This window comes from Staurois parvus, unplaced genomic scaffold, assembly GCF_062004578.1.
Source record: "Staurois parvus isolate SC_StPar_1 unplaced genomic scaffold, SC_StPar_1.0 ptg000965l, whole genome shotgun sequence".
Lineage (NCBI taxonomy): Eukaryota > Metazoa > Chordata > Amphibia > Anura > Ranidae > Staurois > Staurois parvus.
In genome coordinates this window covers 53947-302061 of record NW_028318761.1, presented here as the reverse complement: position 1 = coordinate 302061, position 248115 = coordinate 53947, and the positions used below count along the sequence as shown (strand labels likewise).

The following is a 248115-nucleotide window of genomic DNA, read 5'->3' as shown; positions in this document are numbered from 1 at the left end:
GGCGTATTACCTTCCTTTACCCTCAGCCGGGACAGCGTATTACCTTCCTTTACCCTCATCTCAGCCGGGACAGCGTATTACCTTCCTTTACCCTCATCTCAGCCGGGACAGCGTATTACCTCCCTTTACGCTCATCTCAGCCGGGACAGCGTATTACCTTCCCTTACCCTCATCTCAGCCGGGACAGCGTATTACCTTCCCTTACCCTCATCTCAGTCGGGACAGCGTATTACCTCCCTTTACCCTCATCTCAGCCGGGACAGCGTATTACCTCCCTTTACGCTCATCTCAGCCGGGACAGCGTATTACCTCCCTTTACCCTCATCTCAGCCGGGACAGCATATTACCTTCCCTTACCCTCATCTCAGCCGGGACAGCATATTACCTTCCTTTACCCTCATCTCAGCCGGGACAGCGTATTACCTCCCTTTACCCTCATCTCAGCCGGGACAGCGTATTACCTTCCTTTACCCTCATCTCAGCCGGGACGGCGTATTACCTTCCTTTACCCTCATCTCAGCCGGGACGGCGTATTACCTTCCTTTACCCTCATCTCAGCCGGGACAGCGTATTACCTCCCTTTACCCTCATCTCAGTCGGGACAGTGTATTACCTCCCTTTACCCTCATCTCAGCCGGGACAGCGTATTACCTTCCTTTACCCTCAGCCGGGACAGCGTTGTTCTGTTAGTCGATCCTGCTCAGATGCTCACACACTGTAGTTAACAGGAGACATTTTATTAGGTGCTTCTAGCTGCCATTATACATGTGTCTGCTCTAGAACTACAACCAAAGAGAGGAAATAACACAGTTGTACCAGTATCTAAGTAGTGAGACCCCTAGAGGCCATACACAGCATATAACATATTGCTACATCTTCTCTTTTAAATAAAAGAACAATGAAATATAACAAACACAAAATGGTGAAGTAGAACATAGCTATAAATTAGATATAATCCTTGAGGTGAGCCGGCTTTCTGATTGTTCTGCCAGCTCGCGTAACATATGAGGTTTCTTCTGATTCTGTCAGTCTATTTTCTGGGACTGTCTCTCTCTGCCTAGAGACCTCCCTATGCTCCTCAGCAGTCCCTGTTTCTTTGTTGCTGGTATTCATAGTCTCATCGCTTTGAGTGTCCATATACTGTTCCCAGGGCCCTGTATCATCTCCTTCTTGTGTTTTTCTCAGATGTCTCCGATTTCTCCTCCATCTTCTTCCTTCCTCTGTTATAATTTCATAGGACCGTGGTCCCAATTTCTGTACAACCTTCGCTTTTTTCCAGTGTTTGTCATATTTCCCTATTGGCTGAATCCGTACATTGTCATTGCTCTGGAGAACAGGCAGATCTTTTGCAGATTTATTATAATAGAAAGCTTGCCTATCTTGATTCTTCGTTAGTTTGGCTTTAACATTGCCCACAAGCTTTGGCTTTAGTAGTTGACCTGCAGTTGGTAGGAGAGTCCTTGTACGTCTACTCATAAGCCGCTGTGCTGGACTGGTGTCTAGGCCTTGTGTGGGTGTGTTTCTGTGGTCCAGGATAGACAGGTATATCTCTGTACCTGCCTGTTTTGCCTTTTGCATGAGTCTTTTGGCTGTTTTTAATGCTGACTCGGCTTTACCATTACTCTGCGGATATCCAGGAGATGATGTCTGGTGCTCAAATTCCCACCTCTCCCTGAATTTTTTGAATTCTTCCGATGTAAATTGAGCGGCGTTGTCAGAGAACACAATATCCGGAATGCCATATCTGGCAAAATGGGCCTTGAGTTTTTTAATGACTGTTTTGGCCCTTGTATCCTGTAAGTAGTCTATCTCCCAGAAGTTGGAAAAATAGTCCACAGTTACCAGATATTCCTTGTCGTTCCATGTGAACAGATCTGTTCCTACTTTTGACCATGGTCTGTTTGGAATTGGATGTGGTTGCAATGTCTCTTTCGGTTGCTTATCATTGCACGATGCACATATTTCACACTGTGCTATAAAGTTTTTTATGTGGTCATTCATTCCAGGCCAATAAACATATTCTCGTGCACGACGTAGACATCCTTCTACACCTAAGTGAGTCGAGTGCAATCTTTCTATAATGTCTCTTCTAAGGGATTGTGGTATGACAGCTCTTTCTCCTTTAAAGATGATTCCATGCTGCACAGAGAGTTCATCTCTTATGTGAAAAAATGGAGAAACCTCCATTGGAGCATGCTGCTTGTGTTTTGGCCATCCCTTCAAGATGACAGTCGATAGGATCTGTAGAGTTTTATCTTCCGCTGTGCAGGTCTGTATTTGCTTCAGTCTGTCTTTTGAGACAGACAGATATTCACACATATTGATGCTTTCAATGTCTTTTTCTTCTTCATTTGTGATGGGTAAGTAAGCTCTGCTTAGGGCATCTGCAATCAGTAAATCCTTCCCTGGACAGTAACAAATGTTCAAATCATATTTCTGAAGCCTTAGCAGCATACACTGCAGTCTTTTTGGGGCATTCAGTAGTGGCTTCTTTGTAATACTTTCTAAAGGCTTGTGATCTGAATGCCCCACCACTTGTGGACCGTAGGTGTACTGGTGAAATGTCTCTAACCCAAATACTACCGCTAGTAGTTCCTTCTCGATTTGAGCATATCCTTGCTCTGTTAGAGTTAACGCTCTGCTTGCATATGTGATTGGCTGTTTATCCTGCATTAGTGTGGCTCCAAGGCCGGTTTCTGAGGCATCACATTGTACTACCACTGCTTGATCTGGATCAAAATATTTTAGCGTTGCTGCGTCTGCAATAGCATTTTTCACTGACTGAAAAGCAGTTTCATGGCTTTCTGTCCATTCCCAGAGTACGTCTTTGTGAGTTAGCTGTCTCAGTGGCTCACACATGTCTGATAAATGCTTGCAAAATTTGGAAAGATAATTCACCATGCCCAGGAATCGTTGTACTCCACGTATATCTGTAGGTGTCGGCATGTCCTGTATCGCCCTCACCTTCTCTGGATCGACTTTAACACCATTTGAGGTAAGAAGATGTCCAATATGTGGTACTTCTGTCATTTTTAGTTTGAATTTTTCCAGGTTCAGTTTGATTTGTTTTTTTCTACATCTGTCTAAGAATTGTATCATCTTTTTATCGTGATCCTTTGTTGCGGATTCTAGATCATCACCTTCCCCAACTATTAGTATATCGTCTGCTATTATTTTTACTCCAGACAGTCCTTCCAAAGCTTGCATCAATTTTTGTTGGAACACTTCTGGAGCCGGGCTTACTCCCATTGGCATTCTAAGCCACTTATAGCGTCCAAATGGGGAAGAAAATGCTGTTAATAAACTTGATTCTTTATCCAGTTCCACGTGCCAGAACCCATTTTTCACATCACATACCGAAAATATTTTAGCCTTTGATAGATCTGGTAGAATATCTTCTATTGTTGGCATTGGATAGTGATTTCTTTTAAGGGCCTTGTTCAGTGGCTTAGGATCAATGCATATTCTTAACTTGCCTGATGGTTTTTTCACTATCACCAAACTGCTTATCCAGTCTGTGCTTTCCTGTACTGGTGCTATCATACCTCTGCTGTGCAAATCCTGCAGTGCTTTCCTGTACTGGTGCTATCATACCTCTGCTGTGCAGATCCTGCAGTGCTTTCCTGTACTGGTGCTATCATACCTCTGCTGTGCAGATCCTGCAGTGCTTTCCTGTACTGGTGCTATCATACCTCTGCTGTGCAGATCCTGCAGTGCTTTCCTGTACTGGTGCTATCATACCTCTGCTGTGCAGATCCTGCAGTGCTTCCTGTACTGGTGCTATCATACCTCTGCTGTGCAGATCCTGCAGTGCTTTCCTGTACTGGTGCTATCATACCTCTGCTGTGCAAATCCTGCAGTTCCTCTTTAAGCGGTTGCATTAAGGCTACAGGTACTCTTCTTGTAGGCAGTCTGGTAGGCTGTATTGTGTGATCAATTTCTAGTTTGTATTTACCTTCCAGGCACCCATCACCTTCAAATAAATCAGCATACTCTGTTTTTATGTGGTGAAAATCCAAAATGTATTCTGCCTTTTGTGTAGGATTTTGAGTATTGTCAGAAACTTCCAGAGCCATGATGTTATGGGACTGCACCTTAATTAAGTCCATAGCCTGAACTGCTTTAACTCCCAGCAAAGGAATGTGATCGTCCTCCTGCAACACAGTAAACTCCACTCTGTAGCTCTTTCTGTTACGTGGATTTCTTAATTTTAGCTTGCATGTTCCCATGGGTTTCAGAACACTTTTGTTGTACATGACCAGTACCTTATCAGTGGGCTCAATGGGAACCTGTTTGTTAAGCAGAGTAAATGGAATGACATTGCAACTTGCTCCACAATCCAGCTGAAATCTTATGGGCTGTTCATTCACCATAAATATGGCAAAGAGCTGCTTTGCATCATTGGCTACTGGCTGTTTGACTACATTGACGTTCTCTGTTGCAGACTGCAGCTGCAGCCATGTGATGCCCTCTGTGCTGTCCTCGTCTGTGTCCTGGGTCACTGTGCTGTCCTCGTCTGTGTCCTGGGTCACTGTGCTGTCCTCGTCTGTGTCCTGGGTCACTGTGTGGACTTGTCTGTACTGTTTGCTGGTTTTGAATCTGCACACAGCTGAAAAGTGGTTCATCTTGCCACAAGTCCTGCAGGACTCCCCATACGCTGGACATTTCTCTTTGTCTCTTTCATGTCTTTTGCCACAGTATTTACACTGGACTGAGCTCACAGGGAGCCTGGACCTTGCTCTGCCTTTCACAGATACTGCATGTACTGAGGCATCACTGGTGCCCTCCATCATCTTCAGCCTGTCTTTAGTCAGCTCTGCAGCCCTGCAGATTTGTATACATTTCTTCAGCGCCAGCTCTTCCTCCCTCAGTAATCTTTCTCTGAGGTGAGAGTCTCTGATGCCACACACTATCCTGTCTCGGATAAGGGAGTCCCTGATGTCCCCAAATCCACAGGTTGCAGCCAGTCTCCTCAGCTCTGTCACATATCTGTCCACAATGTCCCCAATCTCCTGATTCCTTGTGAAGAACTTGTATCTCTCCACCGTCTCATTCTTTTTGGGGTCACAGTGCTTATCAAATGCTTGCAGTATGTCTGTCAGTGCCATGCTGTCTGTGAGCCGGGTCTTGGCTAGTTCTCTGCCTTTTTCCCCAATCAAGTAATAAAACAGCTTTACTTCCCTCTGCTCATCTCTGGGTGCCACTGTCAGGTCCACATACAGAGTAAACTCTTCCTTCCAGTGTCTCCATGTCTGTGAGAGATTGGAAGAAGTGACATCCAGTCTCTGAGGGGGTTTCAGGCCATTCTCCATAGTGCAGTCTGATAGGGACTCTGTACTTACAGTTGCTGATTCTCTGTACAGTTCCAGTGTCACACAATCTGTATTTGTAGACAGAAGACTTGCTATTCAGAGGTTCAGTGCCCAGCTGCCACCATGTTCTGTTAGTCGATCCTGCTCAGATGCTCACACACTGTAGTTAACAGGAGACATTTTATTAGGTGCTTCTAGCTGCCATTATACATGTGTCTGCCCTAGAACTACAACCAAAGAGAGGCAATAACACAGTTGTACCAGTATCTAAGTAGTGAGACCCCTAGAGGCCATACACAGCATATAACATATTGCTACACCATGAGAGACTCTGGACCTGGCAGCAGCATGAGGAGGCGGTACAGGGGCCCATGGCAGATTAGGGGCCTGGCAGCAGCTATGGGAGACCCGTAATCTGCCAGCACCCTATGACAAAAAATGTAACACACCAGCAGTGTGAGGAGACCTGAAAGTGGCACATGGCAGAGTGTGGCGATGGAGACAGCAGCAATGGGAGGCCGTACAGGGACCCATGAGAGACTCTGGACCTGGCAGCAGCATGAGGAGGCGGTACGGGGGCCCATGGCAGATTACAGGCCTGGCAGCAGCAATGGGAGGCCCGTAATCTGCCAGCACCCTATGACAAAAAATGGAACACACCAGCAGTGTGAGGAGACCTGAAAGTGGCACATGGCAGGGGCATGATTCATGGCGGATTTAGTCAGTTGTGTCAGGAACTGGTGGTTTGAAATCCAGACTAATCCACGCCTGATTCATTTTCACAAACGTGAGTCTCTCCACACTTTGGGTAGACAGTCGTGTCCTCCGCGGAGTTACAATACCTCCTGCCGCACTAAACACGCGCTCCGCTGCCACGCTACTGGCCGGGCATGACAGCCTTTCAAGGGCAAATTCAGCTAGTTGGGGCCAAAGGTCAAGTTTCGTTGCCCAGTAGTCAAGGGGATTGTCTACCTCGGTTGGCAGGGTGCTGTCCAAGTAGGCCCAAGCCTGTTGTTTGAGCTCCTGCTCCAGGTCCACCTGATGCTGCTGCTGCTGCGGCTGGTTAGTAGTTTCCTCACTGCGCTGGTGAAGAAAGCTACTCATCATCGACTGCAGACTGAGCCAGCCGCTGCTGGTGGAGCTGCCACTGCTCCTACCACCCCACCCCTCCCCTGCTGCCATGGCAGCGGAATGCGAGCGCACAGGGCCCACAGTGTCTGAGGATGGACGTTGGCGCAGAAAGGCAGAGACCAACTGACTACATAGGTGGTTTTTATAGTACGTTATTTTGGCCTCCCTCTCAGCAGGTGTGAAAAAGGCCACCATTTTTGAACGGTAGCGAGGGTCCAACAAGGTGGACAGCCAAAAGTTATCCCTCTGTCTGATGGTTATTATTCGGCTGTCGCTACGCAAGCAACCGAGCATGCTATGGGCCATTTGTGCCAAGGAATGCGAGGGACTCCCTGCCTCCATCTCCACAGCATACTGCCACGGTGCGTCTGGGTCCTCTGTCTCCTCCTCCTCCTCTACCAGATGCTCCTGCTCCTCCACTCCTGTCCGCTGAGTGGAAAAACCACCCATTTCACTCAATAATTCCTGAGCACAAATGTCCTCCTCTACCTCCTCCTCTTCTTCCTGTCCTGCCCCCACAGGGGTCATGTGGCGTTGAGATCTGTGCGCCACGTCTACCGCACCCTGACCAGCCATTGTTAACAGCATTTGTTCCAGGACGTGCAACAGAGGAATGACGTCGTTCATCCCATAGTCCTGCCGACTCACGAATAGCGTGGCCTCCTCAAAGGGCCTGAGCAAGCAGCAGGTGTCACGCATGAGCTGCCAATGGCTGACATCTAAGTTACACAGGGAGTACCTTTATCCGCTTTTAACATCAGGAAATCGGTGATGGCCTTTCGCTGTTCGTAAAGGCGGTCTAACATATGTAGGGTTGAATTCCACCTTGTTGCAACGTCGCAGATCAGGCGATGCTGTGGAATTCCGTTCTGCCGCTGCAGCTCAAGGAGGGTGTGCTTTGCGGTGTAGGAATGGCTGAAATGCATGCAAAGTTTACGTGACATTTTAAGGATGTCTTGCAGTTGGATGGTGGATTTTAGGAACCGCTTGACAACCAGATTGAACACGTGAGCCATGCATGGCGCATGGCACAACCTTCCTTGACGCAGAGCAGACACCATGTTCTTTCCGTTGTCGGTCAACATGGTTCCGATTTTCAGTTTGCGCGGAGACAGCCATCTGTCAATTTCTCTGTTCATTACACTCAGAAGTTCCTCCCCTGTGTGACTACGTTCGCCAAGGCATACCAGGTGCAGCACAGCGTGACACCGTTGCGCCCTGCACATGTGATATGCCGGTCGGGTAATGGGACTTGGCACGGGGGTGGCGGCTGAGGACACGGCGGATGAATAGTTGGTAGAGGCGGGCATCTTTTGTGGACCAAGGACGTGCAAACGTGGAGGCAAAAGCGGCGTGACCTGTCCAAGTTGCTGGTGCGGCTGTGCCGGCACCACGTTCACCCAGTGGGCCGTAAATGACATGTACTGTCCCTGACCGTAGTTACAGCTCCACACGTCGGCACTGTCGTGCACTTTGGCAGAGACCGACATACTCAAAGACTGGCCCACCATCTCTTCTACATGTGAATGCAGGGCTGGCACTGCCTTTTTGGCGAAGAAATGACGGCTTGGCACTCTCCACCGCGGCGCGGCACAAGCCATCATTTCTCGGAAAGGTGCTGAGTCCACCAGTTGGAAAGGGAGGGACTGCAGCACCAGCAACTTGGACAGGAGGACGTTCAGCTTTTGCACCGTCGGGTGCATGCTCGCAAACTGTTGTCTCTTGGAAACGGATTCCAAGAAAGACTGCTGACGGAATCCGTGAAGAGGAGTAGCAGGAGAAGGAGCATCTGAACGAGCGGAAGATGCCAACGAGCGACAACTCCCCTCAGCAGAGGTGTTGGAGCCTTGACTGGCTGATAGAGGGCGATTGACGTCGGGTGACGGAGCAAGTAACGGAGCGGGTGACGGAGCGGGGGCTGGGGCAGGCAGAACCGCCGTATCTTTATCACGGTTTTCCCAGGCCACCAAATGGCGACGCTGCATATGCTGCCGCAACGCTGTAGTCCCAACATGGGCCCCCTGGCCACGCTTGACTTTCTGGCCACATAGTCGACATACGGCTACGTTTACTTCCTCGGGCGGCTTGATGAAAAATTGCCACACCGCCGAGTAGGAAACTTTGCCCCCGATACTCCTCACTGGCTGACTGCTTCTTCCTCCGTGCACACCGGCACCACTACTGGCCGTGGTGGTAGGCTGCAGTGGAGCTGGTGCTCTACTCTGTGGCCGTTTGCCTCCACTGACACTGCTGCGACCCTGCTGCCTCCTGGGCAACCCACCGACTGTTTTGCAATAGCCTGATGACGACGAGGCTGCCAAGTGCGATCAGCCTCATCATCATCAATTAGGGTCTCCGCCTCACTACTAGCCCCCTCGGCTGCGTGTGGGTCAGGAGACAGACCTGTCTCTAGACCGCCTACCGAGCCACTCTCCTCGCCAGTACTTCTTCGCCTGGCTGCTGAAGAGGCGGATGTCTCCCCCCGTTCCTGACCGCCCTCTGTTAGCTCTTCCTCACTGTACAGTGGGGCTGAGCCCACAGCATGCGATACTTCGCTTGGTGAGGGAACACCAAAGGACAGGGGAAGGTCGAGGACACGTGATTTCAGTGGGCTTGCTCCCGGGCCATGCCTGGGAAGAGGAAGACGACCGAGCCAACCAATCGATGACGGCAGGGTTGTCGGTGGAGACACAACCGCTGGATGACACCGGGAGCAATGGCCTCTGGCTGCGACTAGTGCTGCCTCGACCCCTTCCTCTGCTGCCACATCTGCTCGCTCCTAAAACATTGCCTCCTCTGCCACTCCTCTGCATGTTGTCTGACATACTCTTTAATTCAACGATTATGTGTCCCTGAGTAACAATTCTGTGTCCCTGAGTAACAATTCTGTGTCTGTCCCTGAGTAACAATTCTGTGTCCCTGAGTAACAATTCTGTGTCCCTCAGTAACACTTCTGTGTCCCTCAGTAACACTTCTGTGTCCCTCAGTAACAATTCTGTGTCCCTCAGTAACAATTCTGTGTCCCTCAGTAACAATTCTGTGTCTGTCCCTGAGTAACAATTCTGTGTCTGTCCCTGAGTAACAATTCTGTGTCCCTCAGTAACAATTCTGTGTCCCTCAGTAACAATTCTGTGTCCCTGAGTAAAAATTCTGTGTCTGTCCCTGAGTAACAATTCTGTGTCCCCGAGTAACAATTCTGTGTCCCTCAGTAACCATTCTGTGTCCCTGAGTAACAATTCTGTGTCCCTCAGTAACAATTCTGTGTCTGTCCCTGAGTAACAATTCTGTGTTCCTGAGTAACAATTCTGTGTCCCTGAGTAACAATTCTGTGTCCCTCAGTAACAATTCTGTGTCCCTCAGTAACAATTCTGTGTCTGTCCCTGAGTAACAATTCTGTGTCCCTGAGTAACAATTCTGTGTCCCTCAGTAACAATTCTGTGTCCCTGAGTAACAATTCTGTGTCCCTCAGTAACAATTCTGTGTCCCTGAGTAACAATTCTGTGTCCCTCAGAAACAATTCTGTGTCTGTCCCTGAGTAACAATTCTGTGTCCCTCAGTAACAATTCTGTGTCCCTCAGTAACAATTCTGTGTCTGTCCCTGAGTAACAATTCTGTGTCCCTGAGTAACAATTCTGTGTCCCTCAGTAACAATTCTGTGTCCCTCAGTAACAATTCTGTGTCTGTCCCTGAGTAACAATTATGTGTCTGTCCCTGAGTAACAATTCTGTGTCCCTGAGTAACAATTATGTGTCCCTGAGTAACAATTCTGTGTCCCTCAGTAACAATTTTGTGTCCCTCAGTAACAATTCTGTGTCCCTCAGTAACAATTCTGTGTCTGTCCCTGAGTAACAATTCTGTGTCTGTCCCTGAGTAACAATTCTGTGTCCCTCAGTAACAATTCTGTGTCCCTCAGTAACAATTCTGTGTCCCTGTGTAACAATTCTGTGTCTGTCCCTGAGTAACAATTCTGTGTCCCTGAGTAACAATTCTCTGTCCCTCAGTAACAATTCTGTGTCCCTCAGTAACAATTCTGTGTCCCTCAGTAACAATTCTGTGTCTGTCCCTGAGTAACAATTCTGTGTCCCTGAGTAACAATTCTGTGTCCCTGAGTAACAATTCTGTGTCCCTGAGTAACAATTCTGTGTCCCTGAGTAACAATTCTGTGTCCTTCAGAAACAATTCTGTGTCTGTCCCTGAGTAACAATTCTGTGTCCCTCAGTAACAATTTTGTGTCCCTCAGTAACAATTCTGTGTCTGTCCCTGAGTAACAATTCTGTGTCCCTGAGTAACAATTTTGTGTCCCTCAGTAACAATTCTGTGTCTGTCCCGGAGTAACAATTCTGTGTCCCTGAGTAACAATTCTGTGTCCCTCAGTAACAATTCTGTGTCCCTCAGTAACAATTCTGTGTCCCTCAGTAACAATTCTGTGTCTGTCCCTGAGTAACAATTCTGTGTCCCTGAGTAACAATTCTGTGTCCCTCAGAAACAATTCTGTGTCCCTCAGTAACAATTCTGTGTCCCTCAGTAACAATTCTGTGTCCCTCAGTAACAATTCTGTGTCTGTCCCTGAGTAACAATTCTGTGTCCCTGAGTAACAATTCTGTGTCCCTCAGTAACAATTCTGTGTCCCTCAGTAACAATTCTGTGTCCCTCAGTAACAATTCTGTGTCTGTCCCTGAGTAACAATTCTGTGTCTGTCCCTGAGTAACAATTCTGTGTCTGTCCCTGAGTAACAATTCTGTGTCCCTCAGTAACAATTCTGTTTCCCTCAGTAACAATTCTGTGTTTGTCCCTCAGTAACAATTCTGTGTCCCTCAGTAACAATTCTGTGTCCCTCAGTAACAATTCTGTGTCTGTCCCTGAGTAACAATTCTGTGTCCCTCAGTAACAATTCTGTGTCCCTCAGTAACAATTCTGTGTCTGTCCCTCAGTAACAATTCTGTGTCCCTGAGTAACAATTCTGTGTCCCTCAGTAACAATTCTGTGTCCTTCAGTAACAATTCTGTGTCTGTCCCTGAGTAACAATTATGTGTCTGTCCCTGAGTAACAATTCTGTGTCCCTGAGTAACAATTCTATGTCTGTCCCTCAGTAACAATTCTGTGTCCCTGAGTAACAATTCTGTGTCCTTGAGTAACAATTCTGTGTCCCTCAGTAACAATTCTGTGTCCCTGAGTAACAATTCAGTGTCTGTCCCTGAGTAACAATTCAGTGTCTGTCCCTGAGTAACAATTCAGTGTCTGTCCCTGAGTAACAATTCTGTGTCTGTCACTGAGTAACAATTCTGTGTCCCTCAGTAACAATTCTGTGTCCCTCAGTAACAATTCTGTGTCTGTCCCTGAGTAACAATTCTGTGTCCCTAAGTAACGTTTCTGTGGCCCTAAGTAACGGTTCTGTGTCCCTAAGTAACGATTCTGTGGCCCTAAGTAACGTTTCTGTGGCCCTAAGTAACGTTTCTGTGGCCCTAAGTAACGATTCTGTGGCCCTAAGTAACGATTCTGTGGCCCTAAGTAACATTTCTGTGGCCCTAAGTAACGTTTCTGTGGCCCTAAGTAACGATTCTGTGTCCCTAAGTAATGTTTCTGTGGCCCTAAGTAACGTTTCTGTGGCCCTAAGTAACGTTTCTGTGGCCCTAACTCTCTCCCTCAATACAGCCAGGTCTGCCTCTCTTGAATGACTGGAGGCAAATGGAGAATTCTAAAATGGCCGCCATTTATAGCTCGACCATTACACAGTGCTGGCTGGCTAGTTGCTGATTGGCTAATGCGATCACATGTCATGAATGAATGCATTATGGGTCAGTGCGCCTTGTCTGCGCGCCTTCCCAGACATCCCCGCTCCGTCGCCGCACATGTCGCCGCCATTTTAGGAAAAATTTCGATTCGCGCATCCGAAGTCTGCTAATTTTCGGATTCATCGCGAATCGAAATTTTCCTAATATTCGAAACGAATTCCACTTCGCCGAGTTCAATTCGCTCATCTCTAGTCAGGACGGTACAGATATCCCCAAATGTCAGGACGGTACAGATAGCCCCCAAATGTCAGGACAGTACAGATATCCCCCAAATGTCAGGACGGTACAGATATCCCCCAAATGTCAGGACGGTACAGATAGCCCCCAAATGTCAGAACGGTACAGATATCCCCCAAATGTCAGGACAGTACAGATATCCTCCAAATGTCAGGACAGTACAGATATCCCCCAAATGTCAGAACAGTACAGATATCCCCCCTAATATCAGGACAGTACAAATATCCCCCAAATGTCAGGACAGGACAGATATCCCCCAAATGACCCCTTTTTGCAGAGTAGACAGTCCAACATACTTCATAAGAGGAATGGCGAGTTTTTTGAAGTTGGATTTTTTTTGGCATAATTATTCAGAAAATGAAAAAATGCAAAACATTATTTTCACTAATTTTTTTTACATCCTGTCACCAGTGCAGTACAGCGTCATCATATAACTGGCATGGCGGTGATCAGGGACACTGACTGGTGACAGTATGAAAAAAAATATATATACTTTTTTTTAATTATTTTTAATTTTTTTTTATTTTTTTATTTTTTTTTTAAGATTTTTTTTCATATGTCACTATGTCCAAAGTAGTATAATATTACCATAGTAACATTGTACTACTTTGGGGAAGTTATCAGTATTTTTTTTGTACACAATTTGCTTATAGCAAAGAATTACTTTGCTATAAGCAAGCATTTACCTGAATGACATCGATTCATTCAGGGTTTTTTTTTTGTGCTTAGCTGTGGTTTGACCACAGCTAATCACATGACATGTGCATGTGATCACTGTGACCATTCACAGCTAGGCACTAGTATACAATGGATGGCATGAATGAAGCCATCCATTGTATACAACTGTCATGTGACCTGCTGTGATTGGTCACAGCAGGTCACATGGCACCGGCAACGGGGGCCAGTACTCAGATCTGTCATTGGCCGTGTCCGAGGTACACGGCCAGTGACAGATCGCACTGCTGCGTGGCTCTGCAAGTGTGAAAACTGTGCATGTGCGGGAGGACACCACTTGGCATCCAACCCAGAAATCTAGAACGTTTTCCCAGCCGCCATTCGGCTATTGGCCGGGAGGGAAGTGGTTAATAATCCCGCTTATAGCTCTATATTGTATGGAATAGGTTGTTATGAAAGGACAGACCCGTGAAGTTGGTGTTTTCATGGTGTCAATCAGCATTTGGTCCCTATCAGGACCAGCCACAGTTTTGAGAGTATTATCCAGCGTATTTACACTGTAACCTTTTTCTACAAATCTATCTTTAAGGACTTTAGCCTGAGAATGGTAATCATCAATATTTGTGCAATTTCTACAAATTCTTGTGTTCTGGCCCTTGGGAATATTTTGTAACCACGTCGGGTGGTGGCAACTATCTGTAGGAATATAACTATTCCGGTCTGTTTTTTTTTTAAAAATGATTTCATGGTGACATTACCATTTATGTTCATTATAGTAAGGCCTAATAAGTCCATTTCTGATTTGCTGTAGGAATATGTTAGATTAACGTTCAGGATATTATTATTTAAGGCGCTAAAGAAATTCGTTAAGGATTGATCGTCTCCATTCCAAAAAAGAAGGATGTCATCTATATACCTTTTGTATAGTAAAAGTTCCGGCCAATCACGAGCATAAATCAGGTCTTCCTGCCAGGAAGTCATAAACAGATTAGCCAAGCTAGGGGCAAATGTGGCCCCCATGGCCACGCCTTTAATCTGTAGATAATATTCCTTATTGAACCAAAAATGATTCGTTTGCATTGCAAACTCTAAAAGGTTTAAAATGAATTCTCTTTGCACTAAGTGTAAGGTGCTGCAGTGTGAAAGAAAGAAATCGTCTGCTTCCATGCCGTCCTTATGACTGATGTTAGAATATAGAGATGTCACATCAGAAGTGACCAAAAATGTGTCTGGTGATAGAGTGACATCTCTCCCTACATTAAGGACTTGTTTTGTGTCTCGGAGATATGATGGTGTCTGTGTAACTAGTGTCTGTGTCTCGGAGATATGATGGTGTCTGTGTAACTAGTGTCTGTGTCTCGGAGATATGATGGTGTCTGTGTAACTAGTGTCTGTGTCTCGGAGATATGATGGTGTCTGTGTAACTAGTGTCTGTGTCTCGGAGATATGATGGCGTCTGTGTAACTAGTGTCTGTGTTTCGGAGATATGATGGTGTCTGTGTAACTAGTGTCTGTGTCTCGGAGATATGATGGTGTCTGTGTAACTAGTGTCTGTGTCTCGGAGATATGATGGTGTCTGTGTAACTAGTGTCTGTGTCTCGGAGATATGATGGTGTCTGTGTAACTAGTGTCTGTGTCTCGGAGATATGATGGTGTCTGTGTAACTAGTGTCTGTGTCTCGGAGATATGATGGTGTCTGTGTAACTAGTGTCTGTAGGTAATAATCAATATACTCTCCTACTTTACAACGCAGCGACCCTATACCACTATCGTCTACCTGGTGCTGTAATAGGGTCCTTGTGAATTTTAGGTAGTATATAAAACACGGGTAGTTTAGGGGCTACTGGACATAAAAAGGATTTTTCTTTTTTATTTAAAATATTATTGTCAAAACCAGTTTTGATAATCTTTTTCAAAGTACGTTTAACCACATGCCGCCCAGCCACTGTAGAAATATGGCAGCAGGACGGCACGACTGGGCAAAAGCACGTTTTAAAACGTGTGTTTTGTACACAGGTAGGGGGCGTACGTGAGGCATGCTGCCACCCTACCTGTCCCGCCGATCACAACCGTGGATGTCAGTCACCGGGTCACAGCCGGTTGTTACCAGCTATGTCCTGGCGATCATCGCTGACAGAGAGCAGGGCTGCAGTAGCTGTGCTTTCTGTCAGTTCCCTGACAGCTCCAGGACACGCTGATCAGGACAGAAGAGTTTCTCTCTCCCGATCAGCGGTGTTCCCTGCAGTACACACCCCGCCCCCTAGTAAAACACTCCCCTCACACAGTTAACCCTTTCCCTGAATAATAAACTTAACCCCTTCCTCCCCAGTGCCATTAGTACAGTGTCAGTGTTTTTTTTTTTTGCACTGATCACTGTATTAGTGTTACTGGAGATGTCAGTGACCCCATGTCAGTACCCCCCAATGTAAGAATGTCCGCTGCAGTCCTGCCATAAGTCGCTGATCGCCGCCATTATTAGTATAAAAAAAAAACAAATTCCAGTATCTTTCCCGCCATTTGTAAACGCTATAACTTTCACGTAAACCAATTAATTTACACGTATTGGGTTTTTTAGCAAAGACATGTCGCAGAATGCATTTTGGCAGAAATTTATGACTACATTTGCTTTTTAAATTCTTTTTTACTGGACATGTTTTATAGCAAAAAGTCCAAAATATTGTTTTTTTTCCTTAAAATTGTCAGCCTTTTTTTATAGCGCAAAAAATAAAAACCGCACAGGCGATCAAATACCACCAAAAGAAAGCTCAATTTGTGGGGAAAAAAAAAAGATGTAAATTTCATTTATGTACCGTATTGCATGACCGCGCAATTGTCCGTTAAACTAGCGCAGTGTTGTATAGCAAAAAAATGGTGTAAATTGCAGTATCTCTCCCATAGTTTGTAGACGCTATAACTTTCACACAAAGCAATCAATATACACTTATTGGGATTTTTTTTATCAAAAACATGGAGCAGAATACATTTTGACCTAAATTTATAACTAACTTTGAGTTTACTATATATTTTTTATAGCTGAAAGTAAAAAATATTGTTTTTCTTTAAAATTTTTGGCCTTTTTTTGTTTATAGCGTAAAAAATAAAAAGCGCACAGGTGATCAAATACCACCGAAAGAAAGCTCTATTTGTGTGAAAAAAAGGACGTAAATTTTGTTTGGGTGCAGCATTGCAAGACCGCGCAATTATCAGTTGAACTAGTGCAGCGCCAAGAAGCAAAAAGAGGCGTGGTCATTAAGGGGGGTAAATCCTCAGGAGGGCAAGTGGTTAAAAGCTGGGAGAGGGTCTTCTGGGAGGAGAGAGTAAGTAGTTGTAGCATTTAAAATATTGTAACCTTCTGAAATGTAGTCACTTTTATTAAGGATCACCACCCCTCCCCCCTTATCAGCCGGTCTAATGACCAAATCCTTCTTCTGGAGGAGGGACTTCATGGCTTTGTTGATGCCGGCACCACCATGCGGCTGCTTAATGCGTATATTTACCAAATCTGTCAGGACTTTCTCTTTAAAGAGATTGATAAAAGAGTGATTGTGGTGGGGGGGTTGTAGGTGGATATTGTGGTGGGGGGGTTGTAGGTGGATATTGTGGTGGGGGGTTGTAGGTGGATATTGTGGTGGGGGGGTTGTAGGTGGATATTGTGGTGGGGGGGTTGTAGGTGGATATTGTGGTGGGGGGGTTGTAGGTGGATATTGTGGTGGGGGGGTTGTAGGTGGATATTGTGGTGGTGGGGGGGTTGTAGGTGGATATTGTGGTGGTGGGGGGGTTGTAGGTGGATATTGTGGTGGTGGGGGGGTTGTAGGTGGATATTGTGGTGGTGGGGGGGTTGTAGGTGGATATTGTGGTGGGGGGGGGTTGTAGGTGGATATTGTGGTGGGGGGTTGTAGGTGGATGCCTTGCGGAGATTTCAATGTACAAAGTGAATAGAGGAAACTTCGGTAGGAATTGGATTCTTGGCAAAATGCCTTTTGAGAGACAATTGTCTGGTAAACTCCCGTATATCAATGTAAGTTGTAATTTGTGACGTTTCTTGTCTGGGGATATTTTACACCTTTGTCCAATAAGTGTAATTCCTCCTTGGTAACTTCATTCTTACTCAAATTAAAAATGCCCTTGTCTATTAGAGTCTCCTTTTTGTTGTTGTGTCTGTTGCAGCGTCTGCCCCTCTCTTTCCCCTGTAGTGTCGCTCCTTTTTCGGACCCTTCCTTCCCCTAAAAAACACTGTTGTGTATTAGAGTTGTAATTATACTGTGTCCTCCCTAGGAGTGGAAGGAGGTGCCCTATGGGCTTGATACTGAGGTCTATTAGGTGGGCCTCTCCTATGATGGTTGGAATAGGATTGTGGTCCCCTTCGTTCATTATTTGGGGAAGGTTGGTATTGGGTGTGAGGAGAATGGTATGATGGGGATCCAGAGTAGGTATTGTCATGGTTTGGTCTAGAACCTTTGTTTTTAGATGTGGTATTTCTACCTGGATGCCATCTATGGTCTCTAGTCCATTCCTTAGCAGATCCGGAGAGGTAAGTGTGCATGGATGGGGTGTAGGTCAGTCCTTACCCTAGATGAAATCTCTCATACAGACACAATGGGACTCATGGGACTTTATAAAGAGGAACTCCAGAAAAACATATCAATAAAGAGCTTAAAATGTTTTATTCACAATCAGTATATAAATCATAAAACCCTCCCAGCAGGTGTACAAGGCCATGAAATCTCTCACAAAAGTCTATCAATGGACAATTCCTGGACAACAATCACCGTGGGACAGAATTCTGAGATGTTATCTCCTGTCCATTCCGTCTCTGTGAATGGGGCTAAAACACCGATGTCATTAGGAGATTTGCTGAGCCGGGGGAATGTTCTCCATCATTACAGAGCATTTCACACTTCATGTCTTTGGGGGCCTCTGATCTCCTTATGAACTGTTTCTTCCATGATGAAGATCAGCCATGGAGTATATCTGAGGTGTATATCAGGGTGTGCTTCTTCCCCACATGAGAGCTGGGATGTCCAGCAACATTCATCTAGAAGACATTTCCCGCACTAATACACCTCCAGGGTTGTGTGGGATCCATGATGTACAGGAAGACAGGACTTCAGTGAGGAACATTTCCCTCACTCAAGACAGGAAAGTGGCTTCTCCTCGTGTGAGATCTCTGATGTTTGTAAAGATGGGACTTCTGTGAAAAACATTTCCCACACTCAGGACAGGAATATGGCTTCTCCCCAGTGTGAGATTTCTGATGCGTAGAAAGATTGCACTTCTTTGAAAAACATTTTCCACACTCAGAACAGCAATATGGCTTTTCACCTGTATGCACTCTCTGATGTGTGTAAAGATTGGACTTCTCTGAAAAACATTTCCCGCACTGAAGACAGGAATACGGTTTTTCTCCTGTGTGAGATCTCTGATGTCTGACAAGTTCAAATTTTAGTACAAAACATTTCCCACACCAAGGACAGGAATACGGTTTCTCCCCTGTATGAGATCTTTTATGCCTATTAAGACTGCCCTTATTTGAAAAACATTTCCCACACTCAAGACAGGCATACGGTTTCTCCCCTGTATGAGATCTTTTATGCCTATTAACACTGGACTTATCTGAAAAACATTTCCCACACTCAAGACAGGCATACGGTTTTTCCCCCGTGTGGGATCTCTGATGTCTGACAAGTTCAAATTTTTGTACAAAACATTTCCCACACTCAAAACAGATACACAGTTTTTCCCCCGTGTGAGATCTTTTATGCCTATTAAGACTGCCCTTATCTGAAAAACATTTCCCACACTCAAGACAGGCATACGGTTTTTCCCCCGTGTGGGATCTCTGATGTCTGACAAGTTCAAATTTGTGTACAAAACATTTCCCACACTCAAAACAGAAACACAGTTTTTCTCCTGTGTGAGATCTTTTATGCTTATTAAGGCTGGATTTAGAATGGAAACATTTCCCGCACTCAGTACACGAGAAGCTCTTCCCTGTTGGAAGGCCGGCCGGGTCCCGCACAGTCTGAGGTTCCTCAGGATACGAGGAATCCGATGGTCCATCTACACTGGGTGGTGCCGGATGGACATTGGAGGGAGCCGGGTTTTCTCCTGGACTATACTGTGTGATGTCCTCATCTTCTACTTTCCAGTCTGGAGACAAAGTGAGACAATCCTCGGAGGTTTTCCTCATCTCCCGGCCATAGACTAAAATACAAAGACAAAGAGGATTACTAGACAGGAGCTGATTGGTTCCCCCAAACCAGGACTCCGCCCACATCAGGCAGCTTGGTCTCTGAGGAGCTTACAATTCCACCCTCAAGGGAACTAGAAAATGGCTCCTCTGATCTCCTACCAGGTCATTTCTTTATTCATGGACCTTAGTCAGAGAGTGAGGAAACAACCAGAACTGTCTTTTATAGGAGGGACAGTGATGAGGGGATTATAGGACGAGGGTCCCCACCCCCTCTATCACTCATCGCCATCTTCCCAACACAAGAAGTACTGCCCTTCCTTATTTAGTCCATGATTTAGTCATGAAGAACAGCGGGGCTGAGCCCCACCAGAGGTCAGAGAGTGAGGATGGGGGAGAACAACCAAGATGAAGACTGGACTGATCCTGAAGACCACCATCATTTACAGAGTAAGTCTTGCCGAAAAAAAGACAAAAGTCCACCCAGTTCAACCATTGAAAAAAAAATTATAATCTTACATCCAAAGTTGATGCATAGGAAGGCAAAAAAAACCCCCAGCAAAGCACGATCCAATTTGCTCCTGCTGGGAAAAGATTCCTTCCTGACCCCCCGAGAGGCAATCGGATATTCCCTGGATCAACTTTCCCTATAAATGTTATATCCAGTTATATTCTGTGTATCCAAGAAAGAATCCAGGACTTTCCTACAGCAATTCCCCCCTTATGTATTATACATGGAGATCATATCCCCCCTTATGTATTATACATGGAGATCATATCCCCCCCTTATGTATTATACATGGAGATCATATCCCCCCCTTATGTATTATACATGGAGATCATATCCCCCCCTTATGTATTATACATGGAGATCATATCCCCCCCTTATGTATTATACATGGAGATCATATCCCCCCCTTATGAATTATACATGGAGATCATATCCCCCCTTATGTATAATACATGGAGATCATATCCCCCCTTATGTATAATACATGGAGATCATATCCCCCCTTATGTATTATACATGGAGATCATATCCCCCTTATGTATTATACATGGTGATCATATCCCCCCTTATGTATTATACATGGAGATCATATCCCCCCTTATGTATTATACATGGAGATCATATCCCCCCCTTATGTATTATACATGGAGATCATATCCCCCCTTATGTATTATACATGGAGATCATATCCCCCCTTATGTATTATACATGGAGATCATATCCCCCCTTATGTATTATACATGGAGATCATATCCCCCCCTTATGTATTATACATGGAGATCATATCCCCCCCTTATGTATTATACATGGAGATCATATCCCCCCCTTATGTACTATACATGGAGATCATATCCCCCCTTATGTATTATACATGGAGATCATATCCCCCCTTATGTATTATACATGGAGATCATATCCCCCCTTATGTATTATACATGGAGATCATATCCCCCCTTATGTATTATACATGGAGATCATATCCCCCCCTTAATCTCCTCTTCTCAGTAGAGAATACATTCAGTTCCTCTAATCTCTCCTCATAGCTGATCTCCTCCATGCCTCGTATCAGTTTGGTTGCCCTTCTCTGTACTTTCTCCAGTTCCCCAATGTTCTTTTTGTGAATTGGAGCCCAAAACTGAACTGCATATTCCAGGGGGGGGGGGGAGTGATATCTCTCTCTCTGGAGTCTATACCTGTCCCAGATCCTTCTCCACCATTGACCCCCCCAGTTGTACCCCCCTAGTATGTATGATGCATGCATATTCTTAGCCCCCCAAGTGCAGGACCTTACATTTATCACCATTAGCCCTCATTGGCCCCATAGTCCCCCCAATTACACAGAGCATTGAGGTCGGCTTGTAAGTTGGAGACATCCTGTAAGGACGTTATTCCCCGGCACAGCTTGGTGTCATCTGCAAAGACTGGAATGGGGTTTATAATCTCACACCCCATATTGTTTATATATATATTAATAAGTAAGGGTCCCAACACTGATCCCTGGGGTACCCCACTAATAACACTGAACCTTGGGGTACCCCACTAATAACACTGAACCCTGGGGTACCCCACTAATAACACTGAACCTTGGGGTACCCCACTAATAACACTGATCCCTGGGGTACCCCACTAATCACACTGAACCTTGGGGTACCCCACTAATCACACTGAACCTTGGGGTACCCCACTAATCACACTGAACCTTGGGGTACCCCACTAACAACACTGAACCTTGGGGTACCCCACTAACAACACTGAACCTTGGGGTACCCCACTAATCACACTGAACCTTGGGGTACCCCACTAATCACACTGAACCTTGGGGTACCCCACTAATCACACTGAACTTTGGGGTACCCCACTAACAACACTGAACCTTGGGGTACACCACTAATAACACTGAACCTTGGGGTACACCACTGACACCCCCAGACCATTCAGAGTATGAATCATTACCCACTACTCTCTGAATACGATCTTTTAGCCAGTTTTCTGTCCATTTACATTCAGATTTTTCCAGCCCATAGACTTTACCTTACACATTAGCCGTGTGTGGGGAACTGTGTCCAAGTATACCACATCCACCACCACCCCTCTGTCCAAGTATACCACGTCAACCACCACCCCTCTGTCCAAGTATACCACGTCCACCGCCACCCCTCTGTCCAAGTATACCACGTCCACAGCCACCCCTCTGTCCAAGTATACCACGTCCACCGCCACCCCTCTGTCCAAGTATACCGTGTACCCCCCCACCCCTCTGTCCAAGTATACCACGTCCACCGCCACCCCTCTGTCCAAGTATACCACGTCCACCGCCACCCCTCTGTCCAAGTATACCACGTCCACCGCCACCCCTCTGTCCAAGTATACCACGTCCACCGCCACCCCTCTGTCCAAGTATACCACGTCCACCGCCACCCCTCTGTCCAAGTATACCACGTCCACCGCCACCCTTCTGTCCAAGTATACCACGTCCACCGCCACCCCTCTGTCCAAGTATACCACGTCCACCGCCACCCCTCTGTCCAAGTATACCACGTCCACCGCCACCCCTCTGTCCAAGTATACCACGTCCACCGCCACCCCTCTGTCCAAGTATACCACGTCCACCGCCACCCCTCTGTCCAAGTATACCACGTCCACCGCCACCCCTCTGTCCAAGTATACCACGTCCACCGCCACCCCTCTGTCCAAGTATACCACGTCCACCGCCACCCCTCTGTCCAAGTATACCACATCCACCGCCACCCCTCTGTCCAAGTATACCACGTCCACCGCCACCCCTCTGTCCAAGTATACCGCGTCCACCCTTCTGTCCAAGTATACCACGTCCACCGCCACCCTTCTGTCCAAGGTTTTGCTCACCCCCTCATAAAAGAAATCAGATTTGTGTGACAACTTCTGTCTTTCATGAATCCATGCTGTCTGTGGCTTACAATATTTGTTTCCAGCAAGATCTCCTCTCTGTGGTCTTTTATTAAACTCTCCAGTATCTTCCCAACTATAGAAGTTACACTAACAGGTCTATAATTACTTGGGAAAGATTTTTTCCCCTTTATAAATATTGGCCCCACATTGGCCTTACACCAATCCAGTGGTACTATGCCAGTCATTAAAGAGTCCCTAACAATGAGAAACAATGGCTGTGAGATGACAGAGCTGAATTCTTTAAGGCCCCGTGGGTGTCTGCCATCCGGTCCAGGGGCTTTATTCACCTTTATTCTGTCTAAATATTTCTGGATCATATCAATTGTGAGCCAATGTGGATCATCTGGGGGGTGTCAGTACCACCCCCCATTATGGACAAGAGCCCCCCCCCCCCCCATGCTCCTTTGTATACACAGAGCTGAAGAAGGGATTTCATACATTGTCCTTCTCTTTGTCCCCAGTCACCCCCTCTAGATGGTTCTGTAAAGGGCCTACATGCTGGGACCGGACCTTTCTACTATTCATATATTGGAGGAATGTTTTGGGGTCGTCCTGATATCTTTCTGTCGTTTGTTTTCAGTTTTTGCCTTTATTTCCTTTTTGCATCTTCTGTTCTATTCTTTGTAATGTGTAAACGATGATCGCGTTCCTTCATTGTTATATTTTAATATTCTGCAATGTGGTCACATACAGCCTTTTTGAAGAACTCCCATTTCTGTGTTGTGTTCATCGATGCCAATATTCCCTCCCAGTATAAGTCTTGGAGAGCAGCTCTCTGCCTTGGAAAATTAGCTCTCTTGAAATTGAGCATTTTTATTTTTCCCGTATGTGCTCGCTGTTTACAGCTAACAATAAATGAAATCATGTTATGGTCACTGCTACCCAGATGTTCTTTTATATGGACATTCATAATAAGATCTGCATGGTTGGAGATGACCAGGTCCAGCAGAGCATCATTCCTAGTTGGGGCCTTTATGAACTGGATCATAAAATTGTCCTGTAGTAGGTCTATACTTTCTTTGCTCTTTAACTGTTACGCCAGTCACTTTCCGGGTAGTTACCATCCCCCATTATTATCACTGTCCCAGCCCTTGCAGCCCTTTCCATCTGTGGGAGGAGCTGAGTCTCCACCTCCTCATTAACACTGGGAGGCCTATAACAAACTCCAATGATGACCTTTGTAGTACCGCCCCCATGTGCAGTTCCACCCATAATACTTCAGCCTCATCACACTCTCCATCAACTAGGTCCTCTTTCACACTCGCTCTGAGATCACTTCTCACATAGAGACAGACACCACCCCCTTTCCTATTTCCCCCGTCTCTCCGAAAGAGAACTGAGCCAGGAATATGAATGGCCCAGTCATGTGAGGAATGAAGCCAAGATTCAGCAATACCAATTCAATCCTAGTTCTCTTCATGCACCAAACCTTCCAACTCACCTATTGTGCTGGGCAGACTTCTGACATTGGTGAACAAACACTTTCATTCTTTGACACCTTGCCATTCACCGACACCTCGTCCATTCACCGACAGCTCGTCCATTCACCGACACCTCGTCCATTCACCGACACCTCGTCCATTCACCGACACCTCGTCCATTCACCGACACCTCGTCCATTCACCCAACATTGGGTTTTTGGGTTGGGGAACTTCAGAAAGTACAGAGAAGGGCAACTAAACTGATAAGAGGCATGGAGGAGATCAGCAGAACTGAATTTATTCTCTCTTAAGAAGAGGACATTAAGGGGGATATGATCTCCATGTATAATACATAAGGGGGGGATATGATCTCCATGTATAATACATAAGGGGGGGGGGGTATGATCTCCATGTATAATACATAAGGGGGGGGTATGATCTCCATGTATAATACATAAGGGGGATATGATCACCATGTATAATACATAAGGGGGATATGATCACCATGTATAATACATAAGGGGGATATGGTCACCATGTATAATACATAAGGGGGATATGATCTCCATGTATAATACATAAGGGGGATATGATCTCCATGTATAATACATAAGGGGGGATATGATCACCATGTATAATACATAAGGGGGGGATATGATCACCATGTATAATACATAAGGGGGGGATATGATCTCCATGTATAATACATAAGGGGGATATGATCTCCATGTATAATACATAAGGGGGGATATGATCTCCATGTATAATACATAAGGGGGGGATATGATCACCATGTATAATACATAAGGGGGGGATATGATCACCATGTATAATACATAAGGGGGGGATATGATCACCATGTATAATACATAAGGGGGGGATATGATCACCATGTATAATACATAAGGGGGGGATATGATCACCATGTATAATACATAAGGGGGGGATATGATCACCATGTATAATACATAAGGGGGGGATATGATCTCCATGTATAATACATAAGGGGGGGTATGATCTCCATGTATAATACATAAGGGGGATATGATCACCATGTATAATACATAAGGGGGATATGATCACCATGTATAATACATAAGGGGGGATATGATCTCCATGTATAATACATAAGGGGGGGATATGATCTCCATGTATAATACATAAGGGGGGGATATGATCTCCATGTATAATACATAAGGGGGGATAGGATCACCATGTATAATACATAAGGGGGGATATGATCACCATGTATAATACATAAGGGGGGATATGATCACCATGTATAATACATAAGGGGGGGATATGATCTCCATGTATAATACATAAGGGGGATATGATCACCATGTATAATACATAAGGGGGGATATGATCTCCATGTATAATACATAAGGGGGGATATGATCTCCATGTATAATACATAAGGGGGGATATGATCTCCATGTATAATACATAAGGGGGGGATATGATCTCCATGTATAATACATAAGGGGGATATGATCACCATGTATAATACATAAGGGGGGATATGATCTCCATGTATAATACATAAGGGGGGATATGATCTCCATGTATAATACATAAGGGGGGATATGATCTCCATGTATAATACATAAGGGAGGGGATATGATCTCCATGTATAATACATAAGGGGGGGATATTATCTCCATGTATAATACATAAGGGGGGGATATTATCTCCATGTATAATACATAAGGGGAGGATATTATCTCCATGTATAATACATAAGGGGGGGGGGGTATGATCTCCATGTATAATACATAAGGGGGGGGATATGATCTCCATGTATAATACATAAGGGGGGATATGATCTCCATGTATAATACATAAGGGGGGATATGATCACCATGTATAATACATAAGGGGGGGTATGATCTCCATGTAAATTACATAAGGGGGGGATATGACCTCCATGTATAATACATAAGGGGGGGATATGATCACCATGTATAATACATAAGGGGGGGATATGATCACCATGTATAATACATAAGAGGGGGATATGATCACCATGTATAATACATAAGGGGGGATATGATCTCCATGTATAATACATAAGGGGGATATGATCTCCATGTATAATACATAAGGGGGGATATGATCTCCATGTATAATACATAAGGGGGGATATGATCTCCATGTATAATACATAAGGGGGGATATGATCTCCATGTATAATACATAAGGGGGGATATGATCTCCATGTATAATACATAAGGGGGGGATATGATCTCCATGTATAATACATAAGGGGGGATATGATCTCCATGTATAATATATAAGGGGGGGGATATGATCTCCATGTATAATACATAAGGGGGGGGATATGATCTCCATGTATAATACATAAGGGGGGGGGGGATATGATCTCCATGTATAATACATAAGGGGGGGGGGATATGATCTCCATGTATAATACATAAGGGGGGGGGATATGATCTCCATGTATAATACATAAGGGGGGGGGATATGATCTCCATGTATAATACATAAGGGGGGGGGATATGATCTCCATGTATAATACATAAGGGGGGGGATATGATCTCCATGTATAATACATAAGGGGGGGGATATGATCTCCATGTATAATACATAAGGGGGGGGATATGATCTCCATGTATAATACATAAGGGGGGATATGATCTCCATGTATAATACATAAGGGGGGATATGATCTCCATGTATAATACATAAGGGGGGATATGATCTCCATGTATAATACATAAGGGGGGATATGATCTCCATGTATAATACATAAGGGGGGATATGATCTCCATGTATAATACATAAGGGGGGATATGATCTCCATGTATAATACATAAGGGGGGATATGATCTCCATGTATAATACATAAGGGGGGATATGATCACCATGTATAATACATAAGGGGGGATATGACCTCCATGTATAATACATAAGGGGGGGGGGGTATGATCTCCATGTATAATACATAAGGGGGGGGGTATGATCTCCATGTATAATACATAAGGGGGGATATGATCTCCATGTATAATACATAAGGGGGGATATGATCTCCATGTATAATACATAAGGGGGGGATATGACCTCCATGTATAATACATAAGGGGGGGATATGATCACCATGTATAATACATAAGGGGGGGATATGATCACCATGTATAATACATAAGAGGGGGATATGATCACCATGTATAATACATAAGGGGGGATATGATCTCCATGTATAATACATAAGGGGGATATGATCTCCATGTATAATACATAAGGGGGGATATGATCTCCATGTATAATACATAAGGGGGGATATGATCTCCATGTATAATACATAAGGGGGGATATGATCTCCATGTATAATACATAAGGGGGGATATGATCTCCATGTATAATACATAAGGGGGGATATGATCTCCATGTATAATACATAAGGGGGGGATATGATCTCCATGTATAATACATAAGGGGGGATATGATCACCATGTATAATACATAAGGGGGATATGATCTCCATGTATAATATATAAGGGGGGGGATATGATCTCCATGTATAATACATAAGGGGGGGGATATGATCTCCATGTATAATACATAAGGGGGGGGGGATATGATCTCCATGTATAATACATAAGGGGGGGGGGGGATATGATCTCCATGTATAATACATAAGGGGGGGGGATATGATCTCCATGTATAATACATAAGGGGGGGGGATATGATCTCCATGTATAATACATAAGGGGGGGGGATATGATCTCCATGTATAATACATAAGGGGGGGGGATATGATCTCCATGTATAATACATAAGGGGGGATATGATCTCCATGTATAATACATAAGGGGGGATATGATCTCCATGTATAATACATAAGGGGGGATATGATCTCCATGTATAATACATAAGGGGGGATATGATCTCCATGTATAATACATAAGGGGGGATATGATCTCCATGTATAATACATAAGGGGGGATATGATCTCCATGTATAATACATAAGGGGGGATATGATCTCCATGTATAATACATAAGGGGGGATATGATCTCCATGTATAATACATAAGGGGGGGATATGATCTCCATGTATAATACATAAGGGGGGATATGATCACCATGTATAATACATAAGGGGGATATGATCTCCATGTATAATACATAAGGGGGGGGGGTATGATCTCCATGTATAATACATAAGGGGGGGGGGGTATGATCTCCATGTATAATACATAAGGGGGGATATGATCTCCATGTATAATACATAAGGGGGGATATGATCTCCATGTATAATACATAAGGGGGGGTATGATCTCCATGTAAATTACATAAGGGGGGGATATGACCTCCATGTATAATACATAAGGGGGGGGATATGATCACCATGTATAATACATAAGGGGGGGATATGATCACCATGTATAATACATAAGAGGGGGATATGATCACCATGTATAATACATAAGGGGGGATATGATCTCCATGTATAATACATAAGGGGGATATGATCTCCATGTATAATACATAAGGGGGGATATGATCTCCATGTATAATACATAAGGGGGGGATATGATCTCCATGTATAATACATAAGGGGGGGATATGATCTCCATGTATAATACATAAGGGGGATATGATCTCCATGTATAATACATAAGGGGGATATGATCTCCATGTATAATACATAAGGGGGGATATGATCTCCATGTATAATACATAAGGGGGGATATGATCTCCATGTATGATACATAAGGGGGGATATGATCTCCATGTATAATACATAAGGGGGGATATTATCTCCATGTATAATACATAAGGGGGGGGGATATTATCTCCATGTATAATACATAAGGGGGGGGATATTATCTCCATGTATAATACATAAGGGGGGGGGGATATTATCTCCATGTATAATACATAAGGGGGGGGGGGATATTATCTCCATGTATAATACATAAGGGGGGGGGATATTATCTCCATGTATAATACATAAGGGGGGATATGATCTCCATGTATAATACATAAGGGGGGATATGATCTCCATGTATAATACATAAGGGGGGATATGATCTCCATGTATAATACATAAGGGGGGATATGATCTCCATGTATAATACATAAGGGGGGATATGATCTCCATGTATAATACATAAGGGGGGATATGATCTCCATGTATAATACATAAGGGGGGATATGATCTCCATGTATAATACATAAGGGGGGATATGATCTCCATGTATAATACATAAGGGGGGATATGATCTCCATGTATAATACATAAGGGGGGGATATGATCTCCATGTATAATACATAAGGGGGGGATATGATCTCCATGTATAATACATAAGGGGGGGATATGATCTCCATGTATAATACATAAGGGGGGATATGATCTCCATGTATAATACATAAGGGGGGATATGATCTCCATGTATAATACATAAGGGGGGATATGATCTCCATGTATAATACATAAGGGGGATATGATCTCCATGTATAACACATAAGGGGGGATTGCTGTAGGAAAGTCCTGGATTCTTTCTTGGATACACAGAATATAACTGGATATAACATTTATAGGGAAAGTTGATCCAGGGAATATCCGATTGCCTCTCGGGGGATCAGGAAGGAATCTTTTCCCAGCAGGTGCAAATTGGATCGTGCTTCCTCTGGATCAACTGTGGATGTAGGATTATAATTTTTTTTCCTATGATTGAACTGGATGGACTTTTGTATTTTTTCAGCCAGACTATGTAACTATGTTATTGACTCCTCCCTCATTATCACTTTCTGTTTAAGGGTCCAAAGTTGGAGGATGTTATCACATTATTATCACCATGTAAAAGTCTGTGCTCCAATCACATCATCCGATATAAAATGTCCAGCTGGGAGGAAATGGGTGCAAAATAATGAAGGCCAATGTAATGTACAACTTATCATATAGGATACAAAAGTTAGGACTATACAGTATTATTTTTTTTTTTTAGGATTTCTTCTATATTCATCTGGTGATCTAGCCAGTAAATCTGTTTTATAAAAACTCTGCAGCAGAATGTATCAGTTCCAGGGATGAGGCAGACCATTTACCACTGACAGGGGGCTTACAATGAGCAGCTTTTATTTATTCATGTAAAACTTTTAACCCAAAAGGAAAACCTGTTTGATGTAACTGATTATGAAGTGTGAGCTGGAGTTTGGCTTCAATTAGTTCCGTTTGGTAAACCTGCTAATACATCTAACACTCCCCTCCCCCCAGACTGACCATGCTGCTGTCTCCAGAGTGGGGGCGCTCTAATACAGAAGGTGTGTTACTGGCCAGATCACCAGGTGAAAACAGAGTGGAAAAAAGCCAAAGAAAAGGAATGCAGCCACCACACCCAATGATTGGTAAGCTGCAATATGGGACATTTGTGGTTTAATATCCCTTTAGTTTGGTTGGTGAAATCTCATCCTATGTCCAGTGATAGCAGTGACATCTACTGGCCACAGTGAGATATCACAAGACAACCTAAACTTAGGGAGAAACCAAGTGAAGAACTATACAATCAGCCTGAGCCAAGTACAGCCCAGCCACAAACTAACACCCCCTGGGGTGATTGGGTTTTGTATTGTGGTGGAAGTACAGCCCAGCCACAAACTAAACCCACATAGTAGCCTCTAGTTAGGACAAGGGGCGACACTAATAAATAGTATAAATTGGTATTTAGTAAATAGAGATCACTTACAGTGGTTGTAAACCTCAGACATGGAATATGAACAAAGCATATCCCTCTACAGTGTGTACTTGTATCAGTCCAGAGCATTAAGTGCAATTTCTTTCTACTGCCTCCTTTCTCTGCAATCAGCATGAATCACTTATGACAAGTATTCCTGACACCAGGAGAAAAGGGGGTGTGAAGGGGGTGTGTCCCTTCCCACCGATCATCTCTCAAAGCTCACCTCAATGAGCTCTGAAGAGAGTGACTTCAGCTCTCTGACTCCTTTTTTCTGACTTCTCAGACAAGCTGTATAAAATTCTGGAATTTGAACAAATATAGAGAAGATTTTGCTACAGATAAACCGGTTCAACGTATGTAGGAGGATGTGTTGTATCTCTGTGTAATACCTGAGGCCAGTCACTTCTCTGGGTATATGGAGGGTTTGCAACCACTTTAAATGTTTACTGTAGACAAGTTGCAGAGATCCCACACCGCTGCCTCCCATCTCCTGAGACTGCACTCAGTGACTTGGGTCTGAGACTATACAGACATATCCCTCCACCCGGCACAGCCAGCAGACCACAGAGCAAGGAACCCTGGGAGAATTGTTCTGTCAGAGATCTTACTAGATCTGGACATGGGGGAGAAGATCCAAATCACATGTCCCAGGAGCCTAGGTCAAATAATGCTGCCAGCTGAACCCCAGAACCTCCATAAATCCAGTCTAGAGACATAATTGTGTCTGCAGCACAGAGAAGGAAGATTATCCGAGAGAAATCCAGGAATACAGGACGGGGAACACAGCTCAGGAAAGTGACCAGGGGATTACAGGCTGGGTGTAAATAGAAAATAACATCTTATTACCTCCTCTGCTGCCACTTCCAACAATGTCTCCTCTCTGCTTCATACCACATGGAACTTCCTGTCTTTATTCCAGATGACTTCCTGTTTGTACCTGACATCACTTCCTGTCTGTGTTCCAGAACTTCCTGTCTTGGTATAAGTGGGATCACCATCTTGTGTGGTTCAGAGGAACTGCAGCCCCAAGAAACATCTCATAATAACCATTCCTGCATTGTATCCACCTTACAGGGATACTACAGAAGTTCAAAAATAACTAAAAAAGTAAGAAAAAATAAATATGGCCCTTATGCAACAAGCAGTTTAACAAAGATATTTTATTACACATAGAGAAGTCTTAAAGACACAGAACACAAGATAACAATAAAGGTACACATAATAAAACAGATCTTTTGGGTAAAGAAGATGTAGAAATAAGCCCTAAAGTATAATAATATCTATCAATCCACTCATAATGAAGATGTTAGACATAAATGACAAGGATGTAATGGTCACAGAGGAATGGTGGTGGAGATCTCTCAAAGTAAGAACACTTCCTTGAATGGTTCTATAAATAAAGAATGAATCCTGGAGGGAATAAAGCTGTAAAGCAATAAATAATATATAAACTGGGCCATCCACTTCATCCATAAAGACATTGTGATTGAAGATCTTCTAGATCACATAGAAGGAGGACTCATCCATGATTTCATACATTTGTTTGGAAGGATAGAACAATCCTCAGAAGGGAACATGTAGGATGACAGGAAAGGCTCCTGACTGGTGAGATCCTCCAAACATAATGATGACATCCATGAACTGGAGCGAGCTCGTTGGGGTGATAAAGCCAATCTGGAAACACTGTGTAGACGTTCTCCAAGAACTCAGCACACTCCAGGTGTGGAGAAAGTCTCCAGGTGGGTTTAGCCTGTCATTTATCATAGGTAGAAATGTCCACACATGGACTTCCACAGGGACCCCCGAGACTACATATAGAACCTGTACAGTGTCCTCAGGTCTCCAGGTGGGTTTAGCCTGTCATTTATCATAGGTAGGAATTTCCACACATGGACTTCCATAGGGACCCCCGAGACTACATATAGAACCTGTACAGTGTCCCCAGGTCTCCAGGTGGGTTTAGCCTGTCATTTATCATAGGTAGGAATTTCCACACATGGACTTCCATAGGGACCCCCGAGACTACATATAGAACCTGTACAGTGTCCCCAGGTCTCCAGGTGGGTTTAGCCTGTTATTTATCATAGGTAGAAATGTCCACACATGGACTTCCACAGGGACCCCGAGACTACATATAGAACTTGGAGGTACCTGTGAAATGGAATATATAACTTGTAGTGTCCCCAGGTCTTCAGGTGGGTTTAGTCTGTAATTAATAATGCACAAATGCCCATATATATGGATTTCTACAGGGACCACCAAAACCATTCTGCATAGCTTGGATGTCACCAATATTACTAGGAGCCCATAAAGCAGATGACCATATAAAGATATAAAAGTCCAATCACTGCCATGGAACTTTAGATTAAAGGAACTTCGTTCCAGTCACACCATTCATTTTTTACATGTAAGGACCAAGTTGGTGTTGGTGAATAACTAGCAAAAAATAGGAGCATGGGGGAGGGGAGAGGGGGAATAGAAGAAGCAGGAAAACAAAGAGATCTTAGTCAAGGAGGGGGTATAGGAAGGGAACGGGTTGGGGAGGGAGGTTCTCCACAAATGGGGCAGAAAACAATATACTAGAATAAGAGCAGGATGGATAAACAATAGAGGAAAGTGACTATAAAATTGTTAACCTTTCCAAGGTGATTCGTTTTCTTTCTAAGAGTTTGAGGTTTTGCTCTGTTATGAAAGGTTCGAGTGAAGCAGTTAAAGATTTCTATTTATTTAGCAGTAAGTTTGTCTTGAAAGCATTACATTCCACAAACAATAGACAAGATGATCCTTTAATGGACTGATAAAAGATTGGCCCCATCTCTCCAGAAAGGAGTACAGAGCTTTAGGAGATGTTGTTGCCCGATGACAGGAAAGTCATGTAGAGGATATTGAAGATGATTTAGCTGACATGGCTTTAGAACTGGTGGAGGAAATTCAGAGATACGAGAATGGTGAGGAACACATGGTCCTGTCCAGAGTAGATGATGAGGGGTTTTATGTTACATCTTTTTCTTTTCCCCCTTGTTGGCAGTAGCTGGAGTTCAGTGTTCTGTGGCTGCAGTTACCAGAGAATTAAAAATGGTGAATTTTGGAAAGATGGCATATGATAATCTTATGGGAGAAGAATGTGTTGCTTTGGAACAGCTTAAGAACTTCCGTGACATTGTGATCAAGCCTGCCGACAAGGGTGGAGCCTTGTCATCATGGAGTGAGAAAAACATTTATTGATGTGTCAAAAGATTTTTAGATATAAGGAATGGTACACTAAGATAACAACCATCAACATGGAGAATGGTCAGAAGATCCTCTTTGATGTGGTTGAGGAACCTGTATTTTTTACCATAAATATAATTTGGATATTTTCTCTGGTGGTGGGGGGCTGTCAGGTTTGCTGTACGGGGCCCCGTGATATCTAACAGTGGCCCTGGGTGTATGCTTGTGTCTGTGCCACCTGTATAGTTAGGAAGAGCAATAACTTCTGTAGCAATTGTACATACAGAGATGGACTCGGTCATCCATCTTGCTAAAGATCCTCCATCTTGTATCATTCTCTCTCCCTCCAATCCCCGTCCCTCAGGAATGTGGTCTGTGTGTATGCTGAGTTCACAAGGCATCAGGCCCAGCTGGATAGCTTCATGGTTATAAACCCCAATTAGCCTGGGCCCAGTATGTCTGTGAGACTCTTGCTTGGAGTTGATCGTAAAGCTATAAACCAGTCCTTCACTGGTCATGAAAGACATTCCGAGATAACAGTAAAACATACATCCTATTTAAAAGCACTTTTCCCTACAATTTCATGTCTTAAGATAGAAAATACTTACAATGAAACCAAGCATATATTCTGAGAGGTCACTTTAATACAAGTCACCTGATACCTTACACCCCTAGTTAAAGTCTACAGGAGAGCAGAAAGCCATATAGTTCTAGCTGAAATAGTAAGATATGGCATATTTGATGTCTGGACGTTCAGGATATCATTCTGCATATTAATCTACTAGTGGCTAGGCTGCTACATGCACCTAGGCAAGGTTATTGACCATGATATAACTTGAGAGGGATTTTGGTTCTAGCTTGGGTCTCCGCCTAGACCCCCTCCCCAAATGAGGCCATTGGCCCTTGGATTCAGAGCCACCCCCTGCTGGGGGACTACAAAATAGGCTGTCAGGCCTGAGAGAAGTAAGATGAAGAATTCTCCCTTTTTAACATCAGGAACCAACTTAGTAAAACGGAACCCTTTTGCTCTGACACTTGATCTGCTTAAACCAAGGCTGACGGCAAGTCTTCTACCTCCCTAAACTTCTTTCTGTTATCTCTCTGTTGTGCTATTGCTCTCTGTATTTATATATATATATATATATATATATATATATATATATATATAGTTGTGTTCAAAATACTAGCAGTCAGACATCACTAACCGGATCAATCACTGTTTTTGGTGGAAATGATATTTCTACATGGCAAATAATTTCCTAGCAGGTGTAGTAGAGTAATAGAAATCCAACAGACCCGACAGTCATGACATGCATGCTGCTGATTCTGTGTCATTGAATCACTCATTGAAAGGGGCGTGTTCAAAATAATGGCAGTGTGGAGTTCTATTAGTGAGGTCATTCATTCTTTGATAAACAGGTGGCAATTATTGCCCTTATTTAAGGAAGGAAGGCAGCAAATGTTGTACATGCTGGTTACAGGGCATTTCTCTCCGAAATTCTGAGGAAAATGGGTTCCAGACATTGTTCAGAAGAACAGCGTACCTTGATTAAAACGTTGATTGGAGAGGGGAAAACATATAAAGAAGTGCAGAAAATGATCGGCTGCTCAGCTAAAATGATGGCAAATGCTTTAAAATGGCAACCAAAACATGAAAGACGTGGAAGAAAGCGCAAAACTAGCATTGGAATGGATAGAAGAATAGCCAAAATGGCGCGGACTCAGCCAACAATCAGCTCCAGGAAGATGAAAGAAGGTGTGACGTTCCCTGTGAGGACTGTTACAATTAGAAGACGCCTATGTGAAGCCAAGCTATCTGCAAGAAGTCCCCGCAAAGTCCCACTGTTGGGAAAAAGACGTGCTGAAGAGCTTACAATCTGCCAAAGAGCACATTGACTGGCCTAAAGAGAAATGGCACAACATTTTGTGGACTGATGGAAGTAAGATTGTTCTTTTTGGGTCTAGTGGGCGGAGACAGTTTGTCAGACGACCCCCAAACACTGAATTCAAGCCACAGTACACTGTGAAGACCGTGAAGCATGGTGGTGCAAGCATCATGATATGGGGATGTTTCTCATACTACGGTGTTGGGACTATTTATCGCATACCAGGGATCATGGATCAGTTTGAATACATCTGAATACTTGAAGAGGTCATGCTGCCTTATGCTGAGGAGGAAATGCCCTTGAAATGGGTGTTCCAACAAGACAACGACCCCAAACACACCAGTAAACGTGCAACATCTTGGTTCCAGACCAACAAGATGGACGTTATGGAGTGGCCAGCCCAATCCCCGGATCTTCATCCAATAGGAAACTTGTGGGGTGACATCAAAAATGCAGTTTCTGAGGCCAAACCAAGAAATAGAGAAGAACTGTGGAATGTGGTCCAATCATCCTGGGCTGGAATACCTGATCACAGGGGCCAGAAGTTGGGTGACTCCATGCAACACAGATGTACAGCAGTTCTCAGAAACAGTGCGACTACAACCAAATATTCATGAAGTCATTCAAAGGAAAGCAAAATCTTCAAACATTTCTCAGTTTATATAGTGAATGTTTGAGTTTGTAAAGAAGAATACAAACATTGCGATTTTTTTGAACCGTCTAATATTCACTTTTCTTCAATTTTTTTAGAGGAACAACACAAATTTGATGTATTTTTCTTCATGTTTTGATTTGGAATAGAATGTGTCGTGTTCCCAATGCATTTGTGTGGATGGAAATAAAAGCTACTAGAAAGATTTTGAGCTTTAGTCACTTTTTTCAACACACTGCTATTATTTTGAACACAACTATGTATATATATTGGCTATATCTTTTTCTGTAAATATTTTTATTGCACCATTTTGACCTTTTTATTAATAAATCCTATTTTCTGAAAAGTGTTGAACTGTTTCTAAAGCTCTTTAATGCAAACTAAGAATCCCTGTCTCTGAAGAGCGCTACTGTGTGTTTTAAACTTCTGCATACATTTGCCTGCGGTGACAGTGTGTATACAGACGCTTATTCCAACATCACAGTGTTATTGCTAATATTGGCGAGTTTCCTCCTACTCTGTACAAAAGGTGGTGGTGGCAGTGTGAAGGGTTAATTGCATAATTAACCTGACCCAGTAACAATCGCTCTGAGGTTGCGGTACATAGATTGTGGTCCATTGGCTGGAAAATCTTTGTGCAGGGTGCAGCTGAGCGTGGCATTGTTATGCACGTGACAGCGCGGTTTTAGATTGGCTAGTCCTTTGGTCACGAGTTGGGGAGAAGGGCTGGGGGTCTGACACCGCGACCGTCACAACTTCTTCTATGGATTACCTTGAACCTCTGCTATGTACCTCAATGTGTCTAGGAATTGGACATGTTTTCAACTGAAAATACAATTATTAGTAATATTTCCCCTGCAAATGAGGTACAGCTCCTCGGTGGAGAACAGCGATCTCGCCATGTCCAGATGTGGTCTGGAATTCCACAAAAGAACAATTCACAAAACTAAAAAATAGACTTGCAAATTACCACTAAACTCTCCTAACTACACTCCCATCCACTCACACTCACCACTTCTGGGTGTGTGCAAACATCCTTCCGCCAACATCATGAAGTATTTCTGGTATGACAGCTGCTCTAGCGCCTCCTCCAATAGCCGTCTTGGCGTTTATTTGTGCACCATAGCAATTTTCCATGTGGCTCCATTGTGTATAGGACATTGGTGAATGTATGTTTGCAGCTCTACTGTGTATATGACATTGGTGAATATATATTTGCCGGTAAAGGCCCAAAGTCAACATAAATTGAGGGCCCAATGTATTACTGTTAAGAGGATTGTAGAAAAAGAATAGCTAGCTGCACATTGAACACGACCTATTCATTGGTAAATAACATGGTCTTGTGGTGCAATAGGGGGCTTTTGGTTGGTTAGTTTGGACATACGTGCACATGTGCGCTCTAACAAGGAAGATTTGGGCAAATTATATAGCTAGCAAAATATAAGTGTTAGGGGTGCTAGTATATTGAACTTGAACATGGAATAACCCCTCCACAAAAAATAAATAAACATAGTCCAAATGTTTATTGATCAAATACATAGTCCACGTTTATTTGGACAGCAGCAACAAGTAGGTACATTCAATTTCTTGGTGGGACAAAAAAAAAAAGCAGGATTGATGTTGCTAAAATAGAATGTTCCTGCTCATAAGAGCTTACAATCTAAAAGACTATACTTCTAATGAACTGTGCTTTCACAGGTTACAGCAGAAAACAAACGGTTAATATGAATCACGTAATAGGCTTATCTATCCACAAAACAAGCTGCAGATCAAAATATCAATATAAAAATACATACGTGCCAGAATAAAACACCTTCCACCTCCCCAAATCCCCCACACATACATTTCTCATCAGGTTTGTCTGCATTTCAGTCTAAATAAAGCAAACTATAGCCAAGTGCAGATTTGGAAGAGTGTTAGGATTACAATGCAAAGATAATAAACACAATCATTGTACAATAACACACAAACACACCTTAGATGGAAAAAAATGCAAAACATTTACAGCCCACATCAAAACACAGCGTGAGTGTGGCCTGGGGCAATTCACCACAATATCTCTTCCTCCCCCAAACCACTACAGACAAGGACTTGCAGAAATAATGTGCCTGTACAAGGCAAATTTTGCCACTACTGAATCTTTTTACATAACATAGGCCACACCCACCACTGTCATTCATTGGGTCAGAGAAAGTGTTTGCACCTGATGAATCCTCTTCCCACCTGCGGTAACCCTTGGTATACAGGCCCCACAAATCAGAGTCAGAAAGAAAGCCACAGTGACGTGTACCTGTGCAGCATACAACAGAACATTGAACAGGGATGTATAAGGGAACCCTATTGGCAATATTTCTTGGCCCTATGGGCACAATTCACTCCAGATTATCGCATGAGTTAAGGCAGTCACATGACCACATCTCGCATGCAATACTGAAAATGTCAATTCACTTTTGCTAGTATGCGGCAATTCCCATAAATCGGAAAAACACTCAGGAAATGAAACATAAAAAGGCCTTACACCGCGGTCACATCAAAGCCGATTTACAAATTGTGCAACTTACAGTGAAGATGCTGATTTCCTTGTGATTTGCAAGACATCTGACACAGATATCTTTGCAAATCGCCACAAAAGTAGTACATGTATTACTATAGAAATCAGTGTCGGAAACGCACCCATGTGACCGCTCTAATAGCAGGCAATAGGGTGCGACTTGGCATACGATTTGCAAGTTGCTTGTCATGCAAATCACATGCCAAGTCGCACTCAATGTGAACGCTATTAGAGCGTTTATATTGGTGTGATTCAAACTTGGTTGGAGCGGCAACAATTTCTAAAGTAATAAATACACTACTTTTCATGCGCCTATCAGTGCCGCCTAACAGTGCCTCCTCATCAGTGCCACCTATCAGTGTCCATCAGTGCAGCCTATCAGTGGCCATAAGTGCAGTCTCATTAGTGCACATCAGTGAAGGAGAAAATTCACTTATTTACAAAATTCTATAACAAACACAAAGAAAAAACTTTTTTTTCCCAAAACTTTCAGTTTTTTGGTTTAAGAAAAATAAAAAACCCGAGGTGATTAAATACCACCAAAATAAAGCTCTGTCACAAAAAAAATGATAAAAATGTCATATGGGTACAGTGTTGCATGACCGCGCAATTGTCAAAGTGTGACAGTGCTGAAAGCTGGAAATTGGCCTGGACAGGAAGGGGGCATACGTGCCCTGTAGGCTTGTGGTTAAAGGACTTGTCAAAGACCCTGTACTGTGTTTTTTTTACACTACACTTTTTTTTTGTGAATTAGTAGCGGTACCATGTAGCGCATACTCATTCACGTAGGGGGATGCCGGGATCTGGGGGCCCCCTTGTTAAAGGGGGCTTCCAGATTCTGATAAGCCCCCCACCCACAGACCCCCACAACTACCAGAAAGGGTTGTGGGGAAGAGGCCCTTGTCCCCATCAACATGGGGACAAGTGCTCTGGGGGGGAGCCCCCCTGCCCCAAAGCACCCCATGTTGAGGGCATGTGGCCTGGTATGGTTCAGGAGGGTGGGGCACTCGCTCATCCCCCTTTCCTGACCTGCCGGGCTGCATGCTCGGATAAGGGTCTGGTATAGATTTTGGGGGGACCCCACACCATTTTTTTTATCCCTTAATATTCATACAGACCCGAAGGGCTTGGTATGGATGGGAGGGGGGACCCCACGCTGTTTTTTTTTTTTTTTGCAGACGTTTATTTTTAGATACAGCTGTCAAAATAAAAAATTATCTAGACCTTCAAAATAAGTAAAATCATTACAGAAATAATTATAAAGGATAAGAAACAAAAATAGAATCACTAGAACTAAGGAAATCAAATTAGAATACATAAAGATCTGCCTGGCTACAAATGATGCTGGTTGTCACACACAGGAGATGCGACCGAGTGCCGGCTGTCAGAGGACTCCACACACAGGAGACGCGACCGAGTGCCGGCTGTCAGAGGACTCCACACACAGGAGACGCGACCGAGTGCTGGCTGTCAGAGGACTCCACACACAGGAGACGCGACCGAGTGCTGGCTGTCAGAGGACTCCACACACAGGAGACGCGACCGAGTGCTGTCTGTCAGAGGACTCCACACACAGGAGAAGTGACCGAGTGCCGGCTGTCAGAGGACTCCACACACAGGAGACGTGACCGAGTGCCGGCTGTCAGAGGACTCCACACACAGGAGACGCGACCGAGTGCCGGCTGTCAGAGGACTCCACACACAGAAGTGACCGAGTGCCGGCTGTCAGAGGAATCCACACACAGGAGACGTGACCGAGTGCCGGCTGTCAGAGGACTCCACACACAGGAGACGTGACCGAGTGCCGGCTGTCAGAGGACTCCACACACAGGAGACGTGACCGAGTGCCGGCTGTCAGAGGACTCCACACACAGGAGACGTGACTGAGTGCCGGCTGTCAGAGGACTCCACACACAGGAGATGCGACCGAGTGCCGGCTGTCAGAGGAATCCACACATAGGAGACGTGACCGAGTGCCGGCTGTCAGAGGACTCCACACACAGGAGACGTGACCGAGTGCCGGCTGTCAGAGGACTCCACACACAGGAGATGCCACCGAGTGCCGGCTGTCAGAGGACTCCACACACAGGAGACGTGACCGAGTGCCGGCTGTCAGAGGACTCCACACACAGGAGACGCGACCGAGTGCTGGCTGTCAGAGGACTCCACACACAGGAGACACCACCGAGTGCCGGCTGTCAGAGGACTCCACACACAGGAGACGTGACCGAGTGCCGGCTGTCAGAGGACTCCACACACAGGAGACGCGACCGAGTGCTGGCTGTCAGAGGACTCCACACACAGGAGACGTGACAGAGTGCCGGCTGTCAGAGGACTCCACACACAGGAGACGTGACCGAGTGCCGGCTGTCAGAGGACTCCACACACAGGAGACGCGACCGAGTGCCGACTGTCAGAGGACTCCACACTGAGATTTACTATTGAAGAGCGGCTAAAAAGCAAGCGCCCACAGAGGACGTCTAAAATGTGTTCTGCACATGCTCATTTATATCTGCCATAGACCATGGAAAAGCGTCTAGTTCTTCACTGTCACAACTTTCTTTGAAAAACTATTTTTTATACATTTTACAATTTTTTGGAAATGTCAGATATTGTTTAAAGTGAAGTCCTAATAATTGGGAAAGCAAATTTCGATGTGAACGTCTCTGCAGTGATTTTTCATGGTGTTAGACGTGCTTCTTAGCAAGTCTGCTTTTTGAGTCTGATTCCTGGTTAGTAAATTTGATTTGGCGTCTACTCGTTGATGCTTCTCTTTAGTAAATGTCTTTGCAGTCTAAAAGTAGACGGTCGCTATTAAAAGGTAGACGTTAGCACACGGAAATGTGCCTAGGCACAATAGTAAATCAGGGTCTTGATGTCTCATTAAAGAGAACCCGTCACCACAAAATGCGATCATACGGGGGATATTGGTTCCTTATATGTTGGCATTACAGTGAAAAAATGAAAGGTGCACCTAAACACCTAAAACCCCGCCCCCTAATCATTGAATTCCCACATACATACTAACCAATATTCCAACTGTGCCTACATACAAGATCATGGATTGCACCACACATTACATCACGCCATACATGCCAGAGTGAGAGCAATCATTCTCCATCCATGATTCAGGGTCACCTCTATATTAAGGACCCGGAAAGGCTTTTATAGCGCCCCCTAGGGGCCATTTCTGAGGACAACGTTTGTCATGGTTTCATCATCACACTATTGTAGGGCTGGGCGTGTTGGGTATCTAGTTACTCAGCACAACCTCCTTTGTTTCCTGTTTTTGGGTAAAATATTACATTTGTTCACTAGATGACACTAATTCCTATAAAACGTTGTGCCATCTAATGGCGGAATGCACATTTTCAGCTGTAAATGAATGGTTGGTTTATTATTGCAGCTTGGATGACCTTCTATCCTTCAGTGTGTTCTGTACTCACAAGTGATGAGGATGACCTCAGTGATGGAGATGAATCCATACCTGATGAAGGGAACTAAGGGCTCCACTTATAGAACATTCATTGGACGGAAGAGACAAGTGTCCATCCAGACATGACAAATTCTGGACCTATGTGATTTAACACAGTGATTTCCTCTGATTGTCAGCTCCATCTAGTGGTCATAATGCAGTATGTTCCTGAAATACCTACATCAGTAAAAGTTGCAGAATATGAAATGATGGTCCCTATTTGGAGCCAATCACATGAAATAAAATGTGGCCAAAAGATGTCACAGCCGGGTGAATGCCGGTCACAGTTATTAAACTTTTATTTAATAGATCTATACGTGTTTGTGAAATCTCCCACCACAAAATGTACTCAGCCAATCACAGGGCAGGACTCCATTTTTATTCTTTTCCTGCTATCAATAGCCGACCCGGTCCCACACTTCATCCATGTTTTTGGGGACCTCTGATCTCCTTATGAACTGTTTCTTCCATGACAAAGATCAGCCATGGAGTATATCTGAGGTGTATATCAGGGTGTGCTTCTTCCCCACATGAGAGCTGGGATGTCCAGCAACATTCATCTAGAAGACATTTCCCACACTCAAGGCACTAATACACCTCCAGGGTTGTGTGGGACCCCTGATGTACAGGAAGACAGGACTTCAGTGAAGAACATTTCCCTCACTCAGGACAGGAAAGTGTCTTCTTCACCGTGTGAGATCTCTGATGTCTGGAACGACTGGACTTGTCTGAAAAACATTTCCCGCACTCGGGACAGGTATAAAGCTTCTCCTCCATGTGAGATCTCTGATGCTTGTAAAGATGGGCCTTCTGTGAAAAACATTTCCCACACTCAGGACAAGAATATGGCCTCTCCCCCGTGTGAGATCGCTGATGTCTGGAAAGGTTTGACTTGTCTGAAAAACATTTCCCACACTCAGGACAGGAATACGGCTTCTCCCCCATGTGAGATCTTTGATGTGTGTAAAGAATGGACTTCTGTGAAAAACATTTCCCACACTCAGGACAAGAATATGGCCTCTCCCCTGTGTGAGATCGCTGATGTGTTTCAAGTTTTGATTTTTGTACAAAACATTTCCCACACTCAGGACAGGAATAAGGCTTCTCCCCCGTGTGAGATCTCTGATGTTTATGAAGACTGGACTTGTCTGAAAAACAGTTCTTGCACTCAGGACAAGAATAGGGCTTCTCCCCCGTGTGACATCTCTGATGGCTGGAAATATGGGACTTCTGTGAAAAACATTTCCCGCACTCAGGACAGGAATACGGCTTCTCCCCTGTGTGAGATCTCTGATGTTTGTGAAGATCGGACTTCTCTGAAAAACATTTCTCGCACTCAGGACAGGAATACGGCTTCTCCCCCGTGTGAGTTCTCTGATGTCTGTAAAAATTGGACTTCAGTGAAAAACATTTCCCGCACTCAAGACAGGAATACGGCTTCTCCCCTGTGTGAGATCTGTGATGTTTGTGAAGACTGGACTTCTGTGAAAAACATTTCCCGCACTCAGGACATGAATACGGCTTCTCCCCCGTGTGAGATCTCTGATGTATGTAAAGATCGAACTTCTGTGAAAAACATTTCCCACACTCAGGACATGAATATGACTTCTCCCCTGTGTGAGATCTTTGATGTATGTAAAGAGTGGACTTGACTGAAAAACATTTCCCGCACTCAGGACAGGAATACGGCATCTCCCCCGTGTGAGATCTTTTATGCACATTAAGTTTGGATTTACAATAGTAACATTTTCCGCACTCAGGACAGGAATACGGCTTTTCTCCCGTGTGAGATCTTTGATGCCTATTAAGATAAGATTTATAACGGAAACATTTCCCGCACTCAGTACAGGAGAAGCTCTTCCCTGTTGGAAGGGCAGCCCGGTCCTGCACCGTCCGAGGTTCCTCAGGATACGAGGAATCCGATGGTCCATCTACACTGGGTGGTGCCGGATGGACATTGGAGGGAGCCGGGTTTTCTCCTGGACTATACTGTGTGATGTCCTCATCTTCTACTTTCCAGTCTGGAGACAAAGTGAGACAATCCTCGGAGGTTTTCCTCATCTCCCGGCCATGGACTAAAATACAAAGACAAAGAGGATTACTAGACAGGAGCTGATTGGTTCCCCCAAACCAGGACTCCGCCCACATCAGGCAACTTGGTCTCTGAGGAGCTTACAAGTCCACCCTCAAGGGAACTAGGAAATGGCTCCTCTGATCTCCTACCAGGTCATTTCTTTATTCACAGACCTTAGTCAGAGAGTGAGGAAACAACCAGAACTGTCTTTTATAGGAGGGACAGTGATGAGGGGATTATAGGACGAGGGTCCCCACCCCCTCTATCACTCATCGCCATCTTCCCAACACAAGAAGTACTGCACTTCCTTATTTAGTCCATGATTTAGTCATGAAGAACAGCGGGGCTGAGCCCCACCAGAGGTCAGAGAGTGAGGATGGGGGGAGAACAACCAAGATGAAGACTGGACTGATCCTGAAGACCACCATCATTGGGGTATTGACTCCTCCCTCATTATCACTTTCTGTTTAAGGGTCCAAAGCTGGAGGATGTTATCACATTATTATCACCATGTAAAATTCTGTCCTCCAATCACATCATCCGATATAAAATGTCCAGCTGGGAGGAAATGGGGGGAACAAAAGAGAATCCATATTATGTGTATATATAGCAGTGGGGGGAGGGGGGAGAGCAGAAGCCAGGAGTATGTAATGTACAACATAGAGTATATAGTGCAGGAGTCAGGAGTATGTAATGTACAACATAGAGTATATAGTGCAGGGGTCAGGAGTATGTAATGTACAACATAGAGTATATAGTGCAGGGGTCAGGAGTATGTAATGTACAACATAGAGTATATAGTGCAGGGGTCAGGAGTATGTAATGTACAATATTGATTATATAGTTCAGAGGTCAGGAGTATGTAATGTACAACATGGAGTATATAGTGCAGGGGTCAGGAGTATGTAATGTACAATATAGAGTATATAGTGCAGGGGTCAGGGGTATGTAATGTACAATATAAATTATACAGTGTAAGGGTCATGACTCATAATATTGGTATTCAGTAATCAGTAGAAGATTAAATGTTTACTGTAGACAAGTTGCAGAGATCCCACACCGCTGCCTCCCATCTCCTGAGACTGCACTCAGTGACTTGGGTCTGAGACACTACAGACATATCCCTCCACCCGGCACAGCCAGCAGACCACAGAGCAAGGAACCCTGGGAGAAATGTTCTGTCAGAGATCTTACTGGCCCAGACATGGGACAGAAGACCCAAAACACACACACCACAGGTGCCTAGGTCTAGTAACACTTATGGTGAAAATGAACATTTTGCTGCCAGCTGAACCCCAGAACCTCCATAAATCCAGTCTAGATACATAAATTGTGTCTGCAGCACAGAGAAGGAAGATTATCCGAGAGAAATCCAGAAATACAGGACGGGGAACACAGCTCAGGAAAGTGACCAGGGGATTACAGGCTGATATCACCCAGTCCCCGCCCTACTCTGGACCAATCAGTGAGCAGTATGGGTGGAGGAATGGATTTAGTGTTCATGACCCACCTGTGCTGATCTCTGTAGGAGTGTCCTCCTCTATAAATGTCCCCGTTATTCCATCCTCCTCCATAGACTGCTGATCATCCCTCACATACGCCTCTTCTTCTTCTGCTTTCACCTCAAATTCTATATCGATTGGATCTCCACTCTAAATCAAGGAAATGAGAGAGAATATCATCTGTAAAATATAAGGTCACATAAAATATCCACACATTGTCTCTATGAGTCCATGTTCTAGATGCTCCATCCCACCAACCTTGTAATAGTGAGGGATGGTGTGACCTTCCTGTGTGGAATCCCGGGAATACAGAGGACGGGGACATCTCTCTGGTGGGTTCCTGGTATTAGGTGGCTCCATCATCTCCTTGTGTCCTTCTGAAAACTCCTCCATCACTCCATACTCCTCATCCTCCTCTTTATACTCTTCTTTAACATCAATATTATCATCCCCGAGGATTCCACTCTGAAAGATATAATAAAACATTCATTGTAACAAACATGCTGTGTATAAATCACAACTACCAATAATTGTCATCATCTACCTGATGATGGTGAGGGATGGTGTGACCTTCCTGTGTGGAATCCCGGGAATACAGAGGACGGGGACATCTCTCTGGTGGGTTCCCATGACTGGATCCATCTGTAGGAAACACACACACTGACTGAATCCATTGTTTCTATGTGTTTATCAGATGATGGGGGATCTAGGTGGATCCTCCGTACTGCTCTCTCCTTTACAATAAAGTCTCCTCTTACCCGGTGATGTGAGGGGCGGCTGATTGTCCATCATGACGTCCTTGTAGAGGTCCTTGTGTCCTTCTAAATACTCCCACTCCTCCATGGAGAAATAGACAGTGACACCCTGACACCTTATAGGAACCTGACACACACAATGATACAGTCACCATCCAGACACATCCCTTGTCTGTTACTGGAGAATGTCCCAGAATTCCCGGCACCGCTCACCTCTCCTGTCAGCAGCTCAGTGATCTCTCTGGTGACTTCTAGAATCTTCTTCTTCTTTCTCTCTTCTATCAGGGAGGGAGGTGGAGGCAATGTGATGTCATATGATCTCCAGACTTCACAGGAGGAAAACTCTACATCTGAACACAAATAGTCACATCAAATGATATTCCCAGAATCCTCCTCACCTCTCCATTCAGGTCTCCATTTTATTAAAGCCCCACTTCAGGCTGAGGTATAATTCCCCCCACAGGACCCCCACACTACGCAGGGTATAGGCTTGTTGCAGCATTCTGATGTCATTACATACAACGCAGGACCAACAGTCCCACTTTACATGTGAGGATACCAAGGGGCCCCACATCCTAAGAGCATCAGAAAAATGTCAGATGAAGGGACATTGGGGGGAGGAGCTGTGAGGTCAGTGTGATGTCATAGGATTCTCTGACTCTGAATGGAGGGACATTGGGAGGAGGAGCTGTGAGGTCAGTGTGATGTCATAGGATTCTCTGACTCTGGATGGAGGGACAATGGGAGGAGGAGTTGTGGGGTCAGTGTGATGTCATAGGACATATAGACTCTGGATGGGGGGTCATTTGGATGGGGAGATTTGAGGGGTCCTCTATATGAGGCTCCCCTATAAACCAAATCCTTGTTCCTGGGTGCGTCCTACCTCTCCTAAACTGAGGAGTGACCTTTGACCTTTACCATCCAGAAATCTGTCCGGAATCTGTGGAAGTAAGCTGTCATGTGATCAGGTGACGTGCGGAGGAACGGAGTGTAAATAGCAGACAATTGTCTCCAGAGCCCCTAATGGTGGGGATGGATTTGGCGGCGTGCTGGTGCCAAGTTTCCTCCCCCCAGGGTCACTGCAGGTGTGGAGAAAAGCTGTGTAAGAGGATATGGAGGAGAGATGAGGAGGAGATCCAGGAATCAGGAGAAAGGTCAGGGCAAGGCAACAGACGAGCGCATCCAAGAGACCAAGCCGGGGTCACTACACTTAAAATCAATCCAAGGAAACAACAGGCAGGACGAGGAATAGCAAGAAGGAGCTGAGAGACAAATGAGAATATTGCTCAGCCAATGGGAAATGATCTCAGCATGACTTCCATCATGAAGGAGATGAGGGGGAGGGGAGGAAGTCACTGAAGGTGACCATAGATCCATGGAAATTCAGCTGGTTCAGCAGGGATCGCTCACATTTCCATCCATGTGTGGCCACTGCCGGATAAAAGCCACTCCCCCAGCGGCTGCAGCCAATAGCTTCAGTGCTGATCCGTGTATTCTGAGAGCGGAGGAGTCCCCCCATTGTCAGAATACAAGAGTGCAGCGGGGAGGATTCCCTCATCCACCTCCAATGTTTGGATGGGGGAATCACTTCAGCTTTTTATGGTCATCCCGCTGGCTGAACGATAAAACTGAACCATGTAGGCCAGCTTTGGGAGCAAATATATTATCATCAACTGCTCCCCTGAAGGGGTTCATCTACGTATTACCTCCTCTGCCGCCAGATCCAGGAATGTCTCCTCTCTACTTCCTCATTCATGGAACTTCCTGTCTGTACCTGACATCACTTCCTGTCTGTACCTAACCTCACTTCCTGTCTGTACATGACATCACTTCCTGTCTGTCTTCCATAGAGACTTCCTGTCTGGGTAGAGATGAGATCACCACCTTGTGGAGCTCAGAGGAACTGCAGCCCCGAGAAGCGTCTGGTAGTGTGACCCCGGAGTAGCGGCAAGATCAGTTCCCCCATGAAGATGTGTGTCTCTGATGCATCTGCGCATGTCACGGTTTTTGGCAGCAGCAGATGATCGCCGATCACCATCCATAGCACAGAACTGCCACATCTAAGAAATTAAATATTATTAAATTTTATGATTATTATAATTATGAATTAACTAGTTAACAAAAGTAAGAAATTGCCACGAAGGGTTAATTCAAGAAGGTCGGATGCAGCAGTTTAGTAATCGATTGATTGTGACTGAAACTGTGACATGTGCAGATGTGTCAGGGACATACATCTTCATGGGGGAGCTCATCTTGTCGCTACACCGGCCTTGTGCTGGGTGTGTGTGGACTGTAGATCCTTATAGAGGGGTCACCTCCACTCCCACCAAGGGGGACAGAAATATATGACTCCTCGGGGGAGGGATTTTGGCCCCTTTGATTTTGCAGTAACATTGATTGCAGATTTAGTCCTGTAGAACATCTGGTATATGGATACAAAGCCCCCCAGCTGGGAGTAAAGGGTGGAAATGGCTGGTGACCCCCAGATTTGGGCAATGATGTCATCACTATAAATGGATAAAACCCGCGCTATGTGTAACAACTCCAAACCTACAAAAACCTTCTAGCGGACTGCTGCTGTAACAAAGGGAAGGATTCCCTGTCATCTAGAAGAGCATTATGTGTCACAGCGCTGTCCTATTGTGTGTGCACAGAAATCATCACAAATACACTACAAATATGTGGAGACATTCAGAGATAAAGAGCTCGGGGCTCCAAATCCTATTCTCTGCACATCCACTGCTTCCACTTTACACCCACTTCATTGGTCTTATGGGGTTTATCAATAAATGAAGGAAACTGAACCGTGTGCAAATCCATCCACAACATAAAGTGCTTTGTGCTCAAGATGCTGCTCCCTGCACATCCACTGCTTCCACTTTACACCCACTTCATTCATCTCATCAGATTTGATGCTATAGGAAATCATTTAAAATGATCATAAAAACAATTCTGCAGCTAATTGGCCACTAGGATTACTTTTACATGAAAGCCACCCACCAGCTAATAAACCAGCACTAGAATGATGCCTGTAGCTGCAAGCATCCTCCCGGTATAACCACTCCAAGTCCAGCGATGTTCCAGTACATTGCTGGTCCATGTTGGACATATATGTACCAGCAGAGAACACGGACATACGATGAATCGGGTCTGCGGACCAATATGACTGCAATTCATTATTTTCTGTAATGTCCATGTTGGGGGTTCAGCCCAAACAAATGTTTTAATTTCATAAACGGTGATAGAGTTCCATGTGAATTGTGTGACAAGAGCTGAATTTGGGTGGCGGCCATGTATTGTGGTGTATAAATTGCCTTGGCCCACAATTGGTACAAATCTTCTGTGAAGAACAGTGGAGGGGCTGAACACTAGTGCTGGCAGTGACCGGGCCGATCCGGCTAACACTGAGTATTGGGGACAGTATACAAAGCCGGCACTAGTATAGTTCTGTTCATGATCAATATATTGATCCGTACAAACACTATACTAGTAATGGCGGTGATCAGCGACCTATAGCGTGAGTGCGACAGTGTGCGGCCAATCTAACGCCATCTGACCCTGGCTGGGAGGGGCTTACTGACCCTGACACTATGTGATGTCACTAGTGGCAGGAATACAGAGATCAGTGAAACATTCTATATACTGACACTGTACTAATGGCACTGGCTGGGTGACGGGGCCATCAAAGGGTTAAATGAGCTAATCTAACGTGTGTGTACAATGTAGTGGTGCTTTTACTCGGTGCCGTGTTCTCTCTTCTCTCCCTGGACTGACCGGGGGGGCAGCAGGGGGTGCAGGCGCATTGACACCCCAAAACAGTAAATGATGCAGATTATGCCACTTTGCCAAGAGCTGCTGCTCGCCCACAAAATGTGGGTAAGTGATTGGCAAGTAGGTAAAAAAAATAAAAATAAATAAATTTTAAAACAAAATTCTCAATATGGTATTTAACTTTTTTTTTAATACTTGTATCAGAATAGTAGGATGTTACCATAGTAACCATTGTACTACTGTGGGGGGAGGGGGTGATCAGGGATTTTGTTTCCATACTTTTCTTTGCAGGAGAAATAATGATCATTTCTCCTGCAATGCAAAGCTTGCTGTTAGAACCGAACTCATTCATCAACTGTCATCAGTGAGTTAGCTTTTTGACAGCTCAAGATAGTGATCTGTGATTGGCTGGAGCTGGTCACATGGTACAGGGTGCTGTGATTGGCCCCATATATCATGTGACAGCTGTGGGCCAATCACAGCACACTAGGAGGAGAAGCAGAGCTGTTATGAACGAGATTGATTCATAATAACTGCTTACATTGGGATCACCTAGAGATCACATGATCACCGGGTCACAATCACTGGGATCTTCATTCCCCTGTATCCACCAGACACAGCAGTCGGGGGAGGGGAGCGCTGTGTGCCGGCTCGGGTGTGTGATGTGCCTCCTGTGTTAGTACAGCCAGAGTGACGTACAAGTACATTGCTTTGCCTGTAGCTGCCGCCTGGCCACAGTACATTGCGGGTGGGAAGCGGGTAATCTAGGACTAAGGATTCCAAGCTCACTCCTTGGGCCATGATATCATCCAGGCAAGAAATGTAAGTTCTGTGTTCCAATTATGAGGTGACAACAGCATAGAGTGCTTTCGGATAATGGACAAAGGTAGACAAGCATTGCATGCTGTTGTTGTGTGAAGCAAGTCTGTCTCCTTTTTTATTACAGATAATATATTTTGTTTGGCTTTTTCTACATTGTTCCCCGATCCTGACATTCGTGGCCTCCTGGGCTGGATGTGCCGCTGGATCCAGGCCCTGGAGCAAGTCCTGGAGGTGGAACCAGACGAGGACCAGCCCAGCCTTGGAGCCTATTTCAGGCAGCAATTTTAGTTTAGTTACAATTTTTTATGATGTTTTATAGTTTTCTATTGATTGTTGGTAATAAATGTTCTATTTCTCTTGGACAGTGCGCTGTGTTGTGGCCTTCTTCAGCCTTTGCAGGTCGGCAATCTTCTTCATTGCAGTTGGAGCTGATCTGCATGTCCCTAAAGCATTGCAGGACTCTGCTAGCTCCAGCTGCACTGGACAATCTTGCTTACCTGGAATTTCTGGTAATGTCCAAACGAAGTGTTTTCTGGCAAGTCCAGCTTTAGGACTGTAGCAGATAGGATTGCATGTTTCCGAGAGGTAAACCAGCTCCTTCAATCCTAAGCTGGGATACATAAAGATTGAAGTTGTCTGCTTGCTGTCTGCAGCTACTCCCAATCTTGGTTTGCTTCCTCTTGTGAAATGCTGCAACAGTTTACACAGAACACTCCATTCACGTTACATTGTTCACGTTTGGAGTAGATCTTCATTCCATCCAGGGACTTCTACATAGCTTGGTGGAGTGTAGTTGTGCAGACTGCCAAAAGGGGGGTGCAGCCAAGTAGACAATGTGTGGGGGGATCCTGTGGCCCAACTCTGTCAAGATGTCTCCCATCACCTCATCTCTAGTTGGGATTGGCATTACACAGAAGTCACATGACTTGAAAGCTGCTCTTGGAAGGACTATCAGTTATGGATGAGACCAGTTACATGCAATGTCCCCAGAAAAGAAGGGGCCCTAATGGGCAAATTGTCTATGTGCTCCACACATACCACTTGGATCCAACTTGTTCCTCATTCACATATCAGTGTTTTGGCAACAAGAGGTGGGGAGGGAATGAAGTGAGGAACAAGTGTCCACTGGGCACATAAATTCCATAGGCACACACGTCTAGAATCAGGCAGCTAAAGATCCTATGCTCCCCAACCAATCTCGGGGCAAGATGTTACACGGGGTGTAAAGCAAACTTAGTCTGGGTCCAGTTAGTCCAGCATAATGATAGTCCAAACAACAGAAGGCCTTCTTATTCTCCCAACTTTTCTGTGTCTCTAGCATTCCTTGGCAGGCTTACTGTGTGTAAGTTGTGTCCTGGTGTCACGCCTGGTGTCCTGGATATTACACACTTCTTGTATAGTGTGTGTCAATGAAGTAGCACAGGGAACATATTTGGACAGCAGTGTCAGTCTCTGGGGAGGTGAGTGTTCCATGCAGGAGTCTTGGCCAAAATCAGCACCCCAAAAAGACAAAAGCTAGCCGACACTTAGAGAACAAGCTGCAATATTGTGTGTTCCCATATTGGGGAACGTTAGCCTTGCCCACAGAGTCCACTGATAATTCTAAGCTCCCTTGGGGCAGCCAAATGGTTAGCAGATAATGGCCAACCGCTACATGTGCCAGAGAACTTGTGTGATGGGGAACAGCTAAAACTATTTGCAGGACAGACCACCAGGTGAAAGCAGCAGAAAGGCCAAAGAGTCTAACCACCAATGCCTCTGGAAGGGTCACCTTTTAGTTTTCTTTCTGAAGTGCTGCTTTTTTAGTGTTCGCTATTTGGAATTATTGGTAGCCATACTCAGAAAAGCACCTGTGTTGGATTCCCGACATGACCAAGCCACCATTATTACCCCAAATGCATTTCTGACAATTTGAAAGACACGTTCTGCTACTTTCCAAATAATATTTATTACAAAAAAAACATACAAAATGAATGGGGAGGAGGCTGCTGCTGCAGAGGGGGTGGGTGTGATGGTTGGGGGGGTACAGTGTGTGGGGGGGCTGGGAAAGAGTGGTGGGGAGGGAGTGCTGGGGGAGAGGTTGAATGGGGGGAATGGAAGACAGGGAGAATGTGGGGAGGGGCATTTGAGGGCTGAGGAGAGTGGGCAGGACGTGGAAGGTAAGGGTGGAAACGGGATTGAGAGGAGGAGCGTGTAGAAACAAGGGGAGGGGGTGTGAAAGTGGGGGTGTGGTCAAGGGGAGTGTGAGGAAGGTGCAGAAGAGGAATCCATGGGGAAGGAGGCATATTGGTCTTCAGGTGAGGTTTCTTGAGGGGGCTGCTCCAGAGTGGGTAGTTCCAGAATCGGCACCTCCAAGGCTTGTTCCTCTGCTGCTTCCATGGTACTTTCTACAGGGAAACTCTTTGGCAACCTTGGCATTGGCCCCAAACTACTACTGCACAGGGGTTGGAAGCCTCTGGCCGAAGGCGCATTTTGTTCAGCCCCTGCTTGACATAAGGCCCGGATATCATGACTAAGGTCCTGCAATGCTGTAGTCTGATCCCTGACCGAGGTGACAAGTCCAAGCAGGGCTTCATGTTGGAGCCCCAGTAACCTTTCTATATTACTGGATGCATTAGAAAGCCTCCTTTGCTCCCATAATCTCTCCATGTTGAACATCCTTTCCCTAAGCTTGAGAAGGGGGCCGGGTCCAGGTGGACGGGGTGCCGATCCAGCCGCATTCAATGTTGGCTGCAAGGAGAAACAAACAAAAAATGAAAGAATGTTTAACACACAGCACAAGGGTACAGTAGGACAGGGGGCTCGTCTGACACCAAACACTAGATCATGTTCTTGTCCCACCCCTAGGACCAGGTATTGGTGAATGCCTTTCCCTGACACATTACACTGGATGAACATTTGACTGAAATGAATGGTTTGGCATCTTTCCCCAGACTGATACCTTCCTGCTGATTTGTCACATGCACATCACTCCCTCCAGCTCCTGACTAAACAATGATCCAAAAAAAGTTACACATCACGTTGCCAAATCCTGCCCAGCCAGGAACGGAGTTATACTCTAAATGGGTGACTCATTAGGGAGAACATCTTTAGCATCTCTTACCGGATGTTCAGGCAACTCAGGTGGAGGTGACGGCATTTCATGCAAGTTTGGAGTGCCTGAACTTCCCTGCACCACAAAACAAAAAAAACAATGCATGACATTTCCCAAATACACATGAAACATGCATTTGTACATCCCCACCCCATTACAGCAGTTCCCGTACCCCAACATCAGATGCAGATTCCTCTCCCACTCCAACAGCTGGGGCCTCCAGGGGCAAAAGATGATCTGCAAATAGAGTTCAAGATGATGATTAGTAACAGATACTAGTTGGGCTGTATGTATGATGTGACATTTGTGACCAAGGTTTGAGGGATTGCTCATTGATATGTTCTTCACCCAAGTTTATCCAGACAAATAGAACACTGGCAGCCACAGCCCAGGAGACTGGTAGGGAGTAGAAAGAGGCATGGTAAGGCTCAGGAGCAGGGGCCACAAGAATGAGGGGCCACCTTTCCTGCCAAACAAGGAGGCAGATGTGTTAGGATGGCTCCATTATGCCCATAAGCTACTGCAGCCATTTTGACCATGGGCTTCAAACATTAAAGCAAAAGATATAACATTTGTTGTCAAGGCAACATTCCGAAAAGGATTCAATAGGTTATAGAAGGGTCACCCAGGGAAAAAAAGGGGTCGGATCAAATCTAAATGTTCCCCAAAATATTTCCAAAACCAAATGCATGTAAATGCACCCAAAAGAATTGTTGATATAACTGTTGATCTGAAGAGACGAAGAGCAATGCATCCAAAACTCCTTTAATCACTTTTAAACCGCAGGTCTCCTGCAAACTCAATGTGAAAAGGAAAATAATGAACTCATGTGGCAATCTCAGAGTATCCAAAAATATTAAACAGCCTTTCCAGACGATTGGAAGCTGAGCTACAAAGGGCGGGACTACTCAATATTGAACCCTACGGACTAAGACTGGGATGTCATTGAAGTTCATGTGTGCGGAAAGGAAGTCATCCCAGCAGTGTTGGCAATATAGTGTATTTGTCAATGAACTATAGATTAGTCTTTATGATGCCTTTTGGGCTTTAGGTGACTTCAATCCTGAGATTCTCGGTGGATAAGTCTGACAAAGGAATAGATCTTCCTGCTAGTCATGTGATGTGCAAAACTCAGTCTAATTATTGGCCCCAAGTTTACATAAGAGGCCCAAAGCATTAGTTAGGTTCCATTTTTTTTTTGGGGGGGGGGAGGAGCACTTTAAATGATTTGCCCCTGGGGATTCCTTTTTCAAGCATTGAAAAAATGAAAATTTCGTGTAATTTTATTTGGATCTGGCTGGGTTTTTGCAATCCAGGAAAATGGCCCCAAGAATACTCAGTCATGGTATGTATTTGATTTGGCCTCTACATTTTGAACAAAGGCAAAATGGTCGCCTTCACTTGGAACTTGATGATTGGGTGAGCAGCTACATTTCTTGATGTTGACCTCAAGTTTTCCTATGCTGAAGTCCCAGATCACATGATGAAACAAGTCAGGAGAGGGGCCCACTAGATATCACTGCCAGCAGGGTCAGCACGGCTTTTTTACCACTTGGCTACCGGACACTTAGACTCCCTTCCTGCCCCGGACAATATTTACCTTTCAGCGCTGTCACACTTTGAATGACAATTGTGGTCATGCAACACTGTACCCATATGACATTTTTATCTTTTTTTTCACACAAATAGTGGTTGCTTCTGGTGGTATTTAATTACTGATGGGTGGTTTGTTTTTTGTGCTATAAACAAAAAAAAAAAGAGCTACAAATTTTAAATCAAAAAATGTTTCTTTGTTTCTCTTTTTCAAACAGGTAATTTTTCTCCTTCACTGATGTGTGTCAATGAGGCTGCACTGATAGGCAGCACTGATGGACACTGATGAGGCTGCACAGATAGGCAGCACTGATGGACACTGATGAGGTAGCACAGATAGGCAGCATTGATGGACACTGATGAGGTGGCACAGATAGGCAGCACTGACTGGCAGCACTGCTGGGCTCTGATTATTATTATTATTACATGGAGTTTATATAGCGCCAAAGGGTTTGCTCAGCGCTGTACAATAGGGGGGACAATACATGGCACAGTACAACAACAACAAACAACGTACGAGGGGTAAGAGGGCCCTACTCTTTCGAGCTTACAATCTAGGAGGGAGGGGGTAAAGGTACAGTAGGAAGTGGCTGAGGGGTGGGAGGAAAGAGGGAGAATGGCCGTTAGGTGAGGGTGGGGTAGGCTTCCCTGAAGAGATGGGTTTTGAGGGAGCGCCTGAATGTGAGGAGGGAAGGCGACAGTCTGATGGATTGGGGCAGTGAGTTCCAGAGGATGGGGGAGGACCTGGAGAAGTCCTGCAGTCGTGCATGGGAGGAGGAGACCAGGGAGCAGGATAGAAGGAGGTCCTGTGAGGAGCGAAGGGTACGGGTAGGGCGGTACTTGGTGATCAGGTTGGTGAGGTAGTCAGGGGCAGTGTTGTGAACGGCTTTGTAGGTCAGGGTTAGGAGTTTAAATTTGATGCGTTGGGCAATCGGGAGCCAGTGGAGGGAGAGGCAGAGGGGGGTGGCAGAGGTGGAGCGGGTGGTGAGGTGGATGAGTCTAGCCGCTGAGTTCAGGATGGTCTGGAGCGGGGAGAGCCTGCACTTGGGTAGGCCGGTGAGAAGAGAATTACAGTAGTCAAGGCGTGAGATGATGAGGGAGTGTACTAGAAGTTTGGTGGTGTCTGGGGTGAGGAAGGAGCGTATCTTGGCAACGTTGCGGAGATGGAGCCTGCATGTGTTTGTGAGTGATTTGACATGTGGTTGGAAGGAGAGGTTCGAGTCAAGAATGACGCCAAGGACTTTGGCTTGCGGGGCGGGAATGATAGTGGTGTTGTTGGTGATGATGGATAGGATGGGGGGGGGGGGTGTTGGCAGGGGGAAAGACGAGGAGCTCGGTTTTGGAGAGGTTGAGCTTGAGGAAATGTAGCGACATCCAGTCTGAGATGTCATTTAGGAGGTGAGTAATGCGGGCGGAGATAGTGGGAGTGAGGAGAGGGGTGGAGAGGTAGATTTGGGTGTCGTCAGCGTAGAGGTGATAATTGAAGCCGTGGGAGTGTATGAGTGTGCCCAGGGAGGAGGTGTAGATGGAGAAGAGAAGGGGTCCAAGGACAGAGCCTTGGGGGACCCCAACAGAGAGGGGGAGGTGGTACCATTGTAGGTGACGCTGAAGGAGCGTCGGGATAGGTAGGATGAGAACCAGGAGAGAGCGGTGTCTCTGATGCCAAGGGAGAGTAGTTTATTAAGGAGGAGGGGGTGGTCAACTGTGTCGAAGGCCGCAGAGAGGTCCAGGAGAAGGAGGACAGAGTAGTCGCCCTTGGCTTTGGCGTTTAGTAGGTCATTAGTGATTTTGAGTAGGGCAGTTTCAGTGGAGTGTAGGGGACGGAAGCCGGACTGTAGTGGGTCAAGGAGGTTATTGTCTGTAAGGTGGGAGCTTAGGCGATCGTAGACCATGCGCTCAAGGAGCTAGGAGGTGAGTGGCAGCAGGGAGATGGGTCTGAGGTTGTTGGGGTCCGCGGGATCCAGGGAGGGCTTTTTGAGGATGGGGGTGATATGCGCGTGCTTTAGGGGGGAGGGGAATGCGCCAGTAGAGAGGGAGAGATTGAAGATGTGGGTGAGGGAGCGGATGAGGGAGGCGGGGGGTGACCGGAGGAGTTGAGAGGGGATAGGGTCCAGGGGGCAGGTAGTGAGGCGGGCTTCTGAGAGGACTTTGGCGACTTCCTCAGTAGTGACAGGGCTGAGGGAGTGCAGTGCAGGGGGGGTTATGGTGGGCGGGGCCTTGGGAGAGGTGGGGGGCAGTGCGGTTGTGAGGGCAGAGGAGGGGGGAGATGAAGGGGTGATGGGGGTGAGGAGGCTAGGTGGGGAGGTAGATTGCAAGTTGTCAATGTCCTTACAGATAGCGTCAATCTTGTTGTGGAAATGAGTGGCAATCTCGTGGGCGGTGAGAGAGGTACTGAGTGGAGGAGGGGGGGGGGGAGAGAGCAGGGAGTTGAAGGTGGAGAAGAGTCGGCGAGGACAGGAGGAGAGGGTGTTTATAAGGTTAACAAAGTAGGCCTGCTTGGCGGCGTGGAGGGAGGAGGTGTAGATGAGAAATGCAGATTTGTAGAGGGAGAAAGTATGAGGGGACCTGGTTTTGCGCCACAGTCTCTCCGGTGCGCGACTGCGACGTTTGAGGCGTTTAGTGCTGTCATTCTGCCAGGGTTGAAGCGGTCTGGGTTTGATGATGCGTGTGGTTAGGGGTGCCAGAGAGTCTAGGGCAGCTGACAGTGAGTCATTGTACATGGTGGTGGCTATGTCAGGACATGACAGTGAGAGGATGCTGTTGTGTAGGCAGTCGGCGGCAGAGTGGAGGGGGGCCGGGTTCAGGTTGCGGAGGTTGCGGCTGGTGATGGTTTGGCGTTTTTGGGGGGGGGGAGTTGGGGGAAGGGGAGATGGAGAATGTGATGAGGTGGTGGTCGGAGAGAGGGAAGGGGGTGTTAGAGAACTGGTTAAGGGTACAGAGGTGGGAGAAGACGAGGTCCAGGGTGTTCCCTCCGAAGTGGGTGGAGGATTGAGTGTGCTGTGTGAGCGCGAAGGAGGAGGTTAGGTGGAGGAATTGGGAAGTAGCCGGGCTGTTGTCGTTGATGGGGATGTTGAAGTCCCCGAGGATGATGGTCGGTAGCTCAGAGGAGAGGAAGAAGGGGAGCCAGGCGGCGAAGTTGTCCAGGAAGTGGGGTATCATCAGGTCAATGATCATCAGTGAGCTGGTGATCGGTGCCGATCCACCCTCTGCCAATTGTCGGTTATCTGCAGTACTTTCCTCCCACTGTGACAGCATGAGGAAAGTGCAGCCGATAACCGGCAACTGCATTTACCGGTGATCTACCGTGATCACGTGGTAAAAGGCCGCTGTGATTGGCCTTTTACCACATCATGTGATCAGCTGTGTCCGTAGGACACAGCGACCCCTGAGATGGCTGGGTGTGCACCCCCAGGGGCATGTGGGAGGGCATGTCATAGAACGCCCTCCCCGGACTCTAGCCAAATGACAGCTACAGTGCGGGTGACAAGTGGTTAAACACTACTCCGGAAATCAGCATCCTTAAGGGGCCAATAAACTCATTGAATGGAAATGTAAACAATCATGAGCTCTTTTGGGCTTTACTTTTAACAAGGATTTGCCTGGAGACCTGCGGCCTTAAAATGAGACTTACTGATTCCAAGTGAAGTGGAGGAATGTTGCCAGTTCTGCCACCCATAGTGGTGACCAAAGTGTGTTTGACCTTCCCTTTGTGTGGCTCAAACCTGAAGGTGAGCGGCACGATTGGGAGGTGATGGGTCCCTGTAGTGGATCATTTCCTGTATATTGAGCAGGCATGATATATGATGTCACTAAACACCAAACACATTGGATATTCTGGGACTGTCAGAGTTGAGCATGTTGACGTTGATCAGATTACATGTATGTGTTTACATGCGTGGAATGTTTTTGTGTCTGGGAGAAGTTGTGAAGTTGCGAGGGCGAGTCTGATTTGGAACGCTCAGGAGATGTCAGCTAGTTAGTGATGTTTGGACCTTTATTGCTCTCATCAGTTAGTTCCCCCATTTGGTTTGGTGGGGTTACCTGCTTTTCTTGGTCCGGGGAAACTGGTCCCAGGACATTTGGCAGGGATTAGACACATTTCTGTGTGGTAACAGGTTTTCACACGGATTTCTCTAGGGGTTTGAGTGCAATACAGTGAGGAACCCCAAAGAAATCCAGCGTGTTGTGGAGATATATTTGTGTTCACACAGAGTTTAGCATTGGTTTGTTCTGCATTCCTAAGAGGATGCTCATTGGCTCATCCTGAGTGATTATAATTGTTCTAGACAAGCACATTAATACATACCCAGATCTTCCTCCATTCCTGACTGCAGTGGGGGGAGCCGCTCCTCCTCCTCCTCCTGATGTTGTGCTGTGAATAGGACATTGACATGTGAGATGATGTTTGATGTTCTAGCAGCCTGTTCAACATTACGGGGTGCATTCCCAATGAGTACTTACCAGGAGGGAACACCTCTGGATCAGCGTATGTGCGATCTTCTGGCTTGTCCTCTGATGGGCTGGCTGGGGCTGCCCCTGCCTTGGGACTGGCTATAACACAAAACAAAATAAACAACAAATGGTAAATGTTAAAAAGATAACACAACTTTGAAGACACAATATGGACATGTGTGGTGTACTTACCACTGTGGCAATCATCATTATCTCCATGAGCCTTCACCCCAACAATCGTGTTGAGGCTGATGATCGGCAGAAGTGCCTGTTCTGCCTGAGACAGGACCTGCAGATGGTCAGGGTCCACCCCTCGCCTTGTAACATGTCCCTGCTGAGCCCACAGAGTCAGCTTCTCCTTTAATCTCCGCCTCAGATCACGCATACGCTTCTTCACATTCTTGAGGTTCCTGCGTAACATCCTGCCCACTGCATTTACGGCCACCGTGATTTCCTTCCACAGACGGTCCTTTGCTGCCTGACCACTGCGGGAGGACCTGTGCCCTGCGATGCATTCAGCCCGTTCTACATAAGCAACCACCAGGGCCCAGGTCTCATTGCGGGAGAAGGGTGGAAAGTTGGGCTTTGACCGGGACCTTCTGCCTGCCCTTGATGTCCCTTCTCCTGGGCTCAAAGGGGAGGCATCAGACCCAGGTGAGGTACTCAGCTCAGCTTCCGCCTCTTCTCTGAAGGAAGCCTGGCCCCTTCTGCCACCAGCTTGTGACCTCCTTACATCACAGCCAGACCTCCGGCCCACCATGCCCCCCCTGGCCCTAGTGGACCCCTGGGCCCTAGTAGCCCCCCTAGCATCATGGCCAGTGGGGGGCCTAGTATCCCCCCTGGCACCATGACCCCCCTGGAACCCTGGACTCTTTGCCTCCTTGGGGGTGCCATGGGAGGATAAGTGGGCAGTGAGTCTGACTAGGTGCTGTTTGCAGCAGAAGCAGCAGGTCCTAAGTGGTGGGATGTCCGTGTGTTAGGGTGAAAATCTGCAACAGAAAAAAGGGACATAAGGGCAAGGGTCAGTTGTCTGGGCTCCAAAGACAGCACATGCCCTGGAGGAAGGGCCACACTTACCAAAAGAAACAACTGGCCCTCTTGGCCCAAGGGGGGGCAGATACGTCAAAATCCTGCAATGAGAAAAAAGACAGAAGGGCAATAGGTGTCTGGCTCCAACTACAGCACATGCCCTGGCGGGGGCCACACTTACCAAGACAACCAAATGGCTCTCTTCGCCTGGGATGGAGGGGGGGCAAAGTATTACAAAATCTGCAATGGGGAAAAGGACATAAGACCAAAGGTCAGGTCTATGGCCTCCAGAGAATGCCCAGGGCCTGCTTGAGGGGGGACCCCAAAGCCAAGTAAAAAATGCCAACACAACCAACGTGGGAGGTGATACATTAACAGGTCTAGAGGAAGAAATACTAGGTTTGGCCAGACAAACACCACATTAAGAGAATTAGAATATGGACAGAGCCACAAAACAATCAATCAACCAATTAATGTGCAAATTAATATGCAAATGTGAAAAGCAGCTCACCTAACCCTTAACCAGGTGTGCATGTAAATAAAAAAAAAGGCAGCGCTCCTTCTTACTAGATGACCACAGTGTTTAACCAATCATATGTTAAAATCAATAAGAATAAAATAAATAATCAAAAAATATTAAAAAAATAAATATTCCCCAACAAAAAGTGTCCTTATATGACTTTTTTAATAAACTCAGAGTTGTGAAAAAAATTTTTTTATAAAATGTCGGCCAGTGGCGTACCTTTCCAAACTGGACACTAGCTCAAGGTTGGCCACCTTGGCTGTGGGCTATCTCAGCAACAGCCCTCTTGGTGGCCTAAGCTGACAAGTTGTCACTGGGTCAAGAGATCTGTGTCAGGAGTTCCACACCACATTCAGGCATTGATGGATTATAAGGGAAATCACTGGTTTACTAACAGCCGGATGGTCAAATACCAGGCCATGCTGTGTGACAATCCTCAAATCCATTTAGAGACTGTTAACACTCTGAACCCCGCCACCCTGCTCCCCACCTCAAAAGAACCCCTAATACATGACTGCCTCCAGGCAATGGATGAAGTCTATGCTAGACTTGAGAGACAGTCCCTTGGGAAAGCCAGATGTTGAATATTACATTGATAGCAGCAGTTTCGTAAAGGATGGAATCCGCTATGCCGGTTATTCAGTGGTCACACAGGATACGGTGATTGAGGCAACAGCCCTACCACAGGGGACCTCTGCACAAAAAGTGGAATTAATTGCCCTGACCTGAGTGCTACAACTAGCTGCAGGCCTAAGACTGAATGATTATGTGGGCTCTAAGTATGTCTTCCTGACTCTTCATGCTCATGGAGCCCTGTACAAGGAAAGAGGACTCATCACATCCAGGGAAAAGGGCATCAAGTATGGGACAGAAATACTAGAACCTTTGGAAGCAGTATGGGCCCCCTCGGAAGTTGCAGTAATACACTGTAGGGGTCATCAAAAGGGAGACTCCCAGGTGGCCAAAGGCAACAGAAAAGCAGATCAAGCAGCCAAAGAGGCAGCACTTCAGTGGTCCCCACAACAGATTATGGCCCCTCTGTTCTCATACCACTCTCTGAATGGGACCCAATCTATACAAAGGCAGAACAAGAATGGATAGAGACTGAACCTGGAAAGTACATTAAGACTGGTGGTATCAACTGCAGGATGGAAGAATGGTCATTCCAGCTGCTGTAGCAACTGAATTAGTGACAGAATTCTACAAGGGAACACACACAGGCAAAACAGCCATTGAAAAGGCCCTAGAGAGATATTTTTACATTCCCTGTCTATCCACGCAAGCACAAGCAGCAGCCAGTAGATGTGTGGAATCAACCAGAAACAATCCAAGACAAGGGCCTGTACCAACTCCCAGAGTACAAGCAGTAGGGCCTCACCAATGGAAGAATTAATGGTCAACTTCACTGTTATGCCCCCTTCAGGAGGATATAAATATCTGCTGGTGGCCGTCTGCACCTATTCAGGCTGGGTGGAAGCCTGGCCTATACGAACTGAAACTACCAGAGAAGTGGTCAAATGCCTAATACAGGAAATTATCCCTAGATATGAAGATCCCTCCTCCATAGGCTCAGACAATGGTTCTGTCTTTGTTCACAAGTGCCTTCAGATATTTGCAGCCATACTCAAGACCACTTGGAGACTACACACTGTATGCAGGCCTCAAAGATCTGGAAAAGTGGAAAGAATGAACCGCACCCTAAACTTACAACTGGCAAAACTCTGTCAGGAAACCCAAATGAAGTGGAGCTTGATGCTGCCCATTGCCTTGTTGAGAATCTGGAGTACAACAACAAAGAGGACAAATTTGTCCCCTTTTGAAGTACTATATGGTAGGCCCCCACCCATCATTGGAGGTATCAAGGGAGACTTACACCAGATAGGAAGGGTGGTGAACCGTGAACTGTTACAGAAATTGGGGGAGAACATGCAGGATATAGAGAAGTGGGTTCAAGAGAAACTCCCCATACGCCTGTCCAACCCCATCCATCCTTTTGCACCAGGAGATGCAGTGTGGGTAAAGGAGTGGGCCCAGATGGAGGTCCTTACACTGTTCTTCTATCCACTCCCACAGCCATCAAGGTGGCCAAGGTGACCCCCTGGATACATCACTCCAGAGCAAAGCGAGCTGCTCAGCCAGGAATCTGTGGTATCACCACAGATTCCTGGCTGAGTAAAGCAGACCCTCAAGACCCCTTAAAGCTGAAGCTGACCAAAGAGATCAGAAGGAAGAATTCCAGCCCTGCTCTCAGCACATACCTGGAAGCTGTTGAGTCTACACATGGTGGAAGAAAAGGTTACATCTGACCAGAAGGAAGAATTCCAGCTCTGCTCCAGTCACACCTGGAAGCTGTTGAGTCTACACATGGTGGAAGAAAAGGTTACATCTGACCAGAAGGAAGGACTCCAGCCCTGCTCTCAGCACATACCTGGAAGCTGTTGAGTCTACATATGGTGGAAGAAAAGGTTACATCTGACCAGAAGGAAGAATTCCAGCTCTGCTCCAGTCACACCTGGAAGCTGTTGAGTCTACACATGGTGGAAGAAAAGGTTACATCTGACCAGAAGGAAGGACTCCAGCCCTGCTCTCAGCACATACCTGGAAGCTGTTGAGTCTACGCATGGTGGAAGAAAAGGTTACATCTGATCAGAACGAAGGACTCCAGCCCTGCTCTCAGCACATACCTGGAAGCTGTTGAGTCTACGCATGGTGGAAGAAAAGGTTACATCTGACCAGAAGGAAGAATTCCAGCTCTGCTCCAGTCACACCTGGAAGCTGACTGGCCAATGCACAGCACAAGATGGGAATATACACCAATAGGATGCCTGATAAAAATGTTTTAATAAAATGCTGGTAGCCATAGTAATAACCCTGACTAGAACGATAGGGGGAGGGCAGATCATGTGACCCATGTATGGAGACTACAAGAGTAGGATCTGTGACCACTAGAATGTTACTATGGCATTCTCATTATCAAGGTGAGGGAACAATGACTGACACTTGTGTACATAATGAAACAACTTACTCAATGTGCACGGTAGGGAACCAGGTAACCTGTTATGACCCCACCTATAGACCCACTAAAACCTGGGTGACCATATGGAGCTACTGCTCCACAGGCAAGCTGATAAACCGTACCCTGATAACCAATCCCAATGCTGCAGCGAGCCTGATCTTTGATGTATGCTCTGCTATTAACCTAAACTATTCCCCCAGGAAAGGTTGCGGGGGGGGGGGGTTAGAATGGGAAAGGGAGTACCTGGCAAATGATAAGTATATTTGCTTAGGGAAGCGAGGAAATGGCTGCAATAATGAATTCTGAAATGACTGTCCTCAGTGGAGTTGTGTAGCATGGGGAACATGGGGAGAGGAAAGTCATGACGCTAGCCTTCAGTCCTTGCCTAGCTTATCCAGCTGTCCAATAGTAAGACTGCAATCCATGTAATGGCCATGTGGTAATATCAACCCCTAGATGTCCAAGATCAGTAAGTCTGCCCTTAGACCCGTATGATTTGGGTAGTTAATGGTTAATTGGTGATGCTTTATCTCATTCAAACGTTCGCTACGATAGCATCAAAGGGGGGGAATGTGGTAGCACCCAGATATGGCAGAGTTCCCCTTTAAACCGTAACATTTCTAACAGGATCTGCTTGCAAGTCAGAAGTGGTGTCGCGCTCCACTACCAATTGCAAAAATGTGAATAAATAAATATTAAATAAATAACAGTCCAGCTTCGAAAGTGTGTATAATATACACTCTATTGAAGCTGGACTATTATTTATTTACATTTTTGCAATTGGTAGTGGAGCGCGACACCACTTCTGACTTTATTTTCTATGACACAATGGTATGAGGATGTGTATAGTGTAAGCGAACCACTCATTTTCACATATTTCTTTACACAATTTTTCTGATAATCTCATTATTGTATCGATTTTACCACACAGTATTGGTAATATTTAAATATTTTAGCATACACCATAGTAGCTCACAAGACCCCACACTTCAGTATCTTCTTGCAAGGTTTTTGGCTCATAGTCCCTCCTCCCTTATTTCCTGTGAATACTGTGTACCAGCTCGTAGCTGGTATTCTTATCTACAGCTGCTGTCCAAGGTTATTCTGCAGAGTTTAGGAACCCTGTTGAAAATATAGAAAGTGAAAGAGGAATGTATGTATTGTGACCTAATCGTTGGTATATACGCTTGTAAGAAGTTTTCCATAACTCACTCATCTTTGCAGGCTTGTGCCCAGGTGGGTCAAAACAGCGCTGTTTTTAATAAAACATTTGTATTCCTCAAGTCCATGTCCGGAGTTTTCTGGTTTGCCATAATTGCTACTACAATGCTTTGTCCATTAGTTCCAAAACACAAGAGCCGTGATATAAGTTTTTATCTAGGTGGTACAGGACACCTTCTCGGCTAGCTAAGATTTTCCCTGGGTCTGATAATAGATGATGGCAGGGGTGTCCTCAGGAAGGCACCTTTTTACAACTTTGGTGGCATTGCCCCAAGATTCAAAAGTTTTTGAGGGATATTTCCCTCTGGATCTAGAAAACAACCTTTCAACCTATTGATTTCACCCCTCTACACTATCTGTTTCATGGCACCCCTTCCTCAATCCAAACGTATAAACATAGTGTTACTCTGCATCTTTTGAATGCTGCTAAGTGCCTAGTACCATGCCTATGGAAGCAGAGTAGATGCCCTACAGTAGCAGAGTGGAAGCAAGAGGTTGAAAGGGTCTATCAGGCCGAACGCTGGAACCATACTGTCAAAAATAACCTTGAGAAATTTCATGGCATTTGGGATGGGTGGTTGTACTACTCTATGGAATTAGAGGACCCAGTTGACTCTCCTCCAGATACGGGCTCTCTACAATTCTCAATCCTTTCCTTGGGTCCCCCATCTGGGCTTCCAGACCCCCCCTCCCCCAGCTGGTGTCCCTCTGCATGCCTAGACCCAGAAACTCTATGGCCAGCTTGCCATGTGGTGGGTCTCTCCAAGGTTCTGCTCCCTGAATTGTCCCCCTCCTGTTTTAGCATGAGCATCGTGCCCTCAATCCTGTGTTACTATTCCTATTCTACTGGCCCTATACGGCCTCCTGTACTCTTTCTTTTGTTCCCCTCTTTTATTTTTCTTTTCTCTGGATTATTTTTATATGCTTCGCCTTCTCACACACGAGTGCTGAGTTTCTACAAATGCCTTTTGTGCTATATAATGGTATTTTTACTGTCTAAGTTTGAAGCTTGAAGTATACGGGGGCATGTTTGATCTTTCGCCCTGAGATTGGCTGGCCTCGAGCAGAGACGTAGCTCCTGCGTGGCGGTCAGATCTCTGGGTGATAAGTTTTGTGAAGCTTCTCGCTGCCCTGACAGTGGGTGTGGGGTATGTGGCATGTCATCTGTACTGTACCATGTGCTGGACCTATACTTGTATTACATCATTGTACGCTGGGTCTGCTATTGGAACCTTTTCTAATATTGATATCTGCCCTATATGTTTCTGTGTGTCTTTATCCTGTTTCTTTACCTTCTATTTTTAAAATCTTTAATAAAAACAGATTATACAAAAAAAAGAAAAGAAAAACATAAAAGTGGATGACCAGCAAGGCATGCGTATCATAGGTAAATATTCAAATCAATCAGGGCAGAGTTTCAACATCATAGATATTGGACCATTTTGTGTGAGGACAAATATCTATCACAGATCCTATCTACAGACCCCAAGATAACCTACAGGCGGGGGAGGAATTTGAGAGACATGATAGTACATAGTCATCTAGAAAAACCTCTAAATCATCAATGAAACACACTTGGCTGCCTGAGAAACCAAAAGGTAGTTTCAGGTGGGGTCACTGTAAGGCACGGACTTTCTTCAGCAATACCAAGGAGTTTGTTACTCCTAAAATTGGGGAGATTATTAAAATAAGAGATTGCTATAATTGCAGCGCAGAGGGGGGGATTTATGCTTTACAATGCCCATGCCCCCTAATATATGTAGGAAAAGCAATTGTCCCCTTTAGGAGAAGAGTTCTTGAACATGTGAATGATATTGCTCCAAACAAGGGTAGACCAGTAGCAAGACATATGATACAAAAACATGATGGATAGCCTGATCTCTTAGACTTTTGGATTATTGACAAATATAATCTAGGTCCTAGAAAAGGGGCCGAGATAAATGTCTTTTGCAGAATGGATCTTCCGTTTAGGATCAAGGGCACCTCATGGTGTAAATGAAGGATTTACCTTCCTTCCTTTTGTGTGTGATGGGGGGGCATTTTGATGATCATCTCTATATATAGAGGTGAAACAAATGATAGGTGCCATTGTGCCACCGTGTGCAGCTGAGCACAACTTTCACCCACTATGTGACCTATTTTGGTTCTTTGTATCCCTGACAAAGCTCTGTTTTCTGGAGTGAAACATGTAGAGATTCTTTTTTCTTTGGGAACACTTTTTCAATGCACATGATATTCACTCCGCTCCATTTTTTTGGAGAGGTTTGCATTTTACAATGCATCATTTGCATTCCTCAAGACAGTGAGGTATTTTTTCTGGATATGGTGATTAGAGATGAGCGAATCGAAGTAGCCGAAGTGGAATTCGAGTCGAATATCGGAAAATAGCCTACTTCGGACGCGCGAATCGAAATTTTTCCGAAAATGGCGGCGGACATGTGCGGCGACGGAGCGGGGATGTCTGGGAAGGCGCGCAGACAAGGCGCGCTGACCCATAATGCATTCCTCAATGACATGTGATCGCATCAGCCAATCAGCAGCCAGCCAGCACTGTGTAATGGTCGAGCTATAAATAGCGGCCATTTTGGAATTCTTCATTTGCCTCCAGTCAGTGAACAGAGGCAGACCGCTCTGTATTAGGGACAGAGTTAGGGCCACAGAAACGATACTTGGGGACAGAGAAACGATACTTAGGGACAGAGAACCATTACTCAGGGACACAGAATTGTTAATGAGGGCCACAGAATCGTTACTTAGGGCCAAAGAAACGCTAGTTAGGGCCACAGAATTGTTACTCAGGGACAGACACAGAATTGTTACTGAGGGCCACAGAACTGTTACTTAGGGCCACAGAAACGTTATTAGGGCCACAGAATTGTTACTCAGGGACAGACAGAATTGTTACTGAGTGCCAGAGAATTGTTACTTAGGGCCACAGAAACTTTAGTTAGGGCCACAGAATTGTTACTCAGGGACAGACACAGAATTGTTACTGAGGGCCACAGAACTGTTACTTAGGGCCACAGAAACTTTAGTTAGGGCCACAGAATTGTTACTCAGGGACAGACACAGAATTGTTACTGAGGGCCACAGAACTGTTACTTAGGGCCACAGAATTGTTACTCGCACAGACACAGAATTGTTACACAGGGACACAGAATTGTTACTGAGGGCCACAGAACTGTTACTTAGGGCCACAGAATTGTTACTCGCACAGACACAGAATTGTTACTCAGGGACACAGAACTGTTACTGAGGGCCACAGAACTGTTACTTAGGGCCACAGAATTGTTACTCGCACAGACACAGAATTGTTACTCAGGGACACAGAACTGTTACTGAGGGCCACAGAACTGTTACTTAGGGCCACAGAATTGTTACTCGCACAGACACAGAATTGTTACACAGGGACACAGAATTGTTACTGAGGGCCACAGAACCGTTACTTAGGGCCACAGAATTGTTACTCAGGGACACAGAATTGTTACTGAGGGCCACAGAACTGTTACTTAGGGCCACAGAATTGTTACTCGCACAGACACAGAATTGTTACTCAGGGACACAGAACTGTTACTGGGGGCCACAGAACTGTTACTTAGGGCCACAGAATTGTTACTCGCACAGACACAGAATTGTTACTCAGGGACACAGAATTGTTACTGAGGGCCACAGAACTGTTACTTAGGGCCACAGAATTGTTACTCGCACAGACACAGAATTGTTACACAGGGACACAGAACTGTTACTGAGGGCCACAGAACTGTTACTTAGGGCCACAGAATTGTTACTCGCACAGACACAGAATTGTTACTCAGGGACACAGAACTGTTACTGAGGGCCACAGAACTGTTACTTAGGGCCACAGAATTGTTACTCGCACAGACACAGAATTGTTACACAGGGACACAGAATTGTTACTGAGGGCCACAGAACCGTTACTTAGGGCCACAGAATTGTTACTCAGGGACACAGAATTGTTACTGAGGGCCACAGAACTGTTACTTAGGGCCACAGAATTGTTACTCGCACAGACACAGAATTGTTACTCAGGGACACAGAATTGTTACTGAGGGCCACAGAACTGTTACTTAGGGCCACAGAATTGTTACTCGCACAGACACAGAATTGTTACTCAGGGACACAGAACTGTTACTGAGGGCCACAGAACTGTTACTTAGGGCCACAGAATTGTTACTCGCACAGACACAGAATTGTTACTCAGGGACACAGAATTGTTACTGAGGGCCACAGAACTGTTACTTAGGGCCACAGAAACTTTAGTTAGGGCCACAGAATTGTTACTCAGGGACAGACACAGAATTGTTACTGAGGGCCACAGAACTGTTACTTAGGGCCACAGAATTGTTACTCGCACAGACACAGAATTGTTACACAGGGACACAGAATTGTTACTGAGGGCCACAGAACTGTTACTTAGGGCCACAGAATTGTTACTCGCACAGACACAGAATTGTTACTCAGGGACACAGAACTGTTACTGAGGGCCACAGAACTGTTACTTAGGGCCACAGAATTGTTACTCGCACAGACACAGAATTGTTACTCAGGGACACAGAACTGTTACTGAGGGCCACAGAACTGTTACTTAGGGCCACAGAATTGTTACTCGCACAGACACAGAATTGTTACACAGGGACACAGAATTGTTACTGAGGGCCACAGAACCGTTACTTAGGGCCACAGAATTGTTACTCAGGGACACAGAATTGTTACTGAGGGCCACAGAACTGTTACTTAGGGCCACAGAATTGTTACTCGCACAGACACAGAATTGTTACTCAGGGACACAGAATTGTTACTGAGGGCCACAGAACTGTTACTTAGGGCCACAGAATTGTTACTCGCACAGACACAGAATTGTTACTCAGGGACACAGAATTGTTACTGAGGGCCACAGAACCGTTACTTAGGGCCACAGAATTGTTACTCGCACAGACACAGAATTGTTACACAGGGACACAGAATTGCTACTGAGGGCCACAGAACCGTTACTTAGGGCCACAGAATTGTTACTCAGGGACACAGAATTGTTACTGAGGGCCACAGAACTGTTACTTAGGGCCACAGAATTGTTACTCGCACAGACACAGAATTGTTACTCAGGGACACAGAACTGTTACTGAGGGCCACAGAACTGTTACTTAGGGCCACAGAATTGTTACTCGCACAGACACAGAATTGTTACTCAGGGACACAGAATTGTTACTGAGGGCCACAGAACTGTTACTTAGGGCCACAGAATTGTTACTCGGACAGACACAGAATTGTTACTCAGGGACACAGAATTGTTACTGAGGGCCACAGAACCGTTACTTAGTGCCACAGAAACGTTAATCGGGGACACAGAATTGTTACTGAGGGCCACAGAACCGTTACTTAGGGCCACATAAACGTTAATCAGGGACACAGAATTGTTACTGAGGGCCACAGAACCGTTACTTAGGGCCACAGAATTGTTACTCGCACAGACACAGAATTGTTACTCAGGGACACAGAACTGTTACTGAGGGCCACAGAACTGTTACTTAGGGCCACAGAATTGTTACTCGCACAGACACAGAATTGTTACACAGGGACACAGAATTGTTACTGAGGGCCACAGAACCGTTACTTAGGGCCACAGAATTGTTACTGAGGGCCACAGAACTGTTACTTAGGGCCACAGAATTGTTACTCGCACAGACACAGAATTGTTACTCAGGGACACAGAACTGTTACTGAGGGCCACAGAACTGTTACTTAGGGCCACAGAATTGTTACTCGCACAGACACAGAATTGTTACTCAGGGACACAGAACTGTTACTGAGGGCCACAGAACTGTTACTTAGGGCCACAGAATTGTTACTCGCACAGACACAGAATTGTTACACAGGGACACAGAATTGTTACTGAGGGCCACAGAACCGTTACTTAGGGCCACAGAATTGTTACTCAGGGACACAGAATTGTTACTGAAGGCCACAGAACTGTTACTTAGGGCCACAGAATTGTTACTCGCACAGACACAGAATTGTTACTCAGGGACACAGAACTGTTACTGGGGGCCACAGAACTGTTACTTAGGGCCACAGAATTGTTACTCGCACAGACACAGAATTGTTACTCAGGGACACAGAATTGTTACTGAGGGCCACAGAACCGTTACTTAGGGCCACAGAATTGTTACTCGCACAGACACAGAATTGTTACACAGGGACACAGAATTGTTACTGAGGGCCACAGAACCGTTACTTAGGGCCACAGAATTGTTACTGAGGGCCACAGAACTGTTACTTAGGGCCACAGAATTGTTACTCGCACAGACACAGAATTGTTACTCAGGGACACAGAACTGTTACTGAGGGCCACAGAACTGTTACTTAGGGCCACAGAATTGTTACTCGCACAGACACAGAATTGTTACTCAGGGACACAGAATTGTTACTGAGGGCCACAGAACTGTTACTTAGGGCCACAGAATTGTTACTCGGACAGACACAGAATTGTTACTCAGGGACACAGAATTGTTACTGAGGGCCACAGAACCGTTACTTAGTGCCACAGAAACGTTAATCGGGGACACAGAATTGTTACTGAGGGCCACAGAACCGTTACTTAGGGCCACATAAACGTTAATCAGGGACACAGAATTGTTACTGAGGGCCACAGAACCGTTACTTAGGGCCACAGAATTGTTACTCACGGACAGACACAGAATTGTTTCTTGAGGGACACAGAATTTTTAATGAGTGCCACAGAACCGTGACTTAGGGCCACATAAACGTTAATCAGGGACACAGAATTGTTACTGAGGGCCACAGAACCGTTACTTAGGGCCACATAAACGTTAATCAGGGACACAGAATTGTTACTGAGGGCCACAGAACCGTTACTTAGGGCCACAGAATTGTTACTCACGGACAGACACAGAATTGTTTCTTGAGGGACACAGAATTTTTACTGAGGGCCACAGAACCGTTACTTAGGGCCACAGAAACGTTAATCAGGGACACAGAATTGTTACTGAGGGCCACAGAACCGTTACTTAGGGCCACGTAAACGTTAATCAGGGACAGACACAGAATTGTTACTGAGGTACACAGAATTGTTACTGAGGGCCACAGAACCGTTACTTAGGGCCACGTAAACGTTAATCAGGGACAGACACAGAATTGTTACTGAGGTACACAGAATTGTTACTGAGGGCCACAGAACCGTTACTTAGGGCCACATAAACGTTAATCAGGGACACAGAATTGTTACTGAGGGCCACAGAACCGTTACTTAGGGCCACATAAACGTTAATCAGGGACACAGAATTGTTACTTAGGGCCACAGAACCGTTACTTAGGGCCACAGAATTGTTACTCACGGACAGACACAGAATTGTTTCTTGAGGGACACAGAATTTTTACTGAGGGCCACAGAACCGTTACTTAGGGCCACATAAACGTTAATCAGGGACACAGAATTGTTACTGAGGGCCACAGAACCGTTACTTAGGGCCACGTAAACGTTAATCAGGGACAGACACAGAATTGTTACTGAGGTACACAGAATTTTTACTGAGGGCCACAGAACCGTTACTTAGGGCCACAGAAACGTTAATCAGGGACACAGAATTGTTACTGAGGGCCACAGAACCGTTACTGAGGGCCACAGAACCGTTACTTAGGGCCACATAAACGTTAATCAGGGGGACACAGAATTGTTACTGAGGGCCACAGAAACGTTACTTAGGGCCACATAATTGTTACTCAGGGACAGACACAGAATTGTTACTGAGGGACACAGAATTGTTACTGAGGGCCACAGAACCGTTACTTAGGGCCACAGAATTGTTACTCAGGGACAGACACAGAATTGTTACTCAGGGACACAGAATTGTTACTCAGGGACACAGAATCGTTGAATTAAAGAGTATGTCAGACAACATGCAGAGGAGTGGCAGAGGAGGCAATGTTTTATGAGCAAGCAGACTTGGCAGCAGAGGAAGGGGTCGAGGCAGCACTATTCGCAGCCAGAGGCCAGTGCTCCCGGTGTCATCCAGCGGTCGTGTCTCCACCGACAACCCTGCCGTCATCGATTGGTTGGCTCGGTCGTCTTCCTCTTCCCAGGTCACCTCTGACACCTACAGCCAACGGTCGGTGGGTACGTCAGACACAACCGTTAGTTGGCATGGCCCGGAACCAAGCCCACTGAAATCACGTGTCCTCTACCTGCCCCTGTCCTTTGGTGTTCCCTCACCAAGCGAAGTATCGCATGCTGTGGGCTCAGCCCCACTGTACAGTGAGGAAGAGCTAACAGAGGGCGGTCAGGAACGGGGGGAGACATCCGCCTTTTCAGCAGCCAGGCGAAGAAGTAGTGGCGAGGAGAGTGGCCCGGTAGCCGGTCTAGAGACAGGTCTGTCTCCTGACCCAGACGCAGCCGAGGGGGCTAGTAGTGAGGCGGAGACCCTACTTGATGATGAGGAGGTTGATCGCACTTGGCAGCCTCGTCATCATCAGGCAATTTCTTCCGCATCATCAGGAGAAGAGGGTGGCAGCTTGGCAGTGAGCGAAACAGTCGGTGGGTTGCCCAGGAGACAGCAGCAGGGTCGCAGCAGTGTCAGTGGAAGCAGTGTCAGTGGAGCCAAACGGCCACGGAGTAGAGCACCAGCTCCACTGCAGCCTACCACCATGGCCAGTAGTGGTGCCGGTGTGCACGGAGGAAGCAGCAGTCTGCCAGTGAGGAGTATCGGGGGCAAAGTTTCCTACTCGGCGGTGTGGCAATTTTTCGTCAAGCCGCCCAAGGAAGTAAACGTAGCCGTATGTCGACTATGTGGCCAGAAAGTCAAGCGTGGCCAGGGGGCCCATGTTGGGACTACAGCGTTGCGGCAGCATATGCAGCGTCGCCATTTCGTGGCCTGGGAAAACCGTGATAAAGATACGGCGGTTCTGCCCGCCCCAGCCCCCGCTCCATCACCCGCTCCGTTACTTGCTCCGTCACCCGACGTCAATCGCCCTCCATCAGCCAGTCAAGGCTCCAACACCTCTGCTGAGGGGAGTTGTCGCTCATTGGCATCTTCCGCTCGTTCAGATGCTCCTTCTCCTGCTACTCCTCTTCACGGATTCCGTCAGCAGTCTTTCTTGGAATCCGTTTCCAAGAGACAACAGTTTGCGAGCACGCACCCGACGGTGCAAAAGCTGAACGTCCTCCTGTCCAAGTTGCTGGTGCTGCAGTCCCTCCCTTTCCAAGTGGTGGACTCAGCACCTTTCAGAGAAATGATGGCTTGTGCCGCGCCGCGGTGGAGAGTGCCAAGCCGTCATTTCTTCGCCAAAAAGGCAGTGCCAGCCCTGCATTCACATGTAGAAGACATGGTGGGCCAGTCTTTGAGCATGTCGGTCTCTGCCAAAGTGCACGGCAGCGCCGACGTGTGGAGCTGTAACTACGGTCAGGGACAGTACATGTCATTTACGGCCCACTGGGTGAACGTGGTGCCGTCACAGCCGCACCAGCAACTTGGACAGGTCACGCCGCTTTTGCCTCCACGTTTGCACGTCCTTGGTCCGGCAAAGATGTCCGCCTCTACCACCTCTTCTTCCGCCGTGTCCTCAGCCGCCACCCCCGTGCCAAGTCCCATTACCCGACCGGCATATCACATGTGCAGGGCGCAACAGTGTCACGCTGTTCTGCACCTGGTATGCCTTGGCGAACGTAGTCACACAGGGGAGGAACTTCTGAGTGTAATGAACAGAGAAATCGACAGATGGCTGTCTCCGCGCAAACTGAAAATCGGAACCATGTTGACCGACAACGGAAAGAACATGGTGTCTGCTCTGCGTCAAGGAAGGTTGTGCCATGCGCCATGCATGGCTCACGTGTTCAATCTGGTTGTCAAGCGGTTCCTAAAATCCACCATCCCACTGCAAGACATCCTTAAAATGTCACGTAAACTTTGCATGCATTTCAGCCATTCCTACACCGCAAAGCACACCCTCCTTGAGCTGCAGCGGCAGAACGGAATTCCACATCATCGCCTGATCTGCGACGTTGCAACAAGGTGGAATTCAACCCTACACATGTTAGACCGCCTTTACGAGCAGCAAAAGGCCATCACCGATTTCCTGATGTTACAAGCGGATAAAGGTACTCCCCTGTGTAACTTCGATGTCAGCCATTGGCAGCTCATGCGTGACACCTGCCGCTTGCTCAGGCCCTTTGAGGAGGCCACGCTATTCGTGAGTCGGCAGGACTATGGGATGAACGACGTCATTCCTCTGTTGCACGTCCTTGAACAAATGCTGTTAACAATGGCTGGTCAGGGTGCGGTAGACGTGGCGCACAGATCTCAACGCCACATGACCCCTGTGGGGGCAGGACAGGAAGAAGAGGAGGAGGTAGAGGAGGACATTTGTGCTCAGGAATTATTGAGTGAAATGGGTGGTTTTTCCACTCAGCGGACAGGAGTGGAGGAGCAGGAGCATCTGGTAGAGGAGGAGGAGGAGGAGACAGAGGACCCAGACGCACCGTGGCAGTATGCTGTGGAGATGGAGGCAGGGAGTCCCTCGCATTCCTTGGCACAAATGGCCCATAGCATGCTCGCTTGCTTGCGTAGCGACAGCCGAATAATAACCATCAGACAGAGGGATGACTTTTGGCTGTCCACCTTGTTGGACCCTCGCTACCGTTCAAAAATGGTGGCCTTTTTCACACCTGCTGAGAGGGAGGCCAAAATAACGTACTATAAAAACCACCTATGTAGTCAGTTGGTCTCTGCCTTTGTGCGCCAACGTCCATCCTCAGACACTGTGGGCCCTGTGCGCTCGCGTTCCGCTGCCATGGCAGCAGGGGAGGGGTGGGGTGGTAGGAGCAGTGGCAGCTCCACCAGCAGCAGCTGCCTCAGTCTGCAGTCGATGATGAGTAGCTTTCTTCACCAGCGCAGTGAGGAAACTACTAACCAGCCGCAGCAGCAGCAGCAGCATCAGGTGGACCTGGAGCAGGAGCTCAAACAACAGGCTTGGGCCTACTTGGACAGCACCCTGCCAACCGAGGTAGACAATCCCCTTGACTACTGGGCAACGAAACTTGACCTTTGGCCCCAACTAGCTGAATTTGCCCTTGAAAGGCTGTCATGCCCGGCCAGTAGCGTGGCATCGGAGCGCGTGTTTAGTGCGGCAGGAGGTATTGTAACTCCGCGGAGGACACGACTGTCCACCCAAAGTGTGGAGAGACTCACGTTTGTGAAAATGAATCAGGCGTGGATTAGTCTGGATTTCAAACCACCAGTTCCTGACACAACTGACTAAATCCGCCATGAATCATGCCTCAAACATGTGCCACTTTCAGGTCTCCTCACACACTGCTGGTGTGTTGAATTTTTTGACATAGGGTGCTGGCAGATTACGGGCCTCCTATAGCTGCTGCCAGGCCCCTAATCTGCCATGGGCCCCTATATACCGCCTCCTCATGCTGCTGCCAAGTCCAGAGTCTCTCATGGGTCCCTGTACGGCCTCCCATTGCTGCTGTCTCCATCGCCACACTCTGCCATGTGCCACTTTCAGGTCTCCTCACACACTGCTGGTGTGTTGAATTTTTTGACATAGGGTGCTGGCAGATTACGGGCCTCCTATAGCTGCTGCCAGGCCCCTAATCTGCCATGGGCCCCTATATACCGCCTCCTCATGCTGCTGCCAGGTCCAGAGTCTCTCATGGGTCCCTGTACGGCCTCCCATTGCTGCTGTCTCCATCGCCACACTCTGCCATGTGCCACTTTCAGGTCTCCTCACACTGCTGGTGTGTAGAATTTTTTGACATAGGGTGCTGGCAGATTACGGGCCTCCTATAGCTGCTGCCAGGCCCCTAATCTGCCATAGGCCCCTATATACCGCCTCCTCATGCTGCTGCCAGGTCCAGAGTCTCTCATGGGTCCCTGTACGGCCTCCCATTGCTGCTGTCTCCATCGCCACACTCTGCCATGTGCCACTTTCAGGTCTCCTCACACTGCTGGTGTGTAGAATTTTTTGACATAGGGTGCTGGCAGATTACGGGCCTCCCATAGCTGCTGCCAGGCCCCTAATCTGCCATGGGCCCCTATATACCGCCTCCTCATGCTGCTGCCAAGTCCAGAGTCTCTCATGGGTCCCTGTACGGCCTCCCATTGCTGCTGTCTCCATCGCCACACTCTGCCATGTGCCACTTTCAGGTCTCCTCACACTGCTGGTGTGTTCCATTTTTTGTCATAGGGTGCTGGCAGATTACGGGCCTCCCATAGCTGCTGCCAGGCCCCTAATCTGCCATGGGCCCCTATACCGCCTCCTCATGCTGCTGCCAGGTCCAGAGTCTCTCATGGGTCCCTGTACGGCCTCCCATTGCTGCTGTCTCCATCGCCACACTCTGCCATGTGCCACTTTCAGGTCTCCTCACACTGCTGGTGTGTTGAATTTTTTGACACAGGGTGCTGGCAGATTACGGGCCTCCTATAGCTGCTGCCAGGCCCCTAATCTGCCATGGGCCCCTATATACCGCCTCCTCATGCTGCTGCCAGGTCCAGAGTCTCTCATGGGTCCCTGTACGGCCTCCCATTGCTGCTGTCTCCATCGCCACACTCTGCCATGTGCCACTTTCAGGTCTCCTCACACTGCTGGTGTGTAGAATTTTTTGACATAGGGTGCTGGCAGATTACGGGCCTCCTATAGCTGCTGCCAGGCCCCTAATCTGCCATGGGCCCCTATATACCGCCTCCTCATGCTGCTGCCAGGTCCAGAGTCTCTTATGGGTCCCTGTACGGCCTCCCATTGCTGCTGTCTCCATCGCCACACTCTGCCATGTGCCACTTTCAGGTCTCCTCACACTGCTGGTGTGTAGAATTTTTTGACATAGGGTGCTGGCAGATTACAGGCCTCCTATAGCTGCTGCCAGGCCCCTAATCTGCCATAGGCCCCTATATACCGCCTCCTCATGCTGCTGCCAGGTCCAGAGTCTCTCATGGGTCCCTGTACGGCCTCCCATTGCTGCTGTCTCCATCGCCACACTCTGCCATGTGCCACTTTCAGGTCTCCTCACACTGCTGGTGTGTTGAATTTTTTGACATAGGGTGCTGGCAGATTACGGGCCTCCTATAGCTGCTGCCAGGCCCCTAATCTGCCATGGGCCCCTATATACCGCCTCCTCATGCTGCTGCCAGGTCCAGAGTCTCTCATGGGTCCCTGTACGGCCTCCCATTGCTGCTGTCTCCATCGCCACACTCTGCCATGTGCCACTTTCAGGTCTCCTCACACTGCTGGTGTGTAGAATTTTTTGACATAGGGTGCTGGCAGATTACGGGCCTCCCATAGCTGCTGCTAGGCCCCTAATCTGCCATGGGCCCCTATATACCGCCTCCTCATGCTGCTGCCAAGTCCAGAGTCTCTCATGGGTCCCTATACGGCCTCCCATTGCTGCTGTCTCCATCGCCACACTCTGCCATGTGCCACTTTCAGGTCTCCTCACACACTGCTGGTGTGTTGAATTTTTTGACATAGGGTGCTGGCAGATTACGGGCCTCCTATAGCTGCTACCAGGCCCCTAATCTGCCATGGGCCCCTATATACCGCCTCCTCATGCTGCTGCCAGGTCCAGAGTCTCTCATGGGTCCCTGTACGGCCTCCCATTGCTGCTGTCTCCATCGCCACACTCTGCCATGTGCCACTTTCAGGTCTCCTCACACTGCTGGTGTGTTGAATTTTTTGACATAGGGTGCTGGCAGATTACGGGCCTCCTATAGCTGCTGCCAGGCCCCTAATCTGCCATGGGCTCCTATATACCGCCTCCTCATGCTGCTGCCAGGTCCAGAGTCTCTCATGGGTCCCTGTACGGCCTCCCATTGCTGCTGTCTCCATCGCCACACTCTGCCATGTGCCACTTTCAGGTCTCCTCACACACTGCTGGTGTGTTGAATTTTTTGACATAGGGTGCTGGCAGATTACGGGCCTCCTATAGCTGCTGCCAGGCCCCTAATCTGCCATGGGCCCCTATATACCGCCTCCTCATGCTGCTGCCAGGTCCAGAGTCTCTCATGGGTCCCTGTACGGCCTCCCATTGCTGCTGTCTCCATCGTCACACTCTGCCATGTGCCACTTTCAGGTCTCCTCACACTGCTGGTGTGTAGAATTTTTTGACATAGGGTGCTGGCAGATTACGGGCCTCCTATAGCTGCTGCCAGGCCCCTAATCTGCCATAGGCCCCTATATACCGCCTCCTCATGCTGCTGCCAAGTCCAGAGTCTGTCATGGGTCCCTGTACGGCCTCCCATTGCTGCTGTCTCCATCGCCACACTCTGCCATGTGCCACTTTCAGGTCTCCTCACACTGCTGGTGTGTTGAATTTTTTGACATAGGGTGCTGGCAGATTACGGGCCTCCTATAGCTGCTGCCAGGTCCCTAATCTGCCATGGGCCCCTATACCGCCTCCTCATGCTGCTGCCAAGTCCAGAGTCTCTCATGGGTCCCTGTACGGCCTCCCATTGCTGCTGTCTCCATCGCCACACTCTGCCATGTGCCACTTTCAGGTCTCCTCACACTGCTGGTGTGTTCCATTTTTTGTCATAGGGTGCTGGCAGATTACGGGCCTCCCATAGCTGCTGCCAGGCCCCTAATCTGCCATGGGCCCCTATACCGCCTCCTAATGCTGCTGCCAGGTCCAGAGTCTCTCATGGGTCCCTGTACGGCCTCCCATTGCTGCTGTCTCCATCGCCACACTCTGCCATGTGCCACTTTCAGGTCTCCTCACACTTCTGGTGTGTTGAATTTTTTGACATAGGGTGCTGGCAGATTACGGGTCTCCTATAGCTGCTGCCAGGCCCCTAATCTGCCATGGGCCCCTATATACCGCCTCCTCATGCTGCTGCCAGGTCCAGAGTCTCTCATGGGTCCCTGTACGGCCTCCCATTGCTGCTGTCTCCATCGCCACACTCTGCCATGTGCCACTTTCAGGTCTCCTCACACTGCTGGTGTGTAGAATTTTTTGACATAGGGTGCTGGCAGATTACGGGCCTCCTATAGCTGCTGCCAGGCCCCTAATCTGCCATGGGCCCCTATATACCGCCTCCTCATGCTGCTGCCAGGTCCAGAGTCTCTCATGGGTCCCTGTACGGCCTCCCATTGCTGCTGTCTCCATCGCCACACTCTGCCATGTGCCACTTTCAGGTCTCCTCACACTGCTGGTGTGTAGAATTTTTTGACATAGGGTGCTGGCAGATTACGGGCCTCCTATAGCTGCTGCCAGGCCCCTAATCTGCCATAGGCCCCTATATACCGCCTCCTCATGCTGCTGCCAGGTCCAGAGTCTCTCATGGGTCCCTGTACGGCCTCCCATTGCTGCTGTTTCCATCGCCACACTCTGCCATGTGCCACTTTCAGGTCTCCTCACACACTGCTGGTGTGTTGAATTTTTTGACATAGGGTGCTGGCAGATTACGGGCCTCCTATAGCTGCTGCCAGGCCCCTAATCTGCCATGGGCCCCTATATACCGCCTCCTCATGCTGCTGCCAGGTCCAGAGTCTCTCATGGGTCCCTGTACGGCCTCCCATTGCTGCTGTCTCCATCGCCACACTCTGCCATGTGCCACTTTCAGGTCTCCTCACACTGCTGGTGTGTTGAATTTTTTGACATAGGGTGCTGGCAGATTACGGGCCTCCTATAGCTGCTGCCAGGCCCCTAATCTGCCATGGGCCCCTATATACCGCCTCCTCATGCTGCTGCCAAGTCCAGAGTCTCTCATGGGTCCCTATACGGCCTCCCATTGCTGCTGTCTCCATCGCCACACTCTGCCATGTGCCACTTTCAGGTCTCCTCACACTGCTGGTGTGTTGAATTTTTTGACATAGGGTGCTGGCAGATTACGGGCCTCCTATAGCTGCTGCCAGGCCCCTAATCTGCCATGGGCCCCTATATACCGCCTCCTCATGCTGCTGCCAAGTCCAGAGTCTCTCATGGGTCCCTATACGGCCTCCCATTGCTGCTGTCTCCATCGCCACACTCTGCCATGTGCCACTTTCAGGTCTCCTCACACACTGCTGGTGTGTTGAATATTTTGACATAGGGTGCTGGCAGATTACGGGCCTCCTATAGCTGCTGCCAGGCCCCTAATCTGCCATGGGCCCCTATATACCGCCTCCTCATGCTGCTGCCAAGTCCAGAGTCTCTCATGGGTCCCTGTACGGCCTCCCATTGCTGCTGCCAGGAGGCAGCAGGGTCGCAGCAGTGTCAGTGGAGGCAAACGGCCACGGAGTAGAGCACCAGCTCCACTGCAGCCTACCACCACGGCCAGTAGTGGTGCCGGTGTGCACGGAGGAAGTAGCAGTCAGCCAGTGAGGAGTAGCGGAGGCAAAGTTTCCTACTCTGCGGTGTTGCAATTTTTCGTCAAGCCGCCCGAGGAAGTAAACGTAGCCGTATGTCGACTATGTGGCCAGAAAGTCAAGCGTGGCCAGTAGGCCCATGTTGGGACTACAGCGTTGCGTCAGCATATGCAGCGTCGCCATTCGGTGGCCTGGGAAAACCGTGATAAAGATACGGCGGTTCTGCCTGCCCCAGCCCAGGGTTCCATTTTGTCATAGGGTGCTGGCAGATTACAGGCCTCCCATAGGTGCCGCCAGGCCCCAAATCGGCCATGGGCCCCCGTACCGCCTGGTCACGCTGCTGCTGAGCCCACAGTGTGACCTGGGTCCCTGTACGGCCTCCCATTGCTTCCACTCTGCCATGTGCCACTTTGAAATCTCCTCACACTCCTGCGGTTGTCTATTTTGTCATAGGTTGCTGGCAGATTACAGGCCTTCCATAGGTGCCACCAGGCCCCAAATCGGCCATGGGCCCCCGTACCGCCTGGTCACGCTGCTGCTGAGCCCACAGTGTGACCTGGGTCCCTGTACCGCCTCCCATTGCTCCCACTCTGCCATGTGCCACTTTCAGGTCTCCTCACACTGCTGGTGTGTTCAATTTTTTGACATAGGGTGCTGGCAGATTACGGGCCTCCCATTGCTGCTGCCAGGCACGTAATCTGCCATGGGCCCCCGTACCGACTCCTCATGCTGTGACGTTGCAACAAGGTGGAATTCAACACTACATATGTTAGACCGCCTTTACGAACAGCGAAAGGCCATCACAGATTTCCTGATGTTAAAAGCGGATAAAGGTACTCCCTGTGTAACTTAGATGTCAGCCATTGTCAGCTCATGCGTGACACCTGCGCTTGCTCAGGCCCTTTGAGGAGGCCACGCTATTCGTGAGTCGGCAGGACTATGGGATGAACGAGGTCAAATCGGCCATGGGCCCCCGTACCGCCTGTTCACGCTGATGCTGGTCCCACAGTGTGACCTGGGTCCCTGTACCGCCTCCCATTGCTCCCACTCTGCCATGTGCCACTTTGAGGTCTCCTCACACTCCTGCGGTTTTCCATTTTGTCATAGGTTGCTGGCAGGTTACAGGCCTCCCATAGGTGCTGCCAGGCCCCAAATCTGCCATGGGCCCCCGTACCGCCTGGTCACGCTGCTGCTGGGCCCACAGTGTGACCTGGGTCCCTGTACCGCCTCCCATTGCTCCCACTCTGCCATGTGCCACTTTCAGGTCTCCTCACACTCCTGCTGGTTTCCATTTTGTCATAGGTTGCTGTATGGCCTCCCATTGCTGCTGCCTCCACCGCCACACTGTGGCTCCAGACACTGGTTTTGGCCCCGTGACTGGCCAAATGAGTGAAGTGTGCGGTGATTCTAAGATCGACGGCACTCATCTGCATGTCATACTGACAGACAGTATTATTTCTCTTCCGCAGCAGACTCCAAGGGCATTTAAATTAAAGGTACAGTGTTCTGCACTAATATAAAGGCTCTCTGAAGCCTAGAAACACCCTTTTTTAAGTTAAATTCACAGCGAATTTATTCGACTCGAATCGAATATTGTCCACGAATTCGCCAAATCAGTCGAATCGAATTTTTCATTTCTTCGCTCATCTCTAATGGTGATGTATGGGGCTTATCCACGAGAGGATGACATTCAGGCCTGTAGATGAGTGTACCCATATTACATATATGTAACAAGATAGATTATACAATCCAATTAGTTTTGTCCAGGGGGGGGAACTCCATTTCCTCAACAGAGATTATAGAGTCAAGCTGATAGGCTTCTGATCAAACTACAGGACCTCCTTGTATGCCGTCACTTCATCTAAAATGGGATTATATAAAGGCATCAATTACAGCTGAGCATACATTGTTTATATGTTTGAATAAAGGTTATATATTTTAGATTCATCAATTGGTCAGATGGTGCGAAGGGAAACATACCTTCGTCCAGTATAGATTTTTTAAACTCTAGATCTGAACACAAATAGTAAAATCAAATGATATTCCCAGAATCCTCCTCACCTTACCTTTCAAGTCCCCATTTTATTAAAGCCCCATTTCAGTCTGAGGTATAATACACCCACACAGGACCCCCACATTCCATAGGTTAAAAATGTGTCAATTCTGGCATCATTACATACAACACGTGACAAGCAGTTCAACTTTGCTACTGGGGATGTCAAGGGCCCCCCACATCCTAAGAGCTATGAGGTCTGTTTGATGTCATAGGATTCTCTGGCTCTGAATGGAGAGACATTGGGAGGAGGGGCTGTAAGGTCAGTGTGATGTCATAGGATTCTCTGACTCTGGATGGAGGGACATTGGGAGAAGGAGCTGTGAGGTCAGTGTGATGTCATAGGATTCTCTGACTCTGGATGGAGGGACATTGGGAGGAGGAGCTGTGAGGTCAGGGTGATGTCATAGGATTCTCTGACTCTGGATGGAGGGACATTGGGAGGAGGAGCTGTGAGGTCAGTGTGATGTCATAGGACATATAGACTCTGGATGGAGGAACATTTGGATGGGGAGATTTGAGGGGTCCTCTATATGAGGCTCCCATGCAAACTAAATCCTTGTTCCTGGGTGCGTCCTACCTCTCCTAAACTGAAGAGTGAACTTTGACCTTTACCATCCAGAAATCTGTCTGGAATCTGTGGAAGTAAGCTGTCATGTGATCAGGTGACGTGCGGAGGAACGGAGTGTAAATAGCAGACAATTGTCTCCAGAGCCCCTAATGGTGGGGATGGATTTGGCGGCGTGCTGGTGCCAAGTTTCCTCCCCCCAGGGTCACTGCAGGTGTGGAGAAAAGCTGTGTAAGAGGATATGGAGGAGAGATGAGGAGGAGATCCAGGAATCAGGAGAAAGGTCAGGGCAAGCAACAGACGAGCGCATCCAAGAGACCAAGCCGGGGTCACGACACAGAAAGTCAATCCAAGGAAACAACAGGCAGGACGAGGAATAGCAAGAAGGAGCTGAGAGACAAATGAGAATATTGCTCAGCCAATGGGAGATGATCTCAGCATGACTTCCATCGTGAAGGAGATGAGGGGGAGGGGAGGAAGTCACTGAAGGTGACCATAGATCCATGGAAATTCAGCTGGTTCAGCAGGGATCGCTCACATTTCCATCCATGTGTGGCCACTGCCAGATAAAAGCCACTCCCCCAGCGGCTGCAGCCAATAGCTTCAGTGCTGATCCGTGTATTCTGAGAGCGGTGGAGACCCCCATTGTCAGAATACAAGAGTGCAGCGAGGAGGATTCCCCCATCCACCTCCAATCCACCTCCAATGTGTGGATGGGGGAATCGCTTCAGTATGTTCACTCATCCCGCTGGCTGAATGATAAAACTGAACCATGTAGGCCAGCTTTGGGAGCAAATATATTATCATCAACTCCTCCCCCTGAAGGGGTTCATCTGTGTTCCCACACTATATATGTGTGTATCATCATCTGCTGGAGATAAAAGACATCACAATGACTATGGAGGAAGAGGACGGATGTGACTATGGAGGAAGAGGACGGACATGACGGGAAGTTACTGGGTGTAAATAGGAAATAACATCTTATTACCTCCTCTGCTGCCACTTCTAGCAACGTCTCCTCTCTACTTCCTGCCTGTACCTGACATCACTTCCTGTCTGCACCTGACATCACTTCCTGTCTTCAATAGAGACTTCCTGTCTGGGTAGAAGTGAGATCCCCACCTTTTGGAGCTCAGAGGAACTGCAGCCCCGAGAAGCATCTGGTAGTGTGGCCTTGTGCTGGGTGTGTATGGACTGTAGATCCTTATAGAGGGGTCACCTCCACTCCCACCAAGGGGGACAGAAATATATGACTGCTCGGGGGAGGGATTTTGTCATCTTTGATTTTGCAGTAAAATGTAATTGCAGATTTAGTCCTGTCACACATCTGTTATATGGATACAAGGAACCCCAGATGAAAAATGGCTCCTGATCCCCATATTACATCAGATTTTTTATTTTGGTGGGCATCAGATTTCATGATTGACATTAATGTACAGCATAGGACATTTCTGATAATTCTTTTTCTTTACAATTTCTCTTTTTGTGAGTGAATAGAGGTATAGAGGAAGAGACCCTTGACCTTGTCCCCCCCGGCAAGTCCTCATCTCCATGTTGAGGGTATGTCACCTGGTATGGTCCAAGAAGGAGGAAATACACCCCCTCCCCACCTGTTTCATGGCCTGGCCAGCATGCTCAGATAAGGGTCTCATATTGAATGTTGGCAGAACCTTCTGGACATATCTCAGATAGTCTCTGTAAGGTGACCATAGACATGGAGGACACCAGCAATGGTTGGGATGTAACATCCCCTGTAAAGGTGGCATGATATGACGGATATTCCTGGAATTCAATGTTCAGTATTACAGATAGTTCATTTAGTGGTCAGTAGAAGACAAATGGTCACAATTTATAAATCTGAATAGTCGGCTCTGGAGTGTGAAGATTGGAGGAATGAACACCTAGATGGCAATAATGATCTGACATCCCTGTACACATAGATACGGATGATCTGTCACCTCACTGAGCCTCAAAGGAAATATTTTGATGTGCTGACTACGACCCCAGTGGGGAGAAGAGATTTGTGCACATTGGGCTCCTCACTGGCTGAAAAGGATTGTCCTTCTTATATAAAATGGTATGTGTCAGGAGTACAGAATCCCAGAGGGGCCCCAACATGGTTCTATGGGGTCTGCTCATGACAGCCATGCTGTGAATGAATATGTTGTGATCAGACTTAAGCAATGGTGTTGGAAATCACATCACCAACCCAGACACCAGAAACGTTGGGTGCATATCTATCTATCTGCACACAAATCTATCTCTCAACCCCCCACCTGACCCCCTCGGTCTTTGCCCGAATCACACACCTACTGAGCGACATATCAGACTGGATGTCGCTCCACTTCCTTAAACTGAACCTCTCCAAAACCGAGTTTCTTGTCTTCCCCCCAGCCCGGACCCCACCCCCCATTGACTTCTCCATCACATCCAACAACTCCACCATCAAACCCGCCCCGCAGGCCAGAGTACTTGTTGTCATTCTGGACTCCAACCTATCCTTCCAGCCCCAAGTCCAATCTTTAACAAACTCGTGCAGACTCCACCTCCGCAACATGCAGACTCCGCCTCCGCAACATGCAGACTCCACCTCCGCAACATGCAGACTCCACCTCCGCAACATCGCCAAAATCCGCACGTTCCTAACCCCAGAAACCACTAAACAGCTCATCCACTCCCTCATCATATCACGACTCGACTACTGCAACTCCCTCCTCACTGGCCTGCCTCGCCGCTGGCTATCCCCGCTTCAGTCCATCCTGAATACGGCTGCCAGACTCATTCACCTTTCCAATGGCTCCATCTCCGCCACCCCCCTCTGTCAATCCCTCCACTGGCTTCCACCCCCCTCTGCCAATCCCTCCACTGGCCTCCGCTCAGTGTCCTCCACCCTCCTCTGCCAATCCCTCCACTGGCTTCCGATTGCACAACGGATCAAATTTAAAATCCTAACACTGACGTACAAAGCCGTCCACCATACTGCCCCAAACTACATCACTGATCTAATATCCAAGTACCGCCCAACACGCACACTCCGCTCCTCACAAGACCTCCTTCTCTCTAGTTCCCTGGTCTCCTCCTCCCATGCCCACCTCCAGGACTTCTCCAGGGTGTCACCCATCCTCTGGAACTCCCTGCCCCAACCCATTAGATTATCACCTACTCTCCTCTCCTTTAGGTGCACCCTGAAAACCCATCTCTTCAGGGAAGCCTACCCCACCCCCTGCTAACTTGCCGACCTCCTCCACTCTTCCTACCACCCCATCCCCCACAGCTATCTCCTCCTGTGCCACCATCCCCTCCCTCCTAGATTGTTAGCTCGAAAGAGCAGGGCCCTCGATCCCCTCATGTTTTGCATTGTATTGGTATTGTTCTGTCACATGTTCTGTCCCCCTTTGTAATGTACAGCGCTGAGCGAACTATTGGCGCTTTATAAATACTGTATAATAATAATAATATAGCCCATGGCACCTTCAGAAGACAGAGCCAACCCCAGGACTGAGAAGGGAACACCCCCCAGAGGTGATTGGACAGGGTTAGAGCCCCCATACTTATCTCTATAAATTAGGAAGCATGAGATATGGACTTGGTCTCCTGTGTTCTCATCTGTGACTATACCGTCTACAAGAAGATGAAGAATCAAACTCCGTAATCAGCCCATTCTTCATATTTTATTCTGTGTGTCACCCCAATGGGCTCGTTCACAAGGATAGAGTGGCCCCAACCCTACTCTATGTGAATGAGCCCATTTGGGTGAAACATATTTCGGGAGTTTGGTTTATCAGGAGATCATGTGTATGGAGGTATTTCATCATCAACAGAATGAAATATCAAGAGGGAGCTAATTACAGAGTGCAGCTGATGAGAATCCTTCATGTGACAAGTCACCTCTAGGTCCAACTGAGGCCCCAGGCAGAGACAATAATATCAATAGTTTTTGTTATTCTTAAGAAAGATGGAAGCCTCGGGACATTGCTGCTGAGTTATGGAGGATTTTATAGGCTGATTGCCATCACATGGATTAGATTGGATAACCCAGGTCTGTAACTTCCCCACAAAGGATAATTAATGGGCAAATGTTACAAGAAAACATTCAAAAAGCTGAACTCATAGCACAAGACCATGTTCAGGGAGACATTTCTATGGGCTGCAGTTCCTCTGAGCTCCACAAGGTGATGTTCTCGCCTTTACACAAACAGGAAGACTCTATGGAAGACAGGAAGTGATGTCAGGTGCAGACAGGAAGTAATGTTAGGAACTGACAGGAAGCAATATCAGTACAGACAGGAAGTGATGTCATCTACAGACAGGACATGATGTCAGGTACAGACAGGAAGTTCCATGAGGTAGGAAGTATAGAGGAGACGTTGGTGGAAGTGGCAGCAGAGGAGGTAATAAGATGTGATTTTCTATTTACACCCAGTAATCCACTGTCATGTCCGTCCTCTTCCTCCATAGTCATGCCCATCCTCTTCCTCCATAGTCACGCCCGTCCTCTTCCTCCATAGTCAGGTCCGTCCTCTTCCTCCATAGTCACGTCCGTCCTCTTCCTCCATAGTCACGCCCGTCCTCGTCCTCCATAGTCACGTCCGTCCTCTTCCTCCATAGTCACGTCCGTCCTCGTCCTCCATAGTCACGTCCGTCCTCGTCCTCCATAGTCACGTCCGTCCTCGTCCTCCATAGTCACGTCCGTCCTCTTCCTCCAAAGTCACGCCCGTCCTCTTCCTCCAAAGTCATGCCCGTCCTCTTCCTCCATAGTCAGGTCCGTCCTCTTCCTCCATAGTCATGCCCGTCCTCTTCCTCCATAGTCATGCCCGTCCTCGTCCTCCATAGTCATGTCTGTCCTCGTCCTCCATAGTCATGTCTGTCCTCGTCCTCCATAGTCATGTCTGTCCTCGTCCTCCATAGTCATGCCCGTCCTCGTCCTCCATAGTCATGTCCGTCCTCATCCTCCATAGTCATGTCCGTCCTCTTCCTCCATAGTCATGTCCGTCCTCTTCCTCCATAGTCATGTCCGTCCTCGTCCTCCATAGTCATGTCCGTCCTCTTCCTCCGTAGTCACTGTGAGTTGTCATTCATTGTGAGTAGTTGCTGGAAATGGGTCAGCATGTGTTTTCTCATTGGGCATCGTTCATTATTAATGATGTAGATCTGCATTGTTGGATGAGTGACGAGGGATTACTTTGGGGAAATCTTTGTTTATTAATAAAGGACGAGTCATGTGATGTGGGTGACGTCTTTATTTACTATTTACATTATTTCTTTCTGAATGAGCACCCCGGGGTATACGTACCCTTACACATTCATGTGGGGGAGGTAGCTGAGAGCTCTCTTATTTGAAGGGGGATTCCAATATGTCCCCCACCAGGAGACCCCCCCTGGGTCAGGGTTGTGGGGAAGAGGTCCTTTACAAGGTACACTCCCCATATTGAGGGCACATGGCCTGGCTTGGTTTAGGGGAGGGGTGCGTGATCTGGGGAGGACCCCCAGCCTTCTTTATTGTGTGGGCTTCCCCCATTTATATCTATACCAGACTCCCATCCAGGATAAGGGTCTGCTATGTATTTGTAAGGAGGACCCCACACAGTCTTGTTTTTGTTGTGGAAGTTCCCTCTTACCATGTATCCCAGGCCGCTCTATTTACAAACTAGACTGAACCGGGTACATTTGGCTCCTCAATACCTCTCACTATCACCAGCTCCAATGTACTGATATCATGGCTGCTCTCAGACCCCCCCACCAGGTATAGGGACCCCCTGTGATGTCTGCAGCTTCTGACTCTGTATTTATCCTGTTGGAGCTTCATATACACATATCTGTCTCCAGTCAAAGGACAAGAAAACAGATATTACAGACCTGCAGGAAACACAACAAACACTAAGTAACCTGATCTACATGTTCCATCTCCCACTGAGAGCAGCCCGTCTATTACCCCCTCATATCCCCACCCTAATATTATACAACCAATACAGTCCACATAATTCACCGCTATCCATCTACAGAGAAAACCACATGACCCCACCAATGAGGATGGAGGAGGACTGGAGTCACATGACTGAGAGGATACTAAACCTCACCCTGGATATCATCTACCTGCTGACCGGAGAGGTGAGGAGGATTCTGGGAGGTCACATGACATCACTCTTATCTCTATTAATAAAACACAGACCTGACCGGAGAGGTGAGGAGGATTCTGGGAGGTCACATGACATCACTCTCATCTCTATTAATAATACACAGACCTGACCGGAGAGGTGAGGAGGATTCTGGGAGGTCACATGACATCACTCATCTCTATTAATAAAACACAGACCTGACCGGAGAGGTGAGGAGGATTCTGGGAGTCTAACATGATATTCCTATTGGTTCCTCAATACAGAGATTTCCTCTTCTGAAGTCAGGTGATCATATGACCATCACAGTGCCTCCATGTGACTCCCTAAACCCTGAGAGACACAACATGCAGAAGATTCTAGAAGTCACCAAGAAGATGATGGAGCTGCTGACAGGAGAGGTGAGCGGTGCCGGGAATTCTGGGACATTCTCCAGTAACAGACAAGGGATGTGTCTGGATGGTGACTGTATCATTGTGTGTGTCAGGTTCCTATAAGGTGTCAGGGTGTCACTGTCTATTTCTCCATGGAGGAGTGGGAGTATTTAGAAGGACACAAGGATCTCTACAAGGACATCATGATGGACAATCAGCCGCCCCTCACATCACTGGGTAAGAGGAGACTTTATTGTAAAGGAGAGAGCAGTACGGAGGATCCACCTAGATCCCCCATCATCTGATAAACACATAGAAACAATGGATTCAGTCAGTGTGTGTGTTTCCTACAGATGGATCCAGTCATGGGAACCCACCAGAGAGATGTCCCCGTCCTCTGTATTCCCGGGATTCCACACAGGAAGGTCACACCATCCCTCACCATCATCAGGTAGATGAGGAACAATCACTGATAGTATCATTAGGATCTGTACATTATCTGCATTGTTACCATTGATGTCATTTTATTATATATTCAGAGTGGAAACCTGAGAGATCCTAAAGTTGAGGTTAAAGAAGAGATAAAAGAGGAGGAGGATGAGGATGGGGGGATGGAGGAGTCAGAGCTTCTAGAAGAACACAAAGATCTGTACCAGGACACCATGGTGGAGTCATCCAGCTACAGGAACCCACCAGAGAGATGTCCCCGTCCTCTGTATTCCTGGGATTCCACACAGGAAGGACACACCATCCTTCAGTATTACAAGGTTGGTGGGATGGAGCATCTAGAACATGAACTTGTAGAGACAATGTGTGGATTTTTTATATGATCTTATATTTTACAGATGATATTTTCTCTCATTTCCTTGATTTAGAGTGGAGATCCAATCGATATAGAATTTGAGGTGAAAGCAGAAGAAGAAGAGGCGTATGTGAGGGATGATCAGCAGTCTATGGAGGAGGATGGAATAACGGGGACATTTATAGAGGAGGACACTCCTACAGAGATCAGCACAGGTGGGTCATGAACACTAAATCCATTCCTCCACCCATACTGCTCACTGATTGGTCCAGAGTAGGGCGGGGACTGGGTGATATCAGCCTGTAATCCCCTGGTCACTTTCCTGAGCTGTGTTCCCCGTCCTGTATTCCTGGATTTCTCTCGGATAATCTTCCTTCTCTGTGCTGCAGACACAATTTATGTCTCTAGACTGGATTTATGGAGGTTCTGGGGTTCAGCTGGCAGCAAAATTCTGATTCATGGGCGTTACTTGACACAGACACCTGGGACATGTGATTTGGATCTTCTTCCCCATGCCCGGGTCTAGTAAGATCTCTGACAGAACAATTCTCCCAGGGTTCCTTGCTCTGTAGTCTGCTGGCTGTGCCGGGTGGAGGGATATGTCTGTATAGTCTCAGATCCAAGTCACTGAGTGCAGTCTCAGGAGATGGGAGGCAGCGGTGTGGGATCTCTGCAACTTGTCTACAGTAAACATTTAATGTTCCGCTGATTACAGAATACCAATATTATGAGTCCTGACCCTTACATTGTATAATTTATATTGTACATTACATACTCCTGACCCCTGCACTATATACTCCATATTGTACATTCCATAGTCCTGACTTCTGCTCTCCCCCTCCCCCCCACTGCTATATATACACATAATATGGTTTCTCTTTTGTTACACCCATTTCCTCCCAGCTGGACATTTTATATCGGATGATGTGATTGGAGCACAGACTTTTACATGGTGATAATAATGTGATAACATCCTCCAACTTTGGACCCTTAAACAGAAAGTGATAATGAGGGAGGAGTCAATACCCCAATGATGGTGGTCTTCAGGATCAGTCCAGTCTTCATCTTGGTTGTTCTCCCCCCATCCTCACTCTCTGACCTCTGGTGGAAGTGCAGTACTTCTTGTGTTGGGAAGATGGCGATGAGTGATAGAGGGGGTGGGGACCCTCATCCTATAATCCCCTCATCACAGTCCCTCCTATAAAAGACAGTTCTGGTTGTTTCCTCACTCTCTGACTAAGGCCCATGAATAAAGAAATGACCTGGTAGGAGATCAGAGGAGCCATTTCCTAGTTCCCTTGAGGGTGGAATTGTAAGCTCCTCAGAGACCAAGCTGCCTGATGTGGGTGGAGTCCTGGTTTGGGGGAACCAATCAGCTCCTGTCTAGTAATCCTCTTTGTCTTTGTATTTTAGTCCATGGCCGGGAGATGAGGAAAACCTCTGAGGATTGTCTCACTTTGTCTCCAGACTGGAAAGTAGAAGATGAGGACATCACACAGTATAGTCCAGGAGAAAACCTGGCTCCCTCCAATGTCCATCCGGCACCACCCAGTGTAGATGGACCATCGGATTCCTCGTATTCTGAGGAACCTCAGACTGTGCGGGACCGGGCCGGCCTTCCAACAGGGAAGAAATTCTCCTGTACTGAGTGTGGGAAGAGGTTCTGTTCTACATACCATCTTAATGTGCATAAAAGATCTCACACGGGGGAGAAGCCTTATTCCTGTCGTGAGTGCGGGAAATGTTTTTCACAGAAGTCCATTCTTTACACACATCAGAGATCTCACACAGGAGAGAAGCCGTATTCCTGTCTTGAGTGCGGGAAAAAATTTTCACAGAAGTCCCATCTTTACACACATCAAAGATCTCACACGGGGGAGAAGCCATATTCTTGTCCTGAGTGTGGGAAAAGTTTTTCAGATAAATCCAGTCTTTACAGACATCAGAGATCTCACACAGGAGAGAAGCCGTATTCCTGTCTTGAGTGCGGGAAATGTTTTTCACTTATGTCAAGTCTTTACACACATCAGAGATCTCACACGGGAGAGAAGCCGTATTCCTGTCCCGAGTGCGGGAAATGTTTTTCACAGAAGTCCCATCTTTCCAGCCATCAGCGATCTCATGCGACGGAGAAGCCACTTTCCTGTCCTTAGTGAGGGAAATGTTCCTCATTGAAGTCCTGTCTTCCTGTACATCAGGGGTCCCACACAACCCTGGAGGTGTATTAGTGCCTTGAGTGCGGGAAATGTCTTCTAGATGAATGTTGCTGGACATCCCTGCTCTCATGTGGAGAAGAAGCACACCCTGATATACACCTCAGATATACTCCATGGCTGATCTTCATCATGGAAGAAACAGTTCATAAGGAGATCAGAGGTCCCCAAAGACATGGATGAAGTGTGGGACCGGGTTGGCCATTGATAGCAGAAAAAGAATAAAAATGGTGTCATGACCTTTCATTGGCTGAGTACATTTTGTGGTGGGAGATTTCACAAACATTTAGAGGTCTATTTAAAAAAAAAAAAAAAAGATTTAGTTGAACGAATGTGACCAGCGTTCGCCCAGCTGGGATGAATATAGGCCGTATTTTATTTCTTACTCTGATTTTCTTGGCTCCATCTAGTGGCTATAATGCAGTATTGCACTACTTTTACTGATTGAGGTATTTCATGAATAATACCTCATTATGGTCACTAGATGGAGCTGACGGTCATAGGAAATCAATGTGTTAATTTTTATCATATTCATCCAATGTATTTTCTTTGAGCAGACCCCTTCATTTCCTTCTTCAGGCATGGATTCATACTAACAGCACACGCCAATTAGGCCACAACATGCTATTATCAGATCACCCATTATTTGTCTCAATCTTCCTAGGCCGGGTATCCATCCAAATACCCCGTCCCACCAATTACCAGGAACATCCTGTTTAATTCCTGAGGACAAGTCATGTAAATCCTTTATGTGTGATTGTATAGAGGTGGCATGATCACTTACATTCCGTCACAATGTTCCCAACCATGATCATTGTTAAGCAGTAAATCATCTCTAGTCACTGGATTCTGAAGAACAGCTTTACGGGTTCCTTGGAGGTGGAGTAACAGTTCCTGCAAAGCCATAGAAGTACGATTCAGACTTGTATCCAGACTACATACAATAGATCCAACTAAACTAGTGTATTCAGCTTTGGAAAGCAGTGTAATGTCTGATATACAATCTTCTGATACAATCTCGGTCCTCCTTCTTGATCTTAGATCCTTCTCCATCGCTTTAGGATGCTCAGGCAATATCATACTCAGATGGCTCCAAGTACAAGGCCCTCCAGTAATATTCCTGGAATATATGAATATGTGGGATTTCCACAAGAAAACAACCATCCTAAAGGTAGTGTGACCTGTGACTGTGGCTGGGCTGTGATAGAACATGATGACAGCTCATTGGGTTATGTACTGAACTACATGTTCTATTAGACGTACAGAAAATCCTGTCCTGAGGAGATCGGGTTGTGTGATGTGGGCCATATGGAAATCTGAGATCCCAACACCGGGGAATCTCTTCAGAATCACATGTCATATTGTAACACATCTCCTGGGGGAACATTCAACGTTTTCATACCAGTCATATATTCCAGCCTTTATATGGACCTGGACAGTTCTGACAGTCCTCATACAATGACATAGATGGTCCATCATCCATTCTTACATCAGTATCATTAGTCATTACTCTGAAAATGTCCAACAAAACCGAGGTTGGGGTGGGAATGGCCATCAAACATGTAGCTAAATGATCGGCAGCATATCTGACAGATGGAAATTGGGAACATTCATCACTCTCAGTACCATATAAACCCAGACATTCTCTGATTGCTTTAACAGTTTATGTGGATGTGTGCGTGGGGCAAGGGGTCAGTCTTATGGGGCTGCGGAAGGGCCGGATCTATCCTGATCTGGGGGTGCAGTAGAAAAAAGGCGAGGGCCATAATGAAAATAGTGTGACAGAGATGCATGGAACTGGTATTCCCTGTTCATTTGGTATGCTTCTGTACTATGGAGTCACAACCTGGAAATAATATGACAGGTAGTGCAGAGAGAACACTAGTATGTATTAGCATGATAAAACAGAGCTTGTGTCCCTATCAGAGTCCTTTCTTACATCAGGAGTCCTCAGAGTTCCCCTTTACATCACGGTTCTTTTGAGAGTCCTCCCTTACATCAGGTGTCCTTACCAGTGTGCCCCTTATATAAAATGTCCTCATCAGAGTGCCCCTTTACATCAATTGTCCCCATCAAGTGTCATGGATCAGTTGTATCCTCTCTGAGATCTGGGGGTACAAGTAAAATCTGGGGGTACAAAGCCCACCCCAGCACCCCCTAGATCTGGGCCTGGGCTATGAAAAATGTACATCAAGTCCTGCGGGTGATAATAACGTACTAATCACCCAAATCGGGAGAAATACAATCACTGTAAGACAACCTATTAAAAGGAAGATATTCCAGGAGGTTTGTGGATGCAAAAGTATGGACATCCTGATTGTTATCGGTCCGTCTGTCTTCTAGTGGAACTATCGCCTGCTTCTCTCTAACACGTCTGCTTCAGGGTGTTTGACACCTTCTTCACCCTCTTTTGTAGTCAACACCTCAGGTGGAGGAGAATCCAGGACTTTTTTTATCCTTGACGCATGGATCCAGGCCTGAGAATCCACAGTCAGAACTGCTGTACGGGTCACGGCTGTTATCACTGTGGGCTCCCCATAAGGTGGGTCCAGGACCTTGTGCTTATGTAGGGCTTTAACAACCACATGGTCTCCAGGCATGAAAAGATGTGTTGGTTCCTGTGAGCGAAGCAGAAAAGAAAGAGAAACATCACCGTAGATGCCATTCAAAAGCCTTATACGATTCATCACATATGTTTCTTGGATCAGCTCTAATTCTCCAGGCATAATCACCAGCAGACCTTTGGTCTATGGGGTAGGAAATGGTCTGTCTATTAAAATTTCAGAAGGGGACAATTTAGTTGTTTTGTTTGGTGTCATCCTAATTTCAGCCAACACTGCGGGCAGATAAGTCTGCCACTTAACAAATGTACCTCCAGTAGCTTTCCTCAACTTCTCCTTGATTGTCCTGTTCATCCTCTCTACCATTCCTGAACTCTGCGGGTGATAAGGGATGTGAAATTTCCATTGAATAACCATTCATTTGGCTACCTGTTGAGTCACTTTGGATGTGAATGATGGGCTCTTGTCTGAATCACCAGAGGGCATCTCCATCTTGAGAAAATTTCCTTGCACAACATTTTGGCCACAGTGGAGGCATCCTCTTTGTTAGTGATAAAAACCTCCGGCCATTTGGAAAATATGTCACTATAACCAGCAGATACTTACCTCTCTTGTTAGGCATGTGTGTAAAATCAGTCTGTAATTCCTCAAAAGGACCCTGTGGTGGAGGAAGATGGTCATGTTGGCCATACTGTTGTCCTGTATTATTGTTCCTCAAATAACACACCTTCCTAACTGATCTTGCACCCGTTGTGACATATTCTGTATACAAAATGTTTTTTCATTTCCTGCAAAGTCCTCTGCCATCCTCTGTGCCCTATGCCATGAAACTGTGCTATAAGCACCGGTGCACTGTGCTGAGGTATCCCTATGATCCCCTCTTTGGACATTAGACCATTCTAGTCCAATGTCAAACCTTTGTCTTTCCAATATTGAATATCCTCTTTTGTGGCTGTGCACTTTGAGTAACTGTTGTTCCGGGAGCATGGGCGACTCTAACATAGTCAAAACAAGGCTGGCAGACTCCTGTGAAGGCTTTACAGCAGCTTCCTTGGCCGTACGGTCAGCCAATGCATTACCCAGAGCTATGGGGTCATGTGAAGATGTGTGGGCTTTACATGTGATACCAGCAATAGTACGGGGTTTGTGTATGGCTTCCAAAAGATCATTCACTAAAGATGCATGAGATCCCCTGCCAAAATCCTGCACTACATCAAATGTGTACTTGGAATCTGTGTAAATGTTAACATCTTTCCTTCAAATAATTCACAGACACAGGTCAGGGCTATGAGTTCTGCAGCCTGTGCTGAGGGATAAGGCAGGGCTTTGCTTCCCATACCTTATCTGGAAGTTGGACAACCTGCCAAGTAGACATTGTCATTAGGTCTTGTGCATGAACCATCTACAAAGATATCAACATTCCCTACTACTGGCTCTTGTAACATGTCATATCTGGGAGTAATGTCTTCATGTATAATTGAAGCACAATCATGTTCCTTGGGAGGAATGTCAGATTCTGACTTCAAACCAAGCATGCCATTTAAAACAGTAATTGGTCCTGAACTTGGAGAGGAGTATTTAATAGATAAATGAACAGTGGAAGTGAGAATGACCTCATACACACTGGCTCTTTGGGCTGTCATGTGTCTCGTGTGGGAAGATTCTTCAGAATTTGTAATACGTGATGTGTGGTATGTAACACGGTGTTATGTCCCAATGTCATAGCCATAGATGCCTCCACTCCCATTTTCTATGCCTGCATAACTGCCTGTATATACAGGTGAAACTCGAAAAATTAGAATATCGTGCAAAAGTTCATTTATTTCAGTAATGCAACTTAAAAGGTGAAACTAATATATGAGACTCATTACATGCAAAGCAAGATAGTTCAAGCCGTGATTTGTCATCATTGTGATGATTATGGCTTACAGCTCATGAAAACCCCAAATCCACAATCTCAGAAAATTAGAATATTGTGAAAAGGTGCAATATTCTAGGCTCAAAGTGTCCCACTCTAATCAGCTCATTCAGCCATAACACCTGCAAAGGGTTCCTGAGCCTTTAAATGGTCTCTCAGTCTGGTTCAGTAGGAATCACAATCATGGGAAAGACTGCTGACCTGACACCATCATTGACACCCTCCATAAGGAGGGAAAGCCTCAAAAGGTAATTGCAAAAGAAATTGGATGTTCCCAAAGTGCTGTATCAAAGCACATTAATAGAAAGTTATGTGGAAGGGAAAAGTGTGGAAGAAAAAGGTGCACAAGCAGCAGGGATGACCGCAGCCTGGAGAGGATTGTCAGGAAAAGGCCATTCAAAAGTGTTGGGGACTTTCACAAGGAGTGGACTGAGGCTGGAGTCAGTGCATCAAGAGCCACCACACACAGACGGATCCTGGACATGGGCTTCAAATGTCGTATTCCTCTTGTCAAGCCGCTCCTGAACAACAAACAACGTCAGAAGCTTCTTACCTGGGCTAAGGAAAAACAGACCTGGTCTGTTGCTCAGTGGCCCAAAGTCCTATTTTCTGATGAGAGGAACTTTTGCATCTCATTTGGAAACCAAGGACCCCGAGTATGGAGGAAGAATGGAGAGGCCCAAGGACCCAGAGTATGGAGGAAGAATGGAGAGGCACAAGGAGCCCAAGTATGGAGGAAGAATGGAGAGGCACAAGGACCCCGAGTATGGAGGAAGAATGGAGAGGCCCAAGGACCCCGAGTATGGAGGAAGAATGGAGAGGCCCAAGGACCCCGAGTATGGAGAAAGAATGGAGAGGCCCAAGGACCCCGAGTATGGAGGAAGAATGGAGAGGCCCAAGGACCCCGAGTATGGAGGAAGAATGGAGAGGCACACACTGCAAGATGCTTGAAGTCCAGTGTGAAGTTTCCACAGTCTGTGTTGATTTGGGGAGCCATGTCATCTGCTGGTGTTGGTCCACTGTGCTTCATTAAGTCCAGGGTCAACGCAGCCGTCTACCAGAAGATTTTGGAGCATTTTATGCTTCCTTCCGCAGACAAGCTTTATGGGGATGCTGACTTCATTTTCCAGCAGGACTTGGCACCGCCCACACTGCCAAAAGCACCAAAACCTGGTTCAATGACCGTGGGATTACTGTGCTTGATTGGCCAGCAAACTCGCCTGACCTGAACCCCATAGAGAATCTATGGGGCATTGCCAAGAGAAAGATGAGAGACATGAGACCGAACAATGCAGAAGAGCTGAAGGCCGCTATTGAAGCATCCTGGTCTTCCATAACACCTCAGCAGTGCCACAGGCTGATAGCTTCCATGCCACGCCGCATTGAGGCAGTAATTGCTGCAAAAGGGGCCCAAACCAAGTACTGAGTACATATGCAGCTTCTACTTTTCAGAGGTCCGATATTGTTCTATGTACAATCCGTGTTTTATTGATTGCATGGAATATTCTCATTTTCTGAGATTGTGGATTTGGGGTTGTCATGAGCTGTAAGCCATAATTATCACAATGATGACAAATCACGGCTTGAACTATCTTGCTTTGCATGTAATGAGTCTCATATATTAGTTTCACCTTTTAAGTTGTATTATTGAAATAAATGAACTTTTGCACAATATTCTAATTTTTCGAGTTTCACCTGTATATATAATTCCTAACTCTGGTGTTGTCAGATTTCATCCTGCCTCTTCTTTCCAGACCCTCTTAAATCTTTTTAGGAACTCCATAATTGATTCCATACTGCTCTGCTTACAAGCAACTACTGTAGCTAGTGACTGTTAATTTCTGCAATTAACTCCTTCCACATCTGTTTCTGTCCTACGGCAGTTCTCCACTCATAGTCCACAGTCAGTCCAAATGGCTCATGAAGCATGGTGGTCCAATCCCAACCTGATTCCATATCATATCCCAAAATTCCATCGATGATTATCCTCATGCCCTGTTGTGAACATTGTTGCCCCTGCATTGCTCTTTTCAAGTAGTTAATGGCAGCAGTGGGGTTTTCCGAGGATCAGGACAACCCTTTATAAGTCCATTAACGTCATTCATTACCATTGGCTTTATCACCACATCACATCCCACAATGATGGAAGGGTAAGCTTGGATGGCTCCCTCGTCTTCAGCGTCTTTTCTGGACCTCAAATAATACTTACTGAGTTCTTCTGAATTATCTTGCTCCTGCTGACTCACCTCTCCTGTTGAATCTTCTGACTCCTCACTTGCTGCGTCCCTCTCCTGTACTGTCTGCTCTTTTACCATTGATGTCTGTCCTCCTGATTTCATTGCCTTGCTTACTACTTTGCCTTTTTTATTTTCCTCCTTCTTGGTCCTGGGTGTCAGAGCAGTCACAGTTTGCTGCATCTGGTCTAATGTCCTTCCCAATGTAACTTTTGTTTCTTTCCACTCTTTATTCATTTCATGCATTGATACACTTGAACCTGACTCTTCTTCTGAAGAACCTTCCCCATCACCACCGATCACTGCCAAATGGCCTCCTTCATCGGTGGGAGACTCTTGGGGCAGAATGTAATGCATGTCTCCTCCTATTATGTGACAACAAATAATCCTCATCCTTAGGGAGCTGAGGATACAGCTGAGTATAATCAGGAAGCGCAGTGGCAGGCGACAAGTGCCATAAATAGCGTTGGCACTATATAAATCCTGTATAATAATAATAATTAGTCTGTTTAGTTACTGGGGCAGAAGGGATTGGTTTCCGGCATTTATATCCTGGGGCATACTTCAACCAATTCAATGCTCCCCCTCTCATATATAGGGAAAGGCAGTTTTGTCCCCTAAATATATCCCCTTTATCATATCCATGTGAATATCATCATCATTGTCCCCATCTCTGGGAAAAGGACTGGCACTCCCCATGGTTGAACTCCACCCCAGCAGGCTGTCCACCCATTGGACAACATAAAAATCCAAACTGACACTCAGGCAACATACTCTTTACATGTCTCATTAGCTGGTAGTTGGGATTTTTCTAGAGCTGATCCGTCTTCCTTAGTAAATTTCTTTAACAGGTTTTCTTCCTCTGAATACTTTACACGGTGGCTCCGGAGGGTCTGGGTACTTCCCCTTACCTTGGGAGTTTCCCATCATCACTGCAAAGCAAAGATGCGATATTACAGTGAAGGAAATAAGTATTTGATCCCCTGCTGATTTTTAATGTTTGCCCACTCACAAAGAAATGATCAGTCTAAAAATCGAATGTTCGGTGTATTGTAACACTGAGGGACAGAATTTCAACAACAAATTCAGCAGAAATGCGTCTAACAAATGATGACTGATTTGAATGTTCATGAGGGAAATAAGTATTTGATCCCCTTCACAAAATATGACTTACTACTTGGTGGCAAATCCCTTGTTGGCAATCACAGAGGTCAGACGTTTCCTGTAGTTGGCCACCAGGTTCGCACACATGTCAGGAGGGATTTTGGCTACTCCTCTTGGCAGATCCTCTCCAAGTCATTAAGGTTTGGTGGCTGACATTTGGCAACTCAAAATTCCAGCTCCCTCCACAGATTTTCAATCGGATGAAGGTGTGGATACTGGCTAGGCCACTCCAGGACCTTAATGTGCTTCTTCTTGTGCCGCTCCTTTGTTGCCTTGGCCGTGTGTTTTGGGTCATTGTCATGCTGGAACACCCATCCATGACCCATTTTCAATGCCTTGGCTGAGGGAAGAAGGTTCTCACCCAAGATTTGATGGTACATTGCCCCATCCATCGTCCCTTTGATGCGGTGCAGTTGTCCTGTCCCCTTAGCAGAAAAACACCCCCAAAGCAGAATGTTTCCACCACGTTTCACAGTTGGGATGGTGTTCTTGGGGTCATAGGCAGCATTCCTTCTCCTCCAAACATGGCGAGTTGAGTTGATGCCAAAGAGGTGGATTTTGGCCTCATCTGACCACAACACTTCCCACCAGTCCTCCTCTGCATCATTCAGATGTTCAGTGGCAGACTTCAGACGGGCCTGGACATGGGCTTTCTTGAGCAGAGGGACCGTGCGGGCACTGAAGGATTTCAGTCCTTGTCGGCGTAGTGTGTTACCAATTGTTTTCTTGGTGACTGTGGTCCCAGCTGCCTGGAGATCATTGACAAGATCCTCACGTGTAGTTCTGGGATGATTCCTCACTGTTCTCATAATCACTGACACTTCACGAGGTGAGATCTTGCATGGTGTACCCAACCTGGGGAGACTGACACTTGTTTTGTGTTTCTTCCATTTGCAAATGATTGCACCAAATGTTGTCACCTTCTCACCAAGCTGCTTGGCCATAGTTTTGTAGCCCAGTCTAGCCTTGTGTAGGTCTACAGTCTTGTCCCTGACATCCTTGGACAGCTCTTTGGTCTTTGCCATGGTGGAGAGTTTGGAATCTGATGGTTTGATTGCTCCTGTGGACAGGTGTCTTTTATACAGGTAACACAATGAGATTAGCAGCACTCCCTTTAAGAGACTGCTTCTAATCTCAGCTTGTTACCTGTATGAGAGACACCTGGGAGCCAGAAATCCTGCTGAATGATAGGGGATCAAATCCTTCTTTCCCTCATGAACATGCAGATCAGTCATCATTTGTTAGACATGCATTTCTTTTGAATTTTTTGTTGCTATTCTGTCTCTCAGTGTTACACCGAACATTCCATTGTTAGTCCGATCATTTCTGTGTGAGGGGCGAACATTCAACATCAGCCGGGGAGCAAATACGCATTTCCTTCACTGTATGTGAGCTGGCCTATGTGTTTCTCTCCCAGTGATGAGTCTTTGTGCCGGGTGAAGCTGGACTGAACTCACGTAGAGCTCCGACAAATTTTTTCTCAACTGCACAAGTGCTTCAAGGCTGAAAATCACCTGGACAGGTACACCCCTATTGTGACTCCTTCAGACTGTCACCATGCTTTCACCTATCCCAGGTCAATGGAGAAATCTCCTCGCTGAGTAGATGGGGCGTCTCACAGTCCTACAGAGACTTAGAATACATCTACTGAACAGTTTCTCTAGTTACAAGCGTACATAATCACTGAACACACTGCTCTGTATGATTGTATGGAGGACATACACACATTTCTTATACATCAACCTAGGTTCTGTTTAACCCCGCGAGCTCCCAAAGCTCCAGCAGACAATTGCTCATGCTACCGCAGCACAGAGGCTTGGTGGAGATAGGGGGCAATCAGGGCAAAGGAAGACAAAAAATGCTCACTTACCTCCGATGGCCGATCCTATCCCACTTCTGACACCACTTCTGTCAGGAACATCAATTTATGCCGGCCTCCTCCTCCTCCAAACATCCAGTTCAAAGTACTTTGGGAATAATACAAGTCAGACATCTGGATGTGTGATGCAAAATGTGACTTCTTTATTATTCATCAAGCTTTAAGTAATAAATGAGAATGCGGCATATTTCAGGCGGTTTCCATAAAGCACCAATCAGAATACAGAATAGAGATTTCAGTAAACTACTCCATGGCACGTCATAACAAAAATACAACAGGATAGTGACTTCTGTGATTTCTATAAACAAGAAATGTGTGCATAGATACCAGCATTCACATCCCACGGGAACATCTTGTATGTACAACAAACCAGTTAGTAGGCACAAAGCAAAAGTGAGTGAACTATGAACCCTTTCATATAGTAGGTGGAGCTAATTACTGATTCTTAGCGCCTTCTAAAGAACGAATAGGGTTTTTTTGTTTTAAATCAATGGTTGGTTTAATCCTGAGGTTTTATTTATGTCTTTAATGTCTACTGTACTCATACATGTATGAATGTGATCTCCGATACTTGTATGACACCACCCCTCACATGGTACACTAATAATATGTAGGGGGACAGAGACAAGTGTGTGTCCAGCCGTGACAAATTCTGCTGTATTTTAATAAACATTGATTTCCTATAATCATCAGCTCCCTCTAGTGGCCATAATGAAGTATTAATTCAAAAACACCTCAATCAGGAAAAACAGTTCAATACATTATGGTCACTAGATGGAGCCAATGATCATAGGAAATCACTGTGTGAAATAAAATAACACCATGTGACATGGCTGAATGAATGCTGGTCATATTAGTTAATCTATTCTCTAAGTGGGGTGGTAACTATTGGGCCAATCCCTTTTACAAACCACACATAATATCGCCCTTCAAAGTGAAAACAGAAACAATTTGCAAAAAATCAAAGAGTAGAAATATTTTCCGGTGGATCCCCTCTACCCAGACCCCATATGTAGACATAGAACAACAAGCTGTGTTCCCTCTCGTGCCGCACTCCTCCAACCACCCAAACCCACACAGAAGCCAAGGGAAATAATGAGAGGAAAGTTCCCCCCTAGTTTGGGGCGGAGTTCTCCTCCCCTCCTGTTGGGGGATGGGAGAAGGATGGACTGAAGACAGAGAGACGCTTCGGGGTCACCACTGTTCTGTAGAGCCTTGAAATGAAGGACATCAACTTCAGAAGTTCTTGTTGTCTGTGTAAAGTTCCCCGATAACGAGATCTGGGCTCTCCCGGCTTCTAGCTCTGTAACCCGCTATATCATTATCAGGAAACGCAACTCCGACACCCAAGAAAGGCTGAAGTTGTGTCCTTCATTTCCAGGATCTACTGACCACTCTGCACCCTGACATTTACTGCACTTCATCCATGTCTTTGGGGACCTCTGATCTCCTTATCAACTGTTTCTTCCATGATGAAGATCAGCCATGGAGTATATCTGAGGTGTATATCAGGGTGTGCTTCTTCCCCACATGAGAGCTGGGATGTCCAGCAACATTCATCTAGAAGACATTTCCCACACTCAAGGCACTAATACACCTCCAGGGTTGTGTGGGACCCCTGATGTACAGGAAGACAGGACTTCAGTGAGGAACATTTCCTTCACTCAGGACAGGAAAGTGGCTTCTCCCCCGTGTGAGATCTCTGATGTTTGGAAAGACTGGACTTCCATGAAAAACATTTCCCACACTCAGGACAGGAATATGGCTTCTCGCCCGTGTGAGATCTCTGATGTCTGCAAAGATGGGACTTCGTTGAAAAACATTTCCCGCACTCAGGACAGGAATATGGCTTCTCACCTGTGTGAGATCTCTGATGTATGAAAAGACTGTACTTCTCTGAAAAACATTTCCCACACTCAGGACATGAATACGGCTTCTCCCCCGTGTGAGATCGCTGGTGTGTGTGAAGATTGGACTTCCTTGTAAAACATTTCCCACACTCAGGACAGGAACATGCCTTCTCCTCCGTGTGAGATCTCTGATGTCTGTAAAGATGGGACTTCTCTGAAAAACATTTCCTACACTCAGGACAGGAATACTGCTTCTCCCCTGTGTGAAATCTCTGATGTCTGTATAGATAGGACTTTGTTGAAAAACATTTCCCGCACTCAGAACAGGAATACGGCTTCTCCCTTGTGTGAGATCTCTGATGTTTGTAAAGAGTGGACTTCTCTGAAAAACATTTTCCGCACTCAGGACAAGAATATGGCTTCTCCCCAGTGTGAGATCTTTTATGCACATTAAAATGGGATTTATAATGGAAACCCTTCCCGCACTCAGTACAGGAGAACCTCTTCCCTGTTGGAAGGCCGGCCCGGTCCCACACAGTCTGAGGTTCCTCAGGATACGAGGAATCCGATGGTCCATCTACACTGGGTGGTGCCGGATGGACATTGGAGGGAGCCGGGTTTTCTCCTGGACTATACTGTGTGATGTCCTCATCTTCTACTTTCCAGTCTGGAGACAAAGTGAGACAATCCTCGGAGGTTTTCCTCATCTCCCGGCCATGGACTAAAATACAAACACAAAGAGGATTACTAGACAGGAGCTGATTGGTTCCCCCAAACCAGGGCTCAGCCCACATCAGGCAGCTTGGTCTCTGAGGAGCTTACAATTCCACCCTCAAGGGAACTAGGAAATGGCTCCTCTGATCTCCTACCAGGTCATTTCTTTATTCATGGACCCTAGTCAGAGAGTGAGGAAACAACCAGAACTGTCTTTTATAGGAGGGACAGTGATGAGGGGATTATAGGACGAGGGTCCCCACCCCCTCTATCACTCATCGCCATCTTCCCAACACAAGAAGTACTGCACTTCCTTATTTAGTCCATGATTTAGTCATGAAGAACAGCGGGGCTGAGCCCCACCAGAGGTCAGAGAGTGAGGATGGGGGGAGAACAACCAAGATGAAGACTGGACTGATCCTGAAGACCACCATCATTGGGGTATTGACTCCTCCCTCATTATCACTTTCTGTTTAAGGGTCCAAAGTTGGAGGATGTTATCACATTATTATCACCATGTAAAAGTCTGTGCTCCAATCACATCATCCGATATAAAATGTCCAGCTGGGAGAAAATGGGTGTAAAAGAAGTAACGCCGATGTAATGTACAACCTATTATATAGGATACAAATGTTAGTACTATACAGTATCAGGAGTATGTAATGTACAACATAGAATATACAGTGTAAGGGTCAGTACTCATAATATTGGTATTCAGTAATCAGTGGAAGATTAAATGTTTACTGTAGACAAGTTGCAGAGATCCCACACCGCTGCCTCCCATCTCCTGAGACTGCACTCAGTGACTTGGGGCTGAGACACTACAGACATATCCCTCCACCCGGCACAGCCAGCAGATAACAGAGCAAGGAACCCTGAGAGAATTGTTCTGTCAGAGATCTTGCTAGACCTGGGCATGGGGACAGAAGACCCAAGACACACACCCCAGGTGCCCAGATCTAGTAAAGTCTATAGTGAAAATCCACATTTTGCTGCCAGCTGAACCCCAGAACCTCCATAAATCCAGTCTAGAGACATAAATTGTGTCTGCAGCACAGAGAAGGAAGATTATCCGAGAGAAATCCAGGAATACAGGACGGGGAACACAGCTCAGGAAAGTGACCAGGGGATTACAGGCTGATATCACCCAGTCCCCGCCCTACTCTGGACCAATCAGTGAGCAGTATGGGTGGAGGAATGGATTTAGTGTTCATGACCCACCTGTGCTGATCTCTGTAGGAGTGTCCTCCTCTATAAATGTCCCCGTTATTCCATCCTCCTCCATAGACTGCTGATCATCCCTCACATACGCCTCTTCTTCTTCTGCTTTCACCTCAAATTCTATATCGATTGGATCTCCACTCTAAATCAAGGAAATGACAGAAAATATCATCTGTAAAATGTAAGATTTATGATTGTGACATCACACACAATATCCACACATTGTCTTCATGAGTTCATGTTCTAGATCCTCCAGCCCACCAACCTTGTAATAGTGAGGGATGGTGTGACCTTCCTGTGTGGAATCCCGGGAATACAGAGGACAGGGACATCTCTCTGGTGGGTTCCTGGTATTAGGTGGCTCCATCATATCCTTGTGTCCTTCTGAAAACTCCTCCATCACTCCATACTCCTCATCCTCCTCTTTATACTCTTCTTTAACATCAATATTATCATCCCCGAGGATTCCACTCTGAAAGATATAATAAAACATTCATTGTAACAAACATGCTGTGTATAAATCACAACTACCAATAATTGTCATCATCTACCTGAGGATGGTGAGGGATGGTGTGACCTTCCTGTGTGGAATCCCGGGAATACAGAGGACGGGGACATCTCTCTGGTGGGTTCCTGTAGCTGGATGACTCCACCATGGTGTCCTGGTACAGATCTTTGTGTTCTTTTAGAAGGTCTGACTCCTCCATCGCCCCATCCTCATCCTCCTCCTCTTTTATCTCTTCTTTAACCTCAACTTTAGGATCTCTCAGGTTTCCACTCTGAATATATAATAAAAATGACATCAATGGTAACAATGCAGAGAATGTACAGATCCTAATGATACTATCAGTGATTGTTCCTCATCTACCTGATGATGGTGAGGGATGGTGTGACCTTCCTGTGTGGAATCCCGGGAATACAGAGGACGGGGACATCTCTCGGGTGGGTTCCCATGACTGGATCCATCTGTAGGAAACACACACACTGACTGAATCCATTGTTTCTATGTGTTTATCAGATGATGGGGGATCTAGGTGGATCCTCCGTACTGCTCTCTCCTTTACAATAAAGTCTCCTCTTACCCGGTGATGTGAGGGGCGGCTGATTGTCCATCATGACGTCCTTGTAGAGATCCTTGTGTCCTTCTAAATACTCCCACTCCTCCATGGAGAAATAGACAGTGACACCCTGACACCTTATAGGAACCTGACACACACAATGATACAGTCACCATCCAGACACATCCCTTGTCTGTTACTGGAGAATGTCCCAGAATTCCCGGCACCGCTCACCTCTCCTGTCAGCAGCTCAGTGATCTCTCTGGTGACTTCTAGAATCTTCTTCTTCTTTCTCTCTTCTATCAGGGAGGGAGGTGGAGGCAATGTGATGTCATATGATCTCCAGACTTCACAGGAGGAAAACTCTACATCTGAACACAAATAGTCACATCAAATGATATTCCCAGAATCCTCCTCACCTCTCCATTCAGGTCTCCATTTTATTAAAGCCCCACTTCAGGCTGAGGTATAATTCCCCCCACAGGACCCCCACACTACGCAGGGTATAAGGAATTCTGACATCATTACACACAACACAGGATCTACAGTTCTGTTTTGCTTATGAGGATGCCAAGGGTCCCCCACATCCTAAGACCATAGAATAAAAAGAAAGGAGCCAAATGGAAGGACATTGGGAGGAGGGGCTGTGAGGTCAGTGTGATGTCATAGGATTCTCTGACTCTGGATGGAGGGACATTGGGAGGAGGGGCTGTGAGGTCAGTGTGATGTCATAGGATTCTCTGACTCTGGATGGAGGGACATTGGGAGGAGGAGCTGTGAGATCAGTGTGATGTCATAGGATTCTCTGACTCTGGATGGAGGGACATTGGGAGGAGGAGCTGTGAGGTCAGTGTGATGTCATAGGATTCTCTGACTCTGGATGGAGGGACATTGGGAGGAGGAGCTGTGAGGTCAGTGTGATGTCATAGGATTCTCCATTCCCCGCCACTTATAAAAGTGGTATAATCCATTAGTATAGACTGATGAGGTGAGAAGGTGACACCTCTCCACAATGAGGAGAATGTTCCGGCCCCGGAAGTGGGGGAATGATCTGCCCCTGAAGGGGTTAATCTGGGTTCCCACACTATATATGTGTGTATCATCATCTGCTGGAGATAAAAGACGTCGCAGTGACTATGGAGGATGGACATGACTATGGAGGAAGAGGACGGACATGACTATGGAGAAAGAGGACGGACATGACTATGGAGGAAGAGGACGGACATGATGGGGGGTTACTGGGTGTAAATAGGAAATAACATCTTATTACCTCTTCTGCTGCCACTTCCAGCAACGTCTCCTCTCTGCTTCCTCCCAACTCAGCTCTCACCCGGAACTTCCTGCCTGTACCTGACATCACTTCCTGTCTGTCTTCCAGAGAGACTTCCTGTGTGGGTAGAAGTGAGATCCCCACCTTGTGGAGCTCAGAGGAACTGCAGCCCCGAGAAGCGTCTGGTAGTGTGACCCCGGCCTTGTGCTGGGTGTGTATGGACTGTAGATCCTTGTGTAGGGAGGAAATGACTCCTATCTGTGACTGCTGTAACCTGCTGACTGGCATCTCCTGTGAAATCTGACACTTGCACTGGATACACACAAGGCCATCAGGGATTTCAGCCCCTCCCTTCTCCTCTCAGACTGTAATACAGAGAGAGCCAATCAGAAGAGGTATTAAAGGAGCCAATGACAGGGACTTTCTCAAGCAGGAGGTGCAGCTGCAAAGCATTGTGGGATATGCAGTCCTGAACAGAAACGGCCTGATAGGCTGATATGAGGGGTGGAACTACAGAGACCAGCATGCTTAGTGAGGAGAGTGAAGGACTCCATCTTGTTTTTCCTGAGGGGAGGCAGTCTGCATGTGGCAGGAGACAGTCTGGACCTGGCAGAGAAGTGCTCAGGGTCAGTTCACAGCATGTTTAGGTATCTGCATCAGTCAGGGAACATCCAACCTGAGAGATGTGGCCTACAGTACAGTGCCTACACCGACAGTGTGAAGGGCTCATCGTGAGGTGACCACAGGAGCCGGTCATTTCCAGGACCATGGTTTGGGCCTTAGTCCCAGGATCTGGTGAGAGGGATTTTGCCCCCTGGCAGATGACAGGAACACGGCACACAGAGACATGACACTTCTCCCATACTCACCAGGCACTGGGTTGTGTAGATGGTCCTGCTATACAGACACAGTGTTTGCTTGGCTATACAAATCCTGCCACGGGATTACAATGATACTTTACCATAGGAGTGTAAGTGCACCAATGAAAGTGTCTCGCTGAAGACCCCAACATTCATCCTGTTACCAAGAGACTGAAGTTACTGGTGCCATACGGGCACGCGCATGCGTATTCAGGCCTCTATATTGCATGGTGTGGGAGGGAATAGCTCTACCTTGGAAAGTAGCTATGAAGCATCAGTTGGGCGCAGTGTTTGCCTATTGGGCTTGTGGTGTCGGGGGTTAGAAGGGAGAAGTCTGACACCACAGAGAGTCATCCTTCTGCTCTCCTCCTGCTTGGACATCATAGAGCTGAGTTTATGTAAAGGGGTTTAGACCCACTTTGAGGGCGCCATGTAAGTGTTTCCTCTGCTCTTGGGGTTATTCACGGTTGGAATCCCCTGAAAGCAGCCTGAGTGTAAAGTGAGTTATATTGCTTCCGGTCTCAGGATTTGCTGTTCTCTTGACTCACCGAACGTATACCTGTTGTTCATGTTTATTACTTCCCATAGAGGTCTTACAGTAAAGCTGATCTCTGTGTTTATTATACCGTGTGTGCTTTTCATTGGTCCTTGTACTTCACTATTGTCAGGGGTGTCAGTTGGGGCTGAGACAGTTCTTGGGGTTGGGAGGCAGAGTGGTGGAGTGAACAAACGTAAGCAGCCCCTTTGGGGGGATCGCTACACTTATAGAGGGGTCACCTCCACTCCCACCAAGGGGGACAGAAATATATGACTGCCTAGTCCAGCCTTCCTCAGTCAGGGTCCTCCAAAGGTTTCTCGGGGTTCCTTCAGCAATGAACAATTCCTGTGTGAATCTGTCAGATTACAAGTCCCCATTATCTGGGTAAGGGGGTGTCAATCATCGCACGTCGCTGACATTTACAAATCTAGAGAAGAGTTTTAAATTGCCAACAAATTACATTTCCCTCCCAGATTCCTTTTTACACTCAGCCGATGCGGGGCCGCTGCATTTTTCGAAGTCCTGCTTGTCACATTTTTAGTGCAGGTTTTGTGTGGTAAAAAAAAAGCCACACAAAAAATGCACCTCCCCATTGAAATCAATGGAAAACATGGCAAACCACATAAAAAATGCACCTTCCCATTGAAATCAATGGAAAACATGGCAAACCACATCAAAAATGCACCTGCCTTGTGTTTTTGGTGCAGTTTGTGAGTCACATGCATTGCCTGCACTTGTTGGGGGGTCAAAGAACAGCCTCATTCACTTCAATGGGTCACATTCAGCAGGAGATACACCCATCAAAAGTGACATCTTGGGGATAATTCCTGCTGTGACTGCGAAGACAACCATCACTACTGGGATATGTGTAGATGCTGCCCACTGCCTCTGCAGATATAGGGGGCAGTAAAAGTTCAGCTCAACTGTGAGGTCTAACAATATAAAGGAAAACTCTGCTTCAAAACTAAATAAGTGTGGGGTTCCCCTTTAATATCCATACCAGTTCCTCATCCAACATTAGGAGAAGTATGAAGATGAAGGGGAACTCCACTTAAAAATGAACTAATGATAACAAGGTGTTATCTTATTGACAAATGGTGGGTCCCCCATATACCCCAGTAATGGTTGGCTCCCCTGAACTCCATTGTAATGGTGGGTTCCCCCACACACCCCAGCAATGGTGCCCCCCCCGCGCACACACCCTGGTAATGGTGAGCCCTTCCGCACACTCCCAGGTTATGGTGGATTCCTCCATACACATAAGTAATGGTAGGTCCCCCTGCATATCCCAGCAATGGGGGTTTTCCCCACAAACCCTGGTAAAGGTAGGTCCCCCCACACACCCCTGCCATGGGCCCATTAGCACACCTAGGATTGACACGGGGTGATGCCAGTTAGAGGGGTGGGAGATTAGTGAACATTCTCTCCTGGATCCCCCCTTCCTTTCATTGAACATTTACTCCTGGATTTCCACTTCCCATGGTGAACATTCACTCCTGGATTTCTCCCTCCTGGAGTGAGCATTCGTTCATGGATATCACCTTCCTTCAGTGAATGTTCACTCCTGGATCCCCCTTCCTTCAGTTAACATTGACTGGTGGATATCAGAGGATGGGGAGACGTCAGAGGTCCATCAGCTTCATCAGATGACAGGGGAGTCATCAGAGGTCCATCAGATTCATCAGATGACAGGAGAGACATCAGAAGTCCATCAGCTTCATCTGAGAATGGGGAGACATCAAAATGTCCATCAGCTTCATTGTAGAACAAGGGAGACATCAGAGGTCCATCAGCTTCATCAGATGACAGGAGAGACATTATAGATCAATCAGCTTCATCTGAGAACAGGGGAGATATCAAAATGTCCATCAGCTTCATTGTAGAACAAGGGAGACATCAGAGGTCCATCAGCTTTATCAGAGGACAGGGGAGTCATCAGAGGTCCATCAGCTTTATCAGAGGACAGGGGAGTCATCAGAGGTCTATCAGCTTCATCAGAGGACAGGGGAGTCATCAGAGGTCCATCAGCTTTATCAGAGGACAGGGGAGTCATCAGAGGTCCATCAGCTTTATCAGAGGACAGGGGAGTCATCAGAGGTCCATCAGCTTCATCAGAGGACAGGGGAGACATCAGAGGTCCATCAGCTTTATCAGAGGACAGGGGAGTCATCAGAGGTCCATCAGCTTCATCAGAGGACAGGGGAGTCATCAGAGGTCCATCAGCTCTATCAGAGGACAGGGGAGACATCAGAGGTCCATCAGCTTTATCAGAGGACAGGGGAGTTATCAGAGGTCCATCAGCTTCATCAGAGGATAGGCACACATCAGAGGTCCATCAGCCTCATTGGAGATGGGAGACATCAGAGGTCCATTAGCTTCATCAGAGGACAGAGGAGAAATCAAAGGTCTATCAGCTTCATCAGAGGACAGGGGAGACATCAGAGGTCCATCAGCCTCATTGGAGACAGGGGAGACATCAGAGGTCCATTAGCTTTATCAGAGGACAGAGGAGAAATCAGAGGTCTATCAGCTTCATCAGAGGACAGGGGAGACATCAGAGGTCCATCAGCTTCATCGTAGGACAAGGGAGACATCAGAGTTCCATCAGCTTTATTGGAGGACAGGGGAGTCATCAGAGGTCCATCAACTTCATCAGAGTACAGGGGAGACATCAGAGGTCCATCAGCTTCATCGTAGGACAAGGAAGACATCTGAGGTCCATCAGCTTTATTGGATGACAGAGGAGTCATCAGAGGCTGTCACAGATCCCACCCACATGCACACGCCCACAGCGACTAGCTAACCGAGGCGTGCATGTCTGGCCGTGACTTGGTGTAAAGAGAGAATGAGGGGGCCCGCACTACCTCTCCTCTCATATTAGGACCCATGCAGTTTATGTTGTCTATATGGAGGAGGTGTAGGGTTAGATTCATCCTAGGCTCTAAGTGTTCCCCCTTCACCAACATCATTTTTAATCCAAGTCTCCCAGATAGTCTGGCCATTGGTTGAGTCCCTCCTTGGGCTGAGGTTAATCTATTCCAATTGCAACATTTGGTCAATCCCGTAATTCACAACCTTAAATCCTTCCCTGACATTCAAAAAGCTGCTCGCATTCCACCCCATCAGTATTTTATCTACAGATACAACACATTTTTGCCCCCAAAGCCTCTTCTCTGACTCTTGAACAACCTACCCCTTTAGATCATATCTGCATCCAAGGCCCACACCACCGGGACATCATTTCCGCTACGTATACATTGCTTGTAGATGTCGCCCTTTTTCTATTGGTTCTCCCCTTTATATGTGTAAATGGTCCCGTTTCCTTCAATGTGATATTGGGTTGGATCAATGGAGTAGGATTTGGGAGGCCTCTTCTAAATCTTCTGTGTGTGTAATGTGTACAGAAAATCCTTCTAAGACCCCGATGTTTTGGTATCGGACCCCTGAGGTTCTCCATGATAGTAACCTGAATGTTTCTTCTGTTTGCTGGTGTTGTGGGACGGAAACTGACACTCTTCTCCACATTTTTTGGGATTGCCGGTCCATTGCGCCCTTTTGGAGGAGGTCCTTACCCCATTGTGGTTACTTCTGCGGGCTCCTGTCCCTTTTGAGCCCATTTACTTTCTGTTGGGTCTACCTTTTCGGGTCTCTCTAAATGTGCGAGGAAACTTTCCACCTACATGAGGGCAGCCAGGAGAACCATTCCCATGCATTGGCTGTCTTCTATGTCCCCCATGTTACCGGCACTGATGAAGGTCAGAGCAGAAATGAGAAAGTTGGAGTACCTACCTGCTTTACACCCTGCTACTGTCCCTGCGCTGGAGGCAGTTCAGGACCCACGGGACACCTATGACACCGATCTGTCTGCTCCGATCGTTTGTGATTGATGGCCATGTCACTGTTTTGTATTGACATTGTATGTTCTTATGTACCTCTCATCGATGAGCTGCTTTATCAGCCTTCTCTCCCTCTCTGCTTTTATTTTACATTTACCTTTGTGACTGCTTGTTGTAATGTGTGACATAGAGAGGGAAATGGGAGCTAATAGGCTGCAGGAGATCCGCTGAGACATAGAGAGGGAAATGGGTGCTAATAGGCTGCAGGAGATCCGCTGAGACATAGAGAGGGAAATGGGTGCTAATAGGCTGCAGGAGATCAGCTGAGACATAGAAAGGGAAATGGGAGCTAATAGGCTGCAGGAGATCCACTGAGACATAGAGAGGGAAATGGGAGCTAATAGGCTGCAGGAGATCCACTGAGACATAGAGAGGGAAATGGGTGCTAATAGGCTGCAGGAGATCCGCTGAGACATAGAGAGGGAAATGGGTGCTAATAGGCTGCAGGAGATCCGCTGAGACATAGAGAGGGAAATGGGTGCTAATAGGCTGCAGGAGATCTGCTGAGACATAGAGAGGGAAATGGGTGCTAATAGGCTGCAGAAGATCCGCTGAGACATAGAGAGGGAAATGGGTGCTAATAGGCTGCAGGAGATCTGCTGAGACATAGAGAGGGAAATGGGTGCTAATAGGCTGCAGGAGATCCGCTGAGACATAGAAAGGGAAATGGGTGCTAATAGGCTGCAGGAGATCCGCCGAGACATAGAGAGGGAAATGGGTGCTAATAGGCTGCAGGAGATCCGCCGAGACATAGAGAGGGAAATGGGTGCTAATAGGCTGCAGGAGATCTGCCGAGACATAGAAAGGGAAATGGGTGCTAATAGGCTGCAGGAGAATTGCCGAGACATAGAGAGGGAAATGGGTGCTAATAGGCTGCGGGAGATCCGCCGAGACATAGAAAGGGAAATGGGAGCTAATAGGCTGCAGGAGATCCGCTGAGATATAGAGAGGGAAATGGGAGCTAATAGGCTGCAGGAGATCCGCCGAGACATAGAGAGGCAAATGGGTGCTAATAGGCTGCAGAAGATCCGCCGAGACATAGAGAGGGAAATGGGTGCTAATAGGCTGCAGGAGATCTGCTGAGACATAGAGAGGGAAATGGGTGCTAATAGGCTGCAGGAGATCCGCCGAGACATAGAAAGGGAAATGGGTGCTAATAGGCTGCAGGAGATCCGCTGAGATATATAGAGGGAAATGGGAGCTAATAGGCTGCAGGAGATCCGCCGAGACGTAGAGAGGGAAATGGGTGCTAATAGGCTTCAGGAGATCTGCTGAGACGTAAAGAGGGAAATGGGAGCTAATAGGCTGCAGGAGATCTGCCGAGACGTAGAGAGGGAAATGGGAGCTAATAGGCTGCAGGAGATCCGCTGAGACGTAGAAAGGGAAATGTGCCCTAATAGGCTGCAGGAGATCTGCAGAGGCATAGAGAGGGAAATGGGAGCTAATAGGCTGCAGGAGATCTGCTGAGGCATAGAGAGGGATATGGGAGCTAATAGGCTGCAGGAGATCCGCTAAGACATAGAGAGGGAAATGGGTGCTAATAGGCTGCAGGAGATCTGCTGAGACATAGAGAGGGATATGGGAGCTAATAGGCTGCTGGAGATCTGCTAAGACATAGAGAGGGAAATGGGTGCTAAAAGGCTGCGGGAGATCTGCTGAGACAATGAAATGTGTGTGAAATGGATGGATGTGCAGACACTCCCAGAAGATGATGTCATTATGAGTGGATTGATATATATTTTTGCATTGTCCCCCCAGAAGGATCAGGTTTGGCGGGATCGCTCTCATTAGCTATACATTTGTATTTTGTGTTCTGTGTTTGTAAGACTTTTCTATATGTAATAAGAGATGTTTGTTGAACAGTTGGTTACATAAGAGTTACATTTATTTCTTCTTCCTTTATTCAGTAATGTTTCATCTCCCGTAGTATCCCTGTAAGGTACATATTATACAGGAAGGGGGATTATGGGATGGATCTCGGGGCAGCAGTTCCTCTGAGCTCCACAAGGTGGGGATCTCACCTATACTCACACAGGAAGTCTCTATGGAATGCAGACAGGAAGTGATGTCAGGCCAGACAGGAAGTTCCAGATGAGAGGTGAGGCGGGAAGAAGTATAGAGGAGACGTTGGTGGAAGTGGCAGCAGAGGAGGTAATAAGATGTTATTTCCTATTTACAACAAATGTATATAAATCTGAGGCTCTTTTAGGAATGTTGGGGGCTTTAAAAAAATGAAAGAGGCTTTATAGTAACTTAAATGTGTAATATGTGTAACATTGTTCTGTTTATCTCCTCCTCCCCTCCCCCGCCTGTCTCCAGCACTGCACCTGGGGACTAGCAGGGAGGGGGGAGACCTTGCAGTGTAATGAGAACCGATTGGCTGCTCCTCAGGAAAGGGGAGTGTCCTGCTTATCCTTCCTGCCTTTCACTCCCAGAGCCGTTTTTTTCATTTTTTGCACATTTAAAAAATCATTTTATCCTGAAGATGACACAAAACCCCCAAAATATAGATTTTCTGAAAGTAGAGACTTTAGAGAATAAAATAGCGGCAGTTCTAATTTTTTATATCACAAAATTTTATCACAAAGTCTAGGAAATGTCAAATCTCATTAAAAAATACACTTAAGCTGATTTCAGGGCACAAAAAGCAATAAATGACCCATTTATGTGTAAAAATATAAAAGCCGAGGTTGCAGCGAGTAAATAGATATCCAACATGTCAAACCTTAAGTTGTGTGTGCTGAAATGGTGACAACCTTTAGTCCCCGGTATTATCTATAGGGGACACATTTATAGCCCCTTCTAGGTCATCAGTATAGAGTACAGAGGAGGTCTGCTCCTAGAATTATCCTCTCATTCTGGTGTGACCGGCGATATGTAACGTGTATCACAATCAATGTTATCACGTGTAGGCGCTCCAGCGTGTGCTCTTACATTTGGGCGTGCAAATATGTGGAGGTGGGGGGAGGGGGCTTCAAATTTTTTAAGAGGAGGAGTTATGTACTTGGGTGTAACTTTAATTCTTTACATTTAAAAAAAACATTTTTACTTAAGGGGACCCAATGTCTCCCCTGTACTCCATTGGATGTAATGTAGTGCACATCGCACCGCATTACATTCTTTGCCGGCCTTGATTGTCAGGAAATCTGTCATAATGTCACTTCTGGGTCAGGACAAGAAGGGAGTGAACATGTCCGCTCTCCTCCGCCCCCTCTACCCTCCGACACCCGCTGACCCGGGCCCACAGATGGGCAAGCAGAGCCGGGGAAGCATAGTAGGTACAGGAGAGGATCACACACACGGGGTGGCAGAGGCTGGCACCTGAAAGGAGAGCCCTGCGGCTTGCCCTCAGCAGGGATAAAGATTAAAAACAATACTTGCCCGGCCCCCAGAACTACATGTCCCGGGCGTCGGGCGATGTAAAGTGACCATCCCTGCATGATGAGCCGACATTGACCTCACAGCACTGCCTCAGAGCAAACTAGTCATAGGAAGGATCAGATTTATCATTCCTTGTCTGCAGATCTAAACCTCATCAAAACCAGTTCAGAGACCAAACAAACCCAACAGAGAAAAGGGCCCCCGGACCTCAAAATTGTAGTAAACACTAAACAGTCCAAACAAAATGTCTTCCCATGGGGGGAGTAGTTCTTCAATGTCCAGCAACCCTCCTATTCCCCCCTCACATCCACATCCTATTATTGTGTGACCAATACCATCCAAATCATTCTTACTTTCATTTCCCAAAGTTATCCGTCTACAAGGAGACCTGTATAGATCACATGATGGCACCAATGAGGATGGAGGAGGACCGGAGTCACATGACTGAGAAGATACTAAACCTCACCCTGGAGATCATCTACCTGCTGACCGGAGAGGTGAGGAGGATTCTGGGAGGTCACATGACATCACTCTTATCTCTATTAATAAAACACAGACCTGACCGGAGAGGTGAGGAGGATTCTGGGAGGTCACATGACATCACTCTCATCTCTATTAATAAAACACAGACCTGACCGGAGAGGTGAGGAGGATTCTGGGAGGTCACATGACATCACTCTTGTCTATTCTGGTCAATAGACCATTTTATTTTTGCACACATTTAGATGATGTCAGGTGGTTGATATTGTTTTATTTGTCTCCTGATCTGTAGGATTATGTTGTAAAGAAGAAGTCTAGTGGGGAGCCAATCTCAGGAGGATGGAGCAGAACCCGGAGCCTCACCATGGTGCCTCCATCTCATTCTCTGATACCTGAGAAGGAGAAAGAGCATAAGATTCTGGAACTGACCACCATGATGGTCCATCAGCTGACAGGAGAGGTGAGCGGTGCCGGGAATTCTGGGACATTCTCCAGTAACAGACAAGGGATGTGTCTGGATGGTGACTGTATCATTGTGTGTGTCAGGTTCCTATAAGGTGTCAGGGTGTCACTGTCTATTTCTCCATGGAGGAGTGGGAGTATTTAGAAGGACACAAGGATCTCTACAAGGACGTCATGATGGACAATCAGCCGCCCCTCACATCACCGGGTAAGAGGAGACTTTATTGTAAAGGAGAGAGCAGTACGGAGGATCCACCTAGATCCCCCATCATCTGATAAACACATAGAAACAATGGATTCAGTCAGTGTGTGTGTTTCCTACAGATGGATCCAGTCATGGGAACCCACCAGAGAGATGTCCCCGTCCTCTGGATTCCCGGGATTCCACACAGGAAGGTCACACCATCCCTCATTGTTGCAAGGTTGGTGGGATTGAGCATCTAGAACATGGACTCATGGAGACAATGTGTGGATATTTTATGTGACCTTAAATTTTACAGATGATATTTTCTCTCATTTCCTTGATTTAGAGTGGAGATCCAATCGATATAGAATTTGAGGTGAAAGCAGAAGAAGAAGAGGCGTATGTGAGGGATGATCAGCAGTCTATGGAGGAGGATGGAATAACGGGGACATTTATAGAGGAGGACACTCCTACAGAGATCAGCACAGGTGGGTCATGAACACTAAATCCATTCCTCCACCCATACTGCTCACTGATTGGTCCAGAGTAGGGCGGGGACTGGGTGATATCAGCCTGTAATCCCCTGGTCACTTTCCTGAGCTGTGTTCCCCGTCCTGTATTCCTGGATTTCTCTCGGATAATCTTCCTTCTCTGTGCTGCAGACACAATTTATGTCTCTAGACTGGATTTATGGAGGTTCTGGGGTTCAGCTGGCAGCAAAATGTTGATTTTTACTCTAAGCATTGCATAATGTAGGCACCCAGGACATGTGACTGGGGTCTCCTGCCTTGTGCCTGACTCCTCCAGGGGACGTTCTCTGTTATCTGCTGGCTGTGCCGGGTGGAGGGATATGTCTGTAGTGTCTCAGACCCAAGTCACTGAGTGCAGTCTCAGGAGATGGGAGGCAGCGGTGTGGGACCTACATAGTTACATAGTTAGTCTGGCTGAAAAAAGACATTCCATCTAGTTGTACCATGAAAAATAAAAGCTATAATCCGACACCCACAGCTGATCCACCAGAAGGCAAAAACCCAGCAAAGCACTATCCGATCTCCTCCTGCCGGGGAAAAATTCCTTCCTGACCCCCCGAGAGGCAATCGGATATTCCCTGGATCAACTTTCCCTATAAATGTTATATCCAGTTATATTCTGTGTATCCAAAAAAGAATCCAGGACTTTCCTACAGCAACCCCCCCTTATGTATTATACATGGAGATCATATCCCCCCCTTATGTACTATACATGGAGATCATATCCCCCCTTATGTATTATACATGGAGATCATATCCCCCCTTATGTATTATACATGGAGATCCTATCCCCCCTTATGTATTATACATGGAGATCATATCCCCCCTTATGTATTATACATGGTGATCATATCCCCCTTATGTATTATACATGGAGATCATATCCCCCTTATGTATTATACATGGAGATCATATCCCCCTTATGTATTATGCATGGAGATCATATCCCCCTTATGTATTATACATGGAGATCATATCCCCCTTATGTATTATACATGGTGATCATATCCCCCCTTATGTATTATACATGGAGATCATATCCCCCCTTATGTATTATACATGGTGATCATATCCCCCCTTATGTGTTATACATGGAGATCATATCCCCCCTTATGTATTATACATGGAGATCATATCCCCCCTTATGTATTATACATGGAGATCATATCCCCCTTATGTATTATACATGGAGATCATATCCCCCTTATGTATTATACATGGAGATCATATCCCCCCCTTATGTATTATACATGGTGATCATATCCCCCCTTATGTATTGTACATGGAGATCATATCCCCTTCTTATGTATTATACATGGAGATCATATCCCCCCCTTATGTATTATACATGGAGATCATATCCCCCCTTATGTATTATACATGGATATCATATCCCCCCTTATGTATTATACATGGAGATCATATCCCCCCCCCCCCTTATGTATTATACATGGAGATCATATCCCCCTTATGTATTATACATGGAGATCATATCCCCCCTTATGTATTATACATGGTGATCATATCCCCCCCTTATGTATTATACATGGTGATCATATCCCCCCCTTATGTATTATACATGGAGATCATATCCCCCCTTATGTATTATACATGGAGAACATATCCCCCCTTATGTATTATACATGGAGATCATATCCCCCCTTATGTATTATACATGGAGATCATATCCCCCCCTTATGTATTATACATGGAGATCATATCCCCCTTATGTATTATACATGGATATCATATCCCCCCTTATGTATTATACATGGAGATCATATCCCCCTTATGTATTATACATGGAGATCATATCCCCCCTTATGTATTATACATGGTGATCATATCCCCCCCTTATGTATTATACATGGTGATCATATCCCCCCCTTATGTATTATACATGGTGATCATATCCCCCCCTTATGTATTATACATGGAGATCATATCCCCCCCTTATGTATTATACATGGAGATCATATCCCCCCTTATGTATTATACATGGATATCATATCCCCCCTTATGTATTATACATGGAGATCATATCCCCCCTTATGTATTATACATGGAGATCATATCCCCCTTATGTATTATACATGGAGATCATATTCCCCTTATGTATTATACATGGAGATCATATTCCCCCTTATGTATTATACATGGAGATCATATCCCCCCTTATGTATTATACATGGAGATCATATCCCCCCTTATGTATTATACATGGAGATCATATCCCCCCTTATGTATTATACATGGATATCATATCCCCCCTTATGTATTATACATGGAGATCATATCCCCCCTTATGTATTATACATGGAGATCATATCCCCCCTTATGTATTATACATGGAGATCATATCCCCCCTTATGTATTATACATGGAGATCATATCCCCCTTATGTATTATACATGGAGATCATATCCCCCTTATGTATTATACATGGAGATCATATCCCCCTTATGTATTATACATGGAGATCATATCCCCCTTATGTATTATACATGGAGATCATATCCCCCCTTATGTATTATACATGGAGATCATATCCCCCCTTATGTATTATACATGGAGATCATATCCCCCTTATCTATTATACATGGAGATCATATCCCCCCTTATGTATTATACATGGAGATCATATCCCCCCTTATGTATTATACATGTAGATCATATCCCCCTTATGTATTATACATGGAGATCATATCCCCCCCTTATGTATTATACATGGAGATAATATCCCCCTCTTATGTATTATACATGGAGATCATATCCCCATTTATGTATTATACATGGAGATCATATCCCCCCTTATGTATTATACATGGAGATCATATCCCCCCCTTATGTATTATACATGGAGATCATATCCCCCTTATGTATTATACATGGAGATCATATCCCCCCTTATGTATTATACATGGAGATCATATCCCCCCCTTATGTATTATACATGGTGATCATATCCCCCCTTATGTATTATACATGGAGATCATATCCCCCCTTATGTATTATACATGGAGATCATATCCCCCTTATGTATTATACATGGAGATCATATCCCCCCTTATGTATTATACATGGAGATCATAACCCACTTATGTATTATACATGGAGATCATAACCCACTTATGTATTATACATGGAGATCATATCCCCCCCTTATGTATTATACATGGAGATCATATCCCCCCTTATGTATTATACATGGAGATCATATCCCCCCTTATGTATTATACATGGAGATCATATCCCCCCTTATGTATTATACATGGAGATCATATCCCCCCTTATGTATTATACATGGTGATCATATCCCCCCCTTATGTATTATACATGGAGATCATATCCCCCCTTATGTATTATACATGGAGATCATATCCCCCCTTATGTATTATACATGGTGATCATATCCCCCCCTATGTATTATACATTGAGATCATATCCCCCCTTATGTATTATACATGGAGATCATATCCCCCCTTATGTATTATACATGGAGATCATATCCCTCCCTTATGTATTATACATGGTGATCATATCCCCCCCTTATGTATTATACATGGAGATTATATCCCCCCTTATGTATTATACATGGAGATCATATCCCCCCCCTCCTCATGTATTATACATGGAGATCATATCCCTCCCTTATGTATTATACATGGAGATCATATCCCCCCTTATGTATTATACATGGAGATCATATCCCCCCTTATGTATTATACATTGTGATCATATCCCCCCTTATGTATTATACATGGTGATCATATCCCCCCTTATGTATTATACATGGTGATCATATCCCCCCCTTATGTATTATACATGGAGATCATATCCCTCCCTTATGTATTATACATGGTGATCATATCCCCCCCTTATGTATTATACATGGAGATCATATCCCCCCCTTATGTATTATACATGGTGATCATATCCCCCCCTTATGTATTATACATGGAGATCATATCCCCCCTTATGTATTATACATGGAGATCATATCCCCCTTATGTATTATACATGGAGATCATATCCCCCCTTATGTATTATACATGGTGATCATATCCCCCCTTATGTATTATACATGGAGATCATATCCCCCCTTATGTATTATACATGGAGATCATATCCCCCTTATGTATTATACATGGAGATCATATCCCCCCTTATGTATTATACATGGAGATCATATCCCTCCCTTATGTATTATACATGGAGATCATATCCCCCTTATGTATTATACATGGAGATCATATCCCCCCTTATGTATTATACATGGAGAGCATATCCCCCCTTATGTATTATACATGGAGATCATATCCCCCCTTATGTATTATGCATGGAGATCATATCCCCCCTTATGTATTATACATGGAGATCATATCCCCCCTTATGTATTATACATGGAGATCATATCCCCCCTTATGTATTATACATTGAGATCATATCCCCCCCTTATGTATTATACATGGAGATCATATCCCCCCCTTATGTATTATACATGGAGATCATATCCCCCTTATGTATTATACATGGAGATCATATCCCCCCTTATGTATTATACATGGAGATCATATCCCCCTTATGTATTATACATGGAGATCATATCCCCCCTTATGTATTATACATGGAGATCATATCCCCCTTATGTATTATACATGGAGATCATATCCCCCCTTATGTATTATACATTGAGATCATATCCCCCCCTTATGTATTATACATGGAGATCATATCCCCCCTTATGTATTATACATGGAGATCATATCCCCCTTATGTATTATACATGGAGATCATATCCCCCCTTATGTATTATACATGGAGATCATATCCCCCCCTTATGTATTATACATGGTGATCATATCCCCCCTTATGTATTATACATGGAGATCATATCCCCCCTTATGTATTATACATGGAGATCATATCCCCCCCTTATGTATTATACATGGAGATCATATCCCCCCCTTATGTATTATACATGGAGATCATATCCCCCCCTTATGTATTATACATGGAGATCATATCCCCCCCTTATGTATTATACATGGAGATCATATCCCCCCTTATGTATTATACATGGAGATCATATCCCCCCTTATGTATTATACATGGAGATCATATCCCCCCCTTATGTATTATACATGGAGATCATATCCCCCCTTATGTATTATACATGGAGATCATATCCCCCCTTATGTATTATACATTGAGATCATATCCCCCCCTTATGTATTATACATGGAGATCATATCCCCCCTTATGTATTATACATGGAGATCATATCCCCCTTATGTATTATACATGGAGATCATATCCCCCCTTATGTATTATACATTGAGATCATATCCCCCCCTTATGTATTATACATGGTGATCATATCCCCCCTTATGTATTATACATGGAGATCATATCCCACCTTATGTATTATACATGGAGATCATATCCCCCCCTTATGTATTATACATGGAGATCATATCCCCCCCTTATGTATTATACATGGAGATCATATCCCCCTTATGTATTATACATGGAGATCATATCCCCCCTTATGTATTATACATGGAGATCATATCCCCCCTTATGTATTATACATGGAGATCATATCCCCCCTTATGTATTATACATGGAGATCATATCCCCCCTTATGTATTATACATGGAGATCATATCCCCCTTATGTATTATACATGGAGATCATATCCCCCCTTATGTATTATACATTGAGATCATATCCCCCCCTTATGTATTATACATGGTGATCATATCCCCCCTTATGTATTATACATGGAGATCATATCCCACCTTATGTATTATACATGGAGATCATATCCCCCCCTTATGTATTATACATGGAGATCATATCCCACCTTATGTATTATACATGGAGATCATATCCCCCCCTTATGTATTATACATGGAGATCATATCCCCCCTTATGTATTATACATGGAGATCATATCCCCCCCTTATGTATTATACATGGAGATCATATCCCCCCTTATGTATTATACATGGAGATCATATCCCCCTTATGTATTATACATGGAGATCATATCCCCCCTTATGTATTATACATGGAGATCATATCCCCCCTTTATGTATTATACATGGAGATCATATCCCCCTTATGTATTATACATGGAGATCATATCCCCCCTTATGTATTATACATGGAGATCATATCCCCCCTTATGTATTATACATGGAGATCATATCCCCCTTATGTATTATACATGGAGATCATATCCCCCCTTATGTATTATACATTGAGATCATATCCCCCCCTTATGTATTATACATGGTGATCATATCCCCCCTTATGTATTATACATGGAGATCATATCCCACCTTATGTATTATACATGGAGATCATATCCCCACCTTATGTATTATACATGGAGATCATATCCCCCCCTTATGTATTATACATGGAGATCATATCCCCCCTTATGTATTATACATGGAGATCATATCCCCCCTTATGTATTATACATGGAGATCATATCCCCCCTTATGTATTATACATGGAGATCATATCCCCCTTATGTATTATACATGGAGATCATATCCCCCCTTATGTATTATACATTGAGATCATATCCCCCCCTTATGTATTATACATGGTGATCATATCCCCCCTTATGTGTTATACATGGAGATCATATCCCCCCTTATGTATTATACATGGAGATCATATCCCCCTTATGTATTATACATGGAGATCATATCCCCCCTTATGTATTATACATTGAGATCATATCCCCCCCTTATGTATTATACATGGTGATCATATCCCCCCTTATGTATTATACATGGAGATCATATCCCACCTTATGTATTATACATGGAGATCATATCCCCACCTTATGTATTATACATGGAGATCATATCCCCCCCTTATGTATTATACATGGAGATCATATCCCCCCTTATGTATTATACATGGAGATCATATCCCCCCTTATGTATTATACATGGAGATCATATCCCCCCTTATGTATTATACATGGAGATCATATCCCCCTTATGTATTATACATGGAGATCATATCCCCCCTTATGTATTATACATTGAGATCATATCCCCCCCTTATGTATTATACATGGTGATCATATCCCCCCTTATGTATTATACATGGAGATCATATCCCACCTTATGTATTATACATGGAGATCATATCCCCCCCTTATGTATTATACATGGAGATCATATCCCACCTTATGTATTATACATGGAGATCATATCCCCCCTTATGTATTATACATGGAGATCATATCCCCCCCTTATGTATTATACATGGAGATCATATCCCCCCTTATGTATTATACATGGAGATCATATCCCCCCTTAATCTCCTCTTCTCAGTAGAGAATACATTCAGTTCCTCTAATCTTTCCTCATAGCTGATCTCCTCCATGCCTCGTATCAGTTTACTGAATAATATAGCAGACTTGAATAAATAAATAAAATGAATAAACTTAAAGTCCACAAATGGTGCAAACAGTCATCCAAATACTCCAAGCAGATCCAAATAGCTTAGATTCCAGAAAGGGTCGGTGATGGATTCCAGATATTCCTCATAGACCTCCAATAAACCAAACCTAAACATAGTGTATTATCTCAGGATAACATAAATGTGCCTCTCCTGCCATATACAAGGTAACTCAGTGCCACAGCAATCGTGAAAATGAAACTAGAATACACCCCCTGACCGCAGTAAAAATGCATGATTACCCAAAGGTAAATGTAACCAGCATTGAACCCATAAGTGGGGTGGAGCTGCATCAAAATGGCATATCCTTCTCTGGACACATTCCACAGACCTCATAGACAGACCAAGGGTCAGTATTAGGATCAAATAAAACACAATTTTATTGTAGCAACTTACATATAAAAAGGCTGAAATCTGCATCCATAATGGGAGAAAAACAACCGGCATCCACAGTCGGCAGTATCTCCAATACAATTGGCGTCTACATAGAAAAGGAGAGTCTCAGAGCCACCTCCATTGGTGGTAAATGGAAGTCCTTAGGGATAGGAACAACCGCGTGTACCAGAAACCAAAATGGCCGCTGAAACACTTCCAGAAACGTCAGTGCATCACTACCTCACGTGCCCCGGAAGCGTTTCGTCACATCCGGACTTTTTCAACAGGGATACGGACGTGTGTGCTCATAGACCTTAAATACCGGCTGACAAAAGAGCAAAATGCCGGCAGCGGCCATTTTAAGACATGGAAACCTCTAAAACATATAAAATAAACATGCAGCACTAAAAAATGTGACAAAAACATAGAAGATATAAATCATTGGTGACTGAGTCAAACTATGTTATTGATAGAATGTAAATGGCCGTCTGTGATTGTCTCAGTCTATAGCAGTAATAACACATATAGTAAATAAATGAAGGCACTGAGGCGTTTGGCACAATAGAGTTGTGGGAAACATCCCAAGTTGGTGTTTCAAGGTGCAAAGAGTGAAGAAATATTCAGTGAAGGTGTATTCAGTGGGGATCCATGATGGTGTATTAGAATATATGGCTGTAGATTGTACTCACCAGAGAGCGCAAATCAATGGGCATTTGAGATCATTAGGACAACTCCTGGTCATCTGCATCAGGTTACTGGAACACCGGGACATCTGCATCAGGTTACTGGAACACCGGGACATCTGCATCAGGTTACTGGAACACCGGGACATCAGTATCAGGTTACTGGAACGCCGGGACATCTGCATCAGGTTACTGGAACACCGGGACATCCGCATCAGGTTACTGGAACACCGGGACATCCGCATCAGGTTACTGGAACACCGGGACATCTGCATCAGGTTACTGGAACGCCGGGACATCCGCATCAGGTTACTGGAACACCGGGACATCTGCATCAGGTTACTGGAACGCCGGGACATCTGCATCATGTTACTGGAACGCCGGGACATCTGCATCAGGTTACTGGAACGCCGGGACATCTGCATCAGGTTACTGGAACGCCGGAACATCTGCATCAGGTTACTGGAACGCCGGAACATCTGCATCAGGTTACTGGAACGCCGGGTCATCAGCATCAGGTTACTGGAACGCCGGGTCATCTGCATCAGGTTACTGGAACACCGGGACATCTGCATCAGGTTACTGGAACACCGGGTCATCCGCATCAGGTTACTGGAACACTGGGACATCTGCATCAGGTTACTGGAACGCCGGGACATCTGCATCAGGTTACTGGAACGCCGGGACATCTGCATCAGGTTACTGGAACACCTGATCATCTGCATCAGGTTACTGGAACACCGGGACATCTGCATCAGGTTACTGGAACACCGGGTCATCTGCATCAGGTTACTGGAACGCCGGGACATCTGCATCAGGTTACTGGAACGCCGGGACATCTGCATCAGGTTACTGGAACGCTGGGACATCGGCATCAGGTTACTGGAACGCCGGGACATCGGCATCAGGTTACTGGAACACCGGGACATCTGCATCAGGTTACTGGAACGCCGGGTCATCTGCATCAGGTTACTGGAACGCCGGGTCATCTGCATCAGGTTACTGGAACGCCGGGTCATCTGCATCAGGTTACTGGAACGCTGGGACATCTGCATCAGGTTACTGGAACGCCGGGACATCCGCATCAGGTTACTGGAACGCCGGGTCATCCGCATCAGGTTACTGGAACGCCGGGTCATCCGCATCAGGTTACTGGAACGCCGGGTCATCCGCATCAGGTTACTGGAACGCCGGGTCATCCGCATCAGGTTACTGGAATGCCGGGACATCTGCATCAGGTTAATGGAACACCGGGTCATCTGCATCAGGTTACTGGAACGCCGGGACATCTGCATCAGGCTACTGGAACGCCGGGACATCCGCATCAGGTTACTGGAACGCCGGGTCATCCGCATCAGGTTACTGGAACGCCGGGTCATCCGCATCAGGTTACTGGAACGCCGGGACATCTGCATCAGGTTAATGGAACACCGGGTCATCTGCATCAGGTTACTGGAACGCCGGGACATCTGCATCAGGCTACTGGAACGCCGGGACATCTGGTGGGTATTACTAGGATAAGCAGCACACCATCAGGGCATCCAGGCACCAGGATTGCACTTAATCAGCCACCAGGGGGAGCCACGTGTAGGTAAAGCCAAGTCACCATGGATATCCTTGTAGGGACGGCTCATGACAAAGGAATCAGAGCAAAAAGAATTTCCATAGTGTAGTAACTTATTAAATAAAGGGGTAACAGAAGGAGATGCAATGTAACTCACATTAAAATCAAAGTGACAGTGGTTTAAAGATGGCCGCCAGCCATCCACATGGGCCGTGCGGTGTGATGTCTATGAGGCAGCTTCCTTACATGTTTCGTGCGCCTGCATGTTATCAAAGGAAACGTTCCTCTCCTCATGACAGTGAGGAGATGGCTGGATATTATCCCCAAGGGACAGTTTCTGCGTATATGCCGGAATTGTGATAAAATTTAAGACTATATCACACAATCAGAAACTCTTAAAAAATGTTTTTTGGAAAAAGGCTGCAATGCCGCCACTGTGGAAACAGAAATGATAGAAGTGAGCAACCTCAATAGAGAAGACCTCCTTGTTCTGATAAATAGCAATAAGAGTGATAGATTTTGTCCATTCATCACAAACTTCTCGGTTCAATATAAACAATTGGCTGGAATTATGAAGACAAACTGGTCAATCCTTAAAAACGACAGTTTTAGGCACTGTTTTACCTGGTCTGCCTTAGATCCCCTTGAGGAATATCCTAGCCCCCAACACTGTCAACCCACCTAAACAGCCTTGTCTATGCCTCAACCAAAAAGGATTTTCCCCATGCAACAGATGCATGTTATGTGTTAATAATGGATCCATAAGAAAGCAGTGAAAAGCTTCCGTTCCAACATCACCGGCAAGGTGTATGACGTCCAAACGGTTATGACGTGCAATACTACACATGTTGTATATCTCCTTGAGTGTCCATGTGGAAAGCAGTATATAGGCAGGACTACCAGGAGATTGGGAGATAGGCTTAGAGAACACCCGAGCAACATTAAGAAGGGCTTTAAGGAACACTCAGTATCTTTGCACTTCCGAGAGTCGCATAACAGGAACCCGCATTGCCTCAAATTCATAGGCATAGATACTGTGAAGAAGCATTGGAGAGGCACTTTCAAACGCCGAGCAGTTTCAAGGCTTGAGACCAAATGGATTTATTTATTACATACTCATACCCCTTTGGGCCTCAATATCGACCTTGATATAAAGTGCTTTATCGACACCAGGTAATTTATTTCTGTCCTACATGTATCATTTCTTTACATACCACCTTTATATTTTCATTCTACCTAGTATTTATACTCTTGATATCCGTTTTACATTTGTCATATCTATTTATTATCTTAAAATAGATTTAAAATATTTTATGTCATTTTTTATTTTATTTTTTTACGTGACTCATTATTTTTATTAATATACCGTATTTTCCGGCGTATAAGACGACCCCCTACTTTTCCTGTTAAAATGTAGTGTTTTGGCTATACTCGCCATATAAGACTACCCCTCTTCCAATGCACACCAGTGGGAAGAATCGTGCCCCATCATTGGTGTCAGTGGGAGGAATAGTGCCCCATCATTGGTGTCAGTGGGAGGAATAGTGCCCCATCATTGGTATTAGTGAGAGGAATAGTGCCCCATCATTGGTGTCAGAGCGACGAATCGTGTCCCATCATTGGTGTCAGTGGGAGGAATAGCACCCCATCATTGGTATCAGTGGCAGGAATAGTGCCCCATCATTAGTATCAGTGGGGGGAATAGTGCCCCATCTTTGGTGTCAGTGGGAGGAATCGTGCCCCATCATTGGTGTCAGTGGGAGGAATAGTGTCCCAATATTGGTGTCAGTGGGAGGAATAGTGCCCCGTCATTGGTGTCAGTGGGAGGAATAGTGCCCCATCATTGGTGTCAGTGGGAGGAATAGCACCCCATCATTGGTATCAGTGGCAGGAATAGTGCCCCATCATTAGTATCAGTGGGGGGAATAGTGCCCCATCTTTGGTGTCAGTGGGAGGAATCGTGCCCCATCATTGGTGTCAGTGGGAGGAATAGTGTCCCAATATTGGTGTCAGTGGGAGGAATAGTGCCCCGTCATTGGTGTCAGTGGGAGGAATAGTGCCCCATCATTGGTGTCAGTGGGAGGAATAGTGTCCCAATATTGGTGTCAGTGGGAGGAATAGTGCCCCATCATTGGTGTCAGTGGGAGGAATAGTGTCCCAATATTGGTGTCAGTGGGAGGAATAGTGTCCCAACATTGGTGTCAGTGGGAGGAATAGTATCCCATCATTGGTGTCAGTGGGGGGTGGAGGAATAGTGCCCCATCGTTGGTGTCAGTGGGGGGGGAGGAATAGTGCCCCATCATTGGTGTCAGTGGGGGGGGGGAGGAATAGTGCCCCATCGTTGGTGTCAATGGGGGGAGGAAAAGTGCCCCATCATTGGTGTCAGTGGGAGGAATAATGCCCCAATGATGGGGCACTATTCCTCCCACTGACACCAATGACACTTGCTGACCCCTGTTCCAGTATGGTGCTGCAGCAGCCAGCATATGTGGTTGCAGCAGCACCTCTGTACAGCACACTTACCGGCCGCTCTGTCACTCGATTTTTGTGGGGCCTCTCGACTCCGCCTCCTCGCCGATGATTGGCCGCCTGTGTGCCTGGCGGCCAATTACCGGTGAGGAGGTGGAGCCGAGCAGCCGCGCGAACATCCAGTAGCTGAACCGAATAAAGGAGCAGCTGCGCTTCCTGGACCGGATCGTCGCGGGACCGGAGCCAGGTAAGAAACAGCAGCCCCTGCCCAGCCCTGTACTTGGTGTCCCTTGGAAGGAAGGGGGGGCGGCGGCGGCACCGCGCCGCCCCCCTAAAAAGTGTCAGCATGCCGTATACCGGTGTATAAGATGATCCCCGACTTTTGAGAAGATTTTCAAGGGGTAAAAAGTCGTCTTATACGCCGGAAAATACGGAACATTTTTATATTAATATAGTCACGTCTCTATCTGATCTTCAGGATTATTTCTGATCTCTCTGTATACTTTATGTCACATCAGAGATCCTACTATTGACTGGTCCATATTCTAAGGATGGGAACATCCCTTTCCCTGCTTTATGAGTAACATATATAATTATTATATCATGTAATATAGTCACGTCTCTATCTGATCTTCAGGTTTATCTCTGATCTCTGTATACTTTATGATGTCACATCAGAGATCCTACTATTGACTTGTCATATTCTAAGGATGGGAACATCCCTTTCCCTGCTTTATGGTAACATATATATTTATTATATCATGTAATATAGTCACGTCTCTATCTGATCTTCAGGTTTATTTCTGATCTCTCTGTATACTTTATGTCACATCAGAGATCCTACTATTGACTGGTCCATATTCTAAGGATGGGAACATCCCTTTCCCTGCTTTATGAGTAACATATATAATTATTATATCATGTAATATAGTCACGTCTCTATCTGATCTTCAGGTTTATCTCTGATCTCTGTATACTTTATGATGTCACATCAGAGATCCTACTATTGACTTGTCATATTCTAAGGATGGGAACATCCCTTTCCCTGCTTTATCAGTAACATATATAATTATTATATCATGTAATATAGTCACGTCTCTATCTGATCTTCAGGTTTATATCTGATCTCTCTGTATACTTTATGATGTCACATCAGAGATCCTACTATTGACTTGTCCGTATTCTAAGGATGGGAACATCCCTTTCCCTGCTTTATGAGTAACATCCAGTAACTAACATTTGATGATTATTTTCTATTTAATTACTTTTACTATATGATTTAATCCATTTTTTATTGTTGTTTTTATGATCATACTACCATTTGTTTATTCTATCAGTCACATTTGATTATGTTTTGATGACTATTATTTATCTATGAATTATTAATATATGACAGAATTCGGTTTCCTGTAATAGCAGTTGTCTCCTGTATCTAGATTTGACTTTATATATTTATTGCCCATTTTACTGATGCACATCTGCACATGATGCCACAGCAACATTGTAGGAATCTCCTATATCCACTCTTCCCTGGCACTTGTAGTCCCACAGACTATATGGTATGGAACTCCTCCTGTTTCCTGTTTTCTATTTGGGCATTTTATATTAATACCTGAGGATTGTCCTCCTTTGTATCTATTTAGCCTGATATCTATCGTTCTATTCGGCTGTTTTCATTAAGATTGTTGTCCATAATACCAACGAGAGTGGAGACCATCTCTCTCCTCTGTCTTCTCGTAATGGGGATTTCTCCTATATGTTGCCTGGCATATTGAGCTACAATAAGATGGCCGCCGTTCGCATGCTTCGCTCATGTGCAAATGGCGGTAGCGGACGGTACTGCGCAAGTGCACATTCTACTATATAAGAACTGTCATGAGGAGAGGCACGCTTCCTTTGATAACATGCAGGAGCACGAAACATGTAAGGAAGCTGCCTCATAGACATCACACCGCACGGCCCATGTGGATGGCTGGTGGCCATCTTTAAACCACTGTCACTTTGATTTTAATGTGAGTTACATTGCATCTCCTTCTGTTACCCCTTTATTTAATAAGTTACTACACTATGGACATTCTTTTTGCTCTGATTCCTTTGTCATGAGCCGTCCCTACAAGGATATCCATGGGGACTTGGCTTTACCTACAAGTGTGGCTCCCCCTGGTGGCTGATTAAGTGCAATCCTGGTGCCTGGATGCCCTGATGGTGTGCTGCTCATCCTACTGATGCCCACCAGATGTCCCGGTGTTCCAGTAACCTGATGCAGATGTCCCGGCGTTCCAGTAACCTGATGCAGATGTCCCGGCGTTCCAGTAACCTGATGCAGATGTCCCGGCGTTCCAGTAACCTGATGCAGATGTCCCGGCGTTCCAGTAACCTGATGCAGATGTCCCGGCGTTCCAGTAACCTGATGCAGATGTCCCGGCGTTCCAGTAACCTGATGCAGATGTCCCGGCGTTCCAGTAACCTGATGCAGATGTCCCGGCGTTCCAGTAACCTGATGCAGATGTCCCGGCGTTCCAGTAACCTGATGCAGATGTCCCGGTGTTCCAGTAACCTGATGCAGATGTCCCGGCGTTCCAGTAACCTGATGCAGATGTCCCGGCGTTCCAGTAACCTGATGCAGATGTCCCGGCGTTCCAGTAACCTGATGCAGATGTCCCGGCGTTCCAGTAACCTGATGCAGATGTCCCGGTGTTCCAGTAACCTGATGCAGATGTCCCGGCGTTCCAGTAACCTGATGCAGATGTCCCGGTGTTCCAGTAACCTGATGCAGATGACCAGGAGTTGTCCTAATTATCTCAAATGCCCATTGATTTGCGCTCTCTGGTGAGTACAATCTACAGCCATATATTCTAATACACCATCATGGATCCCCACTGAATACACCTTCACTGAATATTTCTTCACTCTTTGCACCTTGAAACGCCAACTTGGGATGTTTCCCACAACTCTATTGTGCCAAACGCCTCAGTGCCTTCATTTATTTACTATATGTTTTATTACTGCTATAGACTGAGACAATCACAGACGGCCATTTACATTCTATCAATAACATAGTTTGACTCAGTCACCAATGATTTATATCTTCTATGTTTTTTTGTCACATTTTTTAGTGCTGCATGTTTATTTTATATGTTTTAGAAGGTTTTAGAGGTTTTTACATTTCATTCTAGCAGCTCCTTTCAGATTATATCCAGCGCTCATTTTTCGACTTTTTATATACTCTATGTTGTACATGACATACTCCTGACCCCTGCACTATATACTCTATGTTGTACATTACATACTCCTGACCCCTGCACTATATACTCTATGTTGTACATTACATACTCCTGACCCCTGCACTATATACTCTGTGTTGTACATTACAGCCTCCTGACCCCTGCACTATATACTCTATGTTGTACATTACATACTCCTGACCCCTGCACTATATACTCTGTGTTGTACATTACAGCCTCCTGACCCCTGCACTATATACTCTATGTTGTACATTACATACTCCTGACCCCTACACTATATACTCTATTGTACATTACATACTCCTGACCCCTGCACTATATACTCTATGTTGTACATTACATACTCCTGACCCCTGCACTATATACTCTGTGTTGTACATTACAGCCTCCTGACCCCTGCACTATATACTCTATGTTGTACATTACATCCTCCTGACCCCTGCACTATATACTCTGTGTTGTACATTACATACTCCTGACCCCTACACTATATACTCTATTGTACATTACATACTCCTGACCCCTGCACTATATACTCTATGTTGTACATTACATACTCCTGACCCCTGCACTATATACTCTATGTTGTACATTACATACTCCTGACCCCTGTACTATATACTCTATGTTGTACATTACATACTACTGACCCCTGCACTATATACTCTATGTTGTACATTACATACTCCTGACCCCTGCACTATATACTCTGTTGTACATTACATACTCCTGACCCCTGCACTATATACTTTATGTTGTACATTACATACTCCTGACTCCTGCACTATATACTCTATGTTGTACATTACATACTCCTGACCCCTGCACTATATACTCTATGTTGTACATTACATACTCCTGACCCCTGCACTATATACTCTATGTTGTACATTACATACTCCTGACCCCTGCACTATATACTCTATGTTGTACATTATATACTCCTGACCCCTGCACTATATACTCTATGTTGTACATTCCATAGTCCTGACTTCTGCTCTCCCCCTCCCCCCACTGCTATATATACACATAATATGGATTCTCTTTTGTTACACCCATTTCCTCCCAGCTGGACATTTTATATCGGATGATGTGATTGGAGCACAGACTTTTACATGGTGATAATAATGTGATAACATCCTCCAACTTTGGACCCTTAAACAGAAAGTGATAATGAGGGAGGAGTCAATACCCCAATGATGGTGGTCTTCAGGATCAGTCCAGTCTTCATCTTGGTTGTTCTCCCCCCATCCTCACTCTCTGACCTCTGGTGGGGCTCAGCCCCGCTGTTCTTCATGACTAAATCATGGACTAAATAAGGAAGTGCAGTACTTCTTGTGTTGGGAAGATGGTGATGAGTGATGGAGGGGGTGGGGACCCTCGTCCTATAATCCCCTCCTAGGAGCCATTTCCTAGTTCCCTTGAGGGTGGAATTGTAAGCTCCTCAGAGACCAAGCTGCCTGATGTGGGCAGAGTCCTGGTTTGGGGGAACCAATCAGCTCCTGTCTAGTAATCCTCTTTGTCTTTGTATTTTAGTCCATGGCCGGGAGATGAGGAAAACCTCCGAGGATTGTCTCACTTTGTCTCCAGACTGGAAAGTAGAAGATGAGGACATCACACAGTGTAGTCCAGGAGAAAACCCGGCTCCCTCCAATGTCCATCCGGCACCACCCAGTGTAGATGGACCATCGGATTCCTCGTATCCTGAGGAACCTCAGACTGTGCGGGACCGGGCCGGCCTTGTAACAGGGAAGAGGTTCTCCTGTACTGAGTGTGGGAAGGGGTTCCTTTATAAATCTGGTTTTAATAGGCATAAAAGATCTCACACAGGGGAGAAGCCGTATTCCTGTCCTGAGTGCGGGAAATGTTTTTCAGTGAAGTCCAATCTTCACACACATCAGAGATCTCACACGGGTGAGAAGCCGTATTCCTGTCCTGTGTGTGGGAAATGTTTTTCAGTGAAGTCCAATCTTTACACACATAAAAGATCTCACACGGGGGAGAAGCCACATTCCTGTCCTGAGTGTGGGAAGGGTTTTTGACAAAAATCAGAGCTTAATGTGCATGAAAGATCTCACACGGGGGAGAAGCCGTATTCTTGTCCTGAGTGTGGGAAATGTTTTTCAGTGAAGTCCAGTCTTTGCAGACATCAGAGATCTCACACGGGGGAGAAGCTATTTTTCTGTTCTGAGTGTGGGAAGGGTTTCCGGCATAAATCAGAGCTTAATGTGCATGAAAGATCTCACAGGGGGGAGAAGCCGTATTCCTGTCCTGAGTGCGAGAAATGTTTTTCACAGAAGTCCAAACTTCATAGTCATCAGAGATCTCACACTGGTGAGAAGCCGTATTCCTGTCCTGTGTGTGGGAAATGTTTTTCAGTGAAGTTCAATCTTTACACACATCAAAGATCCCACACGGGGGAGAAGCTGTATTCCTGTACTGAGTGTGGGAAGGGTTTTTGGTATAAATCAGAGCTTAATGTGCATGAAAGATCTCACACAGTGGAGAAGCCGTATTCCTGTCCTGAGTGCGGGAAATGTTTTTCAGTGAAGTCCAATCTTTACACACATAAAAGATCTCACACGGGGGAGAAGCCACATTCCTGTCCTGAGTGTGGGAAGGGTTTTTGGCAAAAATCAGAGCTTAATGTGCATGAAAGATCTCACACGGGGGAGAAGCCGTATTCTTGTCCTGAGTGTGGGAAATGTTTTTCAGTGAAGTCCAGTCTTTGCAGACATCAGAGATCTCACATGGGGGAGAAGTTATTTTTCTGTTCTGAGTGTGGGAAATGTTTTTTAGAGAAGTACAAACTTCATAATCATCAGAGATCTCACACGGGGGAGAAGCCGTATTCCTGTCCTGAGTGCAGGAAATGCTTTTCAGTGAAGTCCCATCTTCACACACATCAGAGATCACACACAATGGAGAAGCCATATTCCTGTCCTGAGTGCGGGAAATGTTTTGTGCGGCAGTCCCTTCTTCATAAACATGAGAGATATCACAAGGTGGAGAAGCCATATTCTTGTCCTGAGTGCAGGAAATGCTTTTCAGTGAAGTCCCGTCTTCACACACATCAGAGGTCTCACACCGGGGAGAAGCCATATTCCTGTTCTGAGTGCGGGAAATGTTTTTCACAGAAGGGTGATCTTTACAAACATCAGAGATGTCACACAGGGGAGAAGCCATATTCCTGTTCTGAGTGTGGGAAATGTTTTTCACAGAACTCCAATCTTTACACACATCAGAGGTCTCACACGGGGGAAAAGTCACTTTCCTGTCCTGAGTGAGGGAAGTGTTCCTCACGGAAGTCCTGTCTTCCTGTACATCAGGGGTCCCACACAACCCTGGAGGCGTATTAGTGTCTTGAGTGCGGGAAATGTCTTCTAGATGAATTTTGCTGGACATCCCAGCTCTCATGTGGGGAAGAAGCACACCCTGATATACACCTCAGATATACTCCATGACTGATCTTCATCATGGAAGAAACAGTCCATAAGGAGATCAGAGGTCCCCAAAGACATGGATGAAGTGTGGGACCGGGTCGGCCATTGATATCAGGAGAAGATGTTTTCAATGTATTTTCCATGAATGGAAGACATTCCAGCAGCTCAGATGTGACCCTAATAACATTGGTTCCCCCATTCACACAGGAGGAATGGACATGAACTCTCACTGAGGGAATTGTATACAAACATTCTATGAATAGACCCCCAAATGTCAGGAGACGTTTCTATAAAGACGGGAAGTATGGAGCAGAGAAATGAATAGACCTCCCAGCAATGTTATTACCAGGCTGCAGCTAGGGGGAGCTCTAATGTCACCCCAGCAGAGGGATCCCATCTAGCCCACATTAACCCTCTCACTTCCAGAGCTGTTTCTGCATGATTTTGCACACATGGGAAAATGCAGATTTTGGTCCTGAAGATGAGATAAACCCCCAAACATCTATTCTGTGACATCAGAGGCCCTGGAGAATAAAATGGTGGTGATTGTTAAGGTGTTCCCCGTACACAGATTCCCCTTCATATCCGCCTTTATTTCCTCCTTTCCCCCATTTTCTATGTTGGGATCTTTTCTACAATACTTTGTTATAATAATGGAACACGTTGTGTATTGTATTGTACACCAATAATAATGACTCCGCCCCCACATTCCAGACAAGGGATCTTCCTGACCAATCGGATTCCTTCCTTTACTATTTCCTGATTCTATGATTACAATCTTGTTAAAAATATAATTGCAATAAAACGTTTATTGAATTAAAAAAACAAAATTGTGTTGTGAGTGACAAACGTCTTCATCATAAATTGTTCATAGATGACACATTGAGAGCCTTCCCAGGTCATCAGCCTAGAGTGCAGTGGTCAGGAGTATGTCCTATACAGCCCTGTGTACAGAGTGCAGTGGTCAGGAGTATGTCATATACAGCCCTGTGTATAGAGTGCAGTGGTCAGGAGTATGTCATATACAGCCCTGTGTATAGAGTGCAGTGGTCAGGAGTATGTCCTATACAGCCCTGTGTATAGAGTGCAGTGGTCAGGAGTGTGTCCTATACAGCCCTGTGTATAGAGTGCAGTGGTCAGGAGTATGTCATATACAGCCCTGTGTATAGAGTGCAGTGGTCAGGAACATGTCATATACAGCCCTGTGTATAGAGTGCAGTGGTTAGGAGTATGTCATATACAGCCCTGTGTATAGAGTGCAGTGGTCAGGAGTATATCATATACAGCCCTGTATAGATTGCAGTGGTCAGGAGTATGTCATATACAGCCCTGTGTATAGAGTGCAGTGGTCAGGAGTATGTCCTATACAGCCCTGTGTATAGAGTGCAGTGGTCAGGAGTATGTCATATACAGCCCTGTGTACAGAGTGCAGTGGTCAAGAAAATGTCATATACAACCCTGTGTATAGAGTGCAGTGGTCAGGAGTATGTCATATACATCCCTGTGTATAGGGTGCAGTGATCAGGAGTATGTCCTATACAGCCCTGTGTATAGAGTGCAGTGGTCAGGAGTATGTCAGATACAGCCCTGTGTATAGAGTGCAGTGGTCAGGAATACGTCAGATACAGCCCTGTGTATAGAGTGCAGGGTTAAAGAGTATATCTTAGGCCCGTGCACAGAGTGCAGTGGTCAGGAGTATATCATATACAGCCCTGAATACAGAGTGCAGTGGTCAGGAGTATATCATATACAGCCCTGAATACAGAGTGCAGTGGTCAGGAGTATATCATATACCAAGGCGTTCCTCTCTGCCTGGCAGTCAAGGAACTTCAGGTATGCCCCAGGATCTGTCTCCATGATGCATTTTAGGGCTTCCTGCATCTGAGGAGAGTCTCTACTGGTTACAGGCACTCCGGTGCTGGCCCACTCAGGTGGTGGTGTGAAGATAACATTTGATGATACTCCAGTGTCAGTCTCTGTATGCCCATCCTGCGAGGCCATCTCTGAGCCCCTGGGATCTGGGGTAGCAGGAACCCCTTCATGGTCAAGTTCCCCCGAGTTCTGGTCTGCTCGGCTATCATGATCCTGTAGGTCCCGAATCAAATCTTCACGAGTTTTGCGACCGATGTCCATTCCTCGTGAGGTACATTCCGCACTCAAATCACTTTTGCTCATTTTCTTGTATTCTTCGTCACCAGGCATGATTGCAAGCAAAGATAGAATAGGAAGCAGAAAGACGAAGGAGCTGTTGCTATATGTCTTTCTCTCTCTATATATAAAACATGTGCACCGCTTGTCTCTAAGGACTGTTTCCACAAAGGTTACAATCCTTCAGTGCAGAGCTAATTCCAAACACTTCACCAGAGCTCTTAATGCAACTATCCCACATACGCTGCCAGCCAATATGTGACGGGCGCGGCGTCAGACCCCTGACCTTCTCACCAAACTCATGACCAAAGGACTAGCCAATCTAAAACCGCGCTGTCACGTGCGTAACAATGCCACACCCTGCTGCACCCCGCACAAAGATTTTCCAGCTAACAGACCACAATTGATGTACCAGCAGCCTGAGAGCGATTGTTACTGGGTCAGGTTTATTACACAATTAACCCTTCACACTGCCACCACCTCCTTTTTGTACAGAGAAAGAGAAAACTCAGCAATATCAGCAATACACTAGGATGGTTGAATAATCATCTATACACCACTGTCACCACAGGCAGGTTATACAGAGGGTTAAACACACACAGTAGCGCACTTCAGAGGCAGGAATGCATAGTTTGCATTAAAGAGCTTTAGAAACAGTTCAACACTTTCAGAAAGTAAGATTTATTACTAAAAGGTCAAAAGGGTGCAATAAAAATATTTACAGAAAAAGATGTAGCCAATATATATATAAATATACAGAGAACAATAACACAGCAAAGAGATAACGGAAAGGAGTTTAGAAGGATAAAGTACTTGCCAAAAGCCTTGGGTTAAGCAGCTTCAAGTTTTCTGAGCAAAAGGGCGTTTTTCCCAAAGTTTGTTCTGATGTTAAAGGGAGAATCTTCAACTCTCACCCACCTCAACTCAGCCTAGCTTATCTTTTTCTAGCAACTCCACAGGGTGTCTGACTGGAGCAGTAAACCAATCGCCTCATTTGGGGAGGGAGTTGTAGGTGGAGACCTCAGGCTATGACCAAAGCCTGCAAAAATTATATTATGCTTCATAACTTATTCACATAACATACAATATACATATTATTCATATACATATCCACGAGTAGATTATTACGCAGAATCTTTGGCTGAACGGATAGATATGAAATATGAAATATCCGCTTGAATGGTTAAGAAGATGTAATTTTCAGCTCTCCTGTATATGCCAGCTAGGGGGTGTAATATACCAGAATGGTCTTAAATTGAGCCGTCCGAATATGGGCTCCATATTTAGGTAATTATGTCCTATTTGAAGATATAAATTTATATGAAAAGTGAGTTTTTAAATGTAAGTCTGTTTTTACGACCCCTTGGAATGTCTTCTGAACTCAGTGAAGGACTTGGTTTATGGCTTTACGAGCCGAGATTGCAAAGTTAACAGACATCTAGGCCCCAGCGCAGTTGTGGGATTTATAGCCATGGCGCCCTCCCATGGAGTTTGCTGCCTGTGATCTGCATCAAACAGACCACATGTCACTCAACAGAGAGGGAGGGGGGATGAGGAAAGCTGATTTGGGAGTAGAGATGATACAGCTTAGAAGATTCTTAACAAGAAGGATGACCGTGTCCATCTCGGTGTGCACAATTGCTACAATGTGAAGTCATTTTACCTGCAGTATAAATTATTTTCGTTTCACTCTGGGAAAGATTTATTTTAACCACCTCCCGCCCGCCATATAGTCCAATGATGGGCGCAAAGTGGTTCTCTCATTCTGGGAGGACGTCATATGACGTCCTCCCATTGTCACTGCACATGTGTGGCTCTAGGAGCGCGCAGTGCGACGATTGGCGGTGCGCTGTGTCCCTTGGAAAGAGCCGAAGATGTCGGCTTGGTCATGTGATCAGCTGTGTTCAATCACAGATGATCACATGTAAACAGGGAAATGTCAGTTATCAGCATTTCTCCTCATGAGCTGTCACGCTGACAGAGGATAGGAGAGCCAGTAATCATCATTCCGCAGAGGGGACATGTACACTGATCATCAGGGCACTGATGATCAGTGTGCCCTGATGATCAGTGTGGCCCCAGAAGTGCCACCTGTCCATCAGTGCCAGCTGTCAGTTCTGAACAGTGTCACGTGCCAGTGCCACATCAATGCCACATATTTGCCTACCAATGCACATCAATGCCACATATCAGTGCCCATTTTAGCTGCCTTTCAGTGTCACCTATCAGTGCCAGTCAGTGCCACCTATCAATGGCAATCAGTGCCGCCTATCAGTCCCAGTCAGTGCTGCCTATCAGTGTGCATCAGTGCCGCCTATCAGTGCCAGTCATTGCTTCCTATCAGTGCCATATATGAGTGCTGCCTTTCAGTGCCCATCAGTGCCACCTAGCAGTGCCTCCTCATCAGTGCCCATCAGTGCAGCCTCATTAGCGCACATCAGTGAAGGAGAAAAATCACTTATTTACAAAATTTTATAACAAAAACTAAGAAAAAAAAATTTTTTTTCAAAATGTTCAGTAGTTTTTGGTTTGTTTAAGAAAAAATAAAAAACCTCAAGGTGATTAAATACCATCAAAATAAAGCTCTATCTATCAGAAAAAAATGATAAAAATTTCATATGGGTACAGTGTTATATGACTGCGCAATTGTCAAAGTGCGACAGCGCTGAAAGCTAGAAATTGGCCTGGGCAGGAAGGGGGTAGAAATGCCTTGTAGGCTGATTCTGGCTTCTAGTCAATGGTTTATCCGGATGTATACAGTATATACAACGGGGCAAAAAAGTATTTAGTCCCCACCAATTGTGCAAGTTCTCCCACTTACAAAGATGAGAGAGGCCTGTAATTGGCATCATAGGTAGACCTCAACTATGAGAGACAAAATGAGAAAACAAATCCAGACAATCACATTGACTGATCTGGAAAGAATTTATTTGGTGGAAAATAAGTATTTGGTCACCTACAAACAAGCAAGATTTCTGGCTCTCACAGACCTGGACCTTCTTCTTTAAGAGGCTCCTCTGTCCTGCACTCATTACCTGTATCAATGGCACCTGTTTGAACTTGTTATCAGTATAAAAGACACCTGTCCACAACCTCAAACAGTCACACTCCAAACTCCACTATGGTGAAGACCAAAGAGCTGTCGAAGGACACCAGAAACAAAATTGTAGACCTGCAAAAGGCTGGGAAGACTGAATCTGTAATAGGCAAGCAGCTTGGTGTGAACAAATCAACTGTGGGAGCAATAATTAGAAAATGGAAGACATACAAGACCACTGATAATCTCCCTCGATCTGGGGCTCCACGCAAGATCTCACCCCGTGGGGTCAAAATGATCACAAGAACGGTGAGCAAAAATCCCAGGACCACACGGGGGGACCTAGTGAATGACCTGCAGAGAGCTGGGACCAACGTAACAAAGGCTACCATCAGTAACACACTACGCCGCCAGGGACTCAGATCCTGCAGTGCCAGACGTGTCCCCCTGCTTAAGCCAGTACATGTCCGGGCCCATCTGAAGTTTGCTAGAGAGCATTTGGATGATCTAGAAGAGGATTGGGAGAATGTCATATGGTCAGATGAAACCAAAATAGAACTGTTTGGTAGAAACACAACTCGTCGTGTTTGGAGGAGAGAGAATGCTGAGTTGCATCCAAAGAACACCATACCTACTGTGAAGCATGGGGGTGGCAACATCATGCTTTGGGGCTGTTTCTCCGCAAAGGGACCAGGACGACTGATCCATGTACAGGACAGAATGAATGGGGCCATGTATCGTAAGATTTTGAGTGCAAACCTCCTTCCATCAGCAAGGGCATTGAAGATGAAACGTGGCTGGGTCTTCCAACATGACAATGATCCCAAACATACCGCCCGGGCAACGAAGGAGTGGCTTCGTAAGAAGCATTTCAAGGTCCTGGAGTGGCCTAGCCAGTCTCCAGATCTCAACCCCATAGAAAACCTTTGGAGGGAGTTGAAAGTCCGTGTTGCCCAGCGACAGCCCCACAAAATCACTGCTCTAGAGGAGATCTGCATGGAGGAGGAGATCTGCATGGAGGATGGGCCAACATACCAGCAACAGTGTGTGCCAACCTTGTGAGGACTTCCAGGAAACGTCTGACCTCTGTCATTGCCAACAAAGGATATATAACAAAGTATTGACATGAACTTTTCATATTCACCAAATACTTATTTTCCACCATAATTTGCAAATAAATTCTTTCCAGATCAGCCAATGTGATTGTCTGGATTTGTTTTCTCATTTTGTCTCTCATAGTTGAGGTCTCCCTATGATGCCAATTACAGGCCTCTCTCATCTTTGTTAGTGGGAGAACTTGCACCATTGGTGGGGACTAAATACTTTTTTGCCCCACTGTATATGACAAGGCAGACTACTTCGTGTAACATTACATCTTCATCTCAGATTGTAAGCGGATTGGATTGGCCTGTGTATGGGATTCCAGATCAAGTCATGGCAAGGTACACGTTGAGCGTTGAATATCTGGTTGTAGAGAGATCACGGGGGGGATTTGTATATCTGTTGTCACATGTTGCTGAGTTACTGATTTCTTACACGACATTTCCAGACAGTTGGATGTAATTCATTAATATTTGGCAGTAATTGCTGGCTTGTATTTCTCCCCATTATTGTGGATTAGATCATTGTACTGTTATCTTGTATTGTTTATTATTTATCATCACCTATTAGATTTCATCCCCATTTTGTACTGATTTATATTATTAATAAATATATATTTTTGCACATTATTGCTTTTTATTTTGTCTTCCAATTATCACAAATACAGAACTGGGATGTCGGTTACTTTGTGAGAATTAGTAGGGAATCTCCTTCATTCCAGATCCCGCCTGTTTCCATGAATTGTATACGGATTATTTCCTCACAGATAAAGTTCTGACAATTTGTACCGTTCTGGTGTTTTTGATCCTCAGAAATTAGATCTGCCGTCATCAGACATGATGGATTTTCAGACATCTATCCCATAGTTTGTAGACTCTATAACTCTCCTACACACTGAATCATAGACACTGATTGGGGTTATTGTACCCAAGAAATGGCGCAGAATACACCTTTGTCTACATTTATAAGGAAAGACCATTTATTTGTAAAAACAAGAAACAAGCAAAAATGGTAAAAAGTGGTGTTTAAATACCACCAAAATAAATATCTATTTGTGTGAAAAAATTACAAAAATATAATTTGGGTACAATGTTGCATGACTGTGTAATTGTCATTCAAAGTGTGAGAGCGCTGATAGTTACCAGTCAGCCTGGGCAGGAAGGGGGTGGAAGTGTCCGGTATACAGGACGTAGAAATATTTATTTTTATACAGACCTCCAAGTGTTTGTGAAATCTCCCACCACAAAATGTACTCAGCCAATCACAGGGCAGGACTCCATTTTTATTCTTCTCCTGATATCAATGGCCGACCCGGTCCCACACTTCATCCATGTCTTTGGGGACCTCTGATCTCCTTATGGACTGTTTCTTCCATGATGAAGATCAGCCATGGAGTATATCTGAGGTGTATATCAAGGTGTGCTTCTTCCCCACATGAGAGCTGGGATGTCCAGCAACATTCATCTAGAAGACATTTCCCGCACTCAAGGCACTAATACACCTCCAGGGTTGTGTGGGACCCCTGATGTACAGGAAGACAGGACTTCAGAGAGGAACATTTCCATCACTGATGACAAGAAAGTGGTTTCTCGGGGCGTGTCCAAAATGGCGACCGGAGCAGCCGCCTAATCCAGAGCTCCGGCGCCCAGGATTGTAATCCGCTGTCATCCGGGCAGCGGGGGCATCGTACGGGGTGCCAGAGGCTGCTGCACAGTCCCCTGCATCTGGAGGAGGGGATCTGGGCTGTATTGCCCATCTCCACAATCGCGGACATCCGCGGCCTAGTGCGGCTGCAGAGCCTTGGCGCCTCGGCCTCATCTTCGCTGCCATCTGGCGACCACGGACCCATGTGAGTCACAGGGGGCTCCCTCACTATCCTCTGTATTTTGGAGAGGGGATCCAGATTGAATTACCCCTCCACGGAGGTCCGGGGCCTGGTGCGACTGCGGAGCCCCAGCACAGAATCCACGGCCATCTGGGTGGAGGTGAACCCATCCGGGGCATCGGAGGCACCTGGACCATTCCCTATATCTGGGGGGGGGGCGCCGGACCTTATTTCCCTCCTCTGAGGCGGCGTAGGCCTGCGGCCTAGTGTGACCTGCTCCAGCCCTGATCCTGTCCCATCTGGATCGCAGTGAGTACAAGCAGTATAGTGGGGGCGGGTGCTGGTTATCTGGTCCCCCTCCAATGTTCGGTGGTCCGTGGCTCCCACTGTCTGGTCCGCGTGCTCCTCCCCCTGTGAATGTGACCCCTGCTGGGCCCAAAGGCCTCCTGTGGTGGGAATTGGAGCCAGCTCTTGGATCCTTGGCCTCGTTGGGGGAGCCTGTTGCAGCCTATGTCCACTCTGCATTTCTGCAGCTTGATAATAATTTTTACAATATAACGATCCTGCTGATGTGCCTGACCGCATCCATGTGACTATCATCGTACCTGCTTAGGGCGTTATAGGTCCCCTGGGGTATCTTCCTTGGCCATCTAATTTTCAATTGATCGACCCCCAAGGGACTTCCTATATGCCATCCACCAAGAAAAAGAAGGGACAAGCTCAAAAGTCCCTTACGACATACCTACTTAAAACGCACGAGATAAGCAACATGTCTCAAGATAATACAGAACGAGCATCTCCATCCGGTCCCACGCAGAATACCGTAGTTCATACATTAACTCAGGACACTGAATGTGCACAGCAACTTACCAAGGGGGACTTGGAATCTTGCCTGGAAACTATGTACACTAAGCTAGCTGCTAAATTCCAATCAGAACTCCACAAGAGCACGAATGTTCTATCCCAGGAAATAGCGGCATTGGGCTCCAGAACCGACCGCTTGGAAACCAAACATGATGAACTCAGTCTGGCTCATGGTGAGCTTTCCAGGGATCACGATCATTTACAGACAGCCTTTGCACAATTGCAGGCACAGGTTGAGGATCTTGATAATCGTAACCGCAGGAATAATTTGCGAGTCAGAGGAGTCCCGGAGTCTGTGAATGACCTTTCAAAAGCCATGACCAAGCTATTCCAATCACTCCTTCCGGACCATGACACCGGGTCCTTTGCTTGTGACCGCATTCACAGAGCCCTGCGCCCAAAACCTCCTAACGATAAACCACCTCGTGACATTGTCCTTTGTATGAAGGATTTCCTGATTAAAGAAAACTCAGGGCTGCCCGCAATATCCCAACAATCATTTTTGAAGGCTCCGCTTTGCAAATATTCCCAGATGTCTCTCCGGCTACGTTGGAGAGACGCAGAAAAATGAAGGAAATTACGTCCACCCTTTTTTCAGCTCGGATCCGCTATAAATGGGGCTTCCCCTTTAAGTTGATAGTCCCCCACAATGGAAGCACATACACAGCTACCTCTCTCTCTGAGGGCCAGGATATTTTGGCCAAATTGGGCTTGGTTGATCCTCCTTCTCCTTGACGCCCTCCTTCCACTCCTCGGGTATCTCCAATATGGCACACTCCATCTCCAAGAAGAGAACGGAGGAGAGTCAGACAAGAACCAGGATGAACCGTTATTGATGGATTTTGCTCGTTTGTGTCTCATACATCCTTTGGATGTTTTTCTTGGTCACTATTGAGATGTCTCTATACCCCTGCATTTATGTTTGCATTTTTGGTACTTATATCTGGATGTGTAAAGTTTAACTAAGGTCTTTGGACCTATATTACACCGCCCGTATGTTCATGATCTTAAGACTCTTGGACACGTGACCCCACCCTGCCACCTGGCATGGCCGGAGATGTCACCTCCCGATTGTGGGGTGGCGGCTCTGGTTTCCATGCTTTACAGAGTCAGGGTTTGGGCCTGATTGGCCCTTTGATGTTTGATTTTTCTGTTTTTTCAGGTATGGCAAAAGTCCCACCTGATCCATGTTTTCTAGCTAACCTTTTAATTGTAGAAGTTCTTAAAACCTCACCTCTATTGCTTTCTATCTTTCTTCTTTATAAAGCCTTAGTACATGATAATGGTTTTGTGCTGATTTGTGGATGTCCTGGCGCCCACACCGGGGTCTGGATGTTCCTTAAATTGTCACTACAGATTATTGCTTTGTTGTGGATCTGCTGATTCTAATGTCTAGCCAAATAGTTTTTAGAGATGTCCTGTCAATATGTACTTTTATGCCGATAGCTATTATTTCCATGTTGCCATGGTTATTCAATGTATTTCGCATAATGTCCAGGGTTTCAATTCACCAAACAAGCGCAAAACAGTCTTTCTTCAATATAAGCGATTGGGGGCTAAAATTATTTTACTACAGGAGACCCACTTTGCAGCCGCAAAACACCCGACATATTTTCATAAATCCTACAGGCAGGGGTATTATACCTTACATTCCTCTAAAAGCAGAGGTGTAGCCATTTTTGTAGCATAATTCATTCCCTTTTGAGGTTCAACATGTGTACCATGATCCGGACAGTAGGTTTATCATTCTTAAAGACACTCTTTCGGGTCGTGAACTTACGATCGCTAATATCTATGCGCCTAATTCGGCACAAGTTTCCTTTTTTTCTCAAATTTTTAACATTCTGGATATGTTTTTGTCCCCCCATCTATTGGTGGGTGGTGATTTTAACCTGGTAGAAAACCTTCTTTTGGACCATAGCTCTCCCTCGCAATCTTCCCAAACTTTTACAAAATCCCTCACTAAAAAACTGGATGCCCTCCAGTTGGTTGATACCTGGAGGGCACATAATGTGGGAGCCAGGGATTACTCATTTTATTCTCACCCACATGACTCTTATGCTAGATTAGATTATATCTACTGCACCCCCATTTTACTAGCTAATTCTAGGACAGTTTGTATTCACTTGAGTCCCTGGTCAGATCACAATATTATGGCCTTATCTATCACATTTATAGGATTGGCACCTACCCCCTTCTCTTGGAGACCTAATGACTCTATGCTCACTGATATTAACTCTCACCAAGAGGTGGTTACATCTATTCAAGAATATTTTCAGTCTAATTCTACTCCTGATATATCTCCAGCCACACTATGGGTAGCCCATAAGGTGGTCCTACGCGGCCACCTTATCTCCATGGCTTCTTCCAGAAATAGAAAACGATGGCAGCAAATTCTGCAACTTACCCGAGAATTAGAAACACATATTGCTAATCCATCTCTTCTTAATAAACGGTTACTATCTCAGAAGCGTTTAGAATTGAATACTCTGCTTTCTCAAAAGACTGAAAAAGCTCTCCGCTGGTCAACGGCCTTGTTCTTGCTGCATAGTAACTCAGCATCCATTATGTTTGCAAGGAAATTGAATCACTCTCTGCTCCCCTCACATGTTTATAAGTTACGCACTAAGTCGGCGCTATTTCATCTCTACCTCAAGAAGTTTTGGGTATTTTTGAAAAATGTTATTCTAACCTACTAGCTCCTCCAGTCAAATTCTGTTCCGCCATCCGACTCATGGCTGGATTCTATACCCCTCCCTGCTCTCACACCTTCTCAGCTTGCCTCTCTTAATGCTCCCTGTACTTTGGAGGAAATAACCCGTGCGATTAGCACGCTAAAAAGTTCTACTGCACCGGGTCCTGATGGATTTACTGCTAGTTATTATAAACATTTTGCCGCTACGTTGGCTCCCTATTTGATAACATTATTTAATGATGTTCTGCAGGGGGGTAAGTTCCCGGAGGAGATGCTATTGGCCAATATGTCTTTAATATCCAAACCACAAAAAGACCACCATTTACCACAAAACTATAGACCAATCTCAGTAATGAATAACGATCTGAAAATATTTAGCCGTATTTTGGCAGACAGGTTGGCCCCTATTATCTCCTCTTTGGTCTCTCCGGACCAATCAGGTTTTATTCCTGACAGATTCATTACTGATAACATTCACCTCACCCTAAATGTTATTCAAGATGCCAATTTACATTCTAAAGAGGTTCTGCTGATGAGTCTAGACATAAACAAGGCCTTTGACAGTGTGCTTTGGCACTATTTATTTTCCTTGCTACAGAAGATGGGCTTCAGTGACTTTTTGGCCGGTATACACGCCCTATACGACTCCCCTAAAAGGAGAATAAGGCTTCCTGGCTGTAATTCTGAATTTTTTTACATTGGGTAGAGGCACCCATCAGGGCTGTCCTCTTTCACCCCTTTTATTTGCGCTGGTGTTGGAACCTTTGGCAGTAGCGATCAGATCACATCCGGATATTTCTGGCTACCCATTGTTAGTTTCACAATTCAAAATAAGCATGTATGCTGATGACGTTATGCTTTTCCTTACTAACCCGTTAACTTCATTGCCTAATCTATGTGCCGTATTGAATGATTTTGCTATAGTGTCAGGTCTTACTGTTAATTTCACCAAATCGGTGATTATGCCTGTTAATGTTCCTGATTCCCTGAGTGCATCTCTCCGTAGCTCTTTTCCATTTCATTGGGTCACGGATTGGATTTCCTATTTGGGTATTAATCTCACTCCTAGATACTCAGATATGTTTGCTGCTAATTATCCACCATGTGTATCACGTCTCTCTACTCTATTGAAGATTTTGCACGGTTACCATATCTCCTTCCTGGGTAGAGTCACGGCAGTTAAAATGAATATTTTGCCTAAACTACTTTATCTTTTTACAGCACTTCCAGTTCCGGTCTCGAAAATGTTTTTGGATCACTTTCAGCGGACTATGAATAATTGTATCTGGGGTAATAAGCGTCCATGTTTTACTTCGTCTGTTTTGTACCACTCACAACGGACGGGAGGTCTGGGTCTTCCCAATTTTTGGCTATATTATCTCTCAGCTCGTTTTGCACAACTATCACAATGGGCTACTATTAACTCTCAGATCCCTTGGATCAAGTTTGAATCTCAGTCTATACGGCCATTTTACTTACCGGGTATATTGTGGTCTAAAATCTCCCCTCGATCATTTACTTTTCATAACTCCATAGTGACCCACTCACTGACACTTTGGTCCAAATACAAATTTAAATTGAATCTGGTCTCTTCTATTCCCCCAGGTGTTTCGTTTTTTGGTGATCCTGCTTTTGTTGCAGCTTTTTCTTCCCCTCAAGCGTTTCGTTGGTGGTATGATTGCTCTTTTATTAGATTATCTGATTTTCAAAGAGGAGGATCTTCTATTACTTTTGATATGCTGCGTGTTTTTGATGTTCCTCTTCGTGAGTACTAGAGATGAGCGAATCGAACATGGCGAAGTGGAATTTGTTTCGAAGATTAGGAAAAATTTGATTCGCGCCGAATCCGAAAATTAGCAAACTTCGGATGCACGAATCGAATTTTCCCAAAAATGGCGGCGACATGTGTGGCGACGGAGCGGGGATCTCTGGGAAGGCGCGCAGACCCATAATGCATTCATTCATGACATGTGATCGCATTAGCCAATCAGCAACCAGCCAGCCAGCCAGCACTGTGAAATGGTGGAGCTATAAATCGCGGCCATCTTAGAATTCTCCATTAGCCTCCGGTCATTCAAGAGAGACAGACCTGTCTGTATTAGGGACAGAGTTAGGGCCACAGAGACTTTAGGGCCACAGAATCGTTACTCAGGGACACAGAATCGTTACTCAGGGACACAGAATTGTTACTCAGGGACACAGAATCGTTACTCAGGGACAGACACAGAATTGTTACTCAGGGACACAGAATTGTTACTCAGGGACACAGAATCGTTACTCAGGGACACAGAATTGTTACTCAGGGACACAGAATCGTTACTCAGGGACACAGAATCGTTACTCAGGGACACAGAATTGTTACTCAGGGACACAGAATCGTTACTCAGGGACACAGAATCGTTACTCAGGGACACAGAATCGTTATTCAGGGACACAGAATCGTTACTCAGGGACACAGAATCGTTACTCAGGGACACAGAATTGTTACTGAGGGACACAGAATCGTTACTGAGGGACACAGAATTGTTACTCAGGGACACAGAATCGTTACTGAGGGACACAGAATTGTTACTCAGGGACACAGAATCGTTACTCAGGGACACAGAATCGTTACTCAGGGACACAGAATCGTTACTCAGGGACAGACACAGAATTGTTACTCAGGGACACAGAATCGTTACTCAGGGACACAGAATTGTTACTCAGGGACACAGAATCGTTACTCAGGGACACAGAATCGTTACTCAGGGACACAGAATTGTTACTCAGGGACACAGAATCGTTACTGAGGGACACAGAATCGTTACTCAGGGACACAGAATCGTTACTCAGGAACACAGAATCGTTACTCAGGGACACAGAATCGTTACTCAGGGACACAGAATCGTTACTGAGGGACACAGAATCGTTAATCAGGGACACAGAATCGTTACTCAGGGACACAGAATAGTTACTCAGGGACACAGAATCGTTACTCAGGGACATAGAATCGTTACTGAGGGACACAGAATTGTTACTCAGGGACACAGAATTGTTACTCAGGGACACAGAATTGTTAATGAGGGACACAGAATCGTTACTGAGGGACACAGAATCGTTACTCAGGGACACAGAATCGTTACTCAGGGACACAGAATCGCTACTCAGGGACACAGAATTGTTACTCAGGGACACAGAATTGTTACTCAGGGACACAGAATCGTTACTCAGGGACAGACACAGAATTGTTACTCAGGGACACAGAATTGTTACTCAGGGACAGAGAATCGTTACTCAGGGACACAGAATTGTTACTCAGGGACAGAGAATCATTACTCAGGGACACAGAATCGTTACTCAGGGACACATAATTGTTACTCGGGGACACATAATCGTTACTCAGGGACACAGAATCGTTACTCGGGGACACAGAATCGTTACTCGGGTACACAGAATCGTTACTCAGGGACACAGAATCGTTACTCGGGGACACAGAATCGTTACTCAGGGACACAGAATCGTTACTGAGGGACACAGAATCGTTACTGAGGGACACAGAATCGTTACTCAGGGACACAGAATTGTTACTCAGGGACACAGAATCGTTACTGAGGGACACAGAATTGTTACTCAGGGACACAGAATCGTTACTCGGGGACACAGAATCGTTACTCGGGGACACAGAATTGTTACTCAGGGACACAGAATCGTTACTTTCTGCTTCACAAACACTATTGAATTAAAGAGTATGTCAGACAACACGCAGAGGAGTGGCAGAGGAGGCAATGTTTCAGGAGCGAGCAGACGTGGCAGCAGAGGAAGGGGTCGAGGCAGCACTAGTCGCAGCCAGAGGCCAGTGCTCCCGGTGTCATCCAGCGGTCGTGTCTCCACCGACAACCCTGCCGTCATCGATTGGTTGGCTCGGTCGTCTTCCTCTTCCCAGGTCACCTCTGACACCTACAGCCAACGGTCGGTGGGTACGTCAGACACAACCGTTAGTTGGCATGGCCCGGGAGCAAGCCCACTGAAATCACGTGTCCTCTACCTGCCCCTGTCCTTTGCTGTTCCCTCACCAAGCAAAGTATCGCATGCTGTGGGCTCAGCCCCACTGTACAGTGAGGAAGAGCTAACAGAGGGCGGTCAGGAATGGGGGGAGACATCCGCCTCTTCAGCAGCCAGGCGAAGAAGTAGTGGCGAGGAGAGTGGCTCGGTAGCCGGTCTAGAGACAGGTCTGTCTCCTGACCCACACGCAGCCGAGGGGGCTAGTAGTGAGGCGGAGACCCTAATTGATGATGATGAGGCTGATCGCACTTGGCAGCCTCGTCGTCATCAGGCTATTGCTTCCGCATCATCAGGAGAAGAGGGTGCCAGCTTGGCAGCGAGCAAAACAGTCGGTGGGTTGCCCAGGAGGCAGCAGGGTCGCAGCAGTGTCAGTGGAGGCAAACGGCCACGGAGTACAGCACCAGCTCCACTGCAGCCTACCACCACGGCCAGTAGTGGTGCCGGTGTGCACGGAGGAAGTAGCAGTCAGCCAGTGAGGAGTAGCGGGGGCAAAGTTTCCTACTCGGCGGTGTGGCAATTTTTCGTCAAGCCGCCCGAGGAAGTAAACGTAGCCGTATGTCGACTATGTGGCCAGAAAGTCAAGCGTGGCCAGGGGGCCCATGTTGGGACTACAGCGTTGCGTCAGCATATGCAGCGTCGCCATTCGGTGGCCTGGGAAAACCGTAATAAAGATACGGCGGTTCTGCCTGCCCCAGCCCCCGCTCCATCACCCGCTCCGTTACTTGCTCCGTCACCCGACGTCAATCGCCCTCTATCAGCCAGTCAAGGCTCCAACACCTCTGCTGAGGGGAGTTGTCGCTCGTTGGCATCTTCCGCTCGTTCAGATGCTCCTTCTCCTGCTACTCCTCTTCACGGATTCCGTCAGCAGTCTTTCTTGGAATCCGTTTCCAAGAGACAACAGTTTGCGAGCACGCACCCGACGGTGCAGAAGCTGAACGTCCTCCTGTCCAAGTTGCTGGTGCTGCAGTCCCTCCCTTTCCAAGTGGTGGACTCAGCACCTTTCCGAGAAATGATGGCTTGTGCCGAGCCGCGGTGGAGAGTGCCAAGCCGGCATTTCTTCGCCAAAAAGGCAGTGCCAGCCCTGCATTCACATGTAGAAGAGATGGTGGGCCAGTCTTTGAGCATGTCGGTCTCTGCCAAAGTGCACGGCAGCGCCGACGTGTGGAGCTGTAACTACGGTCAGGGATGGTACATGTCATTTACGGCTCACTGGGTGAACGTGGTGCCGGCACAGCCGCACCAGCAACTTGGACAGGTCACGCCGCTTTTGCCTCCACGTTTGCACGTCCTTGGTCCAGCAAAGATGTCCGCCTCTACCACCTCTTCTTCCGCCGTGTCCTCAGCCGCCACCCCCGTGCCAAGTCCCATTACCCGACCGGCATATCACATGTGCAGGGCGCAACGGTGTCACGCTGTGCTGCACCTGGTATGCCTTGGCGAACGTAGTCACACAGGGGAGGAACTTCTGAGTGTAATGAACAGAGAAATCGACAGATGGCTGTCTCCGCGCAAACTGAAAATCGGAACCATGTTGACCGACAACGGAAAGAACATGGTGTCTGCTCTGCGTCAAGGAAGGTTGTGCCATGCGCCATGCATGGCTCACGTGTTCAATCTGGTTGTCAAGCGGTTCCTAAAATCCACCATCCCACTGCAAGACATCCTTAAAATGTCACGTAAACTTTGCATGCATTTCAGCCATTCCTACACCGCAAAGCACACCTTCCTTGAGCTGCAGCAGCAGAACGGAATTCCACAGCATCGCCTGATCTGCGACGTTGCAACAAGGTGGAATTCAACCCTACACATGTTAGACCGCCTTTACGAACAGCGAAAGGCCATCGCCGATTTCCTGATGTTACAAGCGGATAAAGGTACTCCCCTGTGTAACTTCGATGTCAGCCATTGGCAGCTCATGCGTGACACCTGCCGCTTGCTCAGGCCCTTTGAGGAGGCCACGCTATTCGTGAGTCGGCAGGACTATGGGATGAACGACGTCATTCCTCTGTTGCACGTCCTGGAACAAATGCTGTTAACAATGGCTGGTCAGGGTGCGGTAGACGTGGCGCACAGATCTCAACGCCACATGACCCCTGTGGGGGCAGGACAGGAAGAAGAGGAGGAGGTAGAGGAGGACATTGGTGCTCAGGAATTATTGAGTGAAATGGGTGGTTTTTCCACTCAGCGGACAGGAGTGGAGGAGCAGGAGCATCTGGTGGAGGAGGAGGAGGAGGAGACAGAGGACCCAGACGCACCGTGGCAGTATGCTGTGGAGATGGAGGCAGGGAGTCCCTCGCATTCCTTGGCACAAATGGCCCATAGCATGCTCGGTTGCTTGCGTAGCGACAGCCGAATAATAACCATCAGACAGAGGGATGACTTTTGGCTGTCCACCTTGTTGGACCCTCGCTACCGTTCAAAAATGGTGGCCTTTTTCACACCTGCTGAGAGGGAGGCCAAAATAAAGTACTATAAAAACCACCTATGTAGTCAGTTGGTCTCTGCCTTTGTGCGCCAACGTCCATCCTCAGACACTGTGGGCCCTGTGCGCTCGCGTTCCGCTGCCATGGCAGCAGGGGAGGGGTGGGGTGGTAGGAGCAGTGGCAGCTCCACCAGCAGCGGCTGCCTCAGTCTGCAGTCGATGATGAGTAGCTTTCTTCACCAGCGCAGTGAGAAAACTACTAACCAGCCGCAGCAGCAGCAGCATCAGGTGGACCTGGAGCAGGACCTCAAACAACAAGCTCGGGCCTACTTGGACAGCACCCTGCCAACCGAGGTAGACAATCCCCTTGACTACTGGGCAACGAAACTTGACCTTTGGCCCCAACTAGCTGAATTTGCCCTTGAAAGGCTGTCATGCCCGGCCAGTAGCGTGGCATCGGAGCGCGTGTTTAGTGCGGCAGGAGGTATTGTAACTCCGCGGAGGACACGACTGTCCACCCAAAGTGTGGAGAGACTCATGTTTGTGAAAATGAATCAGGCGTGGATTAGTCTGGATTTCGAACCACCAGTTCCTGACACAAGTGACTAAATCCGCCATGAATCATGCCCCAAACATGTTATTATTTTTAACATAGGCCTCTGTATGACCTTCAATTTAAGCTGCTTACGCTTCGCCACTCTGCCATGGGCCCCTGTACCACCTCCTCTTGCTGCTGCCAGGTCCAGAGTCTCTCATGGGTCCCTGTACGGCCTCCCATTGCTGCTGACTTCATCGCCAGACTCTGCCATGTGCCACTTTCAGGTCTCCTTACACTGTTGGTGGGTTCCATTTTGTGATAGGGTGCTGTATGGCCTTCCATTGCTGCTGCCTCCACCGCCACCCTGCGCCATGTGCCTCTGTCGTCTGCTCATGCTGCTGCCAGGTCCATACTGATTCATGGCCCCCTGTACCGCCTCCTCATGAACGTGGTTCAGCGGGTTTGCATCACTTAACGGCAAATCGTTGACAAACGCTGGGACGTTCAGTGTTGTGCGCATTAAGCCAGACACCAAAGGGCAGCACAGACCTGTTATTACTCGCTCAAGCATGGCTGAACAAAACCAGTCTCTACCACAAATTGGATCCAGACCTGCCCAGGGTCTCGTAAGTAGATTGCACGGAGGAGTAGAGTTCGTTATTGGAATTAACTGTGAGGGACTTTTAAACCTAGGCCTGTGTATGGCCTTCAATTTTAGCTGCTTACGCTCCGCCACTCTGCCATGGGCCCCTGTACCGCCTCCTCATGCTGCTGCCAGGCCCGTAATCTGCCATGGGCCCCCGTACCGACTCCTCATGCTGCTGCCAGGCCCGTAATCTGTCATGGGCCCCTGTACCGCCTCCTCATGCTGCTGCCAGGTCCAGAGTGTGTCATGGGTCCCTGTACGGCCTCCCATTGCTGCTGTCTCCATCGCCACACTCTGCCATGTGCCACTTTCAGGTCTCCTCACACTGCTGGTGGGTTCCATTTTGTCATAGGGTGCTGTATGGCCTCCCATTGCTGCTGCCTCCACCGCCACCCTGCGCCATGTGCCTGTCGTCTGCTCACGCTGCTGACGGCTTCCGCTTTTTAACCGAGGCCTGTGTTTGGCTTCCGAATACTGCTGCCTCCACCGCCACCCTGCGCCATGTGCCTCTGTCGTCTGCTCACGCTGCTGACGGCTTCCGCTTTTTAACCTAGTCCTGTGTATGTCTTCCGAATACTGCTGCCTCCACCGCCACCCTGCGCCATGTGCCACTTTCAGGTCTCCTTACACTGTTGGTGGGTTCCATTTTGTGATAGGGTGCTTTATGGCCTTCCATTCCTGCTGCCTCCACCGCCACCCTGCGCCATGTGCCTCTGTCGTCTGCTCACGCTGCTGACGGCTTCCGCTTTTTAACCTAGGCCTGTGTATGGCTTCCGAATACTGCTGCATCCACCGCCACCCTGCGCCATGTGCCTCTGTCGTCTGCTCATGCTGCTGACGGCTTCCGCTTTTTAACCGAGGCCTGTGTTTGGCTTCCGAATACTGCTGCATCCACCGCCCGCCCACTGCTGCTGCCAGGCCCGTAATCTGTCATGGGCCCCCGTACCGACTCCTCATGCTGCTGCCAGGCCCGTAATCTGTCATGGGCCCCTGTACCGCCTCCTCATGCTGCTGCCAGGTCCAGAGTGTGTCATGGGTCCCTGTACGGCCTCCCATTGCTGCTGTCTCCATCGCCACACTCTGCCATGTGCCACTTTCAGGTCTCCTCACACTGCTGGTGGGTTCCATTTTGTCATAGGGTGCTGTATGGCCTCCCATTGCTGCTGCCTCCACCACCACACTGTGGCTCCACACTCTGGTTTTGGCCCCGTGACTGCCCAAATGAGTGAAGTGTGCGGTGATTCTAAGATCGACGGCACTCATCTGCATGTCATACTGACTGTCAGTATTATTTCTCTTCCCCAGCAGACTCCAAGGGCATTTAAATTAAAGGTACAGTGTTCTGCACTAATATAAAGGCTCTCTGAAGCCTAGAAACACCCTTTTTATAAGTTAAATTCGCAGCGAATATATTCGCCTCGAATCGAATTTATTCCGCGAATTCGGCGAATCAGCCGAATCGAATTTTTGAATAATTCGCTCATCTCTAGTGAGTACCATTGTTACCGACAGATTAGACATTTTTTAATTCACATTTTGGCCTTATACCCTCTTCTCCGATTTCATTTTTTGAATGTGTCAGCTGTAACTCTCCTAGAGGTAGGGGTCTTATTTCTGATCTTTATCACCAATCTTTGATCTGTTTTTCTCATACACCCCCTTTGTATAGACAAAGATGGGAGGAGGACGGTGGTATCACTTTTTCGGATGAGGATTGGGATTCCATGGTGGATAACATATGTAAGTGTTCTAGATCTCTTTCTGTCCATGAAACAGCCCTCAAGGTTCTAACCAGATGGTATTACACCCCATCAAGACTACATGTATTGTTCCCTCAGGTGTCCCCTTTATGTTTTGGGGCTGTGGTCTCACAGGTACTTTGGTTCATATATTCTGGGATTGCCCGACCATATCTTTGATTTGGCGTAAGATATCTGAGGTGGCTACCTCACTGGCGGGTATCCCGGTACAATTGTCTATACAGACCTGTTTATTGGGGGCTCATATCCTGGGGGTCTCTGATGCCACTATGAGACTGATACATACTATTTGTATTGCCACTTTATGGGCTAATGCCTTACATTGGAGGTCCAATGCCGTACCCTTGGCCTCTGTTTTACACAGGGTTGATGCTGTGATGCTCATGGAACGTATTCATTATACCTTACTGGATGGGATGCACCTATTTGATAAAAAATGGGAGTCATGGAGAGATTGTAGACATTTATTGCATGATTAACAGCATTCCCAGTGAAGGTTGACTGGCATATACTGTTGACAGATGTATCATTCAACTTACTTTATCTTCTACATATTTCATGTACTTGCAATCTATTCTTTTCTATTTCTTCTCTTTCTTATGTTAATATACTTTTCTGTATTGTATTTTTCAAAAGTGCCTTGTTTTTGCTGTAAGTATCATTTGAAAATGTACTGTTTTACAGTCTACTTTTGCAAAATAAAACCATTTGTAAACAAAAAAAAAAATGCCAAAATGTATTCTGCTCCATGTTTTTGGTGAAAAAATCCCAGTAAGTGTATATTGATTGCTTTGTGTGATAGTTATAGTGTCTACAAACTATGGGATAGATACTGCAATTTACACCATTTTTTTGCTATACAGCGCTGCGCTAGTTTAACAGACAATTGCGCGGTTATGCAACATGGTACATAAATGAAATTTATGTCCTTTTTTCACACAAATAGAGCTTTCTTTTGCTGATCACCTGTGCGCTTTTTATTTTTGGCGCTATAAACAAAAAAAGTTTGAGAAAAAATGTTTTTTGGAAAAAAACAATATTTTCTTGTTTCTGTCATAAAAAATATCTAAAAAAACTAAAATTGCTTCATAAATTTAGGCCAAAATGTATTCTGCTCCATGTTTTTGGTTAAAAAAATCCCAATAAGTGTATATTGATTGCTTTGTGTGATAGTTATAGCGTCTACAAACTATGGGAGAGATAATGGAATTTACAGCTTTTACTTTCTGACTGCCCATCACATTTCTTGAGGTGCTAAAATGCCAGAATAGTACAAACACACCCAAATGACCCCTTTTTGGAAAGTAGACACCCTAAGCTATCTGCTGAGAGGCATATTGAGTCCATGGAAGATTTATTTTATTGCCACAAGTTTCTGGAAAATGACAGAAACATTTTTTACACAAAGTTTAAATGATTTATTTCTGGCACAAGCCATGGGTATATGTGGAATTACACCCCAAAATACATTCTGCTTCTGCCACATGTGTGAGACTTTTTGGGAGCCTAGCCACATACAGGAGCCTGAAATCCAATGACCACTTTGAAAGCCTGAAGGTGCGTAACTTCCTCATTTCACTTCCTCACTACCTATCACAGTTTCGAGGCCCTGAAATGCCAGGATAGCACCAACCCCCCCAAATGACCCCTTTTTGGAAAGTAGACACCCTAAGGAATTTAAAAAGAGGCATGGTGAGTATTTTGCAGATCTAATTTTTTATCACAAGGTTTTGAAATATAAAAAAAGAAAAGAAAACATATTTTGTTTTTTTCTTAAATTTTCAAAAACTTGTGGCAACAAATGAGATCTACACTACCAGACGCTTCTCGGGGCTGCAGTTCCTCTGAGCTCCACAAGGTGGTGATCTCATTTCTACCCAGTCAGGAAGTCTCTATGGAAGACAGATAGGAAGTGATGTCAGGTACAGACAGGAAGTGGTCAGGTACAGACAGGAAGTGATGTCAGGTACAGACAGGAAGTGACCTGGAATAAAGACAAAGTTCCATGTGGCACAAAGAAACAGAGACATCGGTGGAAGTAGCAGCAGAGGAGGTAATAAGATGTTATTCCTATTTACACCCAGTAACCCCCCCCCCCCCCGTCGTGTCCGTCCTCTTCCTTCATAGTCATGCCTGTCCTCTTCCTCCATAGTCATGTCTATCCTCTTCCTCCATAGTCACTGTGACATCTTCTATATCCAGCAGATGATGATACACACATATATAGTGTGGGAACCCAGATAAACCCCTTCAGGGGGAGGAGTTGATGATAATATATTTGCTCCCAAAGCTGGCCTACATGGTTCAGTTTTATCGTTCAGCCAGCGGGATGAGAGAAAAAAATATTATTATTATACAGGATTTATGGCGCCAACAGTTTGCTCAGCGCTTTACAATATAATGGGAGACAATACAGCAACAATACAGTTCAATACAAGAGGGATAGGAGGGCCCTGATCCTGGGAGCTTACAATCTAAGAGGGAGGGGCTGGTGGTACAAAAGGTAGTAACTGTGGGGGATGGACTGGTTGGAAGAGTAGAAGATTTCATTATTAGCTGAGGGCAGGATAGGCTTCCCTGAAGAGATCGGTTTTCAGAGATCACCTAAAAGTGAGCAGAGTAGGTGATAAATTGGGGTAGAGAGTTCCAGAGGATGGGAGAAGCTCTGGAGATGAGCATGGGAGGAGGAGACAAGGGAGCTAGAGGTCTTGTGAGGAGCAAAGAGTACGGTTTGGGTGATATTTAGAGACGAGATCAGTGATGTAATTTGGGGCGGAGTTATAAATGGCTTTATACATTATTGTTCGTGTTTTGAATTTTATCCGTTGGGCAATGGGAAGCCAGTGGAGGGATTGGTAGAGAGGGATGGAGAACACTGAACGGAGGCCAGTGGAGGGATTGGCAGAGAGGGGTGGAGGACACTGAGTGGGGGCCAGTGGAGGGATTGGCAGAGAGGGGTGGAGGACACTAAATGGAGGCCAGTGGAGGGATTGGCAGAGCAGGATGGAGGACACTGAGTGGAGGCCAGTGGAGGGATTGGCAGAGAGGGGTGGAGGACACTGAATGGAGGCCAGTGGAGGGATTGGCAGAGAGGGGTGGAGGACACTGAGTGGAGACCAGTGGAGGGATTGGCAGAGAGGGATGGAGGCCAGTGGAGGGATTGGCAGAGAGGGGTGGAGGACACAGAGTGGAGACCAGTGGAGGGATTGGCAGAGAGGGGTGGAGGACACTGAGTGGAGGCAGTGGAGAGATTGGCAGAGAGGGGTGGAGGACACTGAGTGGAGACCAGTGGAGGGATTGGCAGAGAGGGGTGGAGGACACTGAGTGGAGACCAGTGGAGGGATTGGCAGAGAGGGGTGGAGGACACTGAGTGGAGGCAGTGGAGAGATTGGCAGAGAGGGGTGGAGGACACTGAGTGGAGGCCAGTGGAGGGATTGGCAGAGAGGGGTGGAGGACACTGAATGGAGGCCAGTGGAGGGATTGGCAGAGAGGGGTGGCTGATACAGGACGGTTAGTAAGGTGGATGAGTCTGGCAGCAGCATTCATGATAGACTGAAGAGGGGATAGCCTGCGATGAGGTTGGACAATGAGGAGGAAGTTACAATAGTCAAGGTGAGAGATAACATGGGAGGGAATAAGTTGCTTAGTAGTTTCTGAGGTTAGGAACGGGCGTATCTTGGAGGTGTTGTGGAGGTGAAGTCTACAAGATTTGGACAGTGATTTGATTTTGGGCTGAAAGGACAGATGGGAGTCTAGGATTACACATAGTACCCTGGCATGAGGGGATGGACTGATGGTTGTATTATTGATCTTGATGGAGAAGTCAGGGGAGGGGGCACGGGCTGGAGGGAATAGTATGAACTCCATTTTGGAAAGATTGAGTTTGAGGAAGTGGAGTGACATCCATGCCGATATGTCACTTAGTAGGTTAGTAAAGGGAGAGGAGACTGAAGGGGTGAGGTGAGGAGGAGACTGAAGGGGTGAGGTGAGGAGTAGAAAGATAGATTTGTGTGTCATCAGCATAGAGATGGTACTTAAAGCCATGGGAGGTTATCAAGTAACCAAGGGAGGAGGTGTCAAGAAGGTTGTTGTTGTCAGTGAGGTGGGAGCTCAGGCAATTGTAGACTAAGCGTTCTAGGAGTTTAGAGGTAAATGGCAGCAGGGAGATGGGTCTTAACTAATTCAGGTTGGTGGGGTCCAGGGAGGGCTTGTTAAGTATGGGAGTGATGTGCGCATGCTTTAGAGGGGAGGGGAAGGCACCAATAGAGAGGGAAAGATTGAAGATGTGAGTGAGGGAGCATAGGATGGAAGAAGAGGGTGACCGTAGTAGTTGTGAGGGGACAGGATCCAGGGGGCAGGTAGTGAGATGGGCTTCTGAGAAAACCTTAGTGACCTCTTCGGTAGTAGCGAGGTCAAAAAAGGAAAGTGTTGAGGGAGGTTTAGTATAAGGTATGCTAAGTGGGATGGATGTCTGTGCAGTGGAGAGGCCCCTACGAATTGCATCAATCTTGTTTTTGAAATTATTTGCAATCTTATGAGCATTAAGTGAGGTGCTGGGTGGAGGTGGAGAAAGTAGAGAGTTAAAAGTAGAGAAGAGACGACGAGGACTGGATGACAAGCTATTGATGAGAGTGACAAAGTCGTCTTGTTTGGCAGCATGGAGGGAGGAATTGTATGTAAAGAAAACAGATTTATATCTGGTGAATGCTTGCTGAGATTTGGTTTTACGCCACAATCGCTCCAGCGCACGACTATGTCGTTTAAGATTTCTGGTGTTGTCAGTCTGCCACGGATGTAATGGTCGGGGCCTGATGCTTCGTGTTGTTAGAGGAACAAGTGAGTCCAGTGTAGATGATAGTGAACTGTTGTAGACAGCAGTGGTCAGGTCAGGGCAGGACAGGGGAGAGATTCTGTCATAGAGTTGGTCAGTTGCAGAGTGGAAAGGAGCCGGGTTCAAGTTGTGAAGGTTTCTGCAGGTAATTGTTTGCTGCTTGGAGGGATAGGTGTTTGAAGACGAGGAGACTGTGAAGGTGATGAGATTGTGATCAGAGAGAGGAAAGGGGGTGTTTGTGAGGTTGTAGGGAGTGCAAAGATGGGAGAAAACAAGGTGTAATGTATTCCCATCAGAGTGAGTGGAGGACGGTATACATTGTGCTAATGCAAAAGATGAGGTTATGTTGAAGAGTTGGGATGTAGCCGGGTTGTTGACATTAATAGGGATGGTAAAATCTCAGAGAATGATAGCGGGTAGTTCAGAGGAGAGAAAGTAGGGTAGCCAGGCGGAGAAATCATCAAGAAAGCGGGACACGGGTCCAGGAGGACGATAGATCACTGCAATCCTCAGAGAAATGGGAGAAAGCAGCCGGATGCAGTGAGTCTGGGAAGAAGAGAAGGATAGAGAGGGAGGGTTAGGGAGGACTTGAAATGTGCTGAGTGGGGATAGAAGCAAACCAACCCCACCACCTTTCCGACCACTGGGTCTGGGTGAGTGGGTCCAGAGGAGGCCTCCATAGGAAAGTGCTGTGGGGGAAGCAGAATCTGCTGCTTGGAGCCAGGTTTCTGTAATTGCTAGTAGGTTAAGGGACTGGGAGACAAAAGGGTCATGGAAGGAAATAGAAGCGATTCCCCCATCCACACATTGGAGGTGGATGGGGGAATCCTCCCCGCTGCACTCTTGTATTCTGACAATGGGGGGACTCCTCCGCTCTTAGAATACACAGATCAGCACTGAAGCTATTGGCTGCAGCTGCTGGGGGAAGGGCTTTTATCCGGCAGTGGCCACACATGGATGGAAATGTGAGCGATCCCTGCTGAACCAGCTGAATTTCCATGGATCTATGGTCACCTTCAGTGACTTCCTCCCCTCCCCCTCATCTCCTTCATGATGGAAGTCATGCTGAGATCATCTCCCATTGGCTGAGCAATATTCTCATTTGTCTCTCAGCTCCTTCTTGCTATTCCTCGTCCTGCCTGTTGTTTCCTTGGATTGATTTTCTGTGTAGTGACCCCGGCTTGGTCTCTTGGATGCGCTCGTCTGTTGCTTGCCCTGACCTTTCTCCTGATTCCTGGATCTCCTCCTCATCTCTCCTCCATATCCTCTTACACAGCTTTTCTCCACACCTGCAGTGACCCTGGGGGGAGGAAACTTGGCACCAGCACGCCGCCAAATCCATCCCCACCATTAGGGGCTCTGGAGACAATTGTCTGCTATTTACACTCCGTTCCTCCGCACGTCACCTGATCACATGACAGCTTACTTCCACAGATTCCAGACAGATTTCTGGATGGTAAAAGTCAAAGGTCACTCTTCAGTTTAGGAGAGGTAGGACGCACCCAGGAACAAGGATTTGGTTTGTATGGGAGCTTCATATAGAGGACCCCTCAAATCTCCCCATCCAAATGTCCCTCCATCCAGAGTCTATATGTCCTATGACATCACACTGACCTCACAGCTCCTCCTCCCAATGTCCCTCCATCCAGAGTCAGAGAATCTTATGACATCACACTGACCTCACAGCTCCTCCTCCCAATGTCCCTACATCCAGAGTCAGAGAATCCTATGACATCACACTGACCTCACAGCTCCTCCTCCCGATGTCCCTCCATCCAGAGTCAGAGAATCCTATGACATCACACTGACCTCACAGCTCCTCCTCCTAATGTCCCTCCATCTGGCTTTTTTCTGATGCTCTTAGGATGTGGGGTCCCTTGGTATCCTCACATGTAAAGTGGGACTGTTGGTCCTGCGTTGTATGTAATGACATCAGAATGCTGCAACAAGCCTATACCCTGCGTAGTGTGGGGGTCCTGTGGGGGGAATTATACCTCAGCCTGATGTGGGGCTTTAATAAAATGGAGACCTGAATGGAGAGGTGAGGAGGATTCTGGGAATATCATTTGATGTGACTATTTGTGTTCAGATGTAGAGTTTTCCTCCTGTGAAGTCTGGAGATCATATGACATCACATTGCCTCCACCTCCCTCCCTGATAGAAGAGAGAAAGAAGAAGAAGATTCTAGAAGTCACCAGAGAGATCACTGAGCTGCTGACAGGAGAGGTGAGCGGTGCCGGGAATTCTGGGACATTCTCCAGTAACAGACAAGGGATGTGTCTGGATGGTGACTGTATCATTGTGTGTGTCAGGTTCCTATAAGGTGTCAGGGTGTCACTGTCTATTTCTCCATGGAGGAGTGGGAGTATTTAGAAGGACACAAGGATCTCTACAAGGACGTCATGATGGACAATCAGCCGCCCCTCACATCACCGGGTAAGAGGAGACTTTATTGTAAAGGAGAGAGCAGTACGGAGGATCCACCTAGATCCCCCATCATCTGATAAACACATAGAAACAATGGATTCAGTCAGTGTGTGTGTTTCCTACAGATGGATCCAGTCATGGGAACCCACCAGAGAGATGTCCCCGTCCTCTGTATTCCCGGGATTCCACACAGGAAGGTCACACCATCCCTCACCATCATCAGGTACATGAGGAACAATCACTGATAGTATCATTAGGATCTGTACATTATCTGCATTGTTACCATTGATGGCATTTTTATTATATATTCAGAGTGGAAACCTGAGAGATCCTAAAGTTGAGGTTAAAGAAGAGATAAAAGAGGAGGAGGATGAGGATGGGGGGATGGAGGAGTCAGAGATTCCAGAAGGACACAAAGATCTGTACCAGGACACCATGGTGGAGTCATCCAGCTACAGGAACCCACCAGAGAGATGTCCCCATCCTCTGTATTCCCGGGATTCCACACAGGAAGGTCACACCATCCCTCACCATCATCGGGTAGATGATGACAATTATTGGTAGTTGTGATTTATACACAGCATGTTTGTTACAATGAATGTTTTATTATATCTTTCAGAGTGGAATCCTCTGGGATGATAATATTGATGTTAAAGAAGAGTATAAAGAGGAGGATGAGGAGTATGGAGTGATGGAGGAGTTTTCAGAAGGACACAAGAATATGATGGAGCCACCTAATACCAGGAACCCCCCAGAGAGATGTCCCCGTCCTCTGTATTCCCGGGATTCCACACAGGAAGGTCACACCATCCCTCATCATTACAAGGTTGGTGGGATGGAGCGTCTAGAACATGGACTTGCGGAGACAATGTGTGGATTTTGTGTGTGATGTCACAATTAGAGATGAGCGAAGTATTCAAAAATTCGATTCGGCTGATTCGGCGAGTTCGTGGAGAAATTTTGATTCGAGTTGAATATATTCGCTGCGAATTTAACTTATAAAAGGGTTTCTAGGCTTCAGAGAGCCTTTATATTAGTGCAGAACACTGTACCTTTAATTTAAATGCCCTTGGAGTCTGCTGGGGAAGAGAAATAATACTGACAGTCAGTATGACATGCAGATGAGTGCCGTCGATCTTAGAATCACCGCACACTTCACTCATTTGGGCAGTCACGGGGCCAAAACCAGAGTGTGGAGCCACAGTGCGGCGGTGGAGGCAGCAGCAATGGGAGGCCATACAGCACCCTATGACAAAAATGGAAACCACCAGCAGTGTGAGGAGACCTGAAAGTGGCACATGGCAGAGTGTGGCGATGGAGACAGCAGCAATGGGAGGCCGTACAGGGACCCATGACACACTCTGGACCTGGCAGCAGCATGAGGAGGCGGTACAGGGGCCCATGACAGATTACGGGCCTGGCAGCAGCATGAGGAGTTGGTACGGGGGCCCATGGCAGATTACGGGCCTGGCAGCAGCAATGGGACGCCGTACAGGAACCCATGACACACTCTGGACCTGGCAGCAGCATGAGGAGGCGGTACAGGGGCCCATGACAGATTACGGGCCTGGCAGCAGCATGAGGAGTCGGTACGGGGGCCCATGACACACTCTGGACCTGGCAGCAGCATGAGGAGGCGGTACAGGGGCGCATGACAGATTACGAGCCTGGCAGCAGCAACTTGGACAGGAGGACGTTCAGCTTCTGCACCGTCGGGTGCGTGCTCGCAAACTGTTGTCTCTTGGAAACGGATTCCAAGAAAGACTGCTGACGGAATCCGTGAAGAGGAGTAGCAGGAGAAGGAGCATCTGAACGAGCGGAATATGCCAACAAGCGACAACAGGGGCCCATGACAGATTACGGGCCTGGCAGCAGCATGAGGAGTCGGTACGGGGGCCCATGGCAGATTACGGGCCTGGCAGCAGCAATGGGAGGCCCGTAATCTGCCAGCACCCTATGACAAAAAATTGAACACACCAGCAGTGTGAGGAGACCTGAAAGTGGCACATGGCATGAGACACTGTGGACCTGGCAGCAGCATGAGGAGGCGGTACAGGGGCCCATGGCAGATTAGGGGCCTGGCAGCAGCTATGGGAGGCCCGTAATCTGCCAGCACCCTATGACAAAAAATTGAACACACCAGCAGTGTGTGAGGAGAACTGAAAGTGGCACATGGCAGAGTGTGGCGATGGAGACAGCAGCAATGGGAGGCCGTACAGGGACCCATGAGAGACTCTGGACCTGGCAGCAGCATGAGGAGGCGGTATAGGGGCCCATGGCAGATTAGGGGCCTGGCAGCAGCTATGGGAGGCCCGTAATCTGCCAGCACCCTATGACAAAAAATTGAACACCCCAGCAGTGTGTGAGGAGACCTGAAAGTGGCACATGGCAGAGTGTGGCGATGGAGACAGCAGCAATGGGAGGCCGTACAGGGACCCATGACAGACTCTGGACTTGGAAGCAGCATGAGGAGGCGGTATAAGGGCCCATGGCAGATTAGGGGCCTGGCAGCAGCTATGGGAGTCCCGTAATCTGCCAGCACCCTATGACAAAAAATGGAACACACCAGCAGTGTGAGGAGACGTGAAAGTGGCACATGGCAGGGGCATGATTCATGGCGGATTTAGTCAGTTGTGTCAGGAACTGGTGGTTTGAAATCCAGACTAATCCACGCCTGATTCATTTTCACAAACGTGAGTCTCTCCACACTTTGGGTGGACAGTCGTGTCCTCCGCGGAGTTACAATACCTCCTGCCGCACTAAACACGCGCTCTGATGCCACGCTACTGGCCGGGCATGACAGCCTTTCAAGGGCAAATTCAGCTAGTTGGGGCCAAAGGTCAAGTTTCGTTGCCCAGTAGTCAAGGGGATTGTCTACCTCGGTTGGCAGGGTGCTGTCCATGTAGGCCCAAGCCTGTTGTTTGAGCTCCTGCTCCAGGTCCACCTGATGCTGCTGCTGCTGCGGCTGGTTAGTAGTTTCCTCACTGCGCTGGTGAAGAAAGCTACTCATCATCGACTGCAGACTGAGGCAGCCGCTGCTGGTGGAGCTACCACTTCTCCTACCACCCCACCCCTCCCCTGCTGCCATGGCAGCGGAACGCGAGCGCACAGGGCCCACAGTGTCTGAGGATGGACGTTGGCGCACAAAGGCAGAGACCAACTGACTACATAGGTGGTTTTTATAGTACTTTATTTTGGCCTCCCTCTCAGCAGGTGTGAAAAAGGCCACCATTTTTGAACGGTAGCGAGGGTCCAACAAGGTGGACAGCCAAAAGTCATCCCTCTGTCTGATGGTTATTATTCGGCTGTCGCTACGCAAGCAACCGAGCATGCTATGGGCCATTTGTGCCAAGGAATGCAAGGGACTCCCTGCCTCCATCTCCACAGCATACTGCCACGGTGCGTCTGGGTCCTCTGTCTCCTCCTCCTCCTCCTCTACCAGATGCTCCTGCTCCTCCACTCCTGTCCGCTGAGTGGAAAAACCACCCATTTCACTCAATATTTCCTGAGCACAAATGTCCTCCTTTACCTCCTTCTCTTCTTCCTGTCCTGCCCCCACAGGGGTCATGTGGCGTTGAGATCTGTGCGCCACGTCTACCGCACCCTGACCAGCCATTGTTAACAGCATTTGTTCCAGGACGTGCAACAGAGGAATGACGTCGTTCATCCCATAGTCCTGCCGACTCACGAATAGCGTGGCCTCCTCAAAGGGCCTGAGCAAGCGGCAGGTGTCACGCATGAGCTGCCAATGGCTGACATCGAAGTTACACAGGGGAGTACCTTTATCCGCTTGTAACATCAGTTAAATCGGTGATGGCCTTTCGCTGTTCGTAAAGGCGGTCTAACATGTGTAGGGTTGAATTCCACCTTGTTGCAACGTCGCAGATCAGGCGATGCTGTGGAATTCCGTTCTGCCGCTGCAGCTCAAGGAGGGTGTGCTTTGCGGTGTAGGAATGGCTGAAATGCATGCAAAGTTTACGTGACATTTTAAGGATGTCTTGCAGTGGGATGGTGGATTTTAGGAACCGCTTGACAACCAGATTGAACACGTGAGCCATGCATGGCGCATGGCACAACCTTCCTTGACGCAGAGCAGACACCATGTTCTTTCCGTTGTCGGTCAACATGGTTCCGATTTTCAGTTTGCGCGGAGACAGCCATCTGTCGATTTCTCTGTTCATTACACTGAGAAGTTCCTCCCCTGTGTGACTACGTTCGCCAAGGCATACCAGGTGCAGCACAGCGTGACACCGTTGCGCCCTGCACATGTGATATGCCGGTCGGGTAATGGGACTTGGCACGGGGGTGGCGGCTGAGGACACGGCGGAAGAAGAGGTGGTAGAGGCGGACATCTTTTGTGGACCAAGGACGTGCAAACGTGGAGGCAAAAGCGGCGTGACCTGTCCAAGTTGCTGGTGCTGCTGTGACGGCACCACGTTCACCCAGTGGGCCGTAAATGACATGTACTGTCCCTGACCGTAGTTACAGCTCCACACGTCGGCGCTGCCGTGCACTTTGGCAGAGACCGACATGCTCAAAGACTGGCCCACCATCTCTTCTACATGTGAATGCAGGGCTGGCACTGCCTTTTTGGCGAAGAAATGCCGGCTTGGCACTCTCCACCGCGGCGCGGCACAAGCCATCATTTCTCGGAAAGGTGCTGAGTCCACCACTTGGAAAGGGAGGGACTGCAGCACCAGCAACTTGGACAGGAGGACGTTCAGCTTCTGCACCGTCGGGTGCGTGCTCGCAAACTGTTGTCTCTTGGAAACGGATTCCAAGAAAGACTGCTGACGGAATCCGTGAAGAGGAGTAGCAGGAGAAGGAGCATCTGAACGAGCGGAAGATGGCAACGAGCGACAACTCCCCTCAGCAGAGGTGTTGGAGCCTTGACTGGCTGATAGAGGGCGATTGACGTCGGGTGACGGAGCAAGTAATGTAGCGGGTGATGGAGGGGGGCTGGGGCAGGCAGAACCGCCGTATCTTTATCACGGTTTTCCCAGGCCACCAAATGGCGACGCTGCATATGCTGCCGCAACGCTGTAGTCCCAACATGGGCCCCCTGGCCACGCTTGACTTTCTGGCCACATAGTCGACATACGGCTACGTTTACTTCCTCGGGCGGCTTGACAAAAAATTGCCACACCGCCGAGTAGGAAACTTTGCCCCCGATACTCCTCACTGGCTGACTGCTGCTTCCTCCGTGCACACCGGCACCACTACTGGCCGTGGTGGTAGGCTGCAGTGGAGCTGGTGCTCTACTCCGTGGCCGTTTGCCTCCACTGACACTGCTGCGACCCTGCTGCCTCCTGGGCAACCCACCGACTGTTTTGCTCGCTGCCAAGCTGCCACCCTCTTCTCCTGATGATGCAGAAGCAATAGCCTGATGACGACGAGGCTACCAAGTGCGATCAGCCTCATCATCATCAATTAGGGTCTCCGCCTCACTACTAGCCCCCTCGGCTGCGTGTGGGTCAGGAGACAGACCTGTCTCTAGACCGGCTACCGAGCCACTCTCCTCGCCAGTACTTCTTCGCCTGGCTGCTGAAGAGGCGGATGTCTCCCCCCGTTCCTGACCGCCCTCTGTTAGCTCTTCCTCACTGTACAGTGGGGCTGAGCCCACAGCATGCGATACTTCGCTTGGTGAGGGAACACCAAAGGACAGGGGCAGGTCGAGGACACGTGATTTCAGTGGGCTTGCTCCCGGGCCATGCCAACTAACGGTTGTGTCTGACGTACACACCGACCGTTGGCTGTAGGTGTCAGAGGTGACCTGGGAAGAGGAAGACGACCGAGCCAACCAATCGATGACGGCAGGGTTGTCGGTGGAGACACGAGCACTGGCCTCTGGCTGCGACTAGTGCTGCCTCGATCCCTTCCTCTGCTGCCACGTCTGCTCGCTCCTAAAACATTGCCTCCTCTGCCACTCCTCTGCGTGTTGTCTGACATACTCTTTAATTCTATAAGCACCCCAAAAATAACGTAACGATGCTGTGTCCCTCAGTAACAATGCTGTGTCCCTCAGTAACAATGCTGTGTCCCTGAGTAACAATTCTGTGTCCCTGAGTAACAATTCTGTGTCTGTCCCTGAGTAACAATTCTGTATCCCTGAGTAACAATTCTGTGTCCCTGAGTAACAATTCTGTGTCTGTCCCTGAGTAACAATTCTGTGTCTGTCCCTGAGTAACAATTCTGTGTCCCTGAGTAACAATTCTGTGTCCCTGAGTAACAATTCTGTGTCCCTGAGTAACAATTCTGTGTCCCTGAGTAACAATTCTGTGTCTGTCCCTGAGTAACAATTCTGTGTCTGTCCCTGAGTAACAATTCTGTGTCCCTCAGTAACAATTCTGTGTCCCTCAGTAACAATTCTGTGTCTGTCCCTGAGTAACAATTCTGTGTCCCTAAGTAATGTTTCTGTGTCCCTAAGTAACGTTTCTGTGGCCCTAAGTAACGGTTCTGTGGCCCTCAGTAACAAATCTGTGTCCCTCAGTAACAATTCTGTGTCTGTCCCTGAGTAACAATTCTGTGTCCCTATGTAACGTTTCTGTGGCCCTAAGTAACGATTCTGTGGCCCTAAGTAACGTTTCTGTGGCCCTAAGTAACGTTTCTGTGGCCCTAAGTAACGTTTCTCTGTCCCTAACTCTCTCCCTGAATACAGCCAGGTCTGCCTCTGTTGAATGACTGGAGGCAAATGGAGAATTCTAAAATGGCCGCCATTTATAGCTCGACCATTACACAGTGCTGGCTGGCTGGCTGCTGATTGGCTAATGCGATCACATGTCATGAATGAATGCATTATGGGTCAGCGCGCCTTGTCTGCGCGCCTTCCCAGACATCCCCACTCCGTCGCCGCACATGTCGCCGCCATTTTAGGAAAAATTTCGATATGCGCATCCGAAGTCTGCTTATTTTCGGATTCGACGCGAATCGAAATTTTCCTAATATTCGAAACGAATTCCACTTCGCCTACTTCGATTCGCTCATCTCTAGTCACAATCATAAATCTTACATTTTACAGATGATATTTTCTCTCATTTCCTTGATTTAGAGTGGAGATCCAATCGATATAGAATTTGAGGTGAAAGCAGAAGAAGAAGAGGCGTATGTGAGGGATGATCAGCAGTCTATGGAGGAGGATGGAATAACGGGGACATTTATAGAGGAGGACACTCCTACAGAGATCAGCACAGGTGGGTCATGAATAGAGATGAGCGAAGAAATGAAAAATTCGATTCGACTGATTCGGCGAATTCGTGGACAATATTCGATTCGAGTCGAATAAATTCGCTGTGAATTTAACTTAAAAAAGGGTGTTTCTAGGCTTCAGAGAGACTTAATATTAGTGCAGAACACTGTACCTTTAATTTAAATGCCCTTGGAGTCTGCTGGGGAAGAGAAATAATACTGTCACTCAGTATGACATGCAGATGAGTGCCGTCGATCTTAGAATCACCGCACACTTCACTCATTTGGCCAGTCACGGGGCCAAAACCAGTGTTTGGAGCCACAGTGTGGCGGTGGAGGCAGCAGCAATGGGAGGCCATACAGCAACCTATGACAAAATGGAAACCAGCAGGAGTGTGAGGAGACCTGAAAGTGGCACATGGCAGAGTGGGAGTAATGGGAGGCGGTACAGGGACCCAGGTCACACTGTGGGCCCAGCAGCAGCGTGACCAGGCGATACGGGGGCCCATGGCAGATTTGGGGCCTGGCAGCACCTATGGGAGGCCTGTAACCTGCCAGCAACCTATGACAAAATGGAAAACCGCAGGAGTGTGAGGAGACCTCAAAGTGGCACATGGCAGAGTGGGAGCAATGGGAGGCGGTACAGGGACCCAGGTCACACTGTGGGACCAGCATCAGCGTGAACAGGCGGTACGGGGGCCCATGGCCGATTTGACCTCGTTCATCCCATAGTCCTGCCGACTCACGAATAGCGTGGCCTCCTCAAAGGGCCTGAGCAAGCGCAGGTGTCACGCATGAGCTGACAATGGCTGACATCTAAGTTACACAGGGAGTACCTTTATCCGCTTTTAACATCAGGAAATCTGTGATGGCCTTTCGCTGTTCGTAAAGGCGGTCTAACATATGTAGTGTTGAATTCCACCTTGTTGCAACGTCACAGCATGAGGAGTCGGTACGGGGGCCCATGGCAGATTACGTGCCTGGCAGCAGCAATGGGAGGCCCGTAATCTGCCAGCACCCTATGTCAAAAAATTGAACACACCAGCAGTGTGAGGAGACCTCAAAGTGGCACATGGCAGAGTGGGAGCAATGGGAGGCGGTACAGTGACCCAGGTCACACTGTGGGCTCAGCAGCAGCGTGACCAGGCGGTACGGGGGCCCATGGCCGATTTGGGGCCTGGTGGCACCTATGGAAGGCCTGTAATCTGCCAGCAACCTATGACAAAATGGACAACCGCAGGAGTGTGAGGAGATTTCAAAGTGGCACATGGCAGAGTGGAAGCAATGGGAGGCCGTACAGGGACCCAGGTCACACTGTGGGCTCAGCAGCAGCGTGACTAGGCGGTACGGGGGCCCATGGCCGATTTGGGGCCTGGCGGCACCTATGGGAGGCCTGTAATCTGCCAGCACCCTATGACAAAATGGAACCCTGGGCTGGGGCAGGCAGAACCGCCGTATCTTTATCACGGTTTTCCCAGGCCACCGAATGGCGACGCTGCATATGCTGACGCAACGCTGTAGTCCCAACATGGGCCTACTGGCCACACTTGACTTTCTGGCCACATAGTCGACATACGGCTACGTTTACTTCCTCGGGCGGCTTGACGAAAAATTGCCACACCGCAGAGTAGGAAACTTTGCCTCCGCTACTCCTCACTGGCTGACTGCTACTTCCTCCGTGCAGACCGGCACCACTACTGGCCGTGGTGGTAGGCTGCAGTGGAGCTGGTGCTCTACTCCGTGGCCGTTTGCCTCCACTGACACTGCTGCGACCCTGCTGCCTCCTGGCAGCAGCAATGGGAGGCCGTACAGGGACCCATGAGAGACTCTGGACTTGGCAGCAGCATGAGGAGGCGGTATATAGGGGCCCATGGCAGATTAGGGGCCTGGCAGCAGCTATAGGAGGCCCGTAATCTGCCAGCACCCTATGTCAAAAAATTCAACACACCAGCAGTGTGTGAGGAGACCTGAAAGTGGCACATGGCAGAGTGTGGCGGTGGAGACAGCAGCAATGGCAGGCCGTATAGGGACCCATGAGAGACTCTGGACTTGGCAGCAGCATGAGGAGGCGGTATATAGGGGCCCATGGCAGATTAGGGGCCTGGCAGCAGCTATAGGAGGCCCGTAATCTGCCAGCACCCTATGTCAAAAAATTCAACACACCAGCAGTGTGAGGAGACCTGAAAGTGGCACATGGCAGAGTGTGGCGATGGAGACAGCAGCAATGGGAGGCCGTACAGGGACCCATGAGAGACTCTGGACCTGGCAGCAGCATGAGGAGGCGGTATATAGGGGCCCATGGCAGATTAGGGGCCTGGCAGCAGCTATAGGAGGCCCGTAATCTGCCAGCACCCTATGTCAAAAAATTCTACACACCAGCAGTGTGAGGAGACCTGAAAGTGGCACATGGCAGAGTGTGGCGATGGAGACAGCAGCAATGGGAGGCCGTACAGGGACCCATGAGAGACTCTGGACCTGGCAGCAGCATGAGGAGGCGGTATATAGGGGCCCATGGCAGATTAGGGGCCTGGCAGCAGCTATAGGAGGCCCGTAATCTGCCAGCACCCTATGTCAAAAAATTCAACACACCAGCAGTGTGTGAGGAGACCTGAAAGTGGCACATGGCAGAGTGTGGCGATGGAGACAGCAGCAATGGGAGGCCGTACAGGGACCCATGAGAGACTCTGGACCTGGCAGCAGCATGAGGAGGCGGTATATAGGGGCCCATGGCAGATTAGGGGCCTGGCAGCAGCTATAGGAGGCCCGTAATCTGCCAGCACCCTATGTCAAAAAATTGAACACACCAGCAGTGTGTGAGGAGACCTGAAAGTGGCACATGGCAGAGTGTGGCGATGTAGACAGCAGCAATGGGAGGCCGTACAGGGACCCATGAGAGACTCTGGACTTGGCAGCAGCATGAGGAGGCGGTATATAGGGGCCCATGGCAGATTAGGGGCCTGGCAGCAGCTATAGGAGGCCCGTAATCCGCCAGCACCCTATGTCAAAAAATTCAACACACCAGCAGTGTGAGGAGACCTGAAAGTGGCACATGGCAGAGTGTGGCGATGGAGACAGCAGCAATGGGAGGCCGTACAGGGACCCATGAGAGACTCTGGACCTGGCAGCAGCATGAGGAGGCGGTATATAGGGGCCCATGGCAGATTAGGGGCCTGGCAGCAGCTATAGGAGGCCCGTAATCTGCCAGCACCCTATGTCAAAAAATTCAACACACCAGCAGTGTGAGGAGACCTGAAAGTGGCACATGGCAGAGTGTGGCGATGGAGACAGCAGCAATGGGAGGCCGTACAGGGACCCATGAGAGACTCTGGACCTGGCAGCAGCATGAGGAGGCGGTATATAGGGGCCCATGGCAGATTAGGGGCCTGGCAGCAGCAATAGGAGGCCCGTAATCTGCCAGCACCCTATGTCAAAAAATTCAACACACCAGCAGTGTGAGGAGACCTGAAAGTGGCACATGGCAGAGTGTGGCGATGGAGACAGCAGCAATGGGAGGCCGTACAGGGACCCATGAGAGACTCTGGACCTGGCAGCAGCATGAGGAGGCGGTATATAGGGGCCCATGGCAGATTAGGGGCCTGGCAGCAGCTATAGGAGGCCCGTAATCTGCCAGCACCCTAGTCAAAAAATTCAACACACCAGCAGTGTGTGAGGAGACCTGAAAGTGGCACATGGCAGAGTGTGACGATGGAGACAGCAGCAATGGGAGGCCGTATAGGGACCCATGAGAGACTCTGGACTTGGCAGCAGTATGAGGAGGCGGTATATAGGGGCCTATGGCTGATTAGGGGCCTGGCAGCAGCTATGGGAGGCCCGTAATCTGCCAGCACCCTATGACAAAATGTAACACACCAGCAGTGTGAGGAGACCTGAAAGTGGCACATGTTTGAGGCATGATTCATGGCGGATTTAGTCAGTTGTGTCAGGAACTGGTGGTTTGAAATCCAGACTAATCCACGCCTGATTCATTTTCACAAACGTGAGTCTCTCCACACTTTGGGTGGACAGTCGTGTCCTCCGCAGAGTTACAATACCTCCTGCCGCACTAAACACGCGCTCCGATGCCACGCTACTGGCCGGGCATGACAGCCTTTCAAGGGCAAATTCAGCTAGTTGGGGCCAAAGGTCAAGTTTCGTTGCCCAGTAGTCAAGGGGATTGTCTACCTCGGTTGGCAGGGTGCTGTCCAAGTAGGCCCAAGCCTGTTGTTTGAGGTCCTGCTCCAGGTCCACCTGATGCTGCTGCTGCTGCTGCGGCTGGTTAGTACTTTCCTCACTGCGCTGGTGAAGAAATCTACTCATCATCGACTGCAGACTGAGGCAGCCGCTGCTGGTGGAGCTGCCACTGCTCCTACCACCCCACCCCTCCCCTGCTGCCATGGCAGCGGAACGCGAGCGCACAGGGCCCACAGTGTCTGAGGATGGACGTTGGCGCACAAAGGCAGAGACCAACTGACTACATAGGTGGTTTTTATAGTACGTTATTTTGGCCTCCCTCTCAGCAGGTGTGAAAAAGGCCACCATTTTTGAACGGTAGCGAGGGTCCAACAAGGTGGACAGCCAAAAGTCATCCCTCTGTCTGATGGTTATTATTCGGCTGTCGCTACGCAAGCAACCGAGCATGCTATGGGCCATTTGTGCCAAGGAATGCGAGGGACTCCCTGCCTCCATCTCCACAGCATACTGCCACGGTGCGTCTGGGTCCTCTGTCTCCTCCTCCTCCTCCTCTACCAGATGCTCCTGCTCCTCCACTCCTGTCCGCTGAGTGGAAAAACCACCCATTTCACTCAATAATTCCTGAGCACAAATGTCCTCCTCTACCTCCTCCTCTTCTTCCTGTCCTGCCCCACAGGGGTCATGTGGCGTTGAGATCTGTGCGCCACGTCTACCGCACCCTGACCAGCCATTGTTAACAGCATTTGTTCCAGGACGTGCAACAGAGGAATGACGTCGTTCATCCCATAGTCCTGCCGACTCACGAATAGCGTGGCCTCCTCAAAGGGCCTGAGCAAGCGGCAGGTGTCACGCATGAGCTGCCAATGGCTGACATCGAAGTTACACAGGGGAGTACCTTTATCCGCTTGTAACATCAGGAAATCGGTGATGGCCTTTCGCTGTTCGTAAAGGCGGTCTACCATGTGTAGGGTTGAATTCCACCTTGTTGCAACGTCGCAGATCAGGCGATGATGTGGAATTCCGTTCTGCCGCTGCAGCTCAAGGAAGGTGTGCTTTGCGGTGTAGGAATGGCTGAAATGCATGCAAAGTTTACGTGACATTTTAAGGATGTCTTGCAGTGGGATGGTGGATTTTAGGAACCGCTTGACAACCAGATTGAACACGTGAGCCATGCATGGCGCATGGCACAACCTTCCTTGACGCAGAGAAGACACCATGTTCTTTCCGTTGTCGGTCAACATGGTTCCGATTTTCAGTTTGCGCGGAGACAGCCATCTGTCGATTTCTCTGTTCATTACACTGAGAAGTTCCTCCCCTGTGTGACTACGTTCGCCTGGACCTGGCAGCAGCATGAGGAGGCGGTATAGGGGCCCATGGCAGATTAGGGGCCTGGCAGCAGCTATGGGAGGCCCGTAATCTGCCAGCACCCTATGTCAAAAAATTCAACACACCAGCAGTGTGTGAGGAGACCTGAAAGTGGCACATGGCAGAGTGTGGCGATGGAGACAGCAGCAATGGGAGGCCGTACAGGGACCCATGACACACTCTGGACCTGGCAGCAGCATGAGGAGGCGGTATATAGGGGCCCATGGCAGATTAGGGGCCTGGCAGCAGCTATGGGAGGCCCGTAATCTGCCAGCACCCTATGTCAAAAAATTCAACACACCAGCAGTGTGAGGAGACCTGAAAGTGGCACATGGCATGAGAGACTGTGGACCTGGCAGCAGCATGAGGAGGCGGTATAGGGGCCCATGGCAGATTAGGGGCCTGGCAGCAGCTATGGGAGGCCCGTAATCTGCCAGCACCCTATGTCAAAAAATTGAACACACCAGCAGTGTGTGAGGAGACCTGAAAGTGGCACATGGCAGAGTGTGGCGATGGAGACAACCCACCGACTGTTTTGCTCGCTGCCAAGCTGGCACCCTCTTCTCCTGATGATGCGGAAGCAATAGCCTGATGACGACGAGGCTGCCAAGTGCGATCAGCCTCATCATCATCAATTAGGGTCTCCGCCTCACTACTAGCCCCCTCGGCTGCGTGTGGGTCAGGAGACAGACCTGTCTCTAGACCGGCTACCGAGCCACTCTCCTCGCCACTACTTCTTTGCCTGGCTGCTGAAGAGGCGGATGTCTCCCCCCGTTCCTGACCGCCCTCTGTTAGCTCTTCCTCACTGTACTGGATGACACCGGGAGCACTAGCCTCTGGCTGCGAATAGTGCTGCCTCGACCCCTTCCTCTGCTGCCACGTCTGCTTGCTCCTAAAACATTGCCTCCTCTGCCACTCCTCTGCATGTTGTCTGACATACTCTTTAATTAAACAATTCTGTGTCCCTGAGTAACAATTCTGTGGCCCTAAGTAACGGTTCTGTGGCCCTCAGTAACAATTCTGTGTCCCTGATTAACGTTTCTGTGGCACTAAGTAATGGTTCTGTGGCCCTCAGTAACAATTCTGTGTCCCTGATTAACGTTTCTGTGGCACTAAGTAACGGTTCTGTGGCCCTCAGTAACAATTCTGTGTCCCTGAGTAACAATTCTGTGTCTGTCCGAGTAACAATTCTGTGGCCCTAAGTAACAGTTCTGTGGCCCTCAGTAACAATTCTGTGTCCCTGAGTAACAATTCTGTGGCCCTAAGTAACGGTTCTGTGGCCTTGTGTAACAATTCTGTGTCTGTGCGAGTAACAATTCTGTGGCCCTAAGTAATGGTTCTGTGGCCCTCAGTAACAATTCTGTGTCCCTGAGTAACAATTCTGTGTCTGTGCGAGTAACAGTTCTGTGGCCCTAAGTAACAGTTCTGTGGCCCTCAGTAACAGTTCTGTGTCCCTGAGTAACAATTCTGTGTCTGTGCGAGTAACAATTCTGTGGCCCTAAGTAACAGTTCTGTGGCCCTCAGTAACAATTCTGTGTCCCTGAGTAACAATTCTGTGGCCCTAAGTAACGGTTCTGTGGCCCTCAGTAACAATTCTGTGTCCCTGTGTAACAATTCTGTGTCTGTGCGAGTAACAATTCTGTGGCCCTAAGTAACGGTTCTGTGGCCCTCAGTAACAATTCTGTGTCCCTGAGTAACAATTCTGTGTCTGTGCGAGTAACAATTCTGTGGCCCTCAGTAACAGTTCTGTGGCCCTCAGTAACAGTTCTGTGGCCCTCAGTAACAATTCTGTGGCCCTAAGTAACGGTTCTGTGGCCCTCAGTAACAATTCTGTGTCCCTGAGTAACAATTCTGTGTCTGTGCGAGTAACAATTCTGTGGCCCTAAGTAACAGTTCTGTGGCCCTGAGTAACAATTCTGTGGCCCTAAGTAACGGTTCTGTGGCCCTCAGTAACAATTCTGTGTCCCTGTGTAACAATTCTGTGTCTGTGTGAGTAACAATTCTGTGGCCCTAAGTAACGGTTCTGTGGCCCTCAGTAACAATTCTGTGTCCCTGAGTAACAATTCTGTGTCTGTGCGAGTAACAATTCTGTGGCCCTAAGTAACAGTTCTGTGGCCCTCAGTAACAATTCTGTGTCTGTCCCTGAGTAACAATTCTGTGGCCCTAACTAAAGTTTCTGTGGCCCTAAGTAACAGTTCTGTGGCCCTCAGTAACAATTCTGTGTCTGTCCCTGAGTAACAATTTTGTGGCCCTAACTAAAGTTTCTGTGGCCCTAAGTAACAATTCTCTGGCACTCAGTAACAATTCTGTCTGTCCCTGAGTAACAATTCTGTGGTCCTAATAACGTTTCTTTGTCCCTAAGTAACGATTCTGTGGCCCTCATTAACAATTCTGTGTCCCTGAGTAATGGTTCTCTGTCCCCAAGTATCGTTTCTGTGGCCCTAACTCTGTCCCTAATACAGAGCGGTCTGCCTCTGTTCAATGACTGCAGGCAAATGAAGAATTCCAAAATGGCCGCTATTTATAGCTCGACCATTACACAGTGCTGGCTGTCTGCTGATTGGCTGATGTGATCACATGTCATTGAGGAATGCATTATGGGTCAGCGCGCCTTGTCTGCGCGCCTTCCCAGACATCCCCGCTCCGTCGCCGCACATGTCCGCCGCCATTTTCGGAAAAATTTCAATTCGCGCGTCCGAAGTAGGCTATTTTTCGGATTCGGCGCGAATCGAAATTTTTCCGATATTCAACTCGAATTCCACTTCGGCTACTTCGATTCGCTCATCTCTAGTCATGAACACTAAATCCATTCCTCCACCCATACTGCTCACTGATTGGTCCAGAGTAGGGCGGGGACTGGGTGATATCAGCCTGTAATCCCCTGGTCACTTTCCTGAGCTGTGTTCCCCGTCCTGTATTCCTGGATTTCTCTCGGATAATCTTCCTTCTCTGTGCTGCAGACACAATTTATGTCTCTAGACTGGATTTATGGAGGTTCTGGGGTTCAGCTGGCAGAAAAATGTTGATTTTTCCTATAAGCATTGCATAATGTAGGCACCCAGGACATGTGACTGGGGGTCTCCTGCCTTGTGCCTGACTCCTCCAGGGGACCTTCTCTGTTGTCTGCTGGCTGTGCCGGGTGGAGGGATATGTCTGTAGTGTCTCAGACCCAAGTCACTGAGTGCAGTCTCAGGAGATGGGAGGCAAGCAACCCTTTAAGGACCTTTAATTACTGAATAAGAATATTATGAGTCCTGACCATTACATTATATACTCTATGTTGTACATTACATACTCCTGACCCCTGCACTATATACTCTATGTTGTACATTACATACTCCTGACCCCTGCACTATATACTCTATGTTGTACATTACATACTCCTGACCCCTGCACTATATGCTCTATGTTGTGCATTACATACCCCTGACCCCTGCACTATATACTCTATGTTGTACATTACATACTCCTGACCCCTGCACTATATACTCTATGTTGTACATTACATACTCCTGACCCCTGCACTATATACTCTGTGTTGTACATTACATACTCCTGACCCCTGCACTATACGCTCTATATTGTGAAATACATACTCCTGACCCCTGCACTATATAATCTATGTTGTACATTACATACTCCTGACCCCTGCACTATATATTTTACAGTGGATATACAAAGTCTACACACCCCTGTTAAAATGTCAGGTTTCTGTGATGTAAACAAAGAGACAAAGATAACTAATTTCAGACCTTTACCACCTTTAATGTGACCTATGAACTGTACAACTCAATTGAAAAACAAACTGAAATCTTTTAGAGGGAAAGTAAACAAAAAATACTAAAATAATGTAGTTGCATAAGTGTGCACACCCTCTTATAACTGGGGATGTAGCTGTGTTCTGAATGAAGCAATCACATTCACAATCATGTTAAATAGGAGTCAGTACACACCTGCCATCATTTAAAGTGCCTCTGATTAACACCCGATAAAGTTCAGCTGTTCTAGTCAGTCTTTCCTGACATTTTCTTAGTCACATCCTACAGCAAAAGCCATGATATGCAGAGAGCTTCCCAAGCATCAGAGGGATCTCATTGTTAAAAGGTATCAGTCAGGAGAAGGGTACAAAAGAATTCCCAAGGCATTAAATATACCATGGAACACAGTGAAGACAGTCATCATCAAGTGGAGAGAATATGGTGCAACAGTGACATCACCAGTGACATCACCAACAATGACATCACCAACAATGACATCACCAAGAACTGGACGTCCCTCCAAAATGGATGAAAAGACGAGAAGAAAACTGGTCTGGGAGGCGGCCAAGAGGCCTACAGCAACATGAAAGGAGCTGCAGGAATATGTGACAAGTCCTGGCTGTGTGGTCCATGTGACAACAATCTCCGTGTTCTTCATATGTCTGGTCTATGGGGTAGAGTGGAAGACGGAAGTCCTTTCTTAGGAAGAAGACCATCCAAGCCCGGCTACATTCTACAAAAACACATCTGAAGTCTCCCAGAAGCATGTGGGGAGATGTGTTCTGGTCTGATGAAACCAAGGTTGGACTTTTTGGACATAATCCAAAAGATATGTTTGGCACAAAAACAACACTGCACACCACCAGAAGAACACCATACCCACTGTGAAGCATGGTGGTGGCAGCATCATGCTTTGGGGCTGTTTTTCTTCAGCTGGAACTGGGGCCTTAGTCAAGGTAGAGGGAATTATGAACAGTTCCAAATACCAGTCAATATCGGCACAAAATCTTCCGGCTTCTGCTAGAAAGCTGAACAAAGAGGAGCTTCACCTTTCAGCATTGCGACCACCCAACGCATCCATCCAAATCCACAAAGGAACAGCTTCACCAGAAGAAGATGGAAGATTTGGAATGGCCCAGCCAGAGCCCAGACCTGAATCCGATGGACAATCTGTGGGGTGATCTGAAGAGGGCTGTGCGCAGGAGATGACACGCAATCTGACAGATTTGGAGTGTTTCTGCAAGGAAGAGCGGGCAAATATTGCCAAGTCAGGATGTGCCGTGCTGATAGACTCCTCCCCAAAAAGACTGGGTGCTGGAATCACATCAAAAGGGGCTTCAACAAAGGATTAGTGTAAGGGTGTGCTCACTTATGCAACCAGATTATTTATTTTTTTATTTTTACTTCCCCCCCCCCCCCACCTAAAATATTTCAGTTTGTTGTACAGTTTATGGATCACATTAAAGGTGGAAAAAGTTCTGAAAATATTTTTATTTGTCTATTTTTTTTTACATCAAAGAAACATGACATTTTAACAGGAGTGTGCAGACTTTTTATATCCACTGTAATTTGTACATACTCCTGACCCCTGCACTATATACTCTATGTTGTACATTACATCCTCCTGACCCCTGCACTATATACTCTATGTTGTACATTACATACTCCTGACCCCTGCACTATATACTCTATTTTGTACATTACATACTCCTGACCCCTGCACTATATACTCCATGTTGTACATTACATACCCCTGACCCCTTCGCTATATACTCCATGTTGTACATTACCTACCCCTGACCCCTGCGCTATATACTCCATGTTGTACATTACCTACCCCTGACCCCTGCGCTATATACTCCATGTTGTACATTACACACCCCTGACCCCTGCGCTATATACTACATGTTGTACATTACACACCCCTGACCCCTGCGCTATATACTCCATGTTGTACATTACCTACCCCTGACCCCTTCACTATATACTCTATGTTGTACATTACATCACATCCTCCTGACCCCTGCACTATATACTCTATGTTGTACATTACATACTCCTGACCCCTGCACTATATACTCTATGTTGTACATTACATACTCCTGACCCCTGCACTATATACTCTGTTGTACATTCCATAGTCCTGACTTCTGCTTTCCCCCCTCCCCCCACTGCTATATATACACACACAATATGGAGTCTCTTTTGTTCCCCCCATTTCCTCCCAGCTGGACATTTTATATCGGATGATGTGATTGGAGCACAGACTTTTACATGGTGATAATAATGTGATAACATCCTCCAACTTTGGACCCTTAAACAGAAAGTGATAATGAGGGAGGAGTCAATACCCCAATGATGGTGGTCTTCAGGATCAGGGAGGAGTCAATACCCCAATGATGGTGGTCTTCAGGATCAGTCCAGTCTTCATCTTGGTTGTTCTCCCCCCATCCTCACTCTCTGACCTCTGGTGGGGCTCAGCCAGTCCTGGTTTGGAGGAACCAATCAGCTCCTGTCTAGTAATCCTCTTTGTCTTTGTATTTTAGTCCATGGCCGGGAGATGAGGAAAACCTCCGAGGATTGTCTCACTTTGTCTCCAGACTGGAAAGTAGAAGATGAGGACATCACACAGTATAGTCCAGGAGAAAACCCGGCTCCCTCCAATGTCCATCCGGCACCACCCAGTGTAGATGGACCATCGGATTCCTCGTATCCTGAGGAACCTCAGACTGTGCGGGACCGGGCCGGCCTTCCAACAGGGAAGAGCTTCTCCTGTACTGAGTGCGGGAAGGGGTTCTCGTGTAAACCACATATTAATGTGCATGAAAGATCTCACACGGGGGAGAAGACATATTCTTGTACTGTGTGCAGGAAATGCTTTTCAGAGAAGTCCAGTCTTTCTGCCCATCAGATATTGCATACGGGGAAAAAGACGTTTTCCTGTCCTGAGTGTGGGAAATGTTTTTCACTGAAGTCCTATCTTTCCAAACATCAGAGATCTCACACGGGGGAGAAGCCATATTCATGTCCTGAGTGTGGGAAGGATTTCTTGCGTAAATCAGGTCTTAATGAGCATATAAGATCTCACACGGGGGAGAAGCCATATTCTTGTACGGAGTGTGGGAAGGATTTCCTGCGTAAATCAGATCTTATTGTGCATAAAAGATCTCACACGGGAGAGAAGCCATATTCCTGTCCTGAGTGTGGAAAATGTTTTTCACATATGTCCAGTCTGTACGGACATCAGAGATCTCACACGGGGGAGAAGCCGTATTCCTGTCCTGAGTGCGGGAAATGTTTTTCACAGATGTCCCATCTTTTCAGTCATCAGAGATGTCACACGGGGGAGAAGCCGTATTCTTGTTCTGAGTGCGGGAAATGTTTTTCAGATAAGTCCAGTCTTCATAGACATCAGAGATCTCACACAGGGGAGAAGCCTTATTCCTGTCCTGAGTGTGGGAAATGTTTTGTACGAAAATCAAAACTTGACACACATCAGAGAACTCACACGGGGGAGAAGCCTTATTCCTGTCTTGAGTGTGGGAAATGTTTTGTACGAAAATCAAAACTTGACACACATCAGAGAACTCACACGGGGGAGAAGCCTTATTCCTGTGATGAGTGCGGGAAATGTTTTTCACTGAAGTCCTATCTTTCCAAACATCAGAGATCTCACACGGGGGAGAAGTCTTATTCCTGTCCTGAGTGTGGAAAATGTTTTGTAGAAAAATCAAAACGTGACACACATCAGAGATCTCATACGGGGGAGAAGCCATATTCTTGTTCTGAGTGTGGGAAATGTTTTTCACAGAAGGCCCATCTTTACAGACATCAGAGATCTCATATGGAGGAGAAGCCATATGCCTGTCCTGAATGCGGGAAATGTTTTTCAGACAAGTCCAGTTGTTCCAGACATCAGCGATCTCACACGGCGAAGAAGCCAATTTCCTGTCCTGAGTGAGGGAAAATTTCCTCACTGAAGTTCTGTCTTCCTGTACATCAGGGGTCCCACACAACCCTGGAGGTGTATTAGTGGCTTGAGTGCGGGAAATGTCTTCTAGATGAATGTTGCTGGACATCCCAGCTCTCATGTGGGGAAGAAGCACACCCTGATATACACCTCAGATATACTCCATGGCTGATCTTCATCATGGAAGAAACAGTCCATAAGGAGATCAGAGGCCCCCAAAGACATGGATGAAGTGTGGGACCGGGTTGGCCATTGATGGCAGGAGAAGAATAAAAATGGAGTCCTGTCCTGTGATTGGCTGAGTACATTTTGTGGTGGGAGATTTCACAAACACTTATAGATCTATTAAATAAAAGTTTAATAAATGTGATCGGCATTCACCCGGCTGTGACATCTTTTGGCCACATTTTATTTCATATGATCATTGGCTCCAAATAGGGACCATCATTTCATATTCTGCGACTTTTACTGATGGAGGTATTTCAGGAAAATACTGCATTATGACCACTAGATGGCGCTGACAAAGGAAATCACTGTGTTAAATCACATAGGTCCAGAATTTGTCATGTCTGGATGGACACTTGTCTATTCCCTCCAATGAATGGTCTATAAGTGGAGCCCTTAGTTCCCTTCATCAGGCATGGATTCATCTCCATCACTGAGGTCATCCTCATCACTTGTGAGTACAGAACACACTGAAGGATAGAAGGTCATCCAAGCAGCAATAATAAACCAACCATTCATTTACAGCTGAAAATCTGCATTCCGCCATTAGATGGCACAACGTTTTATAGGAATTAGTGTCATCTAGTGAACAAATGTAATATTTTACCCAAAAACAGGAAACAAAGGAGGTTGTGCTGAGTAAGTAGATACCCAACACGCCCAGCCCTACAATGGTGTGATGATGAAACCATGACAAACTTTGTCCTCAGAAATGGCCCCTAGGGGGCGCTATAAAAGCCTTTCCAGGTCCTCAGTGTAGAGGTGACCCTGAATCATGGATGGAGAATGATTGCTCTCACTCCGGCATGCATGGCGTGATGTAATGTGTGGTACAATCCATGATCTTGTATGTAGGCACAGGTGGAATATTGGTTCGTATGTATGTGGGAACTCAATGATTAGGGGGCGGGGTTTTAGGTGTTTGGGTGCACCTTTCATTTTTTCACTATAATGCCAACATATAAGGAACCAATAGCCCCCATATGATCGCATTTTGTGGTGACGGGTTTTCTTTAACCTCCCTAGCGATCTGATTATGTCCATATTTCTGTGCTCAAAGCGGTACATTTTTTTGCACATCACTGAGCAAAGTCACAGAATCGTTTTCAGTGTCTGATGAGGAATTTCCCCCACCAATCATTATCACTCCATTCTGTAAGTGGTTCTGATTTACTCTCGCTGTTCTCTAGCCGGTCTAAAACTGCGTCTGACCTAAAGGGACGCTTTTTGGACGCCATGGACGTTTCTCAGTTTCCAGGCAGAAAGGGCGGTAAAAATGCAGGCAGGGCGCCGGACAAAGCACTCGGGACAAAATGTATGTGAAATGGTTTGATACAGGAATGTTTTACTATGTGATTTTAGTGTATTTAGTGAATGTCACTTTTAGTCATTTTCAAATTTCCCGCCAGTTCCGTCCCCCGTACGTCCCGACGCTCACAGGGGACTGGACCCAGATGACAGATGCCGGCATCTGAGGGACATCGCGGGAGCGCAGGACAAGGTAAGTGAAGAACAGATGCCGGAGCAACGCTGCATGGTAAGCCCGAGTGTAGCTCGGGGTTACCGCTTTTGGTACTGAAACTTTACCCCAAGCTACACTCGGGAATACCATCAGGGAGGTTAATGAGACATCAGGTGTCTATCAGACCCCTCGTCTCCTGCCCTCCATGGTGTCTATCAGACCCCTCTTGTGTCTCCCACCCTCCATGGTGTATATCAGACCCCTCGTGTCTCCTGCCCTCCATGGTGTATATGAGACCCCTCATGTGTCTCCCGCCCTCCATGGTGTATATGAGACCCCTCATGTGTCTCCCACCCTCCATGGTGTCTATCAGACCCCTCATGTGTCTCCCGCCCTCCATGGTGTCTATCAGACCCCTCGTGTGTCTCCCGCCCTCCATGGTGTCTATCAGACCCCTCTTGTGTCTTCCACCCTCCATGGTGTCTATCAGACCCCTCGTGTGTCTCCCGCCCTCCATGGTGTCTATCAGACCCCTCGTGTGTCTCCCGCCCTCCATGATATCTATCAGACCCCTCGTGTGTCTCCCGCCCTCCATGGTGTCTATCAGACCCCTCGTGTGTCTCCCGCCCTCCTTGATATCTATCAGACCCCTCGTGTGTCTCCCACCCTCCATGATATCTATTAGACCCCTCATGTGTCTCCCGCCCTCCATGGTGTCTATCAGACCCCTCCTGTGTCTCCCACCCTCCATGATATCTATCAGACCCCTCATGTGTCTATCAGACCCCTCCTGTGTCTCCTGCCCTCCATGATGTCTATCAGACCCCTCCTGTGTCTCCTGCCCTCCACTGAAGATAATGGAGAGCAGATTGAGCTCCATTCACAGCTTCTCCGGGCACAGTGGTCAGGAATGATGGCACTGACCCAAATACACATCACTCCTAGGGGTGATCAGCGATCGGATGTTCTATGATCTTCCCCCTCTACCCAGTGGCACCCACTATGTCAATGCTGGGCACAAAGGTGTGATAGCAGAGCCTGACAAACATGGCGGGGGGTCTGTGGGGGCCATCCAGTGGTAATTTGGAAAGCTCCCCCCTGTGACGGTGTCTGACAGCACACTTATTCTTCACCAGAATGTTCCAGAAGGTCCTGCTGGTCTCTGGGGCAAATGATTCCACCATTGGAGGAAGGTTGGGGAAGGTTTCCCTGAACATCATAATTTGGTGTTTGGAAATTCCCACCATTGGCCATGTCTGTAAAATATCTAATCCTCGTGTTTGCCGATCCTCTGGTACCGGACTGGTGAGATCAGAGATTTCCAGAACCAGGAAGGATCCATATCATGTCCAATCAGGAAGCAGATTTCTGACCTCACTCACATCTCTACTGTCCAATCAGATCCTCCAATGGTCTCCAGGAAGTACAATACAGGGCCAAAGTTATGTCTGTTCCTGGGGGAATTTAATCCTTTGGTACCCAGAGGAGAATAAATAGGAGGGGCACAGCAGTGAATTGTGGGTGTGGCAATATTGCAGTGGGAGGAGCTTAAACATTTGCCTACTCATTGTGTAAGCAGTAACATAATTCACTTCCTTGTATCCACAAAATATAATTCAATGACTTCCACAGGGGAGAGTCTCCCTGTCACGTTCCTCGGTTGGAGGCCGTAGCTTGTTAGCAGGTGACTGCCACGGTCGGTACCAGGAAGGCAGGCCGGGTTCAGTACCAGGAAGGCAGGCCGGGTTCAGTACCAGGAAAGCAGGCCCGGTTCAGTACCAGGAAGGCAAGCCCGGTTCAGGACCAGGAAGGCAGGCCGGGTTCAGTACCAGGAAAGCAGGCCCGGTTCAGGACCAGGAAGGCAGGCCCGGTTCAGGACCAGGAAGGCAGGCCCGGGTCAGGACCAGGAAGGCAGGCCCGGGTCAGGACCAGGAAGGCAGGCCGGGTTCAGGACCAGGAAGGCAGGCAGAACAAAGTCTAGTAGCAAGCCGAGGTCAGCACCAGGAGATAAGGCAGAGAATAGTCAGAGTAGAGTGCAGTGGTCAGAAACATGTCATATACAGCCCTGTGTATAGAGTGCAGTGGTCAGAAACATGTCATATACAGCCCTGTGTATAGAGTGCAGTGATCAGGAGTATATCATATACAGCCCTGTGTATAGAGTGCAGTGGTCAGGAGTATATCATATACAGCCCTGTGTATAGAGTGCAGTGGTCAGGAATATATCATATACAGCCCTGTGTATAGAGTGCAGAGATCAGGAGTATGTCATATACAGCCCTGTGTACAGAGTGCAGTGGTCAGGAGTATGTCATATACAGCCCTGAGTATAGAGTACAGTGGTCAGGGACATGTCATATACAGCCCTGTGTATAGAGTGCAGTGGTCAGGAACATGTCATATACAGCCCTGTGTATAGAGTGCAGTGGTCAGGGACATGTCATATACAGCCCTGTGTATAGAGTGCAGTGGTCAGGGACATGTCATATACAGCCCTGTGTATAGAGTGCAGTGGTCAGTGACATATCATATACAGCCCTGTGTATAGAGTGCAGTGGCCAGGAGTATGTCATGTACAGCCCTGTGTATAGAGTGCAGTGGTCAGGAGCATGTCATGTACAGCCCTGTGTATAGAGTGCAGTGGTCAGTGACATATCATATACAGCCCTGTGTATAGAGTGCAGTGGCCAGGAGTATGTCATGTACAGCCCTGTGTATAGAGTGCAGTGGTCAGGAGCATGTCATGTACAGCCCTGTGTATAGAGTGCAGTGGTCAGGAGCATGTCATGTACAGCCCTGTGTATAGAGTGCAGTGGTCAGGAGCATGTCATGTACAGCCCTGTGTATAGAGTGCAGGGGTCAGGAGCATGTCATGTACAGCCCTGTGTATAGAGTGCAGTGGTCAGGAGCATGTCATGTACAGCCCTGTGTATAGAGTGCAGTGGTCAGGAGCATGTCATGTACAGCCCTGTGTATAGAGTGCAGTGGTCAGGAGCATGTCATATACAGCCCTGTGTATAGAGTGCAGTGGTCAGGAGCATGTCATATACAGCCCTGTGTATAGAGTGCAGTGGTCAGGAGTATGTCATATACAGCTCTGTGTATGGAGTGTAGTAGTCAAGTAAAACAGGCTAGAGAAGGAATCTGAATAAAATGTCCGTGATGGAGATGAGGTTCCATATAGTATGACCAGCATCACCCTTCACTCTGTAACCAAGACCTAGCCTGGCAATGCCCTGAATGACACCAATGAGTCTCTGACCAATCTCACGGGTTGGATGGACTTTCTCTCTTTGATGATTTCCAGGTGACCATGAATTAGAGTTCCAATATCTCCCCGATGTTCTGCAGACAGATAGACATTTCCCGATGACTTATGTTGTACAGATTCCTCGTGTTCCCCGATACGAGCTCATACATTGGACTTGTTCAACTTTCCAACCAGGAGTGAATGGACTTGGATAGATACTCTCCCTATGTGGAGGACACGTGGCCTGGTATGGTTCAGGAGGGGACATGCTCACTCCCCACCCCCTTCCCTGGGTAGCCAGGCTGCATGCTCAGATAACAGTCTGGTACTGATTTCGGGGGCTCCTCCCACTTCTTATTTTTTCCCTACAATCAATACCCCACCTGAGAGGTCTAGGATGATTTATGCCGGGGGGGGTAAGAAATGTTCCTTTAACATTGTATTTATATTCACCTGTCAGCCAGGAAATCCCCAGCTGACTGCAGAATGGGCTGAGTGGGATACATCATCCAGGGACCCCGGAGGTTGCTGACCCCCTAACATCTAGCCTGAGCGGGAACACCCCATTGGCTGCTGGGACCCCGGAGGTTGCTGACCCCCTAACATCTAGCCTGAGCGGGAACACCCCATTGGCTGCTGGGACCCCGGAGGTTGCTGACCCCCTAACATCTAGCCTGAGCGGGAACACCCCATTGGCTGCTGGGACCCCGGAGGTTGCTGACCCCCTAACATCCAGCCTGAGCGGGAACACCCCATTGGCTGCTGGGACCCCGCAGGTTGCTGACCCCGTAACATCCAGCCTGAGCGGGAAGCTGCTGTATTTCACAGTATTAGAACTACTGCAGTCCGAGGTTCAACTCAGCTGAACACACATTCTGTTCTGACATTTACCCATTCCACAAACATGCTTCATTCTGTGTGACCCTGGGTTCAGTCCTAACCTGGAGCTCAGCTCTGTTAGTCAGTGTAGTGGTCCCTTACATTGGGGACAAGTGGGAGGACCCCCTTATATTAGTGGTCAGTGTAGTGGTCCCTTACATTGGTGACCAATGGGAGAAGGACCCCTTATATCAGTGTAGTGGTCCCTTACATTGGTGACCAGTGGGAGGACCCCTTATATCAGTGGTCAGTGTAGTGGTCCCTTACATTGGTGACCAATGGGAGAAGGACCCCCTTATATCAGTGATCAGTGTAGTGGTCCCTTACATTGGTGACCAATGGGAGAAGAACCCCTTATATCAGTGGTCAGTGTAGTGGTCCCTTACATTGGTGACCGATGGGAGAAGGATCCCCTTATATCTGTGGTCAGTGTAGTGGTCCTTTACATTGGTGACCAATGGGAGAAGGATCCCCTTATATCAGTGATCAGTGTAGTGGTCCCTTACATTGGTGACCAATGGGAGAAGAACCCCTTATATCAGTGGTCAGTGTAGTGGTCCCTTACATTGGTGACCAATGGGAGAATGATCCCCTTATATCAGTGGTCAGTGTAGTGGTCCCTTACATTAGTCACTAATGGGAGAAGGACCCCTTATATCAGTGGTCAGTGTAGCGGTCCCTTACATTGGTCACCAATGGGAGAAGGATCCCCTTATATTAGTGGTCAGTGTAGTGGTCCTTTACATTGTTGACCAATGGGAGAAAGACCCCCTTATATCAGTGGTCAGTGTAGTGGTCCCTTACATTGGTCACCAATGGGAGAAGGATCCCCTTATATCAGTGGCCAGTGTAGTGGTCCCTTACATTGGTGACCAATGGGAGAAGGACCCCCTTATATCAGTGGTAAGTGTAGCGGTCCCTTACATTGGTGACCAATGGGAGAAGGACCCCTTATATCAGTGGTCAGTGTAGCGGTACCTTACATTGGTGACCAATGGGAGAAGGATCCCCTTATATCAGTGGTCAGTGTAGTGGTCCCTTACAATGGTGACCAATGGGAGAAGGATCCCCTTATATCAGTGGTCACTGTATTTGTCCCTTACATTGGTGACCAATGGGAGAAGGACCCCCTTAAATCAGTGGTAAGTGTAGTGGTCCCTTACATTGGTGACCAATGGGAGAAGGACCCCTTATATCAGTGGTCAGTGTAGCGGTCCCTTACATTGGTGACCAATGGGAGAAGGACCCCTTATATCAGTGGTCAGTGTAGCGGTACCTTACATTGGTGACCAATGGGTGAAGGACTCCCTTATATCAGTGGTCAGTGTAGTGGTCCCTTACATTGGTGACCAATGGGAGAAGGACCCCCTTATATCAGTGGTCAGTGTATTTGTCCCTTACAATGGTGACCAATGGGAGAAGGATCCCCTTATATCAGTGGTCACTGTATTTGTCCCTTACATTGGTGACCAATGGGAGAAGGACCCCCTTATATCAGTGGTCAGTGTAGTGGTCCCTTACATTGGTGACCAATGGGAGAAGGACCCCTTATATCAGTGGTCAGTGTAGTGGTCCCTTACATTGGTGACCAATGGGAGAAGGATCCCCTTATATCAGTGGTCAGTGTATTTGTCCCTTACAATGGTGACCAATGGGAGAAGGACCCCTTATATCAGTGTGGACCCTTACAATGGTGACCAATGGGAGAAGGATCCCCTTATATCAGTGGTCACTGTATTTGTCCCTTACATTGGTGACCAATGGGAGAAGGACCCCCTTAAATCAGTGGTAAGTGTAGTGGTCCCTTACATTGGTGACCAATGGGAGAAGGACCCCTTATATCAGTGGTCAGTGTAGCAGTCCCTTACATTGGTCACCAATGGGAGAAGGATCCCCTTATATCAGTGGCCAGTGTAGTGGTCCCTTACATTGGTGACCAATGGGAGAAGGACCCCCTTATATCAGTGGTAAGTGTAGCGGTCCCTTACATTGGTGACCAATGGGAGAAGGACCCCTTATATCAGTGGTCAGTGTAGCGGTACCTTACATTGGTGACCAATGGGAGAAGGATCCCCTTATATCAGTGGTCAGTGTAGTGGTCCCTTACAATGGTGACCAATGGGAGAAGGATCCCCTTATATCAGTGGTCACTGTATTTGTCCCTTACATTGGTGACCAATGGGAGAAGGACCCCCTTAAATCAGTGGTAAGTGTAGTGGTCCCTTACATTGGTGACCAATGGGAGAAGGACCCCTTATATCAGTGGTCAGTGTAGCGGTCCCTTACATTGGTGACCAATGGGAGAAGGACCCCTTATATCAGTGGTCAGTGTAGCGGTACCTTACATTGGTGACCAATGGGAGAAGGACCCCCTTATATCAGTGGTCAGTGTAGTGGTCCCTTACATTGGTGACCAATGGGAGAAGGACCCCCTTATATCAGTGGTCAGTGTATTTGTCCCTTACAATGGTGACCAATGGGAGAAGGATCCCCTTATATCAGTGGTCACTGTATTTGTCCCTTACATTGGTGACCAATGGGAGAAGGACCCCCTTATATCAGTGGTCAGTGTAGTGGTCCCTTACATTGGTGACCAATGGGAGAAGGACCCCTTATATCAGTGGTCAGTGTAGTGGTCCCTTACATTGGTGACCAATGGGAGAAGGATCCCCTTATATCAGTGGTCAGTGTATTTGTCCCTTACAATGGTGACCAATGGGAGAAGGACCCCTTATATCAGTGTGGACCCTTACAATGGTGACCAATGGGAGAAGGATCCCCTTATATCAGTGGTCACTGTATTTGTCCCTTACATTGGTGACCAATGGGAGAAGGACCCCCTTAAATCAGTGGTAAGTGTAGTGGTCCCTTACATTGGTGACCAATGGGAGAAGGACCCCTTATATCAGTGGTCAGTGTAGCAGTCCCTTACATTGGTGTCCAATGGGAAAAGGACCCCTTATATCAGTGGTCAGTGTAGTGGTCCCTTACATTGGTGACCAATGGGAGAAGGACCCCTTATATCAGTGGTCAGTGTATTTGTCCCTTACATTGGTGACCAATGGGAGAAGGACCCCTTATATCAGTAGTCAGTGTAGTGGTCCCTTACATTGGCGCCCAATGGGAGAAGAACCCTCTTTGTGTGTAGGTCAGGTGCAATGCTTTAGCCAATCACAGCGCATGATGATGTCACAGGAGGCAGGGCACCCAGTTGATGTCACTGGGTAGCCCCACTCCTTAGATATTGTCAGGCTGGCGCAGCATCAAGAGCGGAGTGTCTTTTTTCCCCCTTTTATTTCGGAGAGCGGTGGTGGGAATTGTGCTTATTGTTGGAACTACTTTGGGGGACTTTTTTATTTTTAATAAAGGACTTGTCAGAGACTGGCTCCTGTCATTTTTTACACTACATTTTTTTTTGTGAATGGGTAGCAGAACCATGTACCACATACTCATTCACATAGGGGGGCTGGGATCTGGGGGCCCCCTTGTTAAAGGGGCTTCTAGATTCTTATACACCCCCGGCCCGCAGACCCCCAACAACCACGGGCCACGGTTGTGGGGAAGAGGAATCTTTCCCCATCAACATGGGGACAAGGTGCTTTGGGGAGCGGAGCCCCGTGTCCCAAAGCACCCCTCCCTGTTGAGGGCATGTGGCCTGGTATGGTTCAGGAAGGGAGGTGCTAACTCGTCTTCCCCTTTCCTTAACTGCCGGGTTGCATGCTCAGATAATGGTCTGGTACAGATTTTGGGGGACCCCCACACCATTTTTTGGGGGGTTCTGCTCAAAATTCATACCAGACCCAAAGGGCTTGGTATGGATGGGGGGACACCACGCCAATTGTTTTGCCTATTTGTATTGCCAGCAATACTTTTGACATTCAGCTTTCAGCGGGGAACCCCACTGACACCGGAAACATGAATGAATGTCTCACCAGTAAAATACGGCGTGACTTCATCATAGAACTCATACCGGATTGTAGTAGCTGAGCGGGATCTCACCATATACTCAGATCAGGAAGATGCCGCTTAGTGAACTGTCCCCTGGGTTCAAAGTTCACAGTCAAACATTCAGTAGGTTCAAATATTCCACCACGAACCGAACAGAAGGGTGTTTGGCCCATCACTAGTGGCCAGTGTAGTGGTCCTTTACATTGGTGACCAATGGGAGAAGGACCCCCCTTATATAGTTGTCATTCTTACATCATTGGTGGGAAGACTGGCCCCCTTACAGATCATTGATGTCAGTTGTTACTGAGAGACAGGAATTGTTCATTGCTGAAGGAGCCCCTAGAAACCTTTGGAGGAACCCTGGCTGAGAGAGGCTGGACTAGGCAGTCATATATTTCTGTCCCCCTTGGTGGGAGTGGAGGTGACCCCTCTATAAGGATCTACAGTCTATACACACCCAGCACAAGGCCGGGGTCACACTACCAGACGCTTCTCGGGGCTGCAGTTCCTCTGAGCTCCACAAGGTGGGGATCTCACTTCTACCCAGACAGGAAGTCTCTATGGAAGACAGACAGGAAGGGATGTCAGGTACAGACAGGAAGTGATGTCAGGTACAGACAGGAAGTGATGTCAGATACAGACAGGAAGTGACGTCAGGCAGAAAGTAGAGATCAGACGTAGCTGGAAGTGGCAGCAGAGGAGGTAATAAGATGTTATGTTCTATTTACACCCAGTAACCCCCGTCATGTCCATCCTTTTCCTCCATAGTCATATCCATCCTCTTCCTCCATAGTCACTGTGACGTATTTTATCTCCAGCAGATGATGATACACACATATATAGTGTGGGAACCCAGATTAACCCCTTCAGGGGCAGAACATTCCCCCACTTCCGGGGCTGGAACATTCTCCTCATTGTGGAGAGGTGTCACCTTCTCTCCGTAGCTGTCTCCTGTATGGAGGGATGAGGTTCAGATTCGGGTTGGACTGACATTTACACTTCCACACCCTTTCCTTGAAGACCCTCCCCCCACAACTGACTATCTCCTCCATGTACCCCGGCTCCTCTGCCCCCCCTGCAGGCCTGGGACCGGCATGGCGGATGGAGTGGAGGGGGATGAGTTCCCGGACCTCACCCCTTCTATCTCCCCGTGCAGCAACTCTCATATGAGGTCTCTCAGTCTTTGTGGTAGTTTGATGGAGGTGAATGGGCATCCTGGCTTCTATGTATATTGTAGAGATGTGGGGGGGCATTTAGTACACACTGTTTACACACAGCAAGGTGATGGCGGGCTGTGTGCATAGGGGTCTTCAACAACTATTCTACAACATGTGTATGCTGCACACCCATTGGTTACATTGAATTGCTAATTCCCTCTATCAGTCTCCAAAATGGTTACATTGTATCTCTTGTAACAAAGACTTACAGTTGTGACCAAAATTATTCAACCCCCAATGCTGTAAAGGGGTTTAGGGACTATAGTGTACATTTGGAATTGTATTCAGAATCAAATCCTACAAGGACGTTGTAACTACCCAAATGCAACTAAAATGACATCAATTGTTTATGTAATACAGTAGTAAATGGTTCTTATGTGGTTTCTTCATTGCCACAATTATTCAACCCCTTAAAGACTACCACTCTGAAGAACAGAGGTTCATACAGGTGCTTTCCATCAGGTATTGAAAACACCTGTGGATGTCACCGAGCAGCAATCAAGCATAATAAGCACCAATTAGGCAGCTTTAAAATGACTGTGATACTCAGCTCCTTCTAGACATTTACTGGTGTGGTTACAAACATGGTGAAGGCAAGAGAATGGTCCAGGAAGACAAGAGAAGAGGTGATTTCTCTTCACAGGAAGGGCAATGGCTATAAGAAGATTGCAAAGATGTTAAACATACCAAGAGACACCTTAGGAAGCATCATTCGCAAATTCAAGGCAAAGGGCACTGTTGAAACGCTACCTGGTCGTGGCAGAAAGAAGATGCTGACTTCGACTGCTGTGCGCTACCTGAAGCGTAGAGTGGAGAGAAGTCCCCGTGTGACTGCTGAGGAACTGAGAAAAGATTTGTCAGATGTGGGTACAGAAGTTTCAGCCCAGACAATAAGACGCACACTGCGTAATGAAGGCCTCCGTGCCAGAACTCCCAGGCGTACCCCCTTGCTGTCTCCAAAGAATAAGAAGAGTCGACTGCAGTATGCCAAAAGCCATGTGGACAAACCACAAAAGTTGTGGGATAGTGTTCTGTGGACTGATGAAACAAAATTAGAACTGTTTGGGCCCATGGATCAACGCTATGTTTGGAGGAGGAAGAACAAGGCCTATGATGAAAAGAACACCTTGCCTACTGTGAAGCATGGTGGAGGGTCAATCATGCTTTGGGGCTGTTTTGCTTCTGCAGGTACAGGGAAGCTTCAGCGTGTGCAAGGTACCATGAATTCTCTTCAGTACCAGGAGATATTGGATGGAAACGTGATGCAGTCCGTCACACACCTGAGGCTTGGGAGACGTTGGACCTTTCAACAGGACAATGATCCCAAGCATACCTCCAAGTCCACTAGAGCATGGTTGCAGAGGAAAGGCTGGAACATTTTGGAGTGGCCATCGCAGTCACCAGACTTAAATCCGATTGAGAACCTCTGGTGGGACTTAAAGAAAGCAGTTGCAGTGCGCAAGCCTAAGAATGTGACTGAACTGGAGGCCTTTGCCCATGAAGAATGGGCGAAGATACCCGTAGATCGCTGCAAGACACTTGTGTCAAGCTATGCTTCACGTTTAAAAGCTGTTATAACTGTAAAAGGATGCTGTACTAAGTACTAAGATTGAATGTCACTTGGGGGTTGAATAAAACTGATAATGCTGTGAGCACAGAAAAGACATTTGTGGTTATTTCATTATAACTGTTATGTTATATTTGTCTGACCTACAAGTGCCTCTTTAATGTAAATGTAAGCAAGATGACTGAATGATCAAAAGCAATGTCAAACTGGCCAAAACACTCAATTTCAGTGGGGGTTGAATAATTTTGGTCACAACTGTATGTATTTCCTGAGCTCCTCATCTCCATCTAGAGGCCACAGTGTGGTATTTTACTACTGACCATGATAAAAGAAAATGTATCAGCTGGGAAAAAGTCTGAAAAAATTTGCACAAAAGGACTTTCATGTAGATTTATTGAATGATTGTGCATGGGGTTTTTATAAATAGACCCCCCCAATCAACCCAATCTACCTGTTCCAGTTCCCACTAGGAGCAGCCTGCCTATTAACCCCTTACATCCCATCCTAACATTGTACAACCAATACAGTTCACATCATTTTTGGCCATCTGTCTACAGAGAAACCCACATAGATCACATGACCACACCAATAAAGATGGAGGAGGACCAGAGTCACATGACTGAGAGGATACTAAACCTCACCCTGGAGATCATCTACCTGCTGACCGGAGAGGTGAGGAGGATTCTGGGAGGTCACATGACATCACTGATCTCTATTAATAAAACATAGACTTGACCGGAGAGGTGAGGAGGATTCTGGGAGGTCTAATGACATCACTCTCATCTCTATTAATAAAACACAGACCTGACCGGAGAGGTGAGGAGGATTCTGGGAGGTCACATGACATCACTCTTATCTCTATTAATAAAACACAGACCCGACTGGAGAGGTGAGGAGGATTCTGGGAGGTCACATGACATCACTCTTATCTCTATTAATAAAACACAGACCCGACTGGAGAGGTGAGGAGGATTCTGGGAGGTCACATGACATCACTCTTATCTCTATTAATAAAACACAGACCTGACCGGAGAGGTGAGGAGGATTCTGGGATTCTAACATGATATTCCTATTGGTTCCTCAATACAGAGATTTCCTCTTCTGAAGTCAGGTGATCATATGACCATCACAGTGCCTCCATGTGACTCCCTAAACCCTGAGAGACACAACATGCAGAAGATTCTAGAAGTCACCAAGAAGATGATGGAGCTGCTGACAGGAGAGGTGAGCGGTGCCGGGAATTCTGGGACATTCTCCAGTAACAGACAAGGGATGTGTCTGGATGGTGACTGTATCATTGTGTGTGTCAGGTTCCTATAAGGTGTCAGGGTGTCACTGTCTATTTCTCCATGGAGGAGTGGGAGTATTTAGAAGGACACAAGGATCTCTACAAGGACGTCATGATGGACAATCAGCCGCCCCTCACATCACCGGGTAAGAGGAGACTTTATTGTAAAGGAGAGAGCAGTACGGAGGATCCACCTAGATCCCCCATCATCTGATAAACACATAGAAACAATGGATTCAGTCAGTGTGTGTGTTTCCTACAGATGGATCCAGTCATGGGAACCCACCAGAGAGATGTCCCCGTCCTCTGTATTCCCGGGATTCCACACAGGAAGGTCACACCATCCCTCACCATTACAAGGTTGGTGGGATGGAAAATCTAGAACATGGACTCATAGAGACAATGTGTGGATTCTTTATGTGACCTTACATTTTACAGATGATATTTTCTCTCATTTCCTTGATTTAGAGTGGAGATCCAATCGATACAGAATTTGAGGTGAAAGCAGAAGAAGAAGAGGCGTATGTGAGGGATGATCAGCAGTCTATGGAGGAGGATGGAATAACGGGGACATTTATAGAGGAGGACACTCCTACAGAGATCAGCACAGGTGGGTCATGAACACTAAATCCATTCCTCCACCCATACTGCTCACTGATTGGTCCAGAGTAGGGCGGGGACTGGGTGATATCAGCCTGTAATCCCCTGGTCACTTTCCTGAGCTGTGTTCCCCGTCCTGTATTCCTGGATTTCTCTCGGATAATCTTCCTTCTCTGTGCTGCAGACACAATTTATGTCTCTAGACTGGATTTATGGAGGTTCTGGGGTTCAGCTGGCAGCAGAATGTTGATTTTTCCTATAAGCATTGCATAATGTAGGCACCCTGGACATGTGACTGGGGTCTCCTGCCTTGTGCCTGACTCTTCCAGGGGACCTTCTCTGTTATCTGCTGGCTGTGCCGGGTGGAGGGATATGTCTGTAGTGTCTCAGATCCAAGTCACTGAGTGCAGTCTCAGGAGATGGGAGGCAGCAGTGTGGGATCTCTGCAACTTGTCTACAGTAAATATTTAGATTACAATTGATTACTGAATACCAATATTATGAGGCCTGACCTTTACACTGTATAATTTATATTGTACATTACATACTCCTGACCCCTGCACTATATACTCCATGTTGTACATTACATACTCCTGACCCCTGCACTGTATACTCTGTGTTGTACATTACATACTCCTGACCCCTGCACTATATACTCCATGTTGTACATTACATACTCCTGACCCCTGCACTGTATACTCTATGTTGTACATTACATACTCCTGACCCCTTCACTATATACTTTATGTTGTACATTACATACTCCTGGCCCCTGCACTATATACTCTATGTTGTACATTACATACTCCTGACCCCTGCACTATATACTCTGTTGTACATTACATACTCCTGACCCCTGCACTATATACTCTATGTTGTACATTACATACTCCTGACCCCTGCACTATATACTCTATGTTGTACATTACATACTCCTGACCCCTGCACTATATACTCTATGTTGTACATTTCATAGTCCTGACTTCTGCTCTCCCCCTCCCCCCACTGCTATATATACACATAATATGGATTCTCTTTTGTTACACCCATTTCCTACCAGCTGGACATTTTATATCTGATGATGTGATTGGAGCACAGACTTTTACATGGTGATAATAATGTGATAACATCCTCCAACTTTGGACCCTTAAACAGAAAGTGATAATGAGGGAGGAGTCAATACCCCAATGATGGTGGTCTTCAGGATCAGTCCAGTCTTCATCTTGGTTGTTCTCCCCCATCCTCACTCTCTGACCTCTGGTGGGGCTCAGCCCCGCTGTTCTTCATGACTAAATCATGGACTAAATAAGGAAGTGCAGTACTTCTTGTGTTGGGAAGATGGCGATGAGTGATAGAGGGGGTGGGGACCCTCGTCCTATAATCCCCTCATCACTGACCCTCCTATAAAAGACAGTTCTGGTTGTTTCCTCACTCTCTGACTAAGGTCCATGAATAAAGAAATGACCTGGTAGGAGATCAGAGGAGCCATTTCCTAGTTCCCTTGAGGGTGGAATTGTAAGCTCCTCAGAGACCAAGCTGCCTGATGTGGGCGGAGTCCTGGTTTGGGGGAACCAATCAGCTCCTGTCTAGTAATCTTCTTTGTCTTTGTATTTTAGTCCATGGCCTGGAGATGAGGAAAACCTCCGAGGATTGTCTCACTTTGTTTCCAGACTGTAAAGTAGAAGATGAGGACATCACAAAGTATAGTCCAGGAGAAAACCCGGCTCCCTCCAATGTCCATCCGGCACCACCCAGTGTAGATGGACCATCGGATTCCTCGTATCCTGAGGAACCTCAGACTGTGCGGGACCGGGCCGGCCTTCCAACAGGGAAGAAATTCTCCTGTACTGAGTGCGGGAAATGTTTCCATTGTAAATCCAGTCTTAATAGGCATAAAAGATCTCACATAGGGGTGAAGCCTTATTCCTGTACTGAGTGCGGGAAATGTTTCAGTTCTAAATCCCATCTTAATGTGCATAAAAGTTCTCACACGGGGGAGAAGCCACATTCCTGTCCTGAGTGCGGGAAATGTTTTTCAGAGAAGTCCAGTCTTTACAGACATCACAGATCTCACACAGGGGAGAAGCCATATTCCTGTCCTGAATGCGGGAAATGTTTTTCAGTGAAGTCCCATCTATACACACATCAGAGATCTCACACGGGGGAGAAGCCATATTCCTGTCCTGAGTGCGGGAAATGTTTTTCACTGAAGTACAATCTTTACAGACATCAGAGATCTCACACGGGGGAGAAGCCATATTCCTGTTCAGAGTGCGGGAAATGTTTTTCAATGAAGACCCATCTGTGCACACATCAGAAATCTCACATGGGGGATAAGCCGTATTCCTGTTCTGAATGCGGGAAATGTTTTTTACTGAAGTCAGATCTTTACAAACATCAGAGATCTCACACGGGGGAGAAGCCGTATTCCTGTCCTGAGTGTGGGAAATGTTTTTCAGAAAAGTCCAGTCTTTACACACATCAGAGATCTCACACAGGGGATAAGGCATATTCTTGTCCTGAGTGCGGGAATTGTTTTACAAGTAAGTCCAAAGTTTACACACACCAGAGAACTCACACAGGGGAGAAGCCGTATTCCTGTCCAGAATGCGGGAAATGTTTTTCACTGAAGTCCAATCTTTACAGACATCAGAGATCTCACACAGGGGAGAAGGCATATTCTTGTCCTGAGTGTGGGAAATGTTTTTCAGACAAGTCCAATCTATACACACATCAGAGATCTCACACAGGGGAGAAGGCATATTCTTGTTCTGAGTGTGGGAAATGTTTTACAAGGAAGTCTTATCTTTACAAACATCAGAGGTCTCACACGGGGGAGAAATAATTTTCCTGTCCTAAGTGTGGGAAATGTTCCTCACTGAAGTCCTGTCTTCCTGTACATCAGGGATCTCATACAACCAGGAGGTGTATTAGTGCCTTGAGTGCGGGAAATGTCTTCTAGATGAATGTTGCTGGACATCCCAGCTCTCATGTGGGGAAGAAGCACACCCTGATATACACCTCAGATATACTCCATGGCTGATCTTCATCATGGAAGAAACAGTTGATAAGGAGATGAGAGGCCCCCAAAGACATGGATGAAGTGCAGTAAATGTCGGGGTGCAGAGTGGTCAGTAGATCCTGGAAATGAAGGACACAACTTCAGCCCTTCTTGGGTGTCGGAGTTGCGTTTCCTGATAATGATATAGCGGGTTACAGAGCTAGAAGCCGGGAGAGCCCAGATCTCGTTATCGGGGAACTTTACACAGACAACAAGAACTTCTGAAGTTGATGTCCTTCATTTCAAGGCTCTACAGAACAGTGGTGACCCCGAAGCGTCTCTCTGTCTTCAGTCCATCCTTCTCCCATCCCCCAACAGGAGGGAAGGAGAACTCCGCCCCAAACTAGGGGGGAACTTTCCTCTCATTATTTCCCTTGGCTTCTGTGTGGGTTTGGGTGGTTGGAGGAGTGCGGCACAAGAGGGAACACAGCTTGTTGTTCTATGTCTACATATGGGGTCTGGGTAGAGGGGATCCACCGGAAAATATTTCTACTCTTTGATTTTCTGCAAATCGTTCAAAGACTTTGAAGGGCGATATTATGTGTGGTTTGTAAAGGGGATTGGCCCAATAGATACCACCCCACTTAGAGATTAGATGAACTAATATGACCAGCATTCATTCAGCCATGTCACATGTTGGGATCTTTTCTACAATACTTTGTTATAATAATGGAACACGTTGTGTATTGTATTGTACACCTATAATAATGACTCCGCCCCCACATTCCAGACAAGGGATCTTCCTGACCAATCAGATTCCTTCCTTTACTATTTCCTGATTTTTTTTTTTTTTGCAATCCTGTTGAAAGTGAAATTATAATAAAAATGTATTGAATGAAAAACAAAATGGTGTGTGTGTGCAATGATGACAAAGCTGTGTATCCAGAAACGGCTGGTCGGTGACACTTCCATATACAGCCCAATGAAGTGACAAGGAAGCCCTAGAACCCTTTGGAGGAACCCTGGCTGAGAAAGGCTGGACTAGGCAGTCACATATCTCTGCCCCCCTTGCAGGGTTCCCAACCCTCCGTGACTTTTATTACTGACACAACATGAACATTTACTGACAGAGGAAATGTTTTTCCTGACATGCTGAAAAATGCCAGAACTCCTGTTAGGATGTCAGACGATGGATATTGAATCCATATAACAGGACATGTGATCACTGACAATCCCCAGAACAAGCCATCTGCCTGGTTTACACCTAATAATTCAATCCATGGTGACCACAAATCAGCCCAACGCAGACACATGAAAACCAAGTTCTGCTCGGCATGCCATGAAGAGTAATGGGCACGATCAGATGGGAGGGGCTTAGAAGAGGATGATGTCACAGACCCGCCCCCTGATCACCTACCTCTAAATGAAGAAAGCAGCTGATTGGGTGAGTACACATTGCTGTGACCTCCATGCTTAGCTTCACAGTGCGGCAATTTTACCTTCACATGCCGAGTCTCACAGGTGGCACCGCCTGTCATACCATTGTGCTGAAATGTCATTGCAGCAACTCAGAATGGTCCTCAGTAGTCTGTATGGCCCCCATGTGCTTGTATTCATGCCTGACAACGTCGGGGGAGGGTCCTAATAAGAGATCACCAGCAAGACTCCCATCATCCATCCACTACACATCTGCATCAGAGGCTGGTCAGGAGCTCTGAGGAAAGGGATTCATCCCCAAAACGCGTCAGCCATTTGACCGCACTGACACTTGGAACACCTTGCTTGCCGTTGTGGCCATCGTCATTATGCAAATGCTTTTTAGATACATGCTTCACCTGTGAGTCTGGTTTTATTTTTCATACCTTCCAATAAACCTTGGATAATGCACAAGGTGTGTGCGCACCTGTTTATTCTCTATCTAGTGGCTGATCTCCCCGTCTGAGGAGGGCTGCACCCCTGAAGCATTTCCTTTGGTTGTCGCTGTCCTGGTTCTCTTGGCTTCCTTTTTGGCTGTGCATATCCTGAGGCACTGGAGAGTACATACGATATCCGGTTTGGTTGCAACCTGGTGGCGTCGGATGGACCAAAACATGATATCCTAGAGGTGTTCTGTTGGATTTAGGTCAGGTAAGTGAAAGGATTGATTTTCTTGTCCCCTCAGAGACCCCCAGTCTGTGGACAGATTCCTGGTTTATCAGCAGAATTCTGGGAACACCCCGGAACATGGAAATAACGGCAGCTTATGTTCAGAGATGTTCAAAGTTTATTAGACATTACTAAGATTATATAGGATACAGAAATAATAAGGGGGGGGGAGGGGCGAGTTCTAAAACTGTAACTTGTAAGTTTCCATCATGAGCTATCTACATGAAACATGATATATACATTTCTTGGTATAAACTGTTTTTGCTAGCTTTCTGAGAAATAGCCGGGCAAAGAAAACTTCAGGGTCATGTTATCTTTTGTTTATACATCCTTCAGCAAACTAAAACAGTTCCATTAAACTTCTAATATATCTGCAAAAACCTAACTTAATACTTAAAATAACGTACATCAACACAATGGAGGTTCTCTAGATCCTTTCTGAAAGGATTAAATGGAATATAACTGAATCCATTTTGTATACACTAATACAAGATGCTAGTTTAATATACATATATGAGGTATGTACACACTAAAAAAACTGTCTATGTCAGCTTCATGTAGAAATGAGTGTTTTTGCAAATTTTACAAAAAAGCAGATAAGGTTTACTCTCATTTCTACAAAGTTTTAACCACAACTTGGGCGTTGGGTCAGATTCCAGCCATGGTCTGGGCGTTGGGTCAGATTCCAGCCATGGTCTGGGCGTTGGGTCAGATTCCAGCCATGGTCTGGGCGTTGGGTCAGATTCCAGCCATGGTCTGGGCGTTGGGTCAGATTCCAGCCATGGTCTGGGCGTTGGGTCAGATTCCAGCCATGGTCTGGGCATTGGGTCAGATTCCAGCCATGGTCTGGGCGTTGGGTCAGATTCCAGCCATGGTCTGGGCGTTGGGTCAGATTCCAGCCATGGTCTGGGCGTTGGGTCAGATTCCAGCCATGGTCTGGGCGTTGGGTCAGATTCCAGCCATGGTCTGGGCGTTGGGTCAGATTCTAGCCATGGTCTGGGCGTTGGGTCAGATTACAGCCATGGTCTGGGCGTTGGGTCAGATTCCAGCCATGGTCTGGGCGTTGGGTCAGATTCCAGCCATGGTCTGGGCGTTGGGTCAGATTCCAGCCATGGTCTGGGCGTTGGGTCAGATTCCAGCCATGGTCTGGGCGTTGGGTCGATTCCAGCCATGGTCTGGGCGTTGGGTCAGATTCCAGCCATGGTCTGGGCGTTGGGTCGATTCCAGCCATGGTCTGGGCGTTGGGTCAGATTCCAGCCATGGTCTGGGCATTGGGTCAGATTACAGCCATGGTCTGGGCATTGGGTCAGATTCTAGCCATGGTCTGGGCATTGGGTCAGATTACAGCCATGGTCTGGGCATTGGGTCAGATTACAGCCATGGTCTGGGCGTTGGGTCAGATTCTAGCCATGGTCTGGGCATTGGGTCAGATTACAGCCATGGTCTGGGCATTGGGTCAGGTTCCAGCCATGGTCTGGGCGTTGGACCAGATATGGTATGATAGATAAAGCAGAAGAGTGAAAATGCAAACCTCATACAAATAATTGTTGACTTAAGGTAGAAAAATGTCCATGTATCTGATTGGATGGTCTGAGGGTGTGTTTGCCCAAAGACTACAGTATAATAACCCTGATGTTATGCCAACAAAACTGAAGTGTTTGCAATCGCAACTGAGGTGACTTGAGTGCATTCACTTTCCGAGATCTCGTAGCCGTGTCCAGGTGTGACCGTTGATATCTTGAGGGGGCCCCAAGGAACAGGAAAAAGACCACCTACTTACTTTCAGTGGTGTCAGAAGTGGGATAATTGCCAAGGTAAGTAAGAGTTTTTTTTTTTAATGCTTTCTTTACCGAGGTAATTATTCTAAATAGAGATGAGCGAAGTATTCAAAAATTCGATTCGGCGAATTCGAGGAATAAATTTGATTCGAGTCGAATATATTCGCTGCGAATTTAACTTATAAAAAGGGTGTTTCTAGGCTTCAGAGAGCCTTTATATTAGTGCAGAACACTGTACCTTTAATTTAAATGTCCTAGGAGTCTGCTGGGGAAGAGAAATAATACTGTCAGTCAGTATGACATGCAGATGAGTGCCGTCGATCTTACAATCACCGCACACTTCACTCATTTGGGCAGTCACGGGGCCAAAACCAGAGTGTGGAGCCACAGTGTGGCGGTGGAGGCAGCAGCAATGGGAGGCCATACAGCACCCTATGACAAAATGGAACCCACCAGCAGTGTGAGGAGACCTGAAAGTGGCACATGGCAGAGTGTGGCGATGGAGACAGCAGCAATGGGAGGCCGTACAGGGACCCATGACACACTCTGGATCTGGCAGCAGCATGAGGAGGCGGTACAGGGGCCCATGACAGATTACGGGCCTGGCAGCAGCATGAGGAGTCGGTACGGGGGCCCATGGCACATTACGGGCCTGGCAGCAGCATGAGGAGGCGGTACGGGGGCCCATGGCAGATTAGGGGCCTAGCAGCAGCAATGGGAGGCCCGTAATCTGCCAGCACCCTATGACAAAATGGAACCCACCAGCAGTGTGAGGAGACCTGAAAGTGGCACATGGCAGAGTCTGGCGATGGAGACAGCAGCAATGGGAGGCCGTACAGGGACCCATGGCACACTCTGGACCTGGCAGCAGCAAGAGGAGGCGGTACAGGGGCCCATGACAGATTACAGGCCTGGCAGCAGCATGAGGAGGCGGTACAGGGGCCCATGACAGATTACGGGCCTGGAAGCAGCATGAGGAGGCGGTACGGGGGCCCATGGCAGATTAGGGGCCTGGCAGCAGCAGTGGGAGGCCGTACAGGGACCCATGACACACTCTGGACCTGGCAGCAGCATGAGGAGGCGGTACAGGGGCCCATGACAGATTACGGGCCTGGCAGCAGCATGAGGAGGCGGTACGGGGGCCCATGGCAGATTAGGGGCCTGGCAGCAGCAATGGGAGGCCATACAGCACCCTATGACAAAATGGAACCCACCAGCAGTGTGAGGAGACCTGAAAGTGGCACATGGCAGAGTGTGGCGATGGAGACAGCAGCAATGGGAGGCCATACAGGGACCCATGAGACACTCTGGACCTGGCAGCAGCATGAGGAGGCGGTACAGGGGCCCATGGCAGATTACGGGCCTGGCAGCAGCAATGGGAGGCCCGTAATCTGCCAGCACCCTATGACAAAATGGAACCCACCAGCAGTGTGAGGAGACCTGAAAGTGGCACATGGCAGAGTGTGGCGATGGAGACAGCAGCAATGGGAGGCCGTACAGGGACCCATGAGAGACTCTGGACCTGGCAGCAGCAAGAGGAGGCGGTACAGGGGCCCATGGCAGAGTGGCGAAGCGTAAGCAGCCTAAATTGAAGGCCATACAGAGGCCTATGTTAAAAATAATAACATGTTTGGGGCATGATTCATGGCGGATTTAGTCAGTTGTGTCAGGAACTGGTGGTTTGAAATCCAGACTAATCCACGCCTGATTCATTTTCACAAACGTGAGTCTCTCCACACTTTGGGTGGACAGTCGTGTCCTCCGCGGAGTTACAATACCTCCTGCCGCACTAAACACGCGCTCCGATGCCACGCTACTGGCCGGGCATGACAGCCTTTCAAGGGCAAATTCAGCTAGTTGGGGCCAAAGGTCAAGTTTCGTTGCCCAGTAGTCAAGGGGATTGTCTACCTCGGTTGGCAGGGTGCTGTCCAAGTAGGCCCAAGCCTGTTGTTTGAGGTCCTGCTCCAGGTCCACCTGATGCTGCTGCTGCTGCTGCGGCTGGTTAGTAGTTTCCTCACTGCGCTGGTGAAGAAAGCTACTCATCATCGACTGCAGACTGAGGCAGCCGCTGCTGGTGGAGCTGCCACTGCTCCTACCACCCCACCCCTCCCCTGCTGCCATGGCAGCGGAACGCGAGCGCACAGGGCCCACAGTGTCTGAGGATGGACGTTGGTGCAGAAAGGCAGAGACCAACTGACTACATAGGTGGTTTTTATAGTACGTTATTTTGGCCTCCCTCTCAGCAGGTGTGAAAAAGGCCACCATTTTTGAACGGTAGCGAGGGTCCAACAAGGTGGAGAGCTAAAAGTCATCCCTCTGTCTGATGGTTATTATTCGGCTGTCGCTACGCAAGCAACCGAGCATGCTATGGGCCATTTGTGCCAAGGAATGCGAGGGACTCCCTGCCTCCATCTCCACAGCATACTGCCACGGTGCGTCTGGGTCCTCTGTCTCCTCCTCCTCTACCAGATGCTCCTGCTCCTCCACTCCTGTCCGCTGAGTGGAAAAACCACCCATTTCACTCAATAATTCCTGAGCACCAATGTCCTCCTCTACCTCCTCCTCTTCTTCCTGTCCTGCCCCCACAGGGGTCATGTGGCGTTGAGATCTGTGTGCCACGTCTACCGCACCCTGACCAGCCATTGTTAACAGCATTTGTTCAAGGACGTGCAACAGAGGAATGACGTCGTTCATCCCATAGTCCTGCCGACTCACGAATAGCGTGGCCTCCTCAAAGGGCCTGAGCAAGCGGCAGGTGTCACGCATGAGCTGCCAATGGCTGACATCGAAGTTACACAGGGGAGTACCTTTATCCGCTTGTAACATCAGGAAATCGGTGATGGCCTTTCGCTGTTCGTAAAGGCGGTCTAACATGTGTAGGGTTGAATTCCACCTTGTTGCAACGTCGCAGATCAGGCGATGATGTGGAATTCCGTTCTGCCGCTGCAGCTCAAGGAGGGTATTCTTTGCGGTGTATGAATGGCTGAAATGCATGCAAAGTTTACGTGACATTTTAAGGATGTCTTGCAGTGGGATGGTGGATTTTAGGAACCGCTTGACAACCAGATTGAACACGTGAGCCATGCATGGCGCATGGCACAACCTTCCTTGACGCAGAGCAGACACCATGTTCTTTCCGTTGTCGGTCAACATGGTTCCGATTTTCAGTTTGCGCGGAGACAGCCATCTGTCGATTTCTCTGTTCATTACACTCAGAAGTTCCTCCCCTGTGTGACTACGTTCGCCAAGGCATACCAGGTGCAGCACAGCGTGACACCGTTGCGCCCTGCACATGTGATATGCCGGTCGGGTAATGGGACTTGGCACGGGGGTGGCGGCTGAGGACACGGCGGAAAAAGAGGTGGTAGAGGCGGACATGTTTGCTGGACCAAGGACGTGCAAACGTGGAGGCAAAAGCGTCGTGACCTGTCCAAGTTGCTGGTGCGGCTGTGCCGGCACTACGTTCACCCAGTGGGCCGTAAATGACATGTACTGTCCCTGACCGTAGTTACAGCTCCACACGTCGGCGCTGCCGTGCACTTTGGCAGAGACCGACATGCTCAAAGACTGGCCCACCATCTCTTCTACATGTGAATGCAGGGCTGGCACTGCCTTTTTGGCGAAGAAATGACGGCTTGGCACTCTCCACCGCGGCGCGGCACAAGCCATCATTTCTCGGAAAGGTGCTGAGTCCACCAGTTGGAAAGGGAGGGACTGCAGCACCAGCAACTTGGACAGGAGGACGTTCAGCTTTTTCACCGTCGGGTGCGTGCTCGAAAACTGTTGTCTCTTGGAAACGGATTCCAAGAAAGACTGCTGACGGAATCCGAGAAGAGGAGTAGCAGGAGAAGGAGCATCTGAACGAGCGGAAGATGCCAACGAGCGACAACTCCCCTCAGCAGAGGTGTTGGAGCCTTGACTGGCTGATAGAGGGCGATTGACGTCGGGTGACGGGGCAAGTAACGGAGCGGGTGATGGAGCGGGGGCTGGGGCAGGCAGAACCGCCGTATCTTTATCACGGTTTTCCCAGGCCACCGAATGGCGACGCTGCATATGCTGACGCAACGCTGTAGTCCCAACATGGGCCCCCTGGCCACGCTTGACTTTCTGGCCACATAGTCGACATACGGCTACGTTTACTTCCTCGGGCGGCTTGACGAAAAATTGCCACACCACCGAGTAGGAAACTTTGCCCCCGCTACTCCTCACTGGCTGACTGCTACTTCCTCCGTGCACACCGGCACCACTACTGGCCGTGATGGTAGGCTGCAGTGGAGCTGGTGCTCTACTCCGTGGCCGTTTGGCTCCACTGACACTGCTGCGACCCTGCTGCCTCCTGGGCAACCCACCGACTGTTTCGCTCGCTGCCAAGCTGGCACCCTCTTCTCCTGATGATGCGGAAGAAATTACCTGATGACGACGAGGCTGCCAAGTGCGATCAACCTCCTCATCATCAAGTAGGGTCTCCGCCTCACTACTAGCCCCCCGGCTGCGTCTGGGTCAGGAGACAGACCTGTCTCTAGACCGGCTGTCAGGGATCTCCTCGATCCCTGCCACGATGGTCCCGGCGCAGGCGCAGTGCACCGCCCTGTGCAGGGACACGGGCACTAGGTCCGGGCCGGCCGCGGCGTTCGAGTTCGCGCATGCGCAGTAGAAGCCGCGGCCGCCCGCTGGGCACCAATGGCAGCGCAGGGCGGGATATTTAAATCGCCCTGAGCTGTCATTCAGTGCCTTCTGGTCTTTCCTGCATCCTGTATCCTGTGAACCTGTACCCTGTAAGTTATTGACCCGGATTGTACCTGACCTTGCTGTTTTCTCCTATTCTGACCCTTGCTTTGCCTGACCTCTCTCCTGAATGCCCCCTATTGGATCTGACTTGCTGTTGCTGACCTGGCGTGTGACCCGACCATTCTATGCCCGCTGCCTTGTACCTTGCCGCCCTCTCTGTTACCGACCCGGCCCGTCTGACCTTGCTCATCCATCCATCCATCCCGTGCAGTGGGGTCTTCTGACCTCCTCACATCAGACTCTTCCCCGTGGGAGCCCCTTGCGCATACTACTACCACTGACGGACGCACCCAGTAGTCACGACCTGGTCTCAGGGAGCTCCAAGTCCATCCCCACCATCAGGGGCCCTGGTGAACAAGCACCCTGGGACTTAGACTCCGTGCGCTGGGGACGCCTATTCAGTGGACTGCTAGTAGTACCGCCGGGCGGTCCCTTACAGTACCAGAAGGCCATGACTGAGTCTAGAGGAGGTCCCTCGCCGCTGGAGGAGATCTGCAGGCACCTGTCCAATCTGACACAGGCCGTATCGGCCCTGCAGGATAGATGTCAGCAGATTGAAACTCAATTCCAGACCTGCACTATATCCGCTCCCGCCCCACAGGCCGCGGTCCCCACATCTCCAGCTGTAGCAGCCCCTGTGCTGGTGTCTGGGGCATCCGCACCACTCCCGGCGGCCGACCCCCGAGTACCCTTACCAGAACGTTTCCACGGGGACCGCACACGTTTCAGATCATTCCGCGAGTCCTGCCTCCTCTATTTTGAGCTACAACCCCGAACCTTCGTGACTGAATCCGTGAAGGTGGGGTTTGTCATCTCCCTCCTGCAGGGTGAACCCCAAGACTGGGCCCATCGATTACGGGGAAAAAATGACCCTCACCTCAGTTCGGTTGACAGTTTTTTTGATGCTATGGCCATCCTTTATGATGACCCGCAGCGGGCAGCTTCTGCTGAAGCTACTCTGTACACGCTCCGGCAAGGCTGCCGAGCGGCGGAGGAGTACGCATCTGAATTTAGGCGGTGGATGGGGGATACTCGCTGGAACGAGTTCGCACTCCTGCATCAGTTCCGTATTGGCCTATCAGATGGCCTGAAAGACGAGCTCGCCCGGGTGGAGGTACCTGAGACTTTAGAGGACTTAATAGCACTGACCATTAAAATTGACCGTAGACTGCGGGAACGCAGGTTTGAGAGGTCCGGCCAGGGTCATGGAAATCCCTGGGGATCATTTCAGGGTCCCAGTCAAACACCTAAGCCAATCATCCAAAACCGGCCACCTGGAGACAACCCCGAACCCATGCAGCTCGGCCTGGCACGGCCTAAACTATCCCCAGAGGAACATCTGCGCAGACGATCCCAGAACCTGTGCCTCTATTGTGGCGAAGCTGGTCATATGGCGCGTTCCTGCCCGCAGAAACTGAGTAAGTGCACCTCTTCTTCCTTATCCATTGGCAATGTTGGTCCATCCCAATACTTAGTGGTACCCCTTTCCTTTCAGCTTCCAGAAAGGACCGTGGAAGTATCGGCCATAATTGACTCTGGGGCATGCAGCTGCTTCGTGGATATTAATTTTGCTCACCAGCAGGGTATTCCCCTTCAATTGAAACAGAAGGGGTTCAATATTTATTTGGCCGACGGTTCCCGAATAAAATCGGGGGTAGTGAACCAGGAAACCCCCTCCATCACCACTGTCATTGCCGGCCAGCACCAGGAACTCCTCCGCCTGGATGCTATAGCTTCACCCCTCTTCCCAGTCATTCTGGGGCTCCCATGGTTACGGGCCCATAACCCCCAGATTGACTGGGAGACCGGAGTAATCACGTTCCCTTCCCCATACTGTCGGATATACTGCCGCACTTCGGGCCCGGGGGCCCCCCAAATCCTCCTGTGCTCTGAGGGGGAAGCTGAATTAAAACAAGTAATCCCTGCGGTCTACCATGGGTTTCTAGATGTGTTCAGCAAACGGGGAGCTGATACTCTACCCCCCCACCGCCCTTATGACTGCCCCATTGACCTGTTACCCGGCTCAGAAATTCCTTTTGGGCGAATCTTCCCCCTTTCAGAGCCCGAATTGGGGGCCCTAAAGGAATATATCGAGGACAGCCTCCAGAAGGGGTTCATCCGCCACTCCACTTCACCGGCGGGGGCGGGAATCTTCTTTGTTGAAAAGAAGGACAAAACCTTAAGGCCATGTATCGATTACAGGGAATTGAACAGGGTCACGATAAAAAACCGTTACCCACTACCGTTAGTACCTGAGCTGTTCCAAAGTTTAAAGTCAGCAGTGGTTTTTACCAAGCTGGATCTGAGGGGGGCGTACAACTTGATTCGCATAAGGGAGGGGGACGAGTGGAAGACGGCCTTCCGCACCCGCTTCGGTCATTTTGAATATCTGGTCATGCCGTTCGGGTTGTGCAATGCTCCGGCCACTTTTCAGCACTTTGTAAATGATATTTTTAGGGACTTTCTGGATGTCTTTGTGATCGTTTATTTAGACGACATCCTGATTTTCTCCCCGTCTTTGGGGGAACACAGAATACATGTAGCAAAAGTATTGGGGCGGTTGCGGCAGCATGGGTTGTACGCCAAGGCAGAAAAATGTTGTTTTGAACAATCCAGCATTGCCTTCTTGGGCCTGATTATCTCCACCGCGGGGGTCGCGATGGATCCCCAGAAGGTCGCTGCAATACTGGATTGGCCTGAACCCACAGACAGGAAAGGCGTCCAACGATTCATCGGCTTTGCAAATTTTTACCGGAAGTTCATCAAGAACTTCTCGGGTCTGGTCTCCCCCATTACTCAGCTAACCAAGCTGGGAACCCGATTCAGATGGACACCAGAAGCGCAGGGAGCTTTCGAAGTCTTAAAGAAGCTGTTCACTTCGGCACCCATTTTGGGTCACCCAGACGCCGCTCTGCCCTATATCTTGGAGGTAGATGCATCGGAGAATGCGGTAGGCTCCATCCTCTCCCAACGAAAAGGCACCAAGGAACTGCTCCACCCTGTAGCGTTCTTCTCACGGAAGCTGACCCCAGCGGAGAGGAACTATGATATCGGTGATCGAGAGCTACTAGCGATCAAAACGGCGTTAGAGGAATGGAGGTACCTGCTGGAAGGTGCGGTGCACCCCATCTTAATATTTACTGACCACAAGAACTTAGAGTATCTGAGAACCGCCAAGCGTCTACGCCCGCGACAGGCGAGATGGGCACTATTCTTTTCGAGATTCAACTTCCACATTACGTACCGGCCAGGATCAAAGAACACTAAGCCGGATGCGTTATCACGGATGTACGAAGACGCCAAGGAGACCCCAGTACCTGACACCATCCTGTCCTCGGGTAACTTCTTGGTCCTTCAGTCGGACCTTCGTTCCAGGCTAATGGAGGCATCCACAAACTTCTCTACCCCAGGCGGAGGGCCGCTCCGGAACAAGGGGGGACTCCTATGGAGGGAAGATCGAATTGTGGTGCCGGAAGAAGCCCGAACCCTGGTCTTGGGGCATTGCCACGACCACCCAATGGCGGGGCACTTTGGCCCAGAAAAGACCCTGGAACTTCTCCGACGCTCATTCTGGTGGCCAGACATGGCTAAGGATTGTAAGGGCTATGTCAGGTCCTGTGTCACCTGCCAGAAGAACAAGCCATCAAGAAACAAGGTTTGGGGTCTGCTGCGACCCTTACCTATTCCTGAACGGCCTTGGCAAAAGATCTCACTAGACTTTATAGTCGAGCTTCCGCCATCCCGAGACCACACGGCAATCCTGGTAGTCGTGGACCGCTTGTCCAAGATGGCCCACTTCATCCCGTTGAAGAAAACCCCCTCGGCGGCCGAGACCGCGCGAGTCTTCATTCGTGAGGTAGTCAGGTTGCATGGGGTCCCCGAAGACATTGTCTCGGACCGAGGGGTCCAGTTCACGTCCAGATTCTGGAGAGCACTGTGCAAAGCCCTGGACATCAAATTATCTCTCTCCTCTGCGTTCCACCCTCAAACTAACGGTCAAACCGAAAGGACCAATCAGACCTTGGAGCAATACTTAAGATGCTATACCTCGTTTACTCAAGATGACTGGCTGCCACTTCTTCCTTTAGCGGAATTTGCGTATAACAACGCCCGCCACTCAGCAACAGGGCAGTCCCCGTTCTTTACCAACTATGGCTTTCACCCAGTCTTCCTCCCGGATTTGGTGTCGGAATGCCCAGTACCAGCAACACGAGATGTGGTAACGTTCTTCGCTGCGAACAATAAGAAGCTTCAAGTGGCCATCAGTCGGGCCCAGGAAGACTACAGGAAAGCATTCAACAGGAAACGGAGAGGAGATCTGGTATTGCGGCCTGGGGAGAAGGTTTGGCTGGCGACGTCCAATTTAAAGATGCTTTGCCCGTCAAAGAAATTGGGACCCAAATTTATAGGCCCCTTCTGCATTAAACGGATGGTTAACGAAGTAGCCTACGAACTCGCCCTCCCTGACACGCTCAAGATCCACCCGGTCTTTCATGTGTCCCTGCTGAAGCCAGTGGTCCCAGATGCCTTCCCTGACCGGGAATCTAGACCCCCGGAAGCGGTAACGGTCGAAGGAGAAGAAGAGTTTGAGGTTGAAACAATCCTGAAGTGTCGAAGGAGGGGAGGCCAGACCCAATTCCTTATCAAATGGAAGGGCTATGGTCCTGAGGACAATTCTTGGGAACCAGCCCATAATGTCCATGCACCCAGACTTGTCCGGAGGTTCTTTCGCGATCACCCGTGGTGGAGAGATCGGGTGGGCATCCGGAGGCTGCCCGTAGGGGGGGGGCAATGTCAGGGATCTCCTCGATCCCTGCCACGATGGTCCCGGCGCAGGCGCAGTGCACCGCCCTGTGCAGGGACACGGGCACTAGGTCCGGGCCGGCCGCGGCGTTCGAGTTCGCGCATGCGCAGTAGAAGCCGCGGCCGCCCGCTGGGCACCAATGGCAGCGCAGGGCGGGATATTTAAATCGCCCTGAGCTGTCATTCAGTGCCTTCTGGTCTTTCCTGCATCCTGTATCCTGTGAACCTGTACCCTGTAAGTTATTGACCCGGATTGTACCTGACCTTGCTGTTTTCTCCTATTCTGACCCTTGCTTTGCCTGACCTCTCTCCTGAATGCCCCCTATTGGATCTGACCTGCTGTTGCTGACCTGGCGTGTGACCCGACCATTCTATGCCCGCTGCCTTGTACCTTGCCGCCCTCTCTGTTACCGACCCGGCCCGTCTGACCTTGCTCATCCATCCATCCATCCCGTGCAGTGGGGTCTTCTGACCTCCTCACATCAGACTCTTCCCCGTGGGAGCCCCTTGCGCATACTACTACCACTGACGGACGCACCCAGTAGTCACGACCTGGTCTCAGGGAGCTCCAAGTCCATCCCCACCATCAGGGGCCCTGGTGAACAAGCACCCTGGGACTTAGACTCCGTGCGCTGGGGACGCCTATTCAGTGGACTGCTAGTAGTACCGCCGGGCGGTCCCTTACACCGGCTACCGAGCCACTCTCCTCGCCAGTACTTCTTTGCCTGGCTGCTGAAAAGGCGGATGTCCCCCCCCCCGTTCCTGACCGCCCTCTGTTAGCTCTTCCTCACTGTACAGTGGGGCTGAGCCCACAGCATGCGATACTTCGCTTGGTGAGGGAACAGCAAAGGACAGGGGCAGGTAGAGGACACGTGATTTCAGTGGGCTTGCTCCCGGGCCATGCCAACTAACGGTTGTGTCTGACGTACCCACCGACCGTTGGCTGTAGGTGTCAGAGGTGACCTGGGAAGAGGAAGACGACCGAGCCAACCAATCGATGACGGCAGGGTTGTCGGTGGAGACACGACCGCTGGATGACACCGGGAGCACTGGCCTCTGGCTGCAAATAGTGCTGCCTCGACCCCTTCCTCTGCTGCCACGTCTGCTCGCTCCTAAAACATTGCCTCCTCTGCCACTCCTCTGCATGTTGTCTGACATACTCTTTAATTCTACGATTCTGTGTCCCTGAGTAACAATTCTGTGTCCCTGAGTAACAATTCTGTGTCTGTCCCTGAGTAACAATTCTGTGGCCCTGAGTAACAATTCTGTGTCCCTGAGTAACGTTTCTGTGTCCATGAGTAACGTTTCTGTGGCCCTGAGTAACGGTTCTGTGGCCCTCAGTAACAATTCTGTGGCCCTCAGTAACAATTCTGTGTCTGTCCCTGAGTAACAATTCTGTGGCCCTAAGTAACGGTTCTGTGGCCCTAAGTAACGGTTCTGTGGCCCTCAGTAACAATTCTGTGTCCCTCAGTAACAATTCTGTGTCTGTCCCTGAGTAACAATTCTGTGGCCCTAAGTAACGGTTCTGTGGCCCTCAGTAACAATTCTGTGTCCCTGAGTAGCGTTTCTGTGGCCCTAAGTAACGGTTCTGTGGCCCTCAGTAACAATTCTGTGTCCCTCAGTAACAATTCTGTTTCTGTCCCTGAGTAACAATTCTGTGGCCCTAAGTAACGGTTCTGTGGCCCTCAGTAACAATTCTGTGTCCCTGAGTAACAATTCTGTGGCCCTAAGTAACGGTTCTGTGGCCCTCAGTAACAATTCTGTGTCCCTCAGTAACAATTCTGTGTCTGTCCCTGAGTAACAATTCTGTGGCCCTAAGTAACGGTTCTGTGTCCCTCAGTAACAATTCTGTGTCCCTGAGTAGCGTTTCTGTGGCCCTAAGTAACGGTTCTGTGGCCCTCAGTAACAATTCTGTGTCCCTCAGTAACAATTCTGTGTCTGTCCCTGAGTAACAATTCTGTGGCCCTAAGTAACGGTTCTGTGGCCCTCAGTAACAATTCTGTGTCCCTGAGTAACAATTCTGTGGCCCTAAGTAACGGTTCTGTGGCCCTCAGTAACAATTCTGTGGCCCTCAGTAACAATTCTGTGGCCCTCAGTAACAATTCTGTGTCTGTCCCTGAGTAACAATTCTGTGGCCCTAACTAACGTTTCTGTGGCCCTAAGTAACAGTTCTGTGGCCCTCAGTAACAATTCTGTGTCCCTGAGTAACGTTTCTGTGGCCCTAAGTAACGGTTCTGTGTCCCTCAGTAACAATTCTGTGTCCCTCAGTAACAATTCTGTGTCTGTCCCTGAGTAACAATTCTGTGGCCCTAAGTAACGGTTCTGTGGCCCTCAGTAACAATTCTGTGTCCCTGAGTAACAATTCTGTGGCCCTAAGTAACGGTTCTGTGGCCCTCAGTAACAATTCTGTGTCCCTCAGTAACAATTCTGTGTCTGTCCCTGAGTAACAATTCTGTGGCCCTAAGTAACGGTTCTGTGGCCCTCAGTAACAATTCTGTGTCCCTGAGTAACAATTCTGTGGCCCTAAGTAACGGTTCTGTGGCCCTCAGTAACAATTCTGTGTCCCTCAGTAACAATTCTGTGTCTGTCCCTGAGTAACAATTCTGTGGCCCTAAGTAACGGTTCTGTGGCCCTCAGTAACAATTCTGTGTCCCTGAGTAACGTTTCTGTGGCCCTAAGTAACGGTTCTGTGGCCCTAAGTAACAATTCTGTGGCCCTCAGTAACAATTCTGTGGCCCTCAGTAACAATTCTGTGTCTGTCCCTGAGTAACAATTCTGTGGCCCTAACTAACGTTTCTGTGGCCCTAAGTAACAGTTCTGTGGCCCTCAGTAACAATTCTGTGTCCCTGAGTAACGTTTCTGTGGCCCTAAGTAACGGTTCTGTGTCCCTCAGTAACAATTCTGTGTCCCTCAGTAACAATTCTGTGTCTGTCCCTGAGTAACAATTCTGTGGCCCTAAGTAACGGTTCTGTGGCCCTCAGTAACAATTCTGTGTCCCTGAGTAGCGTTTCTGTGGCCCTAAGTAACGGTTCTGTGGCCCTCAGTAACAATTCTGTGGCCCTCAGTAACAATTCTGTGTCTGTCCCTGAGTAACAATTCTGTGGCCCTAACTAACGTTTCTGTGGCCCTAAGTAACAGTTCTGTGGCCCTCAGTAACAATTCTGTGTCCCTGAGTAACGTTTCTGTGGCCCTAAGTAACGGTTCTGTGTCCCTCAGTAACAATTCTGTGTCCCTCAGTAACAATTCTGTGTCTGTCCCTGAGTAACAATTCTGTGGCCCTAAGTAACGGTTCTGTGGCCCTCAGTAACAATTCTGTGTCCCTGAGTAACAATTCTGTGGCCCTAAGTAACGGTTCTGTGGCCCTCAGTAACAATTCTGTGTCCCTGAGTAGCGTTTCTGTGGCCCTAAGTAACGGTTCTGTGGCCCTCAGTAACAATTCTGTGTCCCTGAGTAACAATTCTGTGTCTGTCCCTGAGTAACAATTCTGTGGCCCTAACTAGCGTTTCTGTGGCCCTAAGTAACGATTCTGTGGCCCTAACTAGCGTTTCTGTGGCCCTAACTAGCGTTTCTGTGGCCCTAAGTAACAATTCTGTGTCCCTGAGTAATGTTTCTCTGTCCCTAACTAACGTTTCTCTGTCCCCAAGTAACGTTTCTGTGGCCCTAACTCTGTCCCTAATACCGAGAGGTCTGCCTCTCTTGAATGACTGGAGGCAAATGGAGAATTCTAAAATGGCCGCCATTTATAGCTCGACCATTACACAGTGCTGGCTGGCTGGCTGCTGATTGGCTAATGCGATCACATGTCATTAATGAATGCATTATGGGTCAGCGCGCCTTGTCTGCGCGCCTTCCCAGACATCCCCGCTCCGTCGCCGCACATGTCGCCGCCATTTTAGGATAAATATCGATTTGCGCATCCGAAGTATGCTATTTTTCGGATTCGGCGCGAATCGAAAATTTTCCAATATTCGAAACGAATTCCACTTCGCCTACTTCGATTCGCTCATCTCTAATGGTCACCTTCAGTGACTTCCTCCCCTCCCCCTCATCTCCTTCATGATGGAAGTCAGAGAATCCTATGACATCACACTGACCTCACAGCTCCTCCCCCAATGTCCCTCCATCCAGAGTCAGAAAATCCTATGACATCACACTGACCTCACAGCTCCTCCTCCCAATGTCCCTCCATCTTGTCTTTTTCCCTGATGCTCTTAGGATGTGGGGTCCCTTGGTATCCTCACATGTAAAGTGGGACTGTTGGTCCTGCGTTGTATGTAATGACATCAGAATGCTGCAACAAGCCTATACCCTGCGTAGTGTGGGGGTCCTGTGGGGGGGAATTATACCTCAGCCTGAAGTGGGGCTTTAATAAAATGGAGACCTGAATGGAGAGGTGAGGAGGATTCTGGGAATATCATTTGATGTGACTATTTGTGTTCAGATGTAGAGTTTTCCTCCTGTGAAGTCTGGAGATCATATGACATCACATTGCCTCCACCTCCCTCCCTGATAGAAGAGAGAAAGAAGAAGAAGATTCTAGAAGTCACCAGAGAGATCACTGAGCTGCTGACAGGAGAGGTGAGCGGTGCCGGGAATTCTGGGACATTCTCCAGTAACAGACAAGGGATGTGTCTGGATGGTGACTGTATCATTGTGTGTGTCAGGTTCCTATAAGGTGTCAGGGTGTCACTGTCTATTTCTCCATGGAGGAGTGGGAGTATTTAGAAGGACACAAGGATCTCTACAAGGACGTCATGATGGACAATCAGCCGCCCCTCACATCACCGGGTAAGAGGAGACTTTATTGTAAAGGAGAGAGCAGTACGGAGGATCCACCTAGATCCCCCATCATCTGATAAACACATAGAAACAATGGATTCAGTCAGTGTGTGTGTTTCCTACAGATGGATCCAGTCATGGGAACCCACCAGAGAGATGTCCCCGTCCTCTGTATTCCCGGGATTCCACACAGGAAGGTCACACCATCCCTCACCATCATCAGGTAGATGAGGAACAATCACTGATAGTATCATTAGGATCTGTACATTATCTGCATTGTTACCATTGATGGCATTTTTATTATATATTCAGAGTGGAAACCTGAGAGATCCTAAAGTTGAGGTTAAAGAAGAGATAAAAGAGGAGGAGGATGAGGATGGGGGGATGGAGGAGTCAGAGATTCCAGAAGAACACAAAGATCTGTACCAGGACACCATGGTGGAGTCATCCAACTACAGGAACCCACCAGAGAGATGTCCCCATCCTCTGTATTCCCGGGATTCCACACAGGAAGGTCACACCATCCCTCACCATTACAAGGTTGGTGGCAGGCCCTGACTGGTCTTAGGGCACACTGGGTATTTGCCTGGTGGACAGGGGCTTCTGGACAGGGCCAAAACTCTGGGAACTCTGCTGCATTTCCTTAGAACCCTGCAATGCATGAGCAGGGAGTGAGGCAGAGGCAGACAGCTCTGGAGCCCCAGAGCCATGGAGGACAGCCAGGGGGAAAGGTGACCTTGCTGCTCTGATGCTATTGTTAGGGGCCCCAGGAGGCTGGACTGTGGCTCCCCAGTGGCCGCAGGGCTATGAGCTGAAAGAGTCTCTCTCTTACAGCTCAGAGCTAGCAGTGACATTCCCCCCTTTTCCCGCATGGACAGGAGTTGAGAGAGAGAGCTGGTTCTGTTCCTCCTCCTCCCTCCCTCTCCTCCTGTGTCTGCCTCACCTACACCCCCCGGCAGTGTTGTGCCTCAGAGATGGAGATATGTGGGTGGAAAGTTTTCTTTTTCTACATTCTGCGGAGGATTACACTGGGCTGCTCAGTCTAAAATGCCTGGGACAATTTTATTTGCCAGGTCCAGACCTAGTTGGTGGGATGGAACATCTATAACATGGACTTGTGGAGACAATGTGTGGATTTTGTGTGTGATGTCACAATAATAAAGCTCATATTTTACAGATGACCTCTTCTATCATTCTCTTGCTTTAGGGTGGAGATCCAATCGATATAGAATTTGAGGTGAAAGCAGAAGAAGAAGAGGCGTATGTGAGGGATGATCAGCAGTCTATGGAGGAGGATGGAATAACGGGGACATTTATAGAGGAGGACACTCCTACAGAGATCAGCACAGGTGGGTCATGAACACTAAATCCATTCCTCCACCCATACTGCTCACTGATTGGTCCAGAGTAGGGCGGGGACTGGGTGATATCAGCCTGTAATCCCCTGGTCACTTTCCTGAGCTGTGTTCCCCGTCCTGTATTCCTGGATTTCTCTCGGATAATCTTCCTTCTCTGTGCTGCAGACACAATTTATGTCTCTAGACTGGATTTATGGAGGTTCTGGGGTTCAGCTGGCAGCAAAATGTTCATTTTCACCATAGACATTATAAGACCTAGGCACCTGGGGTGTGTGATTTGGGTCTTCTGCCCCATGCCCGGGTCTAGTAAGATCTCTGACAGAACATTTCTCCCAGGGTTCCTTGCTCTGTGGTCTGCTGGCTGTGCCGGGTGGAGGGATATGTCTGTAGTGTCTCAGACCCAAGTCACTGAGTGCAGTCTCAGGAGATGGGAGGCAGCGGTGTGGGATCTCTGCAACTTGTCTACAGTAAACATTTAAGCTTCTACTGATTGATGAATAATAATATTATGAGTCCTGACCCCTGCACTATATACTCTATGTTGTACATTACATACTCCTGACCCCTGCACTATATACTCTGTTGTACATTACATACTCCTGACCCCTGCACTATATACTCTATGTTGTACATTACATACTCCTGACCCCTGCACTATATACTCCATGTTGTACATTACATCCTCCTGACCCCTTCACTATATACTCTATGTTGTACATTACATCCTCCTGACCCCTGCACTATATACTCTATTGTACATTACATACTCCTGACCCCTGCACTATATACTCTATGTTGTACATTACATACTCCTGACCCCTGCACTATATACTCTATGTTGTACATTACATACTCCTGACTTCTGCTCTCCCCCCTCCCCCCACTTCTATATATACACATAATATAGTTTCTCTTTTGTTCCACCCATTTCCTCCCAGCTGGACATTTTATATCGGATGATGTGATTGGAGCACAGACTTTTACATGGTGATAATAATGTGATAACATCCTCCAACTTTGGACCCTTAAACAGAAAGTGATAATGAGGGAGGAGTCAATACCCCAATGATGGTGGTCTTCAGGATCAGTCCAGTCTTCATCTTGGTTGTTCTCCCCCCATCCTCACTCCCTGACCTCTGGTGGGGCTCAGCCCCGCTGTTCTTCATGACTAAATCATGGACTAAATAAGGAAGTGCAGTACTTCTTGTGTTGGGAAGATGGCGATGAGTGATAGAGGGGGTGGGGACCCTCGTCCTATAATCCCCTCATCACTGTCCCTCCTATAAAAGACAGTTCTGGTTGTTTCCTCACTCTCTGACTAAGGTCCATGAATAAAGAAATGACCTGGTAGGAGATCAGAGGAGCCATTTCCTAGTTCCCTTGAGGGTGGAATTGTAAGCTCCTCGGAGACCAAGCTGCCTGATGTGGGTGGAGTTCTGGTTTGGGGGAACCAATCAGCTCCTGTCTAGTAATCCTCTTTGTCTTTGTATTTTAGTCCATGGCCGGGAGATGAGGAAAACCTCCGAGAATTGTCTCACTTTGTCTCCTGACTGGAAAGTAGAAGGTGAGGACATCACACAATGTAGTCCAGGAGAAAACCCGGCTCCCTCCAATGTCCATCCGGCACCACCCAGTGTAGATGGACCATCGGATTCCTCGTATCCTGAGGAACCGCAGACTGTGCGGGACCAGGCCGGCCTTTCAACAGGGAAGAACTTCTCCTGTACTGAGTGTGGGAAGGGTTTCCAATCTAAATCCAATTTTAATGTTCATAAAAGATCTCACACGGGACAGAAGCCGTATTCCTGTTCTGAGTGCGGGAAATGTTTTTCACGAAAGTCCAATCTTCAAATACATCAGAGGCTCCACACAGGTGAGAAACCATATTCCTGTCCTGAGTGCGGGAAATGTTTTTCACAGAAGACCAATCTTTACACACATCAGAGATCTCACACAGGGGAAAAGCCATATTCCTGTCCTGAGTGTGGGAAATGTTTTTCAGACAAATCCAGTCTTTACGCACATCAGAGATCTCACACTGGGGAGAAGCCATATTCCTGTCCTGAGTGCGGGAAATGTTTCTCACTGAAGTCCAATCTTTACAGGCATCAGAGATCTCACATGGAGGAGAGGACATATTCCTGTCCTGAGTGTGGAAAATGTTTTTCAGAGATGTTCAGTCTTTACAAACATCAGGAGTCTCACATGGGGGAGAAAAAGTATTCCTGTCCTGAGTGTGGGAAATGTTTTTCCAAGACATCCAATCTTTACACACATCAGAGATCTCACACTGGGGAGAAGCCATTTTCATGTCCTGAGTGTGGGAAATGTTTTTCAAGGAAGTCTATTCTTTACATTCATCAGAGATCTCACACGGGGGAGAAGCCGTATTCCTGTTCTGAGTGCGGGAAATGTTTTTCACAGAAGTCCAATCTTTATGCACATCAGCGATTTCATACAGGTGAGAAGCCTTATTCTTGTCCTGAGTGCGGGAAATGTTTTTCAGACAAGTCCGGTCTTTACAAACATCAGAGATGCCACACAGCGAAGAAGCCGTATTCCTGTCCTATGTGTGGGAAATGTTTTTCACAGAAGTCTGATCTTTCCAGGCATCAGAGATTGCACACGGGGGAGAAGCCATATTCCTGTCCTGAGTGAGGGAAATGTTCCTCACTGAAGTCCTATCTTCCTGTACATCAGGGGTCCCACATAACTCTCAAGGTGTATCAGTGCCTTAAGTGCGGGAAATGTCCGTCTTTGAAAGTCCATCCAGGGAGGACAAGCTTGTCCTTGGAGCAGACGCTGGCTGCAATGTAAAGAAGACAAGCGGGGCAGGAAAAAGCCCCTCTAAGTGTAGCCCCCCTAATACATTTCTTGGTATATAAGGCAGGCCCCTCCCATAAAGTCAGAGTAAGCAGGCTCATCAGTAACACATCACCGGGAAGAAGGACTCCAGCGTGATCGGTGTGTGCCGCTGTCTATGGGGGAGGAAGCTGGCCAGCAGACATCCCACATCTGGAAATCAGGGCTGGAACGCAGTGCTGGCGTGATGATGTTGTTTTGGAAGAATGCAACATGTTTCTGAGCATGTGCAATGTCTGTAACAGTCATGTGTGCTCAAGGAGCTTGGACCTCTTCCTGGGGATGTTTAACTGATGAGCCTGTTTACTGTTTGTTGGTGACCTTGTATACCAATCCTGTCCCCTTCTGACACCCTGATATACACCTCAGATATACTCCATGGCTGATCTTCATCATGGAAGAAACAATTGATAAGGAGATGAGAGGCCCCCAAAGACATGGATGAAGTGCAGTAAATGTCGGGGTGCAGAGTGGTCAGTAGATCCTGGAAATGAAGGACACAACTTCAGCCCTTCTTGGGTGTCGGAGTTGCGTTTCCTGATATTGATATAGCGGGTTACAGAGCTAGAAGCCGGGAGAGCCCAGATCTCGTTATCGGGGAACTTTACACAGACAACAAGAACTTCTGAAGTTGATGTCCTTCATTTCAAGGCTCTACAGAACAGTGGTGACCCCGAAGCGTCTCTCTGTCTTCAGTCCATCCTTCTCCCATCCCCCAACAGGAGGGAAGGAGAACTCCGCCCCAAACTAGGGGGGAACTTTCCTCTCATTATTTCCCTTTGCTTCTGTGTGGGTTTGGGTGGTTGGAGGAGTGCGGCACGAGAGGGAACACAGCTTGTTGTTCTATGTCTACATATGGGGTCTGGGTAGAGGGGATCCACCAGAAAATATTTCTACTCTTTGATTTTGTGCAAATCGTTTCTGTTTTCACTTTGAAGGGCGATATTATGTGTGGTTTGTAAAAGGGATTGGCCCAATAGATACCACCCCACTTAGAGAATAGATGAACCATTATATGACCAGCATTCATTCAGCCATGTCACATGTTGATCTTCTCATGCAAATACCGGAGATCACACCCCAACATATTATTAGTGTACTATGTGAGGGGGGGTGTCATACAAATACAGGAGATCACACCCCCAACATATTATTAATGTGCTATGTGAGGGGCGGTGTCATACAAATACCGGAGATCACTCCCCCCAACATATTATTAGTGTGCTATGTGAGGGGCGGTGTCATACAAATACCGGAGATCACACCCCACAACATATTATTAGTGTACTATGTGAGGAGCGGTGTCATACAAATACCGGAGATCACACCCCCCAACATATTATTAGTGTACTATGTGAGGGGCGGTGTCATACAAATACCGGAGATCACACCCCCCAACATATTATTAGTGTACTATGTGAGGGGCGGTGTCATACAAATACAGGAGATCACACCCCCCCAACATATTATTAGTGTACTATGTGAGGGGCGGTGTTATACAAATACCGGAGATCACACCCCCCAACATATTAGTGTACTATGTGAGGGGCGGTGTCATACAAATACCGGAGATCACACCCCCAACATATCATTAGTGTACTATGTGAGGGGCGGTGTCATACAAATACCGGAGATCACACCCCCCAACATATTATTAGTGTGCTATGTGAGGGGCGGTGTCATACAAATACCGGAGATCACACCCCCCAACATATTATTAGTGTGCTATGTGAGGGGGGTGTCATACAAATACCGGCGATCACACCCCCCAACATATCATTAGTGTACTATGTGAGGGGCGGTGTCATACAAATACTGGAGATCACACCCCCCAACATATTATTAGTGTGCTATGTGAGGGGCGGTGTCATACAAATACCGGAGATCACACCCCCCAACATATTATTAGTGTGCTATGTGAGGGGCGGTGTCATACAAATACCGGAGATCACACCCCCAACATATTATTAGTGTGCTATGTGAGGGGGGGTGTCATACAAATACCGGAGATCACTCTCATACATTTATGAGTTGAAGAAAATAAATTAAATAAAACCATATCATTAATCCAACCATTGATTTAAAATCCAAAATTGCTTGTTTGGCCTTTAGATGGCGCTAAGTATCATAGTAATCAGCTCCACCTAGTGTACAAGGGCAACGTTTCATTTGAAATCAATGGGAAATATTCATCCAGCTCAGCAAATAGACTCCTAACATTCACCATTCCCCATTCACACAGGAGGAATGGACATGCACTTTCACCAGGTGAATGGTTCTACACATTCTATGAATAGACCCCCAAATGTCAGGAGACGTTTCTATAAAGACGGGAAGTATGGAGCAGAGAAATGAATAGACCTCCCAGCAATGTTATTACCAGGCTGCAGCTAGGGGGAGCTCTAATGTCACCCCAGCAGAGTGATCCCATCTAGCCCACATTAACCCTCTCACTGCCAGAGCTGTTTCTGCATGATTTTGCACACATGGGAAAATGCAGATTTTGGTCCTGAAGATGAGATAAACCCCCAAACATCTATTCTGTGACATCAGAGGCCCTGGAGAATAAAATGGTGGTGATTGTTAAGGTGTTCCCTGTACACAGATTCCCCTTCATATCCGCCTTTATTTCCTCCTTTCCCCCATTTTCTATGTTGGGATCTTTTCTACAATACTTTGTTATAATAATGGAACACGTTGTGTATTGTATTGTACACCAATAATAATGACTCCGCCCCCACATTCCAGACAAGGGCTCTTCCTGTCCAATCAGATTTCTGCCTTTTTTTGTATTTCCTGATTTTATGACTACAATCTTGTTAAAAGTAAAAATATAATAAAGAGTAAAAAAAAAAATTGTGTGTGTCGGTGTAACGATGAAACATTTCTCATAGGTGACTTCAAAAGCCTTTACAGGTCATCAGTTTACGGGGAATCATGAATAATGGCCCAGAGTGCAGGGCTCAGGAGACTATTATATACAGCCCTGCAAACTAAGTGTAGTGGTCAGGAGTATATGATTATTATTATACAGGATATATATAACACCAACAGTCTGCGCAGCGCTGTACAATATAAGGGGGGCGGTACAATTACAATACATTTCAGTACAGAAGGAATAGGAGGGCCCGGCTCATGGAGCTTACAATCTGAAGGAAGAGGGAGGTGGTACAAAAGGTGATAGCTGGGGGGGATGATCTGGTGGAGGTGATTCAAGTACAGTTCTTAGGTGGAGGTGGGGTAGGCTTCCTTGAAGAAGTGAGTTTTCAAAGATCGCCTAAAGGCAGACAGGGTGGGGACTGACCAGACATACTGTGGTAGGGAGTTCCAGAGGATGGGAGAGGCTCTGGAGGTGAGCATGGGAGGAGGTGATGAGGAAGTTAGAGAGGAGGATATCATGGGAGGTGCGGAGCTGGCGATTTGGTCAGTGTCTGTGGATGAGGTTGGTGATGTAGCTAGGGGCAGGATTGTGGATGGCTTTGTAAGTTGTGGTTAGTATTTTGAATTTTATATGTTGGGTTAGTGGAAGCCAGTGAAGGGATTGGCAGAGAGGGGCAGCAGTCACTGATCAGTTGGTAAGGTGTATGAGTCTAGCAGCAGTCGCTGATCGGTTGGTGAGGTGTATGAGTCTAACAGCAGTCAATGATTGGTTGGTGAGGTGTATGAATCTAGCAGTAGTCGCTGATTGGTTGGTAAGGTGTATGAGTCTAGCAGCAGTCGCTGATCGGTTGGTAAGGTGTATGAGTCTAGCGGCAGTCACTGATCGGTTAGTAAGGTGTATGAGTCTAGCAGCAGTCCCTGATCGGTTGGTGAGGTGTATGAGTCTAGCGGCAGTCGCTGATCGGTTGGTAAGGTGTATGAGTCTAGCGGCAGTCACTGATCGGTTAGTAAGGTGTATGAGTCTAGCGGCAGTCGCTGATCGGTCGGTAAGGTGTATGAGTCTAGCAGCAGTTGCTGATTGGTTGGTAAGGTGTATGAGTCTAGCAGCATTTCCTGATCGGTTGGTAAGGTGTATGAGTCTAGCAGCAGTCCCTGATCGGTTGGTGAGGTGTATGAGTCTAGCAGCAGTCCCTGATCGGTTGGTAAGGTGTATGAGTCTAGCAGCAGTCCCTGATCGGTTGGTGAGGTGTATGAGTCTAGCAGCAGTCCCTGATCGGTTGGTAAGGTGTATGAGTCTAGCAGCAGTCCCTGATCGGTTGGTAAGGTGTATGAGTCTAGCAGCAGTCCCTGATCGGTTGGTAAGGTGTATGAGTCTAGCAGCAGTCCCTGATCGGTTGGTGAGGTGTATGAGTCTAGCAGCAGTCCCTGATCGGTTGGTAAGGTGTATGAGTCTAGTGGCAGTCCCTGATCGGTTGGTGAGGTGTATGAGTCTAGCAGCAGTTGTTGATCGGACGGTAAGATGAATAAGGAAAACATTAAACAAGAATGGAGTACATGGGAGGACACCACGGAGGAAGCCATTGCTGTCCAAAAAGAATATTGCAGCACGTTTGAAGTTTGCAAAAGAGCACCTGGATGTTCCACAGCACTACTGGCAAAATATACTGTGGACAGATGAAACCAAGATTGAGTTGTTTGGGAAGAACACACAACACTATGTGTGGAGAAACAAAGGCCCAGCACACCAACATCAAAACCTCATCCCCACTGTGAAACATGGCGGAGGGAGCATCATGGTTTGGGGTTGCTTTGCTGCCTCAGGGCCTGGACGGATTGTTGTCATTGATGGGAAAATGAATTCCAGAGTTTATCAAGACATTTTGCAGGAAAACGTACGACCATCTGTCCGCCAACTGAAGCTCCGCAGAGGATGGGTGATGCAACAGGACAATGACCCAAAGCATACAAGTCATTCAACAAAACAATGGCTGCAACAGCACAGAATACGCCTTCTGGAGTTGCCCAGTCAGAGTCCTGACCTCAACCCCATTGAAATGCTGTGCCATGACCTGAAGTGAGCGATTCACACCAGACATCCCAAGAATATTGCTACACTGAAACAGTTTTGTGAAGAGGAGTGGTCCAAAATGACTCCAGACCGTTGTGCAGGTCTGATCTGCAACTACAGGAAACGTTTGGTTGAGGTTATTGCTGCCAAAGGAGGGTCAACCAGTTATTAAGTCCAAAGGTTCACATACTTTTTCCTCCCTGCACTGTGAATGTTTACATGTTATGTGCAATTAAACCATGGCAACATCTAATGTGTGTGTAGTATTATGTTCAGCAGACTGTGTTTTTCTATTGTTGTGACTTAGATGACGTTCAGAGCACATTTTATGCCCAATTCATGCAAAACTCCAAGTAATCCCAAGGGGTTCACATACTTTTTCTTGCAACTGTATATACATAGAAAGTAGCACAGCAAAGAGATAACAGGGAGAAGTTAAAAGGTTAAGTTACTTGCCATGTTCAGCCTTAAGGTAAGCAGATCTAAGTTGCAGAGCGAAGGGTCTTTGATCTCCTGCTGTTACGATGTTAAAATTAGGAGATCTCTTTAGCTTTTTTTTTTAGGCCTGTTAGCCTGAGTTTTTAAAAGTCCCCCAGCAGGGGAAATGGCTCTGAGTAACTGACCAATACGCTGTTTAGGGAGGGGTCAGTCGAGCGAACTCTGAATTAGAACCAACATCTGTCATAATCCATGATATGAAACGGGAAAACCAGATCTGTTAAAAATGTTATCTTGTTTGTGCTTCTGGGGAATGCCTTGAACTCTTGAGAAGGTTCTGCCATCCATTCCTAAGGTGTGAAATCAAACAGGTCCCTTGGACAGAGAGTCTGCTGTCTCTAGGGGGGGGGGGGCTTTGTAGTGCTGGACCCCCTGCTGCTCCAGCCTGCCAGCAACTTTTAACACTTACACATCTGTCCCTGTGCCTCTCAGGCAGGGAGGGAGTAAGGAATAAAGGATTGAGGAATACTTCTAATAAAACAGGGAACTCCACGTCCATCTCTGATGAGCAAGTTTGCTACAATGCCATTTGGACTTTGCAACGTTTCAGCATTTTATCAACAATGTTTTTCGTGATCTGTTGGACCAATTTGTAATTGCCTATCTGGATGATATCCTTATCTTTTACGATAATTGGGAGGAGCACCGCACACATGTTTGCACAGTTTTTGAAAGATTACACTTTACATTAAATTGGAGAAATGTGAGTTTGAACAGACCCAGATCCAGTTCTTAGGCTATATCATTTCTCCAGAGGGCGTGAGCATGGATCCCGAGAAAATCAAAGCAGTGGTAGATTGGTCAGCACCTGGAAATGTTAAGGAGATTCAACGTTTCGGCAGGTTTGCCAACTTTTACAGAAAATTTATAAGAAACTTTTCTAGAGTGATAGCTCCAATCACACAGCTTACAAAGAAAGGGGTACCCTTCATGTGGACCTCTGAGGCACAAGCTGTGTTTGAAAAACTGAAAACTCTTTTCACTTCTGCACCAATCTTGGTACATCCCGATCCTGAACTACCCTTTATAGTGGAAGTGGATGCCTCCAATTCTGCCGTGGGAGCAATCCTGTCTCAGCGAAGTGGTGAAAAAATGCAGCTTCATCCTTGTGCCTTCTTTTCCCGTTTGATGTCCTCAGCCGAAAGAAATTACGACATTGGGAATAAAGAGCTACTGGCAATTAAGGAAGCCTTTTCTGAATGGAGGCATCTGCTAGAAGGGGCTAATCACCCTGTAACTGTTCTCACTGACCATAAAAATCTGGAATTTATTCGTTCGGCCAAGAGATTGTCTTCTAGACAAGCTCGCTGGTCTCTATTCTTTTCCAGATTTAATTTTATTATATCATATCGACCGGGATCGAGGAATGGTAAGGCCGATGCCTTATCAAGGATGCTGCCCGATCCTCCCCTGGAGGGCAACTCCGAATGTTCCATCCTAACACAAAAGAACTTCCTAGGGGCCACAAGTGCAAAGACATTCTTGAGTCTTCTCAAAGAGGAGTATGAGAATGACCCACTTCTCAATGATCCTCCTAGGGACATGAACCTGGTGTTGTAGTGACTTTTGGGGGACTATTTATCAAAAATATGATTTCATTCCAACAGCAACAAGCCCAGCCGGCTGTTAAGGGTTAACCTTTCTTGGTTAGAATTCAAATGACCTTCTAGTGAAATTACACCCACAATGAGTGGAAGGAACCTGTTCCAGAGACAATAGGTTATTTGAATTTCTACAAGTAGTCAAACACGGCCCAAGACAGACAATAGTGAGAGCTGATGTCGGTGACTCTAAGACAGTAATGCCCGTAGCGTAAATGACAGGAAAGAAGTAGTGCAGGGCAGGCATGACTAGGCCTAGAGTGGGTAAGGAAGGCTAGAAAGGGTTAAGTCAGTGCAGGGGGTTTGAAAATGTATAGGTGGGAGCTGGTTGGTAGAGGGAGAACGTGGGTGGTCTCCTTGGCACCTTTGGGTGGGGGGCGGTCAGTCGGAGCTGGACGTTGGTGAGTGAGCTTCAGTGAGCTTCCCTCCCACCCTACCTACGCCAGCATTATTAGGGCCTTTTTTCCCTGAGAGACAGTGGGGCGGTCATGGATGGTCTGGTGGCCCAGCTGCGTGAGGCGGCAGCCTCACGAGGAATAGACTGGCTGCAGAGCCGGGTCTCTGCCTTTCTGCAGGACCCGGTCTTGTCACTTGACCCGGGCTTGTCACAGGGCCCGGGCTTATCACCAGAGGAAGAGGAAGCCCACGTGCTCGGAGGTCTCGGCCTCCGGAGCGCTTCAGCCCGGACTCCCCATCCCCCAGAGCTCAGCACCGCATCAGGAGCCCCGCTCGGGACCCTCCGGCCCCGCAGGCAAGGCATTCTCTGGCCTCTGCTCGCGGGGGAGCCGGGAGGAATCCTCAGCTTCGGCGGAGCTCGGTGGGCGGGGTTTCGTATGGAGGAAGCCCCTCCCCCTCGCCCGCACGGCAACTGAGACGGGAAGGTAACGGCTCCTCCACTGGCAAAGTGCATGTCAGGGAGGGAGCCCAACGTGGGAGAAGGAGCGCTGCGGCTGCCGGGCTGTCCCCTGCAGCAGTCGGCGGGCCACCTGTGCAGCATGGAGCGGCGGCTCTGAAGAGGATCAAGCAGAAGGGCAGCTCTGGGCAGAGTGCTGAGGAGTGTGTGACGGGACGGAGACCAGGGACGTTGAGGGGCGTGGCTGGTGCCAGGAGGCGGAGTCAGCTGCGCACCGGCCCGGAGGGACCCGTGGCTCCTGGGACGGGGAGGCCATGCAGCCGTCAGGAAGAGGTCGAAAGATCGGAGGGCGAGCTGTCTGAACCCGATGAGGGGGTGACAGCTGGCCGCTCTGCGTCGATGGAGTCGGGACGCGCGGCTGATGGGACATCTCCTGGGCAGCCTGGTGAGTTCCCTGTTTTATTCTCTTCTGCGCTTCGGGACCTGTTGGGGGGAGGCGGGGGCGTGGCCTCGGCGGAGAGGGATGTGGGCGTTCCCGCGTCAGGTTTAAGGGGGGGTCTCGGCGATTTGATGTCCGGCCTGAGGGATTTGTTGCGGCGCTTTGAGCAGGGTGAGGGTAGGGCCCCTGGGCCTGCTTCAGCGTGGCTTCCGCTGCCGGGTGGGGAAGGGTTCGGTGTCCTAGAGCAGGAGGGAGGGGACGGGAGGAGCTCAGGGGTTTCTCCCCCTCCTGGTTCTGCGCCAGGGGTGGTTACAGCAAAAACAGGTGCTCTGGTTTCCGGGGCTGTAGATGGGGGTGCTGGGGTCTCCGGGACGGTAGGCGTGGCGGACTCGGCCAAGGGCGAGGTATACGTATGTTTTGAGGGCCCTTTGGGTGCGCACTTACCGTCGGAGGTTCGAGAGCGGATTTGGAGAGGGGAGTATGTGGAAATTTTTACGCTCTTGCCTTTGGAGCGTTTTCCGTTAGATGGGTCGCGGGTTGACGAGGGTAGGCGTGAGGACGCTGAGAAGCGGCACTTTCGTTTTATCCCGCGGACATTTGCGAATTGGATGCAGGCATTTGCGATCATGGCCAGTGTCATTGGCCAGTGTCATGGCCAGTGTCTTTTGTTACCTGGATGCCATTAGCGAGGCTAACAGGGTTTACGGTGGGACCGCATGGCTTCGATACGACGAGCAGTTTCGGCAGAGGCGGGCTGTTCGCCCTTCGTTGCGTTGGGACCATAAGGACATTGGCCTTTGGATGCGCCTCATGACTCCCGTGCGGGCTCCTGGTCCGTTTTTTCAAGGTGGGGTCGGTGGTTCATTCTCCCCTGGACAATCAGCCTCAAAGCGTAGGGGTGTATGTTGGCAGTTCCAAGAGGGCGCGTGTCGTTTCGGGGGGTCCTGCCGTTTTAAACATGAGTGTTCAGGTTGCGGCGGCTCCCATCCTTTGTCGCGCTGTTTCAAGCGGGGTAGAGGCCTGCCCGGAGAGCATGCGAGTAAGAGGGACAACTTCGGTGAAAGTGGAAAGGATGCGGCCTTTCCTAAATAGATATCCGGATCGAGCAGCCGCCGGGCTGCTGTTGGCCGGTTTTTCGGAGGGTTTTCGTATCCCGTGTAGTTTGACTTCGATCCCCCCTTTAGCTCGTAACATACGGTCGGCGGTGCAGCATGCTGAGGTGGTTTCGGCGAAGTTGAGTAAGGAAGTGGGGTTGGGACGTATGGGCGGGCCAATTTCTTGCGCTCCGTTTTCAGATTTGGTGGTTTCCCCCTTGGGGGTGGTGCCCAAGAAGGAGCCGAATTCGTTCAGGTTGATTCACCACCTGTCTTTCCCCAAAGGGGGGTCGGTTAATGACGCCATCGATCCGCAGTCCTGTTCGGTGTCTTACACATCGTTTGATGCGGCAGTTTTCCGGGTTCGTCGTTATGGGCGCGGTTCGCTTATGGCGAAGTCGGATATTGAGTCCGCATTTCGCTTGTTGCCGGTACATCCAGATAGTTTTCGTTTTCTGGGGTGCCATTGGCAGGGCTCGTTTTACGTTGATAAGTGCCTTCCCATGGGGTGTTCGATTTCTTGCGCATTGTTTGAGCGGTTCAGTTCGTTCTTGGAGTGGGTGGTGCGGGATGTCTCCGGGATAAATTCGGTCATCCATTATTTGGATGATTTTCTTTGCGTGGGTCCGCCCGCTTCCAGGTTATGCGCGGTTTTGTTGGCTACGTTGCAACACGTTGCTGAACGTTTCGGGATTCCATTGGCTTTGGACAAGACTGAGGGCCCGGCTTCGGTGATAACTTTTCTGGGCATCGTTTTGGACTCGGATGCCATGGAGTGCCGGCTGCCAGGGGACAAATTGTTGGCCCTACAAGGGGAAATTTGTGGGGTGCTGGGCAAGCGTAAAATTCAGCTACGGGTCTTGCAGTCGTTGCTGGGTAAGCTGAACTTCGCTTGTCGCATCCTGCCGATGGGGCGAGTATTTTGCCGACGGCTGGCGGCGGCGACGGCGGGAATTACTTCCCCTATGCATTTTATTCGTTTAACTAGGGAACATCGGGAGGATTTGCGGATTTGGCATACCTTTTTGGATGACTTCAATGGACGGGCGCTGTGGATGTCTGGACCAGTCAGTAATTTTGACTTGGAATTGTTCACGGATGCGGCGGCTTCCGGGGGATATGGGGCCTTTTTTAGGGGGCGGTGGAGTGCGGCTCCGTGGCCTTCTTCTTGGGCTGCGGCGGGTTTCCTTAGTAACCTGGTGCTGTTGGAACTTTTTCCGGTGGTATTGGCGGTTGAGGTTTGGGGTGCAAATTTTCGGAATCAGAAGTTTTGTTTTCATTGCGACAACTTGGGGGTGGTTCAGGTCATCAACCGGGTCTTGGCTTCCTCGCAACCTGTGGTTGGCTTGCTTCGCCATTTAGTGTTGCGTTGCCTGCAGCTGAACGTTTTTCTCCATGCTGTGCATCTCCCTGGGGTTGATAACATCTTGGCTGACGCTTTGTCTCGTTTTCAGTGGGACAAATTCCGAGAGTTGGCGCCGGCGGCGGAGCGACACGGGGTTCCTTGTCCCGACTGGCTGTGGGAGATTGCCTTGGGGTCGTTGCAGGTTGGATCCGGAGGTCGGTGAGTGAGGCGACATGGTCTGCATACTCGAAGGTCTGGCGGGAGTGGCGGGACTTGTTACATCAGGTCGAGATAGATCCGTGGGGGCCGGAGGTAGGGGTGGCTGTTTTGTATTATTTGGCAAGGAACTTGGAACGGGGGGTGTCGGCTGCTGCAGTGGATCGGCGGTTGGCTGGCTTGGCCTTCCTCTTTAAGCTTCAAGGGTGTCGGGACTTCACAAAAGAATTTTGGGTATGACAGGCTCTTCGAGGTTACCGTAGGGCTTGTCGCAGTAAGGATTCTCGTCGTCCGGTGTCCTTTGAGTTGTTAGGATCTTTCTTGGAGCATCTGCGCTTTGTTTGCTTTTCAGACTTTGAGGTGTGCTTATTTCGGGCGGCCTTTGCGGTGGCTTTCTTTGGGGCATTGCGTATTGGGGAGCTCGTCAGTCCATCCAAATCCGTTCTTGGGGGGTTGTTGGGGGATGATGTCAGGGTCTCTAGTGACTGGGTGGAGGTGTTCGTCCGTCGGTCCAAGACGGACCAATTGGGTCGTAGTGCACGGGTGCGGTTTTTTGCCCCTCCAACATCATTGGTGTGCCCGGTGCGGGCGGTTCGTGAATTTTTGTCCCGTCTTCCGGTGGGGCGTGGTTCTTTTTTCATGCATGAAGATGGGTCCCCGTTAACTCGTTTTCAATTTGTGTCGGTTTTTCAACGCTGTTTGAAGGTTGTGGGTTTGGATGCATCTTTGTATGCTTCTCACTCGTTTCGGATTGGGGCGGCTACTGAGGCCGCCCGGTGGGGTCTGTCGGATGCGGCGGTAAAACGGATTGGTAGATGGGATTCCCAGAGGTTTCGCTTGTACATTCGTCCGCATCTGTTGGGTTGATTAAGGTTGGATCCCGGGTTGTTGTCCCTGGGTGGGGGGGAGTTTGTCTTGTCTCTGTGCCGTTTTTTGTTCTGGTGGTAGTTCTTGTTCTTTTATTTCAGATGGAGCGGTGCGCCTGGTGTGGATCCTGGGGCACTCCTACGTTTTTTGGGGGGCCAGGCGGGCGGATGTGAGGCCTAATGGGCGGCAGTTGGGATTGTCTAGACAGGAGGCTTGCGTGCGCTGGATAGGTGTGCCGGGGATGTTGTGGGGTCGTGTGGTGCCTGAAGTTCGGCGTTTTGCTAGTCTGGATAGGCCACCGGATGTTCTGATATTGCATGCGGGGGGTAATGATTTGGGAGTTCGGTCCATGCGGGAGTTGGTGAGGGACGTAAAGATGGACTTTCTGCTATTGCGGAGGGATTATCCGGACATGGTGTTGGTATGGTCGGATATGGTAGCCCGCGCCTCTTGGCGTTTGGCGTGGTCGGTGGAGCGGCTCAATAAAGCACGGATAAAGGTCAACAAGGAGGTGGGGCGCTTTTTCATTCGGAATGGAGGGTTGGTGGTCCGGCATTTGGAGTTGGAGGTAGATACCTGGCGGTATCTGCGGAATGATGGGGTACATCTTAATGCGGTAGGGACGGATTTGTGGTCTCTGGGTTTACAGGATGGTGTGCAGAGAGCAATCCGTTTGTGGTGGGGCACGCATGGGTAAGGGCTTACCCAGCGTGTTGTGGCGGTTTGTTGGTCTTTGGAGGCGGGTATTATCTTGAAGGTACAGAGAATGGTGTGGGACCCATCGGTGGTATGGTGTGCGCGGGGAACATTCCAGTTAACCAAGGTTTAACTGGAATGTGGTGGTGCTGCACTGCGGACGGTAAGGTTGTCTCCGAGCTGGGTGGTTGCGGCTGGAGGCCTGGTGGTATATGGGGTCCGCAGGTGCATTTCAGATAATTGGTGGATGGGGCCTTCGAAGACCAACAACAAATTGGTATGTTTTCTGTTATAAGGAATGGTTTGGTGTTTAAATCGTGTGGTTAATAAAAGGCCACGTTGGCCATTTACTCCAAATCGGTGTCATGTTTTTATTTAAGTAAGAGTTATAGGTAAGGAGATCTGGATGAACCGATCTCCGGTGCACTAGTCATGGCAAAGTATGTTTTCTCAATAAATTGCCATTTGTCTGTTGGAAAATGAGGAGATTCCACCTACAAAAAGTTAATTATAAAGCAAAATACAACGTTGGACTTCCAAACAGTGAGTCATCACACCTGACCAAATTAACAATGGTGAGACGAGACTTGTAAGTCTGAGAAGATTAAACAAAACCTGGGGAGAGTGATAAGCCAACAGACTTCTCAAACGAAGGCTACAAGGATAACTGGTTTTTTACCCTATTATCTTAACAATGGACAGGTAAACAGAGGGTTTCCTGTTCAGGGAAATGTCATTCCTAAAACCAAAAGGTGAAACTTAGAACATATATTTCTACCCACAAAGACATTAAAGAAGAGACATATTATTCACACTCTTTTTCAAACAAAAATATATTCAGCAGAATTGGGGATTGTATACCACTAAATTAAGTATGAAATGGTGAAAAGTAAGATATTTTGTGAATTGGTATCAGTTGTATATTTCTATCAGAAAGCAAATGTTTTCACACAAGTTCGAACCTCAGGGAAATGAATAACTGAATACACATATATCTTTCTATGGTTCCTATCCAGAACATTAGAGGTAGAATAAAAAAATATTTGGATAAGACATATATTTAATATCTAAAATCACCTTGGGTTCCACCCGAGGCATGAGTCATCATTAATACTCAAATTGTTTTGTGATCCCTGACTGCCCCCCAGTGGACAGGTGAGAGATATCTTAGGCACATACACTTCTCGACCGGCCAATCAAAAAGCCTGTTGGGAGGGTTTTTAAAACAATGGTTTGGATGGTATAAGAAAGCCATGCACCTCATTTAAAAAAAACACAAGCTGAAAAAAAACTCATACTAAGAAAAATAAGAAAACCTACAGAAAAACCAAGGAGATCTGAAAAGCTGAAGAAATCTGACGAGGCTGAAATCTATCCCATCTGAAGAACTACTACTTAATCCTTTCAAACTTTTAAAAACTTCTACTAAACTTCTAAATCTCTGAACTTCTACCCTCCTACATTTTTCAACACCACCACCTATTGCTCTCACTCACTAGCTCCCTGCGGCCATTCTTCTGAAGGTGTTTCAATTGCCAGCTGAATCCACTGGGGAGGCATCATAATCCAGGTTCTGGGTGTGGTGAGACTGTTTAAAATTAATATTGTATTGTATATTTCCTCTCTTGTATAGAGTGATAATAATTGCATTGGGGTGATAATAACTGCATTGGGTGTTTATATATAGATAGAGAGATCCATATTATTACTGCTAGAAATTGTTTGGTGTTATATTGAAATCTACATATTGCATAATTAATTAATTTTTATTGGTTATAGTACGATTTATCAGGGAATATTTTCTCAGATTCCTATGGCCACGTTTTGGGAGAAAATGACCTCTGAAGTACTCTAAATTACCATTTATCACTAAATTTAATTGTAATCTTTATTATCATTATTAGAATTGTTTGGTGTATAGTATTGGTATATTATATTTTTGATCGTGTGTACCAGTATCCATTTATTACCAGTCTTTTGCGTTTTGTGTTAATATATATATAATTTTTGTACATAAATAAATTTATATATTTATGTATTATAAGACAATTTTTGTGTATATGGTATGAAATCATACTGGCTAAAAGGACTCAAGGTATATTAATAAGTGGTGATCAAATTATTAAGGTGTCCAAATTATTGGTTCATTAAATATTTGCCGTATTTTAACGGCTGGAGGCACTGTAATATTTTATTTAAGGGAAAAGGACACCGCCCTTCATAAGTAGAATAAATTCTTACATAAACCACCACAGTGTACAAGAATGGCTTTTGGATTCAAGGACATCATCTTTATGTACCTGAGTCTGTTCGGGTGGAAGCTCTCAAGTTGGTTCATGATTCCAAACTTGCTGGGCATTTTGGAGTTACTAAGACCTGAAGAACTGTTGTCACGTTCCTTTTGGTGGCCGGGGTACAAGAAGGATGTCAAACGCTATGTGGCCTCATCCTTGACCTGTGCACGCAATAAAACTCCCCGAGCCTCTCCTTTGGGGTTGCTTCAGCCACTCCCTGTTCCATCGAGACCATGGGGGTCTATTTCTATGGATTTTGTGGTGGATTTACCTCCCTCAAAAGGAATGATCACCATTTTGGTGGTGGTTGACCGTCTCACAAAAATGGCCCATTTTGTTCCAGTGAAGGGGGTGCCCACTGCTGAACAGACTGCAGAACTAATGGTTCGAGAAGTATTTAAACTGCATGGAATCCCTGATGACGTGGTGTCTGACAGAAGTGTGCAGTTTACTTCGAAATTTTGGAAAAGCTTTTGCTCAGCCTTGGGTGTTACAATCAATCTGTCCTCTGCTTTTCATCCCCAGTCTAATAGTCAGACTGAGAGAACTAATCAAACAATGGAGCAGTATCTTCGATGCTTTGTCACTTATCTTCAGGATGACTGGGTGGACTGTCTTCCCACTGCAGAGTTTGCATACAACAATTCTAAACATAGTTCCACCTCTCAAAGTCCCTTTTTACTTAAACACCGGTTATCATCCAGTTTTTATTCCGGATCTCCCTATCACAACTCCAATTCCTGCTGTTACCAACAGACTAACAACATTGCAGGAGATTCAGGAGAAATTGATTGAGACTTTGAGGGAAGCTCAGGAATATTACAAAAAGACGGCTGACAGACACCGGAGAGCACTTCCTACGTTTCATGTGGGTGACAAAGTTTGGTTATCAACAAAGAATTTGAAGGTACATGTGCCATCTGCTAAGTTGGGTCAAAAGTTTGTGGGTCCTTTACAGATTTCTGCTCAGATCAACCCAGTTACCTTTCGCTTAAAACTTCCTGACAGTATGAAGATTCACCCGGTTTTTCATATATAGCTTTTCAAACCATTTCACAACAATCCTTTTCTCTGGAAGAATTCTTCTACCTCCTCCACCTGTTGAGGTACAGGGTGAAGAAGAATATGTGGTGGAGAAGATTCTTGATTCTAGGATGTTTAGAGGAAAGTTGCAATATCTTGTCCAATGGGAAGGATATGGGCAAGAGGAAAATTCTTGGGACTAACAAGAGAATTCCACCAGAGGTTTCCACACAAGCCTGGTCCTAAGACGTCCAGGGGATGTCCTGTGAGTTGGGGAGTACTGTCAGAGCCTGGGATCGAACCTGGGACTTCTGCAGTGAGAGACAATGTTTCTTCTCACTGAGCCACCTGGAATTCTGGACAGCTCCCTTGACAATTCTTTGGATGATCCTGCCTTGGCCCTGTTTTCTCTTGAACCTTGAACTCCTTGCTCCTCCCATGAACTTCCTATATAAGCCATTCCTCTGCACTTCCTCTTTGCCAGATTATTGTGCCTTCCCAGCCAATATCCCTCTTACTGTTCCTGCTGCCGTCTTCATCTACATTATCGACCTTTGGCTTGCTACTGACTACGATTCTGCCTCATCCTATGTACTACCATTGGTGACCGACCCTTGGCGTGTGACTGACTCCGCTTCTGTTTTGATCCCTGAACTGTTTGATCCGCTTTTGGTTTCCAGCCTATTCATTCCCTGGTGGGGTGATCCTGAGATCTGCGACCTGGCATTCACACGCAGCCAAATCCATCTCCACCATTAGAAGCTCTGGGGAAGACCGGTGGATGCTTAGACCCCACACCTCAGGTGAGCCTCTGTCATTCCCAGGGTGGGCCGCTGGTGTACCAATCCTGCTGGTTTCAGGTAAGCCTTACAACTGCTGTAGCAACTGGTCTCTGAACCTGACCCAGACTGTGACAGGTTCATTGGTAACATCAATCAAGGTTTCTTTGTGACCTCAATCAAGGTTCCTTAGTGACTTCAATCAATCAAGGTTTCTTGGTGACCTCAATCAAGATTCCTTGGTTATTTCAATCAATCAAGGTTCCTTGGTGACATCAATCAATCTATCAAGGTTCTTTGGTGAACTCAGATGATCTTGATCAGCTATCCTGATCAGTGTTTTCTCAGCACTAGCTTTTGAGGCCAGACCCTCCTGGACTGTATATGTGAGCCTAGCCTGGAATGTAACCATTGGGCACTGGGCTTTTCATCCTGGTGCTCTTCAGGCCAGGGTGTACTGTTTTAGTTAGCTGAGGAGTGCTTTCGGGTCCAGAGTTGTGCTGCGGTCACAGGTCTGATCCTGTCTTTGAAGAATCACTTAGTGAGCAGAGCCAGTTGTGATAAAGCACTGGGAGCTACCTCATTGATGGCCACCATTTTTAAATTTCCCACCACTAAGAGTTAAGGCCGAGGAATCGAGTGCTGATGGCATTCACTGGGTGGAGCTCTGACTTCTCTTTCTCTCTATTCAGCTTGGAGGAAGCATCATTCTGCCGTTGCTCTTGAAGCATCACATGGATCTCCCTGCCTACACTGACTTGGTCACCCCCGGCCACCTGAAACCCTCAGCCCGAGCTGCCTGGGTTTATGAGACTTAAAACCTTGCCTCACATTGGGCCTAGTTGAATTACCACTGTACAAACACAACATGTCTTCACTAAGACAGCCAGGATTGTCCAACTGCCAGGGATGAACTCGGTTTATAGTCCTAGAGTGCTTCTGTGCACGTTTACCTTAGTTTTCCCAGAAGGAATTGACACCTGTAATTCAGAACCTTGGACCCCTATTGTCACTGGATCATCTTTATTGAAGTCTACCAAAGCTCTCTCGTGTTTGGCCAAGGTATCCCCCATGTCCACAGGGACCTCAGTCTCCCCTTTGGACTTTCTGGCTGTTTTTGCTCAGATATCGGTGCACTCTACCCTCAAAGGCTCTAAATGGTCCCCTGCAGATTATGTCTGTGATTGGCCTAAAACTTCTATTCATGCTGGTCATGTTAACCTTGTCATTGTCTCTGAGAGTTCCAACAATTTACCTCTGGTTGGGGTCATTGCAGTCTCCTGAAGTGGACACAGATTTAAAGTGGTTGTTTCAAACCTTATAGATGTACTACCCGTACCCCTTGGGTTTTTTAAAGGTCACTGTTGGGCAAGGTTGCTCATTTCCTTTAGGGCAGGGGTGTCAAACTGGTGGCCCTCCAGCTGTTGCAAAACTACAAGTCCTATCATGCCTCTGCCTTTGGGAGTCATGCTTGTAACTGTCAATCTTGCAATGCCTAATGGGACTTGATGTTTGGCAACAGTTGGAGGGTCACCAGTTTGACACCTGTGCTTTAGGGTTCTAATTCCTCCCCTTATAAGTCAGGATCGTTCTCCCTCCCTCATCTTTCAGGGTGTGTAGGGTGCCAAGGAATTACGCTCATAAGTTAGACTCCCTTTTTCAATTGTAACTCAGTGCTTGTCATCAATCCCTCATGCCTGGGGGCCTGAACTTGGGACAAAACATCCAAATGGTCTCTCTAGACTAAGTACTTCCAGATATTACCTGTCTGCCTTTTTGTCTGAAAGGGGTATTTTCTTCCCTTCACCATGAAAGTCTTGGGGCTCCAATCTGTTTCCTGAGAACAGTTCCTGTCTCATCAAGCATCCCCTCCATGACTTGGTACTCTGACCTGAGCTCCACTGGAAATCCCTCACGTGTTGAAGAGTCTTCCCCTATGGAATGGTCTGGGAGTTTTCCCTGTGGCAGGTCTAGTGGCCTAGTCCCTATGCTGTACTGCACTGAGAGTGTTACGTTTCACTATGCTGTCCTCCTTGGAGATAAGAATTTGCTGTCTGGTTCTCTTCTGATTCAGTACCTGAAAGCTGTTGATTTCCCACCTGGCAGGAAGATTTAATTGCTGGATGGCCCTGTGCTCTCCACATTGTCAGCAAGAAGATCATGCTTGGGTCCTGCTGCTAGTTCCCCCAGCAGGTAGGGAGTCTGCCTGGAGACCTTTGTGGGACCTGGTCACTGGAGGGTAAGTTCTCATTTGATGACCGATGTG

General features: G+C 47.3%; 3 protein-coding genes, 1 long non-coding RNA gene and 1 pseudogene across 4 annotated transcripts; 3 read left to right on the top strand and 2 right to left on the bottom strand.

Moving 5' to 3' along the window:
- Positions 1-18273: 18273 nt before the first annotated feature.
- LOC149441608 (uncharacterized) lies at positions 18274-51580 on the bottom strand (annotated as a pseudogene).
- Positions 51581-53582: 2002 nt separating this feature from the next.
- On the bottom strand, positions 53583-66018 carry LOC149441607 (uncharacterized). The gene is made up of 7 exons (XM_089657096.1): positions 61818-66018; positions 60933-61729; positions 60750-60839; positions 60595-60660; positions 54868-54932; positions 54705-54770; positions 53583-54331 (listed from the first exon to the last, which is right to left on the bottom strand). Exons 2-7 carry the CDS (start codon positions 61498-61500, stop codon positions 53834-53836), a joined length of 1353 nt encoding a protein of 450 aa, XP_089513222.1. The 5' UTR covers positions 61501-61729; positions 61818-66018; the 3' UTR covers positions 53583-53833.
- Positions 62803-189637, top strand: LOC149441606 (uncharacterized). Its single transcript, XM_089657110.1, is given in 8 exon segments — positions 62803-62952; positions 91294-91348; positions 94170-94901; positions 95634-95638; positions 97386-97511; positions 138541-140282; positions 142534-142585; positions 187810-189637. Coding segments are annotated over 8 exon segments (4290 nt in total). The 3' UTR covers positions 189238-189637.
- A 10002-nt stretch (positions 189638-199639) lies between these two features.
- LOC149441605 (uncharacterized) lies at positions 199640-203017 on the top strand. Its single transcript, XR_016307319.1, has 3 exons — positions 199640-199712; positions 202352-202466; positions 202884-203017. It is a non-coding gene; the product is annotated as an uncharacterized LOC149441605 (long non-coding RNA).
- A 33714-nt stretch (positions 203018-236731) lies between these two features.
- Positions 236732-241754, top strand: LOC149441604 (uncharacterized). Its single transcript, XM_089657109.1, has 3 exons — positions 236732-236756; positions 236855-237541; positions 241159-241754. The coding sequence occupies exons 1-3, from the start codon at positions 236732-236734 to the stop codon at positions 241752-241754; spliced, it is 1308 nt and encodes a 435-aa protein (XP_089513235.1).
- Positions 241755-248115: the final 6361 nt, after the last annotated feature.

Coding starts and splice junctions, on each gene's coding strand:
- LOC149441604 (XM_089657109.1), top strand. CDS start 236,732: ATGGATGGTCTGGTGGCCCAGCTGC. Junction 236,757..236,854: donor TGGTCTGGTGGCCCAGCTGC/GTGAGGCGGCAG, acceptor GGCTTGTCACAG/GGCCCGGGCTTATCACCAGA. Junction 237,542..241,158: donor GACATCTCCTGGGCAGCCTG/GTGAGTTCCCTG, acceptor CTTTTATTTCAG/ATGGAGCGGTGCGCCTGGTG.
- LOC149441607 (XM_089657096.1), bottom strand. CDS start 61,500: ATGGTGGGCCGGAGGTCTGGCTGTGATGTAAGGAGGTCACAAGCTGGT. Junction 60,840..60,932: donor TAATGATGATTGCCACAGTG/GTAAGTACACCA, acceptor TTTGTGTTATAG/CCAGTCCCAAGGCAGGGGCA. Junction 54,771..54,867: donor AATCTGCATCTGATGTTGGG/GTACGGGAACTG, acceptor TTTGTGGTGCAG/GGAAGTTCAGGCACTCCAAA.